General features: G+C 44.9%; 1 protein-coding gene and 1 long non-coding RNA gene across 6 annotated transcripts; both read right to left on the bottom strand.

Moving 5' to 3' along the window:
- Positions 1-71,595: 71,595 nt before the first annotated feature.
- LOC131410603 (uncharacterized) lies at positions 71,596-103,383 on the bottom strand. The gene is made up of 4 exons (XR_009221355.1): positions 102,725-103,383; positions 94,474-94,529; positions 79,191-81,452; positions 71,596-75,243 (listed from the first exon to the last, which is right to left on the bottom strand). It is a non-coding gene; the product is annotated as an uncharacterized LOC131410603 (long non-coding RNA).
- Positions 103,384-125,831: 22,448 nt separating this feature from the next.
- PLEKHB2 (pleckstrin homology domain containing B2) lies at positions 125,832-282,760 on the bottom strand. 5 transcript variants are annotated; one of them, XM_058548718.1, is made up of 8 exons: positions 282,659-282,760; positions 269,723-269,767; positions 266,385-266,537; positions 264,642-264,744; positions 257,248-257,287; positions 255,665-255,754; positions 230,602-230,707; positions 125,832-126,014 (listed from the first exon to the last, which is right to left on the bottom strand). In XM_058548718.1, the coding sequence occupies exons 2-8, from the start codon at positions 269,757-269,759 to the stop codon at positions 125,851-125,853; spliced, it is 693 nt and encodes a 230-aa protein (XP_058404701.1). In that variant the 5' UTR covers positions 269,760-269,767; positions 282,659-282,760; the 3' UTR covers positions 125,832-125,850. The 5 variants fall into 5 exon arrangements, with proteins under 5 accessions (XP_058404701.1, XP_058404699.1, XP_058404700.1 ...); XM_058548716.1 differs by having other exon boundaries at positions 125,836-126,014; positions 230,602-230,710; positions 282,659-282,759; XM_058548720.1 differs by lacking the exon at positions 125,832-126,014 and adding an exon at positions 222,930-225,767 and having other exon boundaries at positions 282,659-282,757.
- Between the last annotated feature and the right edge of the window lie 5,598 nt (positions 282,761-288,358).

Below are 288,358 nucleotides of genomic sequence, written 5' to 3'. Positions count from 1 at the left end.
GGGTATGAGGTCTTACTTTGTAGTTATGGAAATGTTTTGGAACTGGATAGAGGTGATGGTTGCACAACACTGTGAATGTACTAAATGCCACTGAATCGTTCACTTTTAAATGGTTAATGTTACACTGTATGAATTTCATCTCAATAAAGAAACAGACAAAGGTAAAGGGGTGGAGATATATATAACATTCTAACACTAATCGAAAGATAGCCAAAGTAGCTATATTAATTCCAAACAAAGCAGATTCAGAACAAGGAAAAGTTATCAGGAAAAATAAGGGACGTTATATAATATAAAGTGGCCAATTCTCCAAGAATTCATAACAATCTTTAGTATATAAACCTAACAAAGGAGCATTAAAATACATGAGACAAAAACTGATAGAACTATCACAAAAATTACACAATCCACTACTATAGCTGGAAACTTCACCACGATCCTTTCAAGAAAAATCCGAGAGGATATAGCACTGTCAAACAACTTGATCAAACTGGCCATTACAGAATAGTCTGTCCAACAGAAGCAGACACTCATTCTTCTCAAGTTTGCACGAACAGTCACCAGGATACACCACGTTTTGGGCCATAAAACACACTTCATCAAATATAAAAGAATAAAAATCTTACAAAATATTTCTCAGACTACAATGGAATTAAGCTAGAAATCAATAACAAAAGCATAGCTGGAAAATATTTGGACATTAAACAATAACTGCTAAATATCACATGAGTCAAAGAAGCATCAACAGAAACTTCAAAATATTTTGAACTAAATGAAAATGCAACTTTTCTGTGAGATGCAGTGAAAGCAGTGATTAGATGGAAACTGATAGCATTAAATAGATACATCAGAAAAGAAGAGTGAGCTAAAATCAATAATCTAGCTTCCACCTTAAAAAGCTAGAGAAAGAAAACAATTGAATTCTAAGGAAACTAGACGAAAAGGAAAAATTAAAATTAGAACATAAGTCAATAAAATTGGAAACAGGAAAACAATAGAGAAAATCAATGAAACCAAAAGCTGATTCTTTGAAAATAGCGATAAAAATGATATAACCCTAGCCAGGCTTACCAAGGAAAAAAGAGAAGGCATGGGGCCGGCCTGGTGGTGCAAGTGGTTAAGCGCGCGTGCTCCACTGCGGCCGCCTGGGGTTTGCCGGTTCGGATCCCGGGCCCGCACCGATGCACCACTTGTCAAGCCATGCTGTGGCGGCCTCCCATGTAAAGTGGAGGAAGATGGTCATGGATGTTAGCCCAGGGCCAGTCTTCCTCAGCAAAAAAGAGGAGGATTGGCAGATGTTAGCTCAGGGCCGATCTTCCTCAAAAAAAAAAAAAAGAGAGAGAGAGAGAAGGCATGAATTACCAATATCAGAAATGAAAAAAGGATTATCACTACCAATCCCGTAACATTAAAAGGATAATAAAGGAATACTATGAACAACCCTATGTCCACCCATCAGCTAACTTAGACTAAATAGACCAATTCCTTGAAGGACATAAACAAAAAAAAAAACTCACAGAAGAAAAAACTGATAATTTGAATAGGCCAGTATCTACTAAAGAAATTGAATTGAGAGCTAATAACCTTCGAGATAAGAAGGCAACAGCCCAGATACTTTCATGGGTGAATCCTCTACCAAACATTTAAGGAAGAAATGAAACCAATTATCCACAATCTCTTGCAGAAAATAAACTCAGAGGAAACACTTGCAACTCATTCTATGAGGCCACCATTATCCTAATTCCAAACGAAGTTAAAGTTATAAGAAAGGAAAACTAAACACTAATATATTACATAAACATTGATGCAAAAATCCTCAACAAAAATTAGCAAATTGAATCCAACAATGTATGTAGAGTTATAAAACACTACCAAGAGAGATTCATTCCAGATATGCAAGACTGGCTCAACATTTAGAAAGGAAATGATGTAATGTACCATGTCAATAGGCTAACGAAGAAAAATCATATGATCATATCAGTTGATGCAGAAAAAAATTTCTGACAATAAAAAGGAATGAAATACTGACACATTCAACAACATGGATGAATCTCAAAAACAGTATGCAGAGCAAAAAGAGCCCAATACACAGGAATATATACTGTAGGATTCCATTTACAGGAAACTCTCTCTAGAGAAAATAAATCTAGTCCACAATGATAGAAATAAAAGCAGTAGCTGCCTTGAGTTGGAGGGATTGACTTAAACGGGCTTCAGCACGGTTTCTGGGGTGATATAAATGCTCTGTATTGCGATACGGTGTAGGTTACATGGGCATGTGCATTTGGCAAACTCTACACTTAAGATCTGTGCATTTCACTAAGTAAATTACATCTCAATAAAATAAATGTTTCATGAAGAAAGAATAATTGGCACTTCATAACGGAATGTTAAGTGTTTGACATTGTGTTTAATATTTTTAATTTTTAAAATCAGGGGATTCTTTTTTCAACTAATATAGCCTGTATATAAAGGAGTATCTAGGACATAGAGGCTATCAATAATTATTTGTTGTTGAATGAATGACTGAGTGAGAACGCTCTAAGATATCCTTCAAATTATCTTCAGTTCTCTGAATTCCATTCCATTTACTAAATAAGAATAATGATTCCTTCTTTTCATAGTTATTCTTAAAAGTAAGGGAGATCATGTTCCACAAACTGCTCTATTAATGCCGGTGGTGGCAGTGGTGACGGTGATGATGATGGTGGTCACAGCCATGGTTAAGATTTTGTTGCATATTGTTAATGCTTGCTGAAAGTCTAATCTTGCAGTAAATGGTGGCTTCGTTTTGCTGGGGGAATAAATTCTTTGCCTCCACCTCTTCTGTAAGTGGTCTGTATGTAAAACCTTCAAAGACTAATGGGAAGTGATGGAACTATTCTGAAAGTTCTACAAGATGATTAACAATTAGCCTTGGTCTCCCATCCCTTAAATCCTCACTCCACAGTGAAGGAAGAAGAGCCCTTAAATATTTATATTCTCTTGAGGGATCCTGTGTGACCAAGATGATTAACAATGTACCTCGATTTATACAGTATGAAAATTAATATGGTATAGTCCTTGAAAAGTCAAATTGATTTTTGATAAACAAAACCTATTTCAAATTCATTAAAGGAGCTGGTTATTTATGAATAAGCCTTCCCGTTTCTTTTAGAAAAGTTCTAATTTTCACATATTGGATTTGCTTAAAGACAGGGATAACGTAATCTTCATTAACGATTTCTATAGCCTGCACAGCTCTGGGATGAGTGCCAGAGAGTCGCAGACTAGTGACAGGCACTGTCCCTGACCCTCCAGAGCCCTGAGGAACAATCCTCACTAGTTCTTGAGCCTTCACTTGATGTTTTTGTACTTTCCAAGGAGCCACCTCTCCCTCCATCAATGGAGGTTTCTAAGGGGTAGTCCTGGTGGAAAAGGCCAGTAGCCCAGATACTCCTGAACCCAAGACGAGAATCTCATCTGTTTTTACTTGGGACTCACAAAAAGTCCTTAGGGTGTGCAGGTCAGGGATGATTGGGATTATTATTATTATTACTATTTTATGAAGGAGCACAGAGTGGTAGAACTGAGCCCAGAACTAGTTCTCCTAACCCTGAGGCTGATGGGCATTCACCTGCCCTACCCACAGCTGCCAGCCCAGTCCTATTCATCCATCTCTGGAGGCAAACCAGTTACACCACCACTGTCACTCCAAAGCATCAGAGATATGATCTCACCCAAACACCCTTAACCATGGGGCAGAAATGTCTCTTTTCCTCTAGAGTCTTTTAGAGGGAGCATTAGATGAAATAAACTAAAAAGTTAAAGAATACCAAATTCAGCTCTGTTGAACAGTTCAATCTATGGAGCAACCTGAACTAAGTACTGAAGTTACAGTGCTGCCTCGAGGGGCTCAGAGTCAAGAAGGCACAGAAGAGCAAGCAAACTGCACCTCACTGCCATGTGCAATAGCTGAGGTGCACAGCCCACCACCAGGGCCCACCTGGTATGAGGAGGTCTGTGTTTTCCATGGCCTGGAGGCAGGGACGTGGCAGTTGTGTGGAGTGTTGGGGGCAAATAGGAGTTCACCAGGGCTGCAAGCAAGCGATGAGCATCTACAAACCTGAACAGTCCTTGGGAGACGAGTTCACTGGAAAGGTTTGTTATTCAGATAATGACTCGACATGGCTTAGCTTGGAGTGGATGGTGGTTCCTTTCCCTTGCATCAGCCCTGCCCAGACAACTCCTTGAAAACCACTGACTCTCTGCCCTCCTAAGGAGATAGTGCTCACTTAGAGGAGGCAGTGAAGCAGGAGCACATGCATGCTCCAGCCCCTAGAACACAGGGCTTCAAGCTGGTAGCAGGGCCTTACCACGTCAGAGTCTTGGAGGAGAGCCACCTTCCGTGCCAGGAACCCAAGGCAAGCCCACCGCCCACGAGCTCATCTGTCCCCCCATCTCCCATCTCAGATACCTCCTGGGCTCCGTTCTTCCAGCCTAGATCCTTCCCGGGCAGCTCAGGAAGCTCTGGGTCTCTGGGTCACAGTCCAGCAATCCCTCCAAGACGGAGCGATTCTGCCTTCTCACCCTTCCTCCCAGAGGACTTCAGGGCCAGCTCAGTGCCCACCTCCCCAGGAAGCCTCACCACACCACCCAGCTTAAAGTACAACAGAACCACTGCACAGGCCCAAACCCTCTGTGGACACCCTTCTTAAGGGCAGACCCTCCCAGCTGAGACATCTGTGTCTTGCCAGTGAATGTCCTTCAAGACATTCATTCATCTTCCCCTGTGGACTTCAAGCCAGGGTGAGCCCTAGGACTGTGCTACAGGCAGGAGACCTGATTCAATCACTCCTGAGAGCAGTGCTTCTCAACCTGTCATCATCATCATCATCACATCACTTCCCCCACGGAGAAAAATTAAGAGTAATTTTATGAGAGAAATAAACAAGAACCAATAAGAAGAGTGTGGTGGGTGGAGCCCTTAACAGGGAAGAGAAATAATGTCTAGTGATGACTCTATGTCAAATGTTCATTGATTTAATTTAATAGGAGAGAACTTAAATACTATGGATTAAGAGTTTGTCATGTAGAGTTGAGCTTGGAGACCCATAAACCATTGTAATATCTAAGATTTTTTTCCCCCAAGAACCAGTTTTTGCTCCTTTGGGGACGATATCACTCTGTTGAGATTCACGCCATAGAGGAAAAATCCTCAAGTGAACAATTATGTTAAAATGAGGCCCTACCAGCCTTGTGGCATTGTGGCTAAGTGCATGCACTCCGCTGCTGGCGGCCCGGGGTTCGGATCCCAGGCACGCACCGATGCATAGCTTGTCAGGCCATGCTGTGGTGGCGTCCCATATAAAGTGGAGGAAGATGGGCACAGATGTTAGCTCAGGGCCAGCCTTCCTCAGCAAAAAGAGGAGGGTTGGCATGGATGTTAGCTCAGGGCTGATCTTCCTCACAAAAAAAAAAAAAAAATGAGGCCCTAGACCAGCCCTTTCCTCCAGCCACGTGTGCCCTGTTATAAAATAGAGTGTCTTAACAGAAAACTTGAGGCTCAGGAAGGCCAATTGATCCAGAGGCAACTGCCATTGAAAAGATAGTTGTTACTCATAGTTCCCAAGAGGAGGGGGCACACCCGCCACACGGGGAAGCACTGGGGCAGGTCAGGAGGCAGAAGGAGAGGGATACTGGGGGCAGGAGCCTTCACTGTGGTTTCCATGGGAAGGAGCAGCGAGGCAGGGTCGGCAGGCTCAGGATGGGTCAGTGTGAATCATTTCAGTGGGCTCTGGGGGACAGGGGCTGTCCACAGCTGTCTGACAGTGATATGGCCCACAGGTGGACAGTGGTCCAGAGTGTGGTTGGGGTGTGGGCTCTGGATTAGTTGGTTTGCACATGGAAAACAGGCTTACAGGCAAGTTGTTTGCTGTCTCCAGGAATCGGCTAGTGCTGGGAGGGATCTCCAGGATCCCGTCTCTCCAGGACCATCAAGGCCTCAGATGTCAAAACATCAGAACACAGAAAATAGAAGACATGGTTACTACAGCCCCCTCCCACCTTGCCTTATCTCTGTGCTGCCTACATGAGGAAGCCTTGGCTTGGGAAGCTTGCTTCCCACCCCCAACACACACCCCTAGAAGGTTCTGGTCCCTCCTTTCCACCTGCCCTGACCCTGCTCCACCCCCAGCTGTGAGCTGGCCCTGCTGCCATGGCTCTCCCTACTGCCACTCCATTACAAGCAACATCATTTTTGATCAAGGTCAGAGAGGGGGCCTCCCCAGCATGCTCACCTCCAGCTGGGCAGATATAATGGCGCATTTACTCTAAGGACCCTGGGGAGTCTCCTCAATCCTTTCTCACACTCCAACCTCAGAGATACTCCACCACTACTAACCTCACCATTTCCTCCCTCATCCTTCCCTTCATTCACCCAAGAGCACCTGGGCCAGGCTCTGCTGTAAATAAGAAGGGGAACTAGACCAGCTGTAGGCCCTCAGGACCTCCTGGCCTGGAGGGAAGAAGGACACAGGCAGCAGCACGTCACAGGGCGATGTGGAACTGGATGCAAGCGTGAGGCACAGCAAACACACACAAAACAGACCAACGGAGACTGCCTGGGTCAGTCAGAGAGGGCTTCCTAGAGGTACTCCTTCAGGTGGAGCATGCTGGGCAGAGGAAGGTGGGAAAGGAAAGACACAGAACTGCTTATCTAAGGCCCCAGGGTCATGAGAACACCCAGGCAGGGAGCGGCAAGAGATGGGGTGTGGGTGCAGAAGTTTGGGTTTATCCTGAAATTCCTCTAAGTGACTTATTCCTTATGAATTTGCCAAGAGTTCTGAAAGAGGAAACTGCTTAAACACTTATGGAGTTACATCACATGGAACGTTAAACTGTTTTTACACCTAGAGGAGGCCTCAGAAACCACAGTCGGCATCACAGCCGCCGTTGGGCATCCACCCAACCACGCTGCCTCTTCCTTCTTGCCAGCAGACTCTAGTCTGTTCAATTCTCCATCCTCCTCCATGCATCCATGTGCTCCAGAGAAAGGGGCCCATCTCCAGAACTAGGAGTAGGAGGGGACCCGCCAAGTTTTTCTTATGCCAGCTGTTGGTCTAGGCATGGATCTGTGACATAATTTTGGCCACTGAGACATCAGACTAATTTTCTAGGGAGCTTTTTGGGAAAGTTTTCCACATTGATAAAAGGAGACTCAGGAAAAGAAACACTCCCTCTTCTTCCACTGGAAGTTGGTGAGTCGGCATGTGACACTTGGCACTGTGGCAGCCATACTGGGGACCTAAGGATGATATCACTGACAGGCTGAGAATGGTAGAATGGGAATGTGGACAGAGACCTGAGCCATTGTTGAGAGGCTGGATTCACCAAACCCAGAGCCATCCAGCCTCAGCTGACAAGCCTAGAAAATTGCCCTCTGAGGCTCCAGTGCCCTTGGCAGGCCAAGGATGTTGCCAAGGGAAAGAGCAAACCTGCTTGAGACCCTCCACTTACACATAGGCAGACTGTTAGCAATTTAATGCCCCAAAATGCAGTTTGCTTGTGCTTTTGCATCTGACTTGGGACCAAAGTTCTAGGTTAAAGAGATGAAGCTCTAACGAAATGTCTGGTCTCAGACTGGAAGTTCAGGCGATCCCCTGAGGACCCAAGAGGGAACAGAATTCAGATTCATGGAACATCACAGCTGGGAGAGAGAGCAAGCCTCGGGCAGCCACCTGGCCCAATGAGCTAGTCCTCAGTCATGCATAAGGAAGTGGATCCCCCTGCAGGTCTGTGACAGAGCTGGGACGGGGCCCAGACACCTGGCCTCGGCCAGGACCCCTTCACTCACACTGACTCTTGAGGGGAGGGCAGGGCCTTCAGAGGCAGAGAGGCAGCAAGAGAGCAGGCCTGGTCCACTGCTGGCCCAGCGGGAGGCTCAGGCCCCAACCTCCGGGCCTTCTTGCCTCCTGGAACAGCACTTGCCTCTCACAGCTGTCAAGAGGACTAGAGGAAGCAACCTGTCATGGCAAAGAGTGGCCAGTGCTCCCCGATCTCCTTTCCTCTTCCTGGGCACAAGGAAGCCCACCTGTCCCAGCCTCCCTGGCGTTTCATTGGGCCAGTGGTAGCTGGGGACAGAGGGCACGCAGCACCTGCAGGCCTGGCTCATCCATCCCAAGCAGCTCTCCTCACTGTCTGCCCTGACTGTTGGCTCACAGAGCACCTGGTGGAGGAGGCTGAGAAGGTCCTAGAAGACAGCAATGCTGCAAGACAGAAGGAACCTGGATTCATAAATCGCCAAGTGGAAGGCTGTCTGCTGAATGCCTGCTCAGGCTTTAATGTGAGCAAGAGTAGACCTAGATTATGCTGGCCTTCGGGTTGTGTGTTACAGCAGCTGGCATTAATAATCCTGACTAATATAAATGTTATTAAAGCACAACAGTAATCATAGATGCTCAAAAACTTGTGATTTCCCTTTCTACCTTCTCTTCCCTTCCTAGAACATGTTCGGCCCTTTAAAACCCGAGGAACAGGCATTAGTGCAGAGAGAGCTAGCAGGAGGATCCTTGAAAACCCTGCTTGTGGGCTCTACTCCCCTCAGCTCCTGCTGCTCAACTCTGAAACCAGGTGTTCGGGACTTGTGCCCTGTGGAGGTCTGCACCTGCAGCACTTCCTCCCACCCCCATGATGGCCCACAGCAGGCGCTGGCAGCAAGGCTCTCTTGTGTCCTTTTACTCTTACCTCCTTGAATTTCCAACCTGAGGACGAGTCTTCAAAGCTAGCACCGAAGACTCCATCCATGCCCGGGCAATGTGGACTGAGCTTGTGCAGAGACCCGTCTCTGAAGGGCGCTTCCCCCCTGACACCCACAGAAATGAAGAGGAAGTGTGTGGCCTCACAGAGGACAGCATGGTGGCTGTAAATCTCTTTCCTTCATAGTTTATGTTCTGGGGACGTATAATGGTTTGGTTTGTTTTAAAGTTGCATACTCAGTCATCAGTCCATCTTCACTCACCCATCCTTCTGTGTGTCTGGTTCTCTGACGCCTATGTTCCCACACAGTCTCTGTTTTCTCTCGAAACCCAGCATCTCGCCAAGGCCTCAGAAGCATCATCTCTCACAAAGAGTTACGAGCATCTGGACTTTGCTGACAGACAGAGGAAAGGGAGACGGGAAGAGAACACAGTGACACATATCTTGGCCAAAACCTTTCAAATTCTGGATAGACACTGCAGTCTTCCTAAAGCCGACGACACCCATGCCACATCTTGACCGGCTCCTAAGTTCTGGGGCCCCTCATTCCTCCCTATTAAGGGGATTCAGCACTTCCCCAGCCTCTGTCCCCAAATCTGCACATCAACTCCTGGTGCGGGTAGAAGAAGGGCCTCCTCAGACGGCAATGCAGCTCCAGGTGGTCTTTGACCTCCTGTAAGATCTTCCCTCAGGAAGCAGTGCTCTGCCCACGGACACTCAGAGACAACGCATGTTTCCTCCTTGCCAAACGTCCCTTATTCATCCACCCCACCAGCCACCCCTCTCATCACACGTCCTGTTCACCTATCCCATCAGCCACCCCTCTCATCACACGTCCTGTACACCCGTCCCATCAGCCACCCCTCTCATCACACGTCCTGTACACCCGTCCCATCAGCCACCCCTCTCATCACACGTCCTGTACACCCATCCCATCAGCCACCCCTCTCATCACACGTCCTGTTCACCCGTCCCATCAGCCACCCCTCTCATCACACGTCCTGTTCACCCACCCCATCAGCCACCCCTCTCATCACACGTCCTGTTCACCCACCCCATCAGCCACCCCTCTCATCTTCATGCAGCCACAGAGCTGAGCTTGCCTGGCCTGCATGCAGGGTGAGAGCAGAAGGATGGGCGTATTCTCCTGACATAACACATGGTCCAGGTGAGAGGAAAAGCAGACAGGTAAGAGGCTGTGGGAGATCAGAGTTGGTCACCTCATAATATGTCTTTTTACCTTGGTTATTTTATCGATAGTCTGGGAGGGTCCTTGCTAAGACCAAACATTTACATTTGTAAGGGAAATCTCCGCTTGTAAATGTATCTCCCTCTCTGTACCAGGAAGAAGGGGCAATGACCTTATCTCTAGAAACTCTTATCATTGTGGAAGGCAAGGACTTAAATCTGCATACTCTTGACTACTGTGCTTTTCTGGTAATCTCCCATAGCTGACTCCCCCACCCCCAACATCCTCCCTTGTATACCTGAATATGCTATTCAAGGTGAAAACCTCCCCCATTTGTCTAGAAACTCAATTTCTCTAGTTTCTCCCCTGTATACATGTTATAAAGCTTTGTTTGATTTTCTCCTGCTATTCGGTCTCATGTCAATTTAATTTGTAGCCCAGCCAGAAAGGACTCAGAGTGGGTAGAGGATAGTCTTCCTCCCCTTCAAAGGCAAGTGATCAAATGAAACGATCTAAGGAGGGAAGACAGGCGGCTAGAAGTGGCCCTTGTTTTATCAAGGAGCAGCTAAGACTCAGAGGAGAAAGCCCCTGGGCCTGGGTCACAGTCCACCACAGTCAAGTTCCTCCCATGTAAGAGGTAAGAAGACCCAGCCCCGCCTGGCATGCTTTCCCTCCCACCCTCTGGTGGGTCTCAGCACATTCCCTCAGAAAGTCCCCAGTGACCCCTAGCGGGGAGAGGCCCTCAGAGCCTGGCACAGTCCAGTAGAGGCTGACAGAGAGGAGCGCGCGTCTGGGTGGTGATGGGAGAGGGCACGTAGTGTCCTGAGAGGCCTCGGGCAGATGCGGCGGGGAGCAACCTGGGCACACAGAGGCACGAGTGTCCATGCATCCTACAGTCATGGACTTCAGACCTGCTTCCTGGCCAGGGGGCATGGAGGCCTTCCCCAGAGTGCTTCCCAAAGGAGCAGCTGGCAAAGGCCCCTGGTGGAGGGAACATACTCAGCCAGAAACCAAAGGAAGTCCTGTGTGTCAGGGCCATGGGGGACAACAGCTATGCCCAGTGTATCTGAAGAGGAGGGAGGTGACTAGATGGTGCGGGCTCCTGTGGACAACAAGGATTTTTGTTTTAACTTAAGGAGAATATGCTGTCATTGAAGAATTTTAAGCCAGGCAGTAACTTTTTGGTTTGTAAACATCTCTGAGTGAGAAATCAGACAGAAAGCTGTTGTGTTAGTCCAAGTTAGATGATGGACGCTTGGGTTGGGGTGGCAGCTGTGAAGAGGTATCTGCATTCAAAACACAATTAGAAGGTGGGCTCAAGAAGAGAGGTCATGGGAGCACCTTGAGGAGAAGGTGACACCCGGGAGGACCCCAAGGTCTCTGCCTGCCCAGGTCATGAGGCTGCCCCTGCTGAGATGGGTGGTCACAGGACAGGACCAGCTGGATGGAGAAGTTCAGGCCCCGGGCCTGGAAGGTCTGCTGGAGGTGCCTTCAGGACATCAAAGAGGCAGCTGGACGTGCAGTCTGGAGCCCCGGGGGCAGTAGGCAGGAGTTACAGATTTGGGTGACATTGGCGTGACGATAGTAACAGAAGCTATGGTCGCGGATGGGATGACAGGCACATACGCCAGGGAAAGGAAGAGCTGTGGGCTGCAGTGGTCAGGGGAGGTGTCCTGGCTGGGCATGGCTGGGCAAAGGGCACCAAAGCCAGTGTCAAGCAGGGAGAACTGGCCCTTCGGGTCCCAGCTTAGAGCATGCTCAGGGCTTCTCCAGAGAAGCACTCTCCCTCATCAGCCTGACTCAGAGCCATTTTCAGATGAGGGAAGATGGGCACATACACCACCTGTGGATTAGTCAATGGGATTAAAGGAAATGCCCAGCCTGGGAGCTATAGGACCCTGCTCGCCACAGCTCCCCCACACTGATTGTAACCCCCACGAGGCATAGACAGTCTGTGCTCTCAGGCTTTCATCTGTGAATGAGGAGCTGTACTACTCGCACCTCTGTGGAAAGTTAGGAGACATGACTTTAGGACACGTTAAGAACGAGGTAGTTATGTGTGTCAACATTAATAACAATGGACATGTGAGCTAAGGGTGCCTCTGGGGCCTGTCCGCAAGAGAGGGAGTCCACTGGGCAGGCTCTGAGCTCTTCTCTGTGGTTTTCTCTGTGTGAGAGACAAAGTTCAACTGTGAGGAATAAATATGAGCTCCATCCTACATCCGTCTTCCGGAAGGTGGGCCTCAGTCATGTCCACACTTTTGCAGGGTGGTCAGTCAGGGAATCTCACCATTAAACAGGTCATTGCTCTTCACACCCAAAGCACGCTCATCCCCGGATATGATGTTGCAAAACCAGCATTGAACGAAGTAACCCAGGTCCATTCACTGCCTGGCTGACTAATTATCCATGTGAACTCAGAAAAAACGTGTAACCTCTGTGCCTCAGTTTCCCCAGCTATCAAGTGGGAGCTTTCACTCCTGTGTTTAAACCCTATACAAGTGTTATCAGGTTCAAACTAGACTGTGAAAAGCATGAACCTACCTGAATTATCAAAAGCAATTAGCAGATTCTTGGTCAATTAAATTGATTGTGGAAAAATGAATGATTTAGGATTCTCCCCCAAAATTGACTTTAACAAAAAGGAAAAAGTGATTCAGCTTTTTCAGTGGTGTCAGGCAGGCCAGCCAGCCCATTTTCTGTGCACAGTCCATGCTATACGCAACCAAACCTCAGAAGGTGCTCAAGAAAATGTGCTCATTCTGATAACAGTGTCGAGATACAACTGCTCCACTGGAGACCCAACACAGTATCAGCAGTCCCCCTGCTCCTCCCTCCCTTTCCCACTATTGTGGTGGCCAAGGTTCTCTCTGGAACTTTCCTGCTGGTGCCTTTTACATCAGGTCTTCATTATGTCCTGAAAGATTATTCATGGGCCTGCTAACCATTGATTTCTATATTCAGGAAAGAAATACTTTAATTAACGGAACAATAAGAATCTATTGGAATATTTTTCATGGCTCAAATCTGCTGAAGAAATGCAAAATGTTAATTTAGGAAAGTATCAATATGTCCTCTGCAGATAATACACTGCCCATTGCCTGGTACATTTTAAAGGGATTTGAGACAGACACACGGCATTTGCAATTATGGGCCTTGTGAAATATAGATACAGCATCTTTTTTTAATAAAAAACCTGGACACCTGAAGAGTATAAGCAAGTGCTATAAAAGAGGATGATTACCACAGCAGACTGGGCAGCAGCCTTTAGCACATAGATAACACAGCCTTCCTTCAAACAAACAGGTGGGAAGGTTTTTTGGTTTTTGTTTTCCCAGAAACATCTTTACAGAAGGGATAGATGTGGATAAGGCTACCTTTTATGTGTGCAGAGGATGGTCCCATAGACCTTTCCTGGCACGCTGGGTGACAGTGGTCCACCTCCCCATCTTCAATTCACTCCCCATTCTGCAGCCCCTCCTAAAGAGCAGCTTGGCCACATCACAGCTTCAAACTTTCCTGTGCCTCGATGCCCCAAGACACAGTCCACACTCCTTGCAGTGGCTCACAAGTTTTGCACAGCCTGGACCCAGCAACCCCACTAGCCCCCTCCAGCCTCTGGGGCCCCAACTCTGGCTCTAGCAGACCCTCTCTTCCAGGCTCTGCCACACTCCCCGGCCCACTTCTCCACTTGCCCTGACCAACACAGGTCTACTTCCCGGGACCTGCATTCCAAGGACACCACAGCATCGCCTCAGTGGGCAGTCAGAAACATTTGTTGAATAAACAAACAATCAAGTGAATAGGGGAGCACTTGACCAGAACCAGCTCACGTCTCTGACCAATTCCCACAGAGGCCATGATGAGAAGCCGGCCTGTGAGCACGAAGACAAGACAATGTACATTTAGAGCAGAAGGGGGAGCTGCCTGGGCCCGTGTCAGGAGCCAGCCAGGCCCTGGGCTCGTCTGCAGGGAGGGACAGCCTTGCCAAGCTATCTCACTTGAAACTGGGACTAATGCACAGGTTGAATCAGCAGAGTGACTGAGCCTGTGATGGGCCTGGGAAAGCTGATGGCAGACTTTCCATCCCAAGACATGTTTCCTTCTGCTCTAGTGAGCAGTAAACAAGGCATGCCTCTTCTCCTCCTGTGTGGCCAGCAAGGCTCAGTGGAGAGATGACGAGGAACCGACTGTCTGAGAACATTAGCTGGAGGTGCTCCTGTGGCTCAAAGGTAGTTGTCTGCAGAAAGAGAGGACCAAAGAATCCTGGCAGCTTTTTGAGAGGAGAACAGAACCCTGGAAGTAGTTCCAATTATGCTGCACAGGGACTTGGCTGTTGAAGGTGATTGGATGACGACTGTGAGGGCCCACAGTAGACAGGGCCTCCTCCAGGAAGGTCCTCTGGGAACAAGGTCCACTCTGCAGAGCAGTGAACCATGAACTGCACAGGATGATGCTGGTGCTCATCCCTTAGGAAGTTGCAGCTTAGAAGGATGACTTTTCTGTACGTAAAGGTTGATGTCCCCTAGGGCTTCCTCCAGCACCCTCTTGTCTGCTCTCTTTACATCCATTCCCATAGCTAAAATCACCACCCATATGCCCATGACTCCCAAACCTGCAGCTCCAGCACAGATTTCTCATCTGAGTGCCAACCGAATAACCCACGGCCTGGTCACATGGATGTTCCACAGGATCCGGAACTCAAAACTGAGCTCAGCATCACCCTGTGTGCCCTCTTTCAATGAATCGAACTAGTAGTCACCCAATTTCCCAAATCAAATGCTGGAAAATCATCCTTGACTTCTCTCTCTCCCTCACCCTCCTCCCATATCCAGTCCTAAATATCATTGACTTTACCTCTCAAATAACTCTCCAATCAGTCTTATATCTGCAGACCATCTCTCACAGCTTACCTCCAAAACTACTGCAACAATTTTCTAAAAGGTCCTGCTGGGGCCAGCCCAGTGGCATAGTGGTTATGTTCATGTGCTCTGCTTCAGCAGCCGGGGTTCACAAGTTCAGTTCCCAGGCACAGACCTACACCACTCATCAGGCTACGCTGTGGCAGCGGCCCACATACAAAATAGAGGAAGATTGGCACAGATGTTAGCTCAGGGCCACTCTTCCTCACCAAAAATATGAATAAATAAAAAATAATAGGGCCTGCCCCGTGGCTTAGTGGTTAAGTGCGCTCACTCTGCTGCTGGCGGCCCGGGTTTGGATCCCGGGCGCGCACCAACGCACTGCTTCTCCGGCCATGCTGAGGCCGCGTCCCACATACAGCAACTAGAAGGATGTGCAGCTATGACATACAACTGTCTACTGGGGCTTTGGGGGGGAAAAATAAATAAATAAATAAATAAAAATAAAATAAAATAAAAAATAATAAAAGGTCCCACTGACTACATTCTTTTCATTCCATCCTCCACATGGGCCACTAGGGTGGCCATGTCACTTTGCTGCTTAAAATCCTGTGTCTTTCAGCTCCAAGCCATCTTTCTATGCTCTTCTGTGACAGTAAGGCCAGAAATCTGCAAGTAGCCACTCCCAGACTGCGAGGCCAGCTGCTCTGGTTGGGATGTGCCACTAGAAAGTGATCACAAGAGTAGGGGAGAATGGACCCTTATATGCACCCCACTCTTGCCAGCCTCCCTGTAGGGGGAGCTTCAATGTCTTCTGGAACTTCCAGCCCTGGCTCTGCAGTACACACCCCACCCCCGCAATATGGCAACTAATCTTGTAGCACCCCTCAGCAGCCCAACATAGACGGTGGGCTCTCAGCAGTCCAGCCACAAGCCAACTGTGCTCCCCTGAAGAGCTCAGTCGCCTGCCTCTAAGTTCCTGTGTCTGGGAACATCTTGTCCCTTTGCTCCTACAATCTTAAGATCCTGCAGTTCCGCATATATCTGAGTTACTGCAGAGTTCCTTTTATTCTGATCTTTCAGCCCTCTAACACCTGTATAACCAATACCTTGTATTAAATCTCCTCTGACTGAAATACTTAGCATGGTTTCTCTCATCCTGGCTGTACCTCAACTGACACAGGGAGATTGAAAACACAAGTTTATGTCTACTCCCTCATAAAATACCACAAAAATAACAAGAAAAATTTAAAAGATATGAACCTTCACGCACAAAGAAAACACATGAAAAGATAACAGCAGATGAGAGATATCAACAAAATTTTGCAGAATGGAGAGCAGCTGCAGAGCAAGGAACTGATTTAGTGGAGCGGAGAGAGCAGAGAGCTGGGCACCTGCAGGTGCTTGAGGTCACAGCAAGCAAGGCAGTTTAAATTGCAAAACTCCAGAAAAGGCTCGGAAATGGGAACTACAGACCCCGCTGAGTTAAACTTGCAGGGTGAGCCTAAAAAGGGCAAAAAGATTTAAAAACCTATGCATGAGCATTATTCACAACAGCCAAGACTTAAAAGCAAAGTGCCCATCACGGGACGAATGGATGAAGAAGATGTAGTATATATACACCACAGAATACTGGTCAGCCATAAGAAACCATGAAATCCAGCCGTTTGTGACAACATGGATGGACATTGAGGGTATTAGGCTAAGCGAAATAAGTCAGAGGGAAAAGGCCAAATACTGTATGATCTCACTCATAAGTAGAAGATAAAAACAACAAACAATCACATAGAGACTGGATTGGTGGTTACCAGAGGGGAAGCGGGGGAGGGAGGATGGCGAAAGGGATGATTAGGCACATGTGTGTGGTAATGGATTGTAATTAGTCTTTGGATGGTGAACATGAGAACATGATGTAATCCATGTAGAAATCGAAGTATAATGATGTACATCTGAAATTTATATAATGTTATAAACCAATGTCACCACAATAAAAAAATTACAAAAAAAACTATGCACGTTAAGTACAAGGAACAAACAGTTCCCTTCCTCCAGCCAGGACAGCCAGAGGTGCCCCTCTCCACTGTAGCTGAGCTGAACAGATCAATATTCAAAGAGGGAGCCAGAGAGGGTCTGAAGAGCAGACCACTGAGAGTGAGAGGGATTATGCTGAACATAGGGGGATTCAGCAAAAGTCTGCATTGCAAATTAGCTTGCTTCTTGTTTCCTCCCTAATCTCTCAGGAAGCTACCAGAGAGCATTGTCGGGGGAAGAGGGAGAATCTCCCTCTGCCCTTTTCCTTAAGGTTCTTATGGCTGGTCAAATAATCAACAAGACAGGTTAGCAGGAGAAAATAATACCAAGTTTAATAACATGTATACATGGGAGAAAGCAGGGACACTGCGTTTCTCAACACAATAGCAGAAATTCTCGTCTTAAATACCATGTTCAGCCAATGACAAAGGAGGATTTTGGGGGTGGGGGGAGTCAGTTACAGGAGATTACCACTAAAGCACAGTAAACAAGAGTAAGGTTTATTATGCGGCCCCAAGGCCTCACCTTCCACATTGATAAGTCTCTAGAAATGAGCTCATCCCCCCTCTTCCCAATACAGAGAGGGAAATACCTTTACAAATGGAGACTTCCCTTGTAAATGTAAATGATTGTCTGGCAACTCCTCGCAGGGTCATCCAGAGAATGTGGCCAGAGAGACAGAACTTCTGATAAGAGGGGCTTGTTGGTGCCTTTCCTATTGTAACATTTATCCTACATTATCTTTACAGCCATCATGATAGATCTGTTCCAGGAAGGAGTTACTATGTCAAATTCTTTAGGCAGTTAGTGGGGGAGGTCAAATGTCCCTAGAGAAAACAACCAAGGTAAAGAGATAGATTTCAGGGTGGCCAAATCTTGATCTCCCACAATACGAAGCCAAAAACTGCAAGAGCTAAAGAAATGAAAATGATTGTCCCTGAGGAGCAGGAGTCAGAGATGGGGGTGGGTAAGAAGTAGACTTCTGTTCCTCATTTTAAGTCTTTTTTAACTCACTAAGTTATGGAGTATATAAATTTGAAGAAAATAAAATTAAGAACAAATTTTAGTGAAATTAGCAGTGAAAAGAGCAGGTGAAAAAAATCTTCAAACACGCAAGAATTCAAGCACTATAGCACCGTAAGTCCCAGTTTTTTGTTTCATGGTTTTTAAATTTTTTTATTGTAATGCCTGTAAATGGTTTTAAACGTTAATACTCAAAGTTGTAACAGCATTTTTCCTTAAGGCAACTTAGGGAAATGAGTTCTTTACCCCTAGAATTCCTAAGGTGTCCAGAGAATTTCCACCAAGTACAGTTAGTCTTGGAGAAATTAGAAAATAGCTTGATACCCACTGGAAAATGTAAGCGGGAACTGATGGGATTATCTGGACATTTCGGAGCAAAAATGTAGCAATTTTAAGAAAGCCCCTGGGGTCATTTGACCAGATGAAGAGAAACTGTCTGTGTGTGTGAGGAGTTTCAGATGGTCAACGTGCTCCACGCTAGCCTTGCCTGAGCAGACACAGCCACAGCTGCGGAGCAGGAACCATGCCCTCACTGCAGAAAATCCATGGAGCAGCTCAAGAAGGATTATGACTCCAGATCATGATCTAATTAACTGGAATATTCCTGAGAAGCAGAAATAACTTTTGCACAATATTTTCAATTTGAAATGTACTTTATAACTTAACCGGTCCAACAGCTCTCAGTCCAAATCTTTCGTTCCCCGTGACTGTCCCTATATTAGACAACATGCACACACTAACCCTCACACAGCCAGGAACACCTGGCACAGTGGTGCTCAGGGCAGGTTAAGATGTCAATCTCTTCGCAGTCTCATCTCTTTTTAGGTGCACGTTAGCAGAAACACAGCTTGGAGTCAGCGAAGTTGATCTGGGGTTGACCTGGTTGTGACAGGAGTGCCCTCACTGTCACCAGGTCCGCTTAGTTAGTCTCAGAAGGCCGGGAAGGTCCAGGAGGGCGCTGTCCTTAGGAGAAGCGTGGAGGAGGGGAGGAAACCACAGAGAGAGTCAGTAGAAGTGGTGTTTTTCGATAATTCTCAAAGAAAGCTTTGACCAAGAGGCCATGCAAACCACAGCCAAAAAGAAAGGCAAGCTGGGACACCAAGGGGAGCCAGACAGTGTTTCTAGTCAAGGAACAAGGTTCGGGTTTACAGGACCTTGGCAGCAAAGGAGGGGTTCAGAGAGCTCAAGAGAATGGAGGTGGGAGGTGCCTGCATGAGGGGAGGCTGAGTGGTTTGGGGAGAGGGCCCCTGAGTATTGCGGCACAGTGTACTATTTTTCTGCAGATCTTCCTTTCCCCTGATGCTTTCCTCAGCACCCTTCACCCACGTCCTTCCTGAGGCCAAACAATGAGACGACTCCCCTCCCCAGAGATGGTTTGTGAGCTGGTCCATCAACATGCAAGCCTCTGTGGGACTAGCTTTGGTCCCTCTGCTGACAGATTTGATGGGAAGACATCATTTTTCAAGCCAAACACAGAACATTCCCTGGCAGATGTGTTGAAGACGACAAAGCACCCCTCTCCATCAATCTCTTGTCCCGCGCATCTTATTACCAGCCCTGAGTACTCTCCGCCAGTGGTCCTCACACTTGAGCCTGCATCAGAAACTCTGGGGGTGGTTAAAACACAGAGACCCGGGACATCAGGTGTTGATGATGACAATGCTAGTGCGGAAACCACACGTTGAAAACCACTACCCTAAACGTTCTTCCCCAAACACTGAGCAGTTGTCTTCAGGAATGTCTGATACCTGTGTGACCACAAAGAAGTTCTTTAACCTACCTGTGCCTCAGTTTCCTTATCTGTAAAATGGGAGTAATAATACCTCCACCACGCAGGGTTGTTGTGAAGACTGAGTGAGCTAATATATGTAAAGACTCAGGACAGCACTCGACACATACTAAGTGCCATGTGTGTTTGGGGTTGTTGTCGTCTCCCAAAATGACACTCCAGTGCGCAGGACTGGGTATTTAACCGATGTATTCATGGTGTCTAGTAGGAATCCCGCTAATTTTCTCCCAAGAAAATGGATCTGGTCCAGCTGTTTCTGCCAATACTCCAGTTGACATATAATTTATTTTTTTTTTATTTTTATTTTTTGTGAGGAAGATCAACCCTGAGCTAACATCCATGCCAATCCTCCTCTTTTTGCTGAGGAAGACTGGCCCTGAGCTAACATCTATTGCTGATCCTCCTCCTTTTTTTTTTTTTCACCTTTTTCTCCCCAAAGCCCCAGTAGATAGTTTTATGTCATAGTTGCACATCCTTCTTTGTTGCCGTATGTGGGACGCCGCCTCAGCATGGCCGGACAAGCGGTGCGTCTGTGCGCACCAGGGATCCGAACCCAGGTCGCCAGTAGCAGAGCACGCGCACTTAACCACTAAGCCACAGGGCTGGCCCCTGACATATAATTTAGACACCAGCTGTACACTTCTCTTCACAGGTGAGTAAATTAATCAGGCAACTTTGAGTGAGAACTTACCTACCAAACGTCACGTGCTGGCATCTGCCCGCCCTTCTCCTCTACACACCTCTCCTCGCCCATTGTGGGTCTGGACATTTACCTAACCAGCCTCCCTTTATCCACACTTTCAACTTCATAGCAGGTTGGGGAGAACTCAGAGCCTGGCCTGTCCAATCCAGGTGAATTTAAGAGTAACAATTATTTCACTCTCGTGCCATAGTTTTGAGTCTTTAAATAAACCATAAGTTATTTGTAAACAGTGATTCCTTCTTTTATCCCCCATGCTAGCAGGAAATGTGAGATGTCGTGGTACGCTGAGGTGATGAGGTGCTTACGCCTGAACGAACCCATTTATGAAAGGAGGGGTCAGGCTGGCAGAGCAGACACAGAGAGACAGCTTGAAAACCTAGAGGACACAGTCAAAGTGCTGATGCCGCCGCCCAGGTGGGCAGACCCTCACCCTGCCGGGTCTCAGTCCCTCACCTGTGAGATGGCAATGACATCTCCTTCACAGGCCTCTGCCATAGTGAAACAGCGGCCGTAGCACCCAGCCCATAGCAGGTACTCAGAGTGGCCCTCCTGCCAGCACCCACCACACGGGATGTGTTTTCTGGTCTCTCCCCAGACGCCACGAGGTGGGTCCAGGCTGCACCTCATCTGATCCCCAGCACCCAGCACAGTGCCTGGCACATGGGAGGCACTCAGCAAGTGCGAGCAGAATGGGAGGGAAGGGCTTGCCCGTCTGCGGGGCGTGTCCAGGAGGGAAAGTCAGTCACGCTCCCACCGCTCACCGACATTGGCATGTCGGTTGCTGCGTAGTAGCCTCTGCTCTCCTAGGCATTAGTAAATTGATCGTTTGGTGACCTGTTCCAGCATCTTCTCACTTTTCTTGCTAAGCTGACAGATATTTAATTCTAGGCCCCTTCTTGCTGAGGGTGGACAGTATGTGACTGGACCCCTGGAGGGCCTCCAGGGAGGCCAGGGAAGTCAGCGCAAACTTGCAGTTTTGCTGTGAGCTGAGAGAAGTTGTTTCTGCAAGTCTTTGACCTGATCCTCTAAAGCAATAGTTCTCAAAGTGTGATCCCCAGAACAGCAGCATCAGCATCACCTGGGAATTTGTTAGAAATGCAAATGCTCAGGATCCAGCCCAGCTCTGCTGAACCTAACACTTAAGGCCCTCCAATTTTTGTTTTATGAGCCTTCTAGGTGATTCTAATCACTAGAGTTTGAGGGCCACTGCTCTGGGGACCCCAGAAAGAAATTAGGATTGAGACAGTAACCCCCTTACTGAAGGTAAAAAAACTCAAAGCCAAATACACATCATTTGTTCAAGGTGACTCATTCATTTATTCTTCTACTCATCCATTAATTTGTCAAACACTCCTTCCCTGAATGCCTGCTTCGTGCATGGCACTGGGCTAGGACCATGGGCCATGCCCCCCATAGCAAGAGTTCACTGTCTTGGGAGAGATCACGGAAATGCAAAAGAGAGAATTAAAATCTGCTGCTGCATTCAGCAAGTACTTCCACGGCCTGGAAGGGCTGGGCAATTGCCCCCGGACATGATGGTGAACACAGTCACCGCACGTCCAGCCTCGCGGAGACTGTGGCTGAGGAGGGAGCCAGACTTCCAGAGAAACACTCGCACACAGTCACAGGCTAAGCAAAGTGCTATAGGGGCTTGCACAGGGCAGTGTGGGCAGTGACATGGCAGGCAGAGTTGACTGGTCTGCAGGGTTTGACCAGCTGGCTCTGGGTGTAAGGCCTGCACTGACCACTGGTGGATGGATGGGAGGAGGAGCTGAGGAGGAGCATCTTGCATGTGCTAGGCCAAAACTCAGCATGTCCAAGGATCCACTTGGTCTCAAGCATGCTGATTCCCAGAGCTCAGGGGTCCAAGTAGAGATGTTGAGATAGCAACTGGATATATGGAGGTGGAGCTCTAGTGAGAGGCAGAGCTAATGATGAGCAAATGACTGTCTGCATCCTTGGGTGTCTGTAGCTCATGAGACCACCTGGGGAGGGAGTGCAGGCAACCTACCTGATGGGTACAGGTGGAGCAGGAGGGAGAAGATGGAACTGGCAAAGACGAGTTCATCTCTAAAGACATGACTTCCAAGCTAGTTCCCCTTGTTTGTTTGGTTGGTTTTGTCTCTGTACAACAGGGGAGACACAAGAGTAGGAGGGGTGAGGTTGGAGATGTGGGAGTGAGGGGTTCACAGACAGGGCGAGGTCCCTGAGCAGAGAGAAGGGGTGGAATCCAGAGCACAGGAGGACTGTTGGCCTCAGAAGGAGAAAGCCGCAGCGCCTCTGCTGTAACAAGAGCAGGGGAAGAAAGGTGGCTGTAGACGCAAGATGGCAGGCGGGCTTGGTGGATGGAAGCCGGGAGAAACCCCTGATGGCTTCCACCATCCTTGAGAAGTAGGTGGAGGCTGCCTGCTGGAGGAGAGGGAGGAGCTGGAGGAGGGAGGACGGCGCAGACGTCTTGGCTGTTGTTGCAGGGAGTGGAAGAGGAGGCAAGCCCGGCAGATCTAGGCGTGGGGGTGGGGGAGGTCAGTCAACATGGGTGTGCATCCTCCCCGACAGCCAGCCCTCTGCTTCCTCTGGCTGACGGACCCAGAATAAGTCTCCAGACCCCTGTCTCCAAGCTGTGGGGAAAGGCTAGAGGGTGGGCAGGAAGTTCACAGAAACGGTTCTGCCCTACGTGGGTCCAGGCATCAGACAGCCTGGGTTCAAACCTTGGCTCTGACTAGGATTTGAGTGGTGGCATCCCAGAGCCTCCTCTTCCTCGCTGCAGAAGAGAGATGTGTACTGAGTGCCGGAATCGTCCCAGGGGTGTCCAGCACCTGGCGCTGCGCTGGCCCACAGCAGGTCGATGGTGGCTCCAGATAAAGCCATCTCACAGGCTCCTCATGTCAGACCCCATGCAATCACACAGACCCTCGCAAATGTGTTCAATGAACCACACACACTGGGAGAAAGCCTTGACTTCATCACCTTTTCCTGGCCCTAATCCAAAGTATCTGAACTGGGAACCGCAACAATGCTTGTCACCCTAGGCTTTAAGTGGCCATTCCCTATAAAAAGAACTCGCAAGATTTTCTAAGCCTCTGGAGCCAGCTAAGCCCGTCTTCCCTAAAGAGGCCCACATGCACCTGGCCGGCCCAGGGCCCCGGTGATGCCAGGCGCACACAAAACAGCCCGCGCTCTGAGGCACCTGCCAGGGCTGCACAGGCTCTGCAGGGCCCCCCTCTTCCTCCCTAGCATTGTGGTCCCTGGGTTTGCAGGACAAAAGAAAGGAGCACCGCCCTGCATTGAACCAAAGAAAGACGTCAGTAATGGCTAAATTCCAAAAGAAGCGGCATTCAAAGCGTGAGGCTGGTCACAGGGAGAGCGGCTTCCTCCTCGGAGTATCCCCATCAAGGAGCTTAGAAAACTGGCCTCAAAACTTCTTTCAAGGCTGAACTCTAATGAAGCTGGCACATCTGAAACTATATAAATTAACACTCTCATTAGGGCCGGAGTTGCTACAGGCTCTGTGCAAAACAGGCCCATTTAAACATAAATTCTGACATTCAGCCCAAGACTAGAAAAGAAAGAGTTTCCGCACCTAAGCACTGAGAAGGAGAGTGAGGATTAAATATTAATTATTTATGAAGGAAGACTTTTAATCATATTTACTTTTAGAACATTATGATTCTGGGTCTTTTTTTCTTTCATGGAGAATACTGGATTTTTAATACCTGAAACTTGAAGACTGCGTCCACACCTCTGGGATTCTCCCTCGCGGCCACACATAGTATGATTAAGTGTAATTTTGTTAAAAGGGGAGGTCCCAGCACTGTTGATTGATAGGGGTCCTGGAGAAGCTGAAGATAATCAAGCAGAAATGAAAACATGTAATTCTGACTGAGAAGGAAAAGAAAAACCTGCTCTGTAATAAACCACACTGGTGATAAAGCTTATGCTCTTTGCGAGACAGTGGAAAGGCTAACAGCCCTCATTCCTACAAATGATGTTCTGCTAAAAGAGTCCTGGCAGAAATGTGCTCATCTCAGCTGTCTAAGGGCAATGTGATTTCCATCTCCACTTTCAGAGCAGACAGCCTGAGCTCAAATCCCCACGCTCCCCTAATTAGCTGGGTGACATTCAGTGAGTCATTTAATACATCTCAGCCTCAGTTTGCTCATCTGCAAAGCAGAGTGAGAACATCCTCCTGGGAGGACGCTGTGAAGATTCAGTGTGATGGCCCAGGCCAGTGCCCAGGTGCCCAAGAGGGTCGGCTCCCCCTGCCCCACACCCTCACAGAACCTTCCCTGGCTCACCAGGCACACACCAGGTTGGCCACACAGAGCCCAGAGCAGCAGAGCAGAGTGAAGGAGCAGGGACCACATTACATTTCTTTTTTTTTTTTTTTTTTTGAGGAAGATCAGCCCTGAGCTAACATCCATGCCAATCCTCCTCTTTTTGCTGAGGAAGACTGGCCCTGGGCTAACATGTGTGCCCATCTTCCTCCACTTTACATGGGACGCCGCCACAGCATGGCCTAACAAGCAGTGCATGGGTCCCCGCCCAGGATCCAAACCCGGGTCACCAGAAGCAGAGCGCACGCACTTAACTGCTAAGCCACGGGGCCAGCCCCTCCAGCTTTTCTTATTAGTGACTGTGCAACCCCTAGAACATCACCCAACCTCTATCACCCCAGTGCCCTCGTCTGCACAATAGGGAGCGCCTCGCCCTCCTGGAGAGCTGTGGGGACACAGCAGCATCAAGGAGGCGCAGAAAGTGGCAGCTCCCTCTCCTCCCTTCTCGACAAGGATCTTCTCATCTCATCTACCCACAAGGACAACGGGAGCCTGGGAACATCCCAGGGGAAACGTGAAATTATAGAACCTGGGTTTCCACTCTTGAAGGCTTTACTATTGACTTAGAACACATACCTCTACACACTATGAACAGAGGAGAGGCACCCCGTGTGTGAATAGAAATAATGCAACCAGCGTGGGATATCAACCGGGGCTGCATGGTGTCTGTGGGCAAGTCCTCAGGGGGTAGGCTACACACACTCATGCTCCAGAATGGACCTGACTGATGCCCATAGACCCTGAGCGCCAAGATGACTTCAGCACTCCACGCACCTCGCCATCCCCAACACACACACACTAACCAATGCAACCTAGCACTGGTGCTTCCCTGCCCCTCCTCCTGCTTGTCCTTTAAGAATGTCCTTGTGGGAAGTTCTGCCCTCGCACTCCAACCAGGTAAGAATGAGCATCTCCTTCACTGCATCCATATTTTGATTACTCACCCACGGACCGTGCTGTCCGTCCAGTCACTCACAGACGTGCACCATGGGTTACCGTGTGCTTCCCAGTGCCAGGCCCTGGTGTTAAACAGCAGTGGTTCCAAGGAAGTCTTTGAAGATATTTAGAACCCCAGATCTCACCAGCCCCCAAACCACGCTAAATTATCATTCAATGTAAGCAAAACAATATGCTATCTAAATGCAGCTTTCAAAGTGTCACCTAGCCCCTAGGCCACCCCAAGACCCTCCACTAGAGATTCTGGAGTTTCCACTTTGCTATGAGATGAACAAGAAACTCACATTCCACTCAGGAGCAGGGCAGTCAACAGCCAAGGGAATGCCCCAGCACCAGCAAGCTCAAGGATTTCACAAGACCCTATATTCCCTAAAGCCAGAGCTCGGTGCCTATACAGCTCAGAGAAAGATGGGGCTGGAAGAAATGGGTAGGGACCAAGATTCAGTGGGCCCCTTGTCTCAAGATGAGGAGCTTAAACTTCATCAGGGCAGTTTTAATCTGGGGAGTGACTGGTCAGCTTGAATCTCACCCAGTGTAGACGCTGGACTGCAGGAGACCCGGTGGGGCAGAGAGACCCCTTAGTAGGGAGGCCACAGCAGAAACCCAGGTCCAAGAAGACAGACGGTGGCAAAGGGGAGGTGGGGTGTGAGGGAGAGACAGCTGAGAGATGGGGACGAGGGCCTTGAGCGTCTCTAGGATGAGCTGCCTGTTGGACTAAATGGAAGCAGATGCTGTGAAGTCCGGGGACAGACGTTTACGGGCATCAAGAACCTATGAGAGAAGGGGAGGAGGCAGGGCCAGGCAGGGTGCAGTGTAGCCCAGCACAGCCTTGGCCAAGCAGCAGGCTTCTTTGGGGCACATGTCGCCCGTCAGAATTGTCCCCCACTAGGCTGAGATGGCTGGGCCTTTGCACACCCACCTCTCCCAGGCTACAAATGAGAACCTGGAGGATCTGACAGCTGGATGCTGCCCGTCGCCCAAAGTCCTTCCTGGAAGGGGGTCTGGGTTATAGTCTCTGCGCTCGAGAAAAGGGGTTGTGGAGGTGATGGCTCAGCTTCCCTCACTGCGCCCTGAGGAACCAGCAAGGTGATGGTGGAGGCAGGAAGAGGAGAGAGTGCAGGTGGCAGGGAGAATCTGAGGGGCCTGCGGAGGCTGCCCAGCAGGCAATCAGGAATTCTCAGTTTTACTCATTCCTGTTTCCTGACTGAGCACCTCTAGTGGGCAGGACTGAGCTCATACTTCTTGGGGTCCTTGGTGCTCAGTGCAGCGCTGGAATACAGTCGGTGCTCAAACTTGGTGAGAAATAGCCACGTGTCAGGAAGGCCGTTTCCGGCAGCCTGGAGCTGGGTTGCAGGGCCTGGTCTCGGCCGCAGCAGCTGGTACAGAACCCCCGGCACTCACTATCACCCCATGCCTGCTTCCCAGTCTCCTGCCAGCTCCCTGGGAGCAGAGCCGCTCACTGGGCCGCATCTCCTGCACTGCTCGTGGCGCATAGGAGGTTCTGAATATGCTTTGTCGAATAGCTAATGACGAGAGAGAAACGCCATTGACAACACACTAAGCACTTCTCTCAGTTGTGTGACCCTGCGAACCTTGTTTAACTCCCTGGGTCTGTGGCTTTTAACATGTAGAGTGTTCTAGAACATGTTGGAGGGAGGATAAGAGGCACCTTGAGAAACCTACTAAGTACAGATCTTCTTAGTCTGCCAAAACCTGTATAGGGTAAGGTCCCGTGTATTCATTTAACAAACTCTTAAAGAGCACTTCCAATGTCCTTCTACATGCTTTATGTACAGTGCGACAACACAGTCAGGACAGGCTGGGTTATGCTCCCAACTCCAGTGGCTTAGCAACATCAAGTTTGCTTTCCATCTGTGCTACGCGTCTGTCAGGAGCTGTCTGAAGGGGGCAGGGGCTCTGCTCCACACACTCTCTCCGGCACGCGGGGTGAAGGAGGCACCGCCTTTTAGCAGCTGAATCGTCTGGAACACAGTTCTTTGGTTGCCTCAGAAGACAACAAGCAGCTGGAGGCTGTGCACTGACTGATGCTTTTGCTCAGAAGTGGCACAGCACTTGTTGCCACAACCCATTAGCCAGAACCAGTCACCTGCCCCAGCCTGACTGCAAGGGGGCTGGGAGGCGTGGGGAGCAGACAGTGTGCTTGGTGAGCATCTGCCTCTGCCACAGGGAGACACTCTTCACAGGGTGAAAAAACAAGAGGGTCAGAGAAGTTAGTCCCTTGCCCGAGATCACACAGAAAGTCAGTGACAGAATCACTGACACTGCTCAGAGTTGCTGCTTGTAACCAGCACACTATGCTGCCTCCTTCGCTGTCTCGACTGTGATGTGGATGACTTTGGTCCTAAATTGCTCTTCTCCTGGCACCCACCTAAAACCATCCCGTAGCGAGAAGAGGAGTGGGGGAGAGAGAAGGGGACTGGGCAGGGTCAACAGCGTGAGCGTAGAGCTGAGCACAGTCAGGCCAGGACTGGGGGCTGGGGTGGCCAGCGGGAGGGCAGCAGGAAGCAGGACACACTAGCACGTGCCCTTTGTGGGCAGCTGCGTGTCCCCATGGGCAGAGAGCAGAGGCTCACAGGGGCTCCTCCTGAAGACCCTCTGAGCCTCTCACAGCTCGCAGGTCCATGACGTGCAGCTGGACCAGCACAGCAGCAGCCCGTGGAAGGACAGGCTGTACCCACCTGCGCCCTGACTGCAGGTGTGCGTGAATCACATGGCTCAGGGGAGAGGGCCTCCCCAGGAGAGGAACAGTTTACGACATTTGCAAGCCACGGAACAGAAGAATCACGACTGACGTGAGCGACTCACATACCACGCCGCGTCCCGTTGGCCATTCTCGCTGACTCTGACAGAGCCAACCTCTGGATACCAAGTGTTACCCAGGGAGCACGGGAGGTAGGAGGCTTTGCCCTATGCACCCCCAGCGCACCCTCAGGGCACCGGAAATGCCCCGTGTGACTGAGCTCGCACCTCCAGTGCCCACTGCAGGGCCTGGCCACCACCGTCCAGGCAGAGGGACGATGGGGAGATGGGGGTGGGCACGTGGTGACGCACAGACGGCGCCCTCAGACCTCCCCTGGGCTTGAGCCTCCTCAGGGGCAGAGTGTGGCCGGCCCACAGTGTCGGGGGGCCCATCAAGCCCTGCAGACACCAGTCTCCTCCCTGACGCCAGGCCAGATCTTTCTGTCTCCTCTTCCTGGAGTCCTGGAGACATGCCCTGCTCACTGCAGAAAGCACAGAGGAGTTCCAGCAGGCACCGCAGAGAGAATCAGACAGTCTAGAACAAGAAGTCAAGGGAAGTAAGTTCCACTTTGCATATTTGTAGTAAAGGAAATTGCTCCCCATGAAATTATACGGACTCCTTTTATAGTCCAGTGCGAGAGTGAGTTGTGAAATACCAGAAATTTCAAGATTTAATTAAAACCCAGTTCACTGCACTGAAGTTTGCTTACAAAATATAGCAAAGATTAATGGGAGATATCAAAGCAAACTGTTTGTGCACAGCCTGTTGGGTCATAATTTATGGGAACAAGAGGAAAAGAGCAAGATCATTGCCTTAAAATAAATTTACTACTTCTCTGGCTAAGAAAAATGAAAATAATAAAAACACTCGGGTCAGCTCAACCACACCAAAATGAAATGGCAGGCCAGCCCAGTGAGTGACAATTAGTCAGCAGGTATCTGTCAGGGCCCGCAGGATGCTCCGTTGTATTCGCTGGGAGGGGCCTGGGGAAGGGAGAAGGAGACCCCACCTTACTCCATTTAATCCTCACATGACTACAACTGTGATTGTCCCTGCTTTCCAGATAAGGAAACTGAGACTCAGAGGGACCAAGTGACTCGCCCAAGGGCAGACTGCTAGAAGGTGGCAGAGCTGAGATTTGGACCAGGCCATCTGCCTCAGAGTCCATGTTCTCCCACCATAACCTGCAGCCTCCCTTGTGCTCCATCCTTGCAGGGACCTGACCACCTAAGTGAGGGGATGCATCTGGGTGTGCCAAGCACCAGACCCAGGCAGAGACACTCGACTCAGGGTGGAGTAGTGGGACAACGCTCCCCAAAAGATGTCCATGTCCTGATCTCTGGAACTGTGAGTGTTACCCTATGTGATGGTTTATTTTATGTGTCAACTTGGCTGGGTCACAGAACTCCGATGTTTGGTCAAACACTATACTAGATGTTTCTGTGCAGGTGTTTTCAGGTGAGACTAACATGTAACTCAGTATTGAATGAAGCAGATGACCCTCCATAACGTGAGTGGGCCTCATCCAATCAGTTGAAGGTCTTAAGAGCAAAGAGTGAGGCCCCCAGGAAGAGGCAAGACCAGCAGATGGCCTTCAGACTTAAGCTGCAGCACCAGCTCTTCCCTGGGGCTGCAGACCAGCGGCCTGCCCTGCAGGTGGTACACTTACTGCCTCCATTGTTGTCGGAGCCAATTCCTTAGCGAGTGTCTCAGAGAGAGAGAGAGAGAGAGAGAGAGTCTATCGATCCATACAGATATATATATCTATACAGGTAATACATTATTATATCTATATAGATTATAGATGATATAATCTATGTAGATAGAGTCTATCTATAGAGAGAGAGGTTGATGTTAAGGAATTGGCTCATGCAATTGTGGAGGCTATATATCTATATACCTATAGAGAGAGAGACTGTGGAGATACATATATCTATATATCTATATCTATCTAAATATATATACAGAGAGAGAGATTCATTTTTAGGAAATGAATATCTCTTAGAGTGATCGACATCTAGCTACCTATATATATATGTGGGGAGAATATTTGCAGGAGGATTGGGAGATCCGTGAAGACCAGCATATACATACACATATACACACATACACATACACGTACTGGAGAACCCTGACTTAATACAGTCTATATGGCAAAAAAGGATTTTGCAGATGTGATGAAGTTATGGCTCTTGAGATGGAGGAGACCACTCTGGGTTTTGTGGTGGGCCCAGTGCCCTCACAAGTACCTCTGTAAGGAGGAAGATAGGCACCGATGTTAGCCCAGGGCCGTCTTCCTCAGCAAAAAAAAAAAGAGGAGGATTGGCGGATGTTAGCTCAGGGCTGATCTCCTCACCAAAAAAAAAAAAAAAAAAAAAAACAAGTACCTCTGTAAGAGGGAGGCAGAGGGAGGAGAGATGCGTCACGAGCCAGGGAGGCCTGCAGCCACGGAGCTGGCAGAGGCAGGCACAGACCCTCCCGTGGAGCCCCACAAGGGAGCGCAGCCCTGCTGACACCTTGATTTCTGCCCTGTGACACTGACTGCAGACCTCTGAGGTCTAGAGCTGTAAGACAATAAATCGTCGTCGTTGTAAGCCCCCCAGTTTGTGGCGCTTTGTCACAGCACCCCGGGAAACTCACACAGTGGTCGCACTGAGAGCAGGAGGGCAGAAGCCCGCTGTACTCTTCCTGGGGCGTTGGGCGGGGGTGCCTATTACTGAACAAAACGTCAAGGGGCACGCTGCATGGTGTGTTCCCCCTGTCCCCCACCAGCCCCTATGAGTCTCCCCTCTGGAAAGCTCCCCTGGGGCGTACTCCACCTCTTTTCCTTTCCTGGACAGGTCCAGCCATTCCAAACAGCACGGCCACACTGCAGGGTGCTCATGAGTGCCTGCGCGGCTCCCGGGCCGGCCATGCTCCCCCAAAATCCCACTACAAGCACGGCTAAACTATGCTGGGGGCTCGGGATATTTGCAGGAGGATTTGCATGGAGACTGGTCGCTGGGTGTGATTTCTTTGTCACTCAGGCTGGGAGGGGAAATGAGCCTTCATTACATGTTCTTTAACAACTGTGTCCGGGGTTCCAGGCTGTGTAATTGTTCTGCCTTCAATCTACTCTTCCAGTTTTAGCAAAGATGAGCCCCAGCTCCTCCTTACAGCCACCAAAGAACCCTAGAGGAGAGAGACTCTGTGACTCACAAGCAGGACCATGACAGCACCCCCACCCATCCTGCCAGGGAACCCCAGCAACAGCTGAGTCCAGGGCTCAGCCCTGAGTGGTCTGCTCAGGACCCCCCACCCAACCCCGGGCATACGGGGCCCCCATCTGGACCTGTGCGAGCTGGTCAGGACCCTCACCCACCCCCAGGAGAGCCCTGCCTCTGAGTGCAGGTTCCAGGGGCAAGAGATGGAGAGAGAGTGGGGAGAAGTGAGGGCGTTGAGGGGGAGGCACTGTGGGCTGACACATGCCTGTGCCAAGGATGATGATGACAATGACCACCATCACAGTCCCTGGACACTCCATCAGAGATTCTGGAGGACCACCACTCCTTCCCTACACTCTGGTGTCACTTACCCAGCATCGTGGTAACATCTGTCCCTGTGTTGCCTTGGTGTTCTGAAGACTACCCAGAGCTCAGCTCGCCCCTTCTGACTGTGCCAAGTCCTGAAATCATCCCGGCAGCCACCCAGGTGAGCCCCATTGAAAGACGAGGAGAGGAGTGTGGCGGCGCTGGACCCCAGCCACATCCACCTGACTACAGAGGCATCACCTCGACAGCGTCACTGCCAGACCCCAACACATGTCTGAATTCACGTGGGCTTCAGAGAATCCTGTGACTTTAGGCAACAGTAAGTCATTTGATGCATCTGGGCACGAGCACGAGAGCGAAGCAAGGTTAGCCCGTTAGAGGTCGTGTGCCAACTGCATCCTAACAGAAACAGGAAGCCGTTAGAAAGCATTTGGCAGAGGAGTGTCATGGTGACACTGGCAGCCTCCTTTATACATATATAAGGGCGATATATTGGGCTCTCTCAAACCCCCAAACTTGGTGAACAGAGAAATCACCCCCAATTCCTCCAGGTCTTCTAGTCTATGGAAGTACTAGCTCCATCCCGGCACCTACAATACCACTCACGTTCTCCAAGCCCTCTGGCCTCCCTGCATCTCTGCTCCCCAGTCCTGGGGCAAGTCTCCTGCAGGCATGGCTGCCTCACACACAACCCCAACCGTCTCCGCCTCAGGAGGAAGCAGTGCCTCCTTGAGGAGGGATCTTAGTGTCACTGGTCTCTCTGGAGCCTGGCCCACACAGCCTCACCCACTTCCCACAGCAAGTCTAGGTCAGGGCTTCTCAGGAAGGGAAGGACCAGTTTCCTTAATCTCCAATGTATTGCAGACTGATACTTTAGCAAAATACAATAAAAATAGAATACTAGAAAAATGAAATGAAAAAACAATGACACACAAAATACAAGCTCCAGGCTGGGCCATCCCTCTGCCTGTGCACAGCATTCAAGGCTCAGCACGTACCAGGAGATCTGACCAAGCAGCCTGCACTCCTGAAACCAAGTGCTTTTCTGAGGCATAAAATCAGCTTCTGGAGTAAAATATTAAACTTCACTCTCAAAACAGAATGATTTATGCTTTCTACAAAAGAAAAACTACGGTGCAGCTTTTGGCTTCCCAAAGTGATTTAAATCTCAACTTAGTTTCAACCTAGGAAAAAAATAAATAAAAACAACAAAAGAACTGCCGAAGAAAGTCCTCTCCGTCCTCAGGGAGCTGGGCGGGGTGGGGGCTGCAGTGTGCAGCAGCCCTTACGTGTTCTTCTCTGTCCAAAGCCAGGTCCCCTCTGGGACGCTCTGGGGAACCCGCAGGAGCCCTATCTGCTGCCCGTTCGTCCATTGCCCTCCCCATTCTTGGGCATCACTTCAGCCTCTGATGGCCACAGCACCCTGCAAATGGGATTACTCTCCACCTCAGCAGGGGGTTAAGAGAGCAATGAGAAGCCGTGCCTGGTGGCTTTGGTCCTCTTTTCTACCTAGAAGGCACAGCCTGAGAGACACTACAGGGCAGACGCAGAACTGCCACGGCACTGGTCAGGGCCTGAGATTTCCACAGCCTTGGCCCGTCCTGGCAGTGGACTGGCACACTGTGTTCATCTTCCTCTGTGTTTGAGGACTGAGGGCACCTTTCCACTCCCAAGTCAAGCAGACAATTAGAAAGCAGCTGCTGAGAGCCGAGAGCGGGACAAAGCCTGTGACAGTCTCCCAGGACCGAGGGGGAGAAAGTCGGGCTCAGGGCCAATGAGGATGAGGTGACCTGGCGAGCACCGCAAGCTTGCAGCTGTGTCCCCCACAGGGGCAGAGTGGACTAGAAGAAGGCTCACCTCCAACACTGAGACCCAGCTTCAAGTTAGTTCAGGCTGAGGTGATCTTCCGCTGTGCTAAAATCCTGCCAGGAACAAACAAATCCTCTGGAGGAGTGTAACCTCACCCAGAGCTCAAGTTATATCCATGGCTTTATTACACACAATTCTGGCCTTCAATTAGAAAAAAAAAAAAACTGTGTAAAAAGATAAGAACTCACTGGAAAAGAGACACTAGAAACAGATCACTGGAGATCTGAATATCAGAGTTATCAACAATGGGTATTAAAAATACTGTGACTAATATGTTCAATAAACTAAATTATAGTGAATTTTTGCAAAAAAAATCAAATGAAACTTTTAAGTTAAAAATACAATAACAGAAATAAGAACTCAATAAATAGCAGTTTAAACATAATGAAGAAAGAATTCATGAACTGAAAGATGAGTCACCTCTGGACTGAAGCACAGAAGATGAAAAGAAAGCATGAGACAAAGGGGGCGTGGTGAAAAAGTCTTGTATGTGTCACTGTAGTCCCACAGGACGGGAGAGAGAGAATGAAGCAAGAGCCAAACTGTGAGAAGATAATGGCAAAGAATGTTTCAAAAAACGAGGAAAGATATCAAACCACAGACTCAAAGGAGCTACAGCCTATAAGAAAACAACCTCCTGGTACATCAGAGTGAAAATGCTAAAAAAACAAAGAGAAATTGTTTACACAGCTAGAAGAGAAAGATTACCTTCAACAGAGCAACAATAAGACTGACAGAAAATCTCTCACAGAAGCAATGCAAGCCAGAAAGAAAACAACTGCCACCCTACTAGTCTATACCCAGGAAAGATATACTTGAAAACAAAGGCAAAACAAAACATTTTCAAACAAACAAAAACAGAGAACTCATCACCAGGAAACCCAATCTATAAGAAATACTAAAGTGAGTTCTTTGGGCATAAGTCTGGAAACGCAGAAAGAAATGAAGAGGAATGGAAAGGATAAAAATATGGGAAAATCTAAATGAATACTGACTATGCAAACAAAAATAATAATAATGCCATGTGTGGTTTAAAATATATGTAGAGGGTTGGCCCCATGGCTTACCGGTTAAGTGCACGAGCTCTGCTACTGGCAGCCCAGGTTCAGATCCCGGGCGCACACCGACGCACCGCTTCTCCGGCTATCCTGAGGCCGCGTCCCACATACAGCAACTAGAAGGATGTGCAACTATGACATACAACTGTCTACTGGGGCTTTGGGGTAAAAAAGGAGGAGGATTGGCAATAGATGTTAGCTCAGAGCCGGTCTTCCTCAGCAAAAAGAGGAGGATTGGCATGGATGTTAGCTCAGGGCTGATCTTCCTCACACACACAAAAAAAATATGTAGAATTTGTGTATATGACAAAAATACCACAAAGCTGCGAGAGAATAGACAAATTTAAAGTGTTCTAAGGAAGGTCAAAGCATTCTTGGGAAATTGTAAAAATACTAATCTAAGTTAGACTGCAGTTAGTCAAAGACACACAGTGGAAATTTAAAAATATTTTTAACTCATAATGAAAAGATGACATATCAAAGTTGTGGGATACAACTAGATTCAAAATTAGTGAAAATTAGATAGCCATAAATGTACTTATTAGGAGAAGAGAAGCTAAAAAATAATTAAATACCTTCTCAAAAATAAGAAGTAAAGAAATAAAAACAAGGAAGTGGTAGAAACAATAACGTTAAGAACAAAAAGGAAACAAAGAGGAAACAAATGTGTAGCATAGAGAATCAACATCACCAAATACTGTTTTTTTAAATTCTAAACTACCTGGACTAGTCAAGAAATAAGAAGAGAAAGTACAATTAACTAATACCAAAAACAAAAGGGGACATTAGTATAGATTATACAGAAATTTAAAAGATAGGGAAAGAATTTTATAAAAACTTTATGGCAATACATATGAAAATTTAAATGAGATGGACAAATTCCTTGAAAAACACAACTGACCAAAACTGATGCAAAAAGAAAATCTAAGTTGATAGGTATCTTTTTAAAAATGGAATCATTAGCTAAAGGTCTTCCCTCAAAGACATCTCCAGGTCCAAATGGCTTGACCAATAAATTCTATCAAATATTTAAGAAGAAATGACACAAATCTTGCACAGACTCTTCCAGATAGTGCAAAAGAATGGAACACATCCCAACTCATTTTAACCTTGCTACCAAAAGCTGACAAGGACATTACAAGAAGGAAAATCACACACCAATAACTCTCATGAACATGGATGCAAAATTCATAAACAAAATACTAGCAAATTAATCCAGTGATGTATAAAAAAGAACCAAGTTGAGTTTATTTAAGGAAAGCAAGATTGGTTTCTAATTAAAATTCACCTAATGGGGGCCAGCCTGATGGCATAACAGTTGGTTGAACTTGTGCGCTCCGTTTCTGGTGGCCTGGGGTTCACAGATTCAGTTACCGGGCGCAGACTTAGACACCGCTTGTCAAGCCATGCTGTGGCGGCGTGCCACATATAAAGCAGAGGAAGATGGGCACAGATGTTAGCCCAGGGGCAATCTTCCTCAGCATAAAGAGGAGGATTGGCAAGAGGTGTTAGATCAGGGCTAAACTTCCTCACAAAAAAAAAAAAGAAAATTCAACTAATGTAATTCAACACAGTATCAGAATAAAGGAGTAAAATCACATGAGCATCTTAATAGATGCAGAAAAAGCATTTGATAAAATTCAACGTTCATTCAGGAAGAAAAGGCTTTAGCAAACTAGGAATAGAAGGTAATTTCCCTAATCTAATAAATAGTATCTACTAAAAACAATCCCTGCCGCAAATATCACCCGTAAGCAGTGAACTACTGAAAACCTACCCTCTGAAGTCAGGACCAAGAGAGGATGCCCACTGATGACCACTTCTCCCTAACATTTTACTGCAGACACTAGCCAATGCCTAATGCAGGCAAAAGTAATAAAAGGCTTAAGAATTGGAAAGGAAGAAATAAAACTATAATTTATATTTCTATATTCCAGTACCAAAAGATTAGAAAATGAAATTTGAGAAAGTATACCCACTTATAATAACAGCCAACAAGCATGAAACACCTAGGATTAAATCTAACAGAGGGTGGGCAAGTCCTCCAATAGAAAACCACAAGACATTACAGAGGGAAAACTGAGACATAAACATATGAATAATTATGCACGTAGACTGGAAGCCTCTATAACGTAAACATGTCAATTCTCCCCCGATTAATCGACAGACTCAGAGCCATCCAATCAAGATCCCAGCCTGCTTTCCCCCGTCAGTCCTGGCTCTGAGCTGAGCACAGCCCCACCAGGGCTGCGGGCTCCAGGCCTGGGAGCTCCACCTGCCTGCGAGAGGCCCAGCCTGACCTGTGGCATTGGACTCCCTCACGTCGCCAGTCAAGGCTGGTTTACAAGTCCTCAAGTGTTACCTCCAGTTAGTAGACCTGCCTGGCATCATCTTCAGTGCAGCATCTTGTGCACTTGTGATCGGTTCCTTACATCCCCAGCTTCCCTGTCAAGCTCTGGGGGTGGTCCGCTGCCTGCAGACACCTGCCCACCCCATTGCGGACACATAGCCTCCAGGCCCACCTTCCCCTGAAACAGGCAGTCTGCAGTCAGACCAGCCCAGGTTCTCATCCCAGCGTGGCCAGCCACCAGCTACACAGCCTGCCTACACTGTGTCCCTCCTGAGCTCCCATGCCCTCACACACAAGCCTGACACTGAAGGACAGTTGTGAAGATTAAGTGAGATACAATGCAGAGAGCGCCTGACAGAGCCAGTGCCCGACACACAGCAGGTGTCCCACACAGACAGACGAGAGGTGGCAAGAAGACTGGCTTTGCCATGGGCACTCTCACATCTTCCTTCTCGGGTGCTCCATCTAAACACGTACTCACTGGGTTTTTTCTGTCCCTCCTGAAGTAAACTCAGCCCCCTGAGCTTATCCCTGCAGGCTCTTCACAGTACAGGTATTCTAAATGTCCTACTCTACTCGAGCCACCGTAAAGGAACATGGAGTGTTCATAGCACAAATTGATAGCAGGTCCTACCCAATTAAGATTAATTTTATGTGAGATCTGGGGGCCTAATAACTTCACATGATGTTGCAATAGTTCTGAAATCCTTCCTTATTCCTGACCCCAAAACCTCCTTTGGAAATATGCTGTTTAGGTACAGTTTAAATTTTCTAGTTGAATGATCATTAATTGAGCATCTACTATGTGCTACTCACTTTACATGCCTCATCTCCAAATCTCATAACAACCTTACAAAATTAGGTATTGAAGTACCCATTTTACAGATGAAGAAAATGATGCTCAGAGAAGGGAGGTGACCTACCCAGGAATGCACAGCAAACTACTGCTGGAGCTAAATTCACACGTGGGTCTCTAACCCTAAATCATGCAGCCACCCAGGGTCAACCGCAGGAATGAGTTTCCAGGCCCTCCTACTGAGCACTGGGGATTATGCCACATCCTAGTAAATATGACTTGTCCATAGAAGCATTAACGGGGTCAGAGGGAGGTGCGTCCTTTGAACAAAGTTTTCATAACACCACAGATTCAGGAGTCACTTCTCTACTTGGTCTTATGAGGAACCACAGGCCAATATGCAACTTAACTTGACAAGATTGATTTTCACTAGTGATGGATATGCATTGAGAGTAGGACCTGAGAAACTGCAGGAGGTGATACTTCCAGACATCTCACTCCCAAGGTTCTGGGCACCTGGCAGAGAGAAAGCAGAGTTCTGTGAGGCACACTTCACCCAGGTGCCCGTTGAGGTGTGCCTTCATTCTGGCTATGAGAACCTCACTTGTGAATTGAACATTCAGCTAAAAGGCAGGAAGGAGCTGACATAAAGTGAGCAGTGACCCTGAGTCAGGCACCAGGCTGGGAACTGTGCATACACATCTCATCATTGCCCCATTTTGCCAAGGAAAAAATGGAGGTTTAAAGAATTTAAGTAACTGGTCCAAGACAGCATGGCGTGGTATACTGGAAGAAGCATGGGGCTTGAATCAGTTCCAGCATCTACTAGCTTGGGCAAGCTACTTAAAATCCTTGAGTCTCAACTCCCCAACCTGTAAAATGGGATAACAAGAGATTCCTGCCTCCAGCCAAGATGGAGTGGCAAGGACCAGATTTGCCCTCCTGTTTGAAACAGCTGAAAAACTGACAAAATATATGAAACAACAGCTTTCAAGACACCGAGCAGCAAGTAACAAAGGACATAGGCCCTTGAGAGGTAGTGAACAGGTGAGAAGAGCCTTCTGATTGTCCCAGCTTACTACCCACAGAGAAGCTCCAGACCACAGCCAAGGGGGGCCCAGCCAGAGCCCATGGACGCCTTGAGTTGAGGGTCTGGGGAGACTGCCTAGTTTGTAGAACAGAGCCCCATGGAGGAAAGGGAAGACTGGAGTCTGGCAGAGGGCCCTCGAGTATTTGCAAGTCCTGATCAGCACACGTGTGCAAGGACACCGCCCTAGGCCAGAATAAAAGAATGCCTTTCATTCTTCCAGGAAAGAACTGCCTGGAAGAACGAAAGGCAACAGTTCCCAGGACTCACAGGGCAGAGACATTGCCTGTCCCCACCAGCCAGGCTGGGAAATCTCAGGGTTCACAGGACACTAGGTGGAGCACACAGAAAGGTCTTGCCTCAGGAGTGTGGAATAATTAACCTCAGACTGAGTACTTTTACTGTCCTGCCTAACAAATCATAAATCCAAAAGGGTCAAACTGTTTCTAAGTAATTTAGCTGCACCCCACAACAAAGTTCAAGAATACTGACAGGAGTTCAAGCTTCCCAGCACCCACGGTAAATACACAATGTCTAGCATCCCATCAAAAATCACCAGGCAGATCAAAGACATGGGAAAATACGACCCACAAAGGAGATAAATCAATGAATCAAAACCCATCCAGAACCGACAGATCTGTTCAGCTTACCCATCTCACATCCTTCAACCATTTACTCCAATATCACCTTCCCCAGGAGGCCTTGCCCACCTACCTGATTCAAAATTAGCAGCATGTCCATCCCACCTCTCTGATTTCCCTTATCTGGCCCTTAATTTTGACCCTTCACAGTCACTCAACAAACATTTGTTGAATCAATGAATGACTCAACCATAGGAAATACCTTCCAACATTTGGTGGAAATAGGAAAATGTAACTGGTTTGGACAGTGGTGAGCTCCCTGTTTCTGACTGCAGGCTCTTCAGAAAAAGAAACTGACAAGACAGGAAAAGATGCTTCCATTTTACGTCAGGTTATTTGTCTTTCCTCAAAGCTTCATAAAAGAAACACTAAAAATGTTAATCATCTTAGAGGATGATAAGGAAGAGATCATCTGGAGTTTATAAAGTATCTTGGTTAATGGGTTCATTTAATAATAGCTGATCTTTCCATCCACAGAAAGGCTGCTCTGCCAGCTCAGCAAGTCTCCTCAAAGACTTTCCAGGGTGTGCTTTATGGCTAAGAGATAATAAAAATACAGCAGGCTGCCATTCTCGGAGAAAAATAACACCTGGCCTAAAACCTAAGTCATTTGATTCCTTTTATAAACTAATTTTTATAAACTTGCAGCCACTGTTGAGCCAGAACTAGTCAACCTAATTCCCAGTTCACAGAGGAAGGACTTGCCCAAAGTATGGGCTGTCTCTGTGAAGGAAATGCCAGCACCTTCAGACACAGGACCTGGCCCAGGACTTGCCCAAAGTATGGGCTGTCTCTGTGAAGGAAATGCCAGCACCTTCAGACACAGGACCTGGCCCAGGCCTTGCCCTGCAGGCTTGCCCCCACCTGGATGGACCCCTCAACCTGCTCCCCGATGCAGGGGGCTCAGCCTCCTATGTGGCCAGCCAGCTCTTGCAGCCTCTGTCTGCCTCGCCCACCATCACCAGCACCCTGTGTTGTGGCTGCCTGGATTCCAGCACAGGTCCAGCATGTTTAGCTCACTGATTCTTCAAGTGCTCCAAGCTGGAACCCTCTAAGCTTATTTCTTGCCAGGCTTCCCATCCTCAACCCCGTAAACCTACACTCTAGACCCTGAGCTCGCCTTCTGACTCTGCCCAGCTGTTCCCACCTCAATGCCACCATTCGCGTGACATTTTCTCCCTGGAGCGCTGTCTCCCACCCCTCAGTTGCCCAGTCTTGAGCCCTGGGGATGCAGAGGTGAAGGGAAGGTGCCCCCACCATGGAGCAGCACCCAGGCCAGCAGACCAGAGGATTTCTCCATCATTCTCAAGGTCTGGGAAGGGCTTCTGAGCAATTGAATGCCAGACTTTCTTTGGGGGAAATATCCTCAAGAAAATAGTTATTTTTGTTCATGGAGGGTAAAAGTGCAAAGACATGAAGTGCTTAGGAAATGTAAAACACTAAACAAGTGCATTTCTTAGTGGCCACAGGTTCGCTTTTCATGAAACCATCCCAAATGCCTCATGCCTCTGATGGACCCCAAGCATGAAGCAGCCTTTGGGTCCTTGCAACCTCAGACCACAGGATCAAAACTCAACGTGCGTCCAGCACCTCATGCCAGACCCTGTATTAGAGCTTTCTATGCGCTCACTCCTTTAACCCTTACACAACAATCCTATGGAAGAGGCCTGTAGTTCTCCCCCGTTTATGGGAGAGAAAACCGAGAGTTCAAGTGCCCAAGGAAAGAAGGTCGTGCAACAGAGAAGTGCAGAGTGAGGATGGAGCCCAGGCAGCCGGCTCCAGAGTCTGAGCACCTAACCACCCACTGGACTGCACCCTGGAAATGCAGCCCTCGAGGGCAGTGGCGAGGACTGATTCTGCCAGCAGACACATTTAAATAGATCCTGCTACGTGCCAGGTCCAGAAAAGAGAAGATTCATTCCGAGCTCCAAGAAGTCCACATCACAGAGATGAGTCAGGTCTGCAACAAGCGATGACAACACAGCACAATCAGCGGTGCTTTTCCACAGTTCAGGGGTGGAGTGCGGCTTATTGATCTGCACACATCGAATCTGATCATTCTGATTGAGTCGGCTCCCTTCTGCATGGTTCCACCAGGGCTTGACAGCCGGTAATTCACTGTGGCCACTGGGCAGCTGCCCCCTAGGCCAGGACCTCCAGCCAGACACAAAAACACTAAGCTCCAGATGTTTGTAGACCCACCTGGTCTAATAATCCATGCTTATTATAGTTTTTATTGTTTGTTTTTAATTTTACTCCAAAAATGGCAAAATCACTTCTTTCATTGTTCTTCAAATAAGAGTTAAGTACTTATTAAATTGTAAAAAGGAATAAATACATTATAAAATGGATTCTAATAGGCTTCTTTCCTCAAAAAAGCAATTTAATGAATACATAGTTTGACTTTGTTCCATTAATAATGTGCCCAATCACTCCTGCTTTGCAAGATGTGACTATATCGATAGACTATGTAGTAGAAGATGACATTACTGTAGGACTCAATTTTTTTTCACGCAGTTAGCTACATGCATTCCCTGGAAGACTAATTTATATATTAATGCTTCTTAAAGGCAAAGGCACTTTGCATATAATTGTATTCCCTGTAATCCATCTGTTGACAAATCTGTGTGCTTCTCTGTTTATTTGCTAATGCCTTCCCCCACTCTAAGATCATCAGGCATAGGAGTCAACTATTTCCTGGATGAAATAAATACTAAAGAGTAATTAAAAGCCAGATGTGTGGCTGGTGGGACTGTCTCCACGGGTGTGGTGAGTTCCCTAGTTGAACTTTTTGTTGTTGCTAAGTGGAAACTGAATAAAAACATGATTAAAATTGCTACTTTGGATTTGCTTGTTTGCAGAGTACCTTCTGCGCCCGGTGGAGGTTAGTACGAATTTGCTAAACTAGCCCGGGACAGCATTAACCACAGGCGCTTTGAGTGAGAACTCCACTGACTTGCGGACACGAGGGCTTCGTCAGGCCGGCCTGATACACAGGTGGAATTTGCACTCCCCTGTGAGGCACAGCGGAGCTGTGCTCCCTGGGTCTTAGGCTTTTGCCTCAGAAGAGGAATAAGCCCCTTTGTTTGTGGAGGGGTTTGAAAACTGCAAAGCACTTTGATTTCCAATATTTCATTTGGTCCTACTCCCAGCTGCTGAAGCCCACCAGCGAAAGGCCAGCAGCACACACGCAGACAGAGGCGGGGAGGCTGCATGCCACAAGGAGCCACGGGGCGTCTTGATGCAAGGGAGTGCCGAGGGGCCTATTGCGGGATCTGGGCTTATGTTGGGTGACTTTGGGAGAGTTCAGGGCAGCAGCGGTCTTTTACAGTCGGGCACTGTCAGAAGGTGGAGGTAATTCAACGAGTAGGTATCCTAGATACCTAGATACCTAGATAACCTAGATAAAAGGTTACTTTTATCTAGGAGGCAGAACAACAGCTCAAGGCTTGAGCTGTCTTTGGGAAGAACCAGCAGCCAGTCCCATTCTGGAGGATGTTTTGTGGCTCCCAGTGTCCTTTTCTGTATGTCTGCTCAGGCACAGCTAAGGAGTAGGGTCTTGTTTTTGTCTTGTTTCATCCTGCTCACAGAGAGTCATCACACAGTGTTGAGTCTGTGTAATTGTGTGCTCCTCAGGGGGCCCCATGACCTAGGGGGTGGCAAGCAGGCAGACCACCAGCTGTTGCTGATTTCCGTGGTCTCACAGCAATCCTGTGGGAGATGCTCAGCGCCCGGGACAACGCACTCCACAAATATGAGCCAGATGACAGTGGGGCAGGTGGAAGGGAATAAATAAATGGATAGCTATAATTGGCTACATGCCAATTATCAGTATTTTACAGATGAGGAAATTTAAGCTCAGGAGGGGTTTAGAGGGAAGAGAAAAATCACTTAACATTAGGCTTGGGAGGCAGAGAGGACCCAGGAGCTTTATGCCAACACCTCAGTAATCCCCTCAACAGCTCTCTTAGCCCCGGTATCCACTTTACAGAGCAGAGACTGAGGCTCAGTGAGATGGAGATGACCCATAATTATCACATAATTAGCAATAAGCCTGGGATCTGGCCTGTGTCTAATTCCAAAATCCAGTCTTTCCATAGCACCAGCTTGCCTGGGTCACTACCCACCTTGAGAGAGCAGGAAACTGAGCCTCGGGTCACAAAGCTGGTGGGTTTCCAGCATCAGGTCTGTGTGTGTGTGTTGGGGGGCAGGAGGGGGGCTTCTGCCTGAATCCAGAGCCTGAGCTCAGTCTTCCCACTCCCACTGCCCAGCCAGCCCTGGCACGTCATCTGCAGAGGCAGAGACACACAGAAGGAAACAGGAAAAAGGGCGGTAGAAGGCAAGGGCCCTGCAGCTGCAGAAGGGGCCCTGAGCTGAGCCAGGGCAGCTTCCTGGAGGAGGCATCCCTGAACTGAAGGAAAGGGAGAGAGTAGCTGCCCTAGGAGAGCACAGAGCAGCAGCATGTTTACGGAACAGCAGCCTTGGGGTAGGTGTACCTGTCCCCGTTACAGTCAGCAAAGGCACAGAGTTAGCAGGTGGTGCAGCTAACATTCAAAGTCAGGGCCACTTCTCTCCCAAATGCTGCCCGGCACACAACGGAAGGAACTGGACTCAACTTTGAGATGGTGGAGACAGAACGGAGAAAGACTGGGCCCTGCTTCCGCCTGTCTGCATCTAGCTCCCTCCGTGTCCTGGGGCAGAGCATCCCCTTACCCAACCTTGGTTTTTCCATGTCTGATATGGAACATGGACTGAATGTGTGCTTTCCACACCTGAATGAGTGTTCATGGAGCCTGTGGCCTCACAGAAATGCCCAGAGCAGGGAGGCTCAGCCACCCAGCTTCAAATACCAGCCACGTGCTGCCCCCCTCCCACCTGGTTCCCATGTTGGAGTGGACGATGGGTTGTGTTAGGACAAAGGTTAAGTTCTTCTGCCTTCTCTCCAGGATCTTCCTGTTTAGATGAGGTGCCTCTGGGATTGGTACCCCCAGTCAGGCTCCCCAAGTCTCCAGGTCCCCAGCTAAGGGGGCTTGTTGAGTGTCTGCAGGTTCATCCAGGCTCTTTCACAGCCATGGTGGTGACTTGACATGAGTACAGCCATGTTTGGCCACTCCATTGACCTACAGCCACCAGCACAAAAAGAAATATAAAAGCTGCTTTCTGCGTGGTGGGAACTGGCCCTTCTCCCATGGAGACAGTTACAATGTGTAAAAATTTCAACGCCCTTTGGGCGCTGCAGCCTGGGCAGACTGGCCTTCTGTGCCGGGCTGGGACGATAAGCAGGGTAAACAATGCACGTACACTACTACTGGGCTGGGACGATAGCCAGGCGGCTCAGTGCACGTACACCACTGACAACCATTTGTGCATGGAAACACAAAATGCTTGCTCTGTAAACTCTGTAACTGCTTATATAAACTGCTGGAAATGGAGGTCTGGTGAGAGTTCCACCTGTGGAAGGTACACCTTGCCTAGGACCTGTGATTCCCGCCCAGCCATGTCGATTGACAGGACTCTCCCGGCAGTGGGGCGTGGATGTTGTGAGTAATTGATTTATCATGAAGTAATTGATCTGATGTGTTCTCTTTTAGGTCAACCTGGTGTTTCTCTTTCCGGTTGATTTGTGTCATTTCCCTTCAGTCGGTGTGGATGTTTTCACTTTCCAGTCGAGCTGGCGTTTTTTCCCTCTTATTATTTGACCTATTCGGATCTGCTTGCGGACTATCGCCTTTACTATCCTCTATATAATAAAATATACCTTCAGTCCATTTGTTTGGAGTGGAAAGTGTCTTTTACGTCTTCGATGGAATCCCCAAGCCTCTCATAACAGATGGGCATTAATGAGACCCGTCTCTGGCACACACTATCTCACCCTGCAGCTCTTCTGCCCTCCATCCCTCTCTGTCCTCGGTCCCACCCCACAGGGCTAGGTGGCTAGGGAAATTTCCTCTCAGGGAAATTTGCATTTTATTGTGAGGAGTGAAGACTTCGTGACCCAAATTAATGGCCCTTTAGTTGTGGGGCTCAGCCCTGCACCTATGAGCAGGAGGTCTCTCTGCATATATAGTCACCCCAACGGGAAGATCCTTGAGGCCCCTCAGCCTGGACTTGAGACTTTGGGGTGGTCTTTAGCCTGGAAATAGAAACACACACCTCACAGGGCTGTTGGGGACTCAGGAATCAGCAGCCCCTGGACCCCTCATACAGGGAAGTGCTTCTCCCTCCCGACCCTTGACCCCTGTCTCTCAGAGCCCCCTTCCATTCTGCTCTCAGTACTCAAGGGGCAGGCCTACTACCCTGACCTCTGGCCAGACCTGATAGCCAGCATTCCCGGCCGGCTCACCTGAATGGCAGATGGATTCAGGTGCCAGGACAGGAGTCCGGGAGGGATGTGGAGGAGTGTCCTTTCACAGGACCTGCAAATACCTAAATGCTCTGCTTGCTCATCTAAGACTTGCCCTGCCACCCAACGGGGAAATGCGCCTTCATCCGATAACATCAACATTCTCCCGCCCTGCAGAGTCCAGCAGTCACCGCTCCCTCCCGGCATCTCCTTCTCCCAACACTGGTGGACACTGATACGCGTCAGTTCTCCTCCAGCTGCCTTTGGGACTGAATTTAATCTTGTAATCACATTTTCTGACAAACTGTTACTGACTTTGGGTAAAGGACCAAGGTCAAATTAGAATATCGTCCCCTCTCATTGAAAGTTAGCACCTTGTGGTTTGTTTTTGCTTGTTTGCTTTGCTTTGTTTAGTTTTGTTTTGTTTTAAGCAATTCAATGGCAGGCAACTTTGACTGAGCAGCTGGCAACTGTGAAGCAGAAGAGAAAGGGTGCATGTATGAAAAATCGTCCTTCATTTTCTTTCCAAATGACTAAAAGCACGAAACCAGTTGAGATAGCATCTAGCAAATAACATGACTGCAAAAGAAAAGGAAATGAGTTTTAGCAGCAAAGTTCTAGTGGTTCTAGTGGATTTACCAGATAGTTCTGGTGAACTCATCCTTGAACACAGGCCCCTGCATCTTCCTGAAGATCCGCCAAAACAGCCCAGCTCAGAAGAGGAGGAAAGCAATGCCTCTGGGGAGAAGGCCAGCGTGTGTCCAGAAACTCCTGCCCCACCAGCAATTACACATTCCACCAGGTCAGACTCTTGAAGAGTAACCACTGGACTTGTCGGCCATTTTGCTTGCTCCACCCACAATGTGACCCCTCCCAACACAAGTGATTGGACCAGCGGTGGAGACGTGGCCCAACCAAGCCATCCATCAGCTAGCCTGCAGTCAATCACCTTCTCTACCTCAAAGATTTGAACTGAGAAAGTTTAAGCAGAGAAACTTTAGCTAAAGGGGTCACGTTGAACTGGGGTTGGATGATCATATTAGACAGAGGCACAGAGAAAGAGAGTGAAAGAGGCAGTGAGAGAGAGTGCAAGCACACACACGGAGGAGAAAAAGAAAGCCACGAAAAGGAAAGTGGGTGGCAGAGTCCTATGGAGCAGAGAGCAGGGTTAGGTGGCAGCCCTGTGCACGTGGCAGTCCTTCCAGCTTCTCCCGGGTCTCCTCTGCAGGCTGTCTCATCTCACAGCAGTCCTACAGCTCAGGAGGTGGGAAAACAGGTGCTGGGACTTGAAGGAACTTCTCCAAGTTATGCAAAGGATATCTGTCCCCAAAGACATCATCACTTCTTGATTTTTTTTTTTTTGTGAGGAAGATCAGCCCTGAGCTAATATCCATGCCAATCCTCCTCTTTTTGCTGAGGAAGACCGGCCCTGAGCTAACATCTATTGCCAGTCCTCCTTTTTTTTTTTTTTTTCCCTTTTTCTCCCCAAAGCCCCAGTAGATAGTTGCATGTCATAGTTGCACATTCTTCTAGTTGCTGTATGTGGGCCACTGCCTCAGCACGGCCAGACAAGCGGTGCATTAGTGTGCGCCTGGGATCCAAACACAGGGCCTCCAGTAGCGGAGCACACACACTTAACTGCACTTAAGCCACAGGGCCGGCCCGACTTCTTGATTTTTAAAACCTCCAGTTGTCCAACCTCAAAAGTGAAATTGGTAGGAAGACCCTCTTGGCCTTTGTTCATCACGTGAGCCATTTTTTCTTTCACTCATTCGTTTGTCTATTCATCAATCCTTGAGAGCACCACTAAGCTCCAGGGACTCATGGAGCCTGGCTGTGCCCACCCTCTTTCATGAGGCTCGTATCTTGAGTGCTAAGTCCTGCCAGAGTGCTGCACAGACATCCATCAGCCAGCCGAGCTCGTTCACCATGCTGGCCTACCCTAACCCCAGTCACATGTTACTTGGTACTCTGTTCTGGCTCATTTTTTCAATAAACTGAGACTGATGCCATGTACCACTCTTGTACATTTGGTGTTCTCTCTGTCCTTAGCTCCCTTATCGACACACTCAGACCTGCCTGGAGAGGGCTGGGTGTGGTAACGCACAAACCACCATTCTGGAAAGGGGCTGTCCTGTTTTCCAGGTCTGCAGTCACTGGGAACCACAGACAGACCACAGCTCTTCAGTGGTGAGGAGTAGTTTCCACCTGGCCTGATCCCACCTGGAGACAAAGCCTTAGGGGCCTGCTCAGCGAGGGCCTCGATGGGGCTGACAGGACAATGACTGGAAGAGAGCCGTGCCCCCGCCCTCTGTAATGAGGTGCTGTACAGCTCATCCGTGCGGTTACCCACCCAGAGTAAGTAGCCCCCTGACCTTCTGCCTGCTGGATTTGTGGCAAGTTTCACTACCCCACTAAGCTTCCATTTTTCTCACCTGCAAAGCAGGGGTAATAAGAAGGACGGCCTTCTAAGATCAGTGAAGAACCAATGGAACAACAGGTGCTGAGCTCCCAGCCTCCACCTGGCACCAAGAAGGTGGCGATGCCTGTTTCTTATCAGGCACAGCCAAACGCAAAGTGAGTTCACTCCACCTTCCCCTCCTCCTCCTCAGGAGCAGCGACTGAGAGGCCCTCTGGCTGACGCAGTCTTCCCTGTTGGAGACCCCACACTGTCTCCAGCTCTGGCTTCCGGGTGCATGCACAGCTGGTCCTGAGAGCTGAGTGCTCACCAGCAGGCAAGGGTGCTGCCCACTCTCTCCAGGGCCCTGGGGACCCTGCGCCCTCACTCTCCTTCTTCTGGCCTCTCTGATGCTGCCTCGGGGCTCCCCACTCAAACTCCTGCTGCTCCTGTGGTGCTTGGAGGGTGTTTAGCCTCTTTCTTGGGGAGAAGATTCCTTCAACTCCTTCATCAGAGGACCTGTGGGTCACCAGCACACAGCTCCCGGGCAGCCACAGCCTGGGCACCACTGCAGAGTCCAGGAATTGCAACACTCCTAAACCTGTCTCTGAGGGCTGGAGGTGTGCACATTAAGTCCTGGGGAGCTCCTCAGCCCACGGCTCACGGAGATGAGAAAGGGATTTGAGCAAATGAGGGCCCCACTTGGAGACATGGGCTCAACTGGGGTCCCATACAAGTCAGAAAAGCTACAGGTGAGCCCTGACCTGCCTTTGCTTTCCTCCATCATGAGCAGAACATCACACGCCCTGACCTACTGGGCTTCACTCTATTGGTCACTAAAGCAAAATCAAGCCACTGGGTCAAAACCACAGTATTTTCAGGCCACACACACACACACACACACAGAGGCACCTTCACCCTCAAAGTCCAGGGGAAAACCAGGTAGAAAACATCCAATTCAACTAGAGAAATTTTTCACACTAAATCAAGGGTGTTGCGAATTTAAAATTAGCACACTCACATGGTTTTTTCTCACTTCAAAAATAAAATACTGTGAAACAGGTGTGGAATTAAATGTTTCTTGACAAAATAATACCATTTACCTGACATTATCAAAAGTGAAATGATACTTAAGTATAAGTCTAACAAAACGTGCAGGATTAGTAGGCTGAAAATTACAAAATGCTAACGAAATAAATCAAAGAAGACAAAAATTTTAAAAAAAAATGTTCAAGGATTAATAGACTCAACATAGCAAAGACGTGAGTACTCCCCATGCTGGTCTGTAGGTTTAATGGAATCTCTATCAAAATCCTAGTAAAGTTTTGTGTAGACATTGATGAGTTTATTCTAAAATATATAGAAATAGATGAAAAGGAGGAGGAGGAGCAGGAGAAGAAATGAAGAGGAGCAAGTGGGAGGAATCACTCTTCCTGCATTAGAGCTCTCTATTGTAGCTACAGAGGTCAAGACCGTGTGGTAGTGGCAGAGGGACAGACACATTGGTCAGCAGATTCAGAAAGGAGAATCCAGAAATAGACCCACATGGATTTTTTACAAAGGAGCAAAAGCAATTCAAAGGAAGAAGGAGAACTTTCCAACAAATGGTGCTGGAGCATCTGGGCATCCACAGGCCAAAACACAGATCTCAACCCAAGTCTCACACCTAATGCAAAAATCAACTCAACGTGCACTTAAACATAAAATGAAAAACCTTAAAACTTTTAGGAAAAATCGGAGGAGAAAATCTGCAGGACATAGGACTGGGCAAAGTGTCCTTAGACTTGAGACCAAAAGCTCAATCCACAAAAGGAAAAATTAGCAAATTTGACTTCATCAAAATTAAAAACTTTTATTCTGTGAAAGATCCTGTTAACAGGATGAAAACACAACCTACAAACTGGCAGAAAATATTTTCAAACCACATACCCAACAAAGGACTTGTATTTACAATACATAGAGAACTTTCAAAATTCAACTGTAAAAAAACAAGCAATCCAATTAGAAAATGACAAAAGACATGAACAGACATTTCACTGAAGAAGATATCCAGATGTCAAAAAAAAACCACTTGAAAAGACGTTCAACATCATTAGTCATTAGTAAATTCAAATTAAAACTACAATAACATATCACTACATGCCTATCAAATGGCTAAAATAAAAAATAGTAATAAAACCAAATGCTGGTGAGTATGCTGAAAAACTGGACCACTTATACATTGCTATTGGGGATGTAAAATGGTATAGCCAGTCTAGAAAATATCTCGTCAATTTCTTTTAAAACTAAACATGTACTTACTATATATGACCCAGCAATTCTGGACACTTTTGGACTTTTGCACTTTTGGACATTTATCCCAGAGAAATAAAAACTTATGGTCAAGGAATGTTCAGAGCAGCTTTATTCATTATAGCCAAAAATTGGGAACAACCCAGATTTCCTTCAATGAGTGAATGGTGAGAATGGTACATTCACAGCACAGAATAGGACTTAGCCATAAAATGGAACAAACTAGTGATACATGCAACAACTAGGATTAATATTAAGGGAAGATGCTGAGTGAAAAAAGAAAGTCTCAAAACGTTCCATGCTGTATGATTCCATTTATATATCATTCTAAAATAACAAAATTATAGAACTGGAGACCAGATTAGTGGTCGCCAGGGGTTGGGGGCTGCTGGAGAAGAAGTGGATGTGGCTATAAGGAGAGAGCATGAGGGCCTTGTTGTGGTGGAATATTTCTGTGTCTTGAGTATGGTTGTTGTTACATGAAGTTACACATGTGATAAAACTGTGTAGAACTATGTGCATGTGTGCACATCCACACACACACACATGAGCACTTGTAACACTGGTAAAATCTGAATAAGCTCTGTGGATTTAACTAGTCAATCCCCTGGTTTGATATTGTCTATAGTTATTCAAGACGTTAACACTGGGGAGGGTGGGTGAAGATGCATGGAACCCCACTGTAAACTTTTTTGCAATTTCCTGTGACTCTACAATTATTTTAAAGTAAAAAGTTCTTCTTAAGTGACAACATTTTTCAGGGACAACTAAAAAAAGAAAAAAACTATTTTCTGAAGATTCAAGCAATTGAATTTCTAGGTCCAGTGTAGATTCATCATGAAAGCTTTGCAGACCCCTGCAATGAAATAATAGCAAACTGTGGCCTGAGCATGGTGGGATTGGGCAGTCTGGAGGAAATCAGTCACTTTTTAGCAGATGGAACTCCACGTTCTGTGCCCGTGACCCACGTGACCTTTTGAATAAATAGATGACCCCTTGATGAGAACGTGGGGATATGAGCCCGAGTGAAGCCTCGAGCCCCTCCAGCCAAGCATTGCTCTCTTGCTGCCTTTCCCTTCCTAGAGGCAGGTTCTTGTCTGATGTTATTAAAATACATGGCTTCAAGTTTCAATCAATGAGATCTCAGAGGACAAACCTGCTTTCCACAGGAATCTTCCCAATGGAGTGAGGTCTGATGTCTCAGATGACAACTTCTCCAGCAGCTTTCTTGAGACACTAGCACATTATCACCTCTGAGCAGGGAAGTTGGCCTAGAGTCTGTTCCAAGAATAGAAATACTCCATCCCCTAGACTTGGCTAATTCCATCATAATTAAATCAAGATGGAACACTTCACAGGTCCAAAACAGAATGAAAAGGAAACTACACCAGCTCGACAAGCTCGACAACCTGCCGTGACACATTTGGTCTAGTTTGAAGCAAATGTTCTCCTCATACCTCGGTGGGGAGGTGTCTGTAAGTCCAGGTAATATCATTTTCCTCTAAGCTGACTTCACATCTTTTTGTAAACAGGAATTTGAATCCTTTTCTTCTACTGCTAGAAATAACAACAGCAAAATTCTATTGAGTGTCTCCTATGCCAGGTACTGTCACTTTTATTATCCCCATTTTGCCAATGAAGATACCTAGATTCACAGCGATTAAATGACCTGCCCAAGGCCACATGGCCAGTAGGTGCTGGAGTTGGAATCTGACCTCAGGATAACCTGTGGGCAAAGTGCATGCTCTTTCACCCTCCCTGTACACAGAGCTGGGCACTGTACAAGTGAAAACAAAACTAGGCCTTGCTCTTAGGGAGTGCAGCCTCACAGATGCAGGACAACAAAATAGGGGTCACTGAATTCAGTGATGGTGTCTCCAGCAGACCATAAGAGCAAGAGAGGGTCTAGGGAGGGGGTGGTCAGCAGGCTGGAAGGCCGAGGGGCAGGGGAGCAGCACCAGCAGTGTTTGTGCAGGAGAGGTAGGGTGGGTATCCCAAGGTTATTGTTACTGTGCTGTGGTGACAGAACTTGCGCATTTTCATTTTATTTCATAACCTTCTTACTTTGGCTGCCCAAAGCAAGTGTCCTTCTCGGTAGAAAACAGGTCAGCATATTAGGAAAGCAGTGGTTTTCATTGTTTTACTTAATATAGTTATATATTCATTTTGAGGGTTCATAGCAGCCACACGCAGCTGAGCATTACAACCAGCAGCCAGGGGGACAGCCTAGCCTCCCTGGGAACCTACAGCAAGAGCAACCCTGGAACAACAGAAGGACACCTGTAGCCCATACAGGGGTCACTCCTGAAACACTTGGAACTGGTGACAAGAGGGAAGCACATTGCTGGGCCTCATAAGGCATCACTTATATAAGGTCATCTCCCCGAGATCAGAAGGCATAGCTGACTTACCTAATACAGAGACACAGCACAGGGAAAGAGGCAAAATGAGGAGGAAAAGGAATAAGTTCCAAGTAAGGGAACAGGACAAAACCCCAGAAAAAGAACTAAATGAAAGAGAAATGAGCAACCTACCCAAAAGAGAGTTCAAACAAAGAGTGTTAAGGATGCTCACTGATCTTGGGAGAAGAATGGATGAACTCAGTGAGAACGTCAACAAAGAAATGGAAGATAGAAAAAAGAACCAATCAGAAATGAAGAATACAATACTGGAAATGAAAAATTCACTGGAGGGACTCAAAAGCAGAGTAGAGGATACAGAAGAATGGACCTGCAAGCAGGACAAAAGACTAGAAGAAATCATGCAAGCTGAACAGATAAAAGAAAAAAGAATTAAAAAGAACGAGGACAGTCTAAGGGACCTCTGGGACAACATCAAGTGCACTAACATCCATGTCACAGGTGTCCCAGAAGGAGAAGAGAGAGACAAAGGGGCAGAGAATCTATTTGAAGAAATAATAGCTGAAAACTTCCCTAACCTAAGGAAGGAAAGAGACATCCAGATACAGGAAGCACAGAGAGCATCAAACAAGATAAACCCAAAGACACCCACATCAAGACACATTATAATTAAAATGCCCAGAATTAAAGATAAAGACAGAATCCTAAAAGCTGCAAGAGAAAGACAACAAGCTACGTACAAAGGAAACCCCATAAGGCTATCAGCTGACTTCTCAGCAAACACCTTACGGGCTAGAAGAGAGCAGCATGATACATTTAAAGTGCTAAAAGGAAGAAACCTACAGCAAAGAATACCCTACTTGGCAAGGTTATCATTCACAATGGAAGGAGAGATAAAGAGTTTCCCAGACAGGCAAAAAGTAAAGGAGTTTGTCACCAAGAAACCAGTCCTACAAGAAATGCTAAAGGGACTTATTTAAGGGGGAAAGAGAAGACCACAAATAGGAAAAATTATCTATTTCCATGATACGAGGATAACGGATACAAACACAGAAAAAAGAGGTTAGATATTCTATCAAAAACATAAAACGTGAGAGGGGAGTTAAAGAGTAGAGCTTTCAGATAGAGGTCAAACTAAAGAGACCATCAACATAATATAGAGTGCTACATATGTAGGTTACTGTATATGAACCCTGTGGTAATCACAAACCAGAAACCTATAACAAATACACAAAAAACTAAGAGAAAGGAATGCAAACATAATACTAAAGAAAGCCATCAAACCACGAGGGAAGAGAACAAGTGAAGAAGAAAGAAACTGAGAAGAACTACTAAAACACCAAGAAAAAAAGTTAAAAAATGGCAGTAAGTACATACTTATCAATAGCTACTTTAAACGTCAATGGACTAAGTGTTCCAATTAAAAGGCATAGTGTGGCTGATGGGATAAAAATACAAGAGCCATATATATACTGCATACATGAGACACACTTCAGACCTAAAGACACTCACACACTGAAAGTGAAGGGATGGAAAATGATACTCCATGCAAATGGCAATGAAAAGAAAGCTGAGGTAGCAATACACATATCAGACATAACAAATCTTAAAACAAAAACTGTAACAAGAGACAAAGGAGGGCACTACATAGTGATCAAGGGAACAATTCAACAAGAGGATATAACACTTGTAAATATCTATGCACCCAACATAGGAGCACTTAAATATATAAAGCAATTATTAACAGACATAAAAGGATAAATAGACAGTAAGACAATAATAGTAGGGGACTTTAACACTCCACTTTCACCAATGGATAGATCATCCAAACAGAAGATCAATAAGGAAACATTGGCCTTAAATGACACACTAGAACAGATGGAACTAGTAGATATAAACAAGCATTCCATCCAAAAACCAAAGAATACACATTCTTTTCAAGTGCACAAGGAACATTCTCCAGGATTGATCACATATTAGGCCACAAAACAAGTCTCCATAAATTTAAGAAGATTGAAATAATACCAAGCATCTTTTCTGACCACAACGGTAGGAAACTAAAAATCAACTATAGGAAGAAAATCAGAAAAGCCACAAATACATGGAGATTAAACAAAATGCTACTGAACAACGACTGGGTCAACGAAGAAATCAAAGAAGAAATCAAAAAATACCTGGAGACAAATGAAAATGAAAATATGACATGCCAGAATTTATGGGATACAGCAAAAGCGGTTCCAAGAGAAAAGTTTATAGCAATACAGGCCTATCTCAACAAACAAGAAAAATATCAAATAAACAATCTAACAATGCACCTATAGGAACTGGAAAAAGAAGAACAAACAAAGCCCAAATCAGTAGAAGAAGGGAAATAATAAAAATCAGAGCAGAAATAAATGAAATAGAGACTAAAAAAAATAGAAAAAATTAATAAAACCAAGAGCTGGTTCTCTGAAAAGATAAATAAAATTGACAAACGTTTAACTAGACTCACCAAGAAAAAAAGACAGACGGCACAAATAAGTAAAATCAGAAATGAAAGAGGAGAAATTACAACAGACACCTCAGAAATAGAAAAGATTATAAGAGAATACTATGAAAAGCTATATGCCAACCAATTAGACAATCTGAAAGAAATGGATAAATTCTTAGAATCATACAACCTTCCAAAACTGGATCAAGAAGATGTAGAGAATTTGAATAGACCAATCACCAGTAAGGAGATCGAAACAGTAATCACAAACCTCCTCAAAAATAAAAGTTCAGGACCAGACGGCTTCCTTGGTGAATTCTACCAAACATTCAAAGAAGACTTAATACCTATCCTTCTCAAACTCTACCAAAATATTGAGGAGGGGGGGAAGCTCCCTAACTCATTCTACGAAGCTGACATTACCCTGATACGAAAACCAGACAAGGACAACACAAAAAAAGAAAATTATGGGCCAATATCACTGATGAACATCAATGCAAAAATCCTCAACAAAATACTCACAAAGCGCATACAACAATACGTTAAAAAGATTATACACCATGATCAAGTGGGATTTATTCCAGGTATGCAGGGATGGTTCAACATTCACAAATCAATCAACGTAATACACCACATTAATAAAAAGAAGAATAAAAATCACATGATCATTTCAATAGATGCAGAGAAAGCATTTGACAAGATACAGCATCCATTTATGATAAAAACTCTGAATAAAATGGGTATAGAAGGAAAGTACCTCAACATAATAAAGGCCATATATGAGAAACCCACAGCTAATATCATCCTCAATGGTGGAAAACTGAAAGCTATCCCTCTAAGAACAGGAACCAGACAAAGATGCCCACTGTCACCACCCCTATTTAACATAGTACTGGAAGTCCCAGCCAGAGCAATCAGTCAGGAGAAAGAAATAAAAGGGATCCAAATTGGAAAGGAAGAAGTGAAACTGTCACTATTTGCAGATGACATGATTTTAGATATAGAAAACCCTAAAGAATCCACCAGAAAACTTTTAGAAGTAATAAATGAATACAGTAAAGTTGGAGGGTACAAAAGCAACATACATAAATCAGTTGCATTTCTATACACTAACAACGAAGTAGCAGAAAGAGAAATTAAGAATACTATCCCATTTACAATTGCAACAAAAAGAATAAAATACCTAGGAATAAACTTTACCAAAGAGGTGAAAGATCTGTACACGGAAAACTATAAAACATTGCCGAAAGAAATTGAAGAAGACACAAAGACATGGAAAGATAGTCCATGCTCTTGGATTGGAAGAATTAACATAGTTAAGATGTCCATACTTCCTAAAGCAATCTATAGATTCAATGCAATCCCTATCAAAGTTCCAACAACATTTTTCACAGAAATAGAACAAAGAATCCTAAAATTTATATGGAACAACAAAAGACCCCAAATAGGTAAAGGAATCCTGAGAAAAAAGAACAAAGCTGGAGGTATCACACTCCCTGATTTCAAAATATACTACAAAGCTATAGTAACCAAAACAGCATGGTACCGGCACAAAAACAGACACACAGATCAATGGAATAGAATTGAAAGCCCAGAAATAAACCCACACATCTATGGACAGCTAATCTTTGACAAAGGAGCCAAGAACATACAATGGAGAAAAGCAAGTCTCTTCAACAAATGGTGTTGGGAAAACGGGATAGCCACATGCAAAAAAATGAAAGTAGACCCTTACCTTACACCATACACAAAAATTAACTCCAAATGGATTAAAGACTTGAATGTAAGACCTGAAACTATGAAACTTCTAGAAGAAAACATAGGCAGTATGCTCTTCGACATTGGTCTTCCCAACATATTTTCAAGCACCATGTCTGAACGGGCAAGAGAAACAATAGAAAAAATAAACAAATGAGACTACATCAAACTAAAAACTTTCTGCACAGCAAAGGAAACCATCAACAAAATGAAAAGAGAACCTAACAACAGGGAAGATATTTGCAAACCATATATGTGATAACAGGTTAATCTCCAAAATATATAAAGAACTCATACAGCTCAACAAAAAAACTAACAACCCAATTAAAAAATGGGCAAAAGAGCTGAACAGACATTTCTCCAAAGAAGATATACAGATGGCCAACAGGCACATGAAATGATGTTCAACATCATTAACTATCAGGGAAATGGAAACCAAAACTACAGTGAGATATCACCTCACTCCCGTCAGAATGGCTATAATTAACAAGACAGGAAACAACAAGTGTTGGAGAGGATGTAGAGAGAAGGGAACTCTCATACATTGCTGGCGGGAGTGCAAACTGGTGCAGCCACTATGGAAAACAGTATGGAGAGTCCTCAAAAAATTAAGGATAGAACTACCATATGATCCAGCTATTTCACTGCTGGGTATTTATCCAAAGAACATGAAAACATACATGCGTAAAGATACATGCACCCCTGTGTTCACTGCAGCATTGTTCACAATAGCCAAGACTTGGAAGCAACCTAAGCGCCCATCAAGGGACGAACAGATGAAGAAGATGTGGTATATATACACAATGGAATACTACTCAGCCATAAGAAACGAGGAAATCCAGCCATTTGTGACAACATGGATGGACATTGAAGGTATTATGCTAAGTGAAATAAGTCAGAGGGAGAAGGTCAAATACTGTATGATCTCATTCATAAGTAGAAGATAAAAACAACAACAATCGCATAGAGACAGAGATTGGATTGGTGGTTACCAGAGGGGAAGGGAGGAAGGAGGAGGGCAAAAGGGATGATTAGGCACATGTGTGTGGTGATGCACTGTAATTAGTATCTGGGTGGTGAACATGATGTAATCCATGCAGAAATAGAAGTATAATGATGTACACCTGAAATTTATACAGTGTTATAAACCAATGTTACCACAATAAAAAATAAATAAATTTTTTAAAAAATAAAAAAAAAATGCTCTTCTGACTGGTTTTGACATTTTACTGATTCCCTCATTAATTGATGAGCTGAATAAGCTCTTAGACATATGTTTATTTCATATTTTCATCAGAGTCATGATTTTTAATCTTACAAAAATTATACTTTAACAGGCTAAACAAGGAAAAACAGGTGCCTCCCCAGAGCAAGCAAGGGCTTTGTGGCCAGGCCATCGTGGGCTCAAATTGCAGCCTTGCTCCCTACCTGTTGGGACAACAGGCAAATTACTTCACCCTTAAATCAACAGCTTCCACACCTGCAAAATAAGGGTAATATTCGCCTTGCTAACTTGTTATGAAAATCAAATCAGATAACACCTGAAGGCATTTAACACATTGCATGAACCCAGTAAAGGATATCTATTCTATTGTAGATGTTGATAATATTGATAACTCTTGGGGTATCTGCCCACAGGGTCACTCTGCCCCTGCCTATAATCGGCCAGACCAAGGGTGGCCACACCGGACCCAAGCAGGGCCCATGAAATTCCCTCTCCCTCTGGAATTTAGAATTGGGGTTCAAAGGTATCACTCTGGCTTTGTTAGTTATTTGAACTAGAGACATGAAGTTGGAGCTGATGTGTGCTCTTTGGGGTAGCTGACTTCAGCCCTGCTCATGAAGAAGTAGAGGAAGTTGATTTGTAAATAGATTAAATGCAGAGAAACGGAAGGAACAGATGCAGAGACAAAAGAGAAAGAGGAAAAAGCTAAAGAAAGAAGGAGACCTAGCTCCTAGAGGATTTCAGCACCCCAGGTGGTCCAGGTCCCTGCCCAGGGGTCCCACGAATTGCCCCTGGATGCTTAACAATAAATATCTCGTTATAGCTTAAGCTGGGATGAAATGTGTCACAGTCGGGTGAACTTTGACTAAAACTAACATTGTTATGGTTACTATTGTTACTATTATTTTTTTTTTTACTATTATTATCCCAAGGACTCACTGAGGGAACGAGACAAGGCTCCCGCTACCAGCTGTGGGGTCCAGCGAGTTGCAGGGAGGACTGGATACTGAGCGGGGCTGCCTGCCCTAGGTTCTCCAGCCTCGGCTCGAGTTGGTCCTGAAGGCCCAGGTTGGCCAAGCCTCAGGCAGCCAGCATCAGGGAGAGGTGGCCTACTAACCTGGGACCAGATCCTCACCCCTTGCTAGGTGATGAAAATTACGCTCTCTTCCAACCCGGAATTCTATAGCTCACGCCACCAACATGTGCCCTTTTCAAAGTCCACCAAGGAAGGCACCATCTGGAGGAGGCTGTGCAAATACCCCACCCTTTGCCGGTGGACCCAACTTCCATAAAGATGCACACTCCAGCCTCGTGTGTCTGCACAACTAGGGAGGATGTTTGCTTCATAAATCTCAGTTTTCCTTCTGAGAGCCAGCTTTCTGAGTTCAGGGCATGATGTTTTTTTTCATTTTACGTACAGCAAATTCATAGATCTTAAGTGTACATTTCACACTGATGTCGCTGTGATCTGAACCAAGATATGAAGCATGGCTTGCGCCCTGAAAGCCCCTTCACGATCCTTCCCAGTTCACCTCTGGCCCAAGACGGTCACTGCTCGGATTTCTACCATCAGAGATCTTATCTGCCTGTTCTTGAACTTCATATAAATGGAATGATAGAGCATATTGTCACTTGAGTCTGGTGTCTTTCACTCAGCATAATGCTTTGAGATTCGTCCTTATTGTTGTGTGTATCAATAGCCCATCTTTTTTATTAGTGAGTAGCGTTCCAGTCTATGGAGGGAGTGCGATTTTGATCAGCCAGTCACTGCTGATGGACGTCAGGGTTGTTTCCAGTTTTCAGCCATTATGCATAAAGCTGCTATGAACAGTGTTACAGCAATCTTTGTGTGGACATATATTTTCATTTCTCTTGGGTAAAGCTTAGGAATGCAGCTGCTCTATTAGAAAAACACCCCAAAGCTCCCTAGTTGCCACCTGGAGAGCCACCTGAGCCGACAGCTCGGTCTCTCCAGGGCTCCCCGGCCTGTTTGCTGTGTCCTCTTATCCATCCTGCTCTCCAGCTGGCAATTACAGTCCTTCCCCCAAGGATGAGCATCTTGCTCACAGCCTTGTCTCTTCTGTTTCAGTAGGAAGCTTACTCAAGGAAGACTAATGAAAATTATAGCTACTTATCCACCAAAGCTATGAAATCATACATTATGGCTCCCAGAGCCCCAGATCATTGTACTGTGACAAATAGGATTGTTTCCTGGAGTACCCAGGAGTGAACCGCGTACAGAAGGAAATGCGTGCCGGAGATTCTCTCCCTTCTACTTGACTATCGAAAGAACAAGCTATGAATACAGTGTAGGATATTTTAAAGGTATCAATCAGGAGCTTGCTAGGAGTTTCAAAGAAAAGATGCCTCCACATCCACACACAGTCTCCCAAATTTAATACAGAATTCCAGAGAAAACAGTTCTTCACTGTTGAGAGGCCATGGTGGAGAGGCAAAGACAACTCTCCTGATGTCGTCTCCAGCTCCTGGGGCTCCCCTGACTGACGTGTTGGGGGGCTGCACGAGGACCATCTCTTTAACGAGCGTCCTGGTGGCCCTACTGTGTGCAGGCATTGAGCAGGGAATGAAGAGCCCAGAGGACCGGGCACCAGCTGAGTGCTCACGGACTCACGATCAAGGGATGGGGCAATGGAGGAACCTCACAGGGCACAGGAGGGTCTTTCACCCCAGCTGCACTGGAGAAGCTTCCCGGAAAAACCCAGCTTTTGACATGAGAACACAATGCTATATGTCAATTATATCTCAATAAAGCTGGAAAAAAAGACATGAGAAAGAGAGAGGCTGGTAAAGATCAGGAAGAGCTTTCCAGGTGGGAGAACACCTTGTGCAAAGCCACGGAGCCCTAAGAGGGACAATTGTTCAGAAACTTCCCAGACAGAGCCTGACTAGAGCACAGGTAGGGAGAGATGAAGGGGCGGGTGGGGTGCAGGACCAGGCCGGGTGGGGACTTCTGAGCCATGAGAACAAAGGGACCCATGTAGGAGGGCATGCCGTGAGTGTGAGTGTGTGCAAGAGTCTATGTGTGAGTGTTTCATTGTGTGTCAGTGTGTGAGTGTCCATGAGTCTGTGCAAATGTACATGTGGGGGTGTGAGTGTTTGTGTGTTTGTGTGTGCAGGGCCTCACTCCTGCTCCTAGCTGGTTTCTCTGGTTCTTGCTCACATTTCAAAATGGAACTGGGACCAGGCTGTACCCACTGGGCCCCTGGCGAGCCCGAGCTCAGGGGTTAAATTCCACCTTGTAGCATTTCTGAGCACCGTCTTCTGAAATGGTTGACACATTTCTCATTCACCCTCACAGCGACCTAGACATTTTCTTTCTTACCCCACAGAGGAGGAAACTGAGCCCAGGCACAGTGCTAGCAGGGGAAGGAACTAGCTCCAAGCTCACTTCTGTTCCATCTCTGGCCACCAACCTCTGGGCACCGGGCCACAGGTCTCTGGGCCAAACAACTAGGGCGCCCCTTGAATGGGGACCTCAGGCCGTCTGTAAAACCCTTGCCTGGAGAGGTAGGCTGCCCCAGCTCTGGGCGGCAGACGTGGTGCTGAAATGGGAGAGAAGCGCAGAGGGGCCGGAGTGGTGGGAGGGCTCTGCAGCTTCCTCCTTCCTGGTCCCTCATCCTCCCCGTAAGCAGCAGGTCAGGGCTGCATTCTGGGGTGGCCCACACAGCTGATGAGGAATGTAAGTAACGATCTGACTCCGAGGCGGTACAGCACAATGCAGTGAGGAATGAGGGTGCTGTGCACCTCAGCCTCTCTGGAGTTACGTTCCGGACACCTTGGCCAAGAACAGACACCTTCGACTTTGCGGGGGGTGGGACGCTACGGATTTCTGATCTAGAAGCCCACCACAGAGAAAAGGCCGCTGCCCCGTGGGAGAGGCTACCCAGATAGGAGAGAGACAGCACAAGAGGACTCTCTCCTCAAAATTCAGCCTGTAGTAGCTGTTTTGTGCTGCCTTGCTTTATACTTTGGGAGTTTCCACTTCAGAATACATTTTAGCCCTTTTCTGGCCCGGTTTAATGCATTATTGAAAGGTTTCCTGATGACCAGCAGGCACGCATGTAGAGGAGGCTTGTCACCTCATGGTGATGTAAATTTTCTCTGGCATCCGAAGTCCGCTGTCAGCTTCCATGGAGCAACTCCAGCCCCTGTTGTTACTGTGCTGACAGCCCTCCACAGAAAGCACAGGCAGCGTCAGCCCTGCCCGGAGCCCGCCGAGGGCCACCTGACAGAACTGATAAAGCTGCAAATCGCAGCAAGGCCGGCCTCCCCAGGACTGGAGCTCGAGGGGAAACCATTTGAAATTGGCTGGGGAAAAGGAGCAGTGAGGTGCAATGGGTCACACACACTTCTGAAGATAAACGGAGCAGTTATTAACCTGCCCAAGGGCAGGCCTGTCCACTACTTGCTAAGGACCCAGAGCTCAGAAGTCAGACCTCAGCCTCCTCACAGGGGACGAGGTCTCTCAGATTTGGCTTGGCTCATCGATTACGAGCCCGTCCGGGTTGCCAGCTCTGCGCCAGACACGGGGAGGTGACGGAGGCGCCCACCCTGACTTCAGCGCCCAGTCCCACAGGGAGCTGACCCAGAGACCGAGTTTCATTGGTGCCATTGTCTATGGATTTAATCTATTCCACTGATACTTACTGAGCACCTGCTGTGTGCCTGGTACTACTCTCTCAGCAGACACACATTCTGCCCTGGGGAGCCTGTGTGGAGTGAGAGGAGACAAAGAATAAACAATAAGGAAAACAGGTCGCACAACAAATGGCGTGTACTAACGAGAGAGGGTGAGCAGGGAAGGGTCAGGAGCGCCGCGGAGGGGCGCGTGTTACACACGGAAACACGTCATCTAGGAGGATGGGAGGTCTTCAGGTGACACAGCCACACCTGCAGGGACGCGTGGTAAGCAGCGGGATGGGCGTCTGCGCAGAGCACCCGTCAGAGGGAACAGCAAGTGCAGAGCCTGCAGGGGGCGCCTGGCCACTGAGGGACCCGCAGGGAGGCCATGGTGGGGGTGGCCGCCTGCACGGCCAAACCACCGCTGCTAACCGCTCTCGGAACGTGCCGCTGCCTCGGCCGAGACGGTGATGCCTCTGGGGAGGGTGTTGAAAGTTTGTGGGGGTATGTTTTGGTTGTCACAAAGATCGGGAGCGTTGCTGCCATCTGTTGGCGGACCGGGCGTGATGTCGAAGGCTTTGTGCAGGAACGCCCTAGCCCAAGAAGAGCCATGTCCCAGAGCCCCCACGTCCCTGCAAACGCGGACACGGACCTGCTCCCAGTCCCCACAGCCCAGACCTAACTGCTTTCCCTACAAACCAAGGCGTGTGCGCGGTTTCAACATGGCTGTTCCAGGAGCGCCATGCGCCGCAAACCGTTTGACCCAAGCCCTTACCAAGGTTTGCTCACTATTTGAAAAATCCCATCAACAGGGCAGGCCCCTCTAGGCACGTGCGCTGCCAATACTGAGACCCTGCGTCAGTCTGCAACGCCGCGTCACGTTCCTCCAGCCCCCGACTTGGCCTGTCATCTAGCAGAGCTGTGCTGGGCATTTGCTTACTGATGTGCATGTTATTTTATTAAAATTGCCTTCATGTGATTTCTCTTTTATATCACACAGAGCATAATACAGTTTTTTGAAAATGTGAGTGTAGGTGGATGGGTTTCATTTCAGGACAGTAGAGCAGGATCACCGAGTGCTGACGGGGGGGGGCGGGGGGGGGGGGGGGCGACGACCCGCTGCCTTAGGGTGTCTGAGCAAAGCAGTGGTGGCAGTCCCCCGACTGGGGTTTGAGCAGGATTGCTGCAGGCTGGCTGGGAGTTGGGGCAGAGCCAGGAGCAGTGAGACCAGTCAAGAGGCTGGTGCTGACTCCAGCTGACAGACAGTGGTGCCTCGGGTTGAGCAGTACCTGAGAAGGTGCACAGAAGCAGTCACATTCTGGTCATATTTTAAAGGCAAAACTTATGGATTTGCTGATAGGCCAAATGTGAGTGTGAGAGAAAAAGGAGAGTTCAGGATAACTCCAAAGATTTTGGCAGAGCAACTGGAAGGACAGAGTTGTCATGCACTGAGATGGAGAAAATTAGTCACAGGATGGACAGGGGTGGGGTCAGGAGCTCAGACTGGATTATGAAGTAGGAGTTCTCTTTTCATGGAGATGCCAAATGGGCAAATGGAAACATTTCAGAGGAGGCTGCAAGAACAGAGAAGGGGGGCACACAACTCAGCCTGGGAAACCAGACGACTTCCTGGAGGAAGAGACACCTGGGCTGGGGCTTTGAAGAGTCAGTAGGAGTTTGCTGGAGAAGAAGGACACTCCAAGCAGAAGAAATAGACAGCGTGACCAAAGGAGGGGGTAAAGCGGGTGTGCAGGACCCGCTTGGGTAGAAGAGGCCGTGTGTGCCCAGGATGCTGGAGCTGAACCTGGAGCTGGAGCTGGAGCTGCAGCCACAGGGAGGCCGGGGTCCCTAAAGGACTCACACAGGTCAAACTCTCCATCTCTTCTGGGAAAACAACCTGCCGCTCCAGCCCCCACTTCCTCACTTCTGAGCCAACATCTCCTTACACATTTTAGGGCATTTTGTTTTGTTTTCTCTGCAACTGGACTTAGAGGGAAGGTGCCAACTTTCAGGGAGTGTGGAAATGACAGCTGCACAGCACTCGAGGACATGAAGACCCCCATCCCATGGGTAGTTGAACAGGGCACAGCATCCCGATGGGTTACATGAGACAGTGCATGCAAGCACCTGGCACTCGGATGTGCCCAAGGAACAGCCCCAAGTGAGGCTCTGTCTGATCACCACCTTGGCTAGATGGGGCGAGGGCACAGGGGTGGGGCGAGAGAGGAGCCTGGGCAGGGCTGGGAACACCATCTGCTCCCTGCTGTCCATGCAGCATGAGAGTCCCATGTGCTGGGCACTTGTGCCTTCCAAGCCCTGCTCCGTTTAATCCTCGCAGCACCTGGAAAGGATGGCCTCAGGGCCCGTGTCACAGTGGCCAGTGAGACCCGGAGAAGCCAGATTACAGGGGAGGTCGAGCACTAGTGAGTTGGAGCAGCTTGTCCAGCTGCAAAGCCTGGGCCACAACCACTGGGCAGTGCAGCCTCCCAGGTGAGGGAAGCAGCAGAAGCAAGGCCTGCAGGGCCCCGGCCAAGTGGGAGGGGGAAGGAAGGCTGGTGCCCACACGGCCAAGTCCAAGACTCAACCCCTGTGCCCTCGTCCACCCTCCCCGTCGGTCACACTGGGCCAGTGCCTCCCTGCGTTGAGCACTGATGTGTCGGCACAGGGGCCTTGCTGCCCTGGGGAGCTGGCCCTCCTGCCTGCACCACAAGTGACCAGCATGGCCTGTGCCCTTCCCAGAGAGAGGGGCCGAGGTGGAGTCAGCACCGCGGGGCCTCCCTCCCCAGTGCAGGTGGCCTTGGCGCTGAACCCTGAAGACTGAGCAGTGATGATAACGGCTCGACAGGAAGAGTGTGGTGATTCCAGAAGAAGGGGTCAAGGAGTGGAGTCAGGGATCCCCTGATGCAGTCCTGCCCCCACCCGTTCACTGGCTGCGTGCTGAGAGCCTGCCTGGCCAGCCCAGAGCTGGCTCTGAGGCCCTTATGAGCGAGGCAGGCCCTGCCCACAGCACCCTCCAGGATCATCATCCCCTCAGGAGTCTTTGCAGACGTTGTTCTCCCAATCACCCCCATTAAATTCTAGTACAACAGACACAGTGTGTTCTGTTTATGTGCTGTACGTGTGTCTGCACTTCATACGTGAAAAGAGTAAGAGCCCCTCCACCCGTGAGCAGTGTTCACAAGGGGAGGGCACGCCGTGCAGCAAAGATGGGGAACCTGGGTGAGAGCCCGCCACACCATGGAGTCACAGGACTGAGGGGTGAGGAGTGTGGGGTTTCTGGGCCTTGAGTGCCATTACAAAAGGGTTAAAAGTTTGTCCTTTGAGGGCTAGCCCGGTGGCAAAGTGGTTAAGTCCGTGGGCTCCGCTTTGGCAGCCCAGGGTTCAAAGATCATGTGGATCCCTGGGCACAGATCTGCACACCACTCATCAAGCCATGCTGTGGCGGCGTCCCACATATAAAGTAGAGGAAGATGGGCACGGATGTTAGCCCAGGGCCAGTCTTCCTCAGCCAAAAGAGGAGGATTGGCAACAGATGTTAGCTCAGGGCTAATCTCCCTCACAAAAAGAAAAAAAAAAGTTTGTGCTTTGCCTTGGGGAATTAGATGGGGGGGGCCTAGGAACAAAGAACATTTGAGCCTGAGTGACTGGAGAGAGTGCAAGGGACAGGAACAAGTCTACTGGGCTCACAACCTTGCCACACCAGCTGGCACCCCTCCCCGAATCCTAACCACGGCTCCAGGCATCACATGATCTTGCTGTCCTCCTTCTACAGAGGAGGGAACGGGGCTCAGAGGCACTGAGCAACTGGCCCTGTGGATGACGAGGCTGAGGCTTGACTGTGAAGCCTCAGAACAGTCAGATGCCAGCCCTGGAGCACACAGCCTCCTGGGCAGGCAGACAATAAACAAATGAATCACGTGCCCCAGGCCCGTGGCACAAGGGCAGCTCAACAGACTACATGTCTGAACTCCTCTGGAAGGAGACGAGGGCACAGGGCACAGGGGGAGCAGACGGAACAGAAGATTTCCAGGCCAGAGTTCACTGAGCCTCTGTCATAGTCTAGGGGACGTCCTGGGCCCGGCAGCATTCAGAGAGGAACACGGTGGAGGCAGAGGTGGGCAGGACCACTGTGGCCGGGCCCAGGGGAGCAGCCCGGGAGTGAGGTCGAGGATGGCCAGACAATGGCACTCCCAGGATGCAGGCCTCGTGGAAGCCACTTGGGGTACAGGAGGAAGCAGCTCCATGACTCTGCAGGGTTAAGGCAGTCAAACCCCGTGCAGTGATGCAGGATCTCTCCAGGGCGGTGTTTCCTTTGGCTGAGGAAACAGACACTGCAGTACTGATTACAAATGTCATGCAGAAGGTAGCAGCCCAGGGTATAGCACAGGCACAGGTGGGCCCACACTGAAAACTTCTCTGCCTGTTGCTTGTCAAGCTGTGCTGGCACATGAGATCACCCCTAATTCTCGGGGGCTAGCATATTTCACACTCCTTAGAGACCAACAAGAGTTAGGAGTGATTCAGGTGCTTGCAACAAACACAAAAGGCATCGCCAACAGGGGGCGCCTCTCCAGGGAGGGCCTGCAGACCCCAGCTCTGCCTCCAGCCCGGGGCCCCAGCTGTATTCTATAATCTTGTGCTTTCCACCATTCTGTTTTGCATTTAAAAATATTGTTTTAGGGCCGGCCCCGTGGCTTAGTGGTTGTGTGTGCGCGCTCCGCTGCTGGCGGCCCGGGTTCGGAACCCCGGACGCACACCGACGCACCGCTTCTCCAGCCATGCTGAGGCCGCGTCCCACATACAGCAACTAGAAGGATGTGCAACTATGACATACAACTATCTACTGGGGCTTTGGGGGGAAAAAATAAATAAATAAAATCTTAAAAAAAAAAATATTGTTTTAGAAGTGAAAGATGTAGGTCACAAGTCATTTTGTCTAATTCTATAGCCTTTCTTTCATCAAAGCTCAAATCTCAGTGTGGCCAGAGAGACACCCCACATGGGTGGCAGGATTCTTACATTCCCAGGGGGTTTTCTCTTGGACTGGAAATGGCGGGGCTGCTTTCTTGACAGAGAAAGTATGTGCTTTGAGTGTGGGTGTGTAGGTGAGTGTACATGTGCACGAGCGTGTAGACAGAGAGAGTGAGTGTTGTCGCATGTGTTTTCTCTTCCGTGCTGATGAACTCAGGCAGGCCTTTGGTCTCCACCTCTATCCACAGACACTAGTAACTCCACAGACTGGAGAAGCGGCATTCCCAGACTAACTCACAGGGGAAAAGGAGGACAAATGGGCGGCAGAGTTCCTACCCCAGGCGCTGGGGGTGAGAGGCCCGTCGTCAAGCCCTATGGGGGCTGGGGCCGGATGGGCAGCGGCTCCATGCAGAAGGCCCTGGCCCTAGATGTCCCCTCACTGGCCTGTGCGGTTCCTTGTGATTCCTCTAAAGTGTGACAGCCACCACTTTCCAAGCAGTGGAAAATGTGCCGGCATCTTCAGTGGTGGCTCTCCTCATTGTCACAATAACCCATGTAGCAGGGGTAGAGCCTCGGGGAGGCCCATCGACCTATTTAGTCGTTCTCTGTTGTTACAGGCAGGCTTTCTGCACTCAGTGTGAGGAAAGACAAAGTAAATGTAGTTGGGAAAAAAGGCTCGACAGGAAAATGAGGGTCACAAAGCGAGATGGGGAAAAGAGCACACGAGGAAACACAGTCTTGCTGAGGGAGGGCTGGGCCAGCAGGGCGAGCAGAGCGGTGACCCGCACATGCTGCCCACAGTGCATGTGAGGGCAATGGGGCCAGCTTTAGGCCGGGGCCAGAGAGGCCGTCAGTGGCAGCCAAGAGGTGAGATGAACAAGGTTCTCCACCTGAGCTTCAGGAGACGCCTGCCTCTGTGCCTCCTCTCAGCACACGGACCCCCGAGGGCACTCCAGGTAAGCTGACAGCCTCGGGAAGACCTAGCATGGGTCAGCAGCTTTTTGGGGAAATAGCGAGTGAACCCCACTGTGTGGTCCAGGCTTGGCCTGACAGCCAGGCGACCTCTCGTTCAGTGTGGCGGTGAAGAAGCGCTCCTTCCATTGGGGAACATCACATGAGCTTCGAAACAGAGCAAACCCAGGGTTAATCCCAGTTCCAGGGCCACAGGGGAAAGAGACCTAACCTGGAAGCTCTGCTCTGCACCCCTGGAGTGGGACTAGCTCCCCCCTGATGTCCTCCAGGAGCTTAATAGTCGTTTCCATCTGTGCTTTCCATCACAAAGAGGCGGGCTTGCACAAGGGCTGACATGTGGGGCGAGGGGAGTCCCACGCCTGTCAAGAAAGCTGTCTGTGCTGGTCCAAAGCATCTGAGAGCAGGTGGAATGTGTCTTTGGGTGCGTCAGGTCCCCTGGGGACATCTTGCTCACCTCCTCCTCCTCTCTGAAGCCACTGATTCAGTTCATTCACTCCCTCATTCATTCACCCAGCAAGAACTTCTGAGCACCTACTCTCTGCCAGGCACTGGGAACAGCAGTGAGGAAGGCCGGATCCCTGCGCCAGGAGGTCAAGTCTAGTGTGTTCTCGGGTCCCCAGGTCTTACTCCTCCTTCAGCCTTCCCATGCCCACCTTCCTGTCTGTGTTGGGCCGTCTCTACTTGAACTGGCATCTCCCATAACTGCAAATCGAAAGCTCACCTTTTCCCCCAAATCAACCTCAAATGGAGCTTCTTCTGTGCAAAGTCCTCCCTGATTGTCCACTTGGAAGTGACCTCTCACCCTGCTGACCCTACAGGACATTAGTTCTGCCCCTCCTTCATGGTTTTTAGCGTTTTAGCATTTACTATTTATTTTTTTAATTTAAAAAGAGTTGCAGATTCTCCCATAATAGTTCCCTGTAAAATTACTTTCCCATTTCATCCCTTGCCCTCACCTCACTCCCTCTCCACCCTGTAAACTCTGGCTTATCTGGTGCCAGAGGATTCCAGGTATCGCTCAAGTTTGCTGTGCAGACAAGAGAAGGAAAAGCGCCTGTGTCAGCGCACAGCCTGCTAGGGGACACCTTACATTTTTGCTGGGCAACAGACATATTAACACAGAAATATGTTTCCCCAAAGGAACTCACTTACAGCCTTCAGATCCTTATCACAATTGTAGTTAAGTAATTATTGGTGCAAACAGCAAATGAAGAAAACATCTTTTGAGAAAATCTACAAAAATTTGGTAAGCGAGTCTGTGGTGTTTCAACCAAGACAGCTCCCTTCCTTCCTACTCCAAGCTCACTAAAACAAAGACTCTATTCCAGACCACTGCAGCCAAGAATACAGAGATCCCTCTCCCCTCAGCTCCCAGCTGGAGGGCCTTCTTCCTTGGAGGAGCGGGACCTCAGTGTTTCTCATTCTGGCCCCAGCTACCTGTTGCTGAGTGAGTGCAGTTGAGAGGTGGGGACTCCACTTTCCCAGCCAGCTCCCACTCATGGAAGTGAGGCTCTAGCGTGGGTAGAGTGCACCAAAAATACCGGGCCCTGAGAACACTTCCCAGCTCATGGTGGTATTTCCACATCAGGAGAGGCAAGACAAGAGGACCTCAGGCTGCTGCCCCCCTCCACCAAGGGTTCAGATCCTAGAGAAGATATTGTCACTCAGAGAGAAGCTTGACGTTGTCCCCACCCCCATCTCCAGAACCCTGGCTGACAGATTTTGCCTGGGGTCAAGAAGCAGCTGTCGGGGGAAGAGGGAGAATCTCCCTCTGCCCTTTCCCTTAAGGTTCTTCTGGCTGGCCAAATAATCAACAAGACAGGTTAGCAGGAGAAAATAATACCAAGTTTAATAACATGTATACATGGGAGAAAGCAGGGACACTGCGTTTCTCAACACAATAGCAGAAATTCTCGTCTTAAATATCATTTTCAGCCAATGACAAAGGAGGATTTTGGGGGTGGGGGAGTCAGTTACAGGAGATTACCACTAAAGCACAGTAAACAAGAGTAAGGTTTATTATACAGCCCCAAGGCCTCATCTTCCACATTGATAAGTTACTAGAAATGAGCTCACCCCCCCTTTTTCTCAATACAGAGAGGGAGATACCTTTACAAATGGAGACTTCCCTTGTAAATGATTGTCTGACAACTCCTCGCAGGGCCATCCAAAGAATGTGGCCAGAGAGACAGGACTCCCGATAAGATGGGCTTGTTGGTGCCTTTTCTATTGTAACCTCTATCCTAAATTATCTTTTATAGCAGTCATGATAATAACCCCTTCCTAAAACAGATTTTTTTGGTTTTAAATTCTTTAGGCAGTTTGGGAGAGGAAACTCAAATATTTTTCCTGAGCTCTCTGAGTCCTTATTGTCTTCAGCTCGAAATAATCCGCATACCAGAGTGGTGCTTCCTGGGGCAGCTTGCCCTGAGCACCATCACAGCCTTTAAACATATAACTCTTCATTTGTTCCTGAAGGAACTGACCTCATTTGCAACAGAGCTGGAGAAGTTCAAGCTTAAAGGTGCTCTCAAGAATGGTGGATGTTGTGGTGAAGGGAAATTGGGAAGAGATTCATGAATTTAATACAGATACAGCCCAGACTGTAGGCTGGCTAGTTTGCAGGAGAGAACTAGGGAATAAGTCAGCTAAGAGGAGCCCTTCTGGGACAGAATAGATATCAAACACAGATCTCAGAGACTACTCCTTAAAAGGAGCCACAATTTGATTGGATTCGTTTGAAGAGTAATTTATGCCCCAGGGCATTATTGAAAGGAAGATATACAAATGGCCAATAAGCACATGAAAAGATGCTTGACATCATTAGTCATCAAGTAAATGCAAATCAAGACCATGATAAGATACCACTTCACACCCACTAGGGTGGCTAGAATAAAACAATCAGATTATAACAAGTGTTGATAAAGATGTGAAGAAATTTGAACCCACATACCTTGGTGGTGGGAATGTAAAATGATACAGCTGCCTTGGAAAACTGTGCAAATTCCTCAAACAATTAAACATAGAGCAGCAAGAAACATATGACCCAGCAATTCTACTCCTAGGCATATATTCAAGAGAAATGAAAATATGTCCACACAAAAACTTGTACATAAATGGTCATAGCAGCATTATTCATGTTGATGCAAAATAGCCAATAACCATTCTATAGATAAGAGAAATAAGGTGAGTTTACTTGAGCCAGAGTGAGGACTATAACCTGGGAAGGCCTTAGAAGCATGGTTTCAAGTAGTCTTATATCTCATTAGAACAAAGAACATGCATTAAACACACCCAGGATACATTTTCATCAAAATTTCAAAGGATATTCAATTGGAAATTAGCAGGTCAATGTGACCATGATGTCAGGAAAGGGACTAATCTGGGCATTACCAATAGGGTGTTGTCAATAGTGCATAGGAGGGGAAGTGTGCATTCTTATCTTAAGAGAGTATATTCTTTAATGGTTAAGCAGATGTACAATGTATGTTTGATAGGCCATAAGTCAGGCTTTTTAGTTCAAGCCGAATCAGTTTTGAACTCCAAAAATTACCCCATATACCTTAATATGTGAGAATTTGCTGTCATTTTCCCCTTTTGATCAATAATCTTTGAATAGAAAGCATTGCTGATAAAAAAAAAATATTGTCCCTCGGTGCCAGGGTGGTTACTGCCTGCCCTGGGTCCCCCATGTCCCTCAGTCCTAGGATTTTATTTCATTGATTTGCCCAGTTATCCAATTTGGGGGGAAATAGTCAGATACAGTGGACAAGCATAGAGGTATATATTAACAGGGGAAGTGTTTCATAGGTTATTTAATGTGTTAATTATTTTTAGATTATTGCACATGTGCTTTTACATGACCTCCTATAGTTACATTGTTTATGACAATTATACAACAGGTAATACAATACTTGAAATGATTAGCTTAAAAATGAAGTCTTAGGCATAGCCTTAATAAGAAAAGGAGATTCGTCCAGGGTTGTTAAGATTGGTCAACCGTCTAAGGTCACTGAGCAATCAGTAATTAGTTTGAATATTATGACTAATACAAGAATTCCAGAACATGATGTAATCTATGCAGAAATAGAAGTACAATGATGTACACCTGAAATTTTTACAATGTTATAAACCAATGTTACTGCAATAAACAAAAAATTAAAAAAAAAAAAAGAATTCCAAGGAGTAATAGAAATAGGAATTACAATTGGGTCGCCAATGGAAGCCAATACCAGAAGGGAGCCAACTAAACAAATCAAGACCAGGTATAGGACCGTTCAAGGCATTCAGAGATGATGCACTGGAAGACTCATCAGGTATAAAAATACAGCATTCAGTTTCAATGATATATATGTACCACCCTGGGATGCTGTAAGAATATCTAAGTCCATTCTATTTTGAAGGACAGCCTTCCTCATTAAAGACATCTTAGTATTTAAAAAGGCTATTCCTGCTTGACAACTTTTAAGGGCTTCTGTATGTGATATGACATCTTCTAGCCCCAAAGAAGGAACACATATAGCTAGCTGCTCAGTGGTCTTACCAGTGGAACACTGAATGAGCCCATCTGGCCTTAAAGAGAGAGGTTGGCAACACGTTAGCTCAGTGAATCCTTTCCTGCATCCAAGGGAAGCTCAGGGTGCAGTGTTTTAGCTATCCAGGCAGTAGCCAAGGCCAGAGATTTGTTACATGTAACCATTGAGTTCCAAGAGGAGCCACCCAATAAACACCTGGCCTTCGACCAGGCTGTTCCAAATCAATCACTTTCTTTAAGTATGATAGTATTCTGAAAAACTTAAATGGAACAATTATAAAATAGGTATACAGTTTAAGCATCACAAAGGTTTAAATGAGGAGATTTAAGGTTGGGAATACAGGCCTGGGCCTGGTCTGGAGTCTTGGGACAGCTGTCTACAACGGATGCTGTCTTCTTCTCATCCTGGTTTGGAGAGATTTTCATTGGTCAGTTGAAGTCAGATATCAGAAATAGGAACTGAAACCCACTCAGGTGAGAAACCTCTTTTAAAATGAGAAATGTGAATCCATGAGTCTGTATCTTTTGATTCTGTAGCACGTGAATTGGTTAATAGTACCTGGTATGCTCCTTTCCAATGGGGCTGCAAAGAGTCTTTTACTTGATGCTTCTTCTGATAACAAATTCTCCAGGTTATAGTCCATGATCCTTAAGGTCTGGGAGCTCTCTGTGAAAATAATAGGCTACCAACCTCTCATCATTTTTTCTTTTTTTTAAGTGTCTCAATGAGACCTTGACAATAATTAAGATATTTCCTTTAAGCAAAATTGGTTCATACATTTCTTCGTCTAAGTCCAGTTATTATCTTGAAAGGGGACAGCTGATGTTTACCAAAGGGCGTAGATCTAAGATTGAGGAGCACTAGTGGAAGAGCTTCTGGCCATGAGAGATTAAGTGCTTCTGAAAGCTTTGCCAATTGAGTTTTGACGGTGCCATTTAGTTCTTTCCAACAATCCTGAGGATTGGGGATGGTAAGCACAGTGGAAATTCTGCATTATTGGCCAAATATTACGAATAGATTTAATTATTTGTCCAGTGAAATGAGTTCCCCAGTCACTATGTAACTCGGTAGGAATTCCACAAACAAGAATTATTCTCTCCAATAATAATTTGTCTAAAGCCATCGCTCTTCTGCAAGGAAAGGCCTCAACCCAATGTAAGAACACATAGATCATTATAAGATATATTTATATCCCTAAGATTGTGGCATTTGGACAAAGTCCAATTGCCAAACCTCAAAGGGTACCTTAGGAAGGGGAAAGTGGCCTTGTGATTCATAAAATAGTTTCCATAGATTATATTTTGGGCATATAACACAATGAGTATAGGCTGTATGGGCCGCTGTGGGAGAAAGTTTTCAAAAGTATTGCTTTCCCCATAAAATTACCTTTTCAGGTGCCCAATGGGTTAATTGGTATATATCCTGGAGCAGTGGCAATTGTGCTCCAGTAGGTACTATGGGTTTCTTATTGGGCCCAAACCACACCTGTGAGAGGTGTCCAAAATTCCCCCCTTTGACGGCCATGTCTGTTTCTCTTCTTCTGTGGCAATTTCTTGAGCCTGTAGAAGGAAATCTTTTACTGAGTAGCAGAATTAATACAAAGTAGCATGCATTCTTGAGGCTGGACAGCATATACAGCTTGATAATGTCTTGCTTATCATTTAAGTAAGACCCATCTGTAAACCAAATTAAATAGAATGCAGTCGTGGTCTTTCCTCTTGTGATGTTGGAAGCAAGATAGCAGGGTTAAAATAGTGAGTAATATTTACCTACAAAATATAACCAAAGGTTTTAAAACATTTGGTCAGACAAGAACAAGGGGCTGCTGATCTTTTCACAGTGGAACAATGCTTAGTTATCCACTCAAACAACAGAAACAGTCAAGGGCAAACAGGGTTCAAAACAGTCAAAAAATCTTAATAGAGAGACCTCAGTCTTCTTGAACACAGGAAATTATTTTAACAAAACATAGTTTTTCTGTCTTTTAGGTAGACTTACTCAAAGGTAAAGAAAAACCTTTTATAACCTGTTTATCAAGTTCAAGAAAATTATCCTTTTAGGAGAGAGGAAAAAACCAAATTCTAATTTTGCACCAGCTTACTTTTGACATTAAAACTTATTTACTTAATTAGATCCATTTTAATCTTAGCCAACTTGACCATGCACAAAACTCTGTTTTCAGAATTCTTCTTTCACAACCTTCTATAAGCTTTTTTTTTTTACATTTAGAATTTATCCCATGCCTTTTTTTGTTTCCTCCTGGTACTTTGGGACAAATTTATGTTTCTTAACCAACCAAACAAAATATTTCTATTCTTTGTAACTTCTTTAGTATATACATCTTACTTTCCTTGTATACAGAGCTGTTTTCCTTATTAATGTTCAGTAACTTTAATTACATATATTAATTAGAATTTTTTAACCCTTACAGACTTTAGTAAAAACTAAAAGGTAAGCAATTATGAACTGTCTTTTATATCAGCATTCTAAACACTTTTCATAATTTCTAGAAACATGCCACTTTATAACAATAAAACAAGGCGTATTCACTAACTAGACCCAAACACTTTTTAGTTTCTCTGTAATAAGAAGCCAAAAGTAGATAAACTTAGATATGTTTAGCAATAACGTTTCAGTATTTTATCTTATTTGAAAATGACTCAGATACTCAACAAATTTTTATCATTTAACTTGATTTAGCAAAAGCTCTAAAGTTTTAAGTTACCAAAAGGAATTTGGAAGCTGTTTTTCCTCAAGTATACAGACCATAAAACGTAATTATTGTACCCAAAAACTCTTACTTATCTTCATCTATCTAAATCATTTGTTTTCAACAATTGTCAATCAAACCAACAAACTTAAACCAGCTTTCACGTACCAAAGATTAATTTATATCATGTTAACTTGAAAGACATTTGGGTTAATTTCTGTTACATTTAGAATTTATGTAAGAGCTTACTTCAAGCCAATTAAACAGAGCTCTTAATTTTAACCATACTATCTGGAGGTAAAATATCACAGATATGTAACATACATATAGACACAAATACACAGAGTCTCCACAGCTATGGGTTTTAAATTACTGTCATGAATCAGGTACAGTAACACAAAGCTCCCTAGCTATGAATCCAAATTTTGTTTTAAGCCTTTTTACTAATATTTGTGGAGAAGACACTTGAGATGCTAGATTTTTGGCGAGGGTACTCTTATGGCCATTTTTTGGCCTTTTTCCCTTTTTTTTTCCTTCAGTCTTAGGAATTGGTGATGAGCTAGATAACACTTCCCGGAGAGGCGAGGCGATAACCCTTTCTGAGATAAAGGAACTGGGTGGAATCTGGACTGCCCCTACAGCTGCATTTCCAGTCTTACAAGGATTTCTTTTTTTAAAGACAGTTGCTCTTAATTTCTCAGAAATTGGGTTGTAACTCAAATGACATTATAGATTGATCTACCTGTCCAACTATATCACAAAGGCACAGAGAAACCACTCAAGTTTTCCCCAAGATGGAGTTTCTGGGGCATAATAGAAAGTGTTTCCAATTAGTAAAAATGCACCAGAGGGGTGAGTCTCCAGGGATGCTTGGGGCATTACCCCTGGCGGTAAAGCTAGTATCCCACTGACAGCGGGGCAGAGTAGGGTGCAGAGCCCCACTGTGGGCATCAATTAAGCTAAAATATTTAGTCAAGTCCCACTCAGCCCGGGCACTTATTCCCTGAACCAGCACAAAGCAAGCTAGGGAGGCAAGAGGCACAAGCCTGGAGCAGGGTGGGGGCCAGGGCTCCCAATTCTGGGATTGAGAGTTAAATCCCTGGCAGAAAGTTTTTCAAGTTTTCAATTTTACAGAAGGTCCAGGTTCTGCTCAGGTCCAGCCTGAATTTAACTCCAACTTGGTGACAACAGAAGAGGTGATGAACAAGACAGACAAAGAAGGGAAAGAGTTGATCAGGCCTTGCGCTCATGTCCTCTTCCCAAGGATTGTCAAGATAAGGGTCACAGAAACAACAGGCTTTGTGACGGGGCACATAACTTTGGCAGGACACTTTACAGAATATAGGTCTCCTGTCCCCATAACTGACTCAGTACGCACCTGAAATGCTCCACAGGTTCTTGACAGGAGACAAAACAGGGTTCCAGGTTTCAGTCAAATGACCCAGGGCCAACCTGGAATGACTCCACGTGCCCCAAAACCAGAGGAGAGCTCCCAGAGGTAGAGCTCAGACTCTCCAAAACCAGCCAGAGGAGAGCTCCCAGGGGTGGAGCACGGACTCTCCGAAACCAGAAGCTGCAGCCTGGTCAAAGGACTGACCCACGGGCCAACCTGGAATCACTCCAGTTGCCCAAATAGACTAACAGAAACCAGACACCAGAACCACCAAGAGAGGGCACCTCGCTTGGGGTCGCCTGGGTGAGCTCCCAAGCTCAAAAGCAGCCCAAAGTGGCCACTGTAACTTTAAATTGTCCCAGATTATCTTGCCAGCTGTTTACAGCTATCTCCATTTTACGGGGCTTTTATCAAGGTGGCTGCAAAAAACAAGGTAATTTCTAAAGAGAGTTTGTTACCATCACTGAGAAGAAACTCAGTTCCCAAACAGCCAATTTTAAGCTATTTACCAACACAGACATGGACACAGACAAAGAAAAACAGTCAGATGCAACAAAGATTTTATAGCCTCTGTTTTAAAAATTTTAGCAGTTTGTGTCTGCAAAAGCTTCTTTCCCATTTTTTTTTTCTTTCTTTCAGTCTTAGGCCGCTTTTATTAAGCACTTGCACAAGTCTCTGGAGTTCGGAGGGGAGGCTGGCCATTCGGGAACTGGCCGGGCTTTTAGAAGCTCAATTTCCCACTTTTCTTTTGGTTTTGTTTTGCTATAAAGTCTGAACAATTTCTAGGGACTGTGTAGTGGGTCAGGAGTGTGCTGTTTAAAGAAAGGTCATAATCACTCTCTCACACACCTCAGTTTTTCCTACCGGCAGCCTAAGACAGCCGTGGGGGCTCGGAGCACCTGGGTGACCAACCCTCCTAGGCACTTCCCCAGACGAGACTTTAATTAATTAACGTGAATAATAGTGGAGTTCCCCATGGGACCGCTGCACGTCTCGAGGCTCAACCTCAGACACTCCCACTAGGTTCTCAGTCACCTGAAAATGACTTTCGGCCAGGAGGAGCTGGTGTCCTTTCTCTTCAGAGCTGAACAAGTTCAGTCTCTCATTTCTCTATCAACCAGTTTGTTCAGATGTTATAAACACAATTCTTTCCAATTTAAAGCCTAATTACAAAGGTCAGCCTATCCCATTCACTCCAAAATTCCCCCTAGGCTCCCCTGGCCTAGGAAATTCCCCCTGGGTTTCTCTCTCCTAGGAATTCCCTCCTAGGCTCCTCTGATCTAGGGTATGTACCGGTACCCCCTTAAGACACCTAGTCTTAAATTCTTAAGTTCTGAAATAGCTCAAATAAACTCTGGACCATTGACTTAAAATAAGGAGGTCCAGGTTTCAGGAGAACTCACCAGGGCCACCTGAAGAATGCAGTGCACCGGGGGGCTCAATGGGCCTGAATGCTGGTTCAGTGTGGATTCCAGGTGGTCTCCAGTGGGTTTCTCTGAAATCCTGCCACGACTATGCCAAGAAATGTCATCACAAAATAACCAATGACCATTCTATAGATAAGAGAAATAGGTGAGGTTACTTGAGCCAGAGTGAGGGTTATAAACTGGGAAGGCCTTAGAAAGCATTCCGGAGAAGCATGGTTTTCAGTACAGTCTTATATCTTTTTAGAACAAAGAACATACATTAAACACACCCAGGATACCTTTTTATCAAAGTTTCAAAGAGGTATTCAATTGCAAATTAGCAGGTCAATGTGACCATGATGTCAGGAAAGGGACTAATCTGGGCTTTGCCTATAGGGCATTACCAACAGGGTGTAGAAGGGGAAGTATGCATTCTTATCTTAAGAGAGCACAGTCTTTCCCCCCCCTCCAAAAGCCCCAGTAGATAGTTGTATGTCATAGTTGCACATCCTTCTAGTTGCTGTATGTGGGACACGGCCTCAGCATGGCCAGAGAAGCAGTGCGTCGGTGCACGCCCGGGATCTGAACCGGGCCGTCAGTAGCGGAGCGCGAGCACTTAACCACTAAGCCACGGGGCCAGCCTCAAGAGAGCACAGTCTTTAATGGTTAAGCAGATGTACAATGTATGTTTGATAGGCCATAAGTCAGGCTTTTCAGTTCAAGCCAAATTGGTTTTGAACCCAAATAGTTACCCCATATACCTCAATATGTGAAAATCTCTTGTCAAAATGAACACCATGAAATTTTGTGGGAAAAAAGTCCTATGTCTGAGACTCCATTTACAGCAGTTAAAGACCTGAGAACACCAAACCAGTAACAGTACCCAGCCTTCATGATGTGAGCCACTTCCAGCATGGCCACAAACAGCTCTCCATCCTCCTCCTCTGTCTCCCTGTGGCCAGCTGATGTCAACACCCAGTTGACTTTGGAAGCCACATTTTGACAATGGGTCCCTGAATGACTACATGGAGTAGGCTGCCCCAAGCCTGCTCTGCCACTGTATGCCACTCTATGAGGCGGAAATAAATGTGGATTGTGATAAGCCAATGAGACAGCAAGGCTTTCTGTCTATCTGCTACCATTATCTTAAAAGGATACACAGAAAAAGTCTGGAACAGCACAGGGAAAGAGTAAAATCTATGCAGAGACTGTAAGAGGATAGTCAGATAACTTCCAAGGAGCATGCATAATTGCTACTCTGCATTTGTGCATTTTTCTGAGGAGGGAGTCCACGACATTTATTAGATTTTCCAAAGGGGTCAGTGATCCAAAAATGCTAAGATTCATTGCCTTACGTTACCTCATTTAACCATGTGAGTCAGGCATTATTGAGGCTCAGTGGTGTAAGTTTACTAAACCAGTTCATTCATCCATTCATTCAGCACATATTTACTGAGCATTTCCTCTGCTCCCAACACCCTCCACACTCTTGGAATACGTTGGAGAACAAGACAGCCAGCCCTCTTGGACGTGGAAAATGGAGCACACCTCAGAGAAATGTGCAGTAAATGCAGTAGTCGTGGGGGGCCTGTAATCTGGCTGTGCCCAGTCTGGGGGTGAGGGAGGGTGCTCTGAAGGAGATGCAATTGTGACCAGACACAGCTGGGCTGGAAGAGTGCTGTCCTCAGAGGGAGGGGCCCATGTGGATGCTCAGCAGCAGGGGGCAGCCAGGGCCATCAAGAGGCTGAGAGGCTCCAGCTGGAGCCTGGAGCACTAGGGAAGAGCAAAGAGGCTGCGGAGGAGGCAGGGCTGAGGCATGGAGGGCCCGGCAGGCCAAGTCACGGAGCTGTGCTTACCCCAAGGGAGGAACCATAGCAAGAGGGCAGTCTGACCCTAAGGCTAGAGCCGTCACCTCAATAGTTCACTAAACAAACCAGCTGTGAGCACCTCAAACCCCAGGGAGTGGTCAGAGGAGGCACTCTCCAGGCGATGCCTTGTGGCCCGGATTCATTCACATGGGCACAGGTCATCCATCTCCCGTCCCAAGCCAGCTCACCCTGGGACCAGGTCCAAAGTGGCTCATCAACACATCTTCTCAGGGGCAACAGGTACAGGTAAAGGAGTCAGCGCTTAATTCGTAATTGGCAGCTTTCGTCTTCATTCTCTTGATCACAGAGAGCAAACAACAGAAGCCTTTCGGAATGTATCTGTCTGAATGTCAGAGCTGCCACTCAGCTGCTTTGATGTCTCAGCGCCTGCCTATTTGAAACGGAAAATTGTCACATTAAGAAGATTATGCAGAATCCATTTGTCACCACCATTTTCCCATGGCAGTGACATCTACCTTCCACCTGCCATTAAAGTCATAGCCATAAAAGACAAAGGTAACAGAAACAAGTTAAAATGCAGGAGCATTCCGTTGATTACAGGAAATTTAACGAAGGGAGCAAAGCCCAGTTCTTAAAATGCAAATACAGCAGGCTTCAAATCCTATCATAATGGCTTCCAAGCAACAGAGGCTCTGGAGAAAAAAAAAAAAGAGTCACTTGAACCCCAGCCCCCCAGCAACTTACTGGTTGGCCAACCTAACCCAGCGCCTCCCTTGCCTGCTATGCAATGAATTGACGGCTTGCTTACAAAAAGGCATTGTGTGAATACCATGGACCATCAGCCAGTCAGGATCTGAATTACTGTGATGAAGCAACCCGGTGAAACCATCTGGTGACATTAATAAAAGGCAAATTTGAAAGCTGTCCCCAAACAGCCAATGAGTATATAGTTCAGGTCATGGTTTGTGAGGCAAGGACCTGGACCAAGCCATGTGGCCATATCATGCTGTCCCAGAGGGCTAAGCCTGGTACTGATGTGTGGGTGTTCCAGAACCAGGACAACGGGTTATTCACATGACAAAATGAGGTTGGATTCCTTCTGCACACTCCACTGAAATATCTATGCCAGGCGGATTAAGTCATAAATGTGACTTACAAAACATAAACTACAAAACATTTAGAAGATAACATAGGAGAATGTTTTATGACTTTGGGATAAGACAGAACCTATTAAACAAGATGCAAAATGCACAAACCATAAAAGAAAGGATGGATAATTTTAACTACATTAATGTTAAGAACATCTGTACATCAAATGACATCATAAAGAGAGAGAAAATGCAAGTCATAAACTGGGAAAAGATCCTCGCAACATATATAACTGAATTATTATCCAGCATATAGAAGGAATTCTGACCTAATAGGGAGATGGCTAACAGGCCAATAGAAATGTGGGCAAGATACATGGACAGGCATTTTCCTGGGAAGAAGACAACTGTGACCCATCAACACATGAAAAGTTGCTCAACCTCATGAGTAACCAAGGACTGGTAAATTAGAACCATAATAAAAGACCATTTCACATCCACCAGTTTGGACAAATTAAAGAGTTGGACCCTTCCAAGGACGTCGTTTGCAGGAACTCTCATTTATTGCTGCTGGGTTCATTTTGTCCAGCCAGTGGCAAAAGCGAGTAAGTTGGAGATGCATAAGTCTCTTCTTCAAAATATCCCCAAGAGCAGTGGTGCTCAAACCCTTTACACTTTTACACCATTGACACACTTAAAAATTAGTGAGGACACTAAAGAGCTTTTGTTTATGTAGGTTATATCTATCTATTGATGTTTACCATATCAAAAATCAAAACTCAGAAAGTTTTAAGCATGTATTAATTTATTTTTAAATAATAGTAATCCCATTTCACGTTAACATGGTTAACATTTTCAAAGAAAAAACAAGTATATTTTCAAAAATAAAATTTAGGAGAAAAGTGGCATTGTTTTAAGTTTTTATAAATCTTTTTAAAGTCTGACTGAATAGAAGACAGCTGAGTTCTCATCCCTGCTTCTGTTGTGACACACTGCTGCGGCTGGAGCATGAGAAGACTATCCAGTCCCATGCAAATGAGGAGTTGGAAAAGGGGGGAGTTATCTTCCAGATAACTGTGGATATTCTTTTTTGCTTTTGTACCCAAACTTGATAAATGACAGCTCCTTAAAGGTTAGTTGTCATGTGGAATTTGACAATGAAATTTTCATACTCAGTTAAATGCACCGGCCTTGCTTGCACTTTGAATGGCTCTGTTCGCCACATGTGATTTTGTAACATTGTGCATCAGTCATTTGGAAAATACTGGGTCTCAGAGTTGTGCAGACATTCCAAACAAGAGAGCTTATGAGAAAACAATGGTGAAAAAGTCAAATAATGCTTTAGTATTGTTCCTGGCCCAAAGTGGATCTGCTTCTTGAAATAAAGCCTTCACCAGAAGTAGTTGTCACACAAAGCAAAATTTTTATTTGCACATAAAGGAGACCAAAGGGTATAACCTCAGAAAGCTGTGGCTCCCCCAGCAAGGGAAAGCAGTGCCTTGTATTTTGGAGAGGGGATGAATATTCAAAACGGCAATTTTGTCATCACATGGAAAGGTGGGTATAAGCTCACGCAGGCGCAGTCTGAAATCATGCTTTCATATACATTGCACGTTATGCTAATAAGGCTTAACCTCCTCCTGGGGCAGAGATCTTAGCTTTATAATAAAGCAGAGGTTACTCTTGTACACTTCCCTGCCCGTCTGCACAGGTGTCACTCTTGCCTTTGGGGTTTGCTCGGTTCAGGGCAGTCGGTGTTTAGATCTTCTTCTTGGAACATAGCTGAAACCAACAACCTCAAGGACATTAGAGAAAGGAACACCTGCACTTTTCAGCAAGACAAGAAATAGGTCGGATGCTGTGGCTGGTGACAGTATCATTATGAAAATAGTTTTGACCACACAGACCCCCTGAAAGTGTCTGGGGATGCAGGTGTCCCCAGACCAAGTTTGAGAAGCACGCCATCCAGAAACTCTTGCAGGCGTGCAGAGGCAATGCCATGCACTGAAATGTTCACAGTAGCTGTGTCACAAGAGGAAAACAGGCATGAGCCAGATGTTCATCAAGACTGCAACAGAAAAACAAATGTGGTAACTGCATACAACAGAAGACTACACCAAGTGAGAGGAGGGAAACAGCTCCAGCTGTATCCATCCACACAGAAGACTCCCCATTGCGTAATAAAGAGCAAAGGAAGGGAGTCACAAGAGTCTACATAGAGAGAGGACTACCCAGTTCCAGAGCTCAAAACAGACAACCAGTAACCCACATATTGCGGGGATGCACACGGAGGGGACGCAAGCATATTATCAACACAAAGTTCTGGGTGGTAGACTCCTTTCCTGAGGAGGGAGGCAGGTAGTAGTGATCTCTCTCTCTTAGTCTGTGGGGTAGGTACATGGGTGTCTGTTTTAGCATTAGTCTTTAAATGGCATGTGTGTTTTTTTCACACTCTTTTATATAGGTGGTACATTTCATAATAAAAAACTGTTGAGGATAAGAGAAGAAAAGAATAGAAAATGAGAGAAGAGAAGACAGATAATAGCTAGTCTGGTGAGATCTGCTGCTCTGAGCCCGTTCCACTATGTGAACTGTCTTCCTGACACTTGTCCCCTTCACTCTCTGAGTCACATGTGTCACACATAAGTAAGCCATCAGCAGACATGTGGACCCTTGCTGTTGTGAGGATAATCGAATCTTTGCAAAACCAAGGGCTTCCTTAGCTGGCAAATGAGCACTCTCAGGAATCGTGCTCTGACCTCCCTCTGGTCATCTCAGTTACCACCTGTCGCCCTGCCATGGGACATCTGAGGCAGGGCGTTCATCTTCTCCCCTGCCTTCCTCTGAGCTCCCCAAGCAGGACCCACGGTCCACTCATCCAGGGGACCCCAGCCCTCAGCTGCAGCAGCCCCAGCCAGTGAGTGCCCAGAGAATGTTTAGGAATGATGGGGTGGGGCTGGGCAGCCTCAGGAATCCCACGCAGGTCATGGTGATGAATGCGTCTCAGACGCTCCCTGCCTTACCCATGGGCCCTACGTGATGGACGCCAACCAAGGGGTGACCCACCCCTGTGAGCGCCAGCCTGGGTGCATGACACTAATTCTACCCTTTCCTGCCCAGTGGGGAGGCGTACGGAAAGGCATGGGGTTTAATAATAACCTTAAGCCCACTCTATTCGTGAAAAACGAAATGATAAGCAAAAACTGACACTCTGCCATCAGTCACAGCGCTGTGCCATGTCTCCCAGTGACCTGGGGTGTACCAAGGATCATGCCTCGCCATCAGTAACTACTGACATAACAATTATGTGCATCTCTTTTTACATCTGTGCAACCAATGTTTACCGCACGCTACTGTGGCAGGTGCTGCACTGGTAGTGAGGATATGGGGGTGGCACAGACAGGGTCCCTGCAGCTGCAGAGCTGCTCTCGCTGTGCCCCAGTGGCCAGCGGCCAGCCAGCGTAAAATGCCAGCAGATGAGCCATGACAAGTCTTCAGAGGAGAGGGGAGGACGCTGCAGGGGGAGCATGGGCAGGCCCTCACTCCACGGAGTCTGAACTCAGCTCCACTCAGTCCTGCTCCCTGAGGCCGGGCCTACAGAGCCCCTCTGCCCAGCCTCATCTCCCCGACTCCTGCCATGCCGGCTACTGGCGGTTTCCCAGCCTTGCCTTCACCTGAGCTGGCCATCTGCCTGTACCCTCTCCTTCCTCCCACGCTCCGCTGGGTCTGGCAGCCTTCAGTTTTCAGTTAGTTGTGACCTCTTCCAGGCAGCCCTCCTTGTGTTCCCACCTCCCCGTGCTTCCATCTACGCCAGCAAGTTAAAAACTACATGGAAATGTCCTCATCTGTCCCCTCTGTGCACTGAGCTCCCTGTGTCCCCAGTGCTAAGCACAGGATCTGGCACAGCATAGGTAGGAAATCATTTTTGAATGACATAAGGAGTGGAGGGGCCCTATCTCTCTGGCGCTTCCCTAACTGAGTTGGAGCATAAGGACATGTGGCTTGCTCATCTCCCAGGGTGTTGGGAGGCCCAACTGGCAGGATCCATGTGAAGGCACTGAGGAAGCCAACAGCTTTCAGTGCTGTCAAAGGTTCCATTATGCAGCCCTGGCCAGGAGAGGCCACAAGCCTAAAACCTGAGCTCAGATCCTTCCTAGACTGCCCAGGAGGCTGACAGAGCAGCCAGAATCCGAGCTCACTCCCTCTGAGCACCACCAAGCCTGTGCCAAGGAAGATGGCTGCACTCAGGAGCTCACTGCACACCTGTCAGGCTCAGGGGACACAGGTAAGGGGCCAGCCCAAGGGAGCAAGTGAAGGACACACCACAGTACCTCGTAGCCGCTCTCTGGTCCTTCCAGGATCACTACCAGACAACACATATTGGGCTGCAAGGTGTTTAATGACTCTTTGAGCAGTCTCTATTTTCTTCCTCTCTGGTGTTTCCCCATGTGGTTCAGAATGCAGGTAGTGGAGTCTCATATGCAGAGAGTAGGATGGTTATTCTATGTGTCAACTTGGCTGGGCCAAACATTATACTGGATGTTTCTCTGAGGGTGTTTTTGGATGAAATTATCATTTAAATCAGTGGGCTTTGAGTAAAGCAGATTGCCCTCCATAATGTGGGTGGGCCTCATCCAATCTTTTGAAGGCCTGAATAGAACAAAAGACTGACTTCCCCAAGCAAGAAGGAATTCTGCAGCAGGAGGTCTTCAGACTTCAACTGCAACATCAGCTCTCCTGGGTCTCTAGCTTGCTGGCCCATTCTGCAGATTTTAGACTTGCCAGCCTCCATACTTGCATAAGCCAATTCCTTAAAATAAATTTCTTGCTATATACATATACACAGCCATTGGTTCTGTTTCTCTGGAGAATCCTGAACAATGCAGAGACCTATTTGGTAGGATCTCAGAGCAAGGAGCAGTCCCTCTGGACCTGAATTGGCTCACCTATTACATGGGGGTAAGAATCCCATGGCCTCATAGGGGTTTCCTGAAAATTAAATGAGATAGCAGATGTAAAGCAACATGGCTCAAAGGAGCATGCAGTAAATGTTAGGGATTGGGGGAGAAGGCAGAGAGAAGTGTGAGAATGGGGAGAGGGGAGTAGAGGTGGGAGACAAGAGGAGGAGATGAGGAGCCCTCCCAGACTTGGGAAATAACATGGAGGGAAGGCCCCCTGCCTTCTCCTTGCAGTGGCTGCTTTCCACTCCCTCACTGGACAGTCACTCCCTCCCCAAAAAGAACAAAGTGCCTGGTTTTCCCCTTGGGTGGGCGAGGGGAAATGCCTTTTACTGTTGGAGGCTGCTGAGTCCCTAACAGCAAATGGAAGACCCAGGCCCCAATTAGTATCGTAATACTTGCTGTTTCACATCCCCAAGGGGGCGATAATGGGCACCCCACTGGATCCCTAGGGCACCTCAGGAGGGCACTGGGTTCAATGTGAAGTGAAGTTCCTAGACAACAAGGAGTGGTGAGAGGAGAGCGGAAGGCCAGAGCTGAGGCATCACGCAGCAGTCTGAAAGTTTGAGGCCACCTGTCAACATGGCCTTGTGAGCAAAGGCATCTCAAACACCCGTATCAGCCTCCCGCTCTGTGCCTTTGCTGTTTTATAATCCTACATTTTTAATTAACTTATTAGCATGGTCACTTTCCACGTCATTAAATAGTCCCAAAAAACTTGATTGTAATGGTTGCATAATTAATCATCACTTAAATGTAGCATAATTAATATAACCATTTCTCTATTGTTGGACTGTTTCATCATCTCCAATTTTTTACCATTATAGATAATGCTGCAATGGAAATCAACATATATAAATCTTTGATTGCATCTTTGATTATATCTTTAGGATAGAGACTGAACCTAGGATTTTTTTTTTTTTTTTTTTGAGGAGGACTAGCCCTGAGCTAACATCCGATGCCAATCCTCCTCTTTTTTGCTGAGGAAGACTGGCCCTGGACTAACATCCGTGCCCATCTTCCTCTACTTTATATGGGATGCCGCCACAGCATGGCTCAACAGGCGGCACATTGGTGCACGCGCTGGATCCAAACCTGCGAACACCGGGCCGCCGCAGCGGAGCACATGCACTTAACTGCTGGGCAACCAGGCGGCCCCTGAACCTAGAATTTTTTAGTCCAAGAATATAAACATGTTAAGTTTTCAATGCATAATGCCAAATGGCTTAAAAGAGAAGGTCGTTATCAATTTACATCATGGTTGTGCTTGAGAGTATTCTTTGTACCATATCGTTATATTTTCTATGGGCAAAGACATGAAATTCTCCCAGCATCTTCCTGTCACTATTGAAGCGGAGCCCCTCCCGGGAGCTGCGAGGCTGTGTTCCCTTTTGTGGTGTGTCTGTTGTGTTGGCTCCATCTGCACATCCCACTGCTCCTTGACCAATATGGGCTTCTCACATGTTAAAAAGTACTATTTTCTTGTGCCCTCCAAGGGCACCACAAATACTCATTTTCAGTGTTCACTTGCTTTTAAGTTTCATTTATGGTTTTTTTGAAGCCTAAAATTTTCTTTTAATTTCTACATACTTAAATCTTACCATATTTTTATGCCTTTGGTGCTGTGCTAGAAAAACTTACCCTGCCACAGATTATGTAAAATATCGCCTACCTAATCTCTTGATATGTTTGTGTTTTCATTTTTACACATAAATCTTAATTCCATCTAGAATTAATTTCAGTATATGACATGCTGTATGGCTTCATCTTTATTTATTCCAATGGTGCAAATTTTCCCATTACTACCATTTATGGGACAGTCCATACCCTATCCATTGGTTTGAAATGCCAACTTCAGCATAAATTAAGTATATGTGTGTCTATGTAACAAATTTACAGGTTTATATATATGAAGCGCACACACATTTCTGAACTTTCTTTCCATCATAGTGGTTTCTCTGTCTTTTCTGTTGCAGTAACATGATTTTATTGATTGTAGCTTTATAATGCATTTCAGTATCTGAGAAGATAAATCTCCCTCACAAAATATTTCCTCAACATTGTCTTGATTATTTTCATTTGTCAGTTTCTCCAGATGAATGCATCTTTTCAAATTAAAAAAATCCCAATAATATTTTGTTTGAAATTGTGTTAAATTTATGTATTAAATTCTGTTATCTTTACGATATCCATTCTGCCCAGTAGAAATATTACTAGTGAGGAACATCAAGTTATGCAAATCATTTTTATGTCCCTTGATCAAGTTTGCAGTTTTCTTCAACTAGTTTTCTCTAACTTGTTTAAGCTACTCTTTGGGGGATTTTCCGTTATTCTCAGCCAAACTTAATCCTATCTAATAAAAACATTTTATTGAAGGTCGTTATTATTTCTAAGTTATTCTATTGTTTCTCTTGGGCTCCCTCAGTAGACAATCATGTTACCTGCAAATCATTATAGCAGCTCACAGAGCCACGTCTGTGCTCTGGCTGACGGACATTCCCTTCAGGATCCATCAGATTGATGACTGATGTTAGTGATTGTTCCCATGGGACTTGAAGATCCAATACAGAGAAGGCAGACCAGGCCCTTCTAGTGGCTCCTTTTAAGACAGAAGTCAGCCCCCCAATATGCTGACTGACTATTTTCCTGTCTATATCTCATACTAGATTATGACTATTTTGAGAACAAAAACCATGTCCTACGCCCCTGACTCACATTAGGCACTCAATGAATATTTGATGAAGGCAGGAAGTGAGGAGGGAAAGGAGAAGCAGAGGGAAGGGGACAGGAGATTTCTGCACAGAATTCCCTAGCTTCACTTGTAAAAATCATAAAAATTCAATTTGCCATAGGGGTGCTATTCACTTAATAAAATAGATGTTTTCCTGACATAAACTTGCTTATAAATGGATTTTTTTTAATCAATGCCTAATTTTAGTGTCCTCAAAGACCCTTTCTTTTAAAGAATTCCCTTGGGCACACTGTGTCCAAAACAGGTCAAGGGCGCATTCTGGATCTACACAGGGAGCTCTGCCCAGAGTGCCAAGTCAGAAGAGGACGACAGGGACACAGGAGGCGATGGTCAGAGCCACGGAGCAGCGTCTCTGCTCATACCTTGCAGTCCTTGACTTGACTTGTTGGTGGACAGGCTCCGGACTGCCGCTTGGGAGACCCCAACTCTGGTCCATGAGATACTATATGTAAAAGACCCAGGATAGGGCCTTGCATCTAAACAGTACCTCTGTCTCAGAGGTGGTATTGTGAGCTGTTGTTCAACAAGCTTTAGTTGAACACTGGCAATCAGTCTGCAATCCGTTGATGTTATTTCAAGTGGTTCTTTGGACTATTTCAAAATATCGCTGTATGAGAAGGAAATGCCCTCCACACAGCGTGAATCATGCAGTCTGTCTGTCTATCACATGTGGACGAATGGCTGGCTGCTTTATGACTGCCCCAGTTGCTTAGGACCTCTCCACCAGGGAGCAGGCCTCATGGAATTGGGCTGGCTGAGCTCACTGCCACTGTGTCCCTGGTCCTGGTGGTAATCCCAAGTCTTTCTTTTAATGCTTCGTTAACAATTGCGCTAGTTTTTAAAGCTTAGAGTTAAAAGGATTCAGCTTACAAAGATGATTACATTTGAAAATGTATTATATTTTAATCACGTAAACTTGAATTCCTTCATATAACAAGTTTCTGCTTTACCTGTCACAAGAGCAACAGAGAGTTGTATGTTACAGCCCATCTTCTTGACCCACCTGTGGGCTCTGACTGCCCATGCCCAGCCCCAGTTGTGGGCAGGCCCAAGCCCCATCATTCAGCGACTGTGTGCCAAGTCCCTGGTCTGAGTCAAGAGCTCTGCTGTGGACTGAAGATGGAAAAGTGTGTCCAGATGGGACCTGCTGCAGAGGGCTTTCCCTCTTCTAGGGGTGAACACGCAAGTGACGTGAGTGGTCACAGGCTGGGTGGGTACTGGATGGGAAACAGAAACAGGGGCTCAGCTCAGGGGGTGGTCAGGAGGCCCCCTGGGATGATGCCTGAAAAACAAAAAGAGAGCCCCAACAAACAGGCAAGAGAGGAGTGCTCCAAGGAAGTAAATGGTGACCGCAAAGGTCCTGGGGAGGGCATGGGACAGGTGGAGGTGTGGCAGAAGGGGCACTGCAGAGCAGATGGGCGTTGGGTCCTGCATGGGCAGAGTTAGAACTGTCACAAAGGTAGTGGTGTCTTTGCACATTTTTAAGCAGGGACGTTGCACAATCTCATTTATTTTAGAGTTGACTTAGGCAGCTGTGTGGAGGTGGATGGAAGAGAGAGAGAGCACTGAGAGTCTACTGCCTCCAAATGGTGAGAAATGGCGATGCTCTCAAACCACGAGGTAGAAAGAACAAGGTTTTCCACTTCCATCAACGAAGCAGATGAAATCGACCTTCCTCCCACCACAGACAAAAAGAAGTACTGGGTGATATATAATAAAACATTTTAAAGCAATGTTGAATTTAAGTAAAAAAGTAAGAGAAATCCCCAGAAACAAAAAACAGTCCCTGAGGGGCCAGCCCGGTGGCGCAAGCAGTTAAGTGCACGTGCGCCGCTGTGGCAGCCTGGGGTTTGCCGGTTCGGATCCTGGGTGCACACTGACACACTGCTTGGCAGGCCATGCTGTGGCGGCGTCCCATATAAAGTGGAGGAAGATGGGCACGGATGTTAGCTCAGGGCCAGTCTTCCTCAGTAAAAAAAAAAGAGGAGGATTGGCAGATGTTAGCACAGGGCTGATCTCCTCACAAAAAAAAAAAAACAAAAACAGTACCTGAAAATTAAATTGACAAGTAGGGGAGCTGACTCTAGGCTGCCAGGGACAGCTGCGGCAGGGGGTGGCCATCTTGGTAGCCCAGAAGATTGGGTTTTAACCATCATGAGGAAACCAGAGGCAAAGCTTTGGGCCTTTGGTAGATGAGGAGCTGGGACTGAGAACCTCTGTGTGAAGTTAGGACTCCCAAGGGGCTATTGCCTCAGGGAAGAAAAAAAAAAACTTGAAAAATGTATCTGCAAGCATAAAAAGACAACAAGAAATGTTGTTACCTTGGCCTAAACACTCCCCTGAGAATTTCTAACCATGCCCCTGCCTTTATGCATGTTTGAGGTTCAAATTTACACTATCTATGCAGTCTAAGGACCTCTAAGTCAGGAAATAAACTTAAAAGTGGTCCCCAGCAGATTATATCCCTGGAAACCACCACAGCAACAAAGGAAAATTCTCTCTGGAAGAATACAACATCAACCTGGGCTTCCCAGAGTCTCTGTGGTAGGCAGAACTCTGAGATTCCCCCAGATTTCCATCCCTCGTGTGCACACACACCTTCTCCAGCTATTCAATCATACACGAATCTCTGTGCTGCTGTGAAGAGAAGCTGCAGCTGTAACCACGGCCCCTACTCAGCTGACTTTAAGAAAGGGAGATTTTCTGGGGTGGACCCTTAATCAGGTGAGCCCTTATTAAGGGATGGGGCTCTTCCTGGCAAAAGGGATTCAAAGACAAGGAGATTTAATGCACAAGAAATTCTGCATTGCTGGTTTTGAAGAAGGGGCCATGTGGCAAGGAGCGTGGGCAGCCACTAAATGCTGAGAGTGACCACCAGCTGACAGGCAGCAAAGAAACAGGGACCCAGCCCTACAATCACAAAGAAGAGGTTCTGCCAAGAAGCTGACTGAGCGCGGAAGCATCTTCTTCCCCAGAGCCTGCAGATGAAAACTCAGCCCAGCTAACACCTTGATTTCAGCCCAGTGAGGCTCGGATCAGAAAGTCCAGTCACGCCATGCCAGACTTCCAACCTACAGAGCTATGCACTAAATAATATATGCAACTATATAGTAATAATAACTGGGTATTTTTTGAGCCTCTAAGTTAGCAGTTTGTTATGCATCAACAGAGAACTAATACAGACGTTGTTATGTGGAGGCCGGGTGCTGCTATAACAAACACCTAACAGTGTAGAGTGGCTTTAGAACTGAAGAGCAGGCAGAGAGTGGAAGAATGTTATGAAGCATGACAGAAAAGGCCTAAATTGCAGTGAACAGACTGTTGGTAGAAATCTGTACCTGGAGGATGCCACAGATGAGGGCTCAGAAGGAAGTGAGGAACATGTCATCAGAAACCAAAAGATGGGAGATCCGTATTACTTATTGGCAGAAACTTGGCAGAATTGTGTCCTGCAGTTAGGTGGAAAGCAAAACTCATATGCAGTAAATCCAGTTATGAGTGCAAAGTTATTATTATTGTATAGATACATATATTATTTAATATTGTTAAGACGTCAATTCCCCCAAAACTGTTCTATAGATTCAACACACTCCCAACCAAAATCTCAGCAGCCTTCTTTGTAGAAACTGACAAAGTGCTTCTAAAATCTATATAGAATCCACAGGACCTAGAATAGGAAACAATCTTGGAAAATAAAAACAAAGTTGGAGAACTAAGACTACCTAATTTTAAGATTATAAAGCTACAATAATCAAGACAGTATTGTATTCGGATAAAATAGTCCAATAGATAAATGGAACAAAATAGAAAGTCCAGAAATAGATGGACATATATATGAACAACTGATTTTTGACAGAGGTGAAAAGGTAATTTAGTGGAGAAAGAACAGTCTCCACACAAATGGTACTGAAAACTTTTGGATATCCAGATGCAAAAACAATAAACTTCAATTCATACCTCTCACCATATACAAAAAAGTTAACTCAAAATGGATCCTATATCTAAATGCAAAACTATAAAATTTCTAGAAGAAAATCTTTGTGAGCTTGAGTAAGACCAAGGGCCAGTAAACCATTGCCTGTAAGCAAAATCCAGCCCGCAGCCACAGTAAAATGAGAGTGAATTTTACATTTTTAAAGCGTTGTGTAAAAAAAAATGTTCAATAAAATAAATAAAATAAGAATATGTGGAGACTATATGTGGCCTGCAAAGCCTATCTGGCCCTTTCCAGAAAACATTTGCCAACCTCTGGGTGAGACGATATTTCTTAGATATCAAACCAAAGGGATTTGTCCATAAAATAAAAAGTTGATAATTTGGACTTTATCAAAATTAAGAAATTCTGCTCTTTGAAAGACAGAATTAAGTGAAGGCAAACACAAACCACGAACTGGAAGACAATATTTACAAATCATATATCTGATAAAAGATTTGTGTCTAGAACTCTCAGAACTCAATAATAAGAAAATACACAATCCAATTTTTTTAATTAGCAAAATATTAGTCAAATGAATTAACATTTACTGTGCTTTAAAAAAAAAAAACCCTTCGACAGCTAGGAATAGAAGGGAACTTCCCTAACCTGCCAAAGAACATTCACGCACATGCTAAAGTGAGCGTCACACACAACGAGAGCCACAGAGCTCCCCTCACCTGGAATCAGGGACAGAGCACACGTCCTCCGCTAGCCACGGCATTCCAGTGACGTCCTAACAAACGGACAGGGTAAGAGAGATAAATCAGATGGATACAAGCTGTGAAAAAAAAGTTATAACTGTCCTTGTATGAAAATAATATTATTGTTTATATGAAGAATCAACAATTAGAATTAATAAGAAAATTTAGCAAGATTTCTGAGTCTACAAAAATGAGTAGCATTCCTATACACCAGCAATAAACAATTAGAAAATGTAATATAAAAACAAAAAGATCCTATGTACAAAAAATAAAAATAAAATAAGGACTCTACAAATAAATCTAACAAAGTATAAGCTCCTAATGGAGAAAATTATAAACGCTATTTGAAGAATATTAGAAGAACTGAGAAAATGGAGATATATACCAGCTTCATGAATGGAAGCCTCAATATTGTAAAGATGTCTGTTATGCTCCAAAATTCACTGCAATTACAGTCAAAATTCTAATATGGTAATCCTAAAATTCATATGGAAGAATAAAGTGCCAAAAATAGCCAAAATTTTCCAAAATAAAAACCAAAGTTGGGGAAAAACCCATCTAGATAGCATGACGTTATAAAACTACAGTAATTAAGATAATATTTATTGGTCATCAGATAAGCAAACAGAAATAAAGGTGGAGGGACAGATTAGAGAGCCCAGAAACATCTACTGAAATTTGATAAATGACAGGGAAAACATTTCACGTAAATGAAGAAGAACGATGTTTTCAATAAATGATGCTATGGTGATTGTTTAACTCTATGGCCAAAAAATAAAAGAATCTGCATTATTTGCACCCAACAACAAATTAAATGTGAAGTAAATGTGAGTGGCAAACCCCTAAAGTTTTATTTAAAAATACACAGAATACCTTTACAACCTTAGAGTAAGTAATTATATCTAAAACAAGGCCTAAAATATATACAATTTAAAGAAGATTGTGCAGTTTGACCATCTTAACATTAAAGTATCTGCACAGGATAAAAGCCCATAAACAGCATGATAACACCAGCCACAGAGAGAGCTGCATACAGACAGAAGGCTCATCTCCACAACATGAGAAGAAGCTCTCCAAATCAATAAGAAAAAGACAGACCTCAATGAAAATGGATAAAGGGTATGAATAGGCGTACCCAGAAGATAAAATCCAAATGGCCAATAAATATTTTAAAAGATGCTCAGCCTCATAAACTATCAGAAATGCAAATTAAAACAACCTATAATATTTGAAAATATTTTTTATTAATAAAGTGTTCTATTTGGATGGAATATTTGACTATGGAAAAAGATATTCTGTATATTGTATATTTTTGCAGCTTATATGTGTGTATGTGTCTGTATGTTTCTATTTGTTCTATGAAAAATGTTATTGAGATATGACATATCCAACAGCATGCACAAATCATAAGTGTACAATTCGATGACGTTGCACAAAGTGAAAACATTTATGAAGCTACTACCCAGACAAAACAATTACCATCACCCCAGAAATCCTCTTGCGCTCTCTTCTAGTCACGACCCCCAAGGGCAACAGCTAACACAGACTTGCTTTGCTGCTCTTAATTCTACACAAAAGGGATCGTATATTATGTAGTCTTTTGTGCCTGCTTCTTTTATTCAACAACGTTTTATGAGATTCATGTTGCACTAATCATGCACCTGAGATTCATTCTCATTTCTGAATTGCATTTCATCATATAAATAAACTACCATTTATTTATCCATTCCACTATTGATGGATATGGGTTGTGTTCAATTTTTTGCTAATGCAAATAGAGCCTCTGTGAACTCTGAAATGTTCTATGAAAGTTTTTTGAAGCACATTGTCATGAAATTCTGTTGAGTAGATTACCTAAATATTTGTATTTTCAGATTTAGAAAATACAGCCAAACTGTTTTCTGAAGAGATTACACCGCTTACACCTCCACCAGCCATGTGTACACGTCTCAGTTGCTCCACATCTTCACCAGCATTTTAGCTTTTTGAAGGTTGTGTAGTGGCATCTTGCTGTAGTTTAATTTGAATGTCTAGATAACTTACAAGGTTGAATATCTTTTCAAATATTTATTGGCCACTTGTTCTCTTTTGTGAAGCATATAGTCAAGATTTGACTTTTGGGTCTTTTTTTCCCATTTTTTTATTGGGCTATGTGTCATTTCTTGTTGATATGCAGTTCTTTATACAATTTGGATCCTAGTTCTTTGTTATACTGTGTCTACTAAAAATATATTCCCCCACTTTAGGGGCTGACTTTTCCATCTCTTAAAGATATCTTTTGATTTCTTTATTTAAAAGGCCTTAATTTTAATGTAGTCCATTTGATCAATCTTCTCCTTTTATAACTATCATCTTTTTGTCTTGTTTTTAAAAAATCTCTCTTTACTCCAATTCATGAAGACAATTCTGCTGCTTTTCCTCTACAAATTTTACTTAGATCTGTGATCATACTGAGAGTTATTTAAACCTGCAAGCTATCTGAAATTTAGATTTTTTTATACTTGTAGGTTTATTTTTGTGTATGTTGGGTAGAGGTCAAGATGAGTTAACCACGTGGATACTCAGCACTATTTAATGAAAGAACCATCGTTTTCCCACTGCAAAGCAGTGTCATTTGTAGATAAATCAAGTGACTGTTACATATGGGTCTGTTTCTGGGCTTTAATTGGTTTCCGTGTCTATTCTTGAGTGCTACCACACTATTCTTTTCCACTTTATTGAGATATAATTGACAGGTAACATTGTGCAAGTTTATGGGGTAAAAAATCATGATTTGATACACATATACATTGAGAAATGATTACAACAATAGGGTTAGTTAACACCTACATCACCTCACATAATTACCATTTGTGTGTGTGTGTGGTGAGAACATTTAAGATCTACTCTCTTAGCAATTTTCAAATATATAATTCAGTACCGTTAACTGTAGTCACCATGCAGTTGTAGACAGCAATAACAAAATGGAGTAACATAAGTCAAGGCTTCTAAAATGGAGCTGGGAGGCCACTGAGGAAGTGGGGTTTATGCATGCACACCACGTCTCTACCCCGATGGAATGTAACTTTTGAACTGTGTGTCACTGTTGTCATATGACAAGAAATATGCTTACTCCCGTAGAGAACTTTCTGCCTTAGAGATGGCCTTAGCAACAAATCACATAGAGCCAAGAAGTAACAGCTGTTGCCAGTACCAATCACAACTCTTACAAAACAACCTGTGTGATTTATCTCCTTTTGCCTTTATAAACCCTTGCCTCCTCTGTCTTCCTTGGAGCACATTTTGGGTTTTTCCCTGACTCTGCGTCTCCCAAATTGCAATTCTAATTGCCCAAATAAATATCTATCATTTGAATTGTAGTGAATTTTTCCTTAGTTGACACAGCACTTGTTCATCTTGTAACTGAAAGTTTGTACCCTTTGAACAACATCTCTCCATTTCCCCCACCCTGCCCCCAGCCCCTGGCAACCACTTCTCTACTCTCTGTTTCTATGAGTTCAGCTTTTTTAGATTCCACATAAATGAGAACATACAGTATTTGTCTTTCTCTGTCTGACTTATTTCACTTAGCATAATGCTCTCAAGGTCCATCCATGTTGTGACAAATGGCAGAATTTCCTTCTTTCTCATGGATAAATAATACTCCATTGTGTATATATACCACATATTCTTTATTCATTCACCCATAAACAGACACTTAGGTTGTATCCTTATCTTGACTACTGTGAATAGTGTTGTAATGAGTGGGAGTAGCAGATATGTCTTCAAGATCCTGATTTCATTTCCTTTGGATATATGCCCAGAAATGGGATTGCTGGATCAAATGGGATTCCTAGATCACATTTTTAATTTTTTGAAGAACTTTCATACTGTTTTCCATAGTGGCTGTAGCAATTTACATTTCCACCAACAGTATACAAGGGTTCCCTTTTATCCACAACTTCAGCAACACTTATCTCTTCTCTTTTTGATAATGGTCATTGTAACAGGTATGAGGTGAGATATCTCATTGTGGTTTGATTTGCATTTCCCTGATAATTAGTGATGTTGAGCATCTTTCCATGTACCTGTTAGCCATTGTACATCTTCTTTGGAAAAATGTCTATTCACGTGCTTTGCCCAGTTTTTAATGGGGTTGTGGTTTTTTTACTATTGAGTTGTGTGAGTTATTTATATATTTTGGATATTAACCTCTTATCAGATAGATGGTTTGCAAATATTTTCTCCCACTCCATAAGTTGCCTTTTCATTTTGTTGATGTTTTCTTTTGCTGTGCAGAAACTTTTTAGTTTGATGTAGTCCCACTTGCTGATTTTTGCTTTTGTTGCTTACGCTTTTGGTGTCATAACGAAAAAATCATTGCCAAGACCAATATCAAGTTGCTTTTTCTCTATGTTTTCCTCTAGGAGTTTTACAGTTTCAGATCTTATGTTTAAATCTTTAATCCCTTTCAAGTTAACTGTTGTGAGTGGTGTACAATAGGATTCCAATTTCATTCTTTTGTATATGATTATCCAATTTTCCCAACACCATTTATTAAAAAGACTATCTTTTCCCCATTGACTATTCTTGGCTGTCTTGTCAAATATTAGTTGACCATATATGCATGGGTTTATTTCTAGGCTCTCATTCTGTTGCATTGGTCTATGTGTTAATTTTTATGCCAGTATCATACTGTTTTGATTATAATGACTTTGTAATATACTTTGAAATCAAGAATTATCATGCCTCCAGCTTTGTTCTTATTTCTCAGAATTGCTTTGGCTATTCAGGGTCTTTTGTGGTTTCATACAAATTTTAGGATTGTTTTTTCTATTTCTATGAAAAATGCCATTGGAATTTTGATAGGCATTATGTTGAATATACAGATGGCTTTGGGTAGTATGGACATTTTAACAATATTAATTCTTCCAATCCATGAACATGGGATATATTTCCATTTATTTGTATCTTCTTCAATTTCTTTTGTCAAAGTCTTGTAGTTTTCAGTGTACAGATCTTTCAATTCCTTGGTTAAATTTACTCCTACATATTTTATTGTTTTTGATGCTATTGTAAATGGGATTGTTTTCTTTATTTCTTTTTTAAATAATCCATTGTTAATGTATAGAAATGCAATTGATTTCTGCATGTCAGTTTTGTATCCTCTAACTTTACTGAATTTGTTTATTAGTTCTAATGGTTTTTTTGGTGGAGTCTGTAGGGTTTTCAATAGAAAATAAGATCTAGGGGCTGGCCCCGTGGCATAGTGGTTAAGCGCACATGCTCTGCTGCTGGCGGCCCGGGTTCAAATCCCAGGTATGCACTGACGCACCGCTTGACAGGCCACGCTGTGGTGGCATCCCACATAAAGTGGAGGAAGATAGGCACGGACATTAGCCCAGGGCCAGTCTCCCTCAGCAAAAAGAGGAGGATTGGCATGGATGTTAGCTCAGGGCTGATCTTCCTCACAAAAAAAAAAAGAAAGAAAGAAAATCAGATCTAGTCGTCTAAAGACAGAGACAATTTTGCTTCTTCCTTTCCAACTTGGATGCTTTTCATTTCTTTTGGTTTTTGTTTGTTTGGTTTGGTTTTTTGCCTGACTGGTCTGGCTAGGACTTCCTGTGTTGAATAGGAGTGGTGAGAGTGAGCACACTTGTCTTGCTCCTGATATCACAGGGAAAGCTTTCAATCTTTCACCGTTAAGTCCCATAGGCTTTCTTCACTTTTTTAAATTCTTTTTTCTTTTTGCTTCTCTGGATAATTTCAAAGTATGATTTATATCTCTGTCAAACTTCTCATTTTGTTCATGTATTATTTTCCTTATTTCATTGAATTGTCTTTCTGTGTTTTCTTGTAGTGGACTGAGCTTCCTTTAAAACAGCTATTTTGAATTCTTTATTGGTATATCACAGATAGCCATATTTTTGGGGTTGGTTACTGAAAAATTATTGTGTTCCTTTGGTGGTGTCATATTTCCTTGATTTTTCATGTTCCTTGAAGTCTTGCATTGCTGTCTTTGCATTTGAAAAAGAGTCACCTCCTCCACTCTTGACTGACTGGCTTCAGGAGAGAAATACCTTCTGTCAGCCCTGCTAGGGTCTGAGGCTTTCTCAGACCTTTTCCATGGGTACACCTGCTCTGTACTTCTTGCTCCCTCTTGTGGCAGAATTCTTAAGTTTGTATGCCTTCTCTCACAGCAGACCAGGTGTTTTGCTTTCCCTAGGGCTGTGCTGAATGCTCTAGTTCATGGTTTCTCCCAGGCCCACAGATTTGAGCTGGTTTTCTGTGCTTTCTCACTAGCCATCTGCAAAGGTCCATTCCTGCACTGTTGGGAGCACACACAGGAGCTGGACACAGGTGGGGAGGGGTGTATGGATGAGGTGTGCAGAGAACAGGGGTACCAGTGGGACAGCTGGGAGGATCTGTAAGCAAGGCATCCCCAGCAGCTCATAGGTGGGCCTCCTGAAGGAGTTCATGACATGATTAGTAGCATCGTGTCCCTCTGATACATTCTATACTGAGCGCTGGCTGCTGTTCTCCTGCTCACTGGGCCCTCATCATGCAGTTCATGACTCAGTCCTCTGAATGGCTTGAGGGAGAAATGGGCCTCCTTGGCAGCGTCCCACACAGCAGGGGAAGCCAGACACTCACTCACATGCTCTCACCTTCCCCTGGAGGAGAAATCACAGGCCGCAAAGTGTTCTCTTGGCCCTGAGCTGTGGCACCTTGAGGGAGGGGTGGCACAGTGAAGGTCAAATGTCCCTCTCACCCTCTCCAATGCATCATCGTTACCCTGGGTAGAACATCCAGAACAACACTGAATAGAAGTGGCAACATCAGGCATTCCTTTCTGGTTCCAATCCCAGGAAGAAAGATTTCAATATTTCACTATTAAGTATGATTTTGCTGTAGTTATTTTTTTTAAGTTACTTTTCATCATATTAAGGAACTTTCCATTTATTTCTGGTTTGTTAAGGACTTTTGATATGATCTCACTTATATGTGGAATCCAAAAAGACTGAACTTATAGAAACAGAGAGCACGTTGATGGCTGTCAGAGGCAGGATGTGGGGGTGGGGGAAATGGGTGAAGGAGGTCAAACGGTACAAACCTCCAGTTTAAAAAAAAGAAAGCTTTTTGTCATGAATGAGTATTGAAACTTCATCAAGTGATCTTTCCTCGTCTATTTAGATAACCATATGATTACTCTCCTTTATTCTGATAATATGGTGAATTGCATTAATTTGCTAATGTTACACCAATCTTGCAATCCTTAAATAAACCTAAGTTATGATATATTTTCCTTTTTTGAAAATATTTAGTTTAGGACTTTTTGCAACTATATTTATGAGTAAAATTGGCTCATAATTTTCCTTTCTTTAAATGTCTTTGTCAGATATTGATATGATGTTTATTCTGAGTTCATGATACTAGTTGAGAATATACCAACTTTTTCTATTCTCTGGAAGAGTTTGTGTAATATTTGTCTTATTTCTTCTTAAAATGTTCTGAAGAATTCTTCAGATAAGCTATCTGAACCTGTGTTTTGTTTTGTTTTGTTTTTTTGTAAGGAAGATCAGCCCTGAGCTAACATCCATGCCAATCCTCCTCTTTTTGCTGAGGAAGACTGGCCCTGAGCTAACATCCGTGCCCATCTTCCTCCACTTTACATGGGACGCTGCCACAGCATGGCCTGACAAGTGGTGTGTTGGTGCGCACCCAGGATCCAAACCCAGGCCGCCAGCAGCGGAGCACGAGCACTTAACCACTATACCACGGGGCCGGCCCCAAGAACCTGTGTATTTTTTATGAAAAACATTTTAATTAAAGATTCCATTTTAAGTAAATATAAGAAAATACATAACTTCTATTTTTTCATGGCATTTTTAGTAAGCTATGTTTTTTTCTTCTAGAAATTTATTTCATCTAATTTACCACATTTACCAGCATAAAGTTGTTCATAATACTTCTTATGATCTTTCAATGGCCTCTGTAGTTATGTTCCATTTATCATTCTGGATATTGGTAATTTTCATTCCTGATATTGGCCGAACAAGTCACATGGCCATGCTCAGCTTCAAGGAGGCCGAGAAGTACAACTGTCCCATGTGCCCAGAAGAAGAGAGCCCGGCATCAGCGAGCATGAGTGGTGTTGAGCACACTCTACTTCCAAGAGTGTGACGGTTGTTAGAAGGGGAAGCCAGGATTCCAACTCCAGAGCCATGCATGCGCACAGAGTACTCACGGCCTCCTGGGAGGGTAAGCAGCTTCCCCAGCCGGACTGACCCCTGTCCTTCCATCCTCTCCAAAACAAGCCCCTAGGCTGGTGTGCCAGCAGTCCTGCAGGCTTCGCTCTGGTCCCCGGCAGGAGCAGACTGCGGGACCTACACACACAACGGCTTTTAAAATAGACAGTTCTTAGAATACATCACATCTTTATTTTGTTTCACAAATAACAATTCTCCCTGACAAAGTTTTGCAGTGAGCAAGTCAGTGTTAAACTTATTATAAAAACATTACCCTTGGTAATGATCTGAACTTTTAAAAATCTATTTTCCATTTCTAAAATGAGAGAGCTCAATTTCTCCCCACATATTATTTGTTTCATGGCACAGATTGGAAATAGTATCAATTTTCAGCCAGCATATTAAAACATGTTTTTATTAACTTGTAATTGCAGTCAGACTTGGAAATCAGAAACAAAATGCTTCTGAAGAATTGAATATATATACTTCTGATTTCTTTAATAAAAATTATAACTGTATAGTTACTGTAGTTTCTTGTGTTAGTCCATCCAGGTACAGCTGTGCATGATGGGAATTTTCTCAGCCTCTTCCCAGCACATTAATATAAAGAAGCTCAAGGTCATAGGTAACTCTGAAGACCAAATATTAGCCTTACTGTAGGTACACTAACTTTGAGAAAATTTCATAAATATAGCATATGGCATAGGATGACATTGGTTTATTGAAACATAATCAGAAAATCTCAACCTAGGAAGCACTGCAAAGAAGTGGAAAGTGCCTAGATGTCAGAGTCAGACACACCAGGTCCAAACACCAGCTCCTTTCATGAGTGCTCTAGGAAAACCTCAGTCTCACTGGGCGTTAGTTTCCTTATCTGTATAGACAGGAGACTGAAGCCTAGCTTGCAAAATTGTTATGAGGATCAGCTGTGAAAAATGTAAGGCATTTGCCTAGCAGCACAGTTTCTAGACCACAGAACACTCCATAATGGAAGCAGTAATGACTATTGTCATTGTCCTTATATGACCCTCTCCAGGACTAGCCTTAATGTCTTTGAGGAGGCCACAGCCCAAGTAGCTGCTATGAAGAGGGAGATTTAACAGTGTTACCCAGGAATTGTCCACACTCCAACTTGAAGTCTGAGCCCATAGAAAGTAATGCTTATTACTAAATGGATTTCCCAGAGAACAGAGGGTGATGCAGTGCTAGGCATGCCTGAGGGAAGGGGGTATTAACCCGATAGAGTCCTAAACGGCTATTGTTTCTTCAGAGCCTATGAGAGAGAAGCCAGGCATCCTTAGTGAGAGTAAACATCACTTACAGTGAGCTATGGAGAGATGTATGAGCAAAAACTGGAGACTTTTCTGAGAGTATTAATGAGGGCTTGGACAGAGGGTGGGATGTGGTCAGTGAAGAACACCCACAGGGGACCACAGATAAGGCCTGGCCCAGGAGAGGATACTGGCTGACCATGACAGAGCAGCGCTCTCCTCTGCTGAAGAGTTTACCCCAGCCATCTAAAGAGGATGAAGTGAAGGCTCCTCTGGGCTTACTGAACAGGTGGTTCGTTTTTCACTCTGTTGGACTTCTCCGGAAATCCTGCTGGGGTCTTCATACAGCCTCTAGGTGTATGAATCACTCCAGATGTGGATACAGATAAATGTCCAAGCTGGGAAGATGCTGTATGGCTGCTGTGAATGTAGGTGTCAGAGGGAACAGAGGCAGGGGCTTCATCCAGAAAGAGCACAGGTCCCACAGCCAGACATTTGGGTTGGAACCTGGATCTGCTCACCAGCAGCTGGTAGACAGCAGGCAGCATCAATGGATGCTAAATCTGAGGGAAATTTCAATGAGAAGCAGGATATTTACACAGCCTTAAAATGGTCTCTACAGACTACTTATTAGATTATTTACAAGGAAAAAAGTGCTACTAGAGAATGGAGAAATGGGACAACACCTTGACCAGGTTATTAAAATTCATAGCGTCATTGAGGAACAGATGGATTTCATATGTCTGTAGATGTGATGCCTAAGAAGGACATAACATCACTTTTCTAGCATTCTGGCCTAAAATGCATAACCAAAATATAGCCATAGGAAACGTTAGGCAAACCTAAAATAAGGAATGTTGTATTTAAAAAGTCAAGGTTCAAAAACAAAACCAACGGAAGATATATATACAGAGAGAGAGATTTATTATGAGGAATTGGCTCATGTGATTACAGAGACTTAGTCCCACAGTCTGCTATCTGCATGCTGTTCCAGATTAAAGGAAACTGAAAAAACACCACAACTTAATGAAGTAGCTGATCCTAAACTGGATCCTGTATTAGAGCATGGAAAATGCTCTGAAGAACACTATGTGGTCAATTGATAAAATTGGAATATGATTTTGATCAGATTAGATTAGATCAGAAAAAATAGATTAGGAAAAAGGATTCTAATAGATTAGAAAAAAAGTCACATTTAATGAAGTTGATAATAGTATTGAAGGGCATGTGAGAATGTCTTTTCTTAGGAAATACATACCTAAGTATTTAAAAATAACCGAATAGCTTAGAAAATATATATTTTGTATAGAGAAACACAAGGAATACAAATGATAAAGCAAATGGAGAAAAATATGAACAATAGTTGATAAAGAGTATATGGATGTTTTATATTCTATTCTGATTCTTACAACTTTTCTGTAAGTTTGAAAATATTCCCAAATAAAAAGTTTTTTTAAGTGACTCTGGTGATAATAATGACACTTATGAAAAATATACATGTGAAGAGCTTGTATAAAATGGCTTCATGAAATGTGAGTGAAGATAAAGATGGTGACATAGGTCGTTCTGAATTCAGTCTCCCTCACAAGAAGACCAACTAGCAACTATCCATAGACAAGACACCATTTTGAAATTCCCCGAACCCAAGGGTGAGGCTGAATAACACACATGGACCACAGAGACCAAGAAGGACTGCATTAGAAGGGTAAGGGGAGTGATTTCACTTTGACAACATCACCCCTCCCACACTGAGCACCACACTAAGAGGGCCCCCTTGAGCCTACAGTTTCTCCAGTAAGAAAAGAGAGTGCAGAGTGGATATCCAGCTCCCCCAGCATTGTAGGATGCTTCCTAGGAGGCCCACTCAGGTCTTGTCTCATCAGAATCACTTGGGGAATCTGTGGAGTTTGACCACTGGGGATCAGATAGAGACAGAAAAGCAGGGCAGAGCATACAGCAACCAGCACTCAGATCTTAGTGGACCACATTCCTGCTTGCAATGGCACCTGAGCAAAAATCCCAGCCAGCAGCTCTTCCCATCTGCAGAGCCAAACTGGTGGGCCCATCTGCCAAAGAGCTTGGTTTCAGTTCTGCCTGATTGTCCCCAGCCAAAAGGCCATGCCAGCCATGGAGCCTGTTCTACAGCTCCACCCAGACAGGGAACCAAATTTGCAGCCTCACTCAACTGCTGAACATAGCCTCCAGTCCTGCCAGATCAGGAAACCTGGTGAGAGAACCTGGGTAGCTATGAAGCCCATCCTAGAGCAGAGAGCCAAGCCAGTGGCCCTGTCCAACTGTTTAGTATACCCTCTGGCCCTGCATAACCAAGGAGCCTGAACAGTGACCCTGGGCAGCCTCAGAGCCCAGCTTATGGTACTGCCTTGCAATAGAGCCCAGCCTACAGCCTCACCCAGCAGTGAAGCTCAAGCTATGGCCTTGCCCAATTGCTGAACACAGCCTGCAGCTCCACCAAACCAGGAAGCCTGGACAGTGACCTCACATGACCACAGAGCAAAGTATCTAGTCCCACCCAACTATGGGATACAGCTGGAGGCCCTGCCCAACCAGAGAGTCTGGCCAGTGACCTTACCCAAGAGTAGAGCAAAGCCAGAAGCCTATCTAATTGCAAAGCCCAGCCTGCCACCCTGCCCACTTCAGGGAACAACCTGTGACCCTGCCTGATCACAGAGCAGTCAGAGGAGCCATTCAACCACGAAGCCCTGCCTGCAGGCCCACGTAAACATGGAGTCCAGCCAGCGGCACCACCTAGCTTGGGAGCATGGTCTAAGGCCCCACCTGACCAGGAGTGGTTGTGGAGCCCAGCACACAGCTCTGCCCAATAATGGGGTCCAATCAACGGAACCACCCTGCCAGGGAACAGTCTGTGACCTCACCCATCCAGAGGTGATTATAGAGCTGAGCTAGTGGCCCAAACTGACCAGAGAGCACAGCCAGTAGCCCTGCCCAACAACAGAGCCCACCAGCAGCCCTACACAAATGCAGAGACCATTCAGCAGACCTATCCAACTACAGAGCACAGCAAGCAACATCCCTCTAAATTCAGAGCATGGGCACTGGCCTTACCCACTAGAGACCCTGACAGCAAGACCCACCTGCCTGTGGCCAGTACCGGCTGGCCCATCCAGTACCCCAAGCCAAGCTGACTGGTGAAGGCTATCCCTGTTGAAGTGAACCTGTAAAGTCTGGAAGAGGAGACCATTTACTCAAACGTGCACACAACAGTGCAAGGATACAAGGATCATGAAGAATCAGGTAGATGTGACAGCACCATAGGAAACTAGTACAGCTCCAGTAACTGGCCCTAAAGAATTGGAGGCTCATGGGCTGTTTGACAAAGAAGTCAGAATAATCCTCTTAAAGAGGTCAGTGAACTACAAGAACACAAGGACAGACAACTAAATAAAATTAGGGGGGAAAGCCATGAAAAATGAGAAATTCAATAAAGAAATTAAAAAAAAAAAAACAGAAAATCCTGCAGCTGAAGAATACAATGGCTAAACTGAAGAACTCAATAGAGAGCTCCAACAGCAGACTCAATCAAGCAAAATAAAGAATCAGTGAAATAGAAGACAGGTCACTTAAAATTATCCAGTCAGAGGAATAAAGAAAAAAGAATAAAAAAGAGTGAAGAAAGCCTGCAGGACTTATGGGATACCAACAATACACACACTGTGGGAATCCTAAGAAGAAGAGAAAGAGAAAGGACCAGAAAGTATATTTAAGCAACAATGACTGAAAAATTCCCAAATTTGGGGAGAGAAATGGACATCAAGATTCATGAGGCCCAAAAGACCCCAAATAGGTTGAACCCAAAAAGGCTACACACAGGTACATTATAATTAAATTATCAAAAGTCAAAACAAAGAGATTTTTGAAAACAGCAAGAGAGAAGCTACTTGTCAATTCAAGAGGATATAACAATCATAAATATTTATGTACCCAACATCAGATCACCTAAATACATAAGAAAATACTAACACAATTTTAAAAAATAAACTGCAATACAATAACAGTTGGGAATTTTAATACTCTACTCTGAACAATGAATAAATTATCCAGACAGAGAATCAATAAGGAGACAGTGGATTTGAACAACACTATAGACCAAATGGACCTAACAGACACATGCAGAACATTCCATCCAACAGCAGAAGAACACACATTCCTCTCAAGTGCACACGGAACATTTTCTAGGATAGGTCATATGTTAGGCCACAAAACAAGTCTCAACAAATTTGAGAAGATAGAAATCATATCAGGTATCTTTTCCAACCACCATAGTATGAAACTAGACATCAACAAGAGCAAGAAAGAGGAAAAGCTCACAAATAAGTGGAAATTAAAAAACACACTCCTGAACAATTGTTAAATGAACTAAACAAGGAGGCCATGGACTGAGGCGGTTCTAAGCCCTGGCAGTGTACGTTCACAAACCAAAACCTAAGCCTATAATGCCTCAAGGTTAAGAAATCAAAACCTAAGGACAGCAAATCACAAACAGCCAATGAGCCTTCCCCAAATAAGGCAAACGCTTAAGCTATAGCCAATCAAATAATGTCCCTGCAGAGACGTCATCATCATGGCAGTGTGAGAGGATCCCTTTGTCTCTCCCCTTCAATGTACAGTGAGTAAAACATCCATAACCCAACAAAGGCTACAGGACACTGTAGATCCACACATTGGTACATAGGAAGGTGGGTGGATTGGAGCACACAGAGGAGGTTAAACGGGAGAACAACAGAGGCAGAGACCAGGACACTGGATCCCCAGCTGTGGTGGCTGAACCAGCTGCCCTCAGGCCAAAAGAACTTGATGGGGAGAAGTAGAGCTGCACGTATGACTCCAGCCAGCCAGCAACAGCAGCACCTGTGGCCACAAGGTAACAGGCAACAGCTGAGATGGTAACCTCCAACCTGGCTCCCTCCCCCATTCTTCCCCTCCCTCTACCATGGTGGTGGAGCTTCCGACTCAGATGATCCCAAACACAGCTGAGGCGTCAGCCATGCCTGTGCCCCCCGCAGCAAAACCAGTGAGCACAGCAACACCAGCAACAGCAAGGCATCAGTAACCCCCAAAGCACAGGTGGCAACAATGGGAGTACCAGCAACACCCCAAATAGAGGCGGTGGAGGGTGAAATGTGCAGATCCTCAAATAAAGCCAGAGGCAGCTCAGGAAAGAGAAACCAAAAACTAGCACAATAGCGCCACCTACTGAAAACAAAAGAAAGGCTTCTAATCTCCAAGCAGTTGAAAATTTGAATCAAAACAAAGTTATACCTAAATAAAAAACCTGTTTGCTACAACAAAGGCACCAGCAGAGGAATAACTCAGCAAGTACCACAAAAAGCCACGGTACCATGGCATTACAAAAAGAAAACAATTCTCCAGAAATCAAACATAAAGTCATGTTTGAAGACTTTACTAAGTCTTCATAAAGGAAGATTGTGATTTAACTGATGAAGAATTCAAAATAGCTGTCATGAAGAAACTCAATGAGCTGCCAGAAGACTCAGAAAGGCAGTTCAATGAGCTCAGGAATAAAATCAAAGAACAGAAGGAATACTTTACCAAAGAGATTGAAACTCTAAAAAAAGAACCAAACAGAAATTCTGGAGCTGAAGAACTCAACAAATGAAATGACTGCATTAGAAAGCCTTGGAAATAGGGCAGATTATATGGAAGAGAGAATTAGTGAGCTCAAAGATAGAAGGCAAGGGAAACCAGCGAGCAAAATAAACAAATCAGACTAAATCAAACTAAAAATCTTCCACAGTGCAAAAGAAACCATAGACAAAACAAAAAGACAATCTACCAATTGGGAGAAGATATTTGCAAATCATATATACAATAAAGGGTTAATATCCAAAATATATAAAGAACTCATACAACTCAACAACAAAAAAACATTCAGATTAAAAAAATGTGCAGAGGATCTAAACAGGCACTTTTCCAAAGAAAATATACAGATGGCCAATAGGCACATGAAAAAATGTTCAACATCACTAATCATTAGGGAAATGCAAATCAAAACCACAGTGAGACATCACCTCATGCTTGTCAGAATGACTATTGTTAAAAAGACAAGAAATAACAAGTGTGGGAGAGGATGTGGAGAAAAGGGAAACTTCATACACTGCTGATGTGAATGTAAATTGGTACAGCCACTATGGAAAAACATATGGAATAAATTAAAACTAGAACAAAAAATTAAGAATAGAACTACCCATATGATCCAGCTATTCCACTTGAGGTATTTATCCAAAGAACACAAAAACACTAATTCAAAACGATATATGCACCCCTATGTTCACTGGAGCATTATTCATAGTAGCCAAGACTTGGAAACAACATAAGTGCCCATCAACAGATGAATGGATATAGAAGATGTGATATATATACACAATGGAATACAACATGGCCATTAAACAAGATGAAATCTTGCCATTTGCGACAACCTGGATGGATCTTGAGGGTCTTATGCTAAGCAAAATAAGTCAGACAAAGACAAATACCATATGATTTCACTCATATGTGGAAGTTAAACAAACAAACACATAGATATAGAGAACAGACTGGTGATTACCAGAGGGGAAGGAGGTGGGGAAAGGGCAAAAGGGGTAAAGGCAGACATCTGTGTGGTGACAGACAGCAAGTGGACTTTTGCTGGTGAACATGAGATAGTCTACACAGAAGTTGAAATGTAATGATGTATAATTGAAATTTATATAATGTTATAAACCAATGTTACCTCAATAAAAAATAAAAATAAAATAAAATTAGAAACGAATTTTTTTAAAAAATGAGCAAAAGAGGAGAGGAAGTCGGCAGTGTAGGCAGACTCTGAACTCACCTCCTCCCGTAGACACAACAGACATACAACTATTCTTGGAACAATTACCCCTGAGAGAGAACTGAAAACTGGATAAGAGGAACCCTTGCAACAAACCACAGTCCTGAATGAGGTAGAAGAGACAGAAATTCCCTTCTGGAGAGGAAAAAAACCCACCTTCACAACCCATAGAGCTTCACAGCCACCTGGGAACAACCCAAAGGTATGCAGCCTTCCCTGGAGGAGTGTGGGACCTAAGCTGTGGAGCATTGCTGCTATAAGCATTTTTTGACCCAGCACAACCAAGATGAGTGTCATAATATCTGACTTTGCTGGCGACTAACAACAATGGAGAATACCCCTAGAAAAGCTGGGACATAAGGAAATTAAAGCCAGCTCTTAAAGGGCCCACACACAAATTCACCCATTTTGGAAAGCAACCTAAAATGACCAGAAAGAAAGGTGCACAGTCCTTTGGTGAAAAGAGACTCACCTGACAGGCTCTGGGTGCATCTCAGTGAGAGGTGAGACCTCCCCAGGGACTGGGACATTGGTGGCAGCCATTATTGTGACCTAGTACAGGCATGCTGACACAGATGCTGGCAGAGGCCATTGGAGTTCTCTCCCTGGCCTGCTAGCCCGGGGTCTTCCCCATCCACTAGAGCACCGATTTAATCCAGTTCACCCAAGGCAAGCAGCCTGCCCTAGGGACTGGCCCCACCCAACTCAAGCCCTCTGGCAATTTGTGGGCCTGCATAGGCTGGGTGTCTGGATTCTCTGCAGCCTGGCAAGTGGGTCCACCTCTGTGGGGCAGTGCATGCGCAAGGAGTTGGGGGAGCATATGGGGCATTGGTGGAGTGTGTGGGGCCTGTGCTCTGGGGCAACAGGGTCTGCTTCAGGGGGTTGGGGTGCCCGCATGGGGCAGGACTGTCTTGATGGTCTGTGTGGCCCTGAGGGTGATGGGGCTTGCCAGCTGCAGAAGACCTGTGCTTCTCAAGGGGATTGGCCCCACCTTCCAAAGCCTGAAGCAATTGGGTGCTCCCGTGCCTGGGGCTGACCCCACTCAGCTGCAACCCTCAGAGAGCTGACAAGAGCCTTATAGGCTGGAAGCCTATAGCAATTGTAAGCCACTCAGCATAACAACAAGCCACGGCGGGGGCCTACTTACTTAACAGAAAAAATGCAACAGGAATGTGCTATTAGACCAGCAGCCAACTGTGCTGGGGTTCCCACAACCGATAAAGAGACTGAAGAGCCCACAACAACTACATATCGCATTACAACCAGCCAGCCAAGGGGACAGCCTAGCCTCCCTGGGAAACTACAGCAAGAGCAACCCTGCCACAACAGAAGGACACATGTAGCCCACACAGGGGTCACTCCTGGAACATTTGGAACTGGTGACGAGAGGGAAGCACACTGCTGGGCCTCATAAGGCAACTCTTACATGAGGTCACCTCTCCCAGATCAGGAGATGTAGCTGACTGACCTAATACACAGACATAAGCACAGAGAAAGAGGCAAATGAGGAGGCAAAGGAATACATTCCAAGTAAAAGAACAGGACAAAACCCCAGAAAAAGGAAAAAATGAAACAGTAATGAGCAATCTTCTCGACAGAGAATTCAGAGTCATGAGGATGTTCACTGATCTTGGGAGAAGAATGGATGAACTCAGTGAAAATGTCAACAAAGAAATGGAAGATATGAAAAAGAACCAATCAGAAATGAATAATACAATATTGCAAACGAAAAATTGACTAGAGGGACTCAAAAGCAGAGTAGATGATACAGAAGAATGGATCAGCGAGCTGGGCAACAGACTAGAAGAAATTACCCAACCTGAACAGATAAAAGAAAAGAGAACTAAAAAGAGTGAGGACAGTCTAAGGGACCTCTTGGACAACATCAAGTGCACTAACATCCGTGTTATAGGTGTCCCAGAAGGAGAAAAGAGAGACAAAGGGGCAGAGAATCTATTTTAAGAAATAATAGCTGAAAACTTCTCTAACCTAAAGAAGGAAAGAGACATCCAAGTACAGGAAGCACAGAGAGCACCAAACAAGATAAACCCAAAGAGGCCCACATCAAGACACATCATAATTAAAATGCCCAGAATTTAAAGATAGAGAATCCTAAAAGGTGCAAGAGAAAGACAACAAGTTACATACAAAGGAAACCCCATGAGGCTATCAGCTGACTTCTCAGCAGAAACCTTACAGGCTGCAAGAGAGCAGCGTGATATATTTTAAGTGCTAAAAGGAAAACACCTACAGCCAAGAATACTCTACTTGGCAAGGATATCATTTGGTATGGAAGGAAGGATAAAGAGTTTCCCAGACAAGCAAAAATTAAAGGAGTTTATCACCAAGAAACCAGTCCTACAAGAAATGCTAAAGGGACTTAATTAAGGGGAAAAGAGAAGACCAGAAATAGGAAAAATTATCTATTTCCATGAGAGAGTATGGATACAAACGCACAAAAAAGAGGTGAGATATGATATCAAAAACATAAAATGTGGGAGGAGAGGAGTTAAAGAGTAGAGCTTTCAGAAAGAGATCATCAACTTAATATAGACTGCTACATACACAGTTTACTGTATATGAACCCTGTGGTAATCACAAACCAGAAACCTATAATAAATACACAAAAAACTAAGAGAAAGGAACCCAAACATAATACTAAAGAAAGCCATCAAATTGCAAGTGAAGAGAGCAAGAGAAGAAAGGAACAGAGAAGAACAACCAAAACATCGAGAAAAAAAGTTTAAAAATGGCAGTAAGTACATACTTATCAATAGCTACTTCAAATGTCAATGGAGTAACCGCTCCAATTAAAAGGCATAGGGTGGCTGATGGCATAAAAAAACAACACCCATATATATGCTGCATACAAGAGACATACTTCAGACCTAAACACACACACACTGAAAGTGAAGGATGGAAAAAGATACTCCACGCAAAGGGCAATGAAAAGAAAGGTAGGGTAGTAATACTCATATCAGACAAAATAGACCTTAAAACAAAAACTGTAACAAGAGACAAAGAAGGGCACTACATAACGATCAAGAGAACAATCCAACAAGAGGATATAACATTGTAAATATCTATCCACCCAACATAGGAGCACCTAAATATATAAAGCAATTACTAATAGACATAAAAGGATAAATAGACAGTAAGACAATAATAGTAGGGGACTTTAACACTCCACTGGGTAGATCATCCAAACAGAAGATCAATAAGAAAACATTCACCTTAAACAACACACTAGAACAGATGAACTTAGTAGATATATATAGAACATTCCATCCAAAAACCAAAGAATACACATTCTTTTCAAATGCACAAGGAACATTCTCCAGGATTGATCACATATTAGGCCACAAAACAAGTCTCCATAAATTTAAGAAGATTGAAATAATACCAAGCATCTTTTCTGACCACAACAATATGAAACTAGAAATCAACTATAGGAAGAAAATCAGAAAAGCCAAATTGTGTGTAGATTAAACCAAATGCTACTGAACAACAATTTTGGGTCAATGAAGAAATCAAAGGAGAAATCAAAAAATACCTGGAGACAAATGAAAATGAAAATACAACATGCCAGAATTTATGGAATACAGCAAAAGTGGTTCTAAGAGGGAAGTTTATAGCAATATAGGCCTAGCTCAATGAACAAGAAAAATCTCAAACAAACAATCTAACAGTGCACCTAAAGGAACTGGAAAAAGAAGAACAAACAAAGCCCAAAATCAGTAGAAGGAGGAAAATAATAAAAATCATAGCAGAATTAAATGAAATAGAGATTAAAAACACAATAGAAAAAATCAATGAAACCAAGAGCTGGTTATTTGAAAAAATAAACAAAATTGACAAACTTTTAGCTAGACTCACCAGGAAAAAGGGGGGAAGGCTCAAATGAATAAAATCAGAAACAAAAGAGGAGAAATTACAACGGACACCTCAGAAATACAAAAGATTATAAGAGAATACTACAAAAAGCTATATGCCAACGAATGGGATAATCTAGAAAAAATGGATACATTCTTAGAATCATACAACCTTCCAAAACTGAATCAAGAAGAAGTAGAGAATTTGAATAGACCAATCACCAGTAAGAAGATGGAAACAGTAATCAAAAACCTCCCCAAAAATAAAAGTCCAGGACCAGACAGCTTCCCTGGTGAATTCTAGCAAATATTCAAGAAAAACTTAATGCCTATCCTTCTCAAACTCTTCCAAAAAATTGAAGAGGAGGGGAAGCTTCCTAACTCATTCTACAAGGCCAATATTACCCTAATACCTAAACCACACAAGGACAACAACAACAACAACAAAAAATTACAGGCCAATATCACTGATGGACATCGATGCAAAAATCCTGAACAAAATACTAGCAAATCGAATACAACAATACATTCAAAAGATCATACACCATGATCAAGTGGGATTTATTCCAGGGATGCAGGGATGGTTCAACATCAGCAAGTCAATCAACATGATACACCACTTTAACAAAATGAAGAATAAAAATCACATGATCATCTCAATAGATGCAGAGAAAGCATTTGACAAAATACCACATCCATTTATGATAAAAAAAAAATCTGAATAAAATGAGTATAGAAGGAAAGTACCTCAACATAATACAGGCCATATACGACAAACCCACAGCTAATATCGTCCTCAATGGTGAAAAACTGAAAGCTATCTCTCTAAGAACAGGAACCAGACAAGGATGCCCACTGTCACCACTCCTATTTAACATAGTATTGGAAGTCCTAGCCAGAGCAATCAGGCAAGGAAAAGAAATAAAAGGGATCCAAAATGCAAAGGAAGAAGCAAAACTGTCACTCTTTGCAGATGACATGATTTTATATATAGAAAACCCTAAAGAATCCACAAAAAAACTTTTAGACATAATAAATGAATACGGTAAAGTTGCAGGATCCAAAATCAACATACAAAAATCAGTTGCGTTCTATACACTAACAACGAAGCAGCAGAAAGAGAAATTAAGACTACAATCCCATTTACAATTGCAACAAAAAGAATAAAATACCTAGGAATAAACTTAACCAAAGAGGTGAAAGATCTGTACACTGAAAACTATAAAACATTGCTGAAAGAAATTGGAGAAGACACAAAGAATTGGAAAGATATTCCACGCTCTTGGATTGGAAGAATTAACATAGTTAAAATGTCCATGCTTCCTAATGCAATCTGTAGATTCAGTCCAATCCCTATCAAAGTCCCAACATTTTTCACAGAAATAGAACAAATAATTCTAAAATTTACATGGAACAACAAAAGACCCCAAATAGCCAAAAGAAACCTGAGAAAAAAGAACAAAGCTGGAGGTATCACACTCCCTGATTTCAAAATATACTACAAAGCTATAGTAACCAAAACAGCATGGTACTGGCACAAAAACAGACACACAGATCAATGGAACAGAATCCAGAGCCCGGAAATAAACCCACACATCTATGGACAACTAATCTCTGACAAAGGAGCCAAGAACATACAATGGAGAAAGGAAAGTCTCTTCAACAAATGGTGCTGGGAAAACTGGACAGCCACATGCAAAAAAATGAAACTAGATCATTATCTTACACCATACACAAAAATTAACTCAAAATGGATTAAAGACTTGAATGTAAGACCTGAAACCATGAGACTTCTAGAAGAAAACATAGGAAGCACGCTCTTCGACATTGGTGTCAGCAACATATTTTCAAGCACCATGTCAGACCAGGCAAGCGAAACAATAGAAAAAATAAACAAATGGTAATATATCAAACTACAAAGCTTCTGCACAGTGAAGGAAACCATCAACAAAACGGAAAGAAAACCTAACAATTGGGAGAAGATATTTGCAAACCATATATCGGATAAGGGGTTAATCTCCAAAATATATAAAGAACTCATGCATCTCAACAACAAAAAAACTAACAACCCAACTACAAAAATGGGCAAAAGACCTGAACAGACATTTCTCCAAAGAAGATATACAGATGGCCAGCAGACACATGAAAAGATGTTCAAAATCATTAACTATCAGGGAAATGCAGATCAAAACTACAATGAGATATCACCTTGCACCTGTCAGAATGGCTATAATTAACAAGACAGGAAACAGCAAGTGTTGGGGAGGATGTGGAAAGAAGGGAACGCTCATACACTGCTGGTGGGAGTGCAAACTGGTGCAGCCACTGTGGAAAACAGTATGGAGATTCCTCAAAAAGTTAAGGATAAAACTACCATATGATCCAGCTATTCCACTGCTGGGTATTTATCCAAAGAACAAGAAAACACCAATGCATAAAGATACATGCACCCCTGTGTTCATTGCAGCATTATTCACAATAGCCAAGACTTGGAAGCAACCTAAGTGCCTATCAAGGGACGAATGGATGAAAAAGTTGTGGTATACATACACAATGGAATACTACTCAGCCATAAGAAATGATGAAATCCAGCCACTTATGACAACATGGATGGACATTGAGGGTATTATCCTAAGCGTTATAAGTCAGAGGCGTCAAATATCGTATGATGTCACTCATAAGCAGAAGATGAAAACAACAAACAATCACATAGACACAGAGATTGGATTGGTGGTTACCAGAGGAGAAGAGGGGAGGGAGGAAGGCAAAAGGGATGACTAGGCACATGTCGTGTGGTGATGGATTGTAATTAGTTTTTGGGTGGTGAATATGACGTAGTCTATGCAGAAATAGAAGTATAATGATGTACACCTGAAATTTATATAATGTTATAAACCAATGTTATTGCAATAAAAAATGGGCAAAAGAGTTGAACAGACATTTCTCCAAAGAGAATATAGAAATGGCCAACAAGTACATGAAAAGACGTTCAAGTTCATTGGTCACTAGGGAAATGCAAATCAAAACAACAATGAAGTACCACTTCAGAGTCACTAGGATGGCTATAATCAAAATGGACAATAACAAGTATTGGTGAGGATGTGGAGAAATTGGAACCCTTGTACGTTGCTCATGGGAAGGTAAAATGATTCAGCCACCATGTAAAGCAGTTTGGTGCTTTATCAAAAAGCTAAAAAAAATTACCACATAACCCAGAAATTCCAATCCTCTGTGTATAACCAAAAGAAGTGAAAACAGGTACTCATACATGTACGCACACATTCTCAGCAGCACTATTCACAATATCCAAAAGGTGGAAACAACCCAAATGTCCATCAATGGATGAACAGATGAACAAACTGCAGTATGTCCGTACAATGGAATATTATAGAACCATAAAAAGGCATGATGTACCGACACATGCCACAACATGAACAAACCTCAAAATATTATGCCAGGTGAAAGTAGCCAGACACCAACGGTCACACATCGTATGATTTCATTCATACAACATGTCTAGAATAGGTAAGCCATAGCGACAGAACACATGGTGATTGTCAGGGGCTGGAGGGGAGGAATGGAGAGCAACTGCTTAATGAATACGGGGTTTCCTTTTGGGGTGATGGAAATATTTTGGAACTAGAGAGAGGTGGTTGTTGCACAACCTCATACATGTACTAAATGTATTGAATTATTCACTTTAAAAGAGTTCATTTTATGTGGATTTCACCTCAATTTTTAAAAATGTTTTAAGAAAAGACAACAGGACTCAGAGTCAGATTGGCTTCCAGTGTCTTTCCTGCAGTGTCTGATCTTGTGTTCAAGTACCTTAACTTCTCACTTCAGCCCCCTGGACAAATAGAGACATAAGTTCCTGCCCTACATGTTTTATAGAAGTCTTACCAAGTCAAAAGAAATGCTGTAGCTAACAAAGGTGAAAATACTTGGTACTGTTGAGATCTACAAACATAAGCTGCTGGTGATCCCTGCGGGGCCAGGCACTGTGCTTTCTGTGCATTTGTCATTTCAGTCTCCGTGCACTGAGGGCACGGATACAGAGGAGGAAACTGGGAATCGGAGAGGTGGAAGGACCTGCCTCGTGGCCCAGGATTGGAGCTCAGGTCTCTAATTCCAGAGACACTAAATTCTTTGCACCACAACATGCTGCCTCTCCTGCAACAGACCCTCCCAGCTGTCACAGTTGCCTGTTTTAGCAGCAATCTTGTGCAAACGGCAATAATTATCTGAACTTTTCTAAATAATTGTCTTCTGTCAGCCTCACTCCATCACTTGGTTTATTTCCTTAGTTCAGATGCCACTCATGGTGAAGACCGTTCTTTTCAAGAGCAGATCAGGTGCTGGAAAGAACAAGAATTATACCCAGCAGCTGCTTCATTACGAAAGATTATAGTTTGCACTGAAGAAAAGCCTCCACCTCAGCTAGAAATCTTGCATGCCCAGATCAGGCCCTCCACCACCACTCCTATCTCCTACCCACCAACCACCCAACCACGGGGTCTGTGGTTCACGAAAACAGTGAATACGCGGAAAGAGGAAGTTGGTGGGTAATATGGAAAGCCAGGAAGCCCAGGTGGCCACTGTGTCTCCCTGTGAACTACGGGAATAATAGTAACAGTGGATGTTTGTTGTGAGCCTGCATGTTGCAGGCATGGTCCTTATGATAAATTAGTTAGCCTTGTAACCATGGCAGGTGAGGGCTGGTCTCCTCCATATTTCAGGTTTAATAACGGGCTCCAGTGATGTGATCCATCCTTCTAACAAACAGGGCCTGGGACGGGCCCTGGCAGGGAGCTGGGCAGACAGAGCAATAGTCACAGCTTCTTGCCTCAAGCAGCTAACAGTCTTGTGGGTTTCGGGGGAATGTATGTTGCCATGACAGGCATCAGCAAGGGTGAGGAGGGGGGACCTGGACAGGATTGGCTGTGCAGAGAACAGGTGGGGGTGGGCTAAGGTTGCTGAGCGTAGGGTCCTAGGTGGAGGAAGATGTGTGAGGGGAGGCAAAAGCAGGAGAGAGCCTGCCAGAGGCCCTGCAGGGTAGCAGGGAAACCCAAGCCAACCCCTTGCTCAGCTGTGCCTCCCGGAGACAAGGTTCCAGATCGCCAGTCAGCTGTCTGCTGGCCATCCTTCCCTAGGTTCAGAAATGTGTTGAGTGTGTGAACTGGGAGGCGGGGCAGAGGGTGGCGGAGTACCTTGCATGCGGATACTTTCCAAAGAGAACAAGCAGGCACCCCAGCTGGGTATTTATGGGACCACCCCTCCTCCTGGACCCGAGACACTTCTCTGTGTCTGGGGTTCTGGGCCCTGCCTAGTGACATCCTAAGAGGTCTCCAGCATCCAGCAAGTCTTTCTGTTTCTCTGAACGTGAACATTCTTGTCTGAACAATGGAGACTCCTCCTCACAGGGCTCTGGGGTAAATGCAGCAGACTTTGTGGCAGGCATGTGGGTGACCCCTCGTCTACACTGAGCATAGTCTCGATGCCTGCCAGCTCTTAACTCATTGTCTAACCCTTGTGACACCCTTGGGAAGCAGCAACTGTTATTAGACATTTGACAGGTGGGGGAACTGAGACACAATGAGGTTATGAAGCCTGTCTGAGGTCACAGAGCTAGTAGGTGGTGGGGGTGGAATTCCAACTCCAGTCCCTGGCTCCAGGGTACTTGTGCAGGCCCTGAGTAAGGGCCCTCATCCACCTTCCCCTCCACCCCACACAGACAACAGATCCCCCATATCTTCTGCTGAGGCATAGAAACAGACACCCTGAGGAACTGGCCAGAGGACACTGGAGGCAGAGATACCACTGAAGATTCCAGGCAGAAGGTGGCTACAGGCAAAACATATCAGTGGACAGCAGAACACACTGAGGCTAACGAGGGAGGTGCTGCCAGTCTCCTGAAGAGGCAACTAAAGGTAAAGGAAAGACACAGCTTGGGTGGCATGACCATCCACTCCGTCTTCACCTCATGAAATGCATTCAGAATGAGCTGGGTCTTCTTTAGCCCAGAGAAGGCTTGGGGGAGCTGCTGGCGTCCAGGACTGAAGAATGGGAGGCGAGTTTTGCTGTATTAGATTCCATGTCTTTGTGGTTCACGCGCTATTAGTCTCCCTGATCTTACTGAACACTCTTTATAGATACAATTCATGTCATCAAAAATCAATGTGTCTGAAAGTAAAGTCTTTTAAAAGTCAATGTTTGTCATCTACTACACCCCAGAGTTATAAGTATGTTTTTAGAAATAATGACAAATCATTCTCAAAATAAATGATTTAGGTAGTGCAGAACATTCACTTTAATAGAATTTAACCCAAATATCAAAAATGGCTGAATCCAAATTGTTGTGTCTCTTTGAATCATCCTTTCCTCTGGCTCCCTAGAGGGAGTGAATTTAGTCTGAAAAGATTGAAGATATTGACTGCACTATGTGCTCCCAGGGATGTCAGAGCAGGACGAGGTCATGAGGCAGGAAACCTCGGTCTACATGGTGAGAGTCACAGGCAGAGTCTTCTTCATGAGGAAGCTCGGATAAACTGCAGCAAGTGCCCAAAAACCTGATTTTCATCAAAAATCTTGAGTCAGCATCTAGTTGTACTACAAGAAAAAAACTCCTGGGCGTGGTCTTGTTAGTGTCCTTCAGCTCAGCTCACCACTCCATGCTGAGAGCAGGACGCAGGCTGTTGCAGGTCCTCCCAAAGGAGGACTCACAGGGTGCAGAGAACACCTTGCTGATGTCTCTGGGAATCACATTATTCACCAGTGGGGAGAAAAATCACATTTCATACAAGTTGGGAATTTGGACTCTGCCCTGAGAAAGGCAGCCCCTCTGATTCAGCAGATCCAGAAAAGACCGATGTTCTGTCTAGATGGGAGCACAAGCAATCAGGACAGCTCACCCCTGTGAAAGCCAACTGCTTTCAGGCATCTGCTCTCCATTCTCAGAGCAACGCCGTAGCTGCGGCTGGTGAGCTGTTCTCCAGACCCTCCCACCCCTCCTGGCACACACTAGGAATCCATCTCCCAGCAGCCTCTGCACTCATGCGGTGTGACAGGGATGGGAGTGGAGGCGACGTGTGCTCTGCAACCTCACCCACGTCTTCTACTCTCTCTCTCTCTCCCCCTCTGTTTGCAGCCAGATGGCAACACCAAGGGCATCCCAGGACCCAGACTCTGGGAACGGCAGGGGCTCCATCCAGATTTCAAGCCTTGGTCTGTGATAACGGCACAAAGCACCCTCCACTCCTCCAGGACTGACTGGACTTTGTGTGAGCAAGAAATAAAATGCTAAGGTGTTTAGCAGCCACCGTCTATTAGAGCAGCTAGCTTTATCTTAATTGATCAAGACTGAGTGGGGTTAGGTGGCCCTGGGCTGGGGGCAGAGGAGGACCCATTGTGATTTGCATGCCTTAAGCATCTACCACACCCCAGGCCCCCTGCCAGAGCCTTTCTTACATCATACCACCAAATGTTTACAACCACCCTAGTGACTTTCTTCCATCTCTGATGTAATTTTTACAACCGCCCTACCAGGGAGCTCTCTCCATCTCCATTTCACACCAAGGAAAAGGTGGTTCAGAGAGCTTAAGTAATTTCCTTAAGATCTGGCAGCTCGCACGCATCAAGGGGGGATTTTAACCTGGGTCCTCCTACCATACCATGAGAAGGTCAGGGTGGGTGAGGGCCAGGGGTCAAGGATGCCTATCAGACACCCAAGGGCGACATGAGGTACATGTCAGGAATTCAGAGGGGGCTGGGCAAGAGAGAAACTTCTGACGAATTGAAATTTTTAAAAAGTTACAGCAATATTTAAAGCACTCATGTTTTCACTGAATTCAATTGCTCAGAATGCCCCATGGGCCAGTCTGTGAAATGGAATTTTCACTACAGTTCTTTCCATCTAGCTAAGGGGGATGCAGGGCCTTCCTATCAGAGAGAGTCCGGATGCTGCCTCTTCCCTCAGAAGACATGTGATTTGGGGTGCTTCACTCACCGCTCTCCTTCTTTACTTTACCTCTGCCATGGCAGTATTAGCAACACCTCTCTGGGTGGCTGGGAGGGTCCAATGTCAAGTCTCAGTACAAACACACACTCAAGAAACGTTAGTTTTTCCCTCTTCCCTCTTCGTACTGTGGGAGGCTCCATAACACTGTTTCTAACTGGGAATGTGCGCCCGCGAGACCAGCTGTGGTTTGAAGGTGAGACTCTCCCCGGCAGCACCACCTCCTCACCCACTGGCCTCAGGAACCCCCTGATGCAGACCTTCTGAGGCATCTGGCGCATGGCCTCTGTGCTTTCCCACGAGGTGCTGGGGCCCCCAACCTTGGCAGCCCCCCGGCCCTGCAAGGGCTGGCTGTGACCACCAAGAACCAATCAGACGTGCATTCACAGGTGCCCTCCTCCTCCTTGGTGGCCCAGCCCCACGCTGGGTTTAATGAGGAGGAAGGCAAGATGGGCCCGGCCCCTGAAGACACCACAGTTGAATATGATAGCACTCAGAGCGCACTCAGAGGGCAGAGACCTGGGCTGAGTGAGTGAAGGAGACACGCCCCTGGGCTGCTCCTGCTCCCTTCCCTCACCACCCCCGCCCCTGTGTCCTGAAGGGACAATGAAGAGGAATTCAGGGAGGCCCTTCCAGAAGCCCCATTGCGTTCCAGGAGCACTCTGCCTCGTGCAAACCCCTCCTAGCCCCCAGATGTGTCACCCAGGATTGCATTCAGCTACAAGCAAAAGAACATCCAACTCACAGTAATTTAAACATACAGGGGCGCTTGCCTCTAATGCAGTAACTCCCAAAGGAGACAGATGGGCAGGTACATGCCCATCATTTAGCTCCGCCATCCTTTGGCCACAGATGGCTACTCCTCTGGCCTCATCTCTGTCTACTGAACAAGAGAGAAGCAGGCAAGGAACATCCCCACGCTTCACCGGAAACCGTCAGCTTGTAACTCATCAGCCAGACTACATCACCTGGCAACTGGAGATGCACCAGAGGCCAGAGAGCGAGGATCTTCTCTGGGCACGTCGACCCCCAAACAAAATCAGGATTCTGTTATTAAGGAAGAAGGGGGATGAATACTAGGAAGACAGCTGTCTACCACCCCAGACAAAGATAAAGAATTGCTCTTCAAGAACAACCCAGTCCTGGTGTCGACACTCTGTGTCACGGTTGTCATTTGTAAGGGCTGAGGCTGCACCTGCCGCGTCTGTGGGCCTGGTCCAGGAGGGCACGCACATGGGCTCTTTGAAGGCATGAAACCATTACACTTCCACTCCATCCTCAAGTTTCCAGTCTGTAGGAGCTGCATGCCCACCACAGAGCATAAGAACAAAGTTTGTGGTCACTCTACGTATTCAAAATCCCTCAGTAATTACCAGGGTGACAAGCGGTTATGGGGTCTCTCCTTTCCTGAGAGTTTTCTGAGGCCCCAAAGGCCATGAACAATTCAGCTGGTGCCATGAATCCCAAAGCTTTCTGGACCACGTTCATGTTCAGAGATGATTAAACTGGTTCTCAAGCGTCAGCCACTGCAGCCAACACTAACGCTGGACACAAAGCAGCTGGCAGGGGTCCCTGTGGGAAGAGTTGTTGGTGCGCAGCGGCACCTCCCCCACGTGGAGACACCAGGTAAAGAGGTCCTCAAGACAGCCACTCAGAGATTGTGCTGCAGCCTCTAGGAGTGTGCAGGATGCAGGGACATCTCTGACTCAGCCAGAAGTCCAAAGGCACAGGCTAGGGTTGGGAGGCCCAAAACATGGAGCAGAAGCGAATGCAGCGTCAGGAGGGAGCTACACTTCTGCCAAAAGTGAGGTGAGGGCACGTGACTCCTCAATTCTACAGAGAGGAGCGAGTCTGAGGCCATTTCAAAAGGAAATGCACCTGGAGGACAACAGGTAGAGGGAGGACAGAAAATCCCCTACTGGGGGTGGACCAAGGACCCCAAAGACGGATGGAAGGAAGGTCTCATGGAACCTCCAAGGTCTTCATGAGACAGAGTCAGCAACTGTCCATGACGGATGTCCAGTGCTAGGTGACAACCACGCCAGCCAGGGAGACACTCACTCCCCCTTCTGCCTCCTTTCCCCCACGCCAGCCCTGCAGGGGCCAGAGACCAAAACCGGAGATGAGGAAGAGCTAGGCCATGGTGAATGCGGTTCTCTCTATCCCAGGACAATGGTGAAGGAGGCCACGGTGGCTCTCTGTCTGTCCCAGGACAATGGTGAAGGAGGCCACGGTGGCTCTCTCTCTTCCAAACCTGGTTGAGGTCTCAGGGGATGGGGAAACAAGGGAGGGAGGGAGATTTAAATTGGATAAGTGTTAGGAGTTTAATATTTTTGATATTATACTGGATGGGACTGAGAGGAACTGGAAAAGTGTTGGAGCCAGCCCAAAACACCCAGAGAGGGCATTGGAGGGGGCGGTGAGAAAATAAATAAATGCAGTGTCTGCTTTGATCTTACCAGGTATGGTAGGATAATGAAATGGTTAAACTGTATTTACTTATAAATATCTTCCTAGAATCAATTCAGATCATCAGGTTAAAAAAAAATCCCCAAACCAAGAAATATAATCAATAGATTTATGTGAAGGCTGCCCCATGTATATTCCCAAGTCCAGTCCTCAATTTTAAATGTTTCCCTTCCACAGCCTTCAAAAGCTCTTTTCTTATTTGGAAAAGAAACTCCATTGAAAGGAGAATTTTTCCAAAGTCTCTCTCCTGAGAAAACTCCCCATGAGGTGTGATGTTGTCTTTCATCCTTTACAACAGGATAGAGGGGCTCCTGAGGAAGAGCTGCCTCTCAAGCCGTCCGTCCATTCTTGAGGTGTGTGTAGCCCCCAAGTGTGTGAAGTTCACTGCACCCCATCATCATGGGTCTCCCCTCAAGAAATGGGATGGGAAATTTCCCCATCAACCTTGCTTTTGAAAATGAAAAGGGGGAAAAAATCACTTAGTTGAACCTGACTTTGTAAATAAACAGGCCTGCAGAACCATGCACACATCACTCACCCGTGCGTCTGCAATCAGCGCTGTGCAGGCCTCCCAGGTGCACACGAACACCAGGCGCTTCAGCACATTGTTCTGAGCCTCACCACAGCCTCAGGGGCTCGGCCCTGCTCTCCCTGCTTTACAGCTGAGAACGCCGAAGCGAGGTGGATCACCTGGTCCAGGTGACCTGGACATGGACAAGAGGTGGCAGTCCATACTCCTTCCACTTCCCCACATCGTCTTCCTGCATTTTAAATGGTCACTTGTATTATTATCTGAGGGGAAAAAGCAAAGGAAAGAAAAAAATTGCATCTATCTTATGCTAATAAATGTCCAATGTATCACTTCATCTTCTCATCTTAATGAATTACCCAATTCCCAATTCAGTTCATGTTTCAGCAGCTTTGGAATTCTTATCTCTGATGAAGCTGGTAGACACTATAGACTTGAAAGATACAGACTCACAACTCCAAAATTGTAACTGGAAGAAAAATTGAACTTTTTAGAGCCAGGTAAATTTTCAATTAATCAGAATGTAAGTGAAGAAAAGAACATTTAGCACAGTATTCATTAATTCCCAATGCTGATATACATACCATTCAAACACTATTCCAAAATTCTCAGAGTAACAGATCACAAAGTGCTGTCTTTATCTATCTGTGGTCACCATCATCACCACCACCATCTCTGAAACTCCCACTGTTCCACCTAAATACTCAGTAGTTCCGGTTGTTTCCCTGCTGCCTCTTTCACCAGGTAAGTTTAATTCCAGCTGGAAAAGGAACAAGTTACACACACGCACACACACACACAGAATTTCTCCAAGAAGAGCGTCAGGATTGTCTCATCTTGGAAAGAGAAGAATGAGAATCATGAGAAAGCTGAACGTGTTAAGACTGGATTTACCGTTTTGCGGACAAGGAGTAGCTAAACGCATACTAACGAGCAGCAGCTTCCTTTTCTGGTTTCTGTTATTAAGCTTTATTTCACTGTGTGAGATAAAGCCAATAAAATTAGAAATGCCACTTCTCTTGCTGCCACACTGGGGATGCTGGAGCTACATCTCATGTCTGACTACAGGAGCAGCGGACAGGACACTAGGACCCATGAGGCCTCACACACACCTGAGGACAGGTGCCCCCTTGGCTCACCTGACCAGACACTGAGGCCATGGCCCAGCACAGCCACCTCTCTCAGCGAGGAAGGCATCCTGCCCAGGCACCATGGGTGGAGATTAGGGCGTGGGTGTCTGTGCCTTCTTTGTGCCCTGTGCCCCTAACAAACAGGTCTCTTGGACCCACATCTCAGAGTATTTAATCCAGTCAGTCCACGCAGGGGAGTTTAGGAAGGATGGGGTTAAGATCACACGCACAGATAGCACTTGCACACACAGACACACACCTAATGAGACAGTAGAAGAGTCCTCTTCCTCTCCCCCTGAGACCATGTCTGATGTGCCCACCACCCTTTCCTGACAGAGCCCCCAAACTATCTAAAAGGAAAGCCATCCACTGCCCTCAGCCCAAAAAGGACAGTCCCCACACACCTCCTAGAAGGAGAAGGCCTTTGGAGAGTCCATCCCAAGACCCCATCCTGTCCACTCGTCTGCCCTCAGGCCCCTTATACTTGGATTTCTGTTTCCAAATTGTTTAAGTGCAAGACATCTCTTGCTTTCTCTTTCTTATTTTCTCCGAAAGTCAGAGAAACCACAGTAATTGACTGGTGAGTTAAAGGACTTTTTGCCTCCAAACCTTACTTTACTTTCTAGAAATCTTATTTCTCCTCTAACCGTCTATGTGTCCCACCCCAGCATTTCAAGACTTTGCTAACATTTGTAGTTTATTGCCAAGTAATTCTCACTCCCATTTGTATGAATTTCCCCAGAGAAGTCTTGAGGGAATTCTTTGAATTCTTTAAAGAACTCATTTCCCCACTGACCAATCCAAGCACAAAAATCCTTCAATCTGGACAGAGATCCAAACCCAGCCTTGAGGGCTGCCATCCTCCAGCTGGCCAGTTCCTTCTTAGCAAATCGGGAGCTGCCCTCTTGGGAGAGGACACCGGTGACTGCTGTTCTGCATAGTTCACCTTGGCCCAGAGTTGGCATCCTGCTGGCAGGCAAGACATGCATAGCCTGCTTGCTGCACCCAACCTGTTGCACCTTTTACTCCTCAGCAACTTCCTCAGGAACAGGGTCACCCCTAAAGGCTAAGGGACACCCAATTTTACAACCAAGTTTATAATTTATTTTAAACCTTTTATCATGAAAATAACGTATATGGAAAAGTACATAAAACATATATTTGCAATTCATCACATCATAGTAAAATGAAGACCCAGCCACACCCAGGTAAAGACATAGAGCATGGCCAGCCTTCCAGAAGCCCAGGGTCTCTTCCTGAGCCCTGCCTCGGCCCCAAAAGTGCCCACTATCTCAACTTTTACAAAAATCAATTCCTTGCTTCTGTTTCATTTTTCCACTTACATGTGCATCCCTAATATACCATGTTCCATAACATCTAAAACCCGATTGATTGTGAAATGTGCCATTATTTATGCACAAATAAGAAAGAAAATACTGCAAACTGACACTTTCTTGATTAGAATTTTCATTTTGTACTCATTAAAAGAACATTTATGACTTATATGCACATAGATTTTACATTGTCCTTGTGCATACATAAGAAGGAAAAGTTAAGCGAAATACATTGGCTAAGGTTGTCTTAAAACTTCTTCATATTCAGTTTCCACATCCGCCCATCACTTTTCGACTCGGGTTGTCCGTGTCTGTCTTTCCAGCCCACACCACCCTCTACACGAAACGCACGACGGGGTTGGGGATTTCTTACACCAGGCCCCCCGCTGCTGGGCTTGCCTGCAAAGTGCTGGCATGCATTCCACAAGCAGCCTTCTCATCGCAGTGACATTCCCAGTAATGACCGTAACAGTCACTACTATTTGACCTCTTTGGCCATCAAGTGGCATCATCTTCAGACTTCTGCAGCTTCACCTAGGCTCCTGTAGAGGGGCTGCTGGAACCACTGCTAGCTGTCTGAGGCCAACAGCACCGCTGGCCTTTTCAGCAGTTTAGGCTGCTTAAGACTTTTCTTTAACCTAGCTTTCTTCTGTGAGCTTTGAGTTTGTTTTCGTTCCTACCATGGTCAGGAATTCGGGCAGGGCTCAGCCGGTGACTCTCCTGCTCCAAGTGGCATTGTCTGAGGTTACTCAACAAGTTACTTAGCTGATGGATGCGCTGGTCTGGAGGTGAAAGACAGCTTCACTCACACGTCGGGCACCTTGGAGCCGGGGCGGAAGGCCAGGTTTGGCAGGGACTGTCGACCAAAATGCCTAAATGTGGCCTCTTCAACAAGTCAACCTCAGCCCAGCTGGCTTTTTCACATGGTGGTTCAGGGCTCCCAAAGAGAACGTCCCAGGAACAAGCAAGTCAAGAGACCTTGATTGAATTTTTAATCTTACTTATTTCTAGAAGTTCTGTTATTTTTTTTTTCAAATTTTCTAAATAACTTTCTATAGTTTCTTGCCCCCTACAAATATTTCCAAGCTTGTCCTTAATTCATTAAACATAGTTTGAGGGTCCATTGTTAATTTCTGGGGGCAGCAGGGTGGCATTGCTAATTTTCATTCACAGTATCGTATTTCCTTGTGTGCCCTACTATTCTTGACTGTGTGTAGTCTTTGTACTGGAAAAATTATTTAAGGACTAATTTTTGAAATCCTGGATGAAGTCTCTGGCATCTTCCTCCAGAAAAAACGAGAAATACCCCCTAAAATACCATTTCATGTCCCCACAACTTCTACCTAACCCATAATGCTCATCCCCTTCTGCTCTGCTTTCCCTGAAGTCTGGTTCTCTTGTGAGGCCAACGTCTGGACAGGAGCCTTCTCCTTCCCCTCACACACTTTGGGGCTAACAGGTAGAGCTGGACATCTCCTCACCTGTCAGTGCAGATCTTAGATCTCCAAACACTTTTGTTTTTTTTTTTTTTGAGGAAGATCGGCCCTGAGCTAACATCTGCCAATCCTCCTCTTTTTGCTGAGCAAGACGGGCACTGGGCTAACATCCATGCACATCTTCCTCCACTTTATATGGGACGCCGCCACAGCATGGCCTGACAAGCGGTGCGGTGGTGCACGCCCGGGATCCAAACCGGCAAACCCCAGGCCGCTGCAGCAGTGCGCGCACACTTAACCGCTTGCACCACCGGGCCAACCCCACCGAACACTTTTTTAAATCCCCATAACAACAACAACAACAAAAAAAAAAACCTTGTTCCATCTGGATTCATGGCATTCAGCTGAGTAAAGCCTAAAATCTCAGATGTTTTCTCTCCCAAGCTATATTGGTACAAGACTTTTGTACCTGGTTTATAAGATTCCTTTGCATCCAACTTCTGTCATCAACCAGAATGACATCGACATTTATTTACACATCCACCTTAAATTCAGCATGACCAAAAATGAGTCCTGCAAGCCTTTACCCTCTTCCTGTATTTCCATTAATGGCGAATGTCACAACTATTCACCCAGCCACCCGGTCCAGAAGTCTAGGCATTTTCCTAGACTCCTCCTTACTTCCGATTCACCCTCCTGTTAGCACCAAGTGCTTCCTTAATATTTCTTCCATCTACCCTTGGCCTCATGTTCCCACCTAAGTTCAGCTTCCCCATCCTCCAGGCTTGGATGCTGGCAGCAGACTCACATCTGACTTTAGTGGTCCCATGACTACAAAACACTGTAAATGTTAGCTCCCTGAGCCCTTCTCTCCAGTGCCTCCCCATCCCCCACCTAGCCCCCATAGAGCTGGTATGAATTACAGAAATCTGTGGAAGTTTCAATGACTAGCAAATCAACAATTTGTTTCCCCTGTGATATTTTAGTTTCCATCAATGTTAGAAAGCCTCTGTTCTCTTCATTTGTCTCGTACATAGCATGACATGTCCCAGATATTTACTCCCAGTATAGAAACTCACATGACCACCAGTGGCTAACAGTTCCTGTAACAGCTGTGAGTTCCACTGCTTGGGCTGATGTTACGTTTGGCAAAACATAAGCCTCTAAAATCCCATGAGCCCGACTATTACATAAGACATTTTTATATTTCCCTGCGTGTCTCTCACATAAGACTCATCGGTGAACAATACTAGGTTGACATTGGAACAGGAACATGAGATGAATCAGACCCAGGCCGAGTATCTCCCTCTCGGGCTAAGAGGAGGTCGTGTTCACCTGTCTGGTCAGGATCCGGCAAGAGAGTGGCTGGGTACCTAAGTTCACACCTGCCTGGAATCTCCTCAGGACCCGGCAGGAAGGCCTGCAGCGCGCTGGCAGGTGTTGCGTCATGTGACAACAGCAGTAGCGGCCTGAGGCACACGTGAGGACGTTAACGCCCCGAGTCGAAGCCTGGGCTTGTCACTCAGAAGAGCAGCTGCCGGTGTGGCTCCCGGAAGGCCTGGCTCCCCCGAGCGCAGAATCCACAGCCAGAAGAGTCCGCGGAGGGCGTGGAGGCGGGGCTCGGCCTCCTGCCAGCCCGCCAGTTCGGGGCTCCCACCCCGGGAGGGGACCAAGGGCTGCGCGCGGGTGTGGAAGGCTGCCTTGGCTGCTTCTGACCACAGCAGACGCGCAGCTGGTGGCGCTTCAGGGAGCATGGCAGGGAGCGGCTCAGCCTTTTCAGAAAGGGCAGGGAGCCTCACAATGGCGGAGCTGTTTTTTCATGGTGGGTCACTTCATTGGTAAACCACGCCGATTTGGGGATGGAGCTATTTTCCTTCCATCGGCTGATAACAAATATCCCGAATACTTGAGTTTGATAATATTGCAAATTATCTAGGGAGGCTTAATGTCCTTGAGAAGCTAAAATTTTAGTAAAGCTAAAGTATCTTCTTTACAGGCATGGAAGGTGTTAGCTATCAACAAATTATCCATGTAGTGAGTTAGCATGGACCCCTGAGGTGGGAAAAAAATTGAGTTCTCTTGTAAATACCTAGAGAATATAGTAGGCAAATCTCTGAATTCCTGGGGATCTGTTGCCACAAATACTAAAAGCCTCCACAAGTAAACACAGAGAGATGCCTTGAGTCCTCTGCTAAAGTCACGGAAAAGAAAGCTGCACATAAGTCTATACAGAAAAACAGACGGCTCACTGAATGCAGAGGTTAAGATAGCAGCGGGGTTGGGTGCTACAGGTGTTGGAGGAACCGTAAGTGTATTTGTCTGTCTCAGATCTCTTCCTCACCAATTTTCCTTCCTTTTTCACAGGTAGGATGGAGTATTACAAGCCAAATGTCATTTCTTCACCATTCTCTGTTTTTCTAGCTCTCTAATTATAGGTTCTATTCCTTGTATTTGAGCTAAAGAGAGGATGTTGCTTTACATACGACCATGATTTTTCTTTGTTGTAAGCTACAACAGTGAGATCCATCAAATGGTGTATTCACTGAGTCAACGTGTTGAAGAAAGACTTTTTAGCCAACAGTTAGGGCCTCTGACCTGATCAAAGACGGTCACAAACCCTCCAACAATTTTCCCAGGGGAGAGACTCACTCCTTGTCATCAAACTTTTGGGGGCAAAAAAAGAAATCAAGACCCAAAGGAACACATCAATTCATAAATAGAGAATTAGATAATTTTATTATTTAGGAAAAAAAGATCTCAAATGTATTCAGATAGTCAGCAAGTGTCTACAAAGTGCCAGTGGATTTTCAGCTTTGTTGATACACAATTGAAGGTCCAGTTATCATCCATCATCCTTCTGTTAGTGGCAGTCAGGCGTTACTCAGTTTATATCAGTAGTTACACTGAGCTCACCCTGATGTCCTGTTTTTTATAATTCCTTATCAGGCTTATTCTGATGTTCTGTTCTCCATCATTCCTTGCCATTACCTCCAACAACTGCCCCTGACAGTGTATCTAGTACATAATTAGTCACATCCTTCAACACACCTCAGGAAGGTAAGTTCAGTGTCCCACACTCCCTCTCAAAAACAGGTACAAGAATCCACCTGGTTTTCTCTCTTTCCCACCCTATCCACCCACATCCAATCCATCCGTGAGGACCAGGGACTCTGAAGCCAGAACTTTCCTCCAAAGGTTCACCTTGATCTTTGTCTGAGCCACTGTCATGTCTCACCACTGCAGTGACCTCAGAACTGGTCTCCTGCTCCTTTTTATCTTCCTTCCTTATAGTGCACCCTTTTCTTTCCTTAAGTCATCAACTTTATAATAGATAAAAATTATAAAATCAATGTATTGTAACAAATATGGCTTCTATCAGTCTTATTTATTGAAGTACCACGGAATCTTTGGTTTGAACGGGGATTTTGTTGCTTTTTTAAAAAAAGGTTTCAAAATCACTGCCACAGGCAACCAGCAGCCATTGTGTTTACTTGCAGAGTCAGCTCCTCTTGCTCGTGAATAAAGAATCATAAATGATACACCACCCATTTGAGTGGGCTTTTTAATCATTTAAAATACTTTTTTTTAAAAAAAAAGTAATTCAAATCAAGCTTTTGCCATGCACCTGAGGCCCCTCTGCAGAGACCTGGCACCTGCAAGACCCAGTATGACAACAGCTGGCTATGGAAAACGTGACGTTTCCGAGCCCAAGTCACACACGACTCTCCCCAACCCCCTGCCTCCTTCCCATGACTCTGCTCTCTCACTGCCTAAAGCCAGAGTGAGGCACTGGGAGTGTCCCCCCAAATCTTTCCCCTTCTTCTGGCGGAGCAAACAACACTGAAAGAGGAAAGTGCCTGCCTCTCTTCAGCAAGGTGAGGTCACGTGGCACAGTCTGGCCAATCAGATGTGAGCAGAAGTGCAGGCCTGGGAAAGATGCCTGGACCTCTCCCATCCTTCACGCACCCCACAGATGGAGAGAGGACACAGCAGGAGCCTGAGGAGCCCGTGGGGCGGCCTTGAGGGCAGTTCCTGCAGCCCTGCCTGCCAGGTGAAGAACACCGTCACCGTGTAAAGCTGTTTGTTAGGTTTCCTCTAGTCCTTGAGGCTGTCTGAAAGCTTTCCTCAGGATGTGCACAGCATTTCTCAAAAAGTAACAGTGTTATACCAGAACATAGTAGGTGGGGTGTCTATGACCAAATATGTGTGAAAATTTTGGATTAAGCAAAGTTAAGCCAGTTCTTTCCAACAGCATGTCTTGAATTCTTTCCTGTGCTAAGATTAAGCCTAAGCCCCACAGAGAACATAGACAGAGGGATAAAGAGCTTCCCATCCCTCGCCGTTCCAAATCCTAACAGACAGACAGACCCAGCATTCAATGTGCAAGGTACTGGAGGACAGCAGACTCACCATAGCAATCAGATGACAGGCATCAGGCCCTTGGAGGCATGCCAGGGGCACACACAAAGTACAGAAAGCAAAGACCCAGCTCTGATGCTCCTGAAGCAGGAAGTGGGCATCCAGCACCTCCAGACCAGGTAGGGTACTTGTGGAACATGAAGGGACTGCAGGAGCTGACTCAAGGAGAGTTGCAAACATGCCACAAGTGTCCCTTTTGTTCCATGTGTTCTGATTTGCCAGGGATGGTCCAGGTTTATGCCTGTCATCACAGTGTAGTTTCAGTCTCAGAATTGTTCTGGTGAAGATGATTAATTATATCATTTTAAGGGGGATTGGCAGGTTCTTCACAGGCAGTGTATTAGTTACCTATTGCTGCCTAACAAATTATCCCAAAACTTAGCAGCTTAAAACAATAAGTAGGTGTGATCTCACAGTTTCTGGAGGTCAGGAATTCAGGCATGGCTTAGCTGGGCATCTCAGGCTTAAGGTCTCTTATAACGTCACAGTCAAGCTATTGGTCTCATTTGTGGTCTTATCTGAATGCTCAACTGTGGTGGCAAGAGGTGGGGGTGGACCACTTCCAGGTCACTCACATGGTTGTTGGCAAGCTTCACTTCCTCATGGGTTGACCAAGGGCCTCAGTGCCCTACCAAGGCTCGCAGCCTCCCCTTCAGGACTGAGTTGCTCACAAGGAAGCTGGCTTCCCCTAGTGCAAGTGATCCAAGATTGAGAGAGAAAGGAAAAAAGACAGAGCAGAGAGCCCAAGACAGCCACAGTCTTCTTATGACCTAATCTTGAAAGTGACATCCCATCATTCTGCCATATTCTGTTCATTAGAAACAAGTCACTAGATCCAGCCCACACTCAGGGGAGGAGACTACACGAGGGCCAAGCACCAGGAGGCAGGGTCACTCGGGGCCATGGTAGAAGCTGCCAACCACAGTGAGAAAATGGACTCTGGGTTCAGAACCTACCAAGCATAGGCCCTTTGTAGTCTTGCATTGTCCCCCTTGATAGTTCTCACCCATTTCTGTTCCGTCTTATTGCTATCCATCCTGGGGTTCTAGATTTAAGGAGTCCCTCCAGAGACTGCTATTAATGTAAGACACAGATGGTGGCCACTATCTGGCCATTGGAGAGACGGCGGCAGTGTGGCACCACACCCCAGAGTGGACACTAAACTTGTACTACCAGGTTCCAGTCCCAGTTTCCACCATTACCTGTGTGACCCAACCCTGGGCAAGTTATTTAGCTCTTCTGTGCCCCCATCTATCAAGTATGCTGGTTAATAGTTACTATTTTTCAGAACCTTTGTGAGAACTGATGGAGATGCCATACTTAAGGTGCTTAGAGTTCTCAGTTCATAGGAAGCACTCAGTAAATGTTAATTATTGTTATTATTGTCATCAATATGGAGAATTGGGCTCCTCAACTTAGAAGAGCAGGGAGTAGCACCCCTAATGCACAGGGTCTCAGTGAGGCTAGTTTCCACCTGAATGTCCTGACTGCCCACAGTGGCTTCACATTTCCTCTCCAAGCCCAATGACCCCTTCTCTGGGCCTTTTTCTCCACAGAAGTGGCCCTGGGAGCTAGTCCTCTGTCCAGGCCCCAAGCCCTCTGCCAAATTTCCTGAGATGAGCCTCCAGTCATCCTCAACCCAGCCTCTTCCTGTCCTGCCCTACCTAAACCCACAGTGCCCAGACCTGCAGTTGGTTCTCAGCACTCTCTCTCACATCACTGTCTCTTCTCTCCCCACCACAAAGACATGGATCCTGACGTCCAGCTCTGCACCGATGTCCCCTTCCAGAGTATGGAGGAATCACACGTAGTCACCCAGACCAGGCAAGGCCCAGCATGGTTGTCTTTCTCTAACAACATTTACGCACTTCAAATCATTCACTTGCTTTCATCAGTAAAGCGGTTATGAGCACAGGCTCACCTGACAGATAAGGAAACTGAGTCAATTTATAAAGGGACTTTGCAAAGAAAAGCAACACAAGCTCCAAATCTAGAAATACCTGCGTTCAAATCCTGGCTCTGCCCCCACCCCACTAGAAGGCACACCTCGCAGCTCTGTGGGAAGGTTAACCAGGCACGTCACGGAGCAACAACACGTGCACAGCACAGGCAGCTCCTGAGCACCCCGGCAGAGCCTCGGAGTGTGGTGGGACACGGAGACGGGTGCTCTGGGCACCCTTGTAATAACGTGGACATGCTCATGTCAGGGAGCAGAGGCCACAGGAATAAGCGGTCAGCCGAGCTCCAAGACTGTGGCCCTTTGCCCGTGGGCAGTCTCTGCACGGGCTCTGCAAGGAGCAGGAGCTTCCTGCCTCGTGATCCCTGCAAGCCTCCCATTTGCACGGGGCACTTACTCTTGCTTTTTGCTTTTAGTTTATTGTTTGTTTCTTTTAAGAACAATCTGTTTGGATATACAAAATCTAACTTTCCCCTCCCCTCCTCACTCGTCTCCAGTAGTGCTTTGAGCCTGGTTGAGCGTAAAATCCATCAGACGCCTGAGTCAGACCATCTGTGCTGGTGACCAGGGCGGCTCCTTCAGTTTGCTGGGAAGAGGGCTTCTGGTCTTCCATTCTTCAGGGACTAGTGTGGGTGGGCTGCTTGGCCACCTTTCGACACCACTTGCGGATGGAGCAGCCCCCCACCGTGAGACTCATGGATAGCGCCAGCTCCCCACGGTGAGACTTATGGACAGGGGCAGCTCTCCACCATCAGATCGTGGACAGGGGCAGCCCCCACCATCAGACTGTGGACAGGGGCAACCCCCACCGTCAGACTGTGGACAGGGGCAGCCCCCCACCATCAGATTGTGGACAGGGGCAGCCCCTCACCATCAGACTCGTGGACAGGGAAGCCCCTACCATCAGACTGTGGACAGGGCAGCCCCTACCATCAGACTGTGGACAGGCGCAGCCTCCCACCATCAGACTCGTGGACAGGGGCAGCCCCCCACCATCATACTGTGGACAGGGCAGCCCCCACCATCAGACTGTGGACAGCAGTAGCCACCCACCATCAGGCTGTGGACAGGGCAGCCCCCATCATCAGACTCGTGGACAGGGCAGCCCCCACCATCAGACTGTGGACAGCAGTAGCCGCCTACCAGCAGGCTGTGGACAGGGCAGCTCCCACCATCCGACAGCCATGCAGCTGGGAAGAGAGGCATTAGAGAAAGGGAAAGCAGTGTCCACCAGTTCCAGGAGCACTAGACAGGCCAACTCTTTCTATCCTGCTGGCTGCTGTGAGCTGGGTAGATTGTCCCCCTGTAAGGAGGATGCTGGGGCTCTGGGGGAAGTGAGGTACCCTAGGCTGCACAGTTGGTAAGTGGCAGGTCTCACCCGGTATGGTCTGAACTCAGGGCTCATGCTGTGTTTACCAGGCTCTGCACTACTAGACTTCACTCAGCTAGGTCCAAGGCAGCATTTCCCAAATCCATCCAGAGGTGCTTGTCCTGGGTGTAAGGGAAAATGTTAACCGAGACCAGTGATTTGAGCAAGACCACACACAACATCACCCTCCTGAAGGCTCAAATACACACTCACGTGGTAGGCCCCAGTGGCCCTCCAGGTTTGAAGTCTGCCCAGAGAGCAGTGCGTAACAACAGGTGCTCCGGAGCCAAGTCCCGGCTCTGCCTGCACCCACCGTGGGGCCCTGGACACGTCACTTCCCCTCTCCGAGCTTCAGTTTTATCTTCTGTGAGTGGGGTCATAACTGCACCTGCTCCATGGAGAGAGTGAGCGGATAGGGAATGAATGCGTACAGCCCTCGCAGCAGCATTGATACACGGCATTTGGAGGCTGGTGCACAGGAATTCATTACACTAATCTGACTGCTTTGAATATATGCTTTAAATTTTTCATGATGTTAAAGTAGAGCTTTCAAAATGATAGGGCCGGCCCCGTGACTTAGCGGTTAAGTGCGCGCGCTCCGCTGCTGGCGGCCCGGGTTCGGATCCCGGGCGCGCACTGACACACCGCTTCTCCGGCCATGCTGAGGCCGCGTCCCACATACAGCAACTAGAAGGATGTGCAGCTATGACATACAACTATCTGCTGGGGCTTTGGGGGAAAAAATAAATAAAATTATTAAAAAATAAGTAAATAAATAAAAATAAAGTATAGCTTTCAAAATGATAAAATCATGCCTCTCATACAAATATAAAATAAACAATTGCCAAAAATTTTATTTAACTTATTAATCAGAGAATCAGCTGTTGAAAATGGTTCAAATGAAATTGACTTACAGAGATTTATATGCTTTCCTGGAAAACTCCATCATTTGCATTGCCATGAACAAGAATCATTTGTTTTGTTGTCAGTGTCCACAAGTTACCCTCTGCCCCTACAAAAATATAAGTGTCCTGGCCAATAGGAAGTTAAAGGTGCATCCCCATAGAATCTGATCCTCCTCAGCACTAACAATGGCCAGCTCCCACAGAAAGAACACCCAAGAATCGGTTTGAATCCAAGTCTGACAATTTTGCCTGATAATAATAAAGAGTTATTTTTTCCATGCTACTTACCCACCATGTCCCTTCTCCCACGTTACCCCTATCGCCATCACCCAGCGAGAATCACAGATCCGTAATAACTTACTGCACGCTGTCATGTTATGGTCCACTGTTAACGTGCATTTGCTGCTGGTGTTTAAGCCACGTGAGGGTCACACCATTGGATCCCACGTAGTTCGTTGCACATACTGAGCACTCGATAAACATGGACTGAATGGAATTTGGGTGGAAACAAAGGCTGCAGGCTTCAGTACTGGAGTCCTGGGTTCAAACCCCACTCTTCCACCCTGGCCGAGTGACCTTGGGGACATCCATCCACCTCTCTAAGCCTCCACTCTCTTGTCTATAACACAGGCATGGTGATAATAACACCTCCCTGCCGAGGCTGCTGGGGGATCACATGTTTCCATCATGTAAGCACTTAGAGGAGTGTCATGCCCATAACAAGTACTCAGCAAATGTCAGCTGTTACTAGGACTACCTTGACACTCCACCTCTGGCCTGAGTTCTTAACTGGGTCTATTTTTAAGAGGATCAAGTTAATTTCTCCCTGAGTACTACATATGCAGAGAACACAGGATGAAAGGGACCCGCAGAGAACATTTGGTCAAATCCCTTCCTCTCCTGATGTGGAAACAAAGATCCTAGTAGATGGAGGGGCTTGATGGAGGCCACAAAGCCAGTTGTGCTGGACCTGGTCAGGAACCCAGTCCCGATGCTCCCAGGACACTGTGCGCTTCATTGCCCAGGGCATCCCTCCCCCAGGCAGGACACAGGCAGCGCACCTAGTAGTGTTTGTTTGGGCCTTATATCTTTCCCCCTCTTACTGCCAGACACAAATTGCTGAGAGGGCAACAGGGAGATGGAGAAGGTGCAAGACAACCAAACCCAGCTTCTGCCAGTGGTAGAATCATTGCCTGAGGCTAAGGTCCCAGCTGCTGGTCAGGAGCAGGGCTCTGCCTAAAGAAGCAGCCAGCAGCCACAGACTCCTCGGAAACAGCGAGGAGTAAGGAAAAAGCAAGGGCTTCAGGTTCAAGTAGATCTACGTGCAAATCCTTCCTCCAGAACAAGTGGGCTGAGTGACTGTGCCACTGTCGTGGAAACATATTTCAAGAGGCTGAGGTTACTCCCCGGAGTTCTTTGTACCCCCTGGCCTGGCTCTCAGCCTGACAACCAAGGGAAGCATCCTCCCAGGTAACAGAAGTTAAATTCTTGACTTCCTCATTTCAAAAACAAGCTCAAGGGGGCTGGCCCAGTGGCGCAAGCGGTTAAGTTCGCGTGCTCTGCTGCGGCGGCCCAGGGTTCGCCGGTTCAGATCCTGGGTGCGCACCGATGCACCACTTGTCAAGCCATGCTGTGGCGGCGTCCCATATAAAGTGGAGGAAGATGGGCACGGATGTTAGCCCAGGGCCAGTCTTCCTCAGCAAAAAAAGGGGAGGATTGACAGATGTTAGCTCAGGGCCGATCTTCCTCACAAAAAAAAAAAAAGCAAGCTCAGGGAAGGAACAAGAGGTTCGGAAGAATATGAGACAGGGCAGAGCAAATCCTCTCCCTCACAACAGAAATCATTTCCTGAATTGTGGGAAGAGAGGAAGCCAGAGGGAGAAAAGGAGAGAGTGCCTAACTAAGCGTGGTCTCTGAGAAGGGGCTGCCTGCCCTGCCTCCAACCGTGTCTGAGGGCCGAACCCCGCGCAGAGCGGCAGGTGGGAGATCATTCCAGTTCCACACCAGCACTCCCAGAGAGCAGAGAGCCGGAGTCCAACTCATTCTGTGAGGCAGCTACAACCTGCATGTCAAAACCAGGCAATAACAGTAAAAAAAAAAAAAAAAAAGGAAATTTGTAGAATGATCTCACCTATGATCACAGATGAACTAAAAACGGTCATTCGTTTTGACCAGATTGGGTCTATCCCAGAAACACAAGGTTAGTCCAACAGCAGAAAATCAAAACAAAATCTACACAGTAATAGATTACAGGAGAAAAATTATCTTATTAAATGTAGGGGGAAACATTTTATAAAAACCCTAAGAGTTTTATTATAAAACTCTTAATATAATTGGAATAGAAGGGAACTTTCTTGGCCCAATAAAGCTCATCCACCAAAAAAACCCACAGCAAACATTACACTCAAGTGCCACACATTCACAGCTTTCCCTTTAAAGTCAAGAATAAGACCAGGCTGCCACCATCCCCACTTCATACTCGATTTTATACTATAGTCAAGGCAGGAAGACAAGAAAATGAAATTAAAAACCATACAGAGTGGAAAGGAAGAGAGAAAACCATCACTTTTCACAACTGGTATAACTGCCTTTGTTTTAAAAAAGAAATCTTTAGACAAATTTTTAGAAATATTAAGAGAATTTTTCAAAGTAATGGTGAAAATGTAAAACAAAAATCAATTGTACTTCTTTATACCAGCAAAAGTAGCTAGGAAATGTAATTTTTTAAAAATATATGCCATTTCAGGGGGCCAGCCCGGTGGCGTAGCGGTTAAGTTCACACACTCCGCTTCAGTGGCCCAGTGTTCACAGGTTTGGATCCCGGGTGTGGATGCACTGCTTATCAAGCCACGCTGTGGCGGCCTCCCATATAAAGTAGAGGAAGATGGACACAGATTTTAGCTCAGGGCCAGTCTTCCTCAAAAAAAAAAAATATATATATATATATATGCCATTTGCAATAGAGATGAAACATATAAGGTACATAGGAATAAATCTAACAAAAGATACTCAAGACCTATACAAAGAAAATAATAAAACTGGTAAAATAAATAAAGAAGATTGAACTAAACAGAGAGCTATAGCATGTTCATGAATAGGAAGACTCAATATGGTAAACAGGTTTTCTCCAAAGTGAACCATAGATGCAATAACTTCCAATCAAAATCTCAATAGGGTTTGAAGGAACTTGACAAACTAATTCTAAAATTTTTTTTTTTTTTTTTGATGAGGAAGCTCGGCAGTGAGCTAACATCTGTTGCCAATCTTCCTCTTTTTTTGCTTCAGGAAGATTGTCCCTGAGCTAACATCTGTACCCATCTTCGTCTGTTTTGTATATGGGACACTGCCACAGCATGACTGATGAGCAGTGTGTAGGTCTGCACCCAGGATCCGAACCTGCAAACCCAGGCCACCAAAGCGGAGCACACAAACTTAACCACTAAGCCACCAGGTCGGCCTCCTAAAATTGTTATAGAAGGACAAAGTCCAAAGAATTCATGAGGAATTTGGAAGGGGCATTTGCCCCACCAGTTACGGGTTCTCAGTCCAAACAAATAAAATGACCAGGAAAGCAAACCATGTACGCAACTTAACGATTAACAGAAGGGACACTGCAGATCCTTGGGGACACACAGACTGTCCAACACATGATGCAGGCAGTAAGTGACTCTGGGGCAACTGTTTACCCATACAGGGAAAAACGGACATCGACTTCACTCCAAATGGTTTAATGACTGAAATGTAAAAATCAAAACTTTAAAGCTCTTAGTGAAAAAGTCATACAAGACTGTTTTTATGACTTTGGAGTAAAAAAGACTTTCTTAAGTCAGACCAACAAAGCACAAGTTATAAGGGGAAAGACTGGTAGATTTTACTGCACTAATACTAAAAACTTCTATCTTCACAAGATACCATTAAGAAGGAAAAAGACAAGATACAAACCTGGAAAAGATATTTGCAACACACATGACTGACAAATGATTAGTATTCAGAGTATACATAAAAAGAATTCCTACAAATCAAAAAGAAAAAGACAAACAACCCAATAGAAAAATAAGCAAAAGACACAATAAGTGTTTCATAATAAAAGAAACACAAATGGCAAATAAACATACAAAAAGAGGTTTCAGCTCTTTAATCATTAGGTAAATGGAAATTAAGATCCCAGTGAGATATCATTTTACTCCACTAGGTTGGCAAAAGTTAAGTCTGATGACACCCTGAGACAGGATAGGGAGCAAGGCACAGTCTCCTATGCCACCAGAGGGAGAGTTACCAGTTCAGCCACTTTGGCAAACAATTTGGCACCATGTGATAATGCTGAGAGCACCTTTATAACACTCAACACCTTAAAAAAAGCAAAATGAAATGACATATTGTTTAGGGATAATATATATTTAATAAAACCACTTTAAACAAGGAAATAATAAACACAGATTTCAGGATGATGTTACCTCTGGGGAGGCTGAGGGTTGAGAAGGAAGACACCTGGCATTGGGGATGTTTTAGGACTTGAGCTATGAGGGACATTCAAAGGAGGGGGTTATATCGGCATTATGCCCCATAAATTACATGTGTGTTGCATGTTTTGTTTTGTATACTAAATATTATATGGTAAATATTCTTTTCCTAAAAAAAAAAAAAAAATACAGTTATATATACATGCCAGGGTGAGTGGGAAGAGGATTAGGGCTCATAAGACAACCCCACAGTTTCCCAGAGCCCCTGAGTGGCCCTAGATGTTCCCAATATGGCAAGAGAAGACTGTGGAGAGGCTGACAGAAAGACAGGGGCCTGGAGAAGCCTGTAGCCAGGACAAGGCAGAGACAAAAATGACCTGTGTGGACAGATGACCACAGACTATGCAGGAAGGAGCACATCTCAGTGGACATCACTGTGGACACCAGCCTGTCTCCACCCCATCTAAAGGCATGCACATTCATTTAAATAGATGATGATGGGGGCCGGCCCGGTGGCGCAAGCGGTAAAGTGCTCATGCTCCGCTGCAGCGGCCCGGGGTTCGCCAGTTCGGATCCTGGGCACGCACCGACGCACTGCTTGGCAAGCCATGCTGTGGCGGCGTCCCATACAAAGTGGAGGAAGATGGGCATGGATGTTAGCCCAGGGCCGGTCTTCCTCAGCAAAAAAAGAGGAGGATTGGCAGATGTTAGCACAGGGCTGATCTCCTCACAAAGAAAAAGAAAATAGACAATGATGACAGATAGATGATAGACAGATACACACATACATAGATAATGATGATGATAGATAGATAGATGATTGATAGATCATAGATAGACATCTAGATAAACAGATGATAGATAGATAGATAGATAGATAGATAGATAGATAGATAAATAGATAGAGGGGCAACAGTGTCATGTGGAACCACAGGGAGTGGGCAGGGCCCAGTTGGGCCCACTGGGTGCCCTAGGTCCAAGTCCCCTCTGCTACTGCTCAGCTTTGTTGGCTGGAAAGGTCATTTGTCTCTCTGGGCCTCAGTCTCTTCATCTGTTAAACCAGCAGTGCCTTTGAAATAGACAAAACATGCAGAACGTCTGCCCAGAGGAGGTGCTCACTGCCCGGGCCAACAGCTGCTGCTCCTTCTGCCTGGCGGGGCAAATATATAGGCCACAGTACACAAGAACCACAGTACACAGCACACCTCAACTCTTTCTGTCAAGGCTGAGCTTCCTGCGTGAACAAACCCATCACTCCTTGCTGGGGGACTGCCTGTGAGAAAGACCACAACTAAGGCAGACAGCCAGTGCAGCTCCCCTTCCTCCGCCTGCCCCCATGCGGCTGAGGAGAGGGTCCCAGAGCAGCAGGGCCAGCGGAAAGAGACAGCCCAAAAGCAAGTCACACGTCCAGAGGGATCCAGAGACGAAAGGCTCTACGTCTGAGCCAAGTGTGGCCAAGTCCAAGAGACCCTGCAAGGGCGGGCCAACGGGATGGCCAGGAAGAGGAGGAGGCCCCTGCCTGTGCTGGGAGAAAGGAAGGGCCTCGAGAGAGCACAGGAAGAGGCGTTATATGGGGCAGGGGGACATCCTAGCTCCCCGCAACAAGCCAAGCAGGTAACCAGAATTCCAGTCCTCGTATAAAAAGTTTCTATAAGAAAAGCTGAACATTCTTTAAATTCTTCCAGATCCTGAAATTAAGATATTTATTATGACAGTCTATTTGTTTTTAATCTTGAATTAATAATACCTAATTTAAGACCCACACAGATAACTATTTGTTTTGACTGGTGTGGATCTGCTCTTAGCAGGGTTTGGGTTTACTGAGGACATAAGAACATTTGCCAACCAGATCAATAACTGTGACGCTGAGGTCACACCACTCAGGAGGGCCCGCCTTGGCCCTTTGCTCCTCTGGTACCTGCCTGCCTGCAGACCTGATGCCAGATGAGCCACACGTCACACTAACCTTTGTTCAAGGGACACTGCAGAAATCTGTTGTGACACGTCTGGAGTTCGAGGACGGAATGGCAATTCTAACGGAGCAGTGAGCACACCGACACACCTCCGCCACCTGTCTGTCCTCATTTCCATCTCCTCCTCGACTTCATATCTCACCTCAGCTCTTCTGAACTTCCTGCAGTTTTTCAGGCACATCACCCTATTTCGAGGCCTCGGAGCTTTTCCGTGCTGGTCCCCCGGCCAGAATGCCCTCTTCCGCCCCCTTTGTCCCAAAAAATTCCTGTCCCTCCTCCCGCCCACCGACAGAGTGTGAGGCTCCTCTGGTGTGTCTGGCCCATGCTGGTTTCCATTCTTGCCTGTTACTCTTATTGTCTCTGTTCACACATCCATGTTCCTCCTACCCCAGCCTGGTTGAGGACCACTTGCCTCAGGTGGCAACAGCAAGCAGCCACTAGCTGTGGGTGACCTGGATTTCACTGGGCAGGAAGGGCTGGGCGGCATGGTTGTCTGGGCTTGGCTGGCCACCTGGGATCCTGATCAGGCAAAGGCACAGTGGGGCAGGGCAGGCAGGGAGGCAGGGGTGCTTGCCCCAGCTCCCCGAGTCCTGCGTCCTTCTGGCTGGCACACACAGGGTCTGCAGTTGCTTCCTTCAGAATTTCTGACCCTTCAGGGTCTGCTGGGGCCTCCTCGTGACTCCAAGATACACTCAAAGTGAGTAACAAATACCTCAGATAACGTTTTCTGTACATTTCTATCTGGCCTAGTGGGGCCCTTAATGAGAGCTCTCCAGCAGCCAGTTTGCTGGGACGTTCACAGTTGCGCAGGAATTCTTTCGCGTTCCTCCCTAATGCAAAAACGCCCAAAAGGGCATCAGATCCTGTGGTGACCAATATGGCTAAAAGGCAAGCTTTGTCAAGACCATGTCTCAGGGCCTATTTGTATCAAATTGAACTTATGACTGATGAGGAAAACCTCAAAAAGGAAAGAAAAGGTTTCTCTGAGAAAAAATCATCATTGAGCTCTCTCTTACACCACAGAATTCAGACTTTGACAATACCTGGTCTCGTCCCCATAAACAAGGCCTTGAGACACCCTGACACATCCCTCCTCCATCCCCACTTGTCTAAGGGTCCCTGAACCCCCCTTGTGTCCCCGCCCATCTAGGAGTCCGAGGGTGGGCTCTGGGGGTCCACCCCAGAGAGGAGTTCCTCGGGGTACAGAGGCCAGAACCAACCAGGTGGCTCCCTCACTCCACCTGCTGCCCCGCTGGCCCCTTCCAAAACGTGGACCACAGTTTCTTCCCTCACTCGGGTAAGGACACGACGAGAGAGAGTTTTAAATGAAAATGAGACTCTGGACGGGAGCACAGCTCCAGCTCCAGCCAATCATCAACAGAGGGAGCGCTGGACCCGGGCACGGGCCTGATTGCCCACTTCATGTGAGACGCCGGTTCTGCTGGGCTCTGTGCACACCAGGCACGCTCCCCAGAGCCCCAGGGGGGCAGCCGCTCGGCCAGGGAATCCATCGAGGCAACAACATGCCTTCAGCCTCCCAGTCAGCCCTCCCAGGGGACACTTAGGCCAGGCCGGTTTCAAAAGGAGGCGCTGGGAGGAGGGTCAGACACAGCAGGGAGGTCTTCTGAGTGGGCAGCTGCTTTAGAAAGGCCTGGATGTACTGCAGGGAGCTGACACTCAGATAAACTGGCTGCCGCTGGGAGACAGGTGGGGAGACCATGTCTCTTGCCACCACCCTCCATGGAGACTTTGGTGTAGGAAACGCCTCTCCTCCGGTTGGGGACAACACGCAGCGTTGCTGGGCCCACAGAGAGCACCTTGGAAAGAGGAAAGAGCTGCCCCCACATCTGGGCAGACTCAGCCAGGTACCAGCTGGATGGCAGCCCATTCCCTCGCCCTTTGCAACAAGCACTCTGGTGCAGTGCACTGACTGCACAGCCGTGCCTGGCACCGTGCCCACCTCCCACAGGATGCAACTCAGGATCTGTGGCAGCCTGCAGACTGAGATCCCATTCCAGCTTCCCTTTGTGCCGGGCTCTCGTTGCTCATGCACTTGGACTGCCAGCCTCTCAGGTCACACCACACAGTCAGGCCTCTGTGCACTTGTCCTTGCAAATGCCTTCTCCACTTTCCACCTCTCAAGACCCAGCCCAGCCATTGCCTCTCCTATGGGTCAAGTGAGCCATCTAACCCTGGGCTGCAGAGGGCAGGGGATCTCACCTACTCATTCTCTGGGCAGGCCGTCTGCAGGTCCCAGACATGCTCACCTGGAAGGAGCTCACAGTGCAGAGTGAGGGGTGATGGGGCAGGGAGACCTGGGATGTGAGAGAAGGGGGTTCTCAAAACACTGGGGCCCAAAGGAGAGAGTGCTCAGCTCTACCTGGATGGAGGGGCCAGGAGGTAGAATGGGCAAGAGAAGCCTGCAAAGAAAAAGGACATGTCCCAGGTTGTACAATCCCACCATGCCACGGAAGTGTGAAAATGATTGTGACGTGGGACACAGATCGCCACACACAGAGCAGGAGAGGAGATGGCGAGAGACCAGGCTGTATGCGGAGCCAGGGAGGATTTTCAGCAAAGTGAGGCAGGGTCAGATGTTTAAAGACGCGAGTGTGGAAGGCCGCCCACTAGCATCTAGCAGAAGCGGGCAGGTGCTCTCTCCCAGGAGAGGCTGCTCAGCGAGGCCACACATGGCCATCATGACAGACATGGGCGTGGACGGCCCCTAGACACCCTCAGCCCCAGGAGATGTGTGAAAGCACCAGCAATCGCCCAGCCAGCCCCAGAGGCCAGCAGGCAGCAGCTCCAGGCCTAGCTATGCCCTCAGGAGCAGCCCAGGAGGCGGCCAGTGCCCCCCCTTCCCTGGACAGAGCGAGTCTGCCTCTGCCACCTCCTATGCTCCACTGTTGACAAATGCAATGCCTCTCGAATGTGAAAGGGCAGAGGTTGAAGGAGCAAATTATACAGAACATCACCATCTGCTCCCCAGATTGAAGCATTTGTGGGTTGCTAATCATGATGACTTAATGCAAGAAAATGTTGGTGGGGTCCCCTATGCTGTAGGAGCCTCCAAACACAGCCTTGTCCTCAGTCTTGGTGCCTGAAAGTTTTCCTGTGGCAGTGGCTTCCAGGCAATGTTCAGCAATAAAATACAACAGGAGATTTCCTCTACGCTGAGGGATCTTTGTTTAAGGAGAATCACGATTCCGCAACCCCCACAGCAGGGCCGTGGGGTGACACTGCCTCCTGCTGGGCACAACCAGCAAGCACATTCAGGCCCGTAGGCGGCTCCATCCTGATCCACCGGGAATCTTCCCGGCCGCTGGCAGCCTTTCAAGTGTGGTCCATGATGGTGTGCGTGGAAGCCTCAGAGCCTTGAGGAGGGAGGCAGGGGAGGCCTGTGGCCCCAGGAGGCCCACGAGGGGCACAGTCTCTCCTCCTCTGTCCCATGTGGGTCTGATTCAGTCTGTTGGCAGGTGCTGGAGATTCACGGGCGAGGCACACACGTTCCCCTCCAGCCTCTGCTATTGGGCTCCTAAAACACCACAAGGTGCTGCAGGCGCCGAGCTCCCTGCTGAGACATGTGTGGCTGGCCTTGAACCTGTGAACGTCTTCATAAGTATCCCTGGGCTCGCTAAAGTAGAATCAGTAAGCGTATCAGCAATATCCGACATACTGTAAAGCAGCAACAATGGGCTTTGTGCTTCCTTTGCCAAAAAGGGCCCTTCCAGATTCTCCCTCCCCCAAACTTTCATTGTGTGGCTTGAAAAAATCCTGTTGACACTTGTGCCACCAAGAGATGTTGCTCTGAAACACTCCCCACCCCATGCCTGTGCCTTTCTGGTCTCACGGGTCCACCTTGTCAACCTGGGCCCCCAAGTGGAGGCCCCAGACTAACATGGACAGTTCCAGTTGGGAAGGGCTGAGGGCCTGACTCTAGTTTACTTAGCATAGCTGAGTGATGTTTCTCAGCCTGCCCCAATTCCCAGGGTCATAAAGCTGGAGATGATTGTTGTACCCAAGCTCACGGCATCGACTTCCCCTCCCCAACAGGCCAGGGGTCTCCGAGGGCTGGGTTTGCTTTCCTCTGAAGTCCTTCACTGGGCCGGCCCCGTGGCTTGGCGGTTGGGTGCACGCTCTCTGATGCTGGCGGCCCAGGTTCGGATCCCGGGCGCGCACCGACACACCGCTTCTCCAGCCATGCTGGAGCCCCGTCCCACATGCAGCGGCTGGAGGGATGTGCAACTATGACATGCTGCTATCTGCTGGGGCTTTGGGGGGAAAATAAATAAATAAATCTTTAAAAAAAAAAAAAAAAGAAGTCCTTCACATCTCCAAACATCCTTACTCAGGGTCTGTGCCTTCAGATGGAAGGTGCTAGGGCTCATCTGTTCACTGGTGGGAATCGCCCAGGACTCCCCACTCATTTGGACACGTGGTAGTTTGCACGGCAGAGTTGGCAAGCGTCTTTTGGTATTAACACGAGACTGACCCCCACGATGGAGTTTCTGTGGCTCGAGGCTTGAGCCAACATCCTCCTCTAGCTCCACCCCATTTCTCTGCTGCCCTTCACAGAAGTAGGTCCTGAGCCAGTTGCTGTCTCCACTTTCTCTTCTCACCTCAACCCACTCCAACTGGGTCCAGTCCCCACCACTGCACTGAGACCAGTATGGTGAGGACAGCAGGGAGCTCCATAGTGCCAACCCAACGTCCAGTTCTCTGTGCTCAGTGAACTTGAACACTCTCTCCAGACTGGAAGATGTGGCTCCAACTGATAAGGCTACTTAGCTGAAGAGAAAGTGAGAGACACAGACCAGAGAGAGAGAGAGATGAGGTGACAGAGAGCCCTGAGTCCTCGGAAGCATAAATTAATACACACACACACACACACACACACACACACACACAGAGGGTCCTGGAAGGGAGGGAGCTGCTGGGCATGGTCCCTGCATTCAATTGGGGCTTTCTCCTAGAGGGGAGTGAGGGTAAGAGAACGGCAGGCGACAGACAGTGGAGGGCCCAGGAGCAGGAACTTTCTCCCCCACGTCCTGCACAGCTCTCTTGATGAAGTCAAGTAAGACCTCCCGTGAGACAACGCTGGGACCAAGAGACATACAAGTGTTCCAAAATGAATAATAATATCAGAAACCATGAATCAAGGGAAATCATTTGTTGTTTTGTTTTCTTTTTCACCAGGCACAGGCTGGACAAGAGGTCCATGTTGTACCATCGAACCTGATGCTCAGAGACGGGCATGTGATCAAACAGGCCAACCAGACACAGCCCTACGAGTTACTATTCTAGACCTACTAGGAATAGAGGAGTTCTCTTTTGCCAGGATTAACTGACCATGACAAAAGTATGCCTGGGCAACCGGAGGAAGCCAGACCAAGAGACAGTGTGAGACAGTGTCCTGGTCATGTTATTTGAGTCTTCCGATGCAACTATGTCCGAAACCAGGAGCCATGCCTGGTTATCTCCAGTTCATTTCTCAAGGCTACTCTGAGTGGATGTTCCCTAGAGTGAAGAGCTCGGACTAGTTCAGTGTTCACCCAGCAAACCACTGACCAGCACAGGATCCACCCAGCAGGCCACTGATTAGTACAGGGTCTACCAGAAAACCACTAACTAGTATAATAGCCACCCAGAAAACCACTGACTAGCACACAGTCAACACACCAAACCACTGACCAGCACAGCGTCCACCCAGCAAACCACTGACCAGCACAGCGTCCACCCAGCAAACCACTGACCAGCACAGAGTCCACCCAGCAAACCACTGACCAGCACAGAGTCCACCCAGCAAACCACTGACCAGCACAGCGTCCACCCAGCAAACCACTGACCAGCACAGCGTCCACCCAGCAAACCACTGACCAGCACAGCGTCCACCCAGCAAACCACTGACCAGCACAGCGTCCACCCAGCAAACCACCAAGCAGACTTACTGAGTATCCGGCTGTCAAGCACTGCATTCTACACCTACAAGGGTCCTTATAAGGTGGACTGAGAGCCAGCATCAGAGCAGCAGAGGTGACGGTGGAGGCAGAGGTGGAGGGAGGGGCCTGCGGCAGGGAGCACGGGCTGCCTCTAGAAGCTGAGAGAGGCAGGGAAGCGAATTCTCCCCTAGAGAGTCCGGAAAGAATGTACCCTGCTGACACCTTGATGTTAGTCCATTCAGTCTTCTGGCCTCCAGAACTGTCAGATAGTAAGTTTGCAGTGTTTTAATGCTGCCAAATTTGTGGTCATTTGTTACAGCAGCCACAGGAAACAAATACATACTTTTGCCTGTTCCTTCAACCAAAATTGTGTTGTTCACTTTTTTTTTTTTAACTTTTTAACCTTCTATATTTTCCAAATTTTCTGCAATAGGCATGTATATACTACTTTTGTAAATGGAGAAAACATTTTACAAATTCTCAGTATAAAACTACGAGTGAACCATTTCCAAAAATAAATTTCAATATATTTCTTTTTTTTTTTTTAATTTTTTGTTTATTGCAGTAACATTGGTTTATAACATTGTAAAAGTTTCAGGTGTACATCATTGTACTTCTATTTCTGCATAGATTGCATCATGTTCACCACCAAAATACTACTTTTATAATGAGGTCTTTGTTAGACAATTGTCAAAGGCTTATTGCAGACAGTTTTTTGAATTATAAAGAAATAAATTAAATCAGCTATAATTGTGTCTCCCAAAGCTCACCCCTAGTCATATTCTGCTGTTTCTTTCCAGTGTTTCTTTCTGTTCACATGCAGTGATACCACGTCTTTGTATTAGTCTTTTTTCCACCTAACATCAAATCGTAAGCATTTCCCTGCTATCAAAACTCCCCACCATGTGCCCTGACGGCCTACATACACTCATTGACACCCCCTGAGCTCTCCCCTCTGCACCCCCAGACAGCCTCCACATGGTACAATCTAAACACCACCAGCGTGTTTCTGCTTGTGTGAGTTTCTCATTGTTCCTTAGAACAGATTCCTAAAATCAGAATTAATAAATCAAAAATACATCAACGTTAACCAAGTGAAAAAAGTGCTTTCCAGAAAGATAGTCCCAGTGTCAACCCTCATCATCGTGTCCCTTTCACACTTGCCAGCATTGTAAAAAGGCTATTATTAAATTCCAGCTAATGTGATTGTTCACAAGAATACTATCAGTTTTATTTTACCTGCCTTGGGTAGCTGGGAAATGGAGAACCCAGACCACGCGGTTTTCATTCTGTTCTAGGCATATTTCCTCAGCCCCCTGTGCACGCAAGTCCATGGACACTTAGAATTACAGAGGAGAGTAAGACATAGGCCCGTCCTCAGGGGCCGTGACCCGCCTGAGGAGACAAGACTTACGCACACACAGAGCAGGAGCACCGGGAACCTTATCCAGGCTTTGGCCCCTACGTTCGTTTGCCCAGCATCTCCTTCTCGGCACGTGCTGGAGGCAAACTCCTCGGCAAAGACACCTGACCCCTGGCAGGGCTGACCTCTCCTCTGAGCCTCCACGGAATCTTGCCCCCGGAGGGCCCTGATGTGCTGATGCCCAGTGCATCGATGTGCCGTCCCAAGCGTGGTACATGGAAAGCAGCAGGACCTCAGTAAATGATCATTAAAGAACAAATAGATTGAGTGAGTGTCCAAGTGTGCAACAGACTGTGGAAGTTTGCTATTCTAGAGGGAAGGTCAGGGGGTCCAGAGCAGCAGGCATCAAGCAGAGCTTAATGTCACCTGCGCCACTCGCGAGCTGTCTGATATGGTGGAGTCCTCCCCCTCCCTGAGCCTCCACATCTTCATCCAAAAAGTGTGAGCCATTCCAGCCCCGCAGGGTGTGGTGAGGGGTTGACAAGACGATGACCTCACGCATCGCCGTGGCCCCCATAGACACGCGGTGGTCAGCCACCAGATCAGCAGAGCAGGTCTGGGCACAGTCGGGTGCACAGGGGAAGGGAGGACAGAGCACACATGTGGATGGGCTGAAAACTGGACAAAGAGTGGACAATCTGGAGCACAGGTTAGTTGAAGCATAACCAACCTCTCTCTCTGGGTTAACAATTTCAAATTACTCTCCATTTCCTCCCCACTAACACACACACACGTCCTCTAACTTTAGAATGCCCTATGACTAGCTGATACACCGTCATGTGAAAAATGATTGTGCTGCGTACAGCAAACTCCAGGAGAAGCACAGCTTTGTTTGCACCCCAACAAGCTCAGCAGAGGTGAGCACTGAACTTGGGAAGACGGTGTCAGAGATGTGCGGTAGCTCTCGCCTCACTGCTATGGCTAACCTCAGACACCAACCCTCAGGGGCACTTGGAAGCTTTGCCCGGTCTGCCCCGAGCTCCAGGATTGCAGCTTGAAGCCAGCTGTACCGCATCCTGGGTCAGCACTCGACTCACGTCGAGTGAGTCGGGGGTGCTGTATTCCGAAGTCCTGGCAGGCTGTCCAAGGAGGGACTCATCTCGGGTTGGATCTATCTCATATGTTCCGTGCTTGACTAGCCTCACTAAAATTTCTGCAAAACAGGAGAGAGGCAGAGCCTGTGCATGATCATGCACTCAACATTTGCCTGCTCCTCTGGAAGCTGCAAAGGTGACTTGAGCAGGCCCATCTCCCTCCCCCTGTGTCAAAGTCCTAGGCCCTCAGACCAGCAGCACCAGCCTCACCTAGGAGCTGGTCAGAAATGCAGAACCCCAGGCCCCACCCAGACCTATTGAACCCACATCTGCACCTTGACGAGATCCCCAGGAGATGCGTAGGCACTTTCAGGCTGTGGCTACATGAGACACTGTCACCCACAGCTGATTCTGTGGATCTCTCGGGCCCTTCACAGGTGGACAGCCCAGGAGAGTTATTTTCTGAACATCCCACAGCACAACTCCAGGACCCCTCTCCCAGGGGTGAACGTGGCCACGCCTATAACCCCAAGACGTCCTCTCCTAGGTGCACACTCATGAAGAGCGACAAGAGTTTGATAAAAAGATTGGATTTCTCAGCAACTCAAAGGCAAGGAAATTGACTTCATAAGAGAACAGAGCTGTCTACTGCTTCAAGTTTCTTTGTTCCAATGCCTTTAAAAATGTGTTTCACAAAAACAGAGGCAACTTAAATAAACTCATGTTAGATAAGGAGGGATTTTGCAGAGTCTTAGTCATGTCTGCACAGGAAGGCTCCATCCAGCGACAGGCTCCACTCCCAGGAGAGGTAACGATGGCCTTCATGACACATTTCATTTCAGGGGATTGACCCAGAAATTTCTAACTGCATAACTGCAGGAAATTGGAAGATGGTCTATTTCACAAGATCAGTAGTCAGATAGGAGATTAAACTCACAGAAAAAGTGTCTTAGAAACCACCATGTGATCATGTAGGAAACAGTTTTAGAAAAGTTAAATTAAAGTGGGCTCATTCTCTGAGTCTGGCTGTTGCCGTCACCTGGGAATTCTTACTATATTCTCAGTAATCCCATCAGAGCCATTTCTCTGCACAGTTCATTGAAGGGCACCCCAGGTAGGAGGGGACACAGCAGAGTGAGCGAGTGGGACACAGTGGGTTTGCACCTGTGCCCATCAGCTCACATCAGATGCCACCTTCAATTTCACTGCACATGTATCATTGGGTTTTTGCCCTCCCACTCTCATATCATTTTTGAAAATGCAGCTAGGCTTTTAGACTCTTCGGATGTGTACAGTATTCAAAAAGACTGAAAAAATTATACACTATGTATCACAGTCTCTGTTAAAAGTAAACTTGGTTGTAAAAGCACTTCGCTGGGGAGGGAGGTGTTAAAAAACAAGGCAACAGGCCCAAAATGAGTCACCTTATGCTAAGCCCCACGTCACCAGACCAAGACTTAATTACAGCATCGGCTCTCCCAGGAATGGAACCTTAAACCAGCCGGTCAGGAATCGCCTGGTCAGCACTGGTGAGGTCATCTGCCCGATGGACCCCTGCCGTCCCTAAAGGACAGTGACCTTGTCACAACCCATCCACGTTTCTGTCTAGTGTAACTTCCTTACCTTCTCCCCTTCTGCCTATAAGTCTTTCATCTTGTACAGCTCCTTGGAGCTCCTTTCTATCTGCTAGATGGGAGGCTGCCTGAGTCATGAATCGTTGAAAGCCAGTAAGATCTTTAAAGCTTACTCAGTTAGATTTTGTTTTTCACAGAGGCTGAATGGTGTTTTCCACAGTAGACCCCAGAATCATGACTCGCAGAGGCAGGAAGTCTCCAGAATGTCTAGTTCCTTAACAAGGCTCTGGGGGTCTTCAGTCCACGATTGTATGAAGACCACACAGGAACTTGTTGAAATGGCTGAGCCCACATTCTGGGGTGAAAACTACATCACACAGCGAGTCAAGCAAACTTGAATCAGTTAAGCTATAAAGACGCCCCGTGCAGACTGGGCAGAGGGACTTCAGCAGGGAGCCACAGTACACCCAACAGCACTAACAGTGAGTCAGGATAGGTCATCTCCCATACCCAGGCTTCGTGGCTGCTGGAGCACAGCCCTCCCACTCCCCTTCACTCCCCGGTCTGTGTGTGTCCTTGGTTGTACCCTCTACTGAGTGAGGCACCATCAGGCTGGGAGCACCTAGACGTGGAAACACCCAGAGGCAGAGAAGGGCTGCCCTCCTTCTTGGAGCCCAGCATTTGACTCCCCACACCCCCCACTCCATCCCACCCCCAGATCAAGCCTAAACCAGCCAGAGGCAAGAGAGGCTGGACCAAACCGCCCAGAGCTGGGCTGGGGCTAGGGACAGGGTTGGGCTATGTGAGGAAGCCCTGCATGGGTGCCAGCCAGTGACAGTGACAGTGAGGCCTGGATTTCTGCTCACACAGGAAGGAGAGCAGAGGGGTAGGAAGGGGGGCCCGCGGCCCCGGGAGCCCACAGCTGCTGGGTGGTGCAGTGCTGGAGAATAGGCAAGGGCAGCCGGCACTGGGCTGGGCACCGCCTGTGCCACCAACTCACTCTGGGATGCTGTAGCCCTCCCACTCGCTGGCCTGTTCCCTCATCAGGAAAACGAGGGTTTGTAAGATAATGTAGGAAAAGTGTTGGTTTATGGTGAACAGTCATTAAAGTGTGATTTAATATGGTTATTTATGTCACAATTTTGCAACTACCAAGAAGACCGTGTTCAAAAAAAGTTGTTTGTTGTTGCTCTGATCTTCAATCATTTTCCTACCTGCTGGCTGAGGCCTCCAAGTTTTCCATAATGTAATGAGGCATGAGACTGGAAGAGGAGTCCCTGCAGTGAGAGCGGGCATGGCCAACGCATGCCCAGAGGGAGAAGTAACCCAAGGAGAACTCCACAGAGCCCAGCGCTCTCCGCTCACAAGCCTGCTGCGTTCCTGGACAGGGCTGTCACACACTCGCCTGAACACGTGGTTTCAGCGGGGGTGGTGGGAGACTAATCAGGCACAGAGAAAGGAAGACTCTACTCCGGGGTCTTGAGGAGGAAGGACAGTGTCGGGGACAGTGTCACTGAGGACAAGCTGGATGTGCCCCCATTTCTGCTGTTCGTATGTTAGGTTGGCCATGGGATTTGTCCCTGCCCCAGACCTCCAATCTCTGAGGCTGGATTTGGCCTGTCCTCACCCCCTGCACCCTTGTCTGTCCACTCCGACATGTGGGGTCCACTGGGTGCAGTTTAGGGAGGTCCTGCCTTCCCCTGGGCCCACCTGGAGCAGCTCTGAGCCAGGAGCTCAGTCCTGAGCTCCTGCTGCCACCTCTCAGGGCCTCGTCTCTGGAAAGTTCCCTGCCAGCTGCTGTAGAAGGTCCAGTCCCATGCCAGGGTCCACACAGTGAAAGCAGGGAGCAGGAGTCGGATACTCTGGGGCCATGCAGGCCTAGGACCAACCCGCCAGCACCCCAGCCAGCCCCGTGTCCTGGGCCCCACAGCCACACTTAAATTCTCTAACCCTCAGCTTCTGCTTGTATAAAATAGAGAGTGGCAGTCTCTTCCTGGTGGATCCAGCATGAGATTTACCTGAAATAACAATAAAAATGAGGCTCAGCAGTGCAAGGCACAGCACGGGTGAGGCCAGGCCCCCCATGGTGACGCCAGCCCCAGACCCTCTGGTTGGGGCTGCTCCCTGAGTCACCCAAACTGCCACCGGCTCCTCCTGCATCCTCCCTTTGCCTGCTGCTGGCCTCTGCCTAGAGGGCTGGTGGTTCTAGGCCAGTCTGTCTGGCCCTGGGTGCTAATCTTTCTGCATCCGGGCTGCCCAGCTGGCCATGTTCCCCACAGTACTTCCAAAGCCCAAGGGTCACAGGTCAGGATTTCCATTGTCACAGCTTCAGGCCACAGAGGAAAGCACTGTCCTCTTTAAGCCCACCTCTCCAGAAAGGCAAAGCTCACTGAGTTTCTAACAGCTCAGTGGGAGAGAAGCAGACTTTTCCCCATTCTCAACCATTCATGGCTGCGTGCTTCCCCCTCTGACACTGCCTTCTCATTGGGTGGATGAGCAAACACTATTTCAGACCTGGTCTGTGGAGTAAACAGACCATGCAGTCAAAGTGTGGGGGGCACACTTCCTCCATGGCCCTCCGGGTCAGCGAGAGCACCTTGATGCCAGGGCGGGAGTCTGCAAGGATCAGGGCCCCACAGGTCCTGCCCCCATCCTCCCCCAAAGGCGTGGGGTTGCAGTGTGAACCCACACTCTGCTTTCTATGAGAATCAGAGCAGAAAAGGTGGACCCTCCAGAAGAAAGAAAGCCAAGGACTGTGGTGGAGAAGGGCCCGTGTCTGCCGCCGAGCCTGCCCGCCGATGGCTGACTCAGTTCCGCCAGGTGGCAGAAGGGCTCCCTGATCGGCCAACTGCCAAGATCAATTCACACAGACCAGATCGTCAGAGAGGCAGAGAGGAGGGAACAGACCTTCGTGCCCACTCCCTGTACCTCAGCATACAATTTTGTATCATTTTTTCTGATTATAAATTTGTATTCATTGCAGAAAATTAGGAAATGGGGGAAAAATGAAGAAGAAATAAAAGCTATCTGTAATTCTCCTGCCCAGAGAAAAGTACTGTTAATAATTCAATACATTTCCTTCTGGTCTACTATTTTCTTTTTCTTTTTTTTTTTTTTTTGTGAGGAAGATCAGCCCTGAGCTAACATCCATGCTAATCCTCCTCTTTTTGCTGAGGAAGACCGGCTCTGAGCTAACATCTATTGCCAATCCTCCTCCTTTTTTTTTCTCCCCAAAGCCCCAGTAGATAGTTGTATGTCATAGTTGCACATCCTTCTAGTCGTTCTATGTGGGACACAGCCTCAGCATGGCCGGAGAAGCGGTGCGTCGGTGCGCGCCCGGAATCCGAACCTGGGCCGCCAGTAGCGGAGCATGCGCACTTAACTGCTAAGCCACGGGGCCGGCCCTGGTCTACTATTTTCAAAGCGGAGATATTGAATATTCAATTTGATACTTTGCTTTTTTCAGTTAATATTTTATATTATCATTTTTCTTAAATATTCCTAAAAACATGACCTCTAATAGCTGTGCAACGTCACACTGAATAGATATTTTTGCTAATCTCTCATTACTAGACATTGGGGTGTTTCCAGTTTTTCACCAATATAAACAGCAGTACAATGACAATTCTTGCTCACAGACAGTTTCCGCATCTCTGAAGCATCCTTGGTCACTGTGATAGACAGCAGCTAGCTGTTCACCCTATCCATGTCCTCGTCCTCCTGGGCACTCGGCCAGGCTGCATCCCAGCCTCCTTGCAGATGGGAGGGCCCATGCCTCAGCTCAGCTCCAGCCACCCTCAGAACCTCCCACGCTCCTCCCCTTGCAAGCCACATGTCCAAAACAGCAGAGGCTCTATCAGCCTATGTCCCTGAATGACCAGATGGAAAAGAGCCACGCTAAAGAGCTGTTCAGCAGCTGTTCACATGGTGAACAGCCCAGCCCTGCTCACCATGTGAACAGAAATAAAATTCTGTTTTATTGGGCCATCACCTGGTTGGGCCTTGTCGAGAGCTTAGCTCAGCTACCCCACTGAGGTGTTGCTGCCTCGGCTTCTGTTTTGTTTGGCTAAGCGGCCTGTGCGGGCCTTAAACTGGGATCTGCCCCTCACACAAGCACATGCCCTAGATAACAGCCTGCAGAGTCACAGGCAAATGTACGTTCCTGATATGACTTCCCAGCAGCCCTTGGGTAAACAGTCTCCCCCATGCCCAGGGACTTCCCCCTGTGCACCCCTTAGGGAAGACTCTCACAGAGCTTAGCAAAACCCCGTCTTTTTTATCTGAATTAACCAATCTGGCCCTAGTCTGGGAACCCCGCAGCACTCCACCCTCTAATGGAGTGGACTCCATTAGACTCTAATAAAGGCCTGCGCCCCAGGTCCTGCCGCTCTCTCTCTGCACGCTGCCTTGCCCTCTCCGTGCAGCAACTCGAGGCGTGCTGTGTCCTTCCTCCAGGATGCAAGAGTCAGAAACTTCTCTATCACAATTTCTCTGCTCTGCTACTGAACCTCGACTCACCATCCGGCACCCTGTGCTCCACTTAGCAAACGCTAACCTCACAGTGGTGCCACAAACAGGGTGGCCTCCCTCACCCCCGGCCCGACTGCTGGGAATGCCTTGTGGCTGCGAGTGGCTGACTGAGCGGCCCTCCCAGGTAGGCGATTCTATCTGGAGGGAGTCCCCACTTGCCGGCATGCATTTGTGCTCCAGCATGCTGCCTCTTCAGAGTGCTGCCTCGACTTCCCATCCCAAACTGCAACCTGCGAAGGAAACACCAGAGTCCTGCTGAACCTCAGAGCTGGTGTGAGGGGCCTGGACATGTCTTCCACCTGTTAACACCCCACAGCGTGAAATCTCCAGCAGGTGGTAGACTTGGGATGTGTTTCCCAACTCTAAGCACAGACCCAGGTGCTGACTGTTAGGAGAACTGACTAAGATTTTCACAAGGTCCTGTTCTGTTAGTTAAAGGCCAGGACACTCGAGGGGAAACCCCTGCCCGGGTGTGGGCTGCCGGATGAAGCTGCCAGGCAGTGCCCTAGAAGGAGGAGAGGGAGTGGCCCCTTCCCTGACCACTGTGTTGGCGGGCAGCACTGGGACTCCAGGTCCTGACCGGTACAACAGGGGCACCCTTGCTCAGGAAGTCACGGCTCCTCACAAAGGCAGTGTGGCCCGGGATCTCGGCTCCTCTGTTGCTGCATACCTTGCTGCTAGTGCACCTTGTCCCCCACCTCTACGGGATATCATGGGTCCTACCCGTGGCACACGATGGCACAAGATCTAACGGCCTGAGCACCTTGTGCCTAAGCCACCTAAAGTGCCTGAGGAAGTTAGCAGGCTCCTTACTAAATGTAAGCCACCCACAGAAGTGGCCTAGGCGCTGCTCAGCACCGCGACTACTAACGTGCAATGTGCTGGTTCTACTCTCTCAGGGTCTAGGGGCCAGCCCCCATGGCCCTGTGCCATTGTCTACTAGAGGCTGACCCCAATCCCATACGATGGATTGGGACACCCTGGAGAGGGGAGCAGCTGCCTACAAGTCCAGCCACGGGGAGATCCAGCGCAGATCTTACCATTAACAATTTGCAAGGTCAAATCACCAGGGATAACAGAGAATTAGAAACTGAACTCAAAATTTCACGTCTCGAGATTCAAAATATTTTAAAAGTCTTTGCAAAGCAGGAGGGAGAAAAAGGAGCAGACTGGCTGTTGAGAGTGTATAATACTGGCTCTGAGGTACTGCTCACCGCCACAGAAACGAGGCAACTAGCCAGTGCTTTCAAAGACCCCAAAATGCATAGACTTTTAAAAGTCACCTAGAGCCTGAGGGCCAAATTCTTGAAAGACACAGTGACTCTAACCCCCCACCCATGAGGGGCCACCCCAGGACACATATCACTAAGTCAACCAGAATCAAAGCAAAGGCTGCCACCGCAGATGATCCCAAGGCCACAATCACGGCTTCTAATGCCGAGGGAGAGTCTAAACACAAAGGGAGATACAGAGGGAGAATTCTCTCCCTGCTCGCTGAGGTGTTTATGCCTAGGTGCCAAGCCTACCTTCTGTCGTGGTTATTACCACAAAGGCTCAAAGCCAATGGAAGACACTAGATGAAGCACAACCCTTTCTCTGTCAGATTGGAATGGTCTAACAAACGGGTCTAGCACTTCTTTGAACACAGCAGCCCAGATGACCCAGATTTCATCTCCAATCCTGAAGAGGTCCCAATCAACCCTGAATCCAGAGAATTCTTCTTACAGGGAGCACCCCCCCAAATTACAGGGCCAACGTCTCCACTTCATGGAGACCTCCCATATTACTCAGGAGGCCTTGGAGGGAATAGACATGGTGGCCTGCCATGATGAAAACGCTCATCCAGACTCCCAGACTGTACAGTACCAAGGCAGCCCACAACCCCACAGACAGCCCTCGGGTGCCAGACCCCACAACCCACCTCGCAGAGCACCCTTCCCAGCTCCTGGTCGTGGAGCCCCTATGTCAACCCTGTCAGGATGCAGCACCTGGGATGATTCTAAACAGCAGAAGGCTTTATGCTGGCAGCTCCACCAACTAGAGGTCCCCAATGATCTTATGTCTGGATAGCCGTGGTGCAAACTCCTCTCTTTAAAACAAGTGGTTACCTCACAGCAGAGCCCAATCTCAGTTGCCCAGAGGCCTTTAGAAAGTCCCAACATCCTCTCTGCCCCAAACAACTTCCTTGACCTGTGGGCTTGGCAGCCGCCCAGAGCATCACCCTAGGGACATGGCCGCTCCTTCAAGCTTGTCCCACCTCCCGGGGACCATTGCCCATTTACAACTCTGCTGGTCCACTGGGACAAAGGCAATAACCAGACTCTAATCCTTGCTCTATTAGACACAGGAACCCAAATCATAGTAATTCCAGGTAACCCTTCTAAACTCCCCAGGGGAACCTCCTACAGCCTACAAGGCATAGCAGGTAAAACTGTAAAGGGAGTACACATTAAGCTGGACGTGTCTATTAGCACTCTATTTCTAAAACAGTTGCCAGTGGTGGTGGCCTCCCTGGCTCTTTCTTTTCCTATTAGAGGTATGGATGCCCTCACCCAGAGATAGTCCTGGTAGAATAAACCCAAATTCCTGGCCTTTCTTGTGGGAGCTGCCAAATGGGAATATGTCCACTTGCCTCCTCCAATGTAAACAGTAACTATACCACAATACAGGCTGAAGCAAGGTACACAGGGCATTTGCCCTCATTGGAGATATACTTGACACTGGGGTCATTAGGCCACCATCTCACCTTTTGGTAGCCCTATCTGCCAGTGTTAAAACCGCCACCAATGAATGGAGATTAACAACTGACTATGGATACTTAAATGCACAGGTTCCCGCTATTAAGGCTCCCATTCCCAATATGATAGAGATGGTAGATGACATCCAAAGGTTCAGGGCCCCTACTTTGCTGTCCTAGATTTAGTCAACATGTTTTACTTGGTCCTGATAACTGAAGACCACAACCTCAATTTGCTGTCACTTTCGAGGGCACTCTGTGTACCTTCACTCAGCTGCCTGGGTTATCTCAGCAGCCCTGCCATAACACACAACCCATGCAGACAAAGTCCAAATTCACTCCAACTAACCCACTGCCGCCTTGGCATCATATAGATGGCACTGGACCACAGGGCCTCTGAGGATGCCATCAGGGAAGATTTACCTCTAGTAACACAACATTTACAGCAGAGAGGATGGACCATTGCCCTAAATAAGATCCAAGGACCCACCACTCTGTCAAGTTTCTTGGCTTGTGTGTCAGCTGAGGGCCTCAAAATTCCTCTCACTATAAAACATCAACTCCTCACAATCAGGCCTCCCATTGCATTATGGCAGGCACAGCATGTATTAGGTCTCTTCACATTTTAGAGGCAACGAATTCCACACTTATCCATTCTACTTAGACTCATTTATGCCATTACACACAAATTGACTTCTTTCTATTGGGGAGAACCTCAACAAACTGCCTTACATCTGGCCCAGCCAGCCATATAGCAGGCGCTAACCCTAACCCTTAGTCCCTCTGGGCTCAGACTTCCAAGTTGAATCACTGGCTACACCTGATTATGCCTCATGGAGTCGATGGACTAAGCATGGCTCTACCTGGGTGTACATGGGGTTCTGGACCCAACGTCTGCCCAACAGCAGCCCAGTACATGCCACTTCAGTGCCAAATCTCGGCAGCCCACCGGGCTTCACACACAAGTCCCCAACCTGCTGTGAGTAGGAATTCAACCCAGCAGAGGCTCACAAAGGCCACTGGGGCCTCACTGTTAAAATGGAAAAGGTACCTCCAGGAAAGGGCTAAACCCCGTGTCAAAGGCCCTTCCAAATTACAGGAGGATGTGGCTTCCCCCATGCTCAGCCCTTTGCCCTCTGACATGGGGTGCAGCTAACGGCACCCCCACTGCCAGCCCCTCTAGCAGTGTGGGGAAGCCCTTGGGACCAACTGGAAAAAGAGTCAGTATTCTTCTGTGATGGCAGCGCCACCACTGCGCACAGTGCAGCCCACTGGAAGGCTATAGCATGACATCCTGCTAGCAGCATGTCCCCAGTGGAAGACGGCTCTCTCGGCTGGGCCCAACTGGCAGAGTTGGTGACAACAGACCATAAAAATGGGACTCCCAAGGGCACACATTTTTATCGACTCCTGGGCAGTAGCCAGTTGGCTTTAAGTCTGGTCTAGACAATGTCAAAAGAATAACTGATGATTTCAGGAAAGCCTATTTGGTGTGCCTCCATTTGGAAAGAAATAACCAATCACACATGCTGATCACAGTCACTCATGTCTGCACACACACGCCAGCAGACACCAGAGGCACATTGTAATAACCTTGCAGACTCGTTATCCAAATTAGACACCTATTCCAAGGCCCCACATGAGCCACCTCCCGGAGTACCAGCCACAGCCCCAGACACAACGCTTCCTCCAGTGATGATGCCACACCCACTGGCAGAGCGGGCCCATGTTACATCAGGCCACAGGGACTGACAGCACTCACTGACTGGGCATGCAGGCACAGCCTCCCCTCACCCTGGCTTTAACCAAAGTGCTGGTAAATAATTGCCCCCTGGGGCCGGCCCAGTGGTGTAGTGGTTCACGTGTTCTGCTTCGGCAGCCTGGGTCCATAGGTTTAGATCCTGGGCACAGACCTACACACCGCTCATCAAGCCGTGCTGTGGTGGCATCCCATATACAAAATAGAGGAGGATTGGCACAGATGTTAGCTCAGGGACAATCTTCCTCAAGCAAAAAGAAGATTGGCAACAGATGTTAGCTCAGGGCCAATCTTCCTCAGCAAAAATAAAAATAATAATAATAATTTCCCCCTTTACTCCCAAACAAAACTCTAGAAGGCTCTCAGGTGGGGACGTGTGCCCCGGGACAACAGACCTTGTACCCTATGGCAAATTGAATTTATCGGGCCGCTGCTGCCCTCTTCTGGAGCTAGTAGGTATGCAACCACCATTATGGATCACTTCCCTGGACTCCTGCTGGCTGCTGCCTCCAGAAACTCTGCTCCGCACGATGTAATGTCCTTCTTAACCAGGCACATGCCATCCCTTTTGGCCTACCAGACGTCACAGATTCAGATCAAGGTGCCCGTTTCACCTCCAAGTTGTTTAGTCAAAGGCTCTAGAACATGGAATCTTGTGGAATTTCCACCCAGCTTACCAGCCCAAGTGGCTTGACTTACAGAAAGGCACAGTGGTCTACTCAAAGATGCTTTTAAACAATAAGTGGTCCCCTAAGTGGGCAGAAATTTCACCACAGGCTCTAACACTGCTTAATTCCTGGCCCTCAGGTCTCCAACCCCGCCCTCCCCCCCACCCAACTACCAGTCTCCGCCAAAGACCGCCTGCTGGTGTCCACAGGGAAGCCCGTTCTTCTCACATCAGGGAGGACATCAGCCACATCCGCTCCCTGGGCCAATGCTTGCTCCCCTTGCCATTTTGATCTTTCAATCGTCTCACTGTCTTCCACACACTAGCGACCCGGTGGAGAGCAGACCATGCAATATGACCCCCTTGTAATAGAGAGCCAAGGGAACAAACCCCTACCACATTGCTCAGAGATCATGATTATACAGATTTCAGTGGCCCAGATGATGGCCCAGCACTGGCCGCAAAGCTAAGGCACTAGCTTTGCCTCACTATGTGGCTTATAAAGCCTTGTTAATTAAACCTAATAATGTTGCAGGAGATGGAAATTATAGCTTCAGGACAAACTTGCAGAACTGTGTGGATCTTAGAGAGAGGAAAAGAGGCCCTCCGCCCAGTGGATGCCAGTCACATTAGGAAATAAAATCCAAGAGGAACCTGGGATCCCGCGGCTGCTGTCCTCAGACCCAGGCCAGGCCCCACCCCGCCTGAGGTGCAGGGGTGAAGGACCTCATGCTCCACAGCAACCACACCCCACCTCTGGTCAGCATCCAGACTGCTCCCCCAGAAGGACTCCGGGCAAGCTAGTCATATGCAAATACTCTCCTTTGACGTGGCTGTCGTTCTTACTGTGGACAGCCTGGGTAATGGAGTTTTAGTAGACCCCTCAGGCCTAACCCTGTCTCAGGAGATGTGCTGGAGCAAAACAGACCAGGTACACAGCTGCACCACAGGATGCCTGGGCGCCAGGTGCTGGCAGGCCCTGTGAGAAGGGCTTCGGCCAGCATGCCACCAGGTGTGGACTCTGACCCAGAGCTCCCCTCCCTCTACATTAAATGGTACCAATGGAAGCAGTGCTTGAAAGAGTCGCTCCTGAGCCAGCCCTGATGGCCTAGCTGCTAAAGTTCGGCATGCTCCACTTCGGCCACCTGGGTTCAGTTCCTGGGTGTGGACCTACACCACCCATCTGTCAGTAGCCATGCTGTGGTAGTGGCTCACATATACGAACTAGAAAGACCTACAACTAGGATATACAACTATGTAATGGGGCTTTGGGAAGAAACAAAAAAAAAGAGGAAGATTGGCAACGGATGTTAGCTCAGTGTGAATCTTAAAAAATAATAAAAGAGTCACTCCTCTTAGACCAGCCTCAAACTACATCCCAGGCAGAATGGCCCTCCCAACATAGCCAGGTCAGACCCATCTGGCTGGCAGGTTTGCATTTTAATGATCTTACTATTGTTTTAATGGGGCCTCTGGATTGTGAAGCTGCCATCCACAAAATGTCCCCATGATCAGCTCATCAATGTCCCCAGAATCTACACGCATTGTGGATGGAGCCCCCACAAAGCTCAGTCACGGAGGTCACATGCCCTTTTGCAGAGGGCACTCTGACGATCCGATGAGACTCACTGAGGTCTGCTCGACCAGCAGCAGGCTCACACTTGCCGTTCCAGAGTTTAACACCAGCCAGTCACTCCGGCTCTTCACAGATCTCTGCCTGGGCAGGCCAACTGCCCCGAGCTGGCCTCCGTCACCCCACATACAGCAGTGCCTCAGACAATATTGCCCCAGCCCAAGAGCTCACTGTTGGAGATGACTACACCACTAGTTTCCTGAGTCCCTCCTTTCTGCTCAGCATCCCTGTACTCTGGTCCCCTCCATGGATAAGTGGGTCTTCTCAGTTTTACAGACAGCTGTTTTTCTGGGCATCATGTCCACTCTAGTTGTGTCTATCATCTATAGCCAACGCCTTTCCCTGGCATCCTCTTGGGCAGAGCTGACCCAATACTAACTCGGTGCTACACATCCAGAAGTTCCCACTCAAACTTCACACACACTGCTCACAAAGACCAGGCACTCCTGACCCAGTGCTAGAGTTACTCCCAGATGCTGTAGGAAGCAAAGCACAGCCTTCCAACAAGCTCAAATCATCCCTAAACTGCCCCTCTACAACAGTGCACCTGGCAAGCTGCTGTGAGAGATGCCCCATCGCTCCCCTGTCTTTGCCAAATTCTGAGGATTCTTGGGTTTCTCAAAGGTCTGCCTCCACGTGCACGTTCAGATCAATCCACCCCTGCTCCTCCACTGGTGTTTGGGAGGTGTGGCGGATCAGAGTTGGCCACTTCAAAATGTGTCTCTTTGGCATGAGGATTATTTTGGGCTGGTTACTTTTAAGAAACTGCAGACAGGGGAAAAGCTCTGAAAACCAAGTAGAAGTTACCCTTTGTAAGAGACATTTACATTTGTAAGGGAAATCTCCATTTGTAAAGATGTCTCCCTCTCTGTACCAGGAAGAGGGGGGTGACCTTATCTCTAGAAACCCTTATAAATGAAGAAGGCGAGGACTTAAATCTGCATAATAACCTTATTCTTGTTTACTGTGCTTTTCTGGTAATCTCCCATAACTGACTCCTCCCATCTCCAACATCCTCCTTAGTCTTTAGCTAAAGATGCTATTTAAGGTGGCAGCTTTGGCCATTCTGGCTGAGTTACCCAGTTTTCCTGGGTTTCTCCCATGTATATGTGTTATAAAGCTTTATTTGATTGTCTGCTGTTATTCTGTCTCATGTCAATTTAATTCGTGGCCCAGCCAGAAGGACCTAGAGGGTAGAGGAAATGTTCTTCGTCTCCTACACAGGCATTTAGACAGATTTCCATAGAAACAATGGCCAGATTCTCATTGCTGACTTTTGCCTGTGGCTGGCTCCTGCAGTCAATATTCCAGTAATTGGATTAAAGTTTAATGTGCTGAACCACTTTTGTCTTTTCATTCTAGTTATTTCCATCCCCTCTCCATGCTTTCTGTCAAGTGGGGGATGAAGTCTTATTGTTGACTCACCCAACTTTGATTAAGAAACCTTTGGGAGCCAGCCCTGATGGCCTAGTGGTTAAGTTTGGCATGCTCTGCTTTGATGGCCTAGGTTCAGTTTCTGGCCACGGAACCACACCACTCATCTGTCAATAGCCATGCAGCGGCAGCAGCTCACGTAGAAGAACTAGAAGGACTTACAACTAGAATATACAACTATGTACTGGGGCTTTGGAGAGGAAAAAAAAAAAAGAAAAGAGGAAGATTGGCAACAGATGTTAGCTCAGGGTGAATCTTTCCCTGCAAAAAAAAAAAAAAAAGAAACTGTTGGGAAGAAAATGAGGTGGACAAAGAAAGACCGTTCCTTAAACCTGCTATGTGCCCAGAAGATTCCTGGGAGGGGAACATGAAGGAAGTGTGAAGGAAGCATGCTGTGGATGCTACGGGTCTCAAGGCTTCACTCCCTTGGACTCATCCTCAATGCAGCAAGCTACTCTCTCTCATGGCGTTGGGGCCTGGCCATGTGAGTTGCTTTGACAAATGGAATGCTAGCAGATGCAACATCCATGCTTATGTGGTTGGGTACCCCTCACACTCCTGCTGGCACCTCGGGTCTCTGCTCCCCAAGCCGTGGAGCACAGCCATCTCAGGGAACCCACAAATGTGAGAGCAAGAAACAGATGCCAGTGGCTGTAAGACATGGAGGCATTGTAAACATGTGTTGCAGAGCAAAAGCTAATTGATACGAGAAGCAGCTTTCTCCAGGCTCTGGGCCAATCTGAGGTCTAGACCCAAATCTGAGGGTAGAGACACAAATCCCCACATGGCCTGAGGGCTTACTGGCCAGTTGCAGCCCCTCCTCATGGCCAAAAGGTATAATATAGGATTCCCTGAAAAAAACCTATCACCATCAACCAGACTTTCCAGCAATTTTTAAAAATTATTTTTAATATGTAAAATTTAATGTGTAAAAAATTATTTTTAATATCAACATGGAAAAGTTCAAAAGACACAGAGGCCTTACAGTGAAACTATCCCCTTCCTCCCCCCAACCCCAGGGTCCCGGGCCTCGCTCCACACGCACCTGCCCAGATTTCCCTCCAGGTGACGCACCAGCGCTCTCTCCTCATCTCCTACTTTCACCTTGGAAATCAATCCACTTCAGCAATTAGGGAGCTTCCTCACTCTTTTATTGCATGCATCGTATTCCATGCCTGATATAAAAAATATGTTTAATCAGTGCCTTGTTGGGGGACAGGGAGGTGTTCAAATGTATTGCAACTACTAACAATGTAGCAGTCATATCCTTGTGCAAATGTCACTTGCCGTGAGCAACTGTGTGGCTGCAGGATAACTTTGGAGCACATTCCACTTGGAGAGATACTGCCAGAGTGCCTTCCACAGACGCTGGACCCCTCCACACTACCCCCACCAGCGTCTGAGAGTGCCTGTCCCCACAGCCTGGTGACATGGAGCGGGAAAAACAGGGTGCTCCTTGACAGTCGAGCTCACTGTGATTTTCATTTTATTTCCCTCACTGTAGGTGAGGAGTATGGGTGACTGCTTTATTTTATTTTATTTAGTTTGGTTTAAGAGCTCTTGGTTTTGCTTTCCTGTAAGCTGCATCTCGCGGCCTCTGCCCCTGTTTCTGCGGGTCACTGGGGGGACTCTTCCATTAAGGACACGAGCGCTGTCCACATAAATATTGACCCTGGGGTCTGTGTTTGTACCTTTGTTTATATATTTCTAGTTTTCTATGTGGAACCTTTTTCAACTGTCTTATAGCTGAATCTGTCACTTTTCATCTAGGGTTTTGTGGTTTTCATGCTTAGAAAAGCTTTCCCTAAAATAAGATTACCCCCCCAAAAATTTTAACTCTCAAATTTTTTACACTTATGGTTTTATATTTTACTTTTAAAGCTTTGCTCTGCCTGAAATTTACTTTTATGTAAGGTAGGAGGGTAGATGAATTCACTTTTCTCCAGATACCTATACAGTTGTGCCAAATCCATTTCTTGAAAGGTCCTCACCGATATGCACGGCTCTCCTCATCCAATGCCAACTTCCCATTTAAACCCAGTTCTACCTCCAGAATCTCCAGCTGAAGCAAGAAACATCTCTCCTGTCTGGCTCTACCACCAAACTTGGCACAAATGCAACCCAGAGCCAGCCAGGTCACCAAAAAGAGTGGCTTGCTCTACTCTGGGCGATAAAACCATGCTCCAAGCTTGGCTGGGACTGCATCTTCCCTAGGAGCTGTCAGGGCTCAGCCTGCACTCAGGGTTTCACTGGGGAGATGGATGGGTCATCAGAGAGAAATTTATAGGTGCTACTGGCTGCAGCCATCTGACAAACACCTTGGAGCCCAATGGCTGGAGTTCAACGTGTTCTGTATCAGGAAGGGAAGAGCCCTCATTCCCTTTTGGCCACAATAAGGCTCAGCCACCATGCCCCAGGTCTGGAAGGACAAGCTGGCCTTCAGTGGCTCCTCCCTCGGCTGGACCCTGTGACCACAACAAATGCAAACTCAGGTAAAGAACACTGGCCAACCTCAACAGCATCAGCAGCTTGTCCCAAGGAGGTTCAGCCCTCATATCACAGCTGGAAAGCCTGTGGAGAGCTGCCATGTGCTCAGCCTGTGTTAGCTCCGTGTATGCCTTAGCCAATTGGTCATTTGCCTTTGACTTGCTCGTGCTATTCTTTGCTCCAGAGGTTTTCAGATACTTGGATTCCAGGGTGGCCTGGACCCACGCAGTGAAATGAAGGGCCACCACTCCACAGTCACTTCCTGCAACTCTCTCAGCATCACACCAGAAGCTTAACCACGTTATTCCTCCAGAGACCACACTGCCTTTCCTCTCTGAGCATTCTCTTGTGCGGTCCCCTCTGCCAGTGGCCCTTCCCTCCCTTCCTGGCCAGCTCCTGCTCATCCTTTAACTCAGTGTGGGCACAAACCACTCCAAAAAGCACTCCTGACCCTTCAAACTGCCGAGGTGCCTTCCTTTGTGCCCCTGCAGCCAGGTGCCTCTCTCTGTCCTAGCTCCAGTCACTTCATATCATCACAGGCTGCTTGTGTGAACATCCTCTCAACCCCCATGGGCAGTGCCATGCTGTGGTCACCGCTGGGTCTCCACACTGGGTCCATGGGCTCAGTGGACACTCCATGAGTGAGTGCACACGTGACAGGGTGGAATTAATAGGTTCTCAGCCGGGAACCTTGCATCCTGGGTACATCTCTAATGGAAGAATAAGTGAGTGAATTCCACGTGAAGGAATCATAGAGCCTTGCCAACAGGCTGTGGGAAGAATAGAAACCATTCTCACCTCCAAGAAACCGCACCACATGGGCGGCATCATCTGGCACTCGGAGGCTTATAACAATCCTGCGGGCTTCTCCAGGCATCAACGTAAAAAGGAATGTGAGTGGTTAATGAGTGACATGCGTTAATTATTGGAGAAGAATTGATAGAGGTGGTCTTCATGTCTCTTCCGCCACTTGGAGCCGAGCTCAGCACTGCAGTGGTGCTGAGGAAGACCACAGGCTGCTGGAACCTTCGCAAGGTCCTCACGTTTTTACTTGTTTCCACTCCCCCCAGTCCAGCATCGTCACTTTTCTCACAGCAAGCAGCAAATACCTGTGAGCTTCACTCTGAGGGCAACAAGGCTGCTGGCGTCCTCCTCAAAGCCAGACTGACCAGGGGCCCTAGTGCAGAGGGAGCAGAGGGCAGACGATGAAGAGTACAGGCTTTGGGGCAAACAGAGGCCAAGGCCAGGGTCTGGAATCGAGGGGGCAGGAGTCAGAGCCGCTGGTCTGACATAGTCACTGCCTCCTGGGGGAGGGTGTGTCATCCACACAAGAGAGAAAAGGGGCAAATGACCCTCTGATCTCCTCACCAGCTGGTAGAGACACTAACAATATGTGCTATGAGGAAGAGACCTCCTCTCTGAAATTCCCTTAGCAGGATGTCCCTGGCTAAGGATGTAAGTTATTTGCTTATTCATAAATAAAATGTAATCAAGAAAGATTTTTTTTAAACTCTAAAACTGAAAACAAACTGAAATATGATCCTAAGTATATATCAAATAGATAACATTAGCAGATAAAGAAAAGAATTATTTCAAATGACTTTTGAACAGTGATCTGATTTTGCACGGAGTAGTTTTATTTTTAGGAGTAATAGTGACATTATTTTGAATATATATGTGTACATAAATACGGGTGTGTGTGTTTGAATAAAGAAAAACATTTGTGTTAATATAGTTAGAAATCAAAATTTTCCCTGTAAGAGAAAAGAGATACAAATATAAAATAAAAGGTCAAAAAACTTGTAATGTTAAATTGGAATTTAAAATATTAACATGAACTTATGACTTTAAAAATAGGTTTTCTACCTCTATCCACTAAAAGGACCTAGAAACTGATACTCCAGTAGGAATGATCACATCCACAGTGTAGTTCTTGGTTTCTAAATACTCCCTCACCGAAAGGAACCACGGCTTCCTGGAGAAATGGCCAGTTCTGGGACTGGGCTGGGGAAGGGACAGGATGGTACTGGAACATTCTGTTAGGCCAAAACCAAGGACTCAAAACAAAAGGACTCAGAAGGCACCTTGAAAGGGCTTCTGCTGCACAAATTTGGGATAATGTGAGCATCAAAAAGAATAATTATTATAATTTATTATAAAACAGAGAAGAAATAAAAATCTGAGTCCATAAAGATGTGAGAGAGAGAAAGGCAAGGAGAGAGTGAAAGAGGAGGTGGGGTTTAGACATAAACTTTCAAATGCTCAGGCAAAAATAATTATTATTGTTAAGCAAATATGACAAGTGTTAATAACTGCTGAATCCAGGTGGTGGGTAGACAGATGCTCATTGTAACGTTCCATTTACATTTTTGTACACTTGAGAATATTCATTCTAGAAAGTCGGAAGAAAATAAAAGAGGTTCCCAGGTGCTTCCGATGTGCAGCTGCATCCTGCATGTGAGGAGGCGGAGAGCAAGGGGGGCTTCCACCCCCAGGAGCTTGTCCTCGAGGACCTGGAGGATGGGGGGGTGTGAGTGTGTGTGTGAAAGCATGTAAGGGTGAGAGTGTGTTGTGAGAATATATGTGTGTTTCGGTAAGAGTGAATGTGCGAGAGTGTGAGTCAATGTGTGCATGTATGTGACGTTAGTGTGTGTATGAGTGTGTGTGTGCATTAGTGAGGATGTTGTTAGTGTGAGTGCGTGGTAGTGGGTGTAAGATGTGAGAGTGTGTTGTGTGTGAAAGAGAGTATGTGGGTGAGGGCGTAAATGGGAGTGTGTGTGAGCGTGACTGTGCACATGTGTGTGTGCCAGGAGCTGGGCAGTCCTGGCCTGTCTCTGTGAGGGGATTAGGCCTCAGGCGGAATGCCTTGGCCCTGTCGGCCAAGTGGGGCTGAGTTCAGCATGCCCACTCTTCCTTCCATCCCACCCCAGAAAGGCCCACTCGCTGGTGCCGTTTCCACGTGCGCTCCACCTCTTCACCCGCCGCCAGCACCCCTCAGAGCCCTCTGACACCCTCCGTGGGCCACCACCGGGAGGAGTAGGCTGGGACGGCGATGTCCAAACCTGCACCTGCAGCCCCTTGTGCGCTGCACTCCCTGGAGCACACAGGGCTCCGTGCCCCAGCCTCCCCTCTCATCCTCAATCCAGGCTCTCTAGGAACCTCCCCTTGCCTTCCTTCAAAGCCCATCTCTCTAAAGACAGACACTCTGATGGGGTCCAGAGAGCCCATCCACGTACCCACACTGAGGCCAGACAGGCCCAAGGGCCCATGTTCCCATCGTGAGGGCTCCTCCAGCCTCCTCCAGGACCTCAGGCCGCACATGCCGCCCGCTCCTCTCTCCTCCTCCAAGTTCCACCTGGGGCCACCTGGATTTCCTAACATAGCAGCACTGAGATCTCCCATCTCATGTGCTCTTCCCACACGGGCCATGGACAGTCCTCCCAAGGAGAGGAGGGTCTAGGTTCCTTCACCTCGAATTTTGTGGGGCTGTGACTGGAGGAAGATGCTGTGTGATTTCCAACACTAGGCCATAAACGGCGATAGTTTCCACCTGGCCCTCTTGGGACTCCCCCTATTAGAACCCAAGTGCCATGTCGTAAGGAAGCCTAGGTCACACATGGTGTCCGCTGACAGCCCCAGCCAAGGGCCCAGCTAGCAGCCCACCCAACTCCACACACGTGTATGAGGAAACCTGTGAGAGGACACCACGTATTAGTTAGGGTTCTCCACAGAAACAGAACCACCAAGATGTGGTAGAGTCAGAGAGAGGGTTATTAAGGAACTGGCTCACATAGTTGTGGGAAGGAGCAAGTCCAAAATCTGCAAGGCAAGCCAGCAGGCTGGAGACCACGGGAAGAGTGGTTGCAATCTTGAGTCCAGCAGCAGTCTGGAAGCAGAATTCCTTCCTCCTCCAACCTGTGTCTTCTCTTAAGGCCTTCTCCTGACTGGATGAGGCCCACCCACATTGCGGAAGATATTCTGCTTTACTCAAAGTCTACAATTTAAATGCTAAGCACATCTAGAAAACACCTTCACAGAGACATCTATTCTTGAGTCTAACCAAACATCTGGCCACTACAGCCTAGGCCAGGTGACACATGACATTAACCAGGACAGATCATCTGGCTTCAATTGCATGAGGAACCCTGAGAGTGAGACACACCAAGCTGAGCCCACCAAACACCCAGAACCATCATCCATAATAATCAGCTGATGTTGCTGTTTGAAGCTATATTTTGGGGATATTCGTCAGGCAGCCACAGCTGGTTAGAACACTATCCAAGCTTCACCTCCAACAACTCACCTCCCAGGAGCTTTTTCCTTAGTTCAGACGTGCCCCAAGGGTGAGGATGAGCTCACCTGCACAGAGCCCACGCCTTTACAGGAGTCTAGGTGTGAGCTGGAGCGTAGTGTTGAGCACTGAGGAGGGAACGGCTCCCCTCCTGGCTTTGTTCTTCTCCCTCTCCTTACCCTGCCAACTCCTGTTCACCCTCCTGACAACAGTAGGTCTTTTTCTCACTTGTATTCCCAGCTGCTGGCCCTATTTATCAGCGAGTTTTTGTTGAACAAACAAATGAGATGCCAAGAGGACCCAGCCAGCAGGAGGTAAGCCTGGGTTGCCCCATGCTGCACTCCCCTCCACCCGGGCCTGCCCCAGGGGAGCAGGGGGCGCAAGGGAAGAGCTTGGACAGGTTCTGCATCTCTCTGAGCCCCAGCATTGTCCTGACCCCTTGAAGAGATCATGCACACGCAGAGCCCACAGAGGGCTGACCCAGAGTGGGCTCACAGTACATGGTAGGGCTTACTCCAAGTTGATGGGATGTCCCCACTTCCTTGTGTGTTTGTCTGTCTGCCCAGTGCCCTTCACAGAGTGGAGGCTCCTGCAGGGCCCAGAGACCCTTCCTGAGAAATGCACCCATCCAGAGGCTTCGAGGTCTCCTGGGCTCCCCATCTCTGTTCTGCTGTCAGGGCCCCAGGCTCCTGCCCACGGTCCCCCAATAGCAGCATCCCCACACACACTGGCTGCCAGCCTGGCCCAGTTGGGAGGGATGCAACAGCAGGCAGAGCAGGGGGCAGGCTGGGTGGAAAGACAGATGATAAACAAGGCAGTATGTCATCTCCTGCCTGGTGATAATAAACCAAGCAGAAGGGAGTGTGGGAGAGGCTTCTGTAGATCGGAGCCTTCTTGACATGGGGACATTAAGCAGAGAACTGAATGAGAGGTGAGAGAATGTGTCAGGGGGTGGGGAGGGGAGCAAAGGCCCACAGACAGGGGGCATGTGCCTGCACATGTGAGGGACAGAGAGAGGCCAGCGTGGCTGGAGCAAGAGACAAGCCCAGGGCAGCAGCACAGGACAGCTGGGGAGACAACTAGGAGGCAGACCCAGGGGAGCTTTTAGGGAGCCCCTGGAGGGCCAGGAAGGGAGGGCAGGCAGGGAGAGGTGGTCAGATCTGACTCCAAGGGCTTTTCCACACAGACAAGTGGGAAGCGGCAGCAGGCCCGAGTAGGAGACAAGCTGCCCTGGACCAGGGCGATGAGGGGGACAGGTGAGGCTCGGCTGTGTCTGGGATCCATTTTGAAAATAGAGGAAAAAGTCTTGGCAGCCAGACAAAGAGGGCTGTGCCGGAAAGAGGGGTGAAGGGTGCCAAGGCCTGTCCTTGGGGGCAGCCCCCCGAAGAGGGGTGTGCCAGAGAGAAGAGCTGCCATATACTGGAGGCCCGCATCTCCCCTTGATGGGGATGGTGGGCACTAAGCTTCTCCCACCGGACATGTGACTATGAGAGAGCGTCCCACTCTTGGATGCTTGTAAACAATGCCTGGGTTAATGCAGGTATGTGTGTGTCCCCAAGCCCGAGGACATTAATCCACCCATCTCCCTGGAAAGCTGTGGGATTCTACGTGACAGAGAGGGACAGCCCAGGAGGATGTGGCCAGGTTAATAATGACAAAGTCACTTTCTTCTCTCTTAATCACCATGGCTCATTCCCTCCAGGCTCATATGAGCCAGAGATGGCAGGACCTGGCTCCTTGAAACCCTGAAAATCAGTGTCTATCACCCAAGGAGAATCCAAAACACCACATGCTTACTGTGTACCCAAAGTCTGTCTTTCATTCCACACCCGACAGTGCAGACAGTCGCCAGCACACGACTCTGATGTGCACGGAACGGGACTTCAGGTCACAGTGATTCAATAAGGTCCTAACTCCTCCTGTGTGCACGAGGCCATCGACGCAACACAGCAGTCTACTGTACAACAAAATACAGTACAGTACAATAACTATACAGCTTTTGAGGAAAAATGGGACACGCATTCAAATTCTATGACTTTGAGCGAGCTATTTAATGCCTTTGATCCTCAGTTTATTCATATGAAAGTGGGGTAACAATCCATTTCACAGGTGTGTGGTGAAATCAGATGAAATCACATATGTGAAGGTTCAGCCCCACCCGACATAAGCATGCACAGTGGTCAGGACGCCTAACAACGGGCCCAAGGACGGCCTGACTGAGCCAGACCCTCCAGGACATCTGCAAGGCCACAGAGGAAGCCAGAAGAACACAGCAGGGTCCATCCCCTACCCACTAACAGCAGCAGCAGCAGCTGGTGACACCGGTAAGCTGTTCCTATTTGCCAATCACTGTCCAAGTGTGCAGGAATCGCCTCTCCTCTTCCAGGAACTCTAGGAGGAAAGCGCAGGCCATCTCAGATGCAAAGCTTCAGGCCAAAGCTTAGCCTCATGGCTCCACATCCGGGCAGGAAGGCCCTACAATGCAGCCTAATGTTCTGTGGAGACTTACCCTGCAGGGCCTTGGCTGCAGCCTGCTCTCTGTTCCCTGGGCACAGACAGACTCTTGGGCAGCACTGAGACCCAAGGGTCAGCCAGGCACCAGCTGAACTCCAAGCTGCCTCTCAAACTGGGTCACTGGGCCTGGTCTCTGACCTCTTCCAGGCCCTGCTTCCTTTCCGTAAGATGAAGACAGCAACCGCCTGGCACCTGCTGAGGTGTCCTGGAGGAAGGGGACAACCCATGAGGAAGGTGCCTACCCACCTCCAGGTGATCCTTGGCTCCCCTCCCTCCGAAGCATGCCTTGGGCCTTCAGCGGCTATGATTCAGTGTTGGGACAGCTTGGCCCCTTCATCTCCACACAGCTCCCCCTGCCCCCACAGGGAACATCCCTGCCCACCAGCCACACAGAGCCCCTCCCTCAGAACTAAGTACCTGAGCCCCACCCCCACCTGCACAGACACTCCACCCTCTGCTCTCTTACAGTGGTCAGGGAAGGACCATTTACCATGGTGGGAAGGACTTTTCAGAGTCAAGCCACCATCCTCAACAATATTTGTGAGGTTGTCACAAGGTGATACAGAAATATTCACAAATATAAAAGGGTCTGCCTCCTGATGCCTATATTTTATAGTAAGCTATAGATGCAGACAGTTTTGGCTACACAGAAAAATGATTCTGACATGATTATTAAATTCATGAAGCAACTTTTTCCACATTTATCCACACATGGGATCTCAAAGGTCTTCCCACAAAAGGTTCTCTATGATCTCCAAATCCCCCCATGGCTGTGCATGCTGCATGAGAGCCCCCCCCCCTCATTCCCAGGCAGCACACTGCACTGTGGGGCAGCAGGAGAGGAAGGGGGATGGGAAGGTGATGGGGAGGGCAGGGCAAACCCACATGGATCAACCAAGAGCTCTGGCACTCTGCATTCCAGGTTCTTGCCCAAAATGCAGTGCTGCCTGTTTTGCTGCACAGAGGTCACTTGAGAGAAGTGATGTGCATGAAAATCTGCCCCAAAACTGGCTGGCAGCCTTGCTGTGAGGCCCAGGGTGCTCCCAGGCACTTTCAGCTCTGGACTCCTTTTCCAAATGAAGTCTTAAAAGGAAGCACCACATATGAAACAGGAAAAGGGCATGGGTCTGGATAAAGTGGATGTGGGGGCTCAGAGCCCAGCCCTATCTGTTTGCCCTGCCCTCTCCCACCCCCGCCAGCATGGGGACCTCTAAGGCATAGCCCTAGTCAGAGCTCTGCTGAGAGAACATCCCTCCCTGCTCCTTCCGCCAAGCCGTGGCAGCTGCAGACCAGTCTGGGGCTCTGTGGATTGTGCGCCATGATAAGGTCCATTCCACAGAGAGCGGGCTGAATCTCTTGAGGGATGTTGGAGTGGGCTGCACTGTCCACGCAGACCCACAGGGGAAGCTGCTCGGCTTCTACTCCTTGGACACTGTGGCCAGGGCCAAGATCACCCTTTCTGCAGACCTGGACTCATGGGGCCCTGGGACGCCTCAGGGAGGCAGACATCTGTCCAGCCCACAGGCCCACTAAGCCCATCCATGTCATGGCGGCCTGCCGGCACCACAGGTACAGACCAGTGGTTCCATGCCTTGCTCAGAGAAGTATATTTTTTTTTATTGATGTCATAATAGTTTATAACATTGTGAGTTTATAACATTTATAACATTGTGTTAGCTGTACATTATTGTCAGTCAGTCACCATATAAATACCTCCCTTCACCCCTTGTGCCCACCCCCAACCCCCTGCCCCCTGGTAACCACCAAACTATTCTCTCTGTCTGTGTGTTAGTTTATCTTCCACATATGAGTGAAATCATGAGGTGTTTGTCTTTCTCTGTCTGGCTTATTTCGCTTAACAAATATCCTCCAGGTCCATCCATGTTGTCGCAAATGGGACGATTTTGTCTTTTTTATGGCTGAGTAGTATTCCATTGTATATGTATATATATACCACATCTCCTTTATCCAATCATCAGTCAAGGGACGCCTGAGTTGCTTCCACGTCTTGGCTATAGTGAATAATGCTGCAGCGAACATAGGAGTGCATAAGCCTCTTTGGATTGTTGTTTTCTGGTTCTTTGGATAAATACCTAGTAGTGGGATAGCTGGATCATAAGGTATCTCTATTTTTAATTGTTTGAGGAATGTCCGTGCTGTTTTCCATAGAGGCTGCACCAGTTTGCACTCCCACCAGCAGTGATGAGAGTTCCTTTTTCTCCACAACCTCTCCAACATTTGTTATTTTTTGTCTTGGTGATTATAGCCATTGTAATGGGTGTAAGGTGATATCTTGGTGTAGTTTTGATTTGTATTTCCCTGATGATTAGTGATGTTGAACATCTTTTCATATGCCTATTGGCCATCTGTATATCTTCCTTGGAAAAATGTCTGTTCAGAGCCTCTGCCCATTTTTTGATCCAGTTGTTTGTTTTTTTGTTGTTCAGTTGTATGAGTTCTTTATATATTATGGAGATTAACCCCTTGTCAGATAGATGCTTTGCAAATACTTTCTCCCAGCTGGTAGGTTGTCTTTGCATTTTGTTCCTGGTTTCATTTGCCTTGCAGAAGCTCTTTAGTCTGATGAAGTCCCACATGTTTATTTTTTCTTTTGTTTCCCTTGTCCGAGTAGACATGGAATTTGAAAAGGTCCCTCCATGACCGATGTCAAAGAGCGTACTGCCTACATTTTCTTCTGAGAGTTTTATAGTTTCAGGTCTTACATTCAAGTCTTTGATCCATTTTGAGTTAATTTTTGTGTATGGTGAAAGAAAATGGTCTACTTTCATTTTTTTGCTGTGGCTGTCCAGTTTTCCCAGCACCATTTATTGAAGAGACTTTCGTTTCTGCATTGTATGACCTTAGCTCCTTTGTCGAAGACTAGCTGTCCACAGATGTGTGGGTTTATTTCTGGGCTCTCAATTCTGTTCCATTGATCTGTGTGTCTGTTTTTATACCAGTACCATGCTGTTTTGGTTACTATAGCTTTGCAATATATTTTGAAGGCAGGGATTGTGTTGCCTCCAGCTTCGTTCTTTTTTCTCGGGATTGCTTTAGCTATTCGGGGTCTTTTGTTGTCCCATGTGAATTCTAGGATTCTATTTCCAGGAAGAACGTCATTGGGATTCTGATTGGGATTGCATTGAATCTGTAGATTGCTTTAGGTAGTATGGACATTTTAACGATGTTTATTCTTCCAGTCTAAGTGCATGGGATATCTTTCCATTTCTTTGTCACCATCGATTTCTTTCAATAATGTCTTAGAGTTTTCATTATATAGGTCTCTCACCTCCTTGGCTAAATTTATTCCTAGATATTTTATTCTTTTTGTTGCAGTTGTAAATGGGATTGTCTTCTTGAGTTTTCTTTCTGTTAGTTCATTGTTAGAGTATAAAAATGCAACTGATTTTTGTAAGTTGATTTTGTACCCTGCAACTTTGCTGTAATTGTTGATTATTTCTAATAGTTTTCCAATGGATTCTTTAGGGTTTTCTATATACAAAATCATGTCGTCTACAAACAGCAAGAGTTTCACTTCTTCATTGCCTATTTGGATTCCTTTTATTCGTTTTTCTTGCCTCATTACTCTGACCAAAACCTCCAGTACTATGTTGAATACGAGCAGCAAGAGTGAGCACCTTTGTCTTTTTCCTGTTTTCAGAGGGATGGCTTTCAGTTTTTCCCCGTTGAATATGATGTTGGCTGTCATATGAGTTTATCATATATGGCCTTTATTATGTTGAGGTACTTTCCTTTTACACCCATTTTGTTGAGAGTTTTTATCATAAATGGATGTTGGGTCTTGTCAAGTGCTTTCTCTGCACCTATTGAGATGATCATGTGGTTTTTACTCCTTGTTTTGTTAATGTGGTGTATCTCACTGATTGATTTGCAGATGTTGAACCATCTCTGTGTCCCTGCTATAAATCCCACTTGACCATGGTGTATGATCTTTTTGATGTATTGCTGTATTCAGTTCGCCAGTATTTTGTTGAGGATTTTTACATCTATGTTCATCAGCGACATTGGCCTGTAATTTTCCTTCTTTGTGTTGTCCTTGTCTGGCTTTGGTTATCAGGGTGATGTTGGCCTTGTAGAATACGTCAGGAAGTGTTCCATCTTCCTCTATTTTTTGGAATAGTTTGAGAAGGATAGGTATTAAATCTTCTTTGAATGTTTGGTAAAATTCTCTGGAGAAGCTATCTGGTCCTGGACTTTTATTTTTTGGGAGGTTTTTGATTACTGTTTCAATCTCTTTACCTGTGATTGGTCTATTCAGATTCTCTATTTCTTCTTGATTCAGTTTTAGGAGGTTGTATGAGTCTAAGAATTTATCCATTTCTTCTAGGATATCCACTTGTTGGCATATAGCATCTCATTGTATTCTCTTATAATCCTTTGTATTTTTGTGGTATCCATTGTAATTTCTCCTCTTTCATTTTTAATTCTATTTATTTGTGTCTTCCCTCTTTTTATCTTAGTGAGTCTGGCTAAGGGTTGGTCAATTTTGTGTCTCTTCTCAAAGAACCAGCTCTTAGTTTCATTGAGCCTTTCTACTGTTTTTAGCCTCTATTTCATTTATTTCTGCTCTAATTTTTATTATTTCTCTCCTTCTGCTAACTTTGGGCTTTGTTTGTTCTTCTTTCTCTAGTTCTGTTAGGTGTAGCTAAAGGTTGCTTATTTGGGATTTTTCTTCTCTGTTAAGGTGGGCCTGTATTGCTATGAGTTTCCCTCTCAGGACCACTTTTCCTGCATCCCATATGAGTTGGTATGGTGTATTTTCATTTTCATTTGTCTCCAGATATTTTTTGATTTCTCCTTTAATTTCTTCAATGATCCTTTGGTGTTCAGCAGCATGTTGTTTAGTCTCCATGTGTTTGTCACTTTCCCAGTTTTTTTCTTGTAGTTGATTTCTAGTTTCATAGCATTATTGTCAGAAAAGATGCTTGTTATGATCTCAATATTCTTAAATTTATTGAGGCTTGCCTCGTTTCCCAAGATATGGTCTCTCCTTGACAATGTTCCATGCACACTTGAGAAGAATGTGTAATCTGCTGTGTTTGGATGGAGTGCTCTGTATATATCTATTAAGTCCACCTCGTCTAGTTTTTCGTTTAAGTCCATGATTTCCTTATTGACTTTCTGTCAATAGTTGCTTTATATACTTTGGTGCTCCTGTATTGGGTACATATATATTTATAAGTGACATATCTTCTTGGTGGAGTGTCGCTTTTATCATTATATATTGCCCCCTCTCTGTCTCTCATTACCTATTTTATCTTGAAGTCTACTTCGTCTGATATAAGTGTGTCAATACCTGCTTTGTTTTGTTTGCCATTAGCTTTGAGTTTTGTCTTCCCTCCTTTCACTCTGAGCCTGTGTTTGTCTGTAGAGCTGAGATGTGTTTCCTGGAGGCAGCGTATCATTGGATCTTGTTTTTTAATCCATCCTGCCACTCTGTGTCTTTTGATTGGAGAATTCAATCCATTTACATTTAGAGTGATTATTGATATATGAGGGCTTAATGCTGCTATTTTATTGCTCATTTTCCAGTTCTTCTGCATTTCCTTTGTTTCTCGTCCCATGTGTTTCAGACTACCAATTCAGTTTGGTAGTTCTGTATGACGGTTTTCTTAGATTTCTCTTTATTTAGCATATGTCTCTCTGTTCGATTATTTGATTAGTGGTTACCATGAGGTTTGTATAAAAAAATCTCGTAGATGAGATAGTCCATTTTCTGATGGTCTCTTATTTCCTTAGACTAAGTCGATTCCATCCCTTTCCTCTTCCCCTTCTAAGTTACTATTGTCACAGTAATAATATTATTCCATCTTGTGTTGTAAGTGTGTGTTTAAAGTTACGAGGTTATATTAAGTTTTGGTTTTTTCCTTTTCTTTATCTTTGATGTTATAATTGTTTGCTAACCTATTCTGATAGAGAGTTGCAATTTTTCTAATTTTGTCTACCTATTTTTCTCCTTGTGCAAGGCTTTGTATTCCCTTTCTCTTTTTTTTCTCAGGAATGAGGGCCTTCTTGAGCATTTCTTGTACTGGTGGTCTTGTGGCAATGAATTCCCTTAGCTTTTGTTTATCTGGCAAAGTTATTATTTCTCCATCATATCTGAAGGACATTTTCACTGGATAGAGTATTCTTGGCTGAAAGTTTTTGTGTTTCAGAATTTTGAATATATCATTCCACTCTCTCCTAGCCTGTAAGGTTTCTGCTGAAAAATATGCTGATAGCCTGAAACAAATTCCTTTGTATGTTATTTTTCTTTTTGTCTTGCTGCCCTTAATATTTTTTCTTTGTCATTGACTTTTGCCAGCTTTATTACTATCTGCCTTGGAGAGGGCATTTTTATGTTGATACAGTTAGGTGATCTATTGACTTCATTCACTTGTATTTCCAGCTCCTTCCCCAAGTTTGGGAAGTTCTCAGTTATTATTTCTTTGAACAAGCTTTCTGCTCCTTTTTCCCTCTCTTCTGCTTCTGGAATACCTATAATCCTTATGTTGCATTTCCTAATTGAGTCAGCTATTTCTCAGAGAATTGCTTCATTTCTTTTTAGTCTTAGTTCTCTCTCCTCCGCCATCTGGAGCATTTCTGCATTCTCGTCCTGTATATTGCTAATTCTTTCCTCCATATTGTCAGCTCTGTTCTTTAAAGATTCCAGATTTTTCTTATCTCCTCCATTGTGCTTTTCATGTCCAACATTTCTGATTGTTTTTTCTTTTTTCAATCTCTTTTGTGAAGAAGTTTCTGATTTCATTGAACTATCTGGATTTTCTCGTAACTTGTTGAGGATTTTATGATAGCTATTTTGAATTCTCCATCATTTACACTATAAATTTCTGTGCCTTCAGGATTGATTTCTGGGTGCTTGTCATTTTCCTTCTGGTCTGGAGATTTAATACATTTTTGCATTCTGTTTGAGGGCATGGGTTTGTTTTTCCTCATAATGAAAATATCTGGTCACAGCTTCTAGTTACCTGGGTAAGAGTCAAGACCTGTATATTCTGAGCTCACCACAATCCGTGGGCGCTCTGGCCAACAAGCTGAGCTGAAGCACTTGGCAGGAGAGGGGCGCTTTCTTTCACCTGCCCCATCCCAGGGGCTTCACATGCTTCCCTCACTATCTGCTTTCCTGTGGTGCTAGCTTGATGAAGGCACCCCCACAACAGTTCAGTCCCCTCCATGTGGGAGTTTCCCACAAGCTGTGAGGGAACTTGGAGAGCAATGGTTTTCCCCTCAGAGGGCCACCCTTCCCGCCCCCTGAGAGCCATGCAGACCCAGAGTTGCTGCCTTTGGGGATGGAGAGGGGTTCTCGTTACCTCCTTCCAATTCATCTGGGGGTACCGGCACCTCCACCTTCAGATGTATGGCTGTGTCGGTCTCTCAGACATCTTTTGTGTTGCATGAACGTCCTCTGCTGGTTTATGAATGTCCTTTTTGTTGTATCTTAGAGGGGAGAGTTTAATGGGAGAGCCCACTCTACCATGATGCTGAAGTCACTCCAAAGAGGTATATTCTGACTAAGGATTATAAAAGCAGAAATCTAATCTCTCACCACAGTATTTTTATAGTCTCTGAATTCTGCTCTGCTTCTTTCTCTCTCCTACCCCTCATCATAACAACCCGACCCTGTGACAAGCAGGACCAGGTGACTGGGGAGACAGCAGAGGCTGTGCTACCAGTGGAGCAAGGATGTCTCAACATCAGGGGGCTCCTGACCTTGGTGACACAGGCACCATCCATGGCCAGGGGCCTCCCTTGGCCTCTGGCACCTCCTCCAGGCTTGGCTTCAATCATAACAGATGAATGCCTGCAGAAAACTTCATGCAACGATGAAGGAGAAACGTTCAGAGGCAGAGGAGCCATGGCCTTGCTCCAAGTCTGTTTAATTCCCACCAGGCAAGGAAACGTGAAGGCTGCTGTCAAAGGCCTGGCCCTGGAGAGAGGTCAGCTCAAGACATCACCCCCCAGGCCCCATCACTGGAACAGCCCACGAGAACTCCTCAGCTGCAAATGCATTCCAGACAACATTTTTTCCTCTTTTTTGGGGCCAGAAGGAAGCTCCAACTCAGAGGGACAGGCCCTGCAGTGTGTGCTGTGTGGACCCCTCCCACTGGGTCCATCTTATTTCCTCTGTCCCCCTGTCCTGTTTGTCTGTTGTTACCTGGTTGGTTGGAAGCCTCTCTCTCTAAGGCACCCTGGATCTTTCCAGTGGAGAGGCAAAACCCTGTCACCCAAAGACGAGTGGACTGTGCAGTGGGAAGAGAGGGGAGCTCCATTACTACTGCCCCCGCAGGTGCTCCCTGCCCGTTGTCTCCTCTATGGGGACATCTACCTAGATGTGCAAAAGGGGCCTGAGATGAAAGCTGTGACAGCCTGTCCAGCAGTGCAGGAAAGGTTTGAAGCTGCCAGAGAGCAGGGACTGGACTCTTTCTGTCACGGGACCAATTAAAACAAGAAAGGCCACGTGAAAATCCTGCAGGGAATGGGGTTAGCGTCCCAGCAGAGGTGTCCAAGCAAAGATGGGTCTTCTGGGCAGGATCTGATCTCCCTCTCAGGTGAGGCAGGCGGCCCAGGCAGGTATGTCACTTCTCCGCATCTCCCCATGAGCCATTACCCCAAGGCCAGCACCCAGGTCTTCCCTGTGAGGACCCCGCACAGGGGGCATGACAGGATGTTCTTGGCCCCCACAGGCTGCAATCAGTCACCTGGCTTCTCACGGCCTCACCTCCCCAAGCAAGAAAAGTATAATAACAGCCACGTCTGCGGTTGGTGTGACAAATCAACCAGGCAGTGTCCCTAGTGTGGGGCCTGGCACCCTGCAAGCTCAGAAGATGTCATTCCTCTCCTCTGACCCCCACTGCAGCCCCTTCACCACGAACCACCCCTCTTCCTAGATCCCCACTCACCTGTCAGGGCCCCCACTCTCTGGGCAGGCCCAGCAGCCCCTATGCCCACAGGAACACAAGTCATCTCAGTTGGCTCAAGTGAAGGGCAAGTTACTGAGGCCCAGGTGGGGCTGAGGACGCACAGGAGTGGCCTTGGCAGGCCAGCCACAGTGGGGTCCATTGCCGTCCTTGGGGCTGGGTGAGGCATGAGGCAAGGAAGCATCCAGAACAGAGCCCAGCAGGGAGGAGGTGGGGAAGAGAGACCCCGACCCTCTCTCCTCACACCTTCAGCTCCTGCCAGCCAAACCCACCTGGAAGCCAACAGGCAAGGGCACCCCAGGGGTTATTTGCAGAGGGTCACCCTCCCAGGCCCAGGGCAGGGCATAGAGAGGGAAGAAGGGGTCAGGGAGGAGCAAAAGGAGGACAGCCAGCCTCCCCAACAAGAGCACCCCTTTCCTGAGAGCTATGCTTCCCAGGCATGTGTGGTTCTCTACAAAATCATTTCAGTTTACTCTTCACCACAGTCCCACTGACGTGGCATCATTTTTTCCTTCTTAGAGTGAGTTAAAGTGAGGCAGACCAGTGCGGTGGCTTACCCAGGGCTCTGCCAGGTATCCCGCCCATCCGACAGAGCTAGGATCCCGGCCCAACAGGCCTGTCTGCTTGGAGACAGGGACACATCATGGAGCATGCAGTCTCTTCTCCGAAGAGTGCGCAGATGGCCGCAGAACTGCACATGGCAGGCACAGAGGAGGCAGCTGAGGGATCCATAGGGCTGTGCCCAGTGGGGAGAGGGAGAGGGGGCTCACCTGGCAAAAGAAGAGACCTAACACTGCAGAGGCAACAGGGGAGCTGTGGCCTAGGCACCTAGGGATTCTCCCCTGGACGCAGGTCCCCCCGCGAAGGCCAACCCCTCTCCTGTGACCAGAGTTCAGCCACATTTTGCTCAACCACTCGTTAAAAGTCTGACTTATTTCCACAAGGAAGGAATCACAAGTCAGCAGATATAGGAGCCAGATCAGATCGTCTCCACGCAACGCCCTTCTCTGCATGTCCGTTTGGCTGTGTGTGGGTGTGTGTCTGCATACATGCATACACATGGTGTGACTGGCATGCACGAAATCTGAGCATGTGTTTGATCACAGGGCATACATGTCTCTCCATGTTGACATGTGTGCATATGACCCACGCATGTGTGCCATATGTTTACATGGGCACTGCAGGTCCTGGGCTTCACTACACTAGCACTTAGCCCCCGTCTCTGCACCAAGGGCCGGCTTCTTCAGTGGAGAAGCTGGTTCACAGTCCTGTTCCTGCGCCAGAAGTCCTGGTTCCCAATGTCAAGGCCAACTGAGACAACAGCCCCACACTACCAAAGTTCAGTCTCAACTAGACAGCAGGGTGCGTGTGTGGCCTCACCTGGACACGGTCCAGGGATGGGAGGCAGAGGGTAAGGTGGCCCTGCTGGTGCCCACAAGGCATCCCTGGGTGGCGGGAAGTGAGCCAGGTGCAGCAGAGCCAAAAGCACCAGCGCAGGAGATAGAATGACAGGAAAACCCTGGAAGCTGCAACATCCCTGGGAACTGCCACAAGGCACAGAAGCAAAGCAGGGCAGGTCCTAAGCAGAAGCCACTCGGGGCAGTGGCCTGAGATCAACCTTGACCCATCATCTCTCACTCGTGAGCCTAGGCAAGTGGCTACATGCTGAGCCTCAGCTGTACAGACAGCCAGGAGGGTGAGAGGGCGCAGGAGAAGCCTGGCACCACGGAGTCTGACAAGGCCACTTCCTTCCATTTCTCCCTGCCCCTTGCAGGCACTGTTGAGTCCAGACCGCAAACAAGTGGGCCTCGGAAGTGGCCCAGTGGTGATGCTCAGCGTCTCTCCCAAGATTGCTTAGCAGCTTGGAGGAGTCTGGGCAAGACGGCTCAGTAAGATGACGCAGTCTTGGGAATCAAATCTGGCTTTATATCTGCCATTTGGCAGTCACACAACCATGAGCAAATCATCCAACACTCTGTGCCTCAGCTTCCTCAGTATAAAATGTGGTGCAAGAAGCAGGATTTTCCAAAGGAGACCTTGGGGTCCCTCCAGGTTGCCTGGACAGTGAGCCGGGTGGGACCAAGTGCCCCCTGACCCCAGTGGAAGGGGATTAGCCAAGCTCAGCTTCCTCACAGACCACAGTCTCCAGGTGCTGGGCAGCTGATGTTCCTAGACAGCTCCTATAAACAGCTGGCACCCCAAACCCAGACCACTCGGTGCCAATCGTGCCTGCTTATGCCCAGAGAAGGCTGCTGTCACACTTGCCCTACAGGAGGGACATCAGCGGGGCAGGGCTCCCTCCACTGGAATGCAGCAGCACCCTGGCCTCGGCCCCTGCCCCAGTGGAAAGATGGGAGTATCAGGGAGCCCATGCCTTCTCTTCTCTGTCTTCTCTTCTCTTCTCAGCCTATGTTAATGTTCCCAGCAAGGTGTATTCCTTAATCCCTGTGGAGCGATGTCATAAAACTGGCCCTGACCCAGGCATGCACCTCTGCAGTGAGAGCAGAGAGTGCTGAGCCAAGCACAGCGACGGACACGGCAGGTCCTCACGGCAGGGGCTGGGCTCAGTCATTCAGTCAACAAACGCACATGGGGCAGCTACGATGCGCCAGACCCATCTAGGGCAGGTAAGAGGGCAGGGCATGAAACAGACAAACCCTTGGCCCTTGGGAGCTTACATTCTAGTGAGATGGGACAGATTCCCCGTGCTAAATAGTCTTACGATCTTAGGGGAAAGGTAGAATGGGGAACGCAGGCACAGGGAGGGTGCAGCTGTAAATGCCTTCTCCCGTCAGGGATCTCTGTGGCTCATCTCAGAGAAATCATATTTTGGGGAGTCCTGCACTGGCCAATGGCCTGCATGTCCACCAGCCGGAGCACAGCCCTCCACGGTGATAGGTCACTAGACCTGGGACAGCAGGACCTCACTAACACAGACCACCTCAGTCCACACTCAGACAAATGCCAAAGAATGACTTTCTCACAGGAACCCTCCAATTTGGTAGCACATTGAAGCAACCTGATGTCCCAGTCATTCCCCTTCCGCTTTGTAAATCAGCACCCTAAACGGTGATGCTGTAGTGAGCTGGTGACAAATGCACTTGAAATGCACGCCCAAAAAGCTGATTTACTATTTCAATTAATCTTGACTCTTCTTCCACAATTTATGTGGCTGCTTTTTAAGCAAGTCATCTTTCGAGCTTAAATGAGGACAAGCATAAGCGCAGTTAATGTATCTGTTTTCACTGTAGAAAATTTCATATCCCTGAAGCGCCTCTCAATCCCCACCCAGCGCATAGGGTGACAGTCCCTAACTGCATGGCCAACGAGGACATCCATTGTGTTGTGTCTTACTTACTTTGAGAGGTCATAGTTTCAGATGCCCAGGTAAAAGAATAACAGGCATTTCCCCCATAGAAGAAAGCACTGAGCCTGGGCAGCCAGGAAGTGGGGAGAGGCTGAGAGTCTTGTGGATGGAGCAGGGAACAGGCAGCCAGCAGCTCTACCTGATGTGTCAGCCCTGCAGCTTGGAGGTCCATGTCAGCCGACAGAGCTGAACCAAGCTCAGCTCAAGGACTCGTTCTGTGTTCTTCAGGGAAAGCATTTGAAATCCCCACCCTAACCACTTTCTGGGTCCTGGGGGAAACCTGAGCAGGTTAATGAGGAGTGTCACATGGCCTACTTCCAGCTTGGTGGGGAAAGCTAAGAGAACAACATAGACGGGACAAGGAAACCGACCTGCCTTTAGGCCTACCATGTAGAGGCGCTTGGCGAAAGAGCTGAAGAAGACGTTCGCTCCATGGGCACCCTTGGGCACTGTGGTAGAGACAATGCTCCGACAGACGTGCAGTCCCCTGGGACGGCTGCGTCCCTCCCTCTTTCCATCCCCATGCCCACTATCTCTGGCTGGGATCATTGCAGCAACCCCTAGCTGGCCCCTGCCCCACACCCAACAGCTCTGGCCTTCCCTTCAGTCAACCTCTCCTCTCCCTTCACACACTTCAGCAGCTCCCCACTGTCTCAGGATAAAGACCAAACTCCTTCTGATGACTTTCGATGACCTTCCTGATCCTGTCTCTCTACTCCTATGCCCCATCCCCACCCTGAAGGCCAGCCTCACTGAGGGGCCTGCAGTCATCAGGACAGTCCAGGCTTCCAGGCACCTGCAGGGCAAGGCTCAGGTCAAGAAAACCTCCCCCACCCCTCCTGTGCCTGGCCAACTCAGACCCACACTTGAGATCTGATCTTAGTCATAACATGTGAGACAACCACGCCCTGAACCCACCTCTTCCAACTGCATCCTTAATCTTGGTGCTCTCCCTGGGTGCTCAGCATTCCTTTGGCTTAGCCATTATAGCCTTCTCATCTTGCACTGGAATCTGGTTACTTCTCTCTCTCCACCACCAGACCGTGAGCTCCTTTAGTACAAAGACAGTGCCCCCCTCACTGCCACAGCCCAGCACCAGCACAGCCAGGCACACAGCCAGCACACCACAAACACTTGCTGAAAGAAGGACTGGATAGGTGGATGGATGGATAATATATTATAAACCATGAATTCTTAAAGGGACAGGCCTAGTTCCTCACTCTCAGGAAACTAAGTCTTTGAGTCTCAATGACCTAAAAATTGAAACATCATTTTATGTATTATATTAGGAGATATGAGTTCTTATTCAAGCTCTGCCACTGACTTGCTAATTGATCTGGGCCAAGCAACTTCCCACTGTGGACTCAGTTTCCTCACATTAATAGAATGCACTGATTTCCAGGTCCTATAAGATGGTGGTCTAAAGTGACCCCAAAACCCTTCTAATACAAAAATCAAGAAATACTAGATTAAGTATAACAATTTTTAAATGCATAACTGAACTCATAAGAAATAAAGGAAAATCTTTACATGCCAGAAACAAAAGAAGAACTAAAATCTATACCCTGAAGTATGTGAACTGATGCTGTGAGCACCCAGTGAGTGAGTCAGGAGGGCACTGGAACAGTGACTTAGAGGCTTACATGCTATTATCTACACAGGACTCAGGAACATGCAGATAACACAATGTTTTTTAAGTACAGAGTTTTGAGAAGTACACAAACAGAATTTCCTGAAATGAAAAATACACTAATTTAAATTAAAAAACCAAAAGGATGGGTTCAATAGTAAATTAGATATATTTGAAAACAAAAATAGTAAACTGGAAGAAAGAGCTAAGAAAGTCAATTAGAATGAAGATCAGAAGATGACAAGTATGAAAATGAGGTTAAGATGTGTAGGGTAGAGAATGTGAAGGTCCAACATCCACTTAATAGATGTTCCAGAAGGAGAGAATAGATGGAATGGAAGAGAGGAAATTTTTGAAAAGAAAATGGCAGAGGATTTTCTCAGAAATTAAAAAAAAAAAAAAAAAACACTGAATATTCAGATTCAAAAATCATGATGAGTTTTAGTAAGATAAATACAAATATGTTTAAACTAGATATGTTGTAGTGAAACTGATACACAGCAAAGACAAAGAAAAAACTTGAAAGCAACCAGAGAGAAAAGACAGATTACAACAAAATGAACAGCAATTATATTGACAGCAAACCTCAAAGCAAAAACTGAAGACAGAAGAAGATTGTGGAATATCCTAAGCACTGAACAACAAAAAAATACCTGTCAAACTAGTCTTCTATGCTGAGTTAAACAATCATTTGAGAGTAATAGGAAAATAAAGATATTTGCAGGCAAAGACCGAGAGAGTTTATCACTCACATACCCAATGGGACTGACCACTAAAAGAAAGAGATCACACACAGAAGAAAGGAGAAGGGGATGAAGAAACAAGGATGAGCAAGGAACAGCAAATGTAGCAAATATAAATAACTGTTTACCATAAAAATAATAAGGACAAATTGGAGAATATAAAAAAGAAGGAACTAAACTACTAGATAATAATAGCTGGGAATGGACGGAAGTTAAAACATTCTCAGAATCCAGTGTCATTAGGAGGAAAATTGACTTTATTAAGTCTAGTATGCAGACTTAAAAGTAAGCACTAGAATGTATAACCTCCAAGTCAAGGCGAGGAGAAGGTTAAAAAATTTTTTTGATCAATCTAATAGAGCAAAAGAGAAAAAGCAGCATTGAGAAAAAAGCAAGAGACAACTGGACAAGATGAACAGACCCATTTCTCTCTGCTTCTCCCCACTGAGTACAACTATAAACCCTGGAAATAACACAAAAAGCAACCAAAGAGAATTCAGAAAGGTGGTAAGAGGAAGGAAAACTAGTTTAAGACCCCAAACTAGGACTGGAGGAACAGCACAACTATAGGACATCTTATATCCCTCCACCCAATGAAAGAAGATGACCCAGGCCTGGTGTTTCTCTACCCCAACCTAGTAAAAAAAGGTGGCACACATGGGCTCATGCCTCCTCTCAATGGAACAGGAGTCCCTCCAACAACACCAGGCGAGCTCAGCAGCCCCAGTATGGGAATCAACCAGGAGCCCCATCGACAATCAGTGGCAGGGGAGGTGCTTTCCTTCCTCACCAGGCCTGCGGCTCTCCAGCTCCAACTGAAAGATACAAGGTGGCTTGGCAGCACCAGCGGGAGGGACATAGTTACAAAGAGCAGCCCAGTCCAGGAAGCCTCTTCATCCCTGGGGGCCTGAGACTGCCCTCCCCGCCAGATGACCCAGGAGTGGGGGTGAGGGACTGGGAAGCACAGACAAGAGGGCTTCCATCACAACAAATGGCCTGGGCAAAGAAGCCTCTTTGTGACCTTGAACCAGAGACTCCCCTCCTTGACTGGGAGACACTGAGATAGCTAGGGGGAAACATCACAATAAGCAGGGGACCCAAAAATCATCTTCGTATCCATGGGCCTGAAATTCCTCTCCTCCTCCCCCCACCACCTGCCAAGAGGCACTGAAGAAGCTGGGTGGCAGGAGCAAGAGGCATCCTGCCACAGTTACGGGCCCAGCCCTGAAAGCCTCTTTGCCCCCATGGACCTGGGATTCTACTTTCCAACCCAAAGACAACAAGTCAGCTGGGGGGCATCTGCAGACACAATAAGTACACAAGTCAGGAGGCGTTCTCCAACCCCACATTCATGTGGACCCCACCAAAAACATGCCCAGCTAGAAAACCTTCTTTGTCTCTGGCAACTTTAGACTCCTCTCCCCAATAAGACACATCAGTCCCTCAGCCTGGACAAACCACTTATGCCCCCAGACAAAGCACCACCATGGACCAGCAGGAGCCCCAACAGCACCACATAAACCAATCAGAACAAAAATAACACCACCAAGGCTCTGAAAATTCAACTGCCACTGGGACCACAACCAACAAAAAGCAGGCCAGGACTCATGCGATAAACATAAATAAAAGATTTAATAGAACCAAAGTCTCTCAACATAAGAAAAAATGTTCAGGATACAATATATAATCAGCCATCATTCTAAGAACCAAGAAAATCACAAGTTGAATGAGAAAAAATAATCAACTGACACCAACACCAAAATGAATCAGATGTTAAATTATCTGACAAAGATTTTGAACCAGTGTATTAATCATGTTTTTCAATTTTATGATGTTTTGACATCTTGGAAGACCTAGTGGGCCAGAGACAGACTGCACACCCAGGGCTACCTAATTCCTACAAATACTAAGAAACTCACCTGAAAACTTAACTTTCATGTGCAAACCAACCAATCCAGAGTCCATATACCCAAACCACCTCCTTAGTCTAACTGTCACACACCAAACCAATATTTCCCCTACCCTAAATCAACAGAGGGCCAGGTACCAAACAACTAGGGACAGCCCCTAGGCCCCAAAACCTGCTGGAATTATTCAAACTAGCCAATCCTGAGCTATTTACCCTGCCCTGCATTGCCTGTCTCTCAGAAACCAATAAAGGCTCTAGCCTATGCCTTCACCTTGCTCCTTTCTGCCTCCTGATCAATGCTGGTGCCTCCCACTGTGGCCCTGTGTGGTATGCCTCTTGTTTTTAAGGGAACTGCGAGTAACATTAAACTTTTCTTTCAATGGCATTGACCTCTCTCTGTTGTCATTCAGTCACCTTTATAAATTAAGACTTTGGCACAGAGCCCGGACGTCAGCATCATGGCGGAGTGAGCTTTCCCGTGAATTCTTCCCCCACAAGATACAACAAAAGTAACAGCCACAGACCAACAACGGAATCCCAGACAGTGAAAAGCTGGAGCGGAGGGATCCACACTGCCGCACATCTGAGAGCGGAACGTGCTGGGCCCCCGGAGGAAGTGGGGAGAGGTAAGCAGAACTCCGCTCCCTCCCCATCAGATCAGCGATCCAGTCCGCGCGGCTCCCAGAGAGGGGGGAGGGGCGGCCCTCGGCGGGAAACTGTAGCTCTTCGGGCTCTCTCAGCCAGTGGGAAACTCCCGCACAGAGGGCTCAGAGGAGCCACAGGGCTACCATCAACATCTGAGCAACCCAGAGAGCGGATAAAGAGGGGCAAACGAGAAGCCTCCCACGTCAGGGACCCAGAGGGCAAAAGAGAGAGCTCCCCCCTCCCCGCAACCCGGAGTCTGCAGCTCGACCAGATCTAGCGGTCCGAGGCAGACCTGAATAAACTGGACTGGACCCGTGGATCGCAGTGGGGAAAAGAAACAAAACAAAACAAAACAAAACTGCGGATCGCAGCAGAAAAACTGGGGCAGAGCGCAGGGGGCTTAGACTACACAGCCCTTTACCACCAGACAGTGGCGGCAGGTGGAAATTGCAACCAGAGACTTCCAGGATGAGGAAAATCAAAACCAACACAGGAACCACAATGCAAAAATATATGAAATCACCAGACCAGAAACAAAATGACAAGCACCCAGAAATCAACCCCGAAGACACAGAAATCCATAAACTAAATGACAGAGATTTCAAAATAGCTATCATAAAAACACTCAACGAAATACGAGACAACACAGACAAACAATTAAATGAGATTAGGAGTTTCTTCACAAAAGAGATTGAAATCATAAAGAAAAACCTATCAGGGCTGATGGAGATGAAGAACACAATGGAGGAGATAAAGGAGAATCTGGAATCTTTAAAGAACAGAGCTGACAATATGGAGGAAAGAATTAGTACTTTAGAGGATAGGAATACAGACATACTCCAGATGGAAGAAGAGAGAGAACTAAGACTAAAATGAAATGAAGAAAGACTCCGAGAAATATCGGACTCTATTAGAAAATGTAACATAAGAATTATAGGTATTCCTGAGGGAGAGGAGAGGGAAAGAGGAACAGAGAGCCTATTCAAGGAAATAATAGCTGAAAATTTCCCAAATCTGGGGAAGGAGCAGGAAATACCAGTAAGCGAAGCCAACAGGACTCCTATATATATTAACAGACAAAGGCCTTCACCACGACACATAGTGGTAAGGCTAGCCAGGGTCAACGACAAAGAAACAATATTAAGGGCAGCTAGACAAAAACAAAAAATAACGTACAAAGGAACTCCCATCAGGCTCTCAGCGGATTTCTCAACAGAAACTTTTCAGGCTAGAAGAGACTGGAATGATATATTCAAAATACTAAAAGACAAAAACTTTCAGCCAAGAATACTCTATCCAGCAAAAATATCCTTCAAATATGATGGAGAAATAGTAACTCTCCCAGATAAACAAAAGCTAAGGGAGTTCATGGCCACGAGACCCCCACTACAAGAAATACTCAAGAAGGCCCTCAGGCCTGAAAACAAGAAGAGAAAGGGAACACAAAGCTTGGAGTAAAGAGAAAAGTAGGTAGACAAAATCAGAGAAATAGTAGATCTTTACCGGAATAGGTTAGCAACCACTTAAATACTAAACTCAAAGATCAAAGGAAGAAATTCACCAAAAATGAATTTAACCTCATCACTGTAAACACACAGCCACAACACAAGATAGAATAAGGTATAACAGGAGCAACTTAGAAGGGGAAGAGGAAAGTGACTGAATTGACTTAGTATAAGGAAATAGGAGGCTATCAGATAATGGACTATCTCATACAGAAGATTTTTCGCCCAAACCTCAAGGTAACCACTAAACAAATAATCAAATTAAAACCACATATGATAAACAAAGAGAAAACTAGAAGAATCATAAGACAGAACAACCAAACTGAATTGGCAGTCCAAAACAAATGGGACAAGAAACAAAGGAAATGCAAAAGAACCAGAAAATAAGTGACAAAACAGCAACATTCAACCCTCATATTTCAATAATTACCCTAAATGTAAATGGATTGAACTCTCCAATCAAAAGATACAGAGTGGCAGGATGGATTAAAAAGCAAGACCCAACAATATGCTGCCTTCAGGAAACACATCTTAGCACTAAAGACAAGCACAGGCTCAGAGTGAAAGGATGGAAGACAATACTCCAAGCTAATGGCAAACAAAAGAAAGCAGGTGTTGCCATACTCATATCAGACAAAGTAGACTTCAAGATAAAACAGGTTAAGAAAGACAAAGAAGGGAAATATATAATGATAAAAGGGACACTCCATCAAGAAGACATATCACTTATAAATATATATGCACCCAACATAGGAGCACCAATGTACGTAAAACAACTATTAACAAACCTAAAAGGAGAAATCAACAACAACACAATAATAGTAGGGGATCTTAACACCCCACTTACAGCAATGGATAGATCATCCAGACAAAAAGTTAATAAAGAAATATTAGACTTAAATGAAAAACTGGACGAGATGGACCTAGTAGACATATACAGAGCACTCCACCCAAAAACAGCTGACTACACATTCTTCTCAAGCGCGCATGGAACATTCTCTAGGATAGACCATATGTTGGGAAACAAAGCAAGCCTCAATAAATTTAAGAAGATTGAAATCATAACAAGCACCTTTTCAGACCATAAGGCTATGAAACTGGAAATGAACCAGGAAAAAAAAACTGGGAAAGTGACAAAAATGTGGAGATTAAACAACATGCTACTGAACAACCAATGGATCATTGATGAAATTAAAGGAGAAATCAAAAACTATCTGGAAACAAACGAAAATGATAACATGCCATATCAAACCATATGGGACGCAGCAAAAGCGGTCCTGAGAGGGAAACTCATAGCGATACAAGCCCACCTTAACAAACAAGAAAAAGCCCTAATAGGCAACCTTAAATTACACCTAACAGAACTAGAAAAAGAAGAACAAACAAAGCCCAAAGCCAGCAGAAGGAGAGAAATAATAAAAATCAGAGCAGAAATAAATGATATTGAGACCAAAAAAACAGTAGAAAGGATTAATGAAACAAAGAGTTGGTTCTTCGAGAAGATAAACAAAATAGACAAACCCTTAGCCAGGCTAACTAAGAAAAAGAGAGAAAAGGCTCAAGTAAATAAAATTAGAAATGAAAGAGGAGAAATTACAACGGATACCATGGAAATACAGAGGATTATAAGAGAATACTATGAGAAATTATATGCCAACAAATTGGACAATCTAGAAGAAATGGATAAATTCTTAGACTTATACAACCTCCCAAAATTGAACCAAGAAGAAATGGAGAATCTGAATAGACCAATCACAAGTAAAGAGATTGAAACAGTAATCAAAAACCTCCCAAAAAATAAAAGTCCAGGACCAGATGGCTTCTCCAGTGAATTTTACCAAACATTCAAAGAAGATTTAATACCCATCCTCCTCAAACTATTCCAAAAAATAGAGGAAGATGGAACACTTCCTGAATCATTCTATGAGGCCAACATCACCCTGATACCAAAACCAGAAAAAGACAATACAAAGAAAGAAAATTACAGGCCAATATCGCTGATGAACATTGATGCAAAAATCCTCAACAAAATATTGGCAAACCGAATACAACAATATATTAAAAAGATCATACACCATGATCAAGTGGGATTTATACCAGAGACGCAGGGATGGTTCAACATCCGCAAATCAATCAACGTGATACATCACATCAACAAAACAAAGAATAAAAACCACATGATCGTCTCAATAGACGCAGAGAAGGCATTTGACAAGATACAACATCCATTTATGATAAAAACTCTCAATAAAATGGGAATAGAAGGAAAGTACCTCAACATAATAAAGGCCATATATGACAAACCCACAGCTAACATCATACTCAACGGGGAAAGACTGAAAGCCATTCCTCTGAGAACAGGAACGAGGCAGGGCTGCCCACTCTCACCACTCCTGTTCAACATAGTACTGGAGGTTTTGGCCAGAGCAATTAGGCAAGAAAAAGGAATAAAAGGAATCCAAATAGGTAACGAAGAAGTGAAACTCTATTTGCAGATGACATGATTGTATATATAGAAAACCCTAAAGAATCTGTTGGAAAACTGTTAGAAACAATCAACAACTACAGCAAAGTTGCAGGGTACAAAATCAATCTACAAAAATCAGTTGCATTTCTATATGCTAATAATGAACTAACAGAAAGAGAGCTCAAAAAGATAATACCATTTACAATTGCATCAAAAAGAATAAAATACCTAGGAATAAATCTTACCAAGGAGGTGAAGGACCTATACAATGAGAACTACAAGACATTATTGAGGGAAATCTACGATGACATAAAGAAATGGAAAGATATCCCATGCACGTGGATTGGAAGAATAAACATAGTTAAAATGTCTATATTACCTAAAGCAATCTACAGATTCAATGCAATCCCAATCAGAATCCCAATGACATTCTTCACAGAAATAGAAAAAAGAATACTAAAATTTATATGGGGCAACAAAAGACCCCGAATAGCTAAAGAAATCCTAAAGAAAAAGAACAAAGCAGGAGGCATCACAATTCCTGACTTCAAAACATACTACAAAGCAATAGTAATCAAAACAGCATGGTACTGGTACAAAAACAGACACACAGATCAATGGAACAGAATTGAAAGCCCAGAAATAAAACCACACATATACGGACAGCTAATTTTCGACAAAGGTGCTAAGGACATGCAATGGAGAAAGGAAAGTCTCTTCAATAAATGGTGTTGGGAAAACTGGACAGCCACATGCAAAAGAATGAAAGGGGACCATGTGCTATCGCCATTCACAAAAATTAACTCAAAATGGATCAAAGACCTGAAGGTGAGACCTGAAACTATAAAACTCATAGAAGAAAATATAGGCAACACACTATTTGACATTGGGTTTAAAGGAATCTTTTCGGATGACATGCCTACCCAGACTAGGGAAACTAAAGAAAAAATAAACAAGTGGGACTTTATCAGACTAAAGAGCTTTTATAAGACAAATGAAACCAGAATCAAGATGAACAAACAACCAACCAGCTGGGAGAGAATATTTGCAAAACATACATCTGACAAGGGGTTGATCTCCATAATATATAAAGAACTCACACAATTGAACAACAAAAAAACAAACAACCCGATCAAAAAATGGGCAGAGGAAATGAACAGACACTTCTCCAAGGAAGATATACAGATGGCCAATAGGCACATGAAAAGATGCTCAACATCACTAATCATCAGGGAAATGCAAATCAAAACAACACTAAGATACCACCTCACGCCTGTTAGAATGGCTATAATCACCAAGACAAAAAACAACAAATGTTGGAGAGGATGTGGAGAAACAGGAACCCTCATACACAGCTGGTGGGAATGCAAATTGGTGCAGCCTCTATGGAAAACGGTATGGAGATTCCTCAAAGAATTAAAAATAGAGATGCCCTATGATCCAGCCATCCCACTACTGGGAATCTATCCAACGCACCTGAAATCAACAATCCAAAGAGGCTTATGCACCCCTATGTTCATTGCAGCATTATTCACCATAGCCAAGAAGTGGAAGCAACCTAAGTGTCCCTCGACTGACGATTGGATTAAGAAAATGTGGTATATATATACAATGGAATACTACGCAGCCATAAAAAAAGACAAAATCGTCCCATTTGCAACAACATGGATGGGCCTGGAGCGTATTATGTTAAGTGAAATAAGCCAGAAAGAGAAAGACAAACACTGTATGATCTCACTCATATGTGGAATATAAACCAACACATGGACAGAGAAAACTGGACTGTGGTTACCCGGGAAGTGGGGGTGGGGGGTGGGCACAAGGGGTGAAGGGAGTCATATATGGGGTGATGGACAAACAAAAATATACAACCCGAAATTTCACAATGTTAGAAACCATTAAAATATCAATAAAAAAAAAAAAAAAAAAGACTTTGGCACACAGCCAGTGATCAAAAAATGCTTAAAGCAGGGATGGTTCAACATTCACATATCAATCAACGTAATACACCACATTAATAAAATGAAGAATAAAAATCACATGATCATCTCAATAGATACAGAGAAAGCATTTGACAAGATACAGCATCCATTTATGATAAAAACTCTGAATAAAATGGGTATAGAAGGAAAGTACCTCAACCTAATAAAGCCCATATATGACAAACCCACAGCTAATATCATCCTCAATGGTGAAAAACGGAAAGCTATTCCACCAAGAACAAAAGCAGACAAGGATGCCCACTACCACCACTCTTGTTTAACATAGTATGGAAGTCCTAGCCAGAGCAATCAGGCAAGAAAAAGAAATAAAAAGGGATCCAAATTGGAAAGGAAGAAGTGAAACCATAACTATTTGCAGATGATATGATTTTATATATAGAAAACCCTAAAGAATCCACAAAAAAACTTTTAGAAGTAATAAAGGAATACAGTAAAGTTGGAGGATCCAAAATCAACATACAAAAATCAGTTGTGTTTCTAAACACTAATAACAAAGTAGCAGAAAGAGAAATTAAGAATACAATCCCATTTAAAATTGCAACAAAAAGAATAAAATACCTAGGAATAAACTTAACCAAAGAGGTGAAAGATCTGTACACAGAAAACTATAAAACATTGCCAAAAGAAATTGAAGAAGACACAAAGAAATGGAAAGATATTCCGTACTCTTGGATTGGAAGAATTAACATAGTTAAAATGTCCATGCTTCCTAATGCAATCTATAGATTCAATGCAATACCTATCAAAGTCCCAACCACATTTTTCTCAGAAATAGAACAAAGAATTCTAAAATTTATATGGAACAACAAAAGACCCCAAATAGCAAAAAGAAAGCTGAGAAAAAAGAACAAAGCTGGAGGTATCACACTCGCTAATTTCAAATAAAAGCTATAATAACCAAAACAGCATGGTACTGGAACAAAAACAGACACACAGATCAATGGAACAGAATCCAGAGCCCAGAAATAAACCCACACATATATGGACAGCTAATCTCTGACAAAGGAGCCAAGAACATACAATGGAGAAATGAAAGTCTCTTCAACAAATGGTGTTGGGAAAACTGGATAGCCACATGCAAAAAAATGAAAGTAGACCCTTACCTTACACCATACACAAAAATTAACTCAAAATGGATTAAAGACGAATGTAAGACCGGAAACCATGAAATCTCTAGAAGAAAACATAGGCAGTACGGTCTTCCACATTGGTGTCAGCAACACATTTTCAAGCACCATGTGGACCAGGCAAGAGAAACAATAGAAAAAATAAACAATTGGGACTGTATCAAACTAAAAAGCTTCTGCACGGCGAAGGAGACCAACAACAAAACAAAAAGACAACCTAACAATTGGGAGAAGATATTTGCAAACCATATATCAGATAAGGGGTTAATCTCCAAAATATATAAATAACACATGCATCTCAACAAAAAAAAAACTAACAAACCAATTAAAAAATGGGCAAAAGACCTGAACAGACATTTCTCCAAAGATATACAAATAGCCAACAGGCACATGAAAAGATGGTCAACATCATTAACTATCACGGAAATGCAGATCAAAACTACAATAAGATATCACCTCGCGCCCGTCAGAATGGCTATAATTAACAAGACAGGAAACAACAAGTGTTGGAGAGGATGTGGAGAGAAGGGAACTCTCATAGACTGCTGGTGGGAGTGCAAACTGGTACTGGTACCTCCACTGTGAAAAACAGTATGGAGATTCCTCAAAAAGTTAAGGATGGAACTACCATACGATCCAGCTATGCCACTGCTGGGTATTTATCCAAAGAACATGAAAACACCAATGCATAAAGATACATGCACCCCTGTGTTCACTGCAGCATATTCACAATAGCCAAGACTTGGAAGCAACCTAAGTGCCCATCAAGGGAAGAATGGATGAAGAAGTTGTAGTATATATACACAATAGAATACTACTCAGCCATAAGAAACTATGAAATCCAGCCATTTGTGACAACATGGATGGACATTGAGGGTATTATGCTAAGCAAAATAAGTCAGAGTGAAAAGGTCAAATACTGTATGATCTCACTCATAAGTAGAAGATAAAAACAACAAAAAATAAACACATAGAGACAGAGATTGGATTAGTGGTTACCAGAGGGGAAGTGGGGAGGGGGGGGGGTAAAAGGGATGATTAGGCACATGTGTGTGGTGATGTGTTGTAATTAGTATTTGGGTGGTGAATATGATATAATCAATGCAGAAATAGAAGTATAATGATGTATGCCTAAAATTTATACAATATTACAAACCAATATTACTGCAATAAAAAAATGCATTGGAGAAGGGTGATTGTAAGAAATGAGATCAATAAAGAGAATATCACCAATAAAAAAAATTAAAGAATAAAAAAAATAATTAAAAAATAAAAAGGCTTCAACAAGAAATTACAAATCATCTTGAAACAAGCAAAAAAATTTAAAAATCTCAATAAATAAATGTTATTTTAAAAAACAAATGGAAGGGGCCACCCAGTGGCGCAGCGGTTAAGTGTGCGCACTCCACCGCAGTGGCCCGGGTTTCCCAGGTTCAGATCCCAGGCGCGCACCAATGCACCGCTTGTTAAGCCATGCTGTGGCAGCATCCCATATAAAGTGGAGGAAGATGGGCACAGATGTTAGCCCAGGGCCAGTCTTCCTCAAGAAAAAAGGGGAGGATTGGCATCGGATGCTAGCTCAGGGCTAGTCCTCCTCACAAAAAAAATAAATAAATAATTTTAAAAACATAAAAACCAATGGAAATTATAGAGTTGAGAAATTCAATAACAATAACAAGAAATTCATTGGATGGACTCAATGGTAGTATGGAGATGACAGAAGATAGAATCAATGAACTTAAAGACAAATCAACAGAATTTATAAAGGAGACAACATAGAAGAAAAATAAACTAATAGAGACTCAAGGAACTGTGGGAAAAGCACAAAAGAGCTAACATTTGTATCATCAAAGTCTCAGAAAGAGGAGAAAGAGAGTGGGTTTGAAAAAATATTCAAATCCATAATGGCTGAAAACTTCCCAAATTTGACAAAAGACACAAAATCACAGATTTAAGAAGCTGAGAAAATCCCAAACAAGATAAATCCAAATAAATCCATGCCAAGACACACCATAACTAAACTTCTGAAAACTAAAGACAAAAAAGAATCTTGAAAGCAGTTAGAGAGAAACAACACAATGCCTATAGAGGAACAAGTTGAATGACAGAAGACCTTGCAACCGAAACCATGAAAGACAGGAGGAAGTGGCACAATATCTAACAAGTGCTGAACAAAAAGTGTATTTTCTGTATCCAGTGAAACTATCCTTCAGGAAAAGGAGGAAATAAAGGCATTTATAAATGAAAGAAAGCTAAAATAATTTGTCATTAACAGAACTTATCTTAAAGCTAGACTAAAGGTAGTACTTCAAACATAAAGAAAATGATCAAAGAAGAAACCTTCGAGAATCAGGAAATAAGCAACAACAACAGTAAGAGCAGAAATGTAAGTATGTACAATAGATTATACTTTCCCTCTAAAGAATTTATGAATCATACTTGATGACTAAAACCAAAATTATAACATGTTTTGATATCAAAGACAATAATATTTTTAAATGGGGGAAGGTAAATAGAACTAAAAGGAAGCAAGGAAGTACACTTATTACAATATATAGGTATCAACATTTTATCACTTCAAGTGAAGTGTACCTCCTTACTTTCATTTACTTCCACTTACCTTCATATATATGTGTGTATATACATATTTGTGTGTATATATGTATATATGTGTATACACACACACACACACACAAATAGTCTGGAAAAATTACTAAATGATGGTTCCAGCCCTCAATAAGCAAAACTCAGCAATCCCTAATGAGTGAAAGAATCAAATTTCCAGAGTTACAACCTTATAATATTCAGAATGTCCAGTTATCAATAAAAAAATTACAAACCATACAACTAAAGCATAGCCCATTCACAAGAAAGCAAGTATTTGACAGAAACCATCCCTGAGGAAGCCCAGATATTGAAAATACTAGTCAAAGACATTAAATCAACTGTCTTAAATTTGCTCAATCAGTTAAAGGAAATCATGGAAAAGAACTAAAGAAAATCATGAAAACTATGTATGAACAAAATGAGAATATCAATAAAAAGATAAAATTATAAAAAGGAGCCAAACCAAAATTCTAGAACTAAAAAGTACAATAGCTGAAATGAAAAACTCACTAGAGGAGTTCCACAGCTAATGTGAGCCGGCAGAAGAAAGGATCAATGAACTTGAAGATAAGGCAACTGAAATTATCTAGTCTGAGAAGCAGAAAGAAAAAAGAATGAAGAAAAATTAATAAGCTTGAGGGACACCATTAAAAACACCAATATATGCATAATAGAATTCTAGAAGAAGAGAGAAAGGGGCAAAAAGGGGCAGAAAGAATATTTGAAGAAACAATGGCCAAAAATTTCCCAAAGCTGATGAAAGATATGAATATATACATCTAAGATGCTCAACAAACACCAAACTGGATAAACTCAAAGACATTCACACCAATACACATTATATTAAATTATTGAAACCCAAACTTAGAGAATTTTTAATGTAACAAAAGAGAAGGGACTCATCATGTACATGGGATTTTCAATAAGATTAACAGCTGATTTCTCATCAGTACCATGGAGGCCAGAAGACAGTGGGATGGTTCAAAGTCCTGAAGGAAAGAGCTGTCGACCAACAGTTCTATAACCAGCAACACCATCCTTCAAGAATGAAAGAGAAATTAAGACATTTCCAGATTAACAAAAACTGAGGGAGTTACATTACCAATAGCCCTGACAAGAGATGCTAAGCGAGTCTTTCAGGCTGAAATGAAAAGACACCAGACAGTAACTCAAAGTTATAAGAAGAAATAAAGAACACTGGCAAAGATGACTACACAGGTAAATAAAAAAGCTGGTGTAATTGTACTTTTGTCTTGTAACCCCTTTTATTCTATGATTTAAAAGGCAAATACAAAAAGCAATAATTATAAATCTGTGTTAACAAGAAAACAATGTATAAAGATGTAATCTGTGACAACAAAAATATAAAGGGTGAGAGATGGAAAAGTACACAGCAAACTATTTCTATATTATTGATGCTAAGTTGGTATTATTCAATCAAAGTTGTCATAAGTTTAAGATGTTAATTGCAACCCCCAAGGTACCACTTAGAAAATAACTAAAAATCAAACTACAGAAAAGTATAAAAGAAGGGAATCAAAATGTACACTACCAGGGCCGGCCCCGTGGCTTAGTGGTTAAGTGCACGCGCTCCACTGCTGGCGGCCCAGGTTTGGATCCCGGGCGCACACTGACGCACCGCTTCTCCGGCCATGCTGAGGCCACGTCCCACATACAGCAACTAGAAGGATGTGCAGCTATGACATACAACTATCTACTGGGGCTTTGGGGGGGAAAAAATAAATAAACAAAATCTTTAAAAAAAAAATGTACACTACCAAAAAAATCAACTAAATACAATAAAAAGCAATGGAGGAAACAAAAAACACAAAAGACAGAGAAAACAGGCAAATGGCAGAAGTAAATCCGTCATTATCAGTAACTACTTTAAATATAAGTAGATTAAACTCTCGTGTTAGAAGGCAGAGATTGGCCTCCCCTCAGGTGCAGTGCCAGCTATTCCTGGACCAGGCAGGAACCATGCAGTGCAGGTGAAAGGAACTCGGACCACACATGAGTCTGGCATAGTAGGGGCTGAGCCCCCATACAGGCAGTTCTCCTGACTGGGGCTCCCAAGGAGATCTTATAAAACAGGCTTCTTAGATTTCCTCAGGGTGCCTCAATGTCCTATCAGGCTTCTTGTCTCTGGTAGCTCCTCCTTACAAGAGGTGGGGATAAAGTTGAGACATAAACAACAGAAGGTCATTTGTTCAGCACCTACTGTCCACCAGGTACTGCAGGAGGCTCAAAGGTAGAGAGTGAACAGAGGCACATGCCCCTCACTGACTGACAGGCATGACTCAAAAATTATACAGACTTGCACATACAAAAGGAGGAGCCACAAGAGGAGGTGAAGGGAAAGAAGGCACCATCAAAGTGGGGTAGGGAGTAGGAGGATGTTGGGGCAGGGAGCAGGGTCCGTGCGGGGCGGAACAGTGAGTGTAAAGGACTGGAGGCCAGAAGCCTGCTGTAGGTGAAGAGAAGCGAGGCCTGGACCAGTCCAGAAGGATTTCAGCCTGAACCCTGTTGGAAGTGGAAGCCTCTCTGCGGTGCCTGAGAGGGAGGGTCCACAGCTACTCCACCAGAGGCCTTTCCTATTACTTGGCATCAGGCTTCCCGCTGCCTTCACGGTGTGGCCTGGAAAATCTGGCCAATCTAAGCCAGCCAAGGCTTCAGCCCAAGGCAACTTGATGCCACTCTCTCACAGATGGCCCAGGTGTTGGCCTCCAGTAACAGACTTGTGATCTTAATCAAATGTTACTTTCCAGGGGCCAGCCTGGTGGCATAGCGGTTAAGTGCGTGCACTCCGCTTCGGCGGCTCAAGGGTTCGCAGGTTCGGATCCCAGGCATGCACTGACGCACTGCTTGTCAAGCCATGGCAGCGCCCCATATAAAATGGAGGAAGATGGGCACAGATGTTAGCCCAGGGTCAATCTTTCTCGGCAAAAAGAGGAGGATTGGCAGTGGATGTTAGCTCAGGACTGATCTTCCTGATAAAAAAAAAAAAAATGTTGGGGAGTGATATTAGCATCATGGCAGAGTGAGCTTTCCCGTAAACTCTTCCCCCAATAAGATACAACAAAAGGAACAGTCAGAGACCAACAACGGAATCCTAGACAGTGAAAAGCAAGATCAGAAAGATCCACACTGCTGCACATCTGAGAGTGGAACGTGCTGGGCCACCAGAGGAAGTGAGGAGAGATAAGGAGAACTCCTCTCCCTCCCCATCAGATCAGCAATCCCGGTCCGCACGGCTCCCAGAAAGGGGAGAGGGGCGGCCCTCTGCAGGGAAACCGTAGCTCTTCTGGCTCTCTCAGCCAGTGGGAAACTCTGACACAGAGAACTCAGAACGGCTACAGGGTACCATCAACATCTGAGCACCCCAGGAGAGCGAATAACGAGGGGCAAATGAGAAGCCCCACACCAGGGACCCAGTGGGCAAAAGAGAGACCCTCTCCTCCCCGCAAACCGGAACCTGCAGCTCAGCCGACCAGACCAGACCAAGGGACCGGCGGATCTCAGCCAACGGCCGCTGCAGAGTGCAGGGGGCTCAGATTACACAGCCCTTTAGCCCCACACAGTGGCAGCGGGTGGAAACTGCAACCAGATATTTCCAGGATGAGGAAAAACAAAGCCAATACAGCAACCACAACGCAAAGGTACATGAAATTACCAGACCAGAAGGAAAATGACAAGCACCCAGAAACCAACCCTGAAGACACAGAAATCCATAACCTAAACGACAGAGATTTCAAAATAGCTATCACAAAAACACTCAACGAAATACCAGACAACACAGACAAACAATTCAATGAGATTAGGAGTTTCTTCACAAAAGAGATTGAAATCATAAAGAAAAACCAATCAGTGCTGATGGAGATGAAGAACACAATGGAGGAGATAAAGGAGAATCTGGAATCTTTAAAGAACAGAGGAGAAATTACAACGGATACCACAGAAACAGAGGATTATAAGAGAATACTATGAGAAATTATATGCCAACAAATTGAACAATCTAGAATAAATGGATAAATTCTTAGACTCATACAATCTCCCAAAAATGAACCAAGAAGAAAGGGAGAATCTGAATAGACCAATCACAAGTAAAGAGATCGAAATAGTAATCAAAAAACCTCCGCAAAAATAAAAGTCCAGGACCGGATGGCTTCTCCGGTGAATTTTACCAAACATTCAAAGAAGATTTAATACCCATCCTTCTCAAACTATTCCAAAAATAGAGGAAGATGGAACACTTCCTAAATCATTCTACAAGGCCAACATCACCCTGATACCAAAGCCAGACAAAGACAATACAAAGAAGGAAAATTACAGGTCAATATTGCCAATGAACATAGATGCAAAAATCCTCAACAAAATATTGGCAAACTGAATACAGCAATTCATTAAAAAGATCATACACCATGATCAAGTGGGATTTATACCAGGGACGCAGGGATGGTTCAACATCTGCAAATCAATCAACGTGATACATCACAGCAACAAAACAAAGAATAAAAACCACATGGTCATCTCAATAGACGCAGAGAAGGCATTTGACAAGATACAACATCCATTTATGATAAAAACGCTCGACAAAATGGAAATAGAAGGAAAGTACCTCAACATAATAAAGGCTATTTATGACAAACCCACAGCCAACATCACACTCAATGGGGAAAGACTGAAAGCCATTCCTCTGAGAATAGGAACGAGGCAGGGCTGCCCACTCTCACCACTCCTGTTCAACATAGTACTGGAGGTTTTGGCCAGAGCAATTAGGCAAGAAACAGGAATAAAATGAATCCAAATAGGTAACGAAGAAGTGAAACTCTCACTATTTGCAGATGACATGGTTTTATATGTAGAAAACACTAAAGAATCCGTTGGAAAACTATTAGAAATAAACAACAACCACAGCAAAGTTGCAAGGTATCAAATCAATCTACAAAAATCAGTTGCATTTCTGTATGCTAACAACGAACTAACAGAGAGCTCAAAAAGATAATACCATTTACAATTGCATCAAAAAGAATAAAATACCTAGGAATAAATCTTCCCAAGGAGGTGAAAGACCTATACAATGAGAACTACAAGACATTACTGAAAGAAATCGATGATGACATAAAGAAATGGAAAGATTGGGCTGGCCCCGTGGCTTAGCGGTTAAGTGCGCACGCTATGCTGCTGGCGGCCGGGGTTCGGATCCCGGGCGCACACCAACGCACTGCTTCTCCGGCCATGCTGAGGCCGGGTTCCACATACAGCAACTAGAAGGATGTGCAGCTATGACATACAACTATCTACTGGGGCTTTGGGGGAAAAAAAGGAGGACGATTAGCAATAGATGTTAGCTCAGAGCCGGTCTTCCTCAGCAAAAAGAGGAGGATTAGCACTGATGTTAGCTCAGGGCTGATCTTCCTCACAAAAAAAAAAAAAAAAGAAAAAAAGAAATGGAAAGATATCCCATGCACGTGGATTGGAAGAATAAACATAGTTAAAATGTCTATATTACCTAAAGCAATCTACAGATTCAATGAAATCCCAATCAGAATCCCAATGACATTCTTCACAGAAATAGAAAAAAGAATACTAAAATTCATATGGGGCAACAAAAGACCCCAAATAGCTAAAGCAATCCTAAGAAAAAAGAACAAAGCAGGAGGCATCACAATCCCTGACTTCAAAACACACTACTAAGCAATAGTAATCAAAACAGCATGGTACTTGTACAAAAACAGACACACAGATCAATGGAACAGAACTGAAAGCCCAGAAATAAAACCACACATATATGGACAGCTAATTTTCAACAAACGAGCTAAGAACATACAATGGAGAAAGGAAAGTCTCTTCAATAAATGGTGTTGGGAAAACTGGACAGCCACATGCAAAAGAATCAAAGTGGACCATCTGCTATCGCCATTCACAAAAATTAACTCAAAATGGATCAAAGACCTGAAGGTGAGACCTGAAACTATAAAACTCATAGAAGAAAATATAGGCAACACACTATTTGACATTCGTCATAAAGGAATCTTTTTGGATGACATGTCTACCCAGACTAGGGAAACTAAAGAAAAAATAAACAAGTGGGACTTTATCAGATTAAAGAGCTTTTATAAGACAAATGAAACCAGAATCAAGATGAACAGACAACCAACCAGCTGGGAGAGAATATTTGCAAAACATACATCTGACAAGGGGTTGATCTCCACAATATATAAAGAACTCACACAACTGCACACCAAAAAACAACCCGATCAAAAAATGGGCAGAGGGAATGAACAGACACTTCTCCAAAGAAGATATACAGATGGCCAATAGGCACATGAAAAGATGTTCAACATCCTTAATCATCAGGGAAATGCAAATCAAAACAACACTAAGATATCATCTCACGCCCGTTAGAATGGCTATAATCACCAAGACAAAAAACAACAAATGTTGGAGAGGATGTGGAGAAACAGGAACCCTCATACACAGCTGGTGGGAATGCAAACTGGTGTAGCCTCTATGGAAAACGGTATGGAGATTCCTCAAAGAACTAAAAATAGAGATGCCCTATGATCCAGCCATCCCACTACTGGGAATCTATCCAACAAACCTGAAATCAACAATCCAAAGAGGCTTATGCACCCGTATGTTCATTGCAGCATTATTCACTATAGCCAAGAAGTGGAAGCAACTTAACTGTCCCTCGAATGACAATTGGATCAAGAAAATGTGGTATATATATATACAATGGAATACTACTCAGCCATAAAAAGAGACAAAATCCTCCCATTTGCAACAACATGGATGAGCCTGGAGGGTATCATGTTAAGTGAAGCAAACCAGGAAGAGAAAGACAAACACCGTATGATCTCACTCATGTGTGGAATATAAACCAACACATGGACAGAGAAAACTGTATTGTGCTTACCAGGGACAATGGGGTTGGGGGGTGGGCACAAGGGGTGAAGGGAAACATATATATGGTGATGGACGAACAAAAATGTACAACCCAAAATTTCACAATCTTAAAAACTATTAAAACATCAATAAAAAAAAAAGTTTTTTAAAAATGTTACTTTCCAACCCTGAATAGCCAGCAGAGTATGAGTTAATTTCACGATTGCTGAGCATCTCCACGCCGGCACTGAGTGCATGCTGAGAACCCAACTCTAGGTGTGCTACCAACTCTGTGCTCCCTCTCTGGGCTTCAGTGTCCTTGCCTGAAATCATCAAAGGAGCAGCACCCAAGGTGCTCACTCTGTGCTGGGCACCCTTTAACTGCATCTGTGTGTTAACTCCATACCGTGAGCACCCCTCAGGGGCAGTTGCGGTCATATCCTTATTTGATAGATGACATTGCTAAGGCTCAGCCAGGCTGTGAGGGGAGCAAGAGGAGACAGCTGGGCCCTTCTCTCTCTGGGGCTCTCCTTCCTGATCCCCACTGAGCACTAGCGACCAGGCTTCTGTTACAGACCCTGTGGTACGTGGCATGTGGGCACCAGCAACAGCCCAGGCTCTTCACTCACAGAGCTGGCAGGACTCAGGGCCAGACTTGAATCTGGCAGTGGGCGATGACAATGGTGATGAGCACCTTGGGTGTCAGATGCCCAGGGTGCCTGGAGGATACTGTCCACTGAGCACACACACCTGCACGTGCACAGCTGAGCATGCCCACGTGTGGCTTCCCAAATGCAGATGGTGCCCACCCGGACCCCTCGTCCTCCCCATGTGGCCACGCCCCCCAGCAAAGGTCTGCCAGTGGATGGAGCCCACATGCCCTGCCCTATGCAAGGTGCTTGGCCTACATCACCCGGTGAAAGAGGAGCTTCAGAGCTGGCTGCTGATGCTGAGGCCAGGCCTCTGCCATAGGGGCTGGGGAGGGAAAGCTCAAGAGGGTGCGCAGGGGAACCACGTGCGTGCCTAGCCCCAAACCCACTCCAGTCCTTCCCATTTTCCACTGAAACATGTCAAGGTACCAATGACCTCCCCTTCCAAACCCAATGGCCACCTTCTATTGCCACCTCCCCTGACTGCACTACTGACCGTGTCCTCTCCAGCAGAGCCGCTCTCTGACCACACACACCAAACCCTCCGGCCTCCTCCCTCACACCCTAGCGGTCCGTCCTGAGACTGCCTCTGTCCCCTGTTCACCAGCTCAAGGCCTTAAATACCATCCTTGTGCCTAGACCTCTGTTCTGACTCACAGACATTCCCACTGGGACATTTGGGAGAAATCTCACCCTTTACACACCACACCCCCGAGTCTCTGCCCCAGCCCCACCCAGAGTCCTCCAGTGAGAAATCACTTCCCTCTACTCTCCAGCCGACCCTCAGCCCATCCTGCCTGTAGGCCTTGGCACCCTTGTTCCTTGTCTAGAAACCCAGCATACCCCCCACTCTCCATCACAGGCCCTCCCGGGGCCCTGCCGAGCACCCACTATGTCAAGGTGGTTGCTGATGTACTCAGCTCCACAAGGCAGCGACCTTGTCTGTCTATTCAGCCTCATGCCCCAGTGCCTGGCACTCAGCACAGCCCAGAAATGTGCCAAGTGCATGGATGGGTGGACGCTGACCTTAAACGGAGGACAGGGCTTGAGTGGGTCAAGCTCAGCAGGGACTGTGGGCAAAGCCTGGGGGTAGGTGTTCAGGAGAAGGCACACTGCCCACCAGGCCACATAGAGGAAGGAGCAGCCACAAGGCTGGATAGGGCCTGAGACAAGCAGCTCAGGGTCCACCTTGAGATCAGCATGGCAGGAAAGGTAGGGAAGGGAGGCTCAACTGTGTAGACTGGATGTGTTTGGAGGGTGCTGGGGGGCCCTAGGGGCTCTGGCCAGGGCTCACAGAGGGGCCTAAAGCACGGAGGTTGGAGAAGCCTTGTGGAGGGATGGGCAGAATGAGCAAGATGCAATTGGCAAGAGTGGGGGTTGGGAGTGCCCCCCCATACCCCATGATAGCCTATACAGTATTGGGGGCTACCCTGGGACCCACCACATGGGTGTTGCCAGAGGCACCACCTTGGTCCCCAATGACTCACCCTGGGCAATTAGGAGAGGGCAGAGCAATGCCTCTGCCCTGACAGAGGTTCAGGTGTGACCTTCAGCAAGCCCTTTCTCCTCTCAGGACCTCATCCAGGGCCCCTTCTCAGCCCAGAAATGCCAGAGGCAGACAGGGAGATTTTCAGGGACGTGGAGCAAGTGCCTCATCAGGCCGGCAGCCAGGGAGCAGGAACACAGATGCAGGGGACTCTGCAATCGGACCAAAGCCCAGACCCAAGTACTTCTCTTCTTCTGGGCTAAGTCTGGGCAGACTGGGGAGACATGCAGGGAAATGGGCGGGCCTGGGACGGGGCATGACAGCAGGGACATTCCTGGGGCTGCTCTGACACCCAGCAGTGACTCTCAGAAGTAGCTGCTGCAAGGAGGAAGTGCAGCTGCTCCCAAGCAAGGGAGTGGGCAGAGTGCGGTGCAGATAGAGAGAAAGAAGAGAGCGAAGAGGGAGAGAGTGAGAGAGGCTAAGGAGGGAGGGACAGAGAGAGGGAGAGGGACAATGAGAGAAGGTGGGAAGGAGGGAGTCTATTCTAAATCAGTGGTTCTCAAGATTTGAACTTGCAGTGGAGCCAACTTGAGGGCTGAGTTGCTGATTCAGGTCTGGGCTGAACCAGAAAATCTGCATTTCTAATAGGTTCCCAGGGACTGCTGGTGGTCTGGGACCACTCAGAGAACCACTGGTCTAGGATAGGAATGGAATGGAAGTGAAAGGCTGTCTGTGCTCCCGCAGTGTGCCTATAGGGTAGTACTGTCATTATATCTACTTTACAGAAGAGGTATCTGAGGCTTAGAGAAGCCATGCTGTCTACATTCCCATAGCACTGGTCCCATAGCTCTCCCTGTGGTCCCTCCTGCACATCTGCTGAGTGGTCACAGCCTGCCCTTTTACCTGCCTTCCCCACCTGGGCAGGCGAGGTGGCTCCTGAGCACTGGGATGAACAGCCTCCATAGGCATCTTGCCAAGACACCTCCTCATGGGAACCCAAGGCCTCAGACTCACACTGCATCCGCAACACATTCCCTGTGCCCATGAGGTGCTCATGAGACCTCTGACAGGTAACCAAAAGAAGCAGGCAACACACTGCCTGAGGGGCTGCTCAGGAGCACCCCAGACTCATTGCCTTTTGGGGGATGACCCTGTCTAAGGAATGTCATCTGGATGACACAAAGCTGCCAGCCCTCCTGGGGCCCAGGGGGAGGGGCCTCTGACCTGATTTCCCAGTGGCCAGGCAGAAAAACAGCCAAAGAGCCACGCAAAGCCAGTGCCAGATGCCTGCCTCCCACTGTGTCACTCCTCTCATCACAGTGTTGAGCTGGAAGGGGCAGAAAGGATTCCCAGGATGTCAGCAAGGATGGGGATGGGGGAGGGAGATGCTCCTGGAAGAGGTGAGAGGAAGGCAGAAGTTTGGGGACAGGTAGAGCTTGAGGAAGCTAGGAACAGGAGAGAGTCAAGGCTGGACAGAATCCCCTGGGGGCTGGTGAAAAAGCAGACTCCAGCCCAGCCTAGACTACATCAGGACTTTCTGAGCTTGAGCCCCAGGAATATGCATTTCTCATCAGCCCCTGGGCACTAGAGTTTGGACCTCAACCCTCTCACAGGGAAGGGAGAAGCAGAAATAATCAGGAACAATGGTGCAATCTGCCCTAATGCTCCATAAATATTTGATGGGATGAATGAATTTAATGTACTAAAGAACAAACAATTTTCTCAAGGAGACATCATCATCATGGCAGTGTGAGAGGATCCCTTTGTCTCTCCTCTTCAATGTACAGTGAGTAAAACATCCATAACCCAACAAAGGTTACACTGCACAATACACCAGGGCATTGGAGAGATCCACACATCAGTACACAGAAAGGTGGGTGGATTACAGCACACAGAGGAGGCTAAATGGGAGAACAGCAGAGGCAGAGCCCAGGTCCCTGGATCCCTGGCTGCAGCAGCTGAGCCAGCTGCCCCCAGGCCCAGAGAACTCAATGGGAAGCAGCGGAGGCATGCATGTGACTCTAGCCAGCCAGCCGTGATACTTGCAGCCACAGGGAGCAGAACAGCAGCAGAGGGGGAGAATTAAAGAATTAGGAGAGAATTAGCAAGTGCAAAGATAGAAACCTAGAAATGATGCAAGTAGAATAGGAGACAGAACTAAGATTTTATTAAAATGTGGAAATTCTACAAGAATTATCCAACTTCATTAGAAAGGGCAACATAAGGATAATGGGTATCGCAGAAGGAGAGAGGGAGCAGAGAGTTTATTTAAAGAAATAATAGCTGAGAACTTCCCAAACCTGGGGAAGAACTAGATATACAAGTCCATGAAGCTAACAGAACACACAATTATCTCAATGCAAAAAGACCTTCTCCAAGACACATGATAATAGAACTGTCAAAAGTCAATGACAAAGAAAGAATATTAAGGGCAATGAGAGAGAAGAAAATAACCTACAAAGGAACCCCCAACACACTTTCAGCAGATTTCTCAGCAGAAACTACAGGCTAGGAAAGAGTGGAATGATATATTCAAAATACTAAAAGACAAAAACTATCAACCAAGAATACTCTATCCAGTAAAATTATCCTTCAGATATGATGGAGAAATAAAAGCTTTGCCAGACAGACAAAAGCTGAGGGAGTGCATTGCCACAACCTGCCTTACAAGAAATGCTGAAAGGAGCTCTTCTACCAAAAACAAAAAGGAAAAGGTTTACAAAGCTTTGAGCAAGATGATAAACAGAGTCAGAAAATAGCAGCTCTTAATCAGAATAGGTTAGTGAACATTTAATTATAACATAAAGGTTAAAGGGAAAGGAAGCATTAAAAATAACTATAACCACTTCAATTTGGTAACAAACACATCATACAAAAAAAGGATATTTTGTGACAACAAAACAGAAGGGGAAGAGGAAAAGGACAGAACCTGCATAGGTTAATGGAGGTAACATGCTATCAGCAGAAAAAGGACTATCTCAACTATGAGATTTTTTTTAAAAACCTCATGGTAACCACAAAACAAAAAATCAGAGCAGAGTCACATATCATAAAAAAAGAGGACACTGAGAAACACATTACAGAAACCAACCAAACTGAAATGGTAAACAGAAACACAAGGGAAAAGAAACAATAGAAATATAGAGAAACCAAAGAATAAAAGATAAAATGGCAATATTAAGTCTTCATTTATCAATAATTACCTAAATGTAAATGCAATGAATTCAACAATAAAAAGACAGAGTCGCTGAATGGATTAAAAAACATGACTTAACAACATGCTGCCTCCAAGATACCCTTCTCAGCTCTAAAGACAAACATAGGCTCAAAGTGAAGGGATGGAAGATGATACTGAAGCAAATAGCAACCAAAAGAAAGTGGGTGTGGCTATATGTGTATCAGACAAAATAGACTTCAAGTCAAAAAAGATGAGAGACAAAGATGAACATTATATAATGATAAAGGAAACAATCCACAAAGACAACATAACATTTATCAATATATATGCAGCTAACATAGGAGCAACCAAGTATATAAAGCAACGATTAACAAACCTGAAGGGAGAAATTGACAGCAACACAATCATAGTAGGGGACTTTAACACCCCACTTACATCAATGGATAGATCATCCAGACAGAAAGTCAACAAGGAAACACTGGCCTTAAATAAAACACTAGACCAGATGGACTTAATAGATATACATGCAACATTCCATCCAAAAGCAGCAGAATACATATTCTTCTTAAGTGCACATGCAACATTCTCAAAGATAGACTATATGCTGGGAAACAAGGCAAGTCTCAATAAATTTAAGAAGACTGAAATCATCTCAAGCATCTTTCCCCACCACAATAACAAAACTAGAATCAACTACAAGAAGAAAGCTGGAAAAGTGACACATATGTGTAGACTAAACAACATCTACTGCACAACTATTGGGTCAATGAAGAAATCAAAATAGAAATCAAAAAATACCTGCAGACAAGTGAAAATGAAAATACAACATACCAAAATCTATGGGATGCAGGAGAAGTGATACTAAGAGGGGCATTTATAGCATTATAGGCCTTTCTCAAGAAACAAGAAAAGTCTCAAACAATCTAACACTTCACCTAAAGGAACTAGAAAAAGAAAAACAAACAAAACCCAAAGTTAGTAAAAGGAAGGAAATAACAAAAATCAGAGCAGAAATAAATGAAATAGAGATTAAAAATAGAAAAGATCAACAAAACTAAAAGTTGGTCTTTAAAAAGATAAACCAAACTAACAAACTTTTAGCTAAACTAACAAAGAAAAAAAGAGAGAAAGCTCAAATAAATCAGAAAGGAAAAAGGAGAAATTACAACAGATACCACAGAAATACAAAGGATTATAGGAGAATGAATACTTGAAAAACTATATGCCAACAAATTGGATAACCTAGAAGAAATAGATAAATTCTTAGAATCATACAATCTTCCAAAACTGCATCAAGAAGAAATAGAGCATCTGAATAGACCAATCACTAGTAAGGAAATGGAAACAGTAATCAAATACCTCCCAAAGAACAAAAGTCAAGGACCAGACGACTTCTTTGGTGAATTCTACCAAACATTCAAAGAAGATTTAATACCTATCCTTCTCAAACTATTTCAAGACATTAAAGAGGAGGGGATGCTTTCTAAGTCATTTTATGCGGCCAACATTACCATGATACCAAAACCAAACAAGGACAACACACACAAAAAAAAATTTCAAGCCATTACCACTGATGAACATAAATGCAAAAATCCTCAACAAAATATCAGCAAATTGAATACAACAACACATCAAAGGGATCATACCCACTATCAAGTGGGATTTATTCCAGCAATGCAAGGATGGTTCAACAACCGCGAATCAATGTGCATACCACATTAACAAAATGAAGAATAAAAATCACATGATCATCTCAATAGATGCAGAGAAAGCATTCAACAAGATCCAACATCCACTTATGATAAAAAAAACTCTCAATAAAATGGGTACAGAATGAAAGTACCTTAACATAACAAAGACCATATATGACAAATCCACAGCTAACATCATAGTTGACAGTGAAAACCTGAAAGATATCCCTCTAAGGACAGGAACAAGACAAGAATGCCCACTTTTGCCTCTCTTATCCAACACAGTATCTGAAGTCCTGGCCAGAGCAATTAGGCAAGAAAAAAAAATTTAGGATCCAAATTGGAAAGGAAGAAGTAAAACTGTCACTACTTGCAGATGACATGATTTTACATACAGAAAAATCTAAAGGATCCACCAAAAAAAAATCAGAAATAATAAATGAACGTAGTAAACTTACAGGATATAAAATAAACATACAAAATCAGTTGACTCTCTATACACTAATAACGAAATAACAGAAAGAGAAATTAAGAATAAATCCCATTTACAATTGCAACAAAAAGAATAAAATATCGAAGAATAAATTTAACCGAGGAGGTGAAAGAATTGTACACTGAAAACTATAAGATATCGTTTAAAGAAATCAAAGAAGACACAAAGAAATGGAAACATATTCTGTACTCATAAACTAGAAAAATTAACATAGTTAAAATGTTTGTATTACCTAAAGCAATCTACAGATTCAATGCAATCCCTATCAGAATCCCAATGACATTTTTCATGGAAATAGAACAAAGAATCCTAAATGTATATGAAACTACAAAAGACCCCAAATAGCCAAAGGAACCCTAAGAAAAAAAGAACAAAGCTGGAGGCATCACACTCCTTGATTTCAAAATATACTACAAAGCTCTAGTCAGCAAAACACCATGGTACTGGCATAAAAACAGACAGACAGATCAATGGAACACATCAAGAGCCCAGAAATAAACCCACACATTTATCAACAGCTAATTTTCAACAAACAAGCCAAGAACATACAATGGAGAAAGGAAAGTCTCTTCAATAAAGGGTTTCAGGAAAACTGGACAGCCACTAGCAAAAGAATACAAGTAGACCGCTACCTTACACCATACACAAAAATTAACTCAAAATAGATTAAAGATTTGAATGTAAGACCTGAAACCATAAAACTCCTAGAAGAAAACATAGGCATCACGCTCTTTGACATCAGTCTTAGCAGTGTCTTTTTGAATATGTCTCCTCAGACAAGGGAAATAAAAAAAGAACAAAAAACAAATAGGACTACATCAGACTAAAAAGCTTCTGTACAGCAAAGAAAACTAACAAAACGAAAAGATAACCTACCAATTTAGAGAAGATATTTGCAAATAATATATCCAATAAGGGGTTAATATCTAAAATATATAAAGAACTCATACAACTCAAAAACAAAAAAGACAAACAACCCAATAAAAAAAAAATGGGCAGGCCATATGGACATTTTTCCAAAGAAGATATACAGATGGCCAACAGGCACATGAAAGAATGTTCAACATCACTAATTATTAGGGAAATGCAAATCAAAACTACAATGAGATATCACCTCACGCTCGTCAGAATGGCTATTAATAAAAAAGACAAGAAATAACAAGTGTTGCAGAGGATGTGGAGAAAAGGGAATCCTCATACACTAATGGTGAGAAGGCAAACTGGTGCAGCCACTATGGAAAACAGTAGGGAGATTTCTCAGCAAATTAAAAATAGAACTATCGGGCCGGCCCTGTGGCTTGGTGGTTAAGTGCACGCGCTGCGATGCTGGTGGCCCGGGTTCGGATCCCGGGTGCACATCGAGGCACCACTTCTCCGTTCATCCTGAGGCCGAGTCCCACATACAGCAACTAGAAGGATGTGCAGCTACGACATACAACTATCCACTGGGGCTTTGGAGGGAAAAAAATAAAATAAATAAAATCTTTAAAAAAAAAAAAAAAAAATAGAACTATCATATGATCCAGCTGAATACCCAGAAATACTTCTGGGTATTTATCCCAAGAATATGAAAATGCTAATTTGAAAAGATATACGCACTCCTATGTTCAATGCAGCATTATTCGTAACAGCCAAGGCTTGGAAAGAACCTAAGTGTCCATCGACAGATGAGTGGATCAAGATGTGGTAAATATATACAATGGAATACTATTCAGCCATCAAAAAAGATGAAATCTTGCCATTTGCAACAACCTTGAGGGTATTAGGCTAAGTGAAATAAGTCAGATCAAGAAAGACAAATACCATATAATTTCACTGATATGTAGAAGATACACAAACAAACACATAGATATGGAGAACAGATTGGTGGTTACCAGATGGGAAGGGGAGTGGGGAGGGGCAAAAGGGGTAAAGGGGGACATTTATACAGTGACAGATGGAAACTGTGAACACAATGTAGTCTATAGAAAAGCTGAAATATAATGATGTACACCTGAAATTTAGATGTTATAAACAAATGTTACCTCAACAGAAAAAAAAGAATGAACGAAATGACTATATTCCTTGCTGGAAAGGGTGAACGTCCTTCTCTAGGTCCAAACCCGCACATCAGGTGGTTAAGTAGGGAAAGAAATAATTGAACAGCAAAAGAATCTGTGACCAAATGACATGTTGTATGAACCAACAATTTACATGTAATTTGCAACCACCCACTTTACTAATCAGTAAATACTATGCAAATGAGGTCAAATATAAACCTGGCTTCCATCGAGTGTTGAAGATAGCTGACCATCATTATCTACCATTTACTGCATGTTGATCAGCAGCTATGGCCAGAGCGGCTTCCTCCTGAACTTATACTACAGCTCCCAGCCCCTTGCCTGCAGCCAGGGCCATGTGACTAGCTCTCATCACTGGAATGTGAGCACAAGTTTAAGCACCACAGGCACGCTGCGGAGTTGCTGTTGTCTTCACATCTTTCTCTTCCAGCAACATGCAGAACCTCCCACGCAGTACTCCGAGGCAACCAGATGGAAGAAGCTGCTCTCTCTGAATGACCACCTGGAGCAGGTCTCCCCTCATACGCAAACCAGTGGACTGGGACTTGAACAGCAAAGCTTCAGGCCTTCAGCCCCTGAGATTTGAGGTGGCACATCACAGCAGTCAGCTCTGCACATACAGAGATCTCCGACTCACACTTCCAGGTCTCGGTGTGATCCTGGATGCAGACTAACACGGGCAGTTATGCTCCAGGAAACCTTGTCATCCACTAGCTCCACATGACCAAAGAGAACACAACACCTTCAAGAAGAGCGCCACACTGGGATGAGTAACTTCTATACAATATCTTTCATTACAGCATTGTTAGCAACAGCAAAGGTCAAAAGGGCACTGGACAAATTATAGGACAAATAAAATGAATGAGGAAGTTCTTTATGTGCTGATATGGAAATACCTCAGATATGTTAAGTGATTAAAAAAAAATAAGGTACAAGACAGCATACATCAGCAGTTTCCAAGGTCTGATCCAAGGACCCCTGAGGGTGCCCTAGACCCTTTCAGGGGATCTGCTGGGTCCTCCCTTTCCAACTACACATGTACGTGAGGCCATATTTCCTTCTGTACCTCAACCAAAAGACAAACCACAACAGACTGAATGCAGAAGCAGACAGGAGAATCCAGCTGTTTTCTATTAAGCCAGATGCTAAAGAAATTTGTTCAAATGTGAATGCTTTGCTTCACTGATTTTGTTTGGGAAAATATTTTATATAAATTCTATTTTTAAAATGTCACTATACAATAGGTTTACCGTTTTTCTTAAGTTTTTAAACCTGTCAATTTTATTTTCTAATATAGCAAATATTGATAGATATAACTTACATTAAAAAAGCTCTTTGGAGGCCTCAAAATTTTAATACTGTAAAAATATCCTGAGACCAAACAATCTGAGGACACTGTTGTACATACTACCACTTTGTGTAAAAAAGAGAGAAAAATAAGGATGTATCTTTGTACTGCCTTACATATGCATGAAGAACCTCATGGAGGATCAATAAACCAGGATCAGCAGTTAAGCCAAGAGAGGTCAGAAAACAGGCAGATGGAGGACCCTTTACTGAACCTCTTTTTTCTTAATTTTGGAGCTATGTATATGTATAACCTATTCAAAAAATTAAATTAAAAAACAAAAAAGAGCCAAAGACAGCAGGGGCCCAGCCAGCAGAAGATAGGAATAAAGTCAGGCTGAAAGGGGAGGGCTGCAACGACCGTGAGGAGTGTCTCCCCTCCCCCACATCCAGAATAACTGACTCCAGGCAAAATAGGAAAGGATTCTTCTCTAGAGAAAGAAACCAAGAGACCCAGAGCTTCTGGAGTGAGACTCCTCATCTTAAACTCTAACAGGCAACCACATATCACCATAACCAAAGTCTGCAACAGGTGAGACAAACAGAAAAGCTATCCCAGAGGAAACTGAGGTAACTAAAGTAAATTTAAAATTATTTTTAAAAACAAAACAAAAACACAAAGCATGTACCCAGATAGTGGAGAAGTTATTGGACCCACACTGTCAGGTGTATCTGGTTGAGGAAGGTAGTGTCAGTTTTCTAATAGTCGCCTTAGATTACACATGCCACCCACCCGTCTGTTCTTATGGAAATTATACTCTTACAAATGCCCGTGGCATAGGAATAAAGAATACGTTTTTGTTTTGTTTTGTTTGTGAGGAAGATCAGCCCTGAGCTAACATCCATGCCCATCCTCCTCTTTTTGCTGAGGAAGACTGGCCCTGGGCTAACATCCGTGCCCATCTTCCTCCACTTTATGTGGGATGCCACCACAGCATGCCTGACAAGCAGTGCATCAGAGCACGCCGGGATCCGAACTCGGGCTGCCAGCAGCAGAGCGCACGCACTTAACTGCTGCCCCATGGGGCCAGCCCCAAGAACACATTTTAACATCACATGTAAACCCGTTTCACTTACTACCTGTGTGCTCCTGAGAAAAGTATTGAACTTCTGAGCCTCAGTTTCATCCAGTGTAGCTTGGATAATACCTGCCTTACAGTTACTGTAAGAATTCAATGAGTCCTTGTTTTCTGATGTGACAATACATTCCCTAGCACTTAGGGAATGCTCAGTAAATGGCATTCTCACTGCCCATGATGCAGCAGAAAAAGCTGACAGTGTATCACTACAAAATAATTTTTAAAAAGCAGACTGATGGTTGCCAGAGTTGGGGGGTGGGGGGTGGAGAGTGGGAGAAATGGGTGAACTGTTTTTGGTTTTGTTTTAGTTTAAACAAATAAAATTTTTAAAAAACAGAAGTTACAATGAAACATGCTTTAAGGTTAACAATCATTTACTGAATTAACATTTTCACTTATAAACATACAATTTTCATATACAGGGAAAAATAGGTTCTGTGAACACACGGAATACAAGAGACAAGGAAGCAATCAGAAAAAAGATCAACTCTAGAGGGAAAAAACGGAACTGCAATTCCATGCCTGTGTCTACATAAACTGGGAAGGGGAAAGAAAGATTACATAGGATCACAATTGATGTAGAAAACAAACTTAGGTCATTCTGTCTCAACTACAGGAACTTCTCCTTCTGATGTATGATCAGATCTTGAGTCCTGGTCTGGCCTGTTTCATAGATGGTGATCTGAAAACACAGCCTCTGGTCTCTCCCTCCTCTTTACTACCTAAGACCCTAAAATTAATTCCAGGAATTAAAAGAACAGAGCTAAAAAACAATCAGACTGGCATGTGTACAATGTCAATGGCCAACTTCTTCCAAGTACATTATTTAAAAGTGCACATGGAAGTAAAATGCTTACTCAAACCCAACAAGTTCCTTCCAACTCACCGAACTTCTTGATTTAGGATTACCTAAGTGAGGCAATCAAAAGGTTGGCATCTACGGGAGGTGGGCCAGGGAAATGAAATCTCAGCCCACCTTTACACCCGGTATGCATTTCACGTCAGGATCTAGTCACTAGTTGACAGTGAACTTCCAGTCTCAAGTATGGTTGCTCAATGGGGCTGGCCCTACCAGGGACAGGGACTTGAAGACAGAGGCACACACATGTGTGCCCAAGCTTCAGTCCACAGCTCTCCCCCTTCAGTCAGAGGGCAGCCAGGGGAAAACCGGGAGACTGTTTGCTTCAAGGGCATTTCAGTGACATAACTCAATAGTCTGTGATTCCAGTAACTCCCAAGTTCAAAATTAATACCCCAATGCAACATTAAAAACTCAGTTTAATATTTTGTAAGTAAAGCATACAGCTTTAATAATGATTACCATCTGAACAAAGCCATTCTTATTACATAGTATGTAAAATCACAAAAGTAACATTTTTAACCATCAAAACCAGTGTTACCGTACATCACATCTGGCAATTTTCCACCATGTCAATATCCAAAGAGATGACAATTACACTTCCTTTCTGCTGGAAACACACTCTCCAGTGTCAACAAGTTCACTAGAATTGGCTGGGAAAACAGACCTGCAGTCACCACAAAGTTCATTTGGCATCTGGCCTCACATGGAGATCTATTTAAGTCTGCCTCAGAGATGGAGTCGTTGACCAGTAAAACAAAAGAGGATGTATGTATTTAACTGGACACACAGAGTAAAAAACAGCATTTGTGCTACCAGGAGTGTATTTTATGGAAAATAGGGTCACATGGAGCGGAGGGGCAGGACCTTCACTGTGCTAATTTGCCTTCATAAAAGTACATTTTCTAAAGCATGCAGGACAGAAAACTGGAATAATCAAGAGCTTTAAAAATTCATATAAAGAAATAACAGAAATGCAGTACTGTGGGTTTTCCCAAGCTTCACACATAGTTGGGGCTCAAAATTAAATGGTTTAGGCTTCTCTATGACATCTGAGTCAGAAATAAAAACACACCTGGTGCCCTGGTCCGGTGAGTGATATCTTGAGGTCATTCACGTCCTTAGGCCTCATTTCCCTTCTATAACCTGAGTGTCTCCCACAGGCATGCACCACGCCACCACCGGGGCTCCACACACACCCCAGGGCTCAGGGGACAGCCACAGTGCCCCAGTCCTGCACAGGACAGGAAACTGCTCTTCAACAGCAGAAAAGGTGCATCCTCTGTGCAGTGCAATCCCGGCAAGGCCTGAACCAGTAACACTGTAACTACAGCTCTCGTTCCATCTTCCCCATCATTCTTTTAATATTACTTCCTCAACAAGTAGAAAAATAAGTTCTAAGCAGGCTGAGGCAGCAATAAAAATACTCAAAGCAGACAGTAAAAACATAATGCTTCTGAATAAAGCAAATCTACCTCTACATACTTGTTTGTAATTGTTTTGCCTTCTTCAAGTTTTAAGGGATAAAGCCCTAAAACTTTGAGGCTCAAGTCAATTTCTAATTTGGAGTATTTTCCAAAGATTGCTACCAAACACAAACAAGTAATAATAAAAGAAGCATCAATGTAAAGAGGGAATTGCCCCCATCATCCTGAGCAGTCACCTTGCTGGAGGCCTGCAGGTCCCACACGTTGTGGGGACATCACATCCCTGCCTCGGGGAAGTCCCCTGGCAGCTCAGCAGCCTAGACTCCTGAAGTAACAAGCAGCCAGTTCTGTCTGAGGTTTCAAGGTTTGATGTTCAACTGAAAGAAGCTGCAGATTCTCTTGCCACGCTCACTCACTCACTCATAGATCACCATATTACTAACGAGCCTAACACAAACATAAATTATCCCTTAAGCACTACATCTACCTCTAAAAAGAAAATGCCTTTCCTAATTGGTATGTTCAAATAAAGGATTCCGAGAGTTCCATAAGGAAATTTGAAATGAGCCAGTGTCCCCAGGAGTCCATGTTTTAGCTAAACAGCAGTCCAACGCCTTCTCTGTGGTACTTCTACGGATTAGTTATAACTATGATGTCACTACTTTGAAAAGAACTATTATTAAAAACATTTATCACAAACAGAAATGCCCTGCAAATTATATTATTGCACACAGGGTGTCAGAAGCTATGCATATCCAGACTTTAAGGACTCTAGAAGACCCAGAACAGGGACCCTAAGGCCATGCCTGTGGCTGCTCCAGCCAGCATGCCCAGCGCCAGATCACTGTCGTTGTCTCGATAGCGCTCACGAATGATGACTTGGTTGGCAGGCTGCTGTCCATAAAGTCCTAAAACAGAAGGAAAAAATAGACCTCTGAGGAGCAGTTTGTGAATCCAACATTCACTCAAAAAGATGGCCCACTCGACTGGGCACCTTTCTCAGAGTAGCCGAGGAGAGGTGGTGAGGTGGCTGCATGAGTGCTCCCTAGTTGTCCCCAGCCTCAGGCTAAGGTGACCAGACTTGGCCCAGTGAGAACAGCGCCATTTCTAAGATCGCACTAAAAGAAAATTAAAATGGGCAGCTTTCCACAGTCCAAAGTCTCAAACACTACAAAGAGCAGAATCCTAACAAAATTGCAAACTCCAGCCTCCAATTTCTACTTCAGCCCTCCACATCACACTTATCAGGATGACGGGTAGACGGGGGAGAGCATGGGAGATACACAGAGCCTCCAGATGATGGGAGTGTCAAGAATCCCCATAGAAAGCTAAAAATGAAAAACCCACTGAAAAGCTAAGTAGCTTCTGAGTATTCAGGTAAACTATTCCTAAATTAAACCTTAAATCTGCTAATATAATTTGCTCTTCATTTTTAATCATAATGTCTTTATGGGGAAAAATATTTATGTTAAAGGACAAACTTCTAAAAAGAAACTTTAAACAAATTTAATATTTAATTTGCATGATTAAAGTTTACAACTGGAAATATATTATTTGTTCTCTTCTATACTTCACAGCTATATTGTCTAATAGCTAATTAGCTTTAAAATTGCTCACATATAAATAGTGCTAACTTTCATCCTTGACCCGCTATTCCTTTTCACAGTTCAACCTTAGGAGAGCTCGAGACTAATCCAATAGCAATGAGTCCATGTGGACGAAGAATGCAAGTGAAACCAATAGCAACAATGAAGGCTAACATCTGTAAGCACTTCCCAGTCTAAGCATTTACAGTGTCACAAGCACTTACATGGAGTGACTCACTGAATCCTCACAACAACCCATGAGTTGAGTTTACTATTATCCCCACTTTACAGATGGGCAAAAACTGAGGCACAAAGGGATTAAGAGCAGTAAGGGCCCGCAAGGCCAGGCACTGGGGCTACAGTGTGCGCTCCTGACCACTCTTGCCTCAGATACAATGGAGGACGATGGGAAAGAAAAATGAGAGCCACAGAGTAGTACAAGGAGACCATTATAAACCTAAGGGCTGATCAAGTACAGGTAATAGGATTAGAAGCAAATGATTTTTTATGCAATGTTTAAATCTCAAAACTGGTGAATTGAAGCCTTCACTTTCACAGCCTTGAAATTTAAAAATTTTCAGTTAGGCAACTCCAAGTAGTGAACTGTAATACAGTAGGAACTCCTAAGCTGACCTAACTGAAAGATCCCCTGGAAAATCTAAATCTGCATTCACTCTGTAGGTCCCACTGCAGGAATCCCTCACCGCGTGACCAAGAGACCACCTTCCTACAGCTCCTGCTTACCTCTGCTCTTGCCAGAGACCTGGGTCCTTGCCAAAGTCAGCTGTGGATGTTTCCAAGTTAGACTTATTTTAATTATCTAATTTAACTAAGGTTTACATAAATGGTCAAAATGTGAATGTAAAAAAGGCAGATATTGTTTCTATGACAACTTAGATACTTTAGGAGAGACTAAATAAAGGCAGGTAAATTACTATCAAACCAAGGAATTGAGTAAATTATAAAAGATGGGGGAGGGGGGCCTACAATCACCAAATCTAGAGGTCTGCTCTGGGACATGCCCTGGACACTGCTGTGCAATGATGTGTCATAAGTAGGACCTCTACAAGACAGAGACAGAGGACTCCCACCAAAGGAACCAACTCAAACCAAAGACCTCAAGCCCACATCAAAAGACAGCTAAACAAGTGTCCACTAACATGGACAAACTAAAACAGAATATTTATAACATATACACAGCACTTTTTTTACTTTTTAAATTGGCTGACTGACCGCTGGTCCCAATCATACTGAAGAGAAGGTCTTTAACCAGCTCTAGGCACGCCGAGGGTCTCTATGGACACCGGAAAGCATGACCCCAGTCTGTGGCCTGGGGGCTGAATGAGAGGCAGGCTCTATCTACAGGTAGGCTAGGGCTTAAAAACCCACCATCAACCCCAAGATAAATGGGTAAAGAAAAATAATTCATCCAAGGGAAATCTAATTTGTAAACAATTATACAATGTTTCTCTTTGCCAGTCATCAAAGAAATGTAAAGCAATGTGATGATTCTCCTCTAGACATAATGAGATTATCAAAACTTTTAGAGGGGGCCGGCCCTGTGGTGTAGCAGTTAAGTGCGCGCACTCCGCTGCTGGCGGCCCGGGTTGAGATCCCGGGAGCGCACCGATGCACCGCTTGTCAGGCCATGCTGTGGCGGTGTCCCATATAAAGTGGAGGAAGATGGGCACAGATGTTAGCCCAGGGCCAGTCTTCCCCAGCAAAAAGAGGAGGATTGGTTGGGGCCGGCCCCATGGCTTAGCGGTTAGGTGCACGCGCTCCGCTACTGGCGGCCTGGGTTCGGATCCCGGGCGCACACTGATGCACCGCTTCTCCAGCCATGCTGAGGCCGCGTCCCACATACGGCAACTGGAAGGATGTGCAACTATGGCATACAGCTGTCTGCTGGGGCCTTGGGGAAAAAAAAGGAGGAGGATTGGCAACAGATGTTAGCTCAGAGCTGGTCTTCCTCAGCAAAAAGAGGAGGATTAGCACGGATGTTAGCTCAGGGCTGATCTCCCTCACACACACACACACACACAAAAACGTTTAGAGCACAAAAATAGGCCATCTTTATGAGACTATAGAAAAATCAGTATATCATTAACTCCTAGTGGCCTTATAAATTAGTAAACTGTTCTGGGAATCAACTTGGAAAACAGTATCAAGACTTATTTTAATACTGTCAGATGAAATGATAGAAAGTCTGGATCTCCCCCAAAATAATCCAGAGGTGGGGAGAGGAGGTACAGGTGAAACAAAATTAGCCCCTAATTAGGTAACTGCTGAAGCTGGTAACGGGCAAATGATAGTTCATTATACTACTGTCCTTACTTTTATATGTCTGAAAACTTGTATAACTTTTTTTTTTTTGGTGAGGAAGATTAGCCCTGAGGTAACCTCTGTTGCCAATCCTCCTCTCTCTGCTGAGGACAACTGGTCTTGGGCTAACATCCGTGCCCATCTCCCTCTACTTCATACATGGGAGCCGCCACAGCATGGCCTGACAAGTAGTGCGTAGGTCCGTGCCAGGGATCCAAACCTGTGAACCCTGGGCCACCAAAGTGGAGCATGTGATCTTAACCACTACACCACCGAGCCGGCCCCAAAAACTTGTATAACTTTTTAATGGTATCAAAAGAAACAAAAGTGTCTATGCTCTTTAATATATTAATTTAATATACATAAATCAGAAATGTATCCTAATACATATTTAACAGGAATAAAAAAGAAAATGATTAGAGATGTTCAAAGCAATATCTACGATAGCAAAAAGGAAAAGACAAAAGTAAACAGCCACTACTAGAAAACTTAACTAATAATATATCATCCAATATGTTAATATTCAATGATTAAAAATCCTTATGAAGATTATGTAGCACTCTGAACAAAATATATAAAATTTTAAAATGAGAACAGAAATGCAAAAAGTAATGTAAGACTACAAAGATGAAGAATTTATTTTATGTAAGGAAAGTTATTCAAATAAAAATAGTTGTGCTAGGATCAGAGGATGGACAAATATTTCATTTTTTAGCATCATTATTTTATTAGTTTTCAACTTGACAAGAAAAAAGTCAAGCAAGGCAGAATCATTGAGTCAATGCTAATTGAATGAACTGCATCAGATTCCAGGAGTAGATGAGTCGAGAAACTCTCTCTTTGTATTAGGTGCTAATGTATGTGAAACCAAAGTAAGCACCACTAACAAGAAGGACACTTTGGCTCTGGGGCCAGCCAAATCAAGAGACCCTATAGCAGCTTGGCTTCTCTGGGGCATTAATATCAGTGACTACTCCCTTGCTGATAACAGATTCTCCTTCTACTGCTTCTGTGTTAAGACACTGCACTAGGCTTGCATTAAGCCCCCTCAGATTCCTGATTCTCCATGAGCTCTGGGTTCCCATTCCAGTCTATTCGCCAGCTCATTCTCTTGAGCGTCACTGACATGCCACGCCCACTGTGACCTGCCCCTGCCTGACTACACCTGCTCAGTGGATCTGGGTGTGGCATTGCTCTTCAGTCCATCAGCCAGGTGGCTCTGGTACCCTAATCCTGGCTGTAGGCTCCAGACCCACAGCCAGCATTCTCCTGTACCTCAACCCTAAAGACCTCCCCCGGCCCGGCTGCGCCCAGGACTTGATGCTACTCACAGGCCAGTCACTCGCACCTACAATTTGTCTCAGGTGAGGTGGAAAACGGACAGAAGCATATCAACAGCCGAGAACAAATATAAGCCTTCTAGGCCTGTACTTCACTTGCAAAATGAAACATCACCTCGGTAGTGATAATTTTAAAGGATGCTACCAAAAGGAAAAAACAGGAGAAAGACTATCTCTTATCCCTTAAAATGGGCCTCTTAGTTTGGCAGTTTCTTAATGTAAGTGAAACCTAGTAAGTACAAATTCTGTTCTTGGAAACAAATCTGGATACAATAGCAAAGTTTTAAAAATCAAGCCTATTCCAGCTTTGTAAAACAGTGAAAATACATACTACTTATTTTTTTTAAAAAAGCATAGTAGCAGAGTGATGTGTGGTCTATAACCAAAAAACATAGCTCGTTTATCCTTAAACTGAGAAATAAAAATTGTTCAGGCTTCACTGATCTACCCACTAAATGAAGAGAAACAAAGAATGGAAAGCTGGCATGAGTTACCTGCATACGGGTACTGGTAGGGTACAGCATAAGCCTGCCCATTCGCAGCATAGACAACTTGAGTCCCTGGCGGGTAAGCACCACTGTATGGACCATAGCCATATGCCTGCTGAAGAGAAATAGGCCCATTAGAAATACAATTTTGAAATTGAACATCCATTTATAATAACAACTCTCAACAAAGTGGGTAGAGAGGGAATGTACCTCAACATAATAAAGGTCATATATTACAAGCCTATAGCTAACATCATACTCAATGGTGAAAAGCTAAAAGCTATCCCTGTAAAGAACAAGAACAAGACAAGGATGCTCACTCTTATTCAACATAGTATTAAGTCCTAGCCAGGGCAATTAAGAAAGTAAAAGAAATAAAAGGCATCCAAATTGGAAAGAAAGAAGTATAACTCTCACTATTTGCAGATGACATGATACTACATATAGAAAACCCTAAAGACTCTACCAAAAAACTGTCAGAATAAATGAATTCAGTAAAGCTGCAGGATACAAAATCAACATACACAAATCTGCTGCATTCCTATATACTAATAACAAACTATCAGAACAAACAATTAAGAAAACAATCCCATTTACAACTGCATCAAAAAGAATAAAATACCAAGGAATAAATTTAACCAAAGAGATGAAAGACCTATACACTGAAAACTATAAGATACTGAAGAAGACACAAATAAATGGAAAGATATTCTATGTTCATGGACTGGAAGAATTAACATTGCTAAAATGTCCATATTACCCAAAGCAACCTACACATTCAATGCAATTCCTACCAAAATTCCAATGGCAGTTTTCACAGAAATAGAAGAAACAATTCTAAAATTTGTAACGGAACCACACAAGACTGCAAACAGCCAAAGCCATTCTGAGAAAAAAGAACAAAGCTGGAGGCATCATGCTACCTGACTTCAAACCATATTACAAAGCTATAGTAAACAAAACAGTATGGTATTAGCATAAAAACAGACACACATAGATCAATGGAACACAACAGAGAGCCCAGAAATAAACCTACATATATATGGTCAATTAATTTATGACAAAGGAGCCAAAAATACACAATGGGGAAAGGACAGTCTCTCCAATAAACGGTGCTGAGAAAACTAAACAGCCACATGCAAAAGAATGAAACTGGACCACCATCTAACACCAATCACAAAAATTAACTCAAAGTGGATTAAAGACTTGAAGCTAAGACCTGAAACCATAAAACTCCTAGAAAAAACTATAGGAGGTAAGCTCCCTGGCATGTGTCTTAATGATGATTTTTTGGATTTGACACCAAAAGTAAAGGCAACAAAAGCAAAAATAAACAAGTGGGACTATACAAAACTAAAAAGCTCCTATACAGAGAGGAAACCATCAACAAAATGAAAAGGCAGCCTATGGAATGGGAGAAAATAATTGCAAATCATATATCTGATAAAGGGATTAATATCCAAAATATATAAAGAACTTATACAACTCAAAAACAAACCAAAAATACCAATCTGATTAAAAAATGGACAGAGGATCTGAATAGACATTTTTTCAAAGAAGACATACAGACAGCCAGCAGGTACATGAAAGGTGTTTAACATCACCAATAAAGAAATGCAAGAGGATTGCTCAGAAGATGGCAGTGTAAGGGGACTCTGAACTCACCTCCTCAAACAGACGCAACAAATCTACAACTATCTGTGGAACAATTACCTCTGAGAGAGAACTGGAAACTGGATAAAAAGAACCCCCACAACAAGGGACAACACTGACAGAAGTGGAAGAGGCAGAAAAACCCCTCTGCTGAGAAAAAAAACAATATTCTACCAGCAGGGCTTCATGGCAGAAAGCAATCTTAAGGTATAAAGCTTTTCCTAGAGGCGCAGGGTATCTGAGCGGGAGAGCTATGCCACAATAAGCAGCCTTTGAATTCAGTACAACCAAGACAAGTGTCACAATACCTGGCTTTGCTGGCTATTAAAACAAATGGGGGATACCCCCAGAAAAGCTATTTAACATAAGAGAAAGAAAAGCTTGCTCTTAAAGGGCCCAAGCACAGATTCACCAGTTCCCAAAACAAACACAAAATCACCAAAGATACATAGTCCTTTGGCAAAAGAGATTCACTGGATAAGCTCTGAATGCATCCCAGAGACGCAGGAGGTGTCTGGGACCACCTCCCCAGGGACTGAGACACCGGTGAAGGCCATTATTGTGACCTAGTGCAGGTGTGCTGACACAGACACCAGCAGACGTCACTGGATTTCTTCCCCTAGTTAGCAGAGGGGTTTGCCTCACCCACTAGAGCACCAATTTCATCCAGCTCAGCCAGGGCAGACAACTCACCCTAGCGACTGGCCTTACTAACAAGCAAGCCCACACGGAACTTTGGAAGTGTGTGGGTCCACCTCAGTGCAGCTGGGTAGGGAGGGGCGTGCAGGTAGGCCCTGCGAGTGGGGCAGGACTGCAGCCGTTGGTAAGGAATGTAGGCCCTTGGACAGGGGGGCATGTCAGCTGCAGGAGACCTGTGCCACTGGCCTTCTCAAACAGCCACACAGAGGATCTGCCCCTCCTTCCAACGCTGGAAATGATCTTTGTGCTGCCACACCTGGGGCCAGACCCACCCAGCTGCACTCCTGAGAGAGCTGATAACAGCCTCCCAGGCCAGAGGCCTGCAACAATTGTGAGCCCCTGAGTCTAGCAACCAGCCATGCTGGGGGCCTGGCTCACTTAACAGCAAAACAGCAGCAGCTGTGCACTATCAGCTTTGCAGCCGGCTGTGCTGGGGCTCCCCCCACCCAAGAAAGTGAGCAAAGTGACCATAGTAGCCCTGAGCCTTACAACCAGCCAGCCAGGGGCTCAGCCTAGCCAACTTGTGTGCCTGCAGTAACAGCAACCCCCCACAACAGAAAAGCACACATAGCCCACACAGGGGACACTCCTGGGACATTTGGAACAGATAATGAGAAGAAATCACACTGCCGAGACCCATAAGGGACCTCTTACATAAGGCCACATATCCAAGATGGGGAGATGTAGGTGATCCACCTAATACATAAATACAAGCACAGAGAAGTAGGCAAAATGAGGGGACAAAGGAATATGTTCCAAATAAGGGAACAGGACAAATCCTCAGAAGAAGAACTAAACAAAACAGAGACAAATGATCTACATGATAAAGAGTGCAAACTAACAGTCATAAGGATGCTCACTAATCTTGGAAAAAGAATGGATGAACTCAGTGAGAACTTCAATCAAGAATTGGAAAATATTTAAAAGAACTAATCAGAACTGAAGAATACAATGATGGATCTGAAAAGCTCCCTAAAGCGGATCAACGGCAGAGCAGATGACTCAGAAGAACGGACCAGTAAGCTAGATGAAAGACTACAGGAAATACCCAAGCTGAACAGAAAAAAGAAGTAAAAAGAAGGAGGGCAGTCTAAGGGACCTCTGGGACAACACCAACCACATTAACATCTATATTATGGATGTCCCAGAAGGAGAAGAGACAGACACGGGGCAGAGAAGCTTTTTGAAGAAATAATAGCTGAAAACTTCCCTAACCTGAGGAAAGAAACAGACATCCAGGTGCAGGAAGCACAGAGAGTACCAAACAAGATGAACCCAAAGAGGCCCACACCAAGACACATTATAATTAAAGTCTCAAGAATAACAGACAAAGAGAGAATCCTAAAAGCTGCAAGAAAAAGACAACAAGTTACTTAAAAAAGAAACCCCATAAAGCTATCAGCTGACTTCTCAGCAAAAACCTTACAAATTAGAAGGGAATGGCACAGGAGTGAAGCCAAGATGGCGGGGTAAGCAGACTCTGCACTCACCTCCTCCCACAGACACAGCCAATTTACAACTACTCGTGGAAAAATTGACAGAACTGAAACTGAAACTGAGACAGAACTGAAAATTGGATAAGAGGAACTCCTGCAACAAAGGACAACCCTAATTGAGGTGGAAGAGGCAGAAACTCCCTTCTGGAGAGAACAAACGCTGTCTTCACAAGCCGCCAGCTTCACGGCCGCCTGGGAGCAGCCCACAGGTACGGAGCCTCCGTGGAGGCGCGGGGCCCTGAGCCGGGGAGCACCACGGCTGTAGGCATTTCGTGGACCCAGCACAATCGAAACGAGTGGCATAATATCTGACTTTGCCTGCTCCTAAAACATTGGGGAGTACCCCCAGAAAAGCTGGTTCACAAAGAAATTAAAACTGGATCTTAAAGGGCCTGTGCACAAACTCACCCATTTCAGAAAGCATCCTAAAGTCACCAGAAGGAAAGGTGCATAGTGCTTTGGTGAAAAGAGACTCACCTGACAGTCCCTGAGTGCATCTCAGTGAGAGGTGAGACCTCTCCAGGGACTGGGACATTGGCGGAAGCCATTGCTGTGGCCTAGTGTGGGCGAGCTGACACAGACGCCATTGGAGTTCTCCCTGGGGCCTGCTAGCCCAGGTCTGCCTCACCCGCTAGAGCACCGATTTAATCCAGCTCAGCCAGGGCAGGCAGCCCACCCTAGACACTGGCCCCACCCAACAACAAGCCCTCAGGCAACTTGTGGGCCTGCATAGATTGGTGACTGGATTCTCTGCAGCCTGGCAACTGAGCCCACTTCAGTGGGGCAGGGCGTGCACAAGGAGCGGGTAGAGACTGTAGGGCAGTGGTGGAGTGTGTGGGGCTCCCGCCATGGAGTGACTGGGTCTGCTTCAGGAGGTCGGGGCGCACACATGGGGCAGGACTGTGTTGACTGTGTGTGTGGACCTGTGGGCAGCAGGGCTTGTCAGCTGCAGAAGACTTGTGCTTCTCAAAGACCCACACAGGGGGTCTGCCCCACCTTCCAAAGCCTGAAACAATTGGGTGCTCCTGCGCCTGAGGCCAGCCCCACCCAGCTGCAATCCTCAGAGAGCTGACAAGAGACCTAAAGGCTGGAGGCTTATAGCAATTGTAAGCCCCTGAGCATAACAACCTGCCACGCTGGGGGCTTTCTCACTTAAAAGATATACTGCAACACAAATGTGGTATTAGAACTTGCAGCCAACTGTGCTGGGGCTCCCCACACCTGATAAAGAGACTGAAGGGCCCACAACAACTACAAACAGCTGAGCATTACAACAGCTGACCAGGAGCATAACTCGGCCTCCCTGGGTGCCAACAGGGAGAGCAAACAGGCCACAACAGAAGGACACACGTAGTCCACATAGGGGTCATCACTGGAACATTGAGAACTGAGGGAAGCACGCTGCAGGACTCCTAAGGCATCACTTGTATAAGGTCACCTACCCAAAAGCAGGAGACATAGCTGACCTACCTAATGTATAGACACAAGCACAGAGAAAGAGGCAAAATGAGGAGGTAAAGGAATACATTCCAAGTAAGGGAAAAGGACAAAACTCCAGAAAAGGAACTAAGTGAAACAGAAACGAGCAACCTACCCGACAGAGAGTTCAAAATGAGAGTGTTAAGGATGCTCACTGATGTAGGGAGAAGAACAGATGAACTCAGTGAGAATGTGAACAAAGCAATGGAAGATATAAAAAAGAACCAATCAGAAATGAAGAATACGATACTGGAAATGAAAAATTCGCTAGAGTGCCTCAAAAGCAGAGTAGAGGATACAGAAGAACGGATCTGTGAGCTGGACAAAAGACTAGAAGAAATTACCCAAGCTGAACAGGTAAAAGAGAAAAGAATTAAAAAGAGTGAGGACAGTCTAAAAGACCTCTGGGACAAGATCAAGCGCACTAACATCTGTGTTATAGGTGTCCCGGAAGGAGAAGAGCGAGACAAAGGGGCAGAGAATCTATTTCAAGAAATAATAGATGAAAACTTCCCTAACCTAAGGAAGGAAACAGACATCCAGGTACGGGAAGCAAAGAGCAAGACAAAGGGGCAGAGAATCTAGTTCAAGAAATAATAGATGAAAACTTCCCTAACCTAAGGAAGGAAGCAGACATCCAGGTATGGGAAGCACAGAGAGCCCCAAACAAGATAAACCCAAAGAGGCCCACACCAAGACAAATCATAATCAAAATGTCTAGAATTAAAGATAAAGAGACAATCCTAAAAGCTGCCAGGGAAACACTAGTTACATACAAAGAAAACCCCATAAGTCTATGAGCTGACTTCTCAGCAGGAACCTTGCAGACTAGAAGAGAGTGGCACGATATATTTAAAGTGCTAAAAGGAAAAACCTTACAGCCAAGAATACTCTACCCAGCAAGATTATCATTCAAAATGGAAGGAGAGATCAAAAATTTCCCAGACAAGCAAAAATTAAAGGAGTTTGTGACCAAGAAACCAGTGCTACAAGAAATGTTAAAGGGACTGATTTAAGGGAAAAAGAGAACACCACAAACAGGAAAAATTATATATTTCCATGATAAGAGGGCAATGGATACAAATGCACAAAAAAGAGGTTAGATATGATATCAAAAACATAAAATGAGGGAGGAGGGGAGTTAAAGAGTAGAGCTTTCAGACAGAGGTCAAACTAAAGAGACCATCAATTCTGTACAGAAGGAGAAAGGAACAGAGAAGAATTACTAAAACACTGAGAAAAAAAGTTAAAAAATGGCAGTAAGTACATACTTATCAATAGCTACTTTAAGCGTCAATGGACTAAATACCCCAATTAAAAGGCATAGGGTGGCTGATTGGATAAAACAACAAGACCCATATATATGCCGCATACAAGAGACACACTTCAGACCTGAAGACACTCACAAACTGAAAGTGAAGGGATGGAAAAAGATACTCCACATAAATGGCAAAGAAAAGAAAGCTGGGGTAGCAGTACTCATATCAGACAAAATAGACTTTAAAACAAAAACTGTAAAAAGAGACAAAGAAGGGCACTACATAATGATCAAGGGAACAATCCAACAAGAGGATAGAACACTTGTAAATATCTACGCACCCAATGTAGGTGCGCCTAAATATATAACTCAATTATTAACAGACATAAAAAGAGAAATAGACAGTAACACAATAATAATAGGGGACTTTAACACTCCACTTTCACCAATGGATAGATCATCCAAACAGAAGATCAATAAGGAAACATTGGCCTTAAATGACCACTAGAACAGATGGACCTAGTAGATATATACAGAGCATTCCATCCAAAAACCAAATACACGTTCTTTGCAAATGCACATGGAACATTCTCCAGGATTGATCACATATTAGGCCACAAAACAAGTCTCCATAAATTTAAGAAGACTGAAATAATACCAAGCATCTTTTCTGACCACAACGGTATGAAACTAGAAATCAACTATAGGAAGAAAATCAGAAAAGCTACAAATACGTGGAGATTAAACAAAATGCTACTGAACAACGACTGGGTTAACGAAGAAATCAAAAAATACCTGGAGACAAATGAAAATGAAAATACGACATGCCAGAATTTATGGGATACAGCAAAAGCAATTCTAAGAGGGAAGTTTATAGCAATACAGGGCTATCTCAACAAACAAGAAAAATATCAAATAAACAATCTAACAATGCACCTAAAGGAACTGGAAAAAGAAGAACAAACAAAGCCCAAAATCAGTAGAAGAAGGGAAATAATAAAAATCAGAGCAGAAATAAATGAAATAGAGACTAAAAAAAAAAATAGAAAAAATTAATAAAACCAAGAGTAGGTTCTCTGAAAAGATAAACAAAATTGACAAACCTTTAGCTAGACTCACCAAGAAAAAAAGAGAAAAGGCACAAATAAGTAAAATCAGAAATGAAAGAGGAAAAATTACAACAGACACCTCAGAAATAAAAAAGATTATAAGAGAATACTATGAAAAGCTTTATGCCAACCAATTCGACAATCTGGAAGAAATGGATAAATTCTTAGAATCATGCAACCTTCCAAAACTGGATCAAGAAGAAGCAGAGAATTTGAATAGACCAATCACCAGTAAGGAGACTGAAACAGTAATCACAAACATCCCCCAAAATAAAAGTCCAGGACCAGACGGCTTCCCTGGTGAATTGTACCAAACAGTCAAAGAAGACTTAATACCTATCCTTCTCAAGCTCTTCCAAAAAATTGAGGAGAGGGGGAAGCTCCCTAACTCATTCTACGAAGCCGACATTACCATGATACCGAAACCAAACAAGGACAACACATAAAAAGAAAATTACAGGCCAATATCACTGATGAACGTCAACGCAAAAATCCTCAACAAAATACTAGCAAATCGCACACAACAATACGTTAAAAAGATTATACACCATGATCAAGTGGGATTTATTCCAGGGATGCAGGGATGGTTCAACATTTGCAAATCAATCAACGTAGTACACCACATTAATAAAATGAGGAATAAAAATCACATGATTATCTCAATAGATGCAGAGAAAGCATTTGACAAGACACAGTATCCATTTATGATAAAAACTCTGAATAAAATGGGTATAGAAGGAAAGTACCTCAACATAATAAAGGCCATATATGACACACCCACAGCTAATATCATCCTCAATGGTGAAAACCTAAAAGCTATCCCTCTAAGAACAGGAACCAGACAAGGATGCCCACTGTCACCACTCCTATTTAACACAGTACTGGAAGTCCTAGCCAGAGCAATCAGGCAAGAGAAAGAAATAAAAGGGATCCAAATTGGAAAGGAAGAAGTGAAACTGTCACTATTTGCAGATGACATGATTTTATATATAGAAAACCCTAAAGAATCCACAGGAAAACTTTTAGAAGTAATAAACGAATACAGTAAAGTTGCAGGATACAAAATCAACATACAAAAATCAGTTGCATTTCTATACACTAACAACGAAGTAGCAGAAAGAGAAATTAAAAATACCATCCCATTTACAATTGCAACAAAAAGAATAAAATATCTAGGAATAAACTTAACCAAAGAGGTGAAAGATCTATAAAACTATAAAACATTGCTGAAAGAAACTGAAGAAGACACAAAGAAATGGAAAGATATTCCATGCTCTTGGATTGGAAGAATTAACATAGTTAAGATGTCCATACCTCCTAAAGCAATCTATAGATTCAATGCAATCCCTATCAAAGTTCCAATATCATTTTTCACAGAAACAGAACAAAGAATCCTAAAATTTACATGGAACAACAAAAGACCCCAAGTAGGTAAATGAATCCTGAGAAAAAAGAACAAAGCTGGAGGTATCACACTCCCTGATTTCAAAATATACTACAAAGCTATAGTAACCAAAACAGCATGGTACTGGCACAAAAATAGAAACACAGATCAATGGAATAGAATCGAAAGCCCAGAAATAAACCCACACATCTATGGACAGTCTTCAACAAAGGAGCCAAGAACATACAATGGAGAAAAGAAAGTCTCTTCAATGAACGGTGTTGCGAAAAATGGACAGTCACATGCAAAAAAAATGAAAGTAGAACATTACCTTACACCATACACAAAAATTAACTCAAAATGGATTAAAGACTGGAATGTAAGACTGAAACCACGAAACTTCTAAAAGAAAACATAGGCAGTATGCTCTTCGACATCGGTCTTAGCAACATATTTTCAAGCACCATGTCTGACCAGGCAACAGAAACAATAGAAAAAGCAAATGGGACTACATCAAACTAAAAAGTTTCTGCACAGCAAAGGAAACCATTAACAAAACAAAAAGACAACCTAACAAATGGGAGAAGATATTTGCAAACCATACATCTGATAAGGGGTTAATCTCCAAAATATATAAAGAACACATGCATCTGAACAACAAAAAAACAACCCAATTAAAAAATGGGCAAAAGACCTGAACAGACATTTCTCCAAAGAAGATATACAGATGGCCAACAGACACATGAAAACATGTTCAAAATCATTAACTATCAGGGAAATGCAAACCAAAACTACAATGAGATATTACCTCACGCCCGTCAGAATGGCTATAATTAACAAGACAGGAAACAACATGTGTTGGAGAGGATGTGGAGAGAAGGGAACTCTCATACACTGCTGGTGGCAGTGCAAACTGGTGCAGCCACTATGGAAAACAGTATGGAGATTCCTCAAAAAATCAAGGATAGAACTACCTCATGATCCAGCTATTCCACTGCTGGGTATTTATCCAAAGAACTTGAAAAGACCAATGCGTAAAGATACATGCACCCCTGTGTTCACTGCAGCGTTATTCACAATAGCCAAGACTTGGAAGCAACCTAAGTGCTCATCAAAGGACAAATGGATAAAGAAGACGTAGTATATATACACAATGGAATACTACTCAGCCATAAGAAACAATGAAATCCAGCCATTTGTGACAACATGGATGGACATTGAGGGTATTATGCAAAGTGAAATAAGTCAGAGGAAGAAGGTCAAATACCATATGATTTCCTTCATTAAGGAGTAGATAATAACAACAATAAACAAACATATAGACACAAAAAAAAAAAAAAAGGGAATGGCATAATATACTCAGATGCTGAAAGTAAAAACCCTACGGTCAAGAATACTCTACCCAGCAAGGCTATCAAACAGAATGGGAGGAGAGAGAAAGAGTATTCCAGACAAGCAAAAACGAAAGGAGTTTATCAGCAATAAATCGGCTTTACAAGAAATGTTAAAAGCACTTATTTAAGTGAAAAAGAAGGCACCACAAATAGGAATAAGAAAAATAACAAAGAAAATAAGTCACAGGAAAAGGCAAATATACAGTAAAGTTAGCACGTCAACCATCTATGAAGCTAATATGAAGGTCAAAGGTCAAAAGCACTAAAACCATCTCCATGATAAGAGTTTAAGGGATACACACACATAAAAAAGCTTAAATATAATATCAAAAACATATAATGTGGGGGGAGGGGAGTAAAAGTACAGGATTGTTAGTAAGAGGTCCAACTTAGGAGACCATCAACTTAATACAGATTGCTATATATGTAGGTTATTATATATGAACCTCATGGTAATCACAAACCAGAAACCTATAGTAAATATACAAAAAATTAAGAGAAGGGATCCCAAACATAATGCTAAAGAAAGCCATCAAATCACAAGGGAAAAGAACAAGAGAAGAAGAAAGAAATGGAGAACTATTAAAACACTCAGATAAGGAGGCCAGCCCAGTGGCACAGGCAGTTAAGTGTGTGCGCTCCGCTGCAGCGGCCCGGGGTTCACCGGTTCAGATCCCAGGTGCACACCGACGCACCGCTTGGCAAGCCATGCTGTGGTGGCGTCCCATATAAAGTGGAGGAAGATGGGCACGGATGTCAGCCCAGGGCCAGTCTTCCTCAGCAAAAATGAGGAGGATTGGCAGATGTTAGCACAGGGCTGACCTCACAAAAAAAACACTCAAAAAGTAACAAAATGGCAATAAGTACGTACTTATCAATAGCTACTTTAAATGTCAATGGACTAAATGCTTAATCAAAAGACATATGGTGGCTGAATGGATAAAAAAACAAAAACCACAAATATGGTGCATATAAGAGACACCATTCAAACCTAAAGACACTCACAGACTGAATGTGAAAGAATGGAAAAAGATACTCCATGAAAACATCACCGAAAAGAAAGCTGGGGCACCAATACGTATTATCAGACAAAATAGACTTTAAAACAAAAACTGTAACAAGAGCTAACGAAGGGCACTACATAATGATGAAGGGAACAATTCAACAGGAGGATATAACACTTGTAAATATCCAGACACCCAACATAGGAGCACCTAAATAGATAAACCAATTATTGACAGACAAAACAGGAGGAATAGACAGTAAGAAAATAATAGAAGGGGCCTTGAACACTCCACTTACATCAATGGATAGATCATCCAAACAGAAGAGCAATAAGGAAACATTGGTCTTAAATGACACATTAGACCAGATGGACTTAATAGGTATATACAGAACATTCCATCCAAAAACTGCAGAATACACATTCTTTTCAAATGCACATGGAATATTCTCCCGGATAGATCACATATTAGGCCACAAAACAAGTCTTCCAAAAATTAAGAAGACTGAAGTAATAACCAAAGCATCCTTTCTGACCTCAAGAGTATGAAACTATAAACCAACTACAAGAAGAAAGCTGGAAAAGCCACAAATATGTGGAAATGAAACAAAATGCTACTGAACAACTACTGGGTCCATGAAGAAATCAAAGGAGAAATCAAAAAATAGCTGGAGATAAATGAAAGTGAAAATACAACATGCCAAAATTTATGGGATACAGCAAAAGCAGTTCTAAAAGGGAAGTTTATAGCAAGACAGGCCTACCTCAAGAAACAAGACAAATCTCAAATAATCTAACAGTGCACCTAAAGGAACGGGAAAAAGAACAACAAACAAGGCCCAAAATCAGTAGAAGGGAGGAAATAATAAAAATGAGAGTGGAAATAAATAAAACAGAGACTAAAAAACAACAGAAAAAAGATTAATGAAACCAAAAGCTAGTTCTTCGAAAGATAAAACTGACAAAACTTTAACTAGACTAAGAAAAAGAAGAAGTGTCAAATATATAAAGTCAGAAACAAAAGAGGAGGAATTACAACAGACCCCTCAGAAATACAAAGGATCATAGGAGAATAATATGAAAAACTATATGCCAATAAATTGGATAATCTAGAAGAAGTGGATAAATTCTTAGACTCATACAACCTCCCAAAACTCAATCAAGAAGAAACAGAGAATTTGAGTAGGCCAATCACCAGTAAGGAGATCAAAACAGTAATAAAAAACCTCCCAAAAAATACAAGTCCAGGACCAGACAGCTTCCCTGGTGAATTCTACCCAACATTCAAAGTAGATTTAATACCTATCCTTCCCAAACTATTCAAAAAAATTGAAGAGGAGGGGAAGCTTCCTAACTCATTCTACGAGGCCAACATTACCCTGATACCAAAATCAGACAAAGACAACAGAAAAAAAATTACAGGCCAATATCACTGATGAACATAGATGCAAAAATCCTCAACAAAATACTAGCAAATAGCATACAACAACACATTAAAAAGATTATGCACCATGATCAAGTGGGATTTATTCCAGGGATGCAGGGATGGTTCAATATCTGCAAATCAATCAATCTGATACACCACATCAACAAAAGGAAGAATAAAAATCACATGATCATCTCAGACGCAGGGAAAGCATTTGACAACGTATGTTTGACAAGATACAGCATCCATTTATGACAAAAATTTTGAATAAAATGAGTATAGAAGGAAAGTATCTCAACATAATAAAGGCCATAGATGACAAACCCCCAGCTATTATCATCCTCAAAAATGAAAAACTGAAAGATATCTCTCTAAGAACAAGAATGAGACAAGGATGCCCATTTTCACCACTCTTATTTAACATAGTATTGGAAGTCCTAGCCAGAGCAATCAGGCAAGAAAAAGAAATAGAAGGGATCCAAATTGGAAAGGAAGAAGTGAAACTGGCACTATTTGCAGATAACATGAGTTTGTATATAGAAAATCCTAAGGAATCAACCAAAAAAGTATTAGAAATAATAAATACAGGGCCGGCCCCATGGCTTAGCAGTTAAGTGCAAGCGCTCTGCTGCTGGCAGCCCGGGTTCGGATCCCCGGCGCCCACCGCTTCTCCGGCCATGCTGGGGCCGCGTCCCACATACAGCAACTGGAAGGATGTGCAGCTATGACATACAACTATCTACTGGGGCTTTGGGGGGAAAATAAATAAATAAAATCTTTAAAAAAAAAAAAAGAAATAATAAATACAGTAAAGTTGCAGGATACAAAATCAACATACAAAAATCAGTAGCGTTTCTATACACTAACAACAAAAAACAGCAAATAGGGAAATTAAGAATAAATCCCATTTACAATCACAGAAAAAAGAATAAAATACTTAGGAATAAATTTAACCAAAGAGGTGAAACACCTGACACCTGTAGGCTGAAAACCTTAAAACACTATTGAAAGAAATCAAAGATACAAAGAAATGGAACGATATTCCATGCTCTTGGATTGGAAAAATAAACAAAGTTAAAATGTCTATACTTCCTAAAGCATTCTACAGATTCAATGCAATCTCAATCAGAATCCCAACAACATTTTTCAAAGAAACAGAACAAAGAATCCTAAAATTTATATGGAACAACAAAAGATCCTGAAGAGCCACAGGAATTCTGAGAAAAAAGAACAAAGGTGGAGGGGCCGGCCCGGTGGCACAAGTGGTTAAGTGCGCGTGCTCCGTTGCGGCAGCCTGGGGTTTGCTGGTTCGGATCCCGGGCACACACCAACGCACTGCTGGTAGAGCCATGCTGTGGCGGCGTCCCATATAAAGTAGAGGAAGATGGGCACGGATATTAGCTCAGGGCCAATCTTCCTCAGCAAAAAAAAAAAAAAAAAAAAAAGGAGGATTGGCATCAGATGTTAGCTCAGTGTTGATCTTCCTCACAAAAAAAAAAAAAAGGACAAAGCTGGAGGTATCACACCTCCTGATTTCAAAATATACTACAAAGCTACAGTCAGCAAAACAGCATGGTACTGGCATAAAAACAGACACACAGTTCAATGGAACAGAATCAAGAGCTCAGAAATAAACCCACACATCTATGGACAGCTAATTTTCTACAAAGGAGCCAAGAGCATACGATGGAGAAAGGAAAATCTCTTCAATAAACAGTGTTGGGAAAACTGACAGCCACATGCAAAAGAATGAAAGTAGACCATTATCTTACACCATACATAAAAATTAACTCAAAATGGATTAAGGAATTGAATGTTAAGACCTGAAACCATAAAACTGCTAGAATACCAGTAGTACACTCTTTGACATTGGTCTTAGCAGCATCTTTTCAAATACCATGTCTACTCAAGGAGGGGAAACAAAAAAAATAAATTAAAAAAAAGGGACTACATCAGACTAAAATGCTTCTGCAAGGCAAAGGAAATCTCCCACCAACTGGGAGAAAATATTTGTAAATCATATATCTGACAAGGGATTAATTTCCAAAATATATGAAGAACTCATACAACTCAACAACAAAAAGATAAACAATCCGATCAAAAAATGGGCAGAGGTTATGAACATATTTCCAAAGAAGATATACAGATAGCCAACCTAAGTGTCCATCAATAGATGAATGGATAAAGAAGATGTGTTATATATAAACAATGGAATACTACTCAGGTATAAAAAAAGACGAAATCTTGCCATTTGCAACAACATGGATGGACCTTGAGGGTATTATGCTAAGTGAAATAAGTCAGAGGGAGAAAAACAAATATTGTATGATTTCACTCACAAGTAGAAGATAAAAACAACAACAACAAACAAATACATAGATACAGAGATAAGACTGTGGTTACCAAGGAGGAAGTGGAGAGGGAGGAGGGCGAAATGGCTGATAGGGCCTACGTGTATGGTGATGGATGATAACTAGTCTTTGGGTGGTGAACACGATGTCGTCTACACAGAAATCAAAATACAATGTACACCTGAAATTTATGTAATGTTATAAACCAATGTTACCTCAATAAAATAAAGAAAGAAAAAAATGCAAATCAAAACCGCAATATCATCCCACAACTGTTAGAATGGCTACTATCACAAAGAACAACAAGTGTTGACAACAATGTGAAGAAAAGGGAACCCCTGTACACTGTTGGTGGGAATGTAAATTGGTGCTACCACTATAGAAAACACTATGGATTTTCCTAAAAAAATTAAAAATAGAACTATCATATGATCCAGCAATCCCACTTCCAGGTATTCATCTGAGGAAAATGAAAACACTAACTTGAAAAGATATATACGCCCCCCCATGTTCACTGGCATTATTTACAACAGCCAAGATACGGAAGCTACCTAAGTGTCCATTGATGGATGAATGGATAAAGAAAATGTGGTATATGTATACATACAATGGACTATTTTCAGCCATAAAAAAAGAATGAAATCTTGCCATCTGTGACAATATGGATGGACCTTTAGGGCATTATGCTAAGTGAAATAAGTCAGATAGAGAAAGACAAATACTGTATGATCTCACTTACATGTGGAATCTAAAAAAAAAAAGTTCACAAATATAGAGAACAGACTGGTGTTTGCCAGAGGCAGGGGGATTGGGGGAGGGGGACTGAATTGAGTGAAGGGAGTCAAAAGGTACAAACTTCCAGTTATAAAATAAATAAGTCATGGGGACGTAATGTACAGCATGGTGACTATAGTTAATAATACTGTATTGCATATTTGAAAGTTGCTAAGAGTAAATCTTAAAAGTTCTCATCACAGGAAAAAAAAATTCTCTATGTATGGTGACAGATGTTAACAAGACTTACTGTGGTGATCATTTCACAACATATACAAACATTGAGTCATTACGTTGTACACCTGAAACTAGTATAATGTGTATACTCAATTACACCTCAATTTAATATATATATATAAAATTTTGTAACTGCTGGTAATATATTAGAATTTGCTAAGCTGCAATCAATAAAATTTAAGTCAATAAAAAAAATAAAGAACATGAGAGAGTGTGGTTATGCCCTTTTTTTAAATTTGTTTTAAGATTTGTGTGTGTGTGTGTGTGTGTGTGTGTGTGTGTGTGTGTGAGGAAGATCAGCCCTGAGCTAACATCTGTGCTAATCCTCCTCTTTTTGCTGAGGAAGACCAGCTCTGAGCTAACATCTATTGCCAATCCTCCTCCTTTTTTCCCCCAAAGCCCCAGTAGATAGTTGCATGTCATAGTTGCACATCCTTCTAGTTGCTGTATGTGGGACACAGCCTCAGCATGGCCGGAGAAGCGGTGCGTCAGTGCACGCCCAGGAGCTGAACCCAGGCCGCCAGTACCGGAGCGCGCGCACTTAACCGCTAAGCCACGGGGCCAGCCCCGTTTTAAGATTTTAAAAAAACCAACCCACAACGGGAGTCTACTTTCAGTTGTAAAATGAAGGCGGCAGAAAAATATAAAAAAGAGAACTGGACTTGCAGGAGATCTGGATTTCAATTCAGCTGTACCATTAACTTGACCTTCAATAAGTCACCTATCTAACTACTCTGGGCCTTGTGTTGTTCATCTCTAAAACGATCAGGTTGGACCAGGTGATAAATGAGATTCATCTAAAACCAGCATTCTCTTCACGAAGCTGGACTAGCAGTGGAACCCTCCTCAGCCCAATTTCTAGCAGTTCCACACAGGAGAATATGAAGGACTGTGGATGCTGGCGGGCAGGAGGACCCTGAAGTCTGAGATCTGGGCAGGCAACTGGCAGTTTCCCAGCAGTGCACGCCTCTGAGAGAGCGCTGCCAGAAATGGGAGGTGGACCTGCCTCCTTCAACCAAGTTAACGACTACTGTGTACTGGGAAATACAGAGATAAGAGGCCTGATCTTTATGAGCTCACGAGGGGTTGGGGGGGGCCACACGTTTACAGATAGTTACAATTACTGTGACGAGTGCTATGGCACAGAGGACAACATGGAGCTATAGCCAGCCAAATATATGTATAGATCTAAACCTGTTACCTTACAAGAGCAGGAGACAGGACTTACGCTTCTGGAAGATGGAGTAGATGCAGATGCCGTTTTCCCTATTTTTCCTGCAAAGTGCAACCGAAAACCCTGGACATGACATATAAAACAAACACAAGGAGACTCTGAAAGGTGGAGAGAAGGCAGCAGACTGGCTAGGGACCTCAGGACCATAAGAAGGACACATGGTAAGTTCCCTAGGTTTCCTTTCTCCCGCCTACATCCTAGACTGCATAACCGAGAAGCTGGCAATCCAGAAATGGCATTAAGTGCAGACAAACAAGGCTCCAAGAAAAGCCTGCTCTCTGTACCCAAAGACCCTAGGATGGAAGGGGGCAATCTGGCAAAAGAAACCATTTTTAGACAGTAACTGCTCTACTCCAGCCAAACACCACAGAAATAACTGCAGCCCACGCCTACTCCCACTAGTAGCAAAGGCCAAGTATAGAGAGTCTGAACTTCCATGCTTGACAGGCTGTAACAAGTTGCTCCCCTACCCCCATCCCAAGTAGTGTCAGAGAAGGCCGAGTCTCTGGACCTAGGGGAGCTGGGAATTTCATCTCTGCCAGATGGAAACAAGACACCCCAGTCCCATGCCATGGTGTCAGTGGAGACCATGCAGGGAACCAGAACTCCCATCTCTGCCCAGCAGAAACAAAGTGCTACTCGCTAGTCAAGAGCGACTACTTTCGCAGCCTCTCATCAGTAACCACAGTACCAGTGGAGGCTAGTGGGAACAGTAAGGAGGGCCCCTCCGATTCCCAGACAGGCTGGTGTCAGCAGAGACCTAGACAAGGGCTTACTCTCCCCTCCCAGCACTAACAAGGAACCCAACCCCCTGGAGTCAACTGTGGCCCAGTAGACAACCTGGGCTTCCACCCAGACATGGCAGTAACAAAGCAGCCTCTCTCTTCACTCACCAGAGCAGCATCAGGAGGAAGTCTGCTAAAACACAAGATTTAAATAAGATTCAGTCTTATAATACTTTAAATGTCCAGGTTTTGATCAAAAAATGTCCAAGAACCAGGAAGACCTCAAACTGAACGACAAAAGAGAACACACAAAGATGACAAAGATGTTGAAATTATCTAGAAAGAATTTTAAAGCAACTATCATAAAATATTTCAACCAGCAATTGTGAACATGATTGAAATACACAAAAAAACAGGAAGTCTCCACAAAACCAGAAAATCTGAGGAAAGACTATGTAAAGATATCTATAACTACACATAGGCAGATAGATATAGACATAAAGAACAACCAAAAGAAAATTTTAGAACTAAAACTATATAACTAACATAATAATTCAATGAATGGGCTCAACAACAGAATAGAGATGACAGAGAAAAAGAATCAGTGAACACGAGTGTAAAGAGTAGAAATTACCCAATTAAAACAAGAGAGAAAACAGATTGAAGAAAAAAAGTGTATAGACAATCTCTGAGACATGTGGGACATCTAACATCTATGCCATCGGTTTCAGAGGAAGAGAAACAGAGTGGGGCTGAAAAAACATTCCAAGAAGAGTGGCCTAAAATTTCCCAAATTTAGCAAGAAACATAAATCTACATATTCAAGAAAGTGAATGAACTCCAAACAGAATAAACCCCAAAAAACACACACCAAAACACATCACATTCAAACTTCTGAAAACAAAAGACAAAGAAAGTAGCCAGAAACAAACAATGCACTACCTATACGGGAAAAAGAGTCAAATGTTAGCAGATTTCTCATTAGAAACCATGGAGGCCAAAGGAAACAGCACACATTTACCAAGTGCTAAAAGAAATGTCAACTCAGAATTCTATACTAGCTGTCAACTATACTTCAATAAAAGAAAGAAAGAAAGAAATGTGATACTGAACAGAAAAAAACAAAAATAGTCTTCTACTAGTCAAAAAAAAGAAAAAGAATTCTATAATAGCAAAAATATTCTTCAGAAATTAAGAAGAAATCAAGACATTCTCAGATAAAGGGAAACTGAGAATTTGTTGCCAGCAGACCTTTCCTAAGAGAATGGCAAAAGGAAGTTCACTAACAGAAAATAAATGATAAAAGGAATCTTGAAACATCAGTAGGCAAGAAAATATGGTCAGACCAGGAATACATGTAAATACAATAAACTTTCCTTCACATCTTGATTTTTCTAATAAGTTTGACAGTGGAAGCAAAATGTATAACACCATCTAATGTAGTTCTCAACATAACAGTAGGCCCCCCTTACCCACGGTTTCAGATTCCACGGTTTCAATTACCCACGGTCAACTACAGTCTGGAAGCAGATGATCCTCTTTCTGACACATCGTCTGAAGGTCAACAGTAGTAGCCTAATGCTACATCACAATGCCTATGTCATTCACATCACTTCATCTCATCATGTAGGCACTGCATCACCTCACATCATCACAAGAAGGGTGAGTATAGCACAGTAAGATATTTTGAGAGATAGAAACCACACTTACATAACTTTTATTATAATATATTGTCATAATTGTTCTATTTTATTATTGTTGTTAATCTCCCACTATGTCTAATTTATAAATTAAACTTTATCATAGGTATGAATGTATAGGAAAAAACATGGCATATATAGGGTATGGTACTATCCGTGGTTTCAGGCATCCGCCAGGGTTCTTGGAAGACATCCCTCACAGATAAGGGGGGACTACCGTATATAGAAGAACTATTTAAGACAATTGTATCATAAAACGAAGGAGAAAAAAGAAACTTAGAGGTTTAACACTTCATTGGACCTGGTAAAATGTGAACACTTTACTTTGAAAAATATATGTGTGTATATGTATATATAATGTAATAACCAGAGCAACCACTAAAAAAGCAATACAAACAGATATACTCAAAAAACATTACAGATATATCAAAATGGGGGGCTGGCCCCGTGGCTTAGTGGTTAAGGGCACGCACTCCACTACTGGTGGCCCGGGTTCGGATCCCGGGGACACACCGACACACTGCTTGTCCAGCCACGCTGAGGCGGCATCCCACATACAGCAACTAGCAGGATGTGCGACTACTACATACAACTATCTACTGGGACTTTGGGGAGAAAAAGGAGGAAGACTGGCAATAGATGTTAGCTCAGGGCCGGTCTTCCTCAGCAAAAAAAGGAGGATTGGCACGGATGTTAGCTCAGGGCTGATCTTCCTCACAAAAAAAAAAAAAAATCAAAATGTAATTCTAAAACATGTTGTAGTAACTCACAAAAAGCTTAAATAAAAGAACACAAAGAAATGAAAAACAGTACAAGAGGAAAACAAAAATTAAAATGGCATACTTAACCTTATCAAAAATTACACTGAATGTAAAAGGTCTAAATATACCAATTACAAGCTAGAGATTTGTCAGACAGGGTGGCAGGGGGGATGACCCAACTACACGCTGTCTACAAGAAACTCACTTCAAATCTGATGATATATGTAGGCTGAAAGAAAAGAGATGGGAAAAGAGAGACCATGCAAACACTAATAAAAAGCAAGCAGAAGTAAGTGGTTATATTAATATCAGAGAAAGTCGACATCAGACTAAAGAAAATTACCAGAAACAGGGAGGTACATTATATAATGACAATAGGGTTAATCCACCAAGAAAATTTAACTGTGTGGACCAAATGATAGAGCTGCACACATAAATAAGACAACTTATATGAAAAAAATCAATTCCTCAAAAAGGGCAAACTACTACAACCTACTCAATATGAAAAAGAGAATGAATAGTCCTATAACTATTAAGAAAATGGAATTTGTAATTAAAAATATCCCAAAAAAGAAATCTCCAGGGGCTGGCCCCGTGGTGTAGTGGTTAAGTGCACGTGCTCCGCTGCTGGCGGCCCGGGTTCAGAGCCCGGGAGCACACTGATGCACCAGCTGTCACGCCATGCTGTGGCGGCATCCCATATAAAGTGGAGGAAGATGGGCACAGATGTTAGCCCAGGGCCAGTCTTTCTCAGCAAAAAAAAGAGGAGGATTGCCACAGATGTTCGCTCAGGGCTAATCTTCCTCACAAAAAAAAAAAAAAATTAGAAGAGAAAGACAATAAAGTGATTTAAAAAAAAAAAGAAAAGAAAAGAAATCTCCAGACCCAGACTTTCACTGGCAATTTCTACCAAATGTTTAAAGAAGAATTAACACCAATTCTACATAATCTTTTCTAGAAAATAGAAGAGCGGGGAACACCAAACTCATTCTACAAAGCCAGTATTACCTGATAGCAAAATAAGATCAAGAGAGTACAAAAAATGAAAATTAAAGACGAATATTCCTCATGAATACAGATGCAAAAATGCTTACCAAATATTGGCATAGAACTCAGCAATAAATAAAAAGAATTATAAACCACAACCAAATGAGGTTTATTCCAGGGATGCAAGGCTGGTTCAATATTTGAAAATCAATCAATGTAATCCACTATATTAGTAGGTTAACAAAAAAATCACATGACCGTATCAATTGATGCAGAAAAATATTTGACAAAATCCAACACCCATTCATGATTAAAAAAAAAAAACTCTTTGAAAACCAGAAAAGGAAAGAGCTTCTTCAACCTGACAAAGAACATCTATAAAAAATCCTAGAGTTAACATCATACTTAACATGGAAAAATTGAATTCATTCCCCCTAAAATCAGGAACAAGTCAAGGATGCCTACTTTCACCACTGCTATTCAACATAATATTGGAAGTTCTAACTAGGGCAATAAGGCAAGGCAAGGAAATAAACACAGACTGGAAAGGAAGAAATAAAAATTCTCCCTATTTGTAGATGACATGATTGTCTATGTAGTATTTCTCAAAGAATCTACAAAAAAATACAGTAGATTCCCTTATCTGCGGCTTCAGTTGCCCACGGTCAACCATGGTCTGAAAATATTAAATGGAAAATCCCAGAAATAAACAATTCATAAGTTTTAAATTGCAAGCTGTTCTGAGTAGCGTGATGAAATCTTGTGCCGTCCTTCTTCCTCATGCCCCAGATGTGAATCATCCCTTTGTTGGACCTCCAATCATCAACATCATCTGCTCCTGACATCCAACCATCAATATCGTCATGGCTCAATGTCAGAAGGTCAACACGAGCCTAACGCTACATCACAATGCCCACATCATTCACCTCACTTCATCTCATCACATACGCATTGTATCATCTCACATCATCACAAGAGGGATGAGAATAGTACAATAAGATGTTTTGAGAAAAACAGACCACATTCACACAATTTTTATCATAGCATATTGTTATAACTGCTCTATTTTTAGTTGTTGTTAATCTCTTACTGTGCCTAATTTATGAGTTAAACTTTATCATAAGTATGTAAGCGTAGAAAAAAACATACAGTCATGCCTTGCTAAACGACAGGGATACATTCTGAGAAATGCGTCATTAAATGAGTTCATCATCGTGCAAACATCACAGAGTGTACCTACACAAACCCAGATGGTACAGCCTACTACACACCTAGGCTATTTGGTACTAATCTTATGGGACCATGGTCGTATATACAGTCCAATGTTGACTGAAACGCCATTGCACCCCACATAACTGTAGTATATATAGGATTCGGTACTATCCGTGGTTTCAGGAATCCACTGGGGGTCTTGGAACATATCTTCCATGGATAAAAAGGGACTATTGTACTTCTAGAACTAATAAGTTTAGTAAATTCACAGGCTACAAGATCAACATACAAAAATCATGTTTGTGTGTACTAACAATAAACATGGGGAAACTGAAATTTAAAATACAATACCATATACAAAGATTCAAAAAAAATAAATACTTAAGTTTAAATCTAACAAAACATGTACCGAATTTTTATATTGAAAACTACAAAATGCTGATCAAAGAAATCAAAGAGGATCTAAATAGAGAGACAGTCCATGTTCATGGATTAGGAAACTCAACATAATCAAGATGTCAATTCTCCCCTAGAAATCCTGATACACAGGTTTAAAACAATTTCTAGCAGAATCCCAGATTTTGTTGCAGATGTGTACTGACACATGCAACAATTGGATGGCCTTGAAGGGCACTGTGCTTAGTGAAGAACATCAAACTCAGAAGATCATGTGCTCTGTGATTCCCTTCATATGAAAGTGTGGAAATGACAAAATTATATAGAGAACAATCAGTGGTTGACAGGAGTTAGCGATGGGGAAGGAGGGTGTGACTGTAAAAGGGTACAGCAGGAGGAAGATTCTGTAAACAGTTTTATATTTTGATTTGAGGTGGTAGTTACACAAATCTACACATACAATAAAATGACACAAACGAGACATAAACATTGTTTCTGTTGTTACTGCCATCAAGTTGATCCCAACTCCTAGTGACCCTGTGAACAGCAGAGTAGTTGCACCATCCTCTCACTTCCAGCACTGTATCAGACAATGCTCCGCTGCTATTCACAGGGTTTTCACTGCCAATTTTTCCAGATGTGGGTGACCAGGTCCTTCCTCCTAGTCTGTCTTAGTCTGGAAGCTTGGCTGAAACCTGTCCACCATGGGTGACCCTGCTGGTATTTGAAACACCAGTGGCACAGCTTTCAGCATCACAGCAACACACAGCCACCACAGTATGATAACCTACAGAGGGTGTGCATGGTTCCCTGACCAGGAAAGGAACCTGGGTCGCGGCAGTGAAAGCACTGGATCTTAACCACTAGGCCACCAGGGCTGGCTATAAACATTGCACCAATTTCAAATTCCTAGTTTTGATTTTGTCTAACACGTAACAACTAGGGAACTAGGTGAAGAGTTCATGAGATCTCTCCATATTATCTTTCTAATTTCTTGTGAATCTATAATTATTTCAAAATTAAAAGTTAAAAAAAAAAGCAGGAGTTCCTCCCACAACAGAGACTTTTATATGTAGCACCGGACACTTGGCACCTCTAACTAGGGCACACCCCAAGGTATCTGGTACTCAGCATTTGATTTTTTTAAGGTTTTGTTTTGTTTTTTCAAAATAAAAAAAGCAGGACCGGCCCGGTAGCGCAGCGGTTAGGTGCGCACGCTCCACTGCGGAGGCCCGGGGTTCGCAGGTTCGGATCCCAGGCGCGCACCGATGCACCGCTTGTCAAGCCATGCTGTGGCAGCGTCCCATATAAAGTAGAGGAGGATGGGCATGGATGTTAGCCCAGGGCCAGTCTTCCTCAAGAAAAAAGGGAAGGATTGGCACATGTTAGCTCAGGGCTAGTCCTCCTCACAAAAAAAAATAAATAAAAATAAAAAATAAAAAAAATAATAAAAAAAGCATTTTTCTGAGTATGAAGAGGATTCAAGTAATTCTTTTAAGTATAAACTATAAATATCAAAATCATATTACCAAAGAACTATATAATTCATTTTTAGGTCTATCTTAAAAACAAAACATGAAGATTATAAAACAGTTGCTTCATTTTATGAAAGAATAAAACAGTAAAAATCTGTTTAAAAAAGAAACAAGTTTAAAGAAGAAAAGGGCTTAGAGTACATTTCTAATTTCTCTGATACTGGCTTAAGAGTTCTTTTTTTAAAAAAAGGACAGTGGCACAGAGACCTCAAATTTCCCTTGGATTCTATTCTATAGGCAAAGATTTGCTCCCTACCTCAGGGGTTGGCGCAGCATAGGCTGTGTAAGGAGGTGGGGAAGAAGCCACGGCAGTCTCATCATACATGACTTCTGAGCCAACGTAAGCCTATGAGAGGAGAGAAATTATGAAAGAAAGTGAGTTGCTACAGAGCAACTACAGGCTCTTATGCTATACACATATCCTTTTTATTTAGCAAATAAAAAAATTAAAAGACAAAAAGTTAATCTTTGAACAGCAAATGCTCTCTGAGAAGCAATGAATGGCAGGAGGAACGTCTCCCACACTTCCCCTCAACCCCAAACTCTGGTGTCCTCTGAATTCAGGAGGAGGTAGGAGGAGAGCTCTCAATGCCCAAGAAGGCCACAGAGCCTCCACTGTTACCCAGGCCTTCTAAAAGATGTTACACCACTCTCAACAACCCTTCCATTTAAAATAAAAATCCTACAATCTGAAGTGTAGCAGTCAGAGATACGTTCCACACACACGGTCTATTTTTTACATTAAAAAAAATCCTTTGTGGGGCTGGCATAGTGGTTAAGTTTGCACGCTCCACTTCAGCAGCCAGGGTTCATAGGTTCGAATCCTGGGCACAGACCTAAGCGCGGTTCATCAAGCTATGATGTGGTGGCATCCCACATACAAAATAGAGGAAGAGGAGCATGGATGTTAGCTCCGAGCTAATCTTCCTCAGCAAAAAGAGGAAGACTGGCAACACACGTTAGCTCAGGGCCAATCATCCTCAAAGAAAACAAAACAAAACAAAAAAATCCTTTGTTAAATTACTCCCCAGTGGAAAAGAAAAACACATGCACTCTCTTAAAAAAAAAACCCATATAAAGAATCATCTTGAGATCTTGCTCCTAACTATTCGGATCACTAATGTTAATTTCATCCAAGAAGAGCATGTTCACAAGAGAAAAAGTAACTAGGGCTGTATAGTAAGCTCGGGAAGAAGCGTCTTTAGCTAACAAGAGCAGCAGACAATGACATGTGGATACTAAGTCTTTTTATGTTCTTTTCCCACCTGTACTAATGCTTTTATAAGCTCCATCTACCTTCTTCTTTTCTTCCTGGAGAGATAAAGGAAAAAACAAAATCCTACCTGAAGAATGGAAATGCTGACCACAGAGGAAGTCACCTGGACTCCCCAACAGACACAAAGATGGCATTACTAGCCCCTACAAACGGGGTTTGCTGTCTCAGTGACCTCCTAAGATCAGAAGCAGAACTAGAGACAAGTACAAGTCTCAGAAATGTCTGTTGCACAAGGCTGAGGTGCTATGCATAAAAAGGACCCTGTGGTCCTTTCTGAGGCTTCTCTGTAAACCACAGTGAGATTCACAGTGCTACAACATTTCTAGAAAACAACACTGGAACCTGTGTGCCTGTGTTAGGAGGGCTCCTCCTGCCAAAATGTTTGGCAAAATCCAACTTGCTCACTGTCAGCAAAAGGTGCCCTGCCCGGCTCTGCTTGCTCATCCACAGCTGGACAGCCAAGAAACCCATCTTCCCCATTTCCCTTTCCTCATCTCCTGTTCTCCCGTTTGTGAAAGTAAGACTATGTGAAAACATTACCGGTGATTCCATTAGCAACTTACTGTATTTGTCCTGGAATCCTGAAGTGTAAATTTCCAGGCCCTGGAGAAAAGAAAAAGGAAGGGGTACTTTATCTGAGGCAATCCAACATCTATCTCCATGATTCTCAAATCTGCGTTGGCAGCAGAATTTCTGAAAAAGCTTGTTTTAACAGGTCTTCAACCCTTGCTCCAAGACCCACTCAATCAACTCATTTGAGACATGCACTAGGAATACATAATATGTAAAAAAAACTTTATCTGGGCCGGCCCCGTGGCTTAGCAGTTAAGTGTGCGCGCTCTGCTACTGGCGGCCCGGGTTTGGATCCCGGGCGCGCACCGACGCACCGCTTCTCCGGCCATGCTGAGGTCGCGTCCCACATACAGCAACTAGAAGGATGTGCAGCTATGACATACAACTATCTACTGGGGTTTTGGGGGAAAAATAAATAAATAAATAAAATTATAAAAGAAAAAAAACTGTATTATTGTACCTATAACATATAATATTTAAAACATAATCTATACTGTACAGTTTTTGCTTTACTTTTTATGAATGTAAAATGTACCATGCTTAACTATACTGCAACTTGGTTTATCAGTTCATGTCATACACACAGATCTACTTCATTTTTTTAAGGGCTACATAATGTTCCATGACATGAGATTTAGATTATCAGCAATTTTCTGTACTTAAAAATAATGCTGGTAATTTTCTGCCAGCTCAAGAAATTGACATATAACATACATAAGTTTAAGATGTACGTGATGATCTAATACACCTATACTGCTAAACGATTACCACCATATGGTTAACACCTCCATCACCTCACATAATTACATTTTTTCGGGTGATAACATTTAAGATCTATTCTCTTAACTTTCAAGTATATAATACAGTATTGTTAATACAGTCACCATGCTGTACATTAGATGCACAGAACTTAATCATCTTATAGCTTGAAGTTTGTACCCTATGACCAATATCTCCCCATTTCCCCCAACCTCCAGCACCTGGCAACCACCATTCTACTCTCTGAGTTTGGCTTTTGCAGATTCTACACAAAAGTTAGAACATGCAGTATTTGTCTTTCTCTGTCTGACTTATTTCACTTAGCATAATGCCCTCAAGGTCCATCCACACTGTGCAAAAGGCTGGATTTCCATCTTTTTTATGGCTGAATAATTTTCCATCGTGTGTGTGTGCACACATACACGGAATAAATCACATGTTCTTTATTCATTCATCCACTGACAGACATTTAGGTTGTTTCCACGTCTTGGCTACTATCTAACACTGCAGTGAACGTGCGAGTGCAGATTATCTCTTGGAGGTGATTTCATTTCCTTCAGATATATACCCAGAAGTAGGATTGCTAGATCATATGGTAGTTCTCTTCTTAGTTTTCTGAGGAACCTGCATAACATATCCTTAGTGGTTGGACCTATTACAGTTCCACCAGCAATGCACAGGGTTCCCTTTACTCTACATCCTTGCCAACACTTATCTTTCATCTTTTTGATAAAAGCCATTCTAAGAGGTGTGAGGTGGTTTCACTGTGGTTTTGATTTGCATTTCCCAGATGATTGTGATGCTGAACATCTTTTCATGTACCTGTTGGCCATCTGTATGTCTTCTTTGGAAAAATGTCTATTCAAGTCCTTTGCCCATTTTTTAATCAGATTTTTTTTTTTGCTATACAGAGTTGTACAAGTTCCTTATATATTCTAGATATTAATGCCTTACCACATACGTAGTTTGCAAATATTTTCTCCCATTCTGTAGGATGCCTTTTAATTTTTCTGAATGTTCCTTTTGCTGTGCAGAAGCTTTTTAGTTTGATGTAGTCCCACTTGTTAACTTGTTTACTTTTGCTTTTGTTGCTTGCACTTTTGGTGTCCTATCTAAAAAATTATTGCCAAGACCAATCTCAAAGATCTTTTCCCCTATGTTTTCTTCTAGTAGTTTTACAGTTTAGGGTCTTACATTTAAGTCTTTAATCCAAATCAAGTTAATTTTTGTGAGTTGTGTAAGATAGGGGTCCAATTTCATCCTTCTGCATGTGATTATTCAGTTTTCCCAACACCATTTACTGAAGACGATCCTTTCCCCACTGAGTATTCTTGGCCTCCTTGTCAAGTATTAATTGACCATATTTGCATGCATTTATTTCTGCAATCTAGATTCTGTCCCATTGGCATATGTGCCTATTTTTACGCCAATACCATACTGTTCTGACTATTACAGATTGGTAATAAAGTTTGAAAACAGGAATTGTGATGCCTCCTGATTTGTTGTTCTCTCTCAGGACTTCTTTGGCTATTCAGGGTCCTTTTGTGGTTCCACACAAATTTTAGGACTTTTTGTATTTCTGTGAAAAATGCCATTGAAATTTTGATGAGAATTGTACTGAAATCTACAGATGGCTTTGGGTAGTATGGACATTCTAACAATATTAATTCTTCCAATCCATGAACATGAAATATCTTTCCATTTATTTCTTTTTCAATTTCTTTCACCAATGTCTTGTAATTTTCAGTGTACAGATCTTTCACCTCCTTGGTTAAATTTATTTCTAAGTATTTTATTATTTTTGATGCTGTTGTGAATGGAATTGTTTTCTTTTTCAGATAGTTCATTGTTAGTGTACAGAAACGCAACTGATCTTTGTATGTTGATTTTGTATCCTGCAACTTTACTGCAATCATCTATTAGGTCTAACAGTTTTTTGGTAGAGTTTTTAGGGTTTCCTGTACATAAGTTCATATCACCTGTAAACAGAGATAATTTTACTTCTTCCTATTTGGATGATTTTTATTTCCTTTTCTTGCCTAACTGCTTTGACTAAGATTCCAGTGCTATGTTGAACAGAAGAAAGAGTGACGAGCACCCTCATCTTGTTCCTGATCTTAGTGGGAAAGCTTTCAACCCTTCACCGTTGAATATGGTATTAGATGTGGGTTTGTCATACATGAAAATAATGTTGCTACTAACATCCCCATTACCTCTGCACCCTTACGTAAACATTTCCATAGGACAAATTCCAAAGAGTGAAACTGCTGGGTCAAAAGATGAAAATATAATCTATTTCGGTGTGTACTGCCAGACGGTGCTGGAAAAAGACTGTAACAACTTCTACTACCAACTTTCCCCTAGGTGGTCATAAAAACTAGATACCTAAATCTTAAATATCATAAGTTTTCTGCTCTCCCTCCCTCATCCCCTCACCTTTCTGACTCCCCATCCCTCTTCTCTTATCTTTATCAATTCCTTTTATGTTTTATTGTCATTTTACTATCTTCTTGAGTTGAAAGCTTTGCTAAGTTACTTTCAAATGTTCTGGTTTTCTAATTAATGCAGTGAAGTTGCAAAATTCCCCCAACAGATTTACAAGCAGTATACTACTGTCATTCATTTTGCTAAAAGGTATCATATTGGATTGTTCATACAGTGCAACTGGATTTTTTTTGTTATCATGTCAGGTAGGAGAGTCTAGTATTGCCTTTGGTCTGCGAATTCATTTCTGTCATTTCAGAAAATTTTTCTTACGTTGATTCTAACTATCTTTTTGGGTTCTATACTTTCCAGACATCAATAATCTTTCTGATAAACTCTTTTAGTCTAACACAGCTCTGATCTTTTCTCTAAATTCTTTCCTCTTTTTCCCCAGCTTTCACTGAGAGTATCTCAAGTCTTTCCTCCATGCCAGTGATTCATTTCTTTAGTTGGGCTTGGGGTACAAGATTTACCTCTTTACTTTAGATTATAAAACGAATGGTAGGTACACTACGTGACAGGCCTTCTAGGCTACAGAGATGCAAAAGGGCACAAAAGAAACATAAATCCCTGCTCTCATGTAGGTTATCTGGAAATGAAGAACGAGATGAATAAACAGTTAAATGGTGAGCATGTATGCACGTTTACAGTGCAAGGGGAGTTATAATTTTAAATATGGTAGCAAAAAAAGCATTCTTAGAAAACCCGCTTCTGTTTCTTGGGTTTCATTTTCCTACAGACTAGGAGCTTTTTCTGAGGTTTGCATTTTCTTTTTCTTATTTTTCCTTTATAGTATATTTGCATAGCTGCAAAGCCATTTCTTTGCATCCTGCTCATGTTTAACATGGGAAGTAATATCTAAAACTTCTATTTGCTCTGTTATTTCTTCTTGACACCTTTCCTACTCCATCTGGCATCAGTTGGTAGCCCCACCCCAGCAACAGTTTGATGAATAGGTGTTACTCTCAATTACTTTTCTGTAATCTGAGGGTATAAGGGTGGAAGAGAAGGAGGTTTCTTGTGGAACTTAGTAAATCCCTTCTGAAAAATCTGGGTTCTATACTCTTCTGAGCATATTTCTTTGAACGTCTCATGCTAGGGCTCACTTCATCAGCCAGAGAATGATCTCATGAGCTTCAATGCCTTCCAGTGCTCTGAAATGACAAGCCCTGGGGGACCCTTCCAATCTCTGCTGAGGTCCCAAGGACAACATATTCTCAAGGATTTTTCCTTAGCTTTTCCAAAAAGGATCTTATTCCCTTAATCAGCATCCCTCCAGATTGCAGAGGATTACCAAAAATTTGCAAGATTTAATTAACTCATCTTCTTACTGCTTCTGGGAGTTGGGGTGGGGTTAAAAATGGTGCTACATCTCAACAGAATCTTCTTTCTTTGACTGTCATTCTTTGTGGTCTGTACTTGAAGTTGAACTTCTTTATTTGGCTGTTGCTGCTGAACTGTTTTCCCCTTCATTTCACTAGATAGTTGGGGTAGATGATCCAGATTTCACATCTACACTCAAAGGTCTCTGTTATGGGTTGAATTGTGTTCCCTGTCAAAAGATATGGTGAAGTCCTAATCCCTAGTACCTGTGTATTATTCAGAAATAGGGTCTTTGCAGGTGGAATCGAGTTAAGAAGAGGTCATACTGAATTAACGTGGGTCCTTAATCTAATATAATTGGTGTCTTTATGAGAAGAGAAACTTCGACACAGACACACAGGAAGAATGCTGTGTTACAACAGAGGCAGAGATTGGAGTGATATAGGTGCAAGCCAAGAACACCAAGGATCACCAGCCACAACCAAAACCAGGAAGAGCCAAGAGAGGATTCTACTTAGAGTCTCAGAAGAAGCTTGCCTCTGCTGACACATTGATTTCAGACTTCTAGCTTCCAGAACTGTGAGAGAATAAATTTCTGTTGTTTTAAGTCACTCAGTTCGTGGCACTTTCTTATGACAGCCACAGGAAATTAACGTCTCTTATTCTTTACTTTTTTATCTTTCTGTGTCATGTCACTTCAAGTGTGTTTCTTGTTAACAGAATATAGAGCTGGACTTTGTATTTTCTGCCCAATCTCAAATCTTATTCTTTTTCAGGGGAATGTAACCAACTCACATTTATTGAGATCATAGATATTATTGGTCTAATTACTGCTAGTTCATTTCCTGTCATGCTTTATTAAGTTTACCTGCTGTTTCTTTTTTTTTTGCCATGAGGAATTTTTTTCTGTTCCTTTTTATTCTTCTTGTTTAAAAAAAGTATTATCCTCCATTGCTATCTTTCCTAACTTATACCCTTAAAATTAGACACATATATAAACCTCTATTTTCCCAGATAGGTGAAGAAAAAGTCAGTCTCTGACCCATCCGCTCTTCTAGGCCAAATAAGGCAAGTTCTTCAGCATACTTTTACCTGTTCTCCCTCCCCAATAACAAAACCTCCCATGTTCCTTATAAAATTTTAGTTCCTGATATTTTTTCCACTATTACCTAAAGGAACATTCCATACATGTGACATCTCAGCATCAAGTAGAGCAGAGCAGTTGAGGACAAAGGGCTCTGGAGACAAAGGAGTCTAGTCTACCAGCTCTAGTCTAGTCTACCAGCTCTAAAACTTGGGAAATGTGGTGGGCAGAATGATGCACAAAAACGTCCATATCCTAATCCCCAGAATCTGTGAAGGTGTTACCTCACAGGGCAAAGGCACTCCGTAGCCATAATTAAGGTTAAGGACCTTGAGATGGGGAGATTATCCTGGATTATCCAGGTTGGCCTAAACTATTCATAAGTCCTTAAAAGCATATATAACCTTCCCTGACTGTAGAGAACTAGAGAGATGACAGCATGAGAAGGGCTCGGCCCAGAAGCCAAGGAATGCAGGAGGCCTCTAGAAGCTGGAAAAGGGGAGGACACAGATTCTCTCCTAGAGCCTCCAGAAGGAGCACAGCCCTGTGGTACTCTGAGACCCAATGAAACCCCTCCTGAACTTGTGACCTCCAGAAATGTAATCATAAATTTGTATTATTTGAAGCCACTGTGGTAATTTATTACAGGAATATTAAAAAACTGATACAGGAAGTTACTTAACCTCACTATGCCTCAATTTCTTATAACAAAAGGAAAAGTACCCACCTTACAAGATATGGTGAGGATTAAATAACATAGGAAAGCACAGTGCAAAGTAAGTATCCAATACACATAAGCTTAAATTATTAAACAGTAATAATATAGCTCCAGTTTATAAAAAAGTAGCAAACTAGCTTGATATGCAGTCATTTCTCCATCAGTCTTTAGGAAAGCCACATCTCTTCCAGAAAATATCATTTAAGATTCACTGATATAAACCAGAAAAGTATAAAAAAAGACGCTACATCTGGGATTTAAAAATAAACCCTATAGTTTAGTATGGAATAAATGTTTAAATTGAAGATGAAAATATATGTGAAATAGGGGGCAGGTACTCTGACTGGTCTGCTGGAGTCTATGAAACTGTCACATACATATGAATATTACAGTAATCTCTGTTAGTGAATTCTCACAACGTCCAGAGTTAACCCAGGGTAGTAGCACAGAGTGGACAGGGAAAAAAAACTCTTCTCTCCAAATTTCATTAAATCAGTGTTATCAAGATTCTGATCCACCATCAATGTCAATGTTGACAAGCTGAGAATTAATAAAGTTGGGTTTGCCTCCTTGTAGTTCCACATCCCTTCTTCAGATATGGCAGATGGGACTAAGAACCACCAAAGGAAGGAAAAGGCTGCATAATACAGATGTCAGTACTGTTTTAAAAGACTTTTAACATAAAAAGAACAAGATTTGAGGATTCATTCAACTATGTCCATTCCCAATATGCATCTAGTAATGGAAAAAGAGAGTGCAAAGGGACTGTATGGGAATACTTTCTGCCATTCTCACTATAGTGGGAATCTGCCTGGGCAGCTCCAGAAAGGCAGAAACTAGGATCAGGATTATTAGAGATGGAATAAGATCCTGATACATTTCTTTCACACATCCTCTGAGTTACTTATTCTGCTGCCTGAAGGAAAACTCCACTCACCTTCTTTTCCCTTCCTGATAACTGGACATTAAAACAGAAAATACTTTTTAAATTAAACACATAAAAAAATAAAACTTACAAACAATCATCTGTGCTTTCTGCACAAAGACTGATAGTTTTCCCATCTCGGCAAACAATCTGCAGCATACAGTCTTTCGGCTTCCCATCTGGAGGCTGAACATCTACGAAAAAGAAGTAGAATAAAGGAATATTTATATGGTTTCTTTAAAAGGATTTCTTCTTACCTGACAGCTCAGATAAGCAAAAGACCAGTATTCAGAACATTTCAATTACAACACATCTTCCTCCTGCTCTACAGAACCCAAGATGAATCAACTCCATTCTAATTAAACTTCCTACAGGAAGAATGAGCAGGCCTCTTTGGAGGGCATTCCACAGATGGAGATGTACAGAAGACCCCTTAGAAGAATAAGGCCTTAGAAGAATAAGCTCCACACAACGAAAATGTTACAAAGCATCAGATAAGAGAATACTTACTGCTTTTGTTCACAGGAAGCATCAAAATAGATCACTGCTTTAAAAGTAAATATCAGATTTTTGAAGTATCTCTGTGTACCAAGAAATAAGATCTATGATATGTGAGCCTAGTTTAGCAAGGATTTCAACACCTGGTCCGTGGAGACTTGAGTTTCAAGAACTAATATATAGGGGCAAGATACCACAACACCAATGGTTATACAAGCAACTATCTCATATGTGACTCCTTAATTCAAGAACTAACATGAAGGGGCAGGATGTTACAAACATCAATGTTTACTACAGCAGACTCTTTATTCCAAATAGCAACAGAGGTACTAAAATGAACAGGAAAGTCCACCTATGCCATTAATTAGAAATACAAAAGTCTAAGCTTGTTAAAAATCTATTCTTTTAAAATGAATATAAGGTATAACTACAGAAAACCAAGACAGCATTGATTTTAAGAAACTAACTGGAGTTGTAATCAATAAGATGCCAGTTTCTGAGTCACAGAATCTACACTGCCTAGGGTGGCTCCATCCTTCTTGGGGTTCCCAGTACTCTGTTTCCCTAGTTCTCTACTACCTTCTCCATGAGAAAGGAAGGAATGTGGACTGATGGGTCTAACTCAGATGAGAAAATTAATTTGCCCCAAACATGGTTCATGATCTAAGTGTCTGGGTCCCCACTGTGGTTACCTCTTCCCAGATGAAACACTTCTTTGGCCTGTTAATGAAAGTAGCATGGGTAAGGAAGAGGATTCAACGCCCATCAAGAACGGGGAAGGGTGGGGGCTGGCCCCGTGGCGTAGCGGTTAAGCGTTTGTGCTCCACTGCTGGCTGCCCGGGTTCGGATCCCAGGCGTGCGCCAATGCACCCCTTGTCAGGCCATGCTGTGGCGGCATCCCATGTAAAGTAGAGGAAGATGGGCACAGATATTAGCCCAGGGCCAATCTTCCTCAGCAAAAAAAAAAAAAGAGGAGGATTGGCATGGATGTTAGCTCAGGGCTGATCTTCCTCGGAAACAAAAACAAAAGAGAAGAATGGGGAAGGGTGGGGGCCAGCCCGGTGGCATAGTGGTTAAGTGCACGCACGCTCCACTGCAGCGGCCCGGGGTTCGGATCCCAGGCGCGCACCAATGCACCGCGTGTCAGCCATGCTGTGGCAGCGTCCCATATAAAGTGGAGGAAGATGGGCACGGATGTTAGCCCAGGGCCAATCTTCCTCAGCAAAAAGAGGAGGATTGATGACAGATGTTAGCTCAGGGCTGATCTTCCTCACAAAAAAAAGACCAAAATGGGGAAGGGTAGATGACAGAAGCTGGCCAAGACAGACCCACTTACCCCGACACTCGTGCCCCATGCGGATATTAATGCAGTCCACTGGCATGTGGACCTTATCCTCAACACTCTGCCGAGTTTGGTCATCATAATAGATCAAGTGACCATCTGACCACAGGTCAAACCAATTCTTCTTCCAGCGCTTCAAAATAGTACCTGAAAGAAAAAAAAAAAAAGGCGAAACATCGGCCTTGAGCCAAAACTTTGTCCTCTAATTCACAGGGAACAGAAACAAAGAAAACTTTACTCTGGCCCCATAAGTACACCTGCATATAACTGCCCAGAGTAGTACATTCACATGGAAGTGAAAGCAGACCCCAAGGGCATGCACACCCACACTGTACCACGGCTGCATGCAGCACACAGCGATACTGAGAACGCTGCCAACTTAAAAGTCCCAAAACTGGAAAAAAAAAAATCAAATAAAACCTTGATTTTGAGCTAATGAAACATGTTTAACAAATTCTCCATGCAGTATATCTTAACTTTCCCAGTAGTATCTAACTTTGCTAGACTGATCAGAAAATGTTGAACTGTAAAGTCTCCATATACAAATAACACCACCTTCCTCTTTTGGAAAAACTCTTCTATAACATTCACCTTCCCTTAAAGCCCGCAGCTGGGAGGGTCCCCCTGCCTGAGGCAGACACAGACACTGGATACATCCACACCCCGGACACTAAATAAACCCAGGCCGAGGGCCTGACTCCTACCCTGCATGCATCCATCCTATACCTCACACGTCTCTACCAGTTTGAGTGAATTCATCCTTTCATTTGTAATCTTGGACTAGACATTTAACTTTATAAAACTCTAATTTCCTTATCAGCCAAAAGGGAAACCTAAAAGGCCAGTTTTCACTCCAAGTCATCCTTGCACCTTTCTCACACCCACACACTACCTTTTGTTCCTGTAGACCCCACCTTGTTCTTGGCCAATGTGCACAAATCCCATTCCATGTACTTCTTACGCTCCCACGTCTGCTAATGGTTTCAACCAAATATGTGACCCGTCGGCCTTCTGAATTTCGTTTACCACAATCAGGCACCCTTCTCGCTGAGAGGGGCAGCCACAGCCCTTGCACAAACTGATAAATAAGTGACACCCAGCATCCATTTGATTGGCAGCACCTGAGCTATGCGGAAACTACCAAATAGAGCCACCCAAACACAGACAGGTGGAATCACTGGGTTGGGGAGTTCTACCCAAGTATGCCACCTGCCATCAGAGCCCTGACTGCAGACTCCCAAATTAGGCTGTCCTCCAGAGTCCAGATACTGGGCCCTGAGGGTCTATGTGGCAACAGCAGGAAAATGAGTCATGGAGACAGCTTTGCACACATGTAACCACATGTGTATCTCTGCTGTTCTGTAACGCAGTGAATATAATACATCTCATCTCATTTTACTGTGATTGATACTTCTGCTTGCAGCAAAGGAAAACTAACCCACACTTTGGGAGATGGGGAAATGGAATAAGTCTTCTGAATACACACTTTTGAGATAGCCATGGACCAGGACATTGGAAAGTCTGTACAACTTGTTCAAAGGACATCTATTTTGTGCACATCATCATGACAGGCACTGATGCGGAACACAAAATTGTTGAAAGGGTCACTGTTCTCTGAGACTGACAGAGCATTTATATTGAATTATGGAAAAAGGAAAGTTCGCCTTCAAACAAGGAAGGGTGCAGTAGAGGCTAAGGAGAAAAACCAATGCACATCGGAAAGGCCAGGAAAGGAAGGCACATCTTCAAGGTCTGAGCAGTTCTCCATGTCCCCCTGACCATCTGGGGGAAGTTGTGATCACAAAATCCAAGACAAGGAAACTTACACAAAGATTGGAGCTAGACTCCAATATGCCAGGACTTTCTTTTTAAAGCCAGCATTACAACAGCTCTATCTATTCTTAGAATACAGGACTATCACAGACCTGGAAAGGACAACCTGGTTCAGCTCTCGGTCTGGGAATGTAGAACTAATAACAGGACAGACAGGCTGAAGGCTTATCTCCTGGCAGAAAGCGTGTCAATGTCGAAATGAGACAGTCCTGAGTTTGAAAGTATCTTTGCTGCCCATAGTTAACACTTGGACAAGTTACCTAATATACTGAACCTCAGTTTCTTCAACTGGAAACTGGTATAATGCCACCTACCTCACAGAACTGTTGTGAGAATTACATACTATATGCAAAATCTGTACAACAGGAACACAAACAAGCTTCATAAGTAATAGTTTTTATAAACTTTCTAAGGTATACAGTCCATTCTTCACTGCTCGTCTCAAGGATAACTAAGTTCTGAAGGTATACCTCAAATATAAATTCATAACTAAACAATAAACAATATAAACTACAGCTCAGTTTTTTGCTGTAGGAATAAATGACGTAGTCACTTCTCCCTTAACTCTGCTCTTTCTAGAAAGATGGGAGAATAATCTGCTTACGCTTTCTTCAACAGAGCTGGTTCTTCCTGCTTTAAAACACACTATGAATCCTACTTCAGGTGGCAGCCTCAGAGATAAGCAGACGGTGTATGAAAGATAAGCCCACAGAGAGGAGTCTCAGGAACTGGATCTCCATCCCATAAATAAAGAATTGAGCCTCTTCTCCAGAGTCCTTCTGGAGATACAAAAGGTTTGGTTTTAGATAAACTCATTCCCTCAGGTCAAATCTTCATCCCTATAATTACAGACTCCAGGGACCTGCCGGGTAGTGTATCAGGTTAAGTGCCTGCACTCTGCTTCGGAGGCCCTAGGGTTCGCAGGTTTGGATCCCATACACGCACCGATGCACCGCTTGTCAAGCCATGCTGCAGCGGAGTCCCATATACAGTAGAGGAAGATGGGCATGAATGTTAGCCCAGGGCCAATCTTTCTCAGCAAAAAGAGGAGGATTGGCATCAGATGTTAGCTCAGGGCTGATATTCCTCACACACAAAAAAAAAGACTCCAGTGTTTCAGTCACTGTTGAATCCCCAGATAAGACAGGTATTTCCCACAAAGAGAGCAGTACCTTCATGCTAATATATCAGCTGAGCTTGTCTGATTCAAGGAGAGCCTCAGGTCAGCCACTAATCATAAAGCAAGCTAGTAAGAAAAGAGAAACCAGCAGGGATTACCAATGTTCCCTGGTTCTTGTCAATGCAGCAACCAAGGAGCTCCGTGTGTGCAGAGAAACAGTTCACGGAGCTCTAAAACTTTCCAAGAGAAAATCCATGGCAAAAACACTAATCAGACTCTGCTATTTGTTTTTCAATGTAATCTGTTTCAGCAACAGAAATAAAGATGCGGCCTAAGGCAACATTAAACCTAGTCCAAGGGGCTCACGTCCTGTACTTACTCTGTCGCAGCAACCATCCACTCTTCACAAACGCCATCTTTTCACCTATAGGAGAAGAAACAGGCAGGTTCAAAATTACACCTAAAAGACAGAATGGCCCGTATGAGTTTTTACTCACAACACTTCTGATGCCAAATGTGTAGGGCTTTTCTAATCAACAACCAATTCTCGCACTCTCAGGACACAAACTGGATACTACTGATTCAATTTGATTTTGACACTACCTACCTGCAGTAAGCATCAGACCCCATGGGTTAAGGGTTCAATTCCACAGAGTACTCCCACTTTAGATGTCTTGGGCCCTCCCATACTTCAGACTTATAAATTCCCATGACCCCCTCCTCAGACTCGATAATTTGCTAGAATGGCTCACGGAACTCAAGAAAGCACTTTACTTACTATTACCTGTTTATTAGAAAGGATACAACTCGGGAACAGCCAAATGGAAGAGATACATAGGACAGGAATGGGGAAATAGTACAGAGCTTTCATGACCTCTCCAGGCACACCACCCTCCCAGCACCTCTACGTGATCATCAATTAGAAGGTTTGGAACCCCATCATTTAGGGGTTTTTAAAGAGGCCCCATTAGAAAGTTCTAACCTTCTAATCACAAGGTTGATTCCTGTGGTCACCAGCCCCATCTTGAAGTTACCTAGGGGCCCACCAAGAATCATCTCATTAGCATAAACTCAGGTATGGCTGAAAGCGGTTTATTCTGAATAACAACACCTTTATCTCTCAGGAAATTCCAAGGGTTTTACTAGTTCACATGTTCGTTCTTATCCAATACAATCACAGCCATCTGGTCTAATTCTCCACCCTCATCCCTTTCAGTGTCAAGTGAGGGAGGGACCAAAGCCATATACCTCGCTGGCCCCTGGCATTTACCAAATACCTCCTCGGTGGGGCCAATATAACCTCTCCCCCCCCCACCTCCCACTCGAGGCTTTAGCCTCAACACCCTGCCCACCTAAGTCTAACTTCACTCATCAGACATAAAGCAGCCCCAGGACCACTAAGATTTAGCTCTGTGGAGGACTTGTGGCTTCTCCTAACATGTCCAATGTCCTGGGGCTCTGAGGTCCAGCTGCCTCAGCTTTGTCCCTGGTGTGCCCAGTCAACTTTACACAGCCCAGTCAGGTGTGCACTGGTGTCAGCAGGCGGAGCAGCCAGGTCAGAGATGAACACTAGAGTCATTAAGAAAAAGTTTGATAAATTTAACTCCATAAAAATAAAATTCTGAGTGGCCAAAAAAAAAGGTCAAGGGGCCCAGCCCCGTGGCTGAGTGGTTAAGGTTCCATGCACTCTGCCTTCAGCGGCCCAGGTTCAGACACTGGGCATGGACCTACTCTACTCACCAGCCAGGCTGTGGCGGTGTCCCACATATAGAGTAGAGGAGGACTGGCACAGATGTTAGCTCAGGGCTAAGCGTCCTCAAGCAAAAAAAGAAGATTGGCAACAGATGTTAGTTCAGGGTGAATCTTTCCAGGCAAAAAATTAAAAAATTTTTTTAAAAAGGTCAAAAAGACCAATAAAAGATTAAGAAAAAACATTTACAACCATACAGCAGCAAGGAGCTAATTTTCTTCACTTACAAAGCTCACATATAACAGAAATGGCAATCATTTAGCAGTTTACAGAAAAAGAAACATACATGGGCAAGAAACTCATAAGATACTGAATTTCTCTCTCAAATCAACTTATAAAATTCAAAACACAAGTTAACAATATTATCTATCAGATGGACACAAATGAAAAAATCTACGATACCCAGGAAGGAGAAAGTGTGATGGCAGGAATTAAAACTGCTGCGACCTTTTGGGAGAGGAATTTGACAATATCCGTCAAAATTTTAAATGTTCATACACTCTGATCCAGCAATTTCACCATTACTGGGAACACACCTCACTGACGCAGGTGCAGAGGTTCACCAACATGTAGGTATATTCACTGCAACGCTACTTATACTGCACAACACTAGCCCCAACCTAAGTGCCCACAACAGAGGACTGCTTAATGGGCACCTGCACACAGCACAGGTCATGGTGCAGATAGGAAAGGAATGAGGTAGAATGGTGTGTGCTGATAAGCACACAGAGCTGATACCTGCACAGGTATTTTCTGAAATGAATCATAAAGACTGTTAACAATGTGTATTTCTGAGGAGAGGAATGAGGCAATGCTGTGTGTACATCAGAAAAGAAGGTGACTATTCGGTCCTATCACCCCTTTCTGTACTATCTAAATTTTTTTAACAATTTGCATGTATTATATCCTTTTATTTTTTTTTGAAATAAACAGATATTATTTGGAGGCTGAGATTATGGGCCACTTTTGTTTTCTACTTTAGCACTTCTAGGTATTCTCTTTAAGGCACTAAGGTTTGGAAGGTGAGCAAAAGCCCAAGTGGGCACCTCAGAAGAACAAATGAGTCCCCCTCATTTAATTTTCCCCACATTGAAACATGGCTGAATTCTCACCTCTCTCCAAACCTTTAGAAAAAGAGCTCCACAAGCTCTAGTCATTCTATGTTCCAGCATCTCCAAAATCTTGTACTCTGAAGGTTCTTAATCTCCTTGCAAGTTCTGCCAACTCATGCTGTCTGTCCTCACCAAGAAAGGAAAGGAATAGGGCTGGCCTCGTGGCGTAGCGGTTAGGTGCGCGCACTCTGCTGCTGGCGGGCCGGGTTTGGATCCCGGGGTGCGCACCGACGCACCCCTTGTCAGGCCATGCTGTGGCGGCCTCCCATATAAAGTGGAGGAAGATGGGCACAGAGGTTAGCCCAGGGCCAGTCTTCCTCAGCAAAAAGAGGAGGATTAGCGTGGATTTTAGCTCAGGGCTGATCTTCCTCACAAAAATAAAAAAGGAAAGGAAATAAGTTCTTCATCCTTCCCCATCCTTCTCCCACGCATTTAGGTGCTCAAACATACAGTCCCAGGGAAACTAGATCCAGAAAGTCAGTATCTTCCCTTTCTCCCAGTGGATGTGCATGCTGATCACTGCTGCAGGCAGCCACCTTCTGCCACGAACCGTCCTGAGAGCAGCTAAATATAGAGACAACAGAGCTGACTCTGCGGAGCCACTGACTCAACCATCCGGGAAACCCATCCGAATCCAAGGCTTTCCGCTAAGCAAAATGATAGGTTTCTTTACTATTTAAACTGGGTTGAACTGGTTTCCTGCAACTTGTAGCCTAAAACAATCATTTACTTGCAAAAGAATTTGAGGCAGGGAAATAATACCATCATATTTTCATTCTAGAAATATTCTTTGAGCATCGAACGTGTGCCCAGCCTTGTAGTAGGCACTAAGGATACAGCAGCGACCAGGCCAAAGTCCCTGCTCTCATGTAGCTCACACTCTAGTAGAAGAAACAGGTTAAACCCAGAAATTAAAAAGACAAGCAATGGAGTGTTATAGATGGTATCACATCTCTACAGAGATGTGCTGATCTCAGAACATAAAACTGGAAGGGTATGTAGCACGCACTCATTCACACCAAATCCTGGATATTTACACTAAAACTTCCTACCATCGTAATTTGAATTCTCAGTTTGTATTTCATGTGAAAAAGAAAATATCTAGGAATAGGCTAAAAATTATTTGTAGGTACTGGGAGCTACCTAGTTATAATACAGATATAAAAACTGACTGAAATGTTGCCATACAACTTTGCTGGTACCTTATGAACTGGTGCTTCTGGAACTGAGTGAATAGTATAAAAATGTAGAGCAATAAAAAGGAGTTTCCTGAACTTTTACGGTAAATTTTTTAAAATCTCTAATGATTCTTGATACTGTTTTGGCTATATTTGCTGTCAATCATAATAGTCAAAATGTCAGACTAACATCGAGATTAAAAACAGCTTTTTTTTTTTATTTTTTTTTTTTGGTGAGGAAGATCAGCACTGAGCTAACATCTGCCAATCCTCCTCTTTTTGCTGAGGAAGGCTGGCCCTGGGCTAACATCCATGCCCATCTTCCTCCACTTTAGATGGGACGAAGCCACAGCATGGCTTGACAAGCGGTACGTCGGTGCGCGCCTGGGATCTGAACCCCGGGACGCCGCAGAGGAGTTCACGCACTTAACTGCTACACCACCAGGCCAGTCCCTAAAAACAGCTTCATTTATTCAAAGGTTTTTAAGATTCTGAGTTCAACAATTTTACATGCCTGTAAGATTAGCAACAACACTAGCACCATGAAGATAAAGAGTTAAAAAGCGAGTTTCAGGTAAAACCTTAAGGACCTAGAGATTTCCTATTATCTGATTATCATCTACTAATTGTATGGATCAGCATCTGGGTTGCCTATGTTTTCTTTGGTGTTTCCTTGGGGTGAGGATGGGATTCTTTTACTTTTCTAGTAACTGCAGCTCAAGAGATGCCAACAAGAGGAAACTGAACAGCTGACTTGGGAATCAATTCCAGGCTACTTGAGTCAAAAAGGAAAAAACACAAAACTTCTACATCTAAAGGACAACATCATAAACATCTTTGGTGTGCCTATATAAAATAGTTTAAAACTACTAGAGAAAGGCAAAACTAGCTTCCTACAGCAAGGTAGAAAGAAACTTACACTAGAATTAGCAACAGTAACTCATGACTTTTTAAAAAGGGTAATTCTTCTACAGACTCAAGTAGCTCCTTATCTGGTATCATCCTGTCTACGTTTAGTCATTACACCAACCAATCTCACATGTACCCCAGTACCCAGATTTTTATCTCTAATACTGGTCTCCTCTCCTAAAAGGAGCCAGTGCTCCTTGAAAGTGAGCCTGGTTACAATCTGGGGACAGGATACTTCAAGATATGCCTAGGATGTCCTATTGTCAAAACACAAACATGCTTTCAGGAATGCCTTTTAGAAAGGATAAAGAAGACAACCAGCTGAAGAAAGGGCATCAAATGGCCAAATCGTGACAACATGACTGCCAAATTGAAAATGATAATTATAGTTCATTAGAACCAATGAGGCTGAAAGGCATCCTAAGTATAAAATGATGATTAAAAAGCATACATCACTGGGGCCTGCCCGGTGGCGCAAGTGGTTAAGTGTTAAGTGCACATGCTCCGCTGAGGCAGCCCGGGGTTCACCGGTTCGGATCCCAGGTGCGCACCGACACACTGCTTGTCGAGCCATGCTGTAGTGGCGTCCCATATAAAGGAGAGGAAGATGAACACGGATGCTAGCTCAGGGCCCGTCTTCCTCAGCAAAAAGAGGAGGTTTAGCATCTGATGTTAGCTCAGGGCTGATCTTCCTCACAAATAAATAAATAAATAAAAATAAAAAGCATACATCACTATAGAATGTCTTAGAGAAAACACATACCTTCCAATGTGAGTTCAATTTCACACAACTGGGCAGGGAGGGAAGTTAAAAAAAGAGCTGAAACATTTTGATTTGTATAATATCTTCCTCTCACTGGATAATTCAAATGGTTATTGCATTAATGATAGATATTTTTTGTGTTTACTGTCTAAGATGTTAGGATTTCTTTTTTAAGACACAGACTTCTGAGTTAAGGATACAAGTGTACTGAAACTTAGGCAACAGAGAAGACTATAAGAACAGGCTTCAAACCAGCCTAAAACTTAGACTGCTGGGAGGCAATCACTCCCAGAAACGAACCTGGCATTCACACCTTCAGGAATGCCATGAGTTTGGTTACTTGCACTTGCTGGGCAGGCACTTACAGCTAGTCTCCAGAAAAATCAGAAGAAACCAAGAGGATATTCAAGTTCCATGATAATGGGATCATCACTCAGATCAGGCAATATTGACAGCCACCGGGCATCTTCTTGGGGGACTGAGGTCAGGGCATTTTGTCATCTAGCAGAGTCCAAAAGGTAGGCAGTCATCTGAGTGCAAGAAAATAGTTCTTTATCTCCACAGGTGTCCTTCGTCTGTGTCTACTAGCCTCTTCTATCAGGCACCACCTTGGTGTCACCACCACCACATGGAGCATATTGCCTCATCAGCCTCAGTCTTCAGCAGCAAGAGCACCCTTGCTCCTGGCTCCCGACCCATAAGCAACATGTAACACAACACAGACCTCCACACTGGGCCGTATAAATAAGATACACCAACGGCAACAAGTCCTTAAACAAGCAGCTGCCATCATCTGCTCCTTAAATGACCCACCTCACCTATGCTGGACCACAGCTAAATCTTTCTATCTAGAATCTGTCCCCTGCTGGGCTCCTACAATGTATCCTGAACCCTGACCATAAAGCAAAGGAAAAGGGGACATTGTCTGTCACTCAGCTTACAGAGCACTCACATGCCACTGCCTAAAACAGGTACCCTACTCATCAGCCTAGACCAATTCCTGATCCTGGATCCTGCTAGCCTGCCCTGCCTTGAAGCTACCTAGGACCAGTGCTCAGAGGGAAAAAACAATAAAAGGCAGACTTTAAACATCCATCTTTCCATTTTTCCCTCTATATTACATAGAAATATTACATATTCCTGGAAAATACATATTTCTTGTCACTAAAGACTACAGTTCAGAGAAGAGTTATTTTCAAAGAGAGAAGACACAACAGTGACATTAAAATGAGGATCCAAGACAAAACATATACCAGTAACGTCAAGATCACACATGCCGGTGACTGCTTTGCTATTTCCAACATGAACGATAAGGAGCACAAGCAACTAACTCTGCCTCCTCCTGAAATGCAACTAAATGGGAGTTAAGGGGAAAACAAGGCGTAAAGCCACAAAGACAAAGAGAAGAGCAGCAGAGACAAAAGCACATGAGATGCTAACAACATTATGAAAGCTCTAAAGCAAATGGACAAGCAGTAACTAACATAAAATGCAGCTTTCTCCGCTTTTTATGTGCTAACAAGAAGCCAAAACACAGCAAGCCAACCCCAGCCACAGAACACTGGAAAGATTCACAAACTGGAGGTAGGAGACAGTAATTCTGAAGGTGGGGAAGAATATCAGAATTTATTGAAAGTCTTTAAGAAGAGGCAGTAGGCCCTCTACACCTCGAGGCAACTACCATCCCCAGTCCTTAGGACTTCCTTTCTGGAGAAGCTGAAACAGAGGCTCTAGTCTTGGGGACACCAGGCACAACTCAGACTGGGAGTGAGATGCCACACTTAGAAGAGTAACAGAGGGGCCAGCCCAGTGGCATAGCAGTTAAGTGCGTGCACTCCTCTGCGGCGGCCCAGGGTTCGGATCCCTGGTGCGCACCGACGCACCGCTTGTCAAGCCATGCTGTGGCAGCATCCCATACAAAGTGGAGGAAGATGGGCACAGATGTTAGCCCAGGGCCAGTCTTCCTCAGCAAAAACAGGAGGATTGGCAGATGTTAGCTCAGGGCTGATCATCCTCACCAAAAAAAAAAAAAAAGAAGAGTAACAGAGTAAGTGAAAGTCCTCAACTCCCTGTCCTCTTCCTTTACTTACATCCCAGACTCTAGCTCGGGCAAAGGGCACAGCCCAAGAGGAAACGCTCATTGATACTGACAGTTGGGAGGTTCTTCAATAAAAAAGCCAGTCTCTGCCTAACATTCTACAAGAAAGCTCACCAAGTGATAATTTTAAACAAACACAGACTTTCAATCAGTTTTTTAGTAATCTCTCTTAAACAGGAATAGATAGCATGCACCATCAGACATTTAAGGAAAGTCCAATAAAAAACAGAGATGAAAAGAAAAGAAAAAAGGAAAACAAAAACCTCACAGGAATCACAGACAATACAAGGAGCAAAAGAAAACTTAAAAAAACAAAAAAACTATTATTAGAGAAACAATACACGATATTGTATCCAAAAATAAAAACAGAACGTTCTAAAACAGGAACATTCAGATCTCTTAGTTAAAAATGATAACTAAAAATTTTTGTGTGTGTGTGAGGAAGATCAGCCCTGACCTAACATCTGTCACCAATCCTCCTCTTTTTGCTGAGGAAGACTGGCCCTGGGCTAACATCCGTGCCCACGTTCTTCCACTTTATACGGGACGCCGCCACAGCATGGCTTGACAAGGGGTGCCTCGGTGCACGCCCGGGATCCAAATCTGCGAACCCTGGGCCACGGCAGCGGAGCACGCACACTTAACCACTATGCCACCGGGCCAGCCCCCAAAAATTTAAAATTCAGTAGAAAAGTTGAAAAGATCAAGGTGGAGGAAATCTCTCTGAAAGAAAAAAAAAGTCCAAGAGATGAAAAATACAAATTAGAGGATGGGCCTGAGATATAAAATATTCTGCTTATAGGAGAATTTCATAAACAAACCACAGAGAAAAGAGTAGAGAAGAAATATTATACAAACATCTCCCAGAACAGGACAACACATTTCTAGACACAAAAGCTTCAATGAGTGTCCAGCAGGATGAATTTAAAAAGATCCTGAATAAGGTATATGACTGAAATTTCAGAACTGTAGGGACAAAGAACAGAACCTAAAAACTTCCCCAAGAAAAAAAGAGGTCACATATAAAGGATTAGCAAAGCATAGGGCAGCTATATCAACAGTGCTAGAAGCTGGAAGGCAATGGACAAACATCTTCAAAATGCAGAGAAAAAACTATTTCCAAGCCAGAATTCCATACCCAGTCAAATTATTAATCAGGTAGATAAAATAAAGATATTTATATACATAATGAAAGGCTCAAGATTTACTTACCTAATGAAGAACGTGTTCTACCAAAATGAGAGAATAAATCAAGAGGAACTAGGGGATCTACTAAGGGACCAAGAGAAAGAAAATGCCCAGGAAACAGGTGAAGGCAGGTGCCAGGAAGACAGCTGTATAACACGCCTGGGAGAGAAACCAGTCCAGATTGGAGCAGGACAGAGCACTGGAGTCTGTGCGTGTTGAGGGGAGAGGAGCGGGGCACGGGACAATGGACAGACACATGGACTAACAACATCTAAGAGTTTCTGGTAGATTGGATCGAAGAGTGTTTACAAGGTGGCAAAAGTCTTATAGGATGGGAAGTCAAAGACTATATCTAAATCAATAGCAATATATCACATCCCAAAATATAAAAATACTATAAAAAAGGCAGCTAAAAAAAGGTGAAAATGGTTGTCTGCAGTTAATGGAAAGGGAGTGGGCAAGACACTGACGTTTTTTGCTCTGAGATTTAAAGTACTATTTGGCTTTTCGATCTGTGCATATGTATTATTTTGATATGCGTAAACAAGTAAGCAATAATTTATCCTCGAATATACAAAAAAAAAAACCTCTAGATGAAACCACCTACTTGAACCTTCCTTCTAACAGTTCTTTGTTTTTGTTTTTAAATTGGGGGGAGGAACTTAGTATACCTTTAGAAACCAAAAATCACAAAGTATGATTTTGTTAATATGCTTTTAAAAATTCACAGAGCCTAATGCTTCAGAATGCAGGCTCTGGAGTCAAAAGACCTGCCTCTGAATCCTGGCTCAATCACTTTTAAGTTACCTGGGGCAAGTTACTTAACTTGTCCAAGCCTTAGTTTCTTGATTTATAAAATAAAACTACCAACACCTACTTCACAGGATGTTTGGAAAATTGGGTGAAATAACATATTCAGTGTTCGGCATAATGCCTGACGGTTACTAAAACTCAATAAATGGTAGCTGCTCCTACAGCAATTATTATTACTATTCTCACTATTATTTCCTCACTATCTACTTGACTAAAATTTGATGAAAACATTCTAGAAGACAGAAGCACATCAGGCTGCTTCTCAAATGGCTTAGAAGACAATAAGTTAAGATGCTCTTGAGGGTCAAAATTTGAACACATATAACCTAGAAGAAAAAAATAAAATCAGATAAAATAAAATAATCAAACCAAAAAACCTCCCAGAATACATAACCAAATCAGTCTCTGAAGGAACAGGAAGAGCTCTTTGCCTTACCTTGCTGAATTACACACTTCATAATTATTTCAACATTTCACTACCTATATCCTGGAGCAGAATCTAATGCATAAACTAAAACTCATCAGACAAAGTCTCAGTCCTGCTGTTGGGTCTCTAGAGGATAAAACACTGGCAAACTGGTTGCAAAATAGCCACATTACTCACATGCCAAGAAAACCTATAGAAAGTTTTAAAATATAAACCATATCCAACAATTCGAATTATCTTCAATGTGAACTCAAATCATTTTAAAAGCATTGAATCCAAAAGGGACCAATTTAAGAGGAGGAAAGAATACTGCCTTTGGAATCGGGCAGTTCTGAGCTTGAAGCCCACTTTGCCTTTTACTAACTGGTATAACTTTGGGTGGGCAAGAGACTACACTTCGCCTTTCTTACCGGAACGACAGGATATTACTAGTTACCTCATGGGGTTAAACGAGACATGATGTCCCAAGAGCCCTGCGGCAATGCTCCCGAAGTGAGAACTGCTATAACTACCTTACTATTTTGTTTCAAGAACTGCAATTCAGGGTTACCTGTCTACAGCTGACTTGTTCACAATACCCTGGTTCCTCTAGTTAGTGTTCTTTGTACCTTCACTGTAAAAATCACTTCCTCATGAAAGGGAGGAAAACTCTGTTCTTCAAGAACTGTAATGTAAAGGCAACAAGAAGTCCCCAGTGTACTTCAAAACAACACAGGGGACAAGCAGGACTGGGTGACCCACCACCATTTAGACGTCAGTTCATATGTGGCGTTGGCCATTTCCAGGTAGCAACCACTTCCTAATAACAAGCCTAATAAAAGCACTCATCAAAGGCAGACAGACTAAGAAGACAAAGAGGCGAGAAAGTTCAACTTTTTGTCCCTATGGTCAAATTCAGAAGTAAATGTACAACTAATAAAACATGACTGGTTCAACTACCCCACTTTTTCTAACACCTTTTAACAGTTTATTTTACTCTCTGCAGTTTTTGGTAGTTACTGACGTTGATAAAGTAATTCTTTAACTTCTTTAGATATCCAGTAAGAAAGAAAAAAAGCAGAGGAAAGGAGAAAGAAACCACATATTAGTGTAGGATGGCAAGCTGGGAAGTATAGCAAAGCTTCCAAAGGGAGTCAAGAAAAACTTCTGTCTTCCCTAGGAATAATATGACAACCACAAAAAGTGGTATCTGTTCTTTCTATACCACTGATGTACACATTTCATAAATTCAGTCCTTATCAAATTATCAGAAAATTTACTTACAGAAGGACATTACATAATGATAAAGGGAACAATCCAACAAGAGGATATAACATTTATAAATATCTATGTGCCCAACATAAGAGCACCTAAATACATAAAGCAAATATTAGCAGACAAAAAAGGAGAAAATGACAGTAGCACAATAATAGTAGAGGACTTTAATATCCCACTTACATCAATGGATAGATCATCCAGACAAAAGATCGATAAGGAAACACTGGCCTTAAAAGACACATTAGACCATATGGACTTAATAGATATATACAGAACATTCCATCCAAAAACAGCAGAATATACATTCTTTTTGAAACCACATGAAACATTCTCCAGAAGAGATCACATTAGGCCAGCAAACAAGACTCAATAAATTTAACAAGACTGAAATTTATATAACGTTATAAACCAATGTTACCTCAACTTTTTTTAAAAAATGGACATTTACTTAGAGAATGTGCTAACACTATTAAAAATATAATGCCAGTAAAGAACCGCTGTCAGGTTCTGAGTTTCTTTCTGCAGCCTCCTTCAGTAAGAATTTACTGACCACCTACAAAGCGCCACACACTACCTTGTCTGCCAGGATGACCCTGCAATATGTTTGAGTCCTGCCCTCAGAGATCCGTGTGTCTGGGGGAAGCAGGAGGGGCAAAGGAGGAGTCAAGTACAGAAACCACTACCACAGAGTCAACACCCGGCACAAGAGAAGCCCAGACAAGCACTTGCCCAGCCAGAGGGTCTCTTCCCAACTCCCACCTCCTCTCTATACCCAGCAGCCCAACCCAGGGTCAGGAACTTCCTGGACCCAAGAACATTCCTGAGCACAAGAGAACCAGTCACAGGAGCATTCTCACGCACAGGCACGTATATACAGATATACCGGTAATTAATTTGTTCGAGAAATCTTGAGGGCCCTAAGTAAACGGGCAGTTAACAGTCCCAGCTCGAGCCCTAATTCCCCGTGTGACTTTAGACAAGTCACTTCTTGCACTGGCACTGATTTCCTCCAAGAGCACAAGACCCAGGAACTTTCCTCCCTCTCGCTATAACCCTCATCCCTCTGGCAGTGGCTCCACAAATGAAAGATTCTCAGGGGCCAAGAGGCCACTTGGCCTTCCAAATTCCGCATTTGGAATTAACCACGTTCCCCTAGATTCTTCGACAATGTGACGGTCCCACCTCATTCCTTTCCTCCACCCACCCTGAAAAACTGGAACTTCAGCATTCGCTCATTTATGAAGCCTTTTCTATGTAAACTACTCTACATCTAAGACGAAAACAAACAAAAACCCTATGCCGACGCGAAGTAAAATCCCTGCCCTCCGGAGTTCCCCTTCTAGTCGGGTGAGAGGATCAAGCGAGAAAAAGATGAATACCGGACAGTACACGAGCACCTAGCACTGACGACTCTGGGGGCCCGCGCGAGCGCAGAGCTCCCAGGCCATTCCCGACTCCCACGGAGGGCCGCGCTCCGGGCGGAGCAGAGCCGAAGGACAGCCCCAGCCCCGGACCAGCGGGACGGCGGGGCGGAGGCCCGGCGCCGGGAGGCCGGGACGGCAGAGGGGCGGCGGGCCCGGGGCGCCTGGGGAAGGGGCGGCAGCAGGAGGGCCCCGGCGGAGCCGGCGGCACCGAGGCCGGGGGGCGCGGAGCCCGCGGCCAGGGGGGCCCGGGGGGACCGAGAGGACCGAGGCCGGGGGGCGCGCCCGGGGAGGCTCCCGGGGAACTGACGCCAGAGGGCAGGCAGCGGAAGAGGTGCGGGCCCGGGCTCCGCTCGGAGGGGCGCGGGGTGAGAGCCCGGCACGGACGCGGACACTCACCTGCGAACGCCGAAGAAGTGGAAGAGCGCAAAGCCGCAGCCGGGGTTGCAGGACTCCGACCGCCTCACGCCAGCGTCCTGGCCGCCGCCCACGTCACGACCCCAGAGCGCATGCGCGGGGCGCGCTCGCGGCCTGAGGGGAAGGGTAATGGGGCCGGCGAGCCTGCGCTGTGGTAGCGGGTGGGAGAGCTGCGCACCCTCCACGCCGTTTAAGGACGGGCTTAATGGGCGGAGAAGGAGCTGTGCGCGCGCTGACCTTGCTTCTGAATAGCACGCTCGAATAAAAGAAGCCAGAGCTCGTTAGAGAAATGACTGACGCTAGAGCGAGGCCAAGCTGACTCTGCAGTCTCGTGCTGCGCCAGGAGTAAGGCACGCTGGAAAGGTGAAAGCACGGAGGCTGTCAGGGGTCACAGCAGTCAACCGGGAAGAGCCCCCAAGGGCCAAACCTGGAACAATTTCAGCTACGACGTAAATTATATGGAATTAGATTATAACAGAGACTATAACATAAATATATTAAAGTCCATTTTGCTGTAAATAAATGATTAAATGAGTTAATGGGGAGAAGAGATAAATCTTCCTTATAGAGAAATTCTAATTAATCATACCCTTTCTGGGGGGAGTATTAATCTCCACCCACCCCTGAGTGTGGGCTGTGCATAGTGACTTCCTCCCAAAGAGTACAGTGTGGGAAGGAGGAAAAATAACTTTACAGTGGAGAAACCTGACAATGCTACTGGACCATGTGATCAAGCTTAGCATCAACAGTGATGAGTCATGTTGATAGTATTTGCCCTTGATAGGATGTAATGAAAAGGTCGCTTTTCCTGTGATCTTCCTTCCAAAAAAAGCATAGCCCCCATCTAAACATGAGAAGAACATCAGAAAAATTCCCATTGAGGGATATTCCACAAAATATCCTCACCAGGACTCCTCAAAACTATCAAGGTCAATAAAAAACAAGGAAAGACTCAGAAACTGTCATATGCAATGCAGTGTCCTAGATGGCTCCTGGAACAGAAAAAAACAATGTTAGTGAAAAAATTGGTAAATTCCAAGTATAGTCTTGATTTTAGTTAATAGTAATTAGTAATTTTTAGTTTTGACAATTGTACCATGAGTATGTGAGATGTTAACTTGAGAGTAGACTGAGTGAAGAGTGTACTATTGTCAGGAAAGAGGGAGAATCCTCCTCCACCCTTTCCCATAAGGTTCTTATGGCTGGCCAAATAATTAAGACAGGTTAGCAGGAGAAAATAACACCAAGTTTAATAACATGTATACATGGGAGAAACCAGGGAAACTGAGTTTCTCAACACAATAGGGGCGATTCTCATCTTAAATACCATCTTCATCTAAAGACAAGGGAGGATGTTGGGGGTGGTAGGGGTTTGGGATTTCAGAGGGGACTAAGACAATTCACATGGAGAGGGAAATGTAAATGTTTGTCAGACAATTGTTTACGGGACCACCTATAGAGAAGTGGCCAGAGAGACAGAAATCACAGTAATCAAGAGTATGTAGATTTAAGTCCTCTCCTTCCGTCCTGATAAGAGTTTCCAGAGACAAGTCCATCCCCTCCCCCCACCAGCACACAGAGGGAGATACCTTTACAAAGGGAGATTTCCCTTGTAAATGTAAATGTTTGTCTGGCAACTCCTAGCAGGGCCACCTAGAGAATGTGGCCGGGAAAAGACAGAATTTTTGATAAGAGGGGCTTCTTGGTGCCTTTCCTATTGTAACATCTATTTTGCTTTATATTACAGCCATCATATGATAGAAACTCCTTCCTGGAACAGGTCTTCTATGTTAAAATCTGTAGGCAGTTTGGGGGAGGTCAAATGTCCATCAGAGAAAATGTTACTGCCCAATGTGGGGCCTTCTGCTCAAGGCAAGACATGCCAATAGTCAAGAGGCAAGGTGGTAGGAGAAAAAGGACTTTATTATTACAGCTTGCTAGCAAGAGGGAAGATGGCCAACTCATGTCCAAAAGAACCATCTTAAGGAGGCATGAAATCTTATAGTAGTTATATAGGCCATTGTGTTATTGGGGAGGGGGTTAGGAATGTTGACCTTCTGGTGTTACAGACTGGGAGAGCCACACCAGATCTTTCAGTTTTCACTGATGATGGCTATCAGCATAGATACTCTGTTCAAAGGTCATCACATTCCTAAGGAACTCAAAAAAACAAAGTTATCGTCTTATTGAAGCTGGGAGGTACGTGCACAAGCAGGGGTCGTAAAATCTACATAGCAGTTAGATCTCCTGGAGGGTGCATATCCAGCTGGGTTAGGTTGTCAGAGGTTGTTCAAAGTTACAATAGAATTTTTCTTTTCTACAATATGGCTTCCCTTATGTCAACCTTGTCTTGAGCCAGTATCAAAAATAATCAAGGTAAAGAGATATATTTCAGGGTGGTCAAACTTTGAGCTCCCGCACTATCTTTGTAACTTTTCTGCAAATCTAAAATTATTCCAAAATAAAAAGCTTATTAAAGGGGCAGGCCCCATGACGTAGCAGTTAAGTGCATGTGCTCCGCTGCTGGCGACCAAGGTTTGATCCCAGGTGCGTACCACTTGTCAGGCCATGCTGTGGCAGCATCCCACATAAAATGGAGGAAGATGGGCATGGATGTCAGCTCAGGGCCAGTCTTCCTCAGCAAAAAGAGGAGGATTGGCATGGATGTTAGCTCAGGGCTGATCTTCCTCACAAAAAAAAAAAGTCTGTTAAAGAAAAAAATAGCAATGGAGGGAAAAGGGGAAATGTTAATTATCTTTACTGCTAAAGTTTTAAGATGCTTTGAAGCCCCCATGGGCCTCAGGGGGTGGGGTAGGGCTAATGCTTGGGAAGTGGCCTGAGGGAACCTTCTGGCAACCCTACTCCTGAATGGTAGGTATGTGTGTATAAACATTTATCAAGATGTACACTTAAGATTTGTTGTCTTTTCTGTATGTAAATTCTCTCTCTCTCCCTCTCTCTCTCTCCCCCCTCCCCCATATATATATATATATATATATATATATATATATATATATAAACTTTAAAAAACTAAAACAAAATTTTGGGAAGGCCCTGTAGTAAATGATCCTCACAACTACAAACTCTGGTGGTAAGAGCTCCTGTCCTAACCTAGCTCCTCTCTAGGGAAAGAAATGCAGGGTAGGGAGTTCTGTGATGCCTTCCAGCCTAATATTTTGCAAAATAGTGTGGCTTCATCAACATAGAGTACAGAGATTGGCATCATCTGGGGGCCGGCCCTGTGGCGTAGCAGTTAAGTGCATGTGCTCTGCTGCAGGCGGCCCGGGTTCAGATCCCAGGTGCACACCCATGCACCACTTATCAAGCCATGCTGTGGCGGTGTCCCATATAAAGTAGAGGAAGATAGGCACAGATGTTAGTCCAGAGCCTGTCTTCCTCAGCAAAAGGAGGATTGGCATGGATGTTAGCTCAGGGCTGATCTTCCTCACACACACACACAAAAAAAACCCAGAGATTGGCATCATCTGGAATTCTTCCTGATTCCACCACCTGTGGATGAGCTAGAGCAAATTGCCTAACCTCACTGAGGTTCCTGACCCTCTCTCAGTAAAGCTGTGTGTCTAGCCCTGACCGCCTTCATTGTTAGTCTTAGGGGTCTATCAGGGCTTGGATTTGGAGTGCCCATAAATATCCTAACGTGTTGTCTTTGAGTGATGGGACTCTGGATGACTTATTTCTTCTTCCTACTTTTCTATATTTTCCAAATTTTCTTTAATGAATCACTTAATCAACACTTAAACAACTTAAAATCATTTATTTATTTATTTATTTTTGTGAGGAAGATCAGCCCTGAGCTAACATCCATGCCAATCCTCCTCTTTTTGCTGAGGAAGACCAGCCCTAAGATAACATCTATTGCCAATCCTCCTCCTTTTTTTTTTTTATTCCCTTTTTCTCCCCAAAGCCCCTGTAGATAGTTGTATGTCACAGTTGCACATCCTTCTAGTTGCTGTATGTGGGACACCGCCTCAGCATGGCCACACAAGTGGTGCGTCGGTGCACACCCAGGATCCAAACCCAGGTGGGCAGTAACAGAGCGCACGCACCTAACTGCTAAGCCATGGGGCCAGCCCCTAAAATCATTTAAACTACAGGAAAAAAGTAATATTTAAATCCATTTCAGTTTAAGTAGGTGTTCTAGGAGCCAGAGCAGGGAATGTCTGGTTTGTTAAATTAGCTTTCTGTCCAAGTTTGCTGATGAGAAAAGTATAGGAGGGAGAAGACCTCCTGCCTGTAAAAACACCTGCTTTCCAACGCCACATCTACCAATGCTGAATGTGTGGCCTCTGATCTGGAACTGAAAGGGGGGATTCAGGAATCCACAGTGGGACTCCGAGTTTGTCAGTCACCCGACTCCATGGCTCCTTAGAATTTGTGATCTTCAACTCAGTGGAACCAAATTACGTGCTGATTACCCCCACTTCCTTTTTTGCCCCAATTACTAATACTGCTTTCTTTATTAAAAAGAGAAAGCGATAAGTTCTTCCAGTTAAAAAAGAAAATCTTGGGGCCGGCCCGGTGGCGCAAGCGATTAAGTGCGTGAGCTCTGCTGCGGCAGCCCAGGGTTCGCCAGTTCAGATCCCGGGCATGCACCGACACACCACTTGTCAAGCCATGCTGTGGCGGCGTCCCGTATAAAGTGGAGGAGGATAGGCATGGATGTTAGCCCAGGGCCGGTCTTCCTCAGCAAAAAGAGGAGGATTGGCAGATGTTAGCTCAGGGCTGATCTTCCTCACAAAAAAAAAAAAAGAAAAGAAAATCTAAATAGGACATATAGTGTCATATATCCCTTCCACATCTCATTTAATTTGAAATGAGACTCTTCTAAATAACAGGAGGTAATAGACACTCATTTATTTCCAGCTTTCTTTACCTTTTCTAAGTGAATCAGAGGTCCTCATGTTCTCTTCTTTTTTTTTTTTTTTTGTGAGGAAGATCAGCCCTGTGCTAACATCTGTCAATCCTCCTCTTTTTTTGCTGAGGCAGACCGGCCCTGGGCTAACATCCGTGCCCATCTTCCTCCACTTTATATGGGACGCCGCCACAGCATGGCTTGCCAAGCCGTGTGTCGGTGTGCTCCAGGGATCCGAACCGGCGACACCCAGGCTGCCGCAGCGGAGCACGTGCACTTAACTGCTTGCGCCACCGGGCGGCCCCCATGTTCTCTTCTTTATTGGATTCATTTTTGGTTTTCTGCAGTATCTCAAGGAATATATATATATATATATATATATATATATATATATATACATGGAGATGTCAACCTTAAAAGTAAAGCAATCAGTTATTTTACCAGCAAAATGAGTTTATTTGAGAAAAACCAAAGAATTGCAATTCAGGACCTGCATGCTATGGTAAAAGCCATAGCCAAGTCCACCAATCATAGTAGAGCAACATTATTTTATAGACAAAAAGGAGGAAATTGGGAGAGGTTGTTTTGAACAAAAGTCCATTGGAGAAAAGCAAGAGTTCAGGGTCGTGACGGTTTCTCATTGGCTGAGTTGCTGGGGTAGTCAATATCTGTTTAGGATGGAATGTACATTTCTTCCTGTTGGGGTCTGTAATTGACGATTCTTCCTGTTGAGGACTTCTTCCTGTTGGGGTCTGTAATTGACTATCTTTCCTGTAATTGACTTTGAAAGGTACTGTGTGAGAGCTCCC

The sequence above is a fragment of the Diceros bicornis genome, chromosome 10 (assembly GCF_020826845.1).
Source record: "Diceros bicornis minor isolate mBicDic1 chromosome 10, mDicBic1.mat.cur, whole genome shotgun sequence".
Lineage (NCBI taxonomy): Eukaryota > Metazoa > Chordata > Mammalia > Perissodactyla > Rhinocerotidae > Diceros > Diceros bicornis.
The sequence above is the reverse complement of the archived record's forward strand: the minus strand, read 5'-3'. Positions and strand labels throughout refer to the sequence as shown.

Coding starts and splice junctions, on each gene's coding strand:
- PLEKHB2 (XM_058548716.1), bottom strand. CDS start 269,759: ATGGCGTTTGTGAAGAGTGGATGGTTGCTGCGACAGA. Junction 264,745..266,384: donor CATGGGGCACGAGTGTCGGG/GTAAGTGGGTCT, acceptor TCTTTTTCGTAG/ATGTTCAGCCTCCAGATGGG. Junction 230,711..255,664: donor ATGCTGCGCCAACCCCTGAG/GTAGGGAGCAAA, acceptor ATTTCTCTTCAG/CAGGCATATGGCTATGGTCC.